The sequence below is a fragment of the Crocodylus porosus genome, unplaced genomic scaffold, assembly GCF_001723895.1.
Source record: "Crocodylus porosus isolate Cpor-Errol unplaced genomic scaffold, CroPor_comp1, whole genome shotgun sequence".
Lineage (NCBI taxonomy): Eukaryota > Metazoa > Chordata > Crocodylia > Crocodylidae > Crocodylus > Crocodylus porosus.
Genome location: NW_017728917.1, coordinates 10558729 through 10829390, shown reverse-complemented (window position 1 = coordinate 10829390; position 270662 = coordinate 10558729). Strand labels below are relative to the sequence as shown.

General features: G+C 41.5%; 1 protein-coding gene across 1 annotated transcript; it reads right to left on the bottom strand.

The window, feature by feature from the left end:
* Positions 1-30597: 30597 nt before the first annotated feature.
* On the bottom strand, positions 30598-195192 carry SUCLG2 (succinate-CoA ligase GDP-forming beta subunit). Its single transcript, XM_019536684.1, has 11 exons — positions 195125-195192; positions 163451-163592; positions 119510-119609; positions 119315-119405; positions 113988-114140; positions 113346-113435; positions 109973-110069; positions 100495-100656; positions 98662-98804; positions 43065-43185; positions 30598-32070 (listed from the first exon to the last, which is right to left on the bottom strand). Exons 1-11 carry the CDS (start codon positions 195176-195178, stop codon positions 31955-31957), a joined length of 1269 nt encoding a protein of 422 aa, XP_019392229.1. The 5' UTR covers positions 195179-195192; the 3' UTR covers positions 30598-31954.
* Between the last annotated feature and the right edge of the window lie 75470 nt (positions 195193-270662).

The following is a 270662-nucleotide window of genomic DNA, read 5'->3' as shown; positions in this document are numbered from 1 at the left end:
TGTGATTGTGATATCACACTACCATCAATTAGGGGGTCGTGTTTGTGATTGTGATATCACACTACCATCAATTAGGGGGTCGTGTTTGTGATTGTGATATCACACTACTGTCAAATAGGGGGCCATGTTAAAAACAACCAGACAGGAGGAAAACAGTTGTCTTGCTTTTCTGTGGAGGAGGAGATGTAGGAAAATGTTCTTAAAGTTTGGTTCCTTTAAGGTGCCTCAGGCTGGATTCCCTAAAATTGAGGCTCCCCAATCACCAGTACCACTGAAAATATTGGCCAAGAAGGCGGCGGTCCAGCCTTCAGGATTCCCAGCTCAGAGAAGCAATTAAGGATATTACCTTGTTATGTTGACACAAATATTTACGGGGCTTATAACCAAATTATCCTGAGAGGGAAGAATGCCTTGCCTGCAATAAAAACCAAAATAGCTGTGAGGAGCAGTTCAAAATCAAATGCTAAGGGGCTATGCCCTTGATGGCAGAGCCCACACGGTAATAATAGTCTTTCACTTTTTTTAAAAGAAAGCGATATTTGCCCTTCACGGCTGCGTTCTGTCAGTCTGAAAACAATGTCAGAAAGGGCCTTTCCTTTGAAATGGCCCCATCGTCCCATAGTTATGCCATCACAATGCATTTACTCAAGGGCTGCTGCTCTGCTAGGGAACAGAGATGATCCTGCTTGGATAACAGCCACTCCCAGGTGAGGGTAATGTGTGAACAGCCCATTTCTGGCTGCCGAGTGGAAGACAACAGCAGCTGGAACGTTTCCCCTAACAGCCAGATGTTTGCAGTGGAAAATGAAAGCTTTTCCCCCCCCAACTAAAACGTAGGTTGGGTCAGATCTTTACTAAACACGGCCCCGTTTAAGAAACCGATGGGATATTTTACCATTACTTTGTTCAGGCAGCAAACCGTGTAACGTTCCCCAAGCACAGACAGTCTATGGGTTGCAGTAGTGAGACTCCTTAACAACCCAAACTCTCACTATTTGTGCTAGCCCCCCTCTGCCAATACTGCACAGAAAAGTCACCTTCCCCCTCTCTGTGCTTGCTTTTTCCATATGTAAATTAGAAACAATGATTCTTAAATCATTTGTGAAACTCTTGAGATCTATCAACCAAAAGAATGATGTACGGCTTAACTATTATTAGTATTACGAATTGTTCTCAGAGGCGTATTCAATACCTCGGTATCGACAGCGTCTGAGGCTGCAGCAATGACTAACCCCCTCTGCACAGTTCAGCTCAGGGTTTCACCCAGCTTCAGGAACACTGTTTTGTTAAGTAAAATGAACGTTCATGGATATAAAAAAAATAATCTTGAACGATACCCAAAAACCCTTCACCTGCGAGTTCCCATCACAGTAGAGTCTCAATATTAAACGCTCATTTAGCCACATTTTACTTTTACGTTCTTGCAGCAGCATATTTTTAAAGTTTCAGAAATGATCCAACTATGTGTTGGATTAGACAGCGGCAGCGGCAACAGCATATTCAGATGTACTCACGAGAGCAATAACTGCCCAGCCAAATCTGGAATCATTGTCCTCCAGGCTTCAGGAGGCTTCCCTGTATTCACTTACGACTATGCATATTCTCCAGACTGAGTCCCATCTGAACTGACGTCAAGATTTTACCCTCATCAAAGTTTCCTGTGAGTAGTGATTTGGGGCGCCCGTTCTGCAATATGTTGAGGAGAATGAGTTTGAGATCGCTTTGGTGGGAAAAATCACACCCTTTTAAAGTCTCTTGCATCGAACAGCCAGAAGTTGATGACCTGAATTACTAGGAATCACTTTTGGAAATTGAGGCCTGTTCTTCCTAAGGCAGATGGTTAAACCAAATATCTTCTGTAACAACAAATCAGGCACGTTTCAAACAGAAAACAAACAAAGGGGAAAAGGCTAATATTTAGCAATGTCTATTAAAACTCAAAGCATCTTTCAAGGGGTTGTTGCTTACCTTTGATAAAAGACGACTTTGGATTGCTCCAGAAGTCACTGACCACCTGGTCAATCAGTCTCCCTCTCCTTCCATAATGAGATAAAGCAAAAGGAATTGAAACTGCTAGCAACTATGCTTAAATAAATATATTACACAGCACCTAAGTAAGAGCGCAAATGCATATGCTGCAGCAAAGCTGTAAGTAAAACCCATTTTTAAAAAAATAATAAAAATCGCCTTATTTACTCTTTCATCAACCTAGGGTTTTTTTATTATTTTTTTCCATAACGACTGATAATTATCTAATATATTTTGTAAGCCGCAGTCCATTTTCAGTGCAGAAATGGCACTTAGACACGGATTGCCTCCAATTGGATTCGCCGCCAGCTCCATGGAGGAATGGCAGCCATATGACTTTTAATCTTGTATGAAACAAAAAGATTAAACTGTCAATATTAGGATGAGCCACCATGACGGGTGCCCTGATGGAAAGGAGCTTCAGAACTGCTCCTAATGATATGTATGCAAGGAATAGATTTTTCCTTATAATGCATGTAATTAGAGTACAGAACAAAATGTTCTGTTCAAATTCATGACATGCACAACTAATAGAGGAGGAAAAAATGAGCCCCCTGGCTATTTATTTGCATGAAAAAGCTTCAATATAGGATATACTTTAGAGAAATTAGTTTTTAATCTAGGTGACTAGATGAGATTTTGACCCTGAACTGTTTTCGAGTTGACCTGTGAGAATTTATGCAGGAATAAGACTGTGATGCCTCCGCGCCAGACAGGCATCGCTTTTTTTCATTAATTTCTTCATGTCTCGTGTAGTCAAGAAGAGCGGAAAATCGCTTCTTTTAAAAGCTCACCTTATGTGAATTTGCTTTGATGAGACGCAATCAAAAAAAGCTGATAGAAATCTTAGCAGGAATGTATTCTTTGCAAATGTGGACATTGAAGGAGTTAGATACATTGATTCAGCACTGATTGCCCCCGCTTGACCTGTATAAAAGAGAAATCTACAACTGGAGCTTTTTATGAATACATTAAGTGGGGCAACTTGCTTTCACAGCACAAGTCTATTACACAGAACTATTGTTCTTCATTTTTAATAACAACTGATCCAACAAGTCCTTGAAGCAGAGCTCCAGAGCACAGCTGCTTTTTAAATACCATTATTTGTGTAATGGCCTAGACAGGAAATGCACGACAACAGCATGTCTAGTTTTGACACCTTCCAGGTGAGGGCATACATTTCACGCAGCCGGAAAGAGCCCTGAATATAAATACACCCCCCAACAGGCCTGATTCTCCACTGTGTAGTCACGTGCAAGTTGAGGCTAACAAAACACCATCATCATAACAAATTATTATTTCATTAATGATGTCTGGGAGCAAGAGTCGTAGATAATGACCTATTATTTTGGACCAAACAGAGAACAAAAAGATAGTTTTACCCAAAGGCCCTTCCCAGCCTGTGATGCACGGCTATAGCACCCACGAACTTGAACAAGTCCCCCAGTGCCAGCTTCATGTAAGCACTTTAGGGTCTTAATAAAAATCCTCTCTTCCCCCATCTCTGTGCTCTCCCCATATGCAGGGCAAAGGAGAGCAGGGTATGAACCAGCTTTGAAAGTGGCAAATGTGGCAGGATATCAATTTGCTTGGAAAGCAACTACGAAAGCAAGTAAGGGCCAAGGCCAGCAAACAGATGCTTTGCAGTTGAGCTCTGATTCTGCGAGAGACTGAGAGCGCCTCTGCAAAGGTCTCTGACGGTGTAGGTTGTTGCCGACGAAAGCTCATGTCTCTGAACCAGCCTGCTTGGCCTTCTGCCTGACTTCCGACTAACAGTTTAACACGTCTCTGCTAGGACTTTAAGAGCCATCTGATGGGATGACAAGACTGCATTCATCTATTAAGGCATGAGGATTTTTCTCTCGGTGCGTTCTATCAGTTGCTCCCCGCTGTCACCTCCCATCAGTTCTTGCAATCCATATTATAATCCTGTCATTTCAATTATATAATCCTAGGCAAATATCTTTTTGCCAGAGCCTTGTAACACATTCATTTAATTGCTAAGAAACTGTGTGCGACACAATCACACCTTGTAGGTCTTCACAGGCATAAATACCTGGAAGCCCCTCAAACCAGGTTTTTATCAGTCACAAAAATAATTATGTACATTTAAGTGCCTCATAATCCTATTCAACAAGGAAGTCATGGTGAGTCATCAATGACTGTAAATTCAGCACATCAAGTGGCTTATGACTGATGAAACCAAGAGACAACGGAAGCAAAGGGGGGAAAAAACCACAGAAAAACTTGTTGATACTGTAAAATATAAACCCCAAGATGGTGTGACATTCACAGGGAAGTTACCTTACCAAAATGACTAGAACGAATTCAAAGTTGTGTCCAAGACCAGTTATAGCTTACTGGTGATCGTTCAGCATGAGGCGGGGCACGGTGCAGTAGGGAAGTTGGGGAAGGGAGACCAGCAGGAACCGGGAGGGGGCAGGAATGGCGGGGGGGGGGAGCAAGGAGATGGGGAGGGGAGAAGGAGAGAGGCTATTTAAAGCTTGAAATTTATCCACTAGTACCTACAAGCTAGGCCCTACGGACCCTGAGCAGGCCCCTGTGACCCCCACGTAGCCTGGGCTGCTCACAGCAGGCACCGGGGGGGCGGCAAGCGGCTGCACTGGGGTCCACAGAGCATTAGGTACTAGTCGCCTCTCCCCTTCTCCTCGGGCCTTCCTCCCTACCTCCCGCCCTGTCGCCTTCTGGTTGCTGCTGGGGCACCCCGCCGCCCCTCGGGGGCTAAAGCCCCCCGCTAGTGCTGGGTCGGGCAGGGGCACCCTGCAGACCATGGCAGAGCCCCGCGTGGACCAGGCCGGGGGTTGCCATACCGACTAATCATTTAACCATTGCAATTACAACCGGTTAAGCAGATTTTTTTTTTTAATCGGTATTGAATCCCCAGCCCAAGCACGTCTAAAGCATCTTTGACGGTAGGGCCCCCGGACTCCAGGAGGGGAGGTAAATGCAGCCTCTCTCAACATTTCTGTGATTATTTCCCCAGAAGGAGAAGAGGGAAAAGTAAAGTCACATGGAAAATGACCATGGTAGAAAGCTGAGGCCTCAGCCTAACACTTTTTATTTAGGCCAGATATCAAGGGAAGGAAGAACACCATAATGCAGAATATCTGAAATGTCTGAATGAAATACAGAAAGTCCCTATTAGATATGCTGTTCAGGTTTTGTGGTACTGATGTCTGTCTGTGCTATAAAATTATTTGCCTTTTTCAGTTAACCCCCGGTGCTTCTTTGAGTGTGTGCCTGGGTATTTGGCATGTCTCTCTCGGAGAGTTGGGGTTTTATAATATAAGCTTACCTGAAAATCCTCTGTAAACACACAATACAGTGGAAAATGGGTTTTGTGGGGAACGGGGTTTATTTTGTAAAATGAGCTTTAAAAACAACCCTGTGTTTTTATACTTCCCACTTATCCATTTTCTCTCTGATGGCAGCTAAGGGTCCAAAGGCATGCAGCCGGGTCTGGTCCGAGGTAATGCAGGGCTTGCCTTCCTTGCCTTATTACTCATCTAGATGGGATAGAAACATCATTTGTCCCCTACGGCCAACACCACGTCCCACCAAAACCAATGGGAGTTTTCCTGTTGACCACCAGTGAACCTTTTGGGTCCACTGTTTTCATTACAAAGCCTCGTGGGACACTGGCTTCCCACTGTAAAATTTTCCAGTGGACTTGGGACAATTACTAAGCAGATCATGAGCTTCTCAGGGGTCTCCCCAGGTCTTTGCAAAGAACCGAGCATTGAGTGCTGTAGTCATAGGGGTAGTAACATGCCCACGGTACGGTGTTTAAAACAATCTTGGCCGGTGAAAGCAGGGTGTGTGGACAGAGATGCGTTTGCAGCATAGTAATGAGGGCTCATAAAGGGTTTGCTAATAGGATGTGTACAAGCCTTGCATCCACGGCTCTGTTATAGATTCATTACTATGCAGGCTCATGTTTGGAGTCTGAGCAGTAGGGAAACTGGTTGGAAGGTGTAGGCTGGAGCTGCATTGTCTCATTATGCCACATGCTTCCTCACTTGGAAAAATCATCTGTGACAAGCCACTTTCCTGGGTGCAGAGCTCAAAAGACGCCAAGAGGCTTGGGGCTCGATGAAAGGTATTTGATGTCAATAGCATTTGACATATGCAGGTTTGATATGTTCCCAGCTTCTAAGTGATGCCAAAAATGCAGCTTATGAGAATAATATAAAGAAAGAGGACACAGATCTAAACTCCTTCAGAAAATTGCTCTTAGTTGTCACAAGGTGACCTTCATCCCCACAGAGGCAGCTTGCTGGTTCAAGTGCAAAATGCAGATCTCTCCCATCTCGTAGGGGTATGCAAAGTGTATGTGATGCTACAGAGATAAAATAATGATGACCCTGTGTATGCTGCTCAGGTAGCTGGTATAGTAGCTTTTGTTTGTGCATCAACAGAATTGTACTCAGTTTTTTCAACTAATTACTGTCTGCAATGGTTAGCATAACCCTTCAGCAACCACAGACGAAGCAGTCAGAAGAAGGGGTGCTGAAAAAATGCATTGCCAAAGGAAAAAGCATCCACTTCCACGTTGTCCTACAGGGCATGCAGTAGGGGAAACACACGCAAATAATGTGCTGCTAAGTAACATTCCTGTTCATTTTCATTAGCAGGATGTAAAACAAGCAATACTCCAGATTTGCAAAAGGACATAGGCAGAATTTAGGAGCCTTCAGCTGTGATCCTGTTGTATCCCAGCTCAACTGCTGTCTAACCCCACAGCTGTCAAAACTGCAAAAGGAGTCTTGTTTTTTGGCTTTAAAGTATCCCGGGTGCCCTGAGTTGCATCTCCCTGCAATGTCCAGCACTGCCCGAGGCTGGACAACCCAGACTAGTTCTGCATCTCGTGCCTGGTGAAGCTTGCTAGGCATTAGGAAAGCATTTGCTCTGTTGTCCCTTGAGGGCCCTGCTGGGTGGCGCACTCAGAATAATACATGCTAACCAGACTTTAGTCCTTCTGAGCTGCAGCTGCAGGTACCACGTTCTTTAAAACACACCCAGTGGGGCTGGGGTGGCGTCTTCCTATCACATCATAGCCCAGCCATGGGATCACTTGGGGATTCAAACCCAGATCTCAACCATGGAGGACTGCAAGCAGGGCACTCTCTCTGTCCGGTGCAGAAATGAGATTGCACAAGGGACCGTGGCTCCGTGGCGTAATGGTCTGGATACATACCTAAGTTCTGGGTAGTTATATATACCCTCTGTGTACGCTGTATAGGGAGACTAAGCACTTACCAGAGGGACAGTCCATGCCAGAGGCTGCTATCTGAACGTTAGACCATGCCTCACAGCCACTGTCTTTTCTGTCTCTCCATCCTTTATTAGATGCAGTCCTAGGAGACCACATTTGTGAATTCGTATTGACAACAGGGATGTCCAAGCAAACAATTCATCTCTCCCATCTCAGCCCCGAGCTCCCCCTTCAAAGGTTTTCATTTACTATGATTAAACAAGCCCTGGATTGAGCCATTAATAGATTACAATTAAATTAGAGGCAAGGCAGGACATTAATAATACGAAAATCCTCTTTTCCTACGCCTAGATTTTCCTGGACTGCAAACCCTGCTCTTCCTTCAGGCAATTATGCAAAGACAAATAGTAAGATTTACACCAAGGACCTCACTCTCCATTACTCAGTGGTAACCCACAGGTCCTCAATTTTCAATCTAGAGGGTCTTTTACAAGGCTGGACAGAGGCCTGCACCGCAAATAGCATGAAGGTGGGATTTGGGGACGCAAGGAAACACAGGGGAATTATGGCCAAAGTAATTCCCTTTGGTTTCTACCCTAATTGCAGATATCTGCTCCATAGCCACCAGGGGCATCAGATGGGATCAAACTGTGATGGTCGGTGCCTACCTCAGCCCTGATCGGGGACCCCTTGGAGCCAAAGGAAAGGCTCCCATGCGAGCTGAGCGGAGGGTGAGATTTCCAAAAGCAGTGTTCGCAGTACAAGGTCCCGCGGAGCGGCTGGACGCATGGCAGATAGGCCATTGCTGCTCACCTCCTCCCTCCTGCCACGGGAGTATCTAACAATTGTTCCTAGTAGATCTCACTTGGATCCCATCACAAACGACCTCCACCCACCACTGCACGCTGGCTTTTTTCGAGGCACGCTCAGCTTAGGCACCGGCGACAGAACAAATGAAAACACCCTTACACCCCAGGAGCAAGAGCGGCTGATGTGAGGACTTGATTCAGAGACAATATGAGCTTCACCCCTTGACAGAGGTAAATGAATGGTTATAATATCCAAAGCAAACCTACACCAAAGCCTGTTGCCTGGCTATTTCCACGATATTTTGCTAGGAGCTGAAAAACTGCTTTTCACCCTGAATCCCCAAACGTAGAAATAAACAGGAAAAAAACAAGCTTCTTTTTTACTGCTTCATTTTACTCGGTGTCAAAGCGGCACAGTGCCACAGGTCTGGAATATTAATAATGCTCCATCCAGGCTGATGAATGTTTCAGAGCCCCTTAGCCCCTCATCAACATGTGTGTCAAATACAATGAGGTGAGAGGAAACAGGCTGGCAGGTTTGCTGTGGAGTGCAGGGAATATTTTTGTACGTGGGGCCCTGCTGTCAGATGTCCAAGAGTGACTTACCCAACATGCCAGGTGAGGTTGGTTGCCGGCACTTATCCGCAGTCCTGTGGGTCGAACACCACGAGATCAAATCCTGCAGCCACGGCACAGATTTCATGGGGGCAATTCCGACATCCTGGGCAAAGTCAACTGCTTCTTTCCCTGTGAGATGGCTTTCACCCTCCTGCCTCCAACCAAATGGGGTCAGCCCCATATGAGTGCATGAGATGGAAGATTGAAGGGTTAATTAGCATTTCCTGCTTTAATTGCTTTCCCACAAAGTAAACATTGCAAGATGCGGAGGAGTCTAAAGGACAGACCAAGCCAAATGATTGCTTTTTATAACCCACATCCTTCAGGAGGAGTCAGGCAGGGTAGCCGCAGCATTTAGTATGAGCCGTGACAGTGTTTCTTCTCATTGCAAACTCATAATGCCAGCAGCTGCATCAGGGACGGGGAGATTGGGATGGGTTTTCCAAGTCATTCTTAGGGACTGCAAGTCCCCACCACCTCAGCAAAGGGGGTCCCAGTAGCTTGTACTGGTTCAGCAAACGGTGCTTTTGGTATGTAGGCTGACTTCCAACGCTGGTTCAAACAAGACCAGGGGAATGAAGACCTACAGGTCCGATTGCCTTGCAGCCATGGCATACTCTCTCTTCCAAGAAGCAGAGTCAGCAAAGGGTGCCCATGCCTGGGACTTCATAGGAAGGAAGAAAGGACCTTTCGTGTTGGTCATCTCTGTGCAAACTGGGAAGATGAGTGAGTTACTGCAGGAAGAGTTAAGATAAAGACCGTCAGAGTGACCAGAGAAGGAAAGCAGGCTGCGTCTTATCGCTGGTTTGTTCCCTGATTCCACAAAAAAGAACAACAAAGGGAAAAACACCCTCTATGAACCAAAAAACCCCTAAACCTTAAGCACAAACTGGACACAGTTCCTCAGTGGCATTCACAGACACGCATACCTGAAGATTACGGCCTGCTCGAAGTGCTACGCAGCTAGTATTATGGGTGCACCTAGCACACAGTCTACTGGAGCATTTGGCACAGGAGACAATGCCGATGTGGTGCACAGCAGCAGCTCTGGTAAGGTCTCTGTGCACACCGGAGACATAAGGCTGGCCAACCTGAGTCTTGAGAGATCCTTCTGGTGTATGTGAGCTTTAGCAGTAAACTGTAGTTGAGAGAGAGAGAGTGTCTCCCCCTTCCTGCAGCACAGTTGAGGGGAAACAGGAGACGATTCTGTGGCTCCGCCATCCCTGGCTACCAGAAGAGCCTAGGAGAGGTATTGGTACCTCATCTTCAGGACAGCCTGCTGGTTTCCTGGGCCCAGCAGAGAGGCAGGAAACACATTTTCCACCATGTCGTTTTGCAGCAAGTCAAGTTCAACCAGAGCTGAGGCTCTGCATAAGCCACTACAGCAAGCTCAGCAGGGGAGACACAGAGGGCTTGTGCCTAGCTTACACTCCTATGAAATAGAAGAGTCATCCCCAGTTAATAGAAAGAGATTAAGGGCAGATGCTTGTCTACCAAACTGCATCACATGACAAATAATTTGCCATTTGTATTTTGTAACAGGACAGGACAGAACACAATCTGGCTTTATGTACCTCCATAATTACCGCGTTGCATTTCAGATGACGAGCTAGTCTAGGAGTGTACACAGCGCATGTTGTGTGCTCCACACCATATGCTGGAGACCCCCAATGCACTCTCTCACAAGAAAGCACTCCGATGTTATACAGTAATGGTCCAAAATTCAACAACTTGACTTCTCACCTCTCTCAGATGGGTGCAATTCCTATTGACGAACTCTCTCCTTTAGTTTTTCCTGCATTTTTTTAAAATGAAGTAGCATCCAACCATGACCTGGGCCCCTTCGTGCCACACATTATGGACGCACAGAGAAAGACAGAATCCCTTTCTCAGAGAGCCTATGGTTTAACAGAAGACAGACACGTAGTGGGGGAAAAAGACAGATTATTTTCTTCATAAGAGCAAGCAACCAAGGAACGGTTTCATAGGCTTCTCAGCTCACCACAGGCAAGCTGCTTCTTCACCTTGGCCTGCATTTTCAATAGTGCTTAATTGTATGGGTCCTTCATGGATTTGGTGTCTCATCTCAGACAAGTGTCAGCATGTGCCTTTTGAACATCAGGTTACTTTAAGATGTCTCAAGTTGGGCACCCAAGTGGCAAGGCACCTAAAGTCATCACTAATGAAAATGTAGGGCATGACCCACGTCAGGAAGGCGTCTGCTGGCAGAACTACGAACACAGCCCCAACAACAACAAAGCCATCCTGCCTATCTGCTACAACGCTCTACTTCATGTGTCCCGTTGTTACAAGCATCAGGTTTTCTCTACTTCTTGCGTAACCACTCTTCAAATGAATATTTAGCACACTGCACACCAGTAAAGACAGTAGGCTTGTGCTTCTGTTTCCAACTCAGAAACTTTCTTAGAAGTTCATGCAAAACAGCAACCAAATGTATTTTCCAGAGAACGATAACTTCTTTCAGCGAGCCTTTGTTATTATTCAGTTTAAGCACAAATAAAATATATAGCTGTTTCGAAGTTGGTTTCCTATTTGAAGCATGCCTTGTAGAACAATGTTTCTTCCGCCTTGTAATTCTAGGTCCACACCACCGGTTTTATTTACCAGTCCTTGTGAACAATGAGCTATCCATCCATGTCATGAATATTATGTCAAATTTATTACAGCAGCTTTTCAGCATATTTCCAGTCAAGGCTTCATTCTTCTTACAGATTCTGCAAATGAACAACAGTTTTAGTTACAAATGTTTCCCAGTGAGCCAGCACTCCCGACAACAGAATTGAACTTCCTGTATTTCTTGCAAAATTCTGACACCAATATAACCAATCATTATGACACATTGCTGAGAAACGCCATTTTGCTCTGTCGTTGATATATTCTCAGTCTGAAGTGAGCAGAAATGATATCGAGAGTCATTCAACCCTTGATTAGTACCCAAGTAGATCAAGTACGTATCTTCATATCCCATTAGGGATAGGAGAACCCAAAGAATTACCAGTAAGCTTCCCATAACTAAAACCAGGACCTCAGGAGAATTTTACCCACAGAATTAATGACAGATATATGGAATAATTCAGTTTACGGAAATAGGTCATTATAGAACACTGTAAAACATTATCCACAAATGCTTGCTTGCAATATTTAAATGGATATGCTTTGATTGTGTGCACCCCTGGTTTAGCTGGGAATAATTGTGAATTCTGCTGGTCTCCAATCCAGCAAAGCAATGAACACATGTTCACTTTAAATATACAATGAGCTTCGCTGACCTCAGTGGGATGACTCGTGCTTAAACAGGTTATAGTCAGCTGATGGAAAAGTTGTAGTATTCTGTCCTGCACCCTAAACAGTCAGCATGGTCTAGTTGAGTACCTGCCAAATGCAAGTGAGCTTGGGCTCACAAATGCCCCAGTGAAGGTTTATTTTCCTGATGGGAACTTTAGGCACACAGACAGAAAATCTCCTACTCCTGCAAACTCCAAGCTCAAAGCAAGTGAGTAATACCCTTCATTTGGGTGTAGAAATGATCAGTGAATGGAATCTCTCTCTCACGGGATATTCCTATATTTTAAAAGTTTTTTTCATTCCACATCAGAAGGCAAAACTGAAATTTCAAACCTTCAAAAAATGTTTTGATTTGGGACTATCAAAGCATTTCGTTCTCAGAGTAATGAATACTTTCGATTTGATGAAGATATCCAGAACATTAAATATTAACTACAGAATCACTGAAAACGAGGGTTTGGAAGGGACTCAGGAGGTCACATCTAGTCCAACCCCCTGTTCAAAGCAGGACCAGCCCCAACTACATCATCCCAGCCAAGGCTTCGTCTGGCTGGGTCTTCAAAACCTGCAAGGATAGAGATTACATAAAAAACATTAAACAACATATAAACAACAAAACATTAAATACCACATGTATTCTGTATTATATATAGAATATATCATTTAATGTTAAAATAAATATTTGAAAGTTGTACAGAACTTGAAACCAAATGGACACAATAAAGTAGAAGTCAAACATACTGCCTTCTCACAACGAAACAAAGCCAAAACACTTGGTTCCAACAGTTAATGGGCAAAAATTTCATTAAAAACCATGTTCTGATGAACTGATCATCCTGAATCAACTAACAGAGCCTTTGAGTATTAAAAAAAGGTTGGAGTGGTTCTAGTTGACCTACAACACAATGGCCTTCGGTGTAAGGAACGCATCATGCTACCAGACAGAAGTCTGGTTAACTTCATCATGGAGGTGATCTCCAATAGGTCCTTTACTCTGAGTACATCATGCAGAAAGACAAGTCATCACAAGAGACTCAGGAATGGAGTACCCCAAGGCACCGTCCTAGCTCCCATCCTGTTTAACATCTACGCAGCAGACTACGTAAGCACCGCATCTATGTACGGAGACGACCTGGCACTTGCCGCTGCCAGTAATAACATGTCATCAATAGAGGCCAAACTGAACTGTGACATGCAACTCATAGCTTCCTACCTTAAACAGTGGTGATTGAAGCTGAATATACAGAAGACCACCTTAGCACTTTTGCATCTGAACAACCATGCCGTGAATGCCAAGATATAAGTTGTTATGGAGGGAAAAGAGTTACCCTTCAAGAAGACACCAGCCTACCTGGGTGTCACTCTAGACAGATGCTTAACCTTCTGCCACCACCGGGAGAAGTTGAGAAGCAAGGTAACCTCAACAGCAGCAGCCATTAAGAAACTAGCCGGTACAACACGGGGAGCCAACTTCTCTACCTTGAGAACAACTACACTAGCCGTGGTTTACACACCAGCAGAAGACTGCCTCCCCATGTGGGCAAATAGTGCCCACACCCGCAAACTGGACGGCGCTCTGTATTCTGCACTATGAACAATAAAGGTTGCTTTCTGGAATACATGGAACGGGAAAACTTGTTCATTTTGGCAGGAATTCCCCTTCATAACATCAAGAGGTCTTGAATACTGCTTGACATGGCAACCAAAAGCCCAACAGGAAGACCATCTACTACATGACATGACTGAAAAATACCCAACGCAGAAATGCTTAAGAAGCAGAAAAACCCTAGCAGTATCCACCAGAAACATCACAGAAGAAGGAGAAGACACAATCCTGTCATCATGGCCCCAGGGAAGGTGGGGAGAACAATGGAGTAACAACCACACCCCACTACACGACTACATATAACTACCATCCTCACACCCTTGTGGTCACACTCCCACATAAGGCATGGGTAAACCCAAATCAACTGCGATCAGGCTATGGAGCCTTCAATAAAATCAAACATAAAATGGGCCTTACAAACACACCATCGTGGTCCTGTGGCAAAGGAGATCAGACAGCTCAGCATATACTGACTGTCCTCTATATGGTCCATCAGAGGGAGCAAACAGTCTGAAAGACTGCAGTTATATTGATGGATCTACTCTTAAATGGTTGGAGGAGTTGACTTTCTGAAGTCATAGGCAAGAAAAGAAAGAACTAACAGTGGCATCTGTTAGCAAAATAATAAATGCTATTATTAAGAACAAGACCCAGCTGTCATAGAAGGTTTCCCACAAAGCACTTGAAAAAAAGAGCATCAGCTAAATAAAATGAACCTATTCTCCGGCCTCATAGTAACATGGGTGACAAAATCTTAGATTAGGATTTACATTTCGGCTAAGGATCTCAAGGCCCTTTAAAATGAATAAATATAAGTTTAGACGATGGCTGTAACTTTCCTAACAGGGCCGTTGCAGCACATGAACAGGCACATTCAGATAGCAAGCACTTCATGCTCACAAATGCCCTCTTCCATTTTGTTTAAGGCTAAATTACAGTTTAAGGCTTTCTTTACCTTTACAAACCATATAGTCTGTACAAAGAATACCGATGGCAGAATTTCTATTGGCAAAGGTGCACTGCGGATCGAAATGCTTCATAACATTAGTATATATTACATGCTCTGCTACTACAATAATCTGCTCCAAAAGAGTGCTTTCTCCTGAAAAGCCCGGGTGCGTTGCACATCACTATCATACACAGAGTGATTTAATCTGATTAGTCAGAAATGGACCAAGGAAAATACATTTTGGAGTTTTGAGGCGAACCATTGGTTGCTCTGGGAAAACTTGCAAGTGTGAAAATACTGGGCAGTACATAACTATTTCACTTAACCTGCCTGCCCTTCTTGGCAGTTGACAAGGAACATCAAATGTTCAACAAACCAAAAGTATTTCAGGCATCCAAAATCTTCAAAGAAATAGGTACAGCCAGGGAAAACATTTTAAACTCATGGGCAAACCCAATTGAACAACAGCATTTATTCACAAATTAATAAATGCTACTGCTATGACCAGCTCCTATATATTGCTTCTTGCACAAAGGGATTCAGTGTCATTAACCCAACTATGGTCAAAGGCAAGAAGAGAACCCAAGTTTTTCTACATCCCATCAACTCTCTCTCGGCCCCACGTACCATTCTCAACACCTTCAATTGAACATCTGCTACTTTTCATCAATATATGAGGTTTCATTTTTCCAAGGTGCTAAGAAAAAGAGAAAAATTTCCATCAAAACCAACCATATCCCAAAAGAAAACAATGGCTTGACCAAAGGGAAGTATTTTTTTAAAATCTGAATCAACGGTTTGAAATGAAGTAAAAATGTGTGTCAGGTTCAAGCGTCGTTTCATTATTTTTCTTAAAGAAGGCAGAAACAACAATTTAATCCAAAACAATCAATTTGGAATGAAACTGTTTCTTTTGTCTAAGTTCAAAACTTCCCAGGTGAAAACCAGGTATTTTGGTCCACAATATTTCCAACATAGATTTTCTTTGACATTTCTTAATTAATTTTCCAATCAGCTCTAGGGAAGGATACATATCTTTCCCTTTTTAGTTTCTCTGGGTGCATTGGTCTGTTCTTTATGGGATGTTTGAAAGCTTCATCATTCTGAGAGCTTTATTATCTTCTTCATTTTTTAGTTCAAATTTATAAATGAAGCAAAGACCTCTCGGCTTTGATGTTCTATAAATTAATGACTAAATAAATAGCTATCAACCTCTCATTTTTTCACTCAGCATTAGAGTTAGAAACAATTTCAGTGTCAGGAACATTTCATTTATAAATTTGAACTAAAAAAATTGACTGTCTCTGAGCAGTGTACAAGAAGGCTCTTAACGGTCTGCAACCAGCAGCTGTCTCGCAGATTTATTTTTTATGTGTTTAAGCAAATGTGTATATTTTTAATCTAGCTTCCAAGTCTGAGCAGCATTACCCAGAGGTATGAGAGATGGCAGGAAGCCTGCCCAAGAAAAATGGATGAAAAATGTAACCTAATTTGTAATTTGGACTATCAATATTCATCAGAGTTATTTAACATATGGTTACGGGACAGGGTTCGCCTCTCGGCAGCTACAGTAGACATTACGGTTGGATTGAGTGCCCCTGGGCCACGCAGACGAGGTGGACTGATATAACATAGCTTTACCGACAATCCAAATCAAACAGCAAAGGACAGGAAAGCACTACAAAGCCCCTACCATTCAAGTTACTCGCTCAATCCTGTACCCCATTTATTTCTACTTTTCATAAGTTAATTATGTTACTTCACCCTCATTAACATTTGCAGCAATTACTTGTGGGTTATTTTTGCAACACTTCATTCCTTGACGCCCCGAAGGCTACCGAAAATACGCAGAACTTGCCTCTGTGGTCTCTAGCTTGACACAAGTCAACTGACTTAGTGAGCTTCGAAATTGCCTATTTCTTACTCTGGTGGTCTAGGAACTTAAGGGCGCTTGCCTCTTTTCTACCTCTGTCAAGGGTCTGTTTAGGCTTACGGCTTTAACTTGTGCCAGGCCTACAGACTACAGGTCCCCAAGTCCTGTTATTTTCCCTGCATGCATTACAGCAAAGCACAAGTTATTAACACTTCACATTTTTACCCAAAGGCTACAAAAGGAATCTTCGCTTTTCAATTTCACTCAGGACCAAAGGAAAAAAAAAAGCAGTCACTCATTTCCATTTATCATTAGCAGCTACTGAATATGTAAGAGACTGTCGTGCTTTTAACAAGTCATCGTTATATTTAGAAATATTGACAAGCTGCTTTTGCTAGGAGTTTGGAAGGTGATGCCAACGGGGCACCGTTTCTTCAAAATGTTTATGTTCATCGAAAGGTTACGCCTCCTGAAACAGCCTTTAAAATGTACTCGGGTCAGAGGTAGTCTAAGGATCTTTTCTATACGTTAGCTGCTATGAGCATGTTTCAGAGACCCTCCACTAGCATAATAAACAATATATTTGCTGTTTGTGCTATATTCATCTGTTTTTAAATAAATAAAAAATACCCAGAGATCAGGTTCATTTTGCACACATTTGGTGAAGTATACCCACCTTTTTATTTTAGACACTTGGTTATGTTGTGCTCCTTCCTATAATTTGATGCCAGGTTTTCACTTTTTTGTCTCAAGATAAACAATAATACTGTGAAATAAAAATGGGTTTGATTCTCAAGTTTCTGAACATACAGCCTGCCCTCTCCGTGCTATTTTTGCTTGCAAATAAGAAGTTTCTCCATATGCTTTCTTTGATTGTTTGTACTATTAATTATACCTATATACATTCTACATAGTCAATAATTGATGAAGCTATCAATATTTTCCTAACGGAGAAGTATTTACACTGCCTCTTTATGACAGACTGTTTGAACTGGTAACAAATTATCCAATTTGTGCATCATAAACGAGGTTCAAAAGCCCTGCTCTATCAGGTGGAGAGAGAAATACTGTTATCTTGGTTGAGAAAATGCTTGTACTAAAAATTCCCATTGCTTTTGGCAGGAATTCATCTTAGCAGATGTATTCTTTCTATTGGGCACCATTTGGCTCAATTATTCTTAATGTTTAATGGCAGAATAATTGGACCAAATGGTAATATATGCTCCAATAAAAGTACTTGCATCAACTGTTTTAATTGCTGGGTCCTATAACTACAGCATTAAGCCTTTTACTCTGGACTACTGACATTTGACAGACAGAGGTCTTTAGATGTTGTTTTCCTAAATCTCTTGCTCAGTTTTCACAGGGGCAAACTAAACAAATGGCCAGTCTTCGCTTTCCTACCAAACGGGGCAAGTGGGACAAGTAAAAAAACAAATTATGGAAATCACAAGATCATGAAAATAACCCGATCTGCAGAACCCTGGCGGGCAGGCTTTGGTTAGCAGGAATTGAGGCACCCTGAACAATTAGACTGATAGACAATGAAGGCTGGAAGGGACCTCAGGAGGTCACATCCAGTCCAACCCCTGCTCCAAGCAGGACCAGCCCCAACTGCATCATCCCAGCCAAATATTGAAGATATTAGAAGAAATTGATCTGATGCATCCTATGGTGTTAGCAGGTAGCTCAGTTTTAGGGACGAGGGGAAATAATGATTTCTATTTAGTAAGGGGCCATCCTGAAGTCCCTACCTGGACAAAGCTCCCAAAGCACCCATGACTCCAACATGAAAACATTGCCCAGCTGTGAATGTTTAGGGCTAAGGCAGAGCACAGGATTGGGTAATTTAGTGGTCTACTCACCTGTCTTTGCAACACTTCCCATAGGTTGCAGGACACAAAAGGAAACGTGACATGTAAATGATCAGGTTATAACACATAATCCAGGGAGAAACTGTCCATTGCAGGGTGGCAACTTGGCACAGCCCAATGACCAAGGGCTCTTTTCTGGTGCATGGGAAACACAAGCTTTATTCCCAGTTCTGCTACTGACCTGCTGGCATGACTTTGGGCAAGTCATTGCATCTCTAGGACTCTTTCCTCTCTATTGCTTTGTCTGTCTGGTTTGCTTAGATCGGTGTTCCTCAGGCAGACATCCCTCTTGAGACCACCTGATAGAACAAGGCCTTTCTCGCCTCCATTGGGATCTGTAATTGCTCCTGGAAAATAAAACAAATAAATAAATGAAGAGGAAGCGGGCGAATGGGCAAGGAAGAAGTAGAAGTGTGAGTCAGGAGACAGACAATTACAAAAGCTAGGCCTTGAGGTTGGACTTGGAAGAGACGAGTTAACTGTGCCCATCCTTCAGTACATAAGGAAGTTGGCAGTAGGTGCAAAGAAACTGTGGGCCTTGAGTGCCCTCTTACACCCTGGTATTAAACCAATGTATTTCCATTGGCTCAAGAGCAGTCATTCTTGACTGACAGTGGTGTCAGAGGCTTGGAAACCAGGCAGAAGAGAAAGCGAGAAGTAGGAGGATAGAATAAGATGAGGGAAGAGAAGTAGGATTGAGTGAGGGTGGGCTGCGAGTGCCCAGTCGATTTATCTGCTCAGAGGGGAATCACCTGGACTGTAAACTCTCCAGGAACTGGCATGTGTTTCTGCTACTTGTCTGGACAATGCTGGGCACAAACCGGGCTCTGATCATTGACTTGACTTTCCTAATTGCTACCGTAATCTGAATAATAATACCTTTGTAGTGGAGCCAGAAATGGCCAGGTGCCGGCCAAGAGACGAGGAGCCTGTTTTCTTCCTGTTTTCTGAGAAATTCTTAAGAAATCAATAGTGCTGGATTTTTTGTAAAGGGAACAGGAGATATGAGAACACCACAGATGGACAGACTGGCACAACCTATATCCAATTCCTCAGGCTTACTGCCCTGTTCAACCACAAACACTGCTGGCTGCGAGCCAACATCCACAGTCACTCATCATAACCTCCTTCTTGGGTATAATCCTTGTTGAGGGGGGTAAATGCTCAAACCACTGGGAAAGCTGGCAACGCCCACCTTGTAAGGATAGCAGCATAGGTAACAATGCATATGGCCCATTTGAGGGGTCACTAAATACTGCCAGGTGTGGCAGATTTTGATAAGACACTTGGTTTCACTATCATCATCTAATACAGAGTAGGTAGTACGAAAACCAGACTGAAGAAAAAAATGCTAAAGGGAATTAATTAGGGGGCAGGAAAGATTAAACAGAGAAGAAGTAATATTAAAGTGATGCATTTTTTAAAGCTTTTCAATTAGTTTATAATCGCAGGCATCCAGCCAAGTTTCAACAGCACTGACTTTTCATCAAGGGACGACTGAGAAGACTGCCAGCCACTATGGCTGAAAACAGCCTCTCTCGTGGGTGGAGAGGAACCAAAACCTGGAGATCCTCCTACCGTGGTTGAGTTGTTTGTCACTTCTCTTCCCAGCACTTAGAGTAACAGCTCAGTCCAGCTTTTAGCCTTCACTAGCACGTAAGTAGGAGTCTGGTTCTGCATTGTTACAGTAAAAATAGCAAGAGTGCTCAGTAAAGCATACTTACCATTATTTTATGTATGCAAGTGTATTTATATGTCAACACATACACATTTAGGACAGGGAGAATAATGCATATCTAATGCACACAGTTTTAATTGAACAGGTAGGTATTAGGGCTGTGTGAAGCTTTGGTCCCTGGTTCGATTCAGCTGCGGTTCGGCTCAATTCGGTGGTCGAATCTCCAAATCCAAATCGAATCAGAGGACCCTTTAATATCTCTGAATTAAATCGGAACCATCCAAATCAATTCAGAGAGATTCGGGTTCGGCGATTCAGACATAGACAGAGATTTAAATGTTTTTTCTACATACCTCTATGTAGTAGACAGCTCATGAACACTGCAATGGTGGGGCACATTCAGTGTCCCACAGAAGCATGGTGCGTTTGGCAGCAGGCCATAAGTGGACCGGAAGCACTTCCAGTCCACTTCTGGGTCCACCAGGGAGAGCGCAGGGGGGCCCCCCCATACCCCCCAGGTCTGCAGCTGTTGACTCCTGGGTCTGGGGGGGGCACCTGGGGACTCCCCATGGCCGATCACTGAGCCCAGGGGGCATGGGGGGGGGGGCCCAGTGCACTCCCAGGCAGACCTGGAAGTGGATTGGAAGTACTTACAGTCCACTTCTGGGTTCACCACCGAGCATGTTCCCCCCCCACCCCCCGTGTGCCTCTGGGATGCTCCATGCACCCCAGCATCACAGCATTCATGAGCTACGCCTGGTACCCTCGACGTATGTAGAAAAAACATTTAAAACTGAGTCTATGACCAAATTGCTGATTCTCTGAATCAGCATCGAATCTTCAGATTTGGATTAGCCCAAATTGAATCAGGGATTGTGATCCGAATCAAATCACTGTCCCCAATTTGGGCCGGATCTGAATCGAATAGGGCCCACTTCGCATAGCCCTAGTAGGTGTTTGGTTGTGTGTGTCTGGTTTACAGATAAACAGCAGAACCAGTGAGCGTTGGCAGGAAGAAAATTCCAAACCTTTTTCAGTGAAATATTCATTAGCAAATGTTGATTGCTTATTTAATAAACAGCCTCAGAAAACTTTGTGGTTGACAAAAATGCCTTGATTTTCTCAATTTGAACATCAGCATACTTAACATTTTTTACCAAAAAAAAAAAATGAGGTTTGAGTTTTACAATTTCAATTTTTTTTTTGAAAAACACGTATTTTCTGGGAAAGTTTTCATTTAACCCAAAACCTAGATTCTTATCAGAAACAATATAAAATTTTCAGCCAGCCCTCAATAGCAAAAGATAGGAAAGGATGGGAAATAATTCATTTCACAAAGTAAATTCCACAGGTGCGGTCAGACTAGCAATGAATCTGTATAAAGGCTTCTCCTTGGAAATGTAGCCCTTAGGGCATTACGAACAGAAATGTTGCTGGTCAGACTTAATAACTGTTTGATTTAGATTTGGGTAATTCAGTACCAGACAAGGGGATGTCTAGGCAAACCACTGATACGGTGCATTATACAGGAACGGACTTTTCTCAAAATTAAAGAGATACACCTTGCACCAGGCTAGAATTTCCCCTGGTTTTAGATATTTCTTCAGTTCTAGAAATAGTAAGATCAGCAGATTCCCAGAGCACTGTGCAGGAAAGAAGACAGTATGTTCAACACCGCCTAATCAGCTGAGATTTTGAAGACCAGCTTTTTCAACACCGGTCTTAGTTTTCATGCCAACTACTCTTTCTGAAGCAAAAATAAAGACCTGTTGAGGCTAAGTTAAATATCTACTCTGAGAATATGCATAGTTAAGCCTAGCCTGGAAGCTCTTTCATGTGCCGGTTTGAAAATTCTCCAGATTAACCTGTGTTAGTGGTTTTGTCAGGGCTAGTGAATGGTGGCTGAAGTTGCTGTTAAATGTACCTGTCTTTAGAAAATGGTCTTGATGTCATTAACAGTACCTTCAACAGTATAGTGCACCGAGTCATCAGCAGGTGTAGAAAGGAGCAAGTCTGATCCACTTCAGTAGAGTTATGAAGTTGACGTGAACTATGATCATAAATGCGACGCATTAAAAAGACAGCTTTCAAGAAGTGTTCGTTGTCCATCCAGTGAAAAATGCATTATATTAGGCATTGGAAGTCAGCTTGGAAAGGTTAGGCCTATTGCTGGCCAGCAGAATATTAATAATTCTAGTTAATTTGCAGCATGAAATAATGGGTTGGAAGGAGTAGCTGAGAGTGAAACCCATTAAGTTTAAAAAAGAAACAACAAGCTTATTGCCAATTTTATTGAAAGACAGAAGCCATGTAAAGTCTCAGAAACCTTGTGATGAAGCAGCACAAAGAGACTGGGATTTCTTCCCGTCAGTGCAACAATCCTAAGCCTCTGCCATGATCAGGAATGGGAGTTTTCATGGAGTCAGAGGGCTGGAAGAGACCTTATGGTTTCACTGCAAACTACTGGAAGTAGCTACTGCTGATGAGTTGCTGAGATTCAGTTTAATTGTGAGCCACCTGCTCTTTGTATCAAGCTCAAGACTAGGGGGGAAAAAGCTTCAGTGGTGCCGCACAGCTGGTACCGAAGGCTGCGAAGGCGACACTCGTACTCGTTCTGAACTACCCGCTCTGCAGGCCCGTTTTACAAGAGGCTCACGCACAGCATGAGGGCGGTTCTGTTGCACAAGCAACAGATAGCTGAACAAAGGGGACTGCACATGAAAGTACCACCATGCAGCTGCAAACAAGGATTTCCCTTCTCCTGCTGTCTTGCTTTCAGATCTACACGGGATCTGGGAAAGACTGGGCTAGCGGCTCGCACGACGTTCTAACGAACCACTTGAAGAGCTCGCATTTACCCATGACAAATTAAAACGGATTGTGTGTGGGAGTCGTAGTCCTGGCAAAGAAAGCAAACCATTTTCAAAGGGCAACCTTGGAAGAGTAGATCTGGGAACTGCATGGGTAAAAAAACTGTCCCCATTGTCACGCCAGAACAGACTGACTTCAGTAGACACAGCACCTGAACTAGCGCTAGTTTTGCAAACAGTGATTTCCATGAAGGGTATAATCCAGAGGAGAGAAGAACAGTCAATTGATGGATAATGTTAAGGACATGAATAAGACTGAAGGCCTCAGGATAAACCATCCACATGCAGAATTGAACGGCCTGGATTTCAGCATGCTGCTGTTCTCCGTGTTTTCTGTTTGATGAAGGAGCATTATGAATTCTGGACAGAGGCCTGAAAGTGCCAGTCTTGTACGCATTGAGGTAATAAAGAAAAGCTTCAGTCTGCTGCAGGTAGCATTTGTTATGTCTGGGATGATTCCCTTCCTGCCGTAAATACTCTCTGAAGCAGATTTAAGAACTGATTGCCAGATGTTCGGTGGACAAGCTTTGGAGGTGTGCAATGTCAAACATCCCGACTGGGCTATACACGATAGTGATGGAAAATTAAACGTAAACCAATTTATTGCATCATTTGCATTGTGCTTTGCAGATGTGTATTCAGATTACAAATTAAGAGGGCACCAGGAAGAGTGTTCGTAAGTAATGGGAAAGCATTTGGGGTCCTGGTAGGGGAAGCTGCTGGTACTAATGGGTTTACAGTTTAGCAGAGAGTTCACACACACGGACTCCGGCTGGATGTAGAGAGGAGAGAAATCAGTGGGCAGCCAGGTTAGGAGAGAACCTTTTTCTAAGGAGTAGGAGAATTATCTTAGCTTTGCAACAAGCTTGGCTTCTTTGGAGAGACACCGGCAGTTTTCATTGATGGGAGGCGGAGTGGCTCCTTGGGTATCTTGGAGACCTCGGCAGGGTTGGATTACTACAACTCCACAAGGGAGCGTGGCGGAGGTCTGAAAAGCATGCCCTCCTCTCAGCTGTAGAGAAGAGGGACCTCTCACTCCCTTCGAAGGAATTAACATACCAGCCTGCTAGATCAAACTTTCCAAAGGGCCCGGTACCTCCCAGCTTCCCTTTGTTCCTGGTGGCTTCTCTGGTCCACAAGAGCCGAGTGCTTCACAGGTGCCTAGAGAACAGCGGAGTTCTTCAGCCTTATTTCTGAAGCTAACAGAGGAATCAGTATTTTGTCTCTTCTTTCTCCTCTCCCAAAATTTGAAGCCATCTGTATTCAAGGCAAAGTGGCTTTCCAGGATGGAGCCCAGCTCCGTTTGCTGTTGCTGCACATCCTACCTTTCGCTCGGCACTGGTCGGTGGAAGGGAGAGAGAAAACAGGCCTTTGGAAGTCAATAATATCGCTGCTATTTTTGTGTTGAGATACAGCGTGGATCCCTCCTGCTCCCTCCTCCTGTTGCCTGTTTTTACTAGACAGGGTCCCCCACAGCCAAGGATATTGCAACGGCAGGCGATTTAACACCATGCGGCTCTTAATATGCTTCAAACGATGCTCCCGATCCTGTCAAGACGGTGTCGCTCTGGGTAAGCATGCAGAAAGTCTAAGGCGGGACACCGAGTGCCAGTTAGTTTGTGAACTGTGTCACCGACAACCCGCAGAACAGAGCTGGGGAAGGAAAAGGGCTATTACTAGAAGCAAGTGGCCATGGGAAGTGGAAACACACAGCAAGGCAGGGAACATGCAAGACAAGAGAGGTCTCATTTCTTTGGGCAGAGGCAGATCTAACCTCTCGAAGCCATGAAGATGGCTGGAAAGCAGGGAGATATTTTAAGGCACAGCATGGGAAACAAGCCCTTATTGTCATATAGCTTTTAAGGATATATTGTACAGAACGTGGAATATGGTTTAGCACGTGTCGCCATTTCCAGGTCTCAGAAAGTTATACAGATGTGTTTAATCTTTGCCTCAGATCCAGTCTGCGCTAGGCGGAAGACCCTGCAGTAAGAGCAAACCTTGACTCTGATGGGTTTGACTTTTCTGCTTGTTTAGAAAGGAGAAAACCTTCTCATTACTAGAAAATCAACAGACCTACCTTTTCTCCCCAGCTGCCTCTGTAGCTCTAGAAAGACCAACCCCTTTTCTGAAGCTTGGAAGGCTTTATTTTTCAATGGATCAGACACTTGTGTGGCTAATAAGAACATCCACTGTATCGCTAGTTTGGATAAAATACGGTAAGACTTAAGCCTTTGCACTTCAAGACATAAAGCAGGCACTAACTACCTTGGGTCTGGAAGACTTTTCTCCATAATTGTCCTGTATTTAAATGTTAATTTCTTTGTGGCTTAGACTTTTTAACCATATAGCTGCGTGGCATCCAGCTCCAGTTGTGATCAGGGCACTTTCTGTCCCATTGTGCAAATACAAAACTACTGTAATACAAAGCTCCATAAATGCTCTATGTCACGATGGGATCTTCGGACCTTCTCCTGAATCGACTCGGACTGGTTACCAACAGGACTTGATGGAGAGTGCTGGTCCCAAGCCCAAGGGCAGTTTTTGTGCTGCTCCAAGGGCCTGGAACGGAGCAGCTTTACAAGGAAATATTTGCTGAAGTGCCCTCTCGCATCCCCTGGGCTTTGGGGTGAGACGAGTGGGCTCAGCATCCAATACTAAAGAGGCTGCCACATGCAATTACAGAGGAAGAGTCTTGAAGGACACAGTGACAAAGCCATTAGACATCTGAAATAAACTTAAAGGGAACAGCTTTGTTTGGCTGAGTGGCCTTTTGCTGCCCTGTAATTCCTTATGTAGATTATAATAGAAAGCTCAAATTTCTCATTTTCCCATCTCTATCTCTAGTGTGATGCAAAACCTCTTACACTTGATCCCTCTGAGCCTTGCTTTCCCAGATTCACTCACAGATACTTTGTCACTGTCACCTTTCAGAGGCTGGCCTGCTGTGTGTTTGTGCACGCATTCGCGCGCATGCACACGGACTCATCCGGGAGATTCGTTCTGGTCAAGAATCTAGGCTCCAAGTCTCATCGTTCTGCATTTCCCAACAGCATTTAATTCACAGAATAGCCTACTTCTGTCATTTGCTCCCTGATGTCCTGCCTCACTGGGTTTCAAAATCGTATCATTTCATATCATTCAGAGCCTGGTGCCAAAATGTGCCACCACAACCCTCTGCTCCGACAAGGGGGAGAGGGGGCCCGGATCAATTGTGTCCCATCGTGGGGGACATAGGAGAGGGAGGTTGACTTTACTGTACTATTTCTTTTTCCTCTTGACAGTGGAGATGATCCTCCCTCCTGCCAGGGCCTAGCTCCCAAGGGTTGGCAGAGATGGGGAATGGGGATGGTGAATAACTTTCTAGCTTCATGGGAACTCCCTGAGAAACACCTCGTGGACTTGCATGGGTTTGGGTGACGCCCCCTTAGGCAATCACAAAACTCCACCTTCAACAGATCCTGGCAGGGAAATCTGGGAACCATGTTGTGCTGAGAAGGAAGCATTTGCTTAGCATGTGCTAGCATGAAGGCACAGGGGTATCTGCAGGTGGCCGGGAGGCTCTGTCCTGTTCAGGGGAGAGGCCTACCTCTGCAAGAGATGATCCAGCTTTCATGTTACCAGCCAAGTTGCACCTCTCCATGGAAATACCCAGAGGAAGGGGAAAACCAAGCAGGACATTCCAGTACATCTCCACTTGCAACTCCATTGCATACGGGGGTGGGCTCTCCTTGCCCTGCTGCCAATCCCAGGAAGATAGGAAGAAGTGACCTTCCTCCCTTGTTCCTCACAATCCACTCATTCCATCCAAACTGCTTCATCCGCTTCTTTGAGTGGCTTGGCTCCTGACAAAAGCATACTGGCACCCTTGCGAACCCTCTGCCCTAGCTGGGTTGTAGGAAAAGCCCTCAAACGTTCCTTCAAAGCAGCCTACACCAATGCTTGATGGCTGCTGACTTTGGACCGTAGACTTGACCAATGTTGTGTTGAGAAGCCTCCTGCTCTCTTTTTCCCCACAGGCCACGTACAATGGTTGAGAGCAGGACAACATGCATTTTCAAATGCTCAGAAGCCACAGGAATGGGCAGGACGTAGAAATGTCAATAGGTAAATCACGACTTGGTCCAGGTCTGGAGTGGAGGTGAATATAAGGTCTTGAGAGAATCAGTTTCTCTCGTGTCTAAGCAGCTGTCTCTGTTTGATGAATAACGTAACAGGAGAAAACCCAGGTGAAGGTCTAGCATTTTTCCCCCCCTTTTTTTAAACTTAATATTGAGCTTCATGAGGCTGTGAAAGTTTCAGGATTCTGCCAATGGTGCATCTGCTTCCTGATGAAAGGAACCTGACATCAAACTGACTACAGCTGGGCTGGAAAAAGTTTTAAATAAATGTGATCAACGCAAGTTTTGCACCGAAGTATGAATATACATACACTGATTTCCTCTGGGTGACAGGCAAATCCTGTTATTTTACTTATGAATGGGCCTCATTAAGCAGGGAAAAAATTGTTGGTGCAACCTGTTCCCTTTTAAATTAAACATGTTAAAGTTGATAGATACTCCTAATTCTCCGCTCTGCCTTTTATGCAGCGCAATAACATTGTTCATGTTGTTGGGATGTCTTGAGTTTGCATAATCTGATTTTCATTTCCTGACAGCTGCAGATCATTCTTTAGTAACTAAATTAAAAGCTGCTTCTCTCAAGAATAGTTCGTCTCTCCAGCAACACCACCCTTCGAAAAAAAGATGTATAGATACATAATGACTATCTCCAGTAAGAGCCAAGCATTTCCACTCTATGTACCCTGCTCTGCCCACTTTCTAGCTGGACTGGACTCACAGGGAGCTCTTCCTGTTTTATACCATGCCATCAACTGTGCACCAGGGTGCCCTGGGGGAAAACCAGAAACAATGGCCACAAACTCCTGGAAGATAGTTTTAGGCTGAACATTAGGAAAAACTTCTAAAACTTTATAACTAGGATGTCCAGACTATGGAACAAGCTCCCCTCAGAGGTGGTGCAGTCATCTGCCCTAGAGGTCTTCAAGAGAAGACTGGACGGTCACCTGGCTGGGGTCATTTGACCCCAGATGTCTTTCCTGCTCATGCAGGGGGCTGGACCCGATGATCCTTCAGGGTCCCTTCCAGTCCTATGATTCTATGATCAACCTCTTGGCTACCTTCACGGTGGACTTTGTCTTCCTAAGGATTTGTTGGTACCAAAGGTACCTTTGGGACTCAAAATTCCCATCTGGTGCTTAATCTTTTGAACTCTGCTGCAGAAGGGACCATCGTGTATGTGTGGCAGAGATAGGAGAGGGTGCAACATACCTTAAGAAATGCAGCTTCAGCAAACTTCTTCCATTCTGCCTCAGTTCTTGTCTCTTTGTCCTTCAGATAGTCCATTTCCTAGGCTAAGTACAGTCAAAAAGCCCGAGGCTGAATCAATTCAGTCTTCGCAGGTTAGTCTAAGTTGCTAGATTGAACCGATAAGCAAGTGAACATACATTCACTGTTGATTCCAGCAATGCAGCTACATGCCAGCAGTGGCCCAGGCCAGAAGCTGGGGGGCGCTAAAGCACACAACCCTGCTGGGCTGGAGCAGACAGCTTGGGCCAAAGTTAGCCCGCCTACCCTGCAAGGGAGAGGGTTCTGGGGGAGATGCAAAGCATCCTGGGATGCTGGGGGGCTGAATTGACTTGAATCTGGAGGGGATCTGAGACAAAAGTTCAATAAACCGATTTAACCTAAATCAGTTCAGTCTGATACTACATCCATCCAAGTTTATCTTAAACTGCTTTCAAAATGGCTGAAACCAGTTTATGTGCACTGAACTTCTGTTGTGTTATAGATTTGAGCTGGTTTCTGATAACTTTTACTGATTTACATGTCATTTCTGTCTCTAGCTCCAGAAACTGGAGTCACAATATGCTCTGCTCATGAAGTTTTGGGCACTGAAAGCCAACACATTCATTCCAACCTATTTCTAGGCTTTGGTAGAAATTTCATGAGACTGAAATTTCAACCCAATACTACCATGAGGCTGTAGAATCGGTGATTGAGAAGAGGGGAAATTTACTGAGATACAGCAACCACAGCTAACATTTTAGCTCTGGGCAAATGGACTAATTTCTGGCACCTCACCCCAACTCTTCCCTCCTGGTTCTGTGCAAGTTGCTACATCTATGGTGGACAAATGATGGCATGCATTTTAAAAAGGAACGCAAGCCAGAGAATCCTCTAAATGCGACAGCCTAATTGCTGCAACAGGAGATGAACAAAATCAGTAGTGGTGCTCATTGGAAGGACAGATACTGTACCACCTCTGAGATGAGGATGACTTGGCTGGGATCACTGCCTGACTCTCGACTTGCAGCAACATGTTGTTGTAAGGTTAAGAATTTTGCATAATAGAAGGTATTCTCATGCTTAAAAAGGCACGCAAATGTGAGTTAAGAACATCAGCTGCCACCTCACAGCTCTTTTGCTGGAAGAACTCCAAAGACATCTAGTCAAAAGACTGACCACAAGGTCAGTTGCAATCAGGATGAGACCTACAGGCCTTCAGTTTGAAATGTCAACCTCTGGATTAATAAACCCTTCAAAGAAAAGATTGAGCGTGACTTACCATGGCTTGCTTTACATACACATTGGCTTGTACATGCTCTTAGCTGGCTTTTTCCAGACTGGCTGAGCACTGCACAATGCTTGAGACCTGATTTGGGGAACATTTGCAATAAGAAGCTGTTGAAGTGGCACTTGTAGCGACTTTTATGGAACAAAACAACTGCTCAGCTTCCAATGGAGTGCACAGATCACACTTAACTAGGCCTCTAAATATACTCTAGTGGCAGCCTGGCCACTCAGTGATCCTCGGGTGTTTTGGGGCAGTAAAAATTCCTCTTGATCTGGGAACTATAAACTGGAGCCTAAAGCATACACGAAATTTTGTTAGGCCATGACCCCTTGGCAATTAAACTGAGATTTATTTTTTTTTGGTAAATTTGTCAAAAACATGTTTTGCTCATCTTGAATCTATGTATTTCAGTGGGAGTTTTTTCCCCCAGGGTCAAATCCCAAAGGCCCAGATTAAAAAAGGGCTTTAAAGCTTCTAATTCCCACTGAACTCTCTGAGGATGTAGGTCCTCAGAATGGTACCTTAATACCTTTTTTTTGGATCTCGCTTAAAACTGCACAAGGGGGAGGTCTGAATTATGCCATGAACTGGACTGTTTTTGGCAAGTTTTCAATCATGTAGTTGGGGGTGGGCAGACATAGTTAATCAGCTGATTAACCTGTATATACACATATAATTACTGACTCTGATACCGTGAATTAGATACAGAGTGATCTTAAAAAAATCTTTACCATATCATGTTATTGGTTCCTTCACAGAAATGTTTCTATTCTCCCATACCTAGACTACAGTGGCATGGTGAGGTGTTTTTATTGTCTAAAGTTAGCATTTGCTTTTCTGATGAATCTCACTGTACAGCAGTCCATCACACCCTCATTAAAATGGACTGTTTTTCATTCTCTTTCAATCAGCGAGTAATTTTCTTACATGGACAATATTTCATATTGGTATCCCTCTAATGGCCATGTGCTTTTCTCATGGATAACAGGTTGAGAAAAAGGAGAGGTTGCAGCAACTTCTGATGCCAATCTAACCACAAAGTGTGTATGTCTCTACATATGCACGTGTCTGCATATACACATGCATGTGAGCGTATGAGAGATTAGTACAAATATTTCACTTGTAACTGTTTTAATGGAAATGTCAACAAGAAATTAAATTACATTTTCCCCCAAATAAAATACAGTATTGACTAGATTTGAGCACATAATTCACAATGAATAATTTATTAGGCTAATTTGACCCAGACAAATTATTTGGGAACAGATCACGACATGTTCTCATTTGTTCATTATTCAAAATCATTCATGAATTTCAGCAAACAATTCCTGGTCTAAGATTTGTATTGTGTTGGTTAGTTATGCAAGTCATCGGTATTATTTTCTGTTCCCTGAATGAATGACTTGCATAAAAAAACAACAGCTTGAACATGAATGTTACAAATGAATATACAATCAAAACAGATTCTGGTGGATAGTCAAGCACTGAGAACTACCATTTGCTCCTTTTAAATATCTGAGTTACTAAAAAGTGAGCATTCAAATGTTTGTAAAAAACAAACTTGAAACGTTCTTTATATCCATTCAGAGCAAATCAAAATTCTTGCGTTGACATCAGATGACTATTTTGAGAATGCCTTCCGTGTGCTGCAGCTGGTTTTACACCCTTAGCTGAAGACTCAGAATGGCACTGCCTTTTACAATGCGTTTATTTTGAAAACGTTAGCAGCCATTGTTTCTTGGCAGATAGATTTTATATGGCACACCTACACTTTGAAGTACTCCATTTCCTTCTTCATGGCTAAAAACTCATTTGTTAACAAGTATAGTGTAAGAATGGAAAGTCCTTTCTCTACCACAGGTGAATATAACTCGACTTTTCTTTCTAACGTGAGGTATATTTTTTGCATCTGAAAACAGATATCGTCTTAAGGCATGGTGTGCGATACAAGCACCATTTTTCTAAAGAATAAAACAAATCATCTTCAATATTTCAATAAAAAATATAGATTGTGAACTCGCATAGGATCTTTGATATTCATTAAAATACATTATTCAGCTTTTAGGGTTTAGTTTCCTGACCTTTCAAGACATTAAAAATAAACTAAAATGTTGTCCTGAAAAAAAAAATCTGCAACCTTTATTTTTTGTATTTGGGAACAGTCATGTCGACCATGATAGTAATGGACTGTTACACCAGTCTGTCGGCTACACTATTTTGAAAGACTCTGTGAAATTAAATGTTAATTATTTATTATCATTCTCAATTTGAATGCTCATCAAGGACTTACTTGTTTGAATAAAATATTTCAAAATATGGAAAACCTCATTCTGGACTGCGGATGTCATGTATGTCAAATTAAATCCAGCAATACAAAACAAAGACACCGCCTAAGAATTTTCTCTGAAACAATAATGGGAATGTCACCACTGTAAACCACAGGCTCTTGGCTGGCAAATGTGTTTAAGGAGTTATTTTTTTGTTACACAAGCTACGGCCTTCTTTGCTGCATCCTCCAGGTCGCTCGCAGAAGTGATGGGTAGCCCACTCTCTTTCAAAATGCGCTGGGCTTCATGAACATTCGTGCCTAAGACAGAAAACGGAGGGGTTAGCTACAGAATAAATGTTACAAACACATTCCGTTAAGCCTCTGTCAGTGTGCTGAATGATTTGTACCAGACAGACAGCATTTCACTTTTAATAGGAAGTTTTTAATTAGCAGACCGTGCTGGGGGGGGGCAGAAGGCAAGAACTCCAAAAAAATCCAATCCTGGCTCTGATGCTTCCCTCAAATAATACCTAATTACATTGCAGAAATATTGTGAGGACTGGGGCACCACAGTGGAAAGAGGACCACTGACATCAAAAAGCAAGGTGACTATTAATGTCAACTGAAACTTGACATCTCCAGCTTTGTCAGCACCTGGTGCCTTGGGTCCTTTACGTTCATCAAATGCCTTGAATAGTAAAAGAAATGTACACAAGATGGCGATATTACAATTAATCACAACAGGTAATGATCACTAACATTCACCTATGTTGACTCAAAAAGAGCTGGCTCGGATGAGAAGCACAAATACTGCCTGTCCCTCGGCCGTTAACGTGTTTCCGTACCTGCGCTCAAAGGAGAGTACTCCATCTGGAGCCCCCGTTCAAGGTTGGCTGAAAGAGCACACACTCTCAGTCATGAAAAAAGGCTATAAATTAAAAGAGACATTTCAGGGAAGTGTGTGTTTCACACTGTCTAATTCCTATAAAAAGCAAGTGCATAGCTAAATGAGAGCAGATTAATTAGAAGAGATGACTGATTGTCATTCATATCCCACAGCTCTTTGTTTGTTAATACTACAGAGGGACGAGCCCTTTGAAATGTTCTGGCACAGCGAGTGCATGAATTTAGTCTGTTCCCTGAAGTCTCTTACCTGGTCTGAGGCAAGATATTTGGCATCTCCCAGAAACACCAAACTGAAAACACTGTCCGTTTTCACTTGGTAAGAAGCGTGATTCGTTTTATGATACACAAGAAAAAGTTGGTCGAGTTCCTCCCCATAACCCATTCGGAGGATGCTAGCAAACACGTACTGAACATGCTGTGCAAAGGAGGCAAATAAAACCTAAAAGATGCTTTGAAGTAGCCGAAGCCCCACGACTATATTAAGAAATGTGTGAACTAGAGCAGCTAGCCCATTCTTTTGTTCAGGTTCCCATTTTTACCATGCTGTTCAAGATACAGAGAGCAACATTGGGTCAGAACGGTCCGCTGTAGAAAAGTGTGAAGCAAAAAGCTGAAAGCCTGGTTTGACAATGGGTCAAACTCTGATCTGGCTTATATATCAGAGGTGCTCACATGCTACAGCTACAGAGACCCCAGGCATAATCTAGGCCTACAGGTTAAATCGATTCATCAGAATTTAAACATAGCCCTTGATTCCTTGAGTTCTTGGTGTCCTCTAGTGCCGCACCCTGTCCCACTGGCTACCTCTTCACTCTCGAAGTCTTCGAGTTGTAGTAACCTTAGGAGCACGTCCAGGGCTTTAGTCGCTAGGGAGCTATGCGATGGGTTCACTCTCCTTCAGGGACTGAGGAGCTATCCCTTAAAAGCGTCTCCTGCACCCTTTGCGAGCCGAGGCAAACCTGAATTCCATTTCCAACACCTGTCAAACAGCTGCATGAATTAAATCAACTAAGCAGAAAAGCAAAGAACCACGTTAATTTTGCCAGGTACAAAATCCTAAAGTAATCCTTTCCCCAAACTGTGCTTAAGAGTGACAACATTGATTTTAACTTGAAAACCTTCATTTGCTCCTTTTAAATATCTGAGTGACTAAAAAGTGAGCATTCAAATGTTTGTAAAAAACAAACTTGAAACGTTCTTTAGATCAATTCAGAGCAAATCAAAATTCTTGCGTTGAAATTAGATGACTATTTTGAGAATGCCTTCCGTGTGCTGCAGCTGGTTTTACACCCTTAGCTGAAGACTCAGAACGGCACTGCCTTTTACAATGCGTTTATTTTGAAAACGTTAGCAGCCATTGTTTCTTGGCAGATAGATTTTATATGGCACACCTACTCTTTGAAGTACTCCATTTCCTTCTTCATAGCTAAAAACTCATTTGTTTTTATAAAACAAATAAAAACCTTCATTTTCCCAGGTCCAGCAGCCAGTAAAATCTCTCACTATGAACTGTGGAACAGCTGGTTCAACAGCACTTACTGGCCTCTTCCAACAGTCATCAAAGCAACTCTCAGGCCACAGAAATTAGTAACTTATCACTCTTTGCCAGCTCTATCGTTTGCTTGGCTAAAAAGTTGAGGAATACTGAAAGTTTTCCAATAATTCACTTCTGAGGTAAGTATATATGAGCTATATATAACGATCTACATATTTATGCATTCTATGTATTAGTTGATATACTCATCTCGACTCCCTTCCCCATTTCCCTTGCCTCCTCTCTTCCTTTCACTCAGTGACTGACTCTCAGGTCCCTCCCTCTCCAACTCCTTCTCATATTCCTTCCAATTAAGACAAGTCTCTTTGACGCTACTTTTTCTACACTCTCCTGTCCACCCTCCATTCTTTCCTACAGCCTGCAAGCACTTTATCGTTTTCTCAGGTTGCAAGAAGCTCCCTTCCGAGTCACCGGCCTGAGCTACGGTGAAAAGCACAGCGAGAAACTGAATGAAACCAATGCAGGTCCAGACCCATTTTTCATTTAGTAACAGCCCTGCAGAACAAATTCTTTCTTTCAAGAGCCACTTCGGCTCTTTGACCCTCTTCCGTTTTGCACATTTAAATGAACTATTCTTATGAACACAGCATGAAAGCCACCTGATAAAGGCAAATGGTATTTTGACTTTACTTTCATAGTTTCATAGTTTCTAGGGTTGGAAGGGACCTGAGCAGATCATCCAGTCCGACCCCCTGCCATGGCAGGAAAGCGTACTGGGGTCAAACGAGGTGTACATCCAGCCTCCTCTTAAAGACCCCCAGGGTAGGAGCCAGCACCGCTTCTCTGGGAAGTAGGTTCCAGACCCTAGCCGCCCTTTGCCATTAGAACGTAACGAACGTCATCTCAGTATTTAATCTATGCGGCTTCAGCCCTTTCATCAGCACTAAACCTAAATGAGCGTGCAAGGATGCTAGTCATTTTGAAGGCTATTTCATACCACCGGAATATGCCAGGACACTGCTGCAGAATACGAAGATAAATTGTAATTTGTGTGGTAGGTGGAGTTCACACTTCAGGATTGTTATTATTATTACTAGCAAACTGCCCGTCAAGAATGACCGGGGAGGGTGGGGGGCATCTCCAGCCACCCCCTCCACCACTTCATGGCCGGGACCACACCCTCCCCCCGCCCCTTCAGGGCCAGGCCCGCTCCCACAACCCCCTTTGGGTCCTTTCCAGAATGCTCTTGGAGCACTCTGATTGGTTGTTTCAGACCACCAATCAGAGTGCGAATGAAGTATTATGGACAGCCAGACAGACAAAGGCTTTTATAATAGTAGATTATTCAGCAGTGAAAGACCTGCTGAACTGCTTCTTTTAAAAAGTAGACACTACCCCCCTCCCCCACATCAAATTCTTCGTTCATCTCCCATGTCAAAATGTTTAATTACTTCATAATTCCTAGGCCTACCAAACTGAAATTTAATTATATTTGCAGTTATACTCTAATTATACTCTTAATTATTAATCACGCAGTAAGCAGACTCAGGATTCATACAACTTTCCAAAATGCCCAGGATTTTAAAGGCGATCTGGTATTTTTAATGAAACCGCCTAAAACTATACAGTACATGGCAATGGATGACAGCTCTATCCTGCTGGACGGGACTACCCATTGTCACCCAGGGTTCACTCCCGTTGCATTAAGAGAGACCAAAGGTATCTCAGTAGCAGCAGGTCTCGTTACTTCTGTGACTGAAGAGGGAGCTGGCTGTAAGAGGAGTAAGGTACCTGGTTTTAAAGGCCTTGGCAGAAGAGTCCATGCTTTTCATCCACATGCATGGAAGCAGCACATTGAAAGTATGCTGGTAGCTTGTATGGAAAGTTAACATAGCAGTGCCTCAAATCCCTGACAGAAAGGGGCCTTGCTTGCAGTAACCAAGTATTTAAAACTGACTTTTGCTCTTCAGTGGGTGCATCTATACGAAACACATTAATGTGCATTACCTTAATATAATGCACATTACAGGTGTGCGTCTACATGTTCATACCCTTAATGCATCTTAAAAATGGTGAAATGGGACTAATCACGCCTGAATTTCATACGGTATCACATTTAAGCACGATTAGTTAAAGCGCATCAATGCACGTGCAGATGCGACGCGGCACTAACTTTGTGCCAGCGCTGCCCAGTCACTAGAGGCACAAGGCAGGGCTGCATGGACTTGGCACTAACTTTAGTCTCAAGTCCCTGTGCATGTAGACACCTGTCAAAAATTGCTTAATGCTAAATTTAGTTGTGCTTAAATGCATATGTAGATGTGCCCAATAAGTGGCTGATATTAATTTACTGGTAGGTCAGAAAAGGAGCAATACACTAGATCAAAGCCTCACCACACTGATTGCTCCATATGCAACTTGACTGAGGTATATTAACATAATCAATATAAAGCATAAGCTACCAAAAAAAGGAAAGGGGAAGGGTTTGTGCAAAACGATGGAAATAGAAAAATGAAAAAGCCTTGCAATTGGAAAAGCAGAGTGACACATTTTGGTATGAAGTACAAAACAACCATGTGTTCAGGACATGGAATTAGAGAGATATAGAAAATCAGTCTGCGTTGTTATCTAAGCACCGGTAATGTGTTTTAGGCAGATGGATAAAATACAGAACTGGAATCAAATCCCTCAGTCCAGAAACATAGGAAGAAGATTTTGAAACCTGAAGCATCAGAAAGTGTTGGAAACAGGACGAAAAACTGTAAGACAGCTTTTATGCTAGGAGTTACAGCAAAAAGAAAAAAAACCCCAACCCTCCGTTGAAGCAGTTTAACATTAACCTCCTGCCACTGGATGGTGTCAGAGAACTGTAAACAGACTTCCACACACAGGCTAGCAAAATAACCTGCCCTTCACTTCCACTGTAACCAGGACAGCTGCTGTGAAAATGCATGGTCTTGTGGGCTGCTGTAAAACAGTGCCTTCCTGGAGGGAGAGAAATGAATCTTCCTCTTTATCCTTCTCAAACTGCCCCCCCCCCCCCAAATACTCTACACATCAACCAGCTAGGTGCATTTTGACCAGCACATCTTTTCAGGTTAATTCCACTTAATTGCATATATCTCCTCCCTTTAAATCCTACACCTGGAAGGACTGTTGCACGTGCCGTGTCACTTCTCACATTCTCTCTTCTATTGTCTTGCCATCTTCATTACCATCAATGAGTCAAGTTATTTAAGTAATGATAGCTCAAAAAACCTGATTAAAATTATTTTATTTAAACATGTTTTACTGCTGCATTTTTAGTAATATGTAAAAAAAAGAAATCAGTATACACTGTCCAAACTGTATCAGTAACAATTGTGGAATATAGGAGCGTTATATGGTTGAATGAAAAAAAACCGCAGCAATTTTATTAACAACTATAAGGCCAAAAAACACTCAAAGAACAGAATGTACTGCCATTTTGAGAGGTTAGGGTCAGGAAGGATTCAAAACTTTAGCAGACCTTTTGAGCACTTTGATGGAAGTAAGGCTTGAAAAGGAAAAAATATTTGCACAATTGTGTGCATGAAAGCAAGAGAAATCGTATGAAAAATACTACATCCTTCCGTAGTGGACATTTGGTTGTAGCACCATGATGAAATACTTCACCAATCAGATTTTGTCTTTGAAAGACTCATGAATCATGGCCCACCCACTCCGACCATGTATTATATCAGCAGTATTTCATCCTCAATGAACTATGTGCAATTAAAATAATAAAGGGCCAGAGCCTCTGCTAGCTGACACGAATCCAGGGCATTTCCTTTCCGTTAGTTCACAAACAATTAATGAGCCAGTAATCAATGATCCTGAAGATCTGAAAGACTCTGGTCTTTGGGAATAGAAGACAAAACCTTTCACTAAATTACCAGTCAACACTAAATTAAGATGAAAGTTATTGCCAGCTGAACACTGTTTGGTAGCTTATGTCTTTGGTAGACTTTGCCAATATGGCCAACAAGAGATCCTACTCCATGACTTTTAACTTCTATTGCATGTACTCTTTTCTCTACTTTCTACTCTCATTTTCCCCATAGCTTTTTCTGTTTCTTCCTTGTCATCCCATAATTGGGATGAAAATCAGTGGTTGGAGGTACACCAAATTTTCAAAACCAGGACATTTGAATGGAGTTTGTATTAGGGCTCTCCTAAATTTATGTATGTAATACGGTGTATCCTTGTTAGCCATATCATTTTGGGTGTTCTGTGACTGGGGTGGTTTTTTGGGGGTGTATAATTCTATAATGAGAACATAGTTTGTGCTCAAAAATGGAACCAAAGGTGGCATTCAGATATGTGAACTGGCCAAATTGTGTGTTAAAAGTTTTTTTGACCGTGAAAATCTGAAACTCTGAACATGCAAAAATGCTAAAGCCACTAAATGCACAGTTAGGAATTTGGACGGGTGACTTTAGATACGGACGTTTAAGAGGCAGTTTTGAAAATGTGGTCCTAACTACATTTGAGCATGGGCCTCCTACAAGGGCAGAGTTTTCCTCTTCTGCTCTTGTCTTATAGACGCATTTGCAAGAGGTTAATTGGTTGAGGGAAAGAGGTGGTATGCTACAGATTTTGAACCAGAAAGTCACAGAAGAAAAGTCCATTTTATTTGAGAGAGTTAAATCCTTTAAAGACAACCTGCCTTTCCCCCACAAAAAAAACAAAACAACCCCCCCCCCAATCCCCTACGCTCAATTTTTCTGGCCACATAAATGAGACAAATGTTGGCTTTACTCCAACATTTCAAGTTAGCTCATGCAGAACACTGCTGAAACAGACTGTAATATTAAAAGGGGAAAAAACAAGAGGGGGAAAAAACCCAGTACAACTACTGCAAGTTCCCAACAGAAGCAAGGCCTCTATGCCTGCAAAAGATAAAACCCCAGAATATGTAGTTTTCTCCAGTCACCCATGAGCCTTTTAAACAAAAAATAATCCCGCGTCTCAGCTGGTGAATTCTTTTCTGATAAGGCAAGTAAATACATGTAATTATAAAGTTACCATTTTCAAAGAGGAGAGTAATCCTTTCTTTATCCACTGGTAAAACAGCTTGTAATTATTATACAGCTGAGAACAAAGATTTGTCCACAAAATCCTGCTAAATCAAGACAGATTTGACTGATTAAAACTTTATTCATCAAGACATTTGTAATACATTGCATGTGGGTCCTTAAAGCACAGGCCACAAATCTGTTAGATTTATGGGAATAATCATGAAGCTTCTGTTGGGAAAACGTATGAAACAGAGTACAAAAAACCACCAGTGCTGATCTCTCTTCTTAGGAAACGTGAAAGAGGACCGGTAATGGTTTAAAATGCTTGGGGTGGCCTTTACTGCGTTTATAATGTTCGTTATTAATTTAAAATCATTTTGGGCTCATATAAACCAGTGGAAGTTCAAAGAAGAGCTACACAGCTGATTAAAGGGCTGGAGGAATTGACTGCTGGAGGAGGATTTAAAAAAACGAAGTCAGTCTAGCTCAGCTGAAGGATTAAGGAAGTAGAGGAAGGGGAGAGTCGTGCAATCGCTGTCTAAGCACAATGTCTGAAGGTTGCAATCATCATAGGGGCTTTGTTTGGTGGGTTTCAAGTAGTCAACCTAGGAAGCAGAAGGGATTAAAGACTGTGGTTGAGCGAAATATCATGCCAAGTAGAACTATGGTATTATATTGGGCACCCTCCCCTAAGGAAATAGCAGCAGTTCCACCTTCCTGACACACTGGTCAACACACGAACATTACATACATCTTAAAAACCAAGAATGCACAGGAAGGGGAGGGCAGGGAACTGCTGTCCATCTGTTTTTAGCTCAAGAAAGGCCTGTGGACTGAGCAATGCATAGGACTCCTCGAGACGCAGGTCCTAGACGCAACTGGGGTGAGTCTGACCTGCTCTTAAAGGGTTCGCTCTGGTAGCAAACAGGCGCTTAGGAGAGTCCCTTCAATGCAGGAGCAACACAGCGCTCTGCATGGCGATGAGAGGGAGAAAGTCGGAGTACTCAGTGCTGTGCTCGTTCTGGAGTATAGTACCCACGGCTGCTTTACGCTTACCCGAAGGGCTGATTTTGCCTTTGCAGTTTCCTCCAGTGCGGGCAGGGAAAAGGCAGTGAAGAGCATCTCAAGACACAGGATCACGGAATAGGTGTATTACAAATTCCCTGAATCCCCAGCAAACGGGACAGGTTTTCTTTGTTTTGGTTTCTTTGATTTTAAGGCAACGACCATCTGTGAAATACCTGCTTTCAAATGCTACAAAAATTCTTCCAAGGCAGCAACAGATCCTAAGTGAAGAAAAGGGATGGTGCTCTCATACCAGGGAGCCAAACTGATACCAAGACTTGAATGAAGAATGACAATCAGGCACTGAAGTTTCCTAGAACGGATCTCCTCCCAACTTACTCTCTGATTCACCAGTCCTAAATTACTTTGTTAGTTTGCTCTTCCTTAGGTGGCCGGACAAAGTTTTAGCATGCAGTGACAGCCCAAGTGGCTTGATTTGACACTCTGCAATCCTGCCCCCAACTACTTGCTAGAATAGATGGTTTCTACAGAAGTTCCTGTTGCGTATGCACTGCTGGAAGATATTGATACTCTGGTGGAAAGCGCAGCATAAAAAACTATACAATGGTATGCCGCAGTCTGCAGCCTCCCTTATGTTACATGCACTTAGTTTGCAAGTCATAGTGGTGCAGAGAATGTGGAAATGCAGCTACATTGCTGAGACAAAGAGCTCCATGAGGCTGACATGCCTCATTAAGAGGGAAGCCCTAGAAACCCTGTATTGTAGCACTTACATTTTGGGTGAGAGGAAGCTACTTCTTTTAATGAAAACAGATGGTGCTTTTTCACCATTGAACCTTTTCACACTGTTGCTTGGTGCAGGGTGAAAGTTCAGCTGGTTAGAAATGCACTGTTTGGCTTTTGGTGCACATATTGGGGGACACCTCCATACCCAGCCTGAATAGCCAGGGGAGGCTGAATGGAGGACTCTTTCCCCACAAAGATCCTGAGAGATGGTGCACCTGCTCTGCCGTGCTGAGGCTGCAGCACCTCCTGCTACAGCTGGCTGACATTCCCAAGTTTATTTTTTGGGCTGGAAAATTTTTGAAGAAATATTTGTGAAATGCTTCCCTTCCCCATCTCCCTCCTTGCCTTTTTCTGGACCAGGAGTAACTTCAGCCACTCAGTGGTGGACAATGCCACTGGCCAGGGAAGGAATATATTTGTCACAATCATGCAAAGTGGCACCTTAGAGAACTAACCGGGCAGAATCATAGCACAGCAGGGCTGGAAGGGACCTCCAGATATGACTTCTAGTCCAACCTCCTGTTCAGGGACTGACTATGATCCCTGCTGACTTCGTGCCCCTAGAGCAGGGGCTGGACTCGATGATCTTCCGAGGTCTCTTCCAGCCCCAATGTCTATGAATCTATAAAGCATCTCAGTCAAGCGTCTGTCTAACTGGCTCTTAAAAGCGTTCATGGATGGATATTTCAAAGCCTCTCTGGGTTGCCTGCTCCGTGCTTAAGTGCCCTCATGGGAAGAAAGTGCTTCCTAATACTGAACCCCAAATTGCCCTTGCTGCAATTTAAGGCCATCACTCCTTGTCCTGTCCCCATGCAGAAGTCTGCTTGACCAGCCTCAGGCTGTTCTGTTTACAGGGGAATGAACCTCAAGTACAACTGTACCAGGAGCTACTGGCAACTGCTGACTTAATTGAAGACACCCTCCATCATCATCTGTCTCCACGCAAAATCCAGAAGGAGGGCATTTCTCATATCCAAAGGCCCATAACGTGGCAGACCAATTCCAGAGCTGGCCATCCCCTGTCCTAAAAACTGCTTTGTCTCCCAAGCACTCAAACCCTGGCAGTCAGCACCAGCAGCTGCCACAGTGGCAAATAAAAAGAAGTAGCTTTAGAGTCTATACTAGGCATTAAAATAGAAAAAACAATTTCATCAGAGAGAATAAACTACAGATCATTGCAAAACACCCTAAAACTTGCTATAACATGGTAATAACGTTCATTTGTAGCACAGTTAAATGATCGAGGATGCCTACACCCTTGTAACACCATACGGTTGGTAGACAATATGAACCAGCCTGCACCGTAAATTTGTGAATTACCAAGCTTGGTAATAGTCTTACAGGAAAGCTATTTGCATTCTTTGATCTATCAAAGAGACACAGGCAGAGAAGAATTTAGTAGGATGCTTAAAAGAGTAATCTTGCCTCTCATGTTTTTAGATGTTGCTGTAACTGTGTTAAGGCAAATTAATGTTTTTGCTGACAAAAAAATATCACTATAGCATGGATATTGATGTTACTTAGGGAAATGTCTCTAAAAACACTTGCTGCTAACTCTTTCCAAATGTGCTTCTCCACTGAGAAAGGTGATGTATATATGAATATTATGTTGATTTGAAAAAACCCTTCCTTTTTTGACCCTGCCCCTCTTTTTTTTTTTTTTTTTTAGAAAGGAAAGCAACCCTTCCTTTCCTACCACAAGCACCTAGGAATAGAGAAAAGTTTAGTGGCATTTTCCAAAGATCAGCTGATATGCATTTTTATGGAACCAAGTGCAGGAGCAACCAAAGCCACCTCCCTCTGAAACCAAAGGTGCTCTGGCTTGGGTGAGGCTTTAGGAAGGCTGCAGCCTTCATTCAAGAGTTTTGCCTGAATAAGGACTGGAGGATGAGACCATCAGTTTAACTTCAGGTCATGCTGTGGGTGAGGACTGGGGTCTATTCCCACTTCATTTACAGTAGTTTGTGCATCCTTCCTATGAAAATGAGAGAGCAAAGCAGACAAAAGCAGGGCACCATTTAACTGAGAGTATACCATGGCACCAAATCTTTACTACTCACCTTCCAGTCTAACCACCAATGGTACCTTCAGTTCCAGCTCTCTGCTTGCTTTGGTAATACCGTTGGCAATAATAGCGCAGTTCACTATCCCACCAAAAATGTTGACAAGTATTGCTTCAACCTACAAAAAGAAAACCAGAAATAGTCACCTTTTGGGGTGCTACTTCCCAAACCAGTAGTACAAAGGCCAACACGGGGTACGAAATTTAATTTTATAATAGTTTACAAACCATGTACCAAAGTCAATATCATTCAGATATTTAAGTATCATCATGGGATAGGAAATATTTTAAGAGACTACTTTCTGTGTGTGTGAATGAGTGAGTGACCATGCATGCACATGCATACATGTCTGTAAAACTCTCAGGCAGTGCCTGTATCCTGCAGCAAACAATTCATCTGAATTTCCTGAGCAATGAAATTTAACATGTGGATTCTTAATGAAACAGTGTGCACACATGCTCTATTAAAAGTACCACAGACAGAAAAGTAATATACTTGTCCTGACTTGATAAATAGAGGTAAGAAAATCCTTTATAATTAACAAGGGAAGGTAGGTGATGAAGAGAATTCATTACAACAGATTAATTGATAACACCCACTAGAAACGGCTATTCATCAGCTTCAGGAACTGAAATTCCTGCACCCAGTTCACAATTAAATTATCCTGCACAGCATAACCACAACACATTTGGGGATAGTCCCTAGGCCCCTTCCCCCTTTTTTAAAATCTTAACATCCAAAGCCATCAGCACATACAAGTTTGCACTGTACACTGTAAAATTCAACTATGTGCTGTGGGGGGAGGGGGAGAACCTATTAAAGTACATAACAATATAGTAATAGCCATCTAAAATTATGCTTGTAACAAATAAATGTTAATTTGACAAGATGATCATTCCACATAATGTAATTTTGTAAAACATATGCCCTTCTTAATAGGCAATGGGTTTTTATACCTCATCACCCATTCATTCATTAGATGTGCCCTTCTCACCAGTATACTCCAAGTTCTACCAGTCACCCAGGGAGGAAGGTTTTCACCTTCCCAGCCTCACTGCTATTCATGGTTCCCGTGGCCTGTCCTTGTGGTGTTGGAAGGAAGAGGTAGTCGAAAGCAAAGAGGTCTCATAATTGCAATCTGGTACTAAGGAGGGGAGACTGCATCCAGAAAGGCTAGGAGGAAAAGAGAAGAGGCCATGGACAGATCCAGCATCCTGCTGTCTGCTGTTTCTCTTGGCAGTGTGGCTCAAACACAGGCGCAACTCCACCCACAGCCACTTCGACTGCAAGCGGTGTTGAGTCAAGACAGGAGTTGGTGTGACGGAAGTCAGCATCCCTGAATTCTGCTCCAGGTCCACGCAACCCTTGCTTATGCCATCGTCAAGGAAATTTCCTGCATTTGTGCATGTTCCTACCCCTACAGAACTGGGTTAAATGTTTCATTCTGGCAAAACGTTATAATTAACTCCTGTGCCTTGCAATCTCATAGGAGTATCATAGTAGGTAGGGTTGGAAACGACCTAAACAGATCATCAGGTCTGAACCCCTGCCCCAGGAAGGAACAGGTGCTGGGGTCATATCACCCAGCCACATATTTGTCCAGCCTCCTCTTGAAGACCCCCTCATATAGCGTGATCAAAGGTTTGACATTATTAACTTTTTTTGCCATCTGTCACATCCTTGAAACAGCAGCAGCAGCAACAACAATACTTCCCTTACTACCAGGATTTTTTTCAGCAGTATCCTTCCGTAGTATCACAAAAATATTGTTTATTATGCACATATGCTCTATTTATAGTGCACAAGGGAATGCTAACCTTAGCATAATTTTAATGAGATTAAGATGGCAAATGGAACCAGCTCATTAATACCTCTTGTCACCTTCTGCTAATCTCAGCTCCACAGCCTTTCATCACACTGCCCTATACATCCGGACCAGCCTTCGTCTCCCTATGCTTTAAACAGACCCCTTTGCTCCCCTCAAATTTCCCATTAAAAAGCCACTTCTTTCACCTACCCTTCTATTATTGACCCACTAGGATACTATCTCCCCGTACCTCTTTCCTTATCTTATTATTGGCGTAGGAGTCATCCAGTTTAGCTTTCCAAGAGCCTCTGGGCAGTCCCCCCCTGTCTCCATGATGTGTTTTCTAAAGCACTAAGCCCATCTCTGATGTTATGAACCTAATAATTAATTCTGATAGCCTTCCTGAAAAATCCCAACATCAGAACACCTTCCTGAGAAGGCAGGTGCTATAATTCAATACACAAGGTGAGAGTCACTGCATTTTTAAGTACGCTGTGCACACGAGCAACTATGAGTTAGCCATGCAGTATTATATGCAGCTCCACATCGCATGCAGAACACGCTAGATGTCATAAGGAAAAAACTGAACTCATGATGTCAGTATACATCCTTCACTCATCTCTTTTCCACATAGCTTAGATACAGGTGTGTCAACACTACTATTTAAATGGCACCTTTCCACTTGCTTATATTGTTCTTTCACAATCTTTTCTTTTAGAGCTCTTTCCAGGTGTTTGGATGAAGTTTACCATGCTTTACTTACTTCTGCTGGGTTTCTATTGTTCAAATCCTTCCCCTTGTAGAAACCCATAAAGCCAAAAAGCCTAGAAGTTCCTTCTCTCTCATGCACCTACTTATAGAGGCGTGCTTGTGTGTACACACAACCTTTGTGATGAGAGGTGAAAAACAGACCCTGTCAAGCTATAAGCATGTTAATCTTCCTGATAGAAAAATACTTATGCAAATATCTAGAAAGGGCTGTGACATTAGAGGGTATTGTAACTTTGCATTGTAACAGCAGGGCATGTGACAGATGCTTCTCTGTCTTCTCTAATGTATGTTCCTAATTTAGGAACGCTGCGCCAGGCATGTGACAGATCAACTTAAGCAAGTGTGTTTACATTATTAAAGATAAGGAAGAGGATTTTCTGCCCAATACAGATATTTTAATTCCCAATGCAGGCATTCTCATTTAAAGATCTGCTTTTCAGTTTTCAAGCTGAATTCTAATCAGGTCTTCTAATCCATTGGCAGCTAAAGGAGAAAAAAAGTATGTTGAAGGAAATTAGATGCAGCTTGGATAATTGATGTTTGTATGCCTGGCTTTAATAAAAATACTCTGTTAAATTAGAGAGGAGTCTAAAAGGATTCAATCAATAAGAAACTGAATCAGGTGGAGAATTCCATCTTGGATTTTATTGTAATCTTATAAATAAGCCAATAGATCAGTCCAAATGATGCAGGGATTCGCTTTAGCTCTACTGGAATTTGTGAACGTTATTTATACTCACTTCCACAGCCTGACTAGATCTTGTATTTCTACACGATGATCTTTTGAAGAAACTTGAGTATTCGGATACTGTACTAGGATGAAGGGATTTTAAAGATTTGATGTGCATGGAAACTGTGCAGTGGGGAAAAGAAACTACCCTTGCATAAGGGAAGAAGAGCATATTAACACACTTGGAACATGAAATGCATACTAAGAGCCATGCAAACTGCCTGCAACGAAGAACAGTCACCTGGAAGAGCCTCTTAATAACTCACGGTTAATGTTTCCATACAAAATGACACCTTGTAAGATGATTCTGTATCTCAGTAACTTTGAATAGGGAAATCTAGATGAAAACATCTCCTCAAGTTAACTCTGTTTTCACACTGACAGTAGAGTTGCTGTTTCCACCAAGGATAGCTTTAACTTCTTTTCTGCCCTTCCAATGAAGTACAAACAACTAACAGTAATGTGAAAACATCATTATCAGTGGTACAGACAATATACAGTCCATCTTTCCTAATCACTCATGTTGGAAAGCATCAGTGAAGGAAGATGAAAAGACTGTCAGCACTCAGGTGTTACAGGAAACAACTTAGCCTTTTGTCACTGCTGGGATGTGCAATAATGCCGCAAAACGTCAGTATCACATGTTCATATAATGTTTTCATACATACACAGACTTCTGGATATATACATACACACACACATATTTGTGTGTATATATCTGTATCTATATATCTATCTATAGCTATATAGATAGATATATAGCTATCTATCTATCTATCTATTTATATATAAAAACATTATACAGGCTGTATGCAATGTAAAATGTGTATTTAAAGAATGTAACTTATATGCAGTTAATGCCTTCTTAGTTAAACTTTAAGAAGGACAAAACATTCAAGAAGTCTACATATTTAAGACTTGAAAAAGAAAAAAAAAAGGGTTCTACTATTTTAAATGTAATAATTGTACTATAGTTGCCGAGATCACTTAAAAAACCCAGTAGCCTATTACGTTTAAAATGACCAAGAGCATCCAGGGCAGAAAAAAGTGACCGCTCCTGTACATCTGTTGCGTTACGCAAAGTCTGTGCAGCTATACAATATCAATTAGCCTGTTAGGGAACTTCCCACATGTTTCTTCCTCTCTATAAAGGACTGAGGCCTTCCCAAAACGTATCACAATATTCTGTCCTCATACACTTAAGAATTAACAGAAGAGGCATCCATAAAGCATTCTGCTTGCCTAAAACCCATTTATAAAATCTATAACCAAGCCGTCTAGCTGTCTGCAGCTGCAGGACTCTAGTCTGCTGAGCACCTTCCGAACTCTTCACTAACAATATGAATATTGCATATGATGGCAAAGATGGAAGAGGGCAGAAAACTTGAACCTTGCAAGTTTCTATTTCTCTTCCCTTTTCATCTTTACTGGAGTACTGTTAGAGTTGACTCAGACAATGATGCACGTTAGCGCCAGACATTTAATACAGGATAAAGCTCTGCTCCTGACAAACAGAAAACGAAGTATCAGGTGCAGATTTCGAGAGAAGAATGAACTACCTGACCAATACATGAAACGCGCAGACAAAACAATGCAACCAGAGAAGTAGCGAGGGAATACTTCTGATAGCTTGACAAAAAATATTAAGTTAAAATAAAGAGCGCTCTTGAATACAATGAATCTTACTAATGTAAGCAGTGAATAATTTTAAGCATCTCTTTATGAAGTGTGTGTGCGCGCATGTGTGTGTGAGAAAAGTAATTCAAGAAGATAATTACTGCAATACTTAGATCCCTAAAATCAAAGCAGCTGCTAATATTCTTTGTGTGAAATACTTCTACTGAAGACAAATTAATGTTATCTAGGCATGTGACAGAAGGAACAACTAATCTCCTGTAATAGTTCCCCAGCTATTATGAATGTCAGATATCTGTCTGTCTGTCACACATACACACACAAACACCCGGACCCACAGTCAGCTATAAACAATATTCTAAAATTACTGATATTGCTCTCTGACCTTGCTGTAACCTGTTGCTCCAAAGCTTGATCCACTTATTGTAGCTGAAGAGCAAATGTCAGGAAAACTATGTCAGCGGTCATTTGAAAGCTACATCGCCAAAGCCCTTGCTTATAGCTCACTGTGCTTGAGATCTGACAGAATATCTTTACACTTCCAGGTACCTAAACGTATCGATCGACTCTTCCTCATTCCATTGCTAAAGGGATGCAATGGTAGATGGAGTAAAACCTTGGAGGATTAGTAGAAGGGACTATCTTGCAGATGGGTCACTGTCAATAACTCAGCAGGGTCCTTCTCGTGTCTTCACCTTGGATTCTGTAACACTTTGCAATGGTGGCAACAGCATGACTTTACTGTCAACATATTTTTGTTTCTTAGTTTTCTGGCCTCTTTTAATGCCATTTTATCTTTGTGCTGAATTCTGTCAGATCTTTATGATTAGGGACTGAAAGAAAGCACTTTTCGTCGCTTGGTTGCGGCCCGAAGAGGTGATTTTGTGGTTGTTTCGTGGTAGCCCTGCCTCTTGGTGCTGATTGGTGGAAAAGTCCCGCCCCCCAGGAACTGACTGGCGGAGAGGAGAGGTCCCAATCCTTGGTGCTGATCTAGTTGGGGCTGGTCCTGCTTGGAGCACGGGTTTGGACTAGATATGACCTCCTGAGGTCCCTTCCCACCCTCATTTTCTATGACTCTATGATCGGTGGAGAGGCCCTAGAGGGAAGAAGGACAAGGGGGTGGCTGCCATCTTGACTGCTGGCTGTCCTATGCAGCCCTGCCTCTCAACACTGATTAGTGGAGAGGCACAACAGGGCACCTGCCATCTTGGCGGCTACCCTCCATGCCACCCTGCCAGCCAGCGCCTTCCCCTCCTGGGCAGGCTGTGAGACTGGGCTGCAGTGCCAGTGAGGACCATTGGCTCCCACTGGGGAGCCAGTCCCTTATTTTTATTAAGTTGGTTTTTTTGGTTGATTTCCTGGGAAGTCGCAGCCAGTGCCATTTTTTCACAATGATTGCAGAGATTGCTGTTTTTCATGGTTTCTGCAAAAATAGCAAAACCGCGATTTAAGTAGGCCCCTATTTATGATGTCAGAGATGCAGACACTGTAGAAGAGTGGAATTATGCATCTGAAAGGACAGTGCCAGCAGCATCCAGCCAGGTGCCTGTGTCATGCTAGGATCTCAAAGACTTTTACTAGTTTGAGAGCATCAAGCCCCTGCAGTAGCATGTTAGGAGGAGAAATCAGAGGCCTACAAAAAGGCTTAATCCCTGGTCCAAACTAATCCAGGAAGGCTGTGTGTCAGGATCAGAGCCTAGATCTCTCATGCTTTTTTTTTAATCTTGTTCTACACGTGTCTGGATTGTCTGTGGTTGAGAGGCACAAAACTTGGGGAAGCTGAACTCAAAGGGAGCTGCTGAAACAATGGGAATGAGCAGGTGAGCATCAGGAACGTATTCTCTGCCTACTGTATTCTAGATCTTTGCTGCAGTAACCGACACATGGGACCTCTGAGATGCATGTTCAATAGTGTTTATGCAAGTTTACAGCAAGAATTTTTCAGAGAGAAAGAGAGAAGCGAAGTCAAAGTCAAGCTAAGCTCTCAAGGATGCCACTTGGATTTGTGACAGTTTTTGGAGAATTTGGGATCAATAAACTAAAGAGTAGATGATGCACATCCGCCTACTTTTAGTTTTTGTTTTTAATCTGACAGGTATAATATCGATAATCTTCCTTGAAGGAGTAACCCCAGGATATATAAAGCTATATTTAGCGAACCTGATCTGGTCTGGACAGCCAGACTATTGCATTTGGATAAAGTAGTGACTTGTACATGGAGACAGAAGGCAGGGCTCCCAGGAACATCACAAAGATAGGAGCCTCACCCACAGACTGGTCCGCCCAAGTACAAAGACCACTATATCAGCAAAGAGCTGTGCTGCCCTTAGAATTGGCATAAAGGCCCATATGTTCATGTTATTGACTCTTTCCTTTTAGTCTTAAAAAAATGGAAACCTGACAAAATCCCATGCAAATGGGACAGAGCTTCAAGTGAAACACTTCAGTGAGCTAAACAGGCTTTGAAATTTGCATTCCTAAAACCATGTGCTGAACACTTGATTTTGGGTGTGTAAATAACCTTTGTGTTCAAGTCAGGCTGGGAGACACAGGAGTAGCAAAATCTGCATATCAATTTAATTTGAATGACATAATGTACACTTGTGTTTGATTCCACAAACTCTTAGGGCCTGAACCCCTTGAATCCCACAAACACTAGCTGAAACTGTGGGTTGCTCAGTACTTGCGATTTGGGACATACATTGAAAGGTAGAGGCCACTTTCCAGAATTTTGGCCCTGTATATATATTTGCTCATTTTAGCTACAGCAAAACTTTGCCATAATTTGGGACCTACCCAAATCAAGATGACAGATGGGCGATTTTGCAGGCCAATCACAGTGCTGTCCACCATTTTTGTGGGCTTATTACGGCAGCCTCACCCCTCATTGCTGGTCGATCTAGAGGGCTGTCTTTTGTGCAACCCCACCCGTTGCTGCTGGTTGGTGAAGAGAGTTGCTCTTCACATGGTCCCACCCCTCACCACTGATTGGCAGAGAGAGGCAGGGCTGCACATAAGGCAGCCTTCTCAGCCAGTCAGTGATGGAAGGAGTGGTGACCACCTTGGCTGCTCTCATTTGTGCCAGTAGGCTAGGATGCCAGGCACAGAAGATGCTAGCTCTCACAAGGACCCAGCATTTTATTAAACTTAGTACATTTAGCAATTTTTTTTTCCTGGTGATTCCATGCAAAATCATGAAACTGCCATTTTCACAGTGTTCATGGAAATTGCCATTTTTGCCGTTTCTGTGAAAATTGTGAAATCGTGATTTGAGTAGGTCCCTAGCCATAATGGATCATGAGACTACAGTTGACAAAACACCTATAGAGAACTGCTATAGTTTAGAGATGTGTGAAGTAAAATGTTCTTTGGAAGTGCCCAGTTCTGTACGGGGTTGGACAGCCTTTCTGCTGCCCCTTCCATCAGTGTTGGTGGAACAAGTATTAAACTTTTTGAAGGTAATATTACTAGCATTGCTACAACAGCTAATGCCTGTCGAGTACTTCTAACAAGGGAAACAGTGAATCTTCACCAAACCTATCTGAGAAAGTTTAGTGTCATTATTACCTCCAGGGTGCAAACAGGAAACCTGGCAGAGAGGAGACATAATATTTTAAGATGGTGCAAGGAATGAAGAGAGGGAGCTTGGGGTACAAGTTCCTAGTATAAAAACACACCCATGCTGTTAAACTGCCTTGCCTTTGGATGGTATGGTTACATATGGAAATTTTAGAAGATCTCAAGCTGGCTTTCATTTGAATGGTTTTATCTATTGACATCTTAGAGGAAAACCAGTAATCGTGAAAAATCAAAGGATATGGACACACGTATATTTGGAGCTGTTTCAAATGGCGAGTTGCTGACTGGTAGAATTCAGCAGCTGTTATGTTCTAAAAGTTACGTGCAGACAAGACAGGAAAATTCAAATGTAGCAAAGTTGTTTCAGCTTGAACATGAGAGACTACACAGAGAAGACAAAGGTGAGAGAAAGGAAGCACTGGAAAAATGAGAAACAAAAGGCATAGGGACTTTCCCAAATAACTTGTAGCAGGCCTGGAATTGAAACCTAATCTCCTGAAGCCTACATCTAATGCCTCAATCACAAAACTATCTTTAAAAAAGCCCTGTTTAAATGGAAATTTACTTCTTTGCCAGCATTGGATAGGGCTTACAGATCACAACCTATGACTCAAGAGTTGTGTAAGCCCTATGTGAATGGTGAAGCCAACTGAACCTTTGTATAACAATCAATGGTAAAACATAGATCTGTGTTTTACTTTGGTTCTGCACATGGTATATTAACAACATATTGATGCAGATCTACAAATGTACTAATTGCACTAGATTTTTTGCAAAAACAAGTTGAGCAAAGCACAAGCCAACAGTATAATGATTAAAATGCAAAGTAAAACAAACCCTTTTTTTCCTGGTTAAGACCTGCAATTTGCACATTATAAGCGGGGAGGAGGGAGGAAGGCATTTAAAAAAAAACATTTTCTTTTCAAAATTAGACATATCTCCTATTCTGGATTTTGGGTGATCCCTACCAAAAGGCATCTCTTTTTGTAGAACTTTTGGCAGAACTCTGAAAAAGTTAGCATTCTGTAGGGTAAAACGATGGATTGGACAACATTTTAAAATATTACAGCAGCATTAAAATGAAGTGTCAATGAAGTTTTAGTGGTCTCTTGTACTATATTCAAAACTACTCCACTGGAACATAAATTATCTAAAAATTAGAAAAATATAGGATGGATGGATGCATATGACAGTTAACTCATAGCTGCAGCAGGATTGCACACCAGTTTATTCATGATTTATAGAATTTACCCCAGAAGTGAGATAAGCATGTTATCTGCAATACTCAACTCTGTATAATAAAAGGCTGAATCATACATTTATATCTTCGCTCTATATCTATCTGCTTCCACTGATAGCTGGGATATGAACATTTATGAATGCCTTGAAAATTTGCTATTTTGACTGCAGCTTAAATGTAACTCGTCTTATCCAACACTGAAATCTTACTCAAACCCACTATATTTTTTTTATTAGATCACATCTGTAGTCCATTTACAAACAAAGATTAAACATACCATATTAGACTGGCATGACACATTTAAACAAATAACAATTGCTCAAGACATCCACTAGAGGACAGTGCAATTCAATGTGGAAAGGAGATATAAAAATCCCCTTGGAGAAAAGAACAGGGTTATTTCTTCTACTTAAAACCAAGCCATATCATTTTACTTTATACAAATGATGTAGAGTGTTATTTTGCTTCTTTGGAAAGGAACTTTCAAAGTCTGAAAGTGATAAATTTAAATAGGGTGAATCATCTAAGAAGGGAAACAGGAAAGCTGGCAGCCAGGTGAAGAAATATGAATTAAGGCACTTTTTAATGATTTCTACTATTGTAAAATGGATCAGGATTTTACATTCATTAAGCCTGCATAATTCTGCCTCATCAGGGGAAGAATTTTGGTGGAAACATAGGACATCACTCAGATTCCCCAGCCAGTCATGACTGACTGAATGGTACAGGAAGGAGAATGTGTTTTCTTGAAGGCTGGAGTTGGATGATTGGTTCACTGAGGTCAGGAATAAATAAGCCACTCAGCATCTCAATGATCTTGCCACCTTTAGAACTCTTTTTGAATGAATCACGATATGAGGATATCTGGACAAAATGTCTATGCCAGCGATTCCCAAACTTTTCCATAGCAAGACCACATTTATGGCCCCATTTCTGCAGCATGGCTCCTCACTCCCAACCCACAGCCTTCCACCCCCGCAACCCCAACTGCTGATGTTGCAAACCCATTTGGGGTCTTGACCCACAGTTTGGGAGCTGCTGGACTATTTCTTTGCTGGGAATCCTACTGGCTAAAGAGAAGACTGACAAGCCACCATATGATTTAAGTAATGTAAGGCTGCATTAGATATTTTGGACTGCTTAGTAATTTCTAGAAATGTACGATTTCACAATTCCACAAGTCACATGCTTGCAAAGTCACTTTGCCAAGACTTTATTATCTGAGATGCAAGGATTTCTTAAGGTGATACCTTTTATGGACAAACTGCATAGTTAGGATAGAGTTAGACAATCATCAATGTCCTGGATTTGAAAGCTTGTCCTAACTTTATCTCAGCTATGCAGCGCTGGTCTAGTAAGAGATATCGCCCTAAGAAATCCTTGGCTCTTTCAAGTTCTGGATGACCATGGCTACAATATCACTCTTAAATGATCAAGACTTCATGGCTCATTTGAATTTCATGCACTAAGCCAGTCCTCAAAACCATGCTCTCTATTCCTTCCTCCCTACCACAGCTGGAGAACTAGAATAGTGTGCTTGCAGACTAGATGGTACATTGGGCTTCTACAGTCCTGGCATTTAATGCTGCCATTGCTCCTCTGCTACTAAATGTCCAGACCAGTGGGGAGGCTGTATGAAATGGCCCTATGTACTAGATTGAACTGGTGTGCAGGGTTGGGATGATACACGGGATCAGACTGCCAAGTTAAAATTGATGTTTGTTTTCATATAACCACTCATAATCATTCAATTGTCATATCATTTAGCTTTTTAACTAACTTGCATTTATTCTATTTTTATATTACTTAAACGTTTGTAGAACTTCTCTTAAGCTAAACTCCATTTTATTTTGTTCTGCTTAGCCTATGTATAACACCACTCTTATTTTTCTCTTTCAGTTTGAATGTGGTATGCATGTGATAAGATAGTTCATAGTTCAACAGCCAAAGGCTGCAGTAACCTCCTGTTTTGACAAGGCTGAAGATTGCAGTAACCTCCTGTTTCAATGGCTGAAGACTGCGAAACCCAGAGAAAGAAAAATCCACCCAAAAAACCAACAAGGATGTTTAATCATCTCAACACAGCATAAAAAGAGAAAAACAACTTCATAGCTCATAAAGACCCTGACACAGCAAGGTCCATAGACACGCATGAGAGACAGCTACTATAAATGGTGGGCGAGAATAAAGAAGGTTTGGGTCTGTTCTGCACAACAACAACAGAGCATCAGAACGCGTCTGACAGAAGCCCGGCTCCCCTCTCGTGCTCAGTTTAGCTGGCCACTAAGCTGACTTGAGCAATTAAGGACTGGTAGCGTTTTAATATCTGCAGAACTGTGTGTGTGCGCGTGTGAATGTGTATCTGGTGTTTGAGTGTTTTTATGTGCTCGATAAACATGGCGTATTGCCTTGTCCCCTGATAAAAATACTGCTTGTTTTTAATACACTGTATGCCTACTGCATACAACAAGTCCACATACAAACCCCACATGCTGACGTTGTGTGCTGCACAACAGCATTGGTTTGGAGTATCTTCTTGATGGAATTTTCCTTTATTTCCACTGTGGCCATGACCAAGTACGAGATTCAGGAATTAGCTGGCTGTGTGTCTATGTCCCACAGTGTCTCTAGACCAGGGTCAGCCAATTATTTTGGGCAGAGGGCCACTTACTGAGTTTTGGGAAACCATCGAGGGCCCCATGACAGGCAGCCAGGGGCAGATAAATATTAATTTTCTAAATTCTTTAGGGACCCCACAGACCGGATGGAATGGCCTGGCAGGCCACATCTGGCCCGCAGGCTGCATTTTGCCTACCGCTGCTGTAGACAAACCAACCCAGGACTGCTGGACTCTTGGTCACAGGCTCCATATTGATAACAGCTCAAGGAAACTTTTCTTCTACACAGCCAACTGCCTATGCTTCTGGAACAGGAACTGAGATTTACGCTCACTGGACTATAAAGTTCTTAAACGCCGCTGGATGGGCAGCAGAGTGACAATGGCAAAGCTCTAATACAACATCTGCTTCTCAGCGAGCAACCTCTCACAAAGATAGAACTTCAGACACTTTTACTTATTTACAAGATGCCCCTTGTTAAGTCCTGGCAGATTGGTTACAACACTGACGTTATCATTAGTCCTTGATGCCACTTTAACTGACAGAAAACTCTCTAGCAGAAAACCTAAATTACACAAAAGGCCGATTAGAACACGAGATGGGAGGAAAAAAGTGCAGAGACTACAGACTGCTTCTTGGAAAAGTATCTGATCTGGGATGCTGTTTCTTTATAATGCTCTGAGGATGAACTGCACCGAACGTTTCATGTAATGACTGCACACTTGAAATCAACATGTGGCAGAAGCTTCCTAATGAGAGCCTCTGCAGTATGACTGGGGGAAAGAAAATACTCCATAATCTAATTTGTCTCGTCCATACCATTTACAAAGGACCTACGGTTTTGGTATGGAAGCACAAACTTTCAGTGTGGAAACCAAGAGCCAATCAGCCAATATAACAGTTAGGGGTTAGATCTTGCCCACACTTAAGGTATGAAAACCTTAAAATGGGAAGGGCAAAGGCTGCTCAGAAGCACACATCAGCTATTATGATCTAACTATGTCTGTATGATCCTGTCATGGTCACAGTTTAGCTGAAGAAAATAGGGTTAAAATTGCAATGGTTTTGCTACAGCCACGTGCAGATGTAAGAGTTAGATATAAAGTGCTTAAATCAGGAGCATGTGGTAGATATAATTGTTTCATCTGTCAGTATCCTAGGAATAATCCATGGGTTTAGGCAGTAAGAAATGCAAGCGTGTGCGCACGTACACACACACACCCACATACACACACACACCCCCCTCCCATCAAGCAATTGCAGGCCAGGCATCCAAGGTCTGAAGTAATATGTATTCTTTGGATGTTTAAAACTACTATTCAAAAAAAGTGCATACACCAAAATCTCCCCTCCTGAGAAAATTTACACAGTATTGTATTTTGATTGCAAGCAGGTCTTTCACAGCTGTCAAAAGTTTCACGTTAGAATTAATTCACTATCACACTGCACTTTGCCACTGCACCTTGAGCTTCATTCCTTTATGCAATTGTACTATGCAGTGTATTGGGCATTTTTAATATATCTGAAGCTCAAATAAATTGTTTGTTTTGTTAAACAATAGTCAGTTATGTAAAAAAAAAAAGAGAGAAAATAAGGAAAGTATTCGTTATTTAAGCATCATGGAACAAAAGGCAGAGAACCGCCTCACTCTTTCTGCAATATGCTGTGATCAGGAGTTCATTTCTGTACAATTTCATCATGCTTTATGTCGTGTTATAAGGTTAAGGGCTGAGTGACTTTAACCACTTGAAAAGTGTAATAATCTTCTAAAGAGACAGTGCCTGGAGTATCTTAATGCTGTGATAAAATAGAACCAGTGGAGGGTACACTCCGTACAGTATAAGGATAATCAATCAGATTAATTTTACAAGTTAATGAGCTTTACTAAATGCATGTATTCTTGTACATTAATAAAATTTAGCAAATTTACCAAAAATACACAGCCATCTGCTTGGGTCATATACCCAAGTTTATGGTTTTACTGAAAAACTAGAAGTACCATCCATGAATCGGGAAAACCAAGTAAAATCTGGAGATGTATTCCAAATACCCAAGTAAAAATAGGGATTGGTAATTCTTCCTCTCTCCCTGCACTTTGCTCAGCACAGGGAGAGAATGGGAGCTCCTGGTCTGTGCTACTCACAGGAAAACGGCATCCTGTGCACCTGACTCTATCCTTTGGGGATTATTCCCCCCACCTCCATCCAGCGCAGGGTAAGGGAATCCTATATATGGAAAAATTATACATTTGTTATAATTTTCCAGGTACAGAATCTAATTATTGAAGGTTTGCCTTGAATTGTCCCCCTCCCACTGCTACAGCAGAGAAAATAAATAAGGGCTCAGGTAGCCCCCTCGTCTCCATCCCCACAACTTCTTCCCCCGAAGCCTCTTCTCTTCCCTTACTTACTTTCAGACCCTGCTCTCCCATAGCACATGGAAATGAGAGGCAAATTTGAAAACGATGCTTTGGAATAAACATACCTATAGTAGTTTAGTTAATCCAAAATTTCTGAATTTCACCTCTTTTTCAAACGGCTGAAAGCTTTAGTACAGGTTCTCCATAAACACACTTTTAAGCAACAACTTTGTACCTACTTACATATATTACAAACTATGCATGATATTAGTCCAAAGCCAGCAGGCTCATGATTTACCATGTAGTTCATTGGGCTGGGCCCCAGCACAGTCAACAGTGTTTCAAGCCATGGTGACCCCACAGCTCAGCACTGCTCAGTCTGTGTGTGTACTCCAGGTACCCCTCCCAAAGGATTAATGTGCTAATTAGCCCCCCACTCTGAATGTTCTTGTCACAGATCCTAGGATTCTCCAAAAAATTATGTGCAGGTGAGGTTCAGGTCAAACTGGTCCAGCTCCATCTCATGGAAGGTGGGGTTACACTGACCGTATGCAATGGGCTGAGAGAAGGGGGAACAAAGGGATTCTGGGTGAACTGTTTGGGGCCCTGTTTGGTGTGTGGTTTGGTGATGTTTGCCAGACATTTAAGGCTGGTGAAGAAACAAGAATCATTGGAAATAGGAAAGAAAGACACAGCTCAGCTGTGGGAGTGAAGAGAAAGTAAAAATGAATTCAATATAGTGGCTCAGCATGACTTGAAAAAGAGTCAGTGCTGAGGCGGACTGACCACAATGGGCAATACCAAATATCTTATTCAGATAGGCTGCACATCCTTGTGGTAGGTTCCCATTAGCTTCCCTGTATGCATATGAAAGACCAGGAGCTTTTCCCCCTATGCTGATTGCAGAAAAAATCCTTGTCTTATATTCAAGTGACTAGGGTACTTTGCATGTATAGCCTGTCTAAATTTATAAGCCTGTGAAAATGACTCCCACCTCAAACACTGCAGTCATTTTTCATGGGCTGATGCAGGGGTCTAGACCTGTGGCCAAATCCCAGGACTCTAAATTCACTGGCAACTATTAGGCATTAAAAAAATTACAAGTTCAGCCACAGAAATATTAGAGATTGCCTAAACGATCATCTGATTAAGAAAAATATCAACATTTGGGTTAGTTTCATTTTCCTCCCAGCTTTTTAAATCTTCGGGACAAATTCAGTCCAGGCATCAAGGTTTTCTTGGCTCCACAAAGGCTAGAAACTCAATGTATTTTAAATGAAACCTGAAATTCCCCTACAGTCACAGGTTTTCAGGAGCTGGAGCCTTAAGACAGACTCCATGTATTGTCAGTTACGTGATAAAAATCACAAAACTTGGTAACACTGAGGACATTTACTTTCTACTTTCTTATTTGTTGGACTCCACATTTTCCTTTGGGTGAAGGACTGGTCCAAGTACTGTGCTTTCAAATTCTATGGCAAGGGAATAACTATAAAGGCCAACTCTTACCACAAATGATCTTCATTCTATATTTGATTACATACCTTGGATAAGTAAATACTGAGTTTATCTACAGCATGTAGATACTGTATGCTGCTATCTCCCACAAGAATGAACAGATGAGGAATGGTTATTCATCAGCTACAAAGAGACTTGGGAGATTAATACTGCGTCACCTGAGAAACATCTTTGACAAGTATTCCCTGTGCACTGGAGAAGGTAAAGATACAGAAGCTCATATCTAGGTCACACTATTTTTTATTTATAGGGGGAAACTTTTGAAAAAGAATTCTAAATTGGAGGAGCTTTAATTAAAGTCTTAAAATGCATTGTCATGGGTACTGAATCACATATGCTTTGTTAAACATCTAAAACCTGAAAATAATTAAAATTTCTTTTTTTATAGTAACATTGTAGTCATCAAAAACCCAAATTACTGTGCTCATTAGGTTCTGAATTACTGCTATCAGCTAACTCTTACACATTAGCAATATGTATGCTTAGTGATATTTTACCAAAAAGTTCATAAAATACTGCCCCAAAATACATAAGTGACACTGTAGTCCTATGTCCCTGTTATTCACTATCATGATGCATTACCATCCTAGCAATACTGTCCAAACAGAAGGCTGTCCCTGCCTAGTGATCTGGGCCACAGACTTGTAACCCCAGGCTCTGTGTTTACATGTGACATATTCCTTGCTTTCCCTGGAACTGGGCATTAACAGCTAAATGCACCTATAATTCATGCTGGACCTATCCCTATGATTTCTGTGCAACTGCAAAGGAATTTCAGGGTTAACCAGTGCTCTGGCTTGTGTGGCAACACTTTGAACTACAAGTGCTCCTCACCCCTCCCCAAATCCACAGAGCAGCCATCTGCACCATCGGTTGCAGCAGAGATGAGAGCAGGTCCCACAAGGACGTAGGAGTAGGTAGAGCTTTCAGGCTGCCCTTCCAATGTGCCAGCTCTTCTAGCCAGGTATGGACAGATGCTAGGCATAGGCCACTTTGACGTTGGGGACTTCAGAAGCAGAATGTGGTATGAACATGTTTCTCAGTGTCCTACAGGGACTGGTACCAGGGCACAAGCTGGCTCTGAGTGAAAATTTTTTGTCCCAACATCCATCTTTTGGGGTGGCCAGTCTTTCTAGCCACGAACATTTAATACGCTCCACTGTGGACAGAGTATCTGAAAGGTGAATGATCATTTTTGTTTCTGGGAAGGTTAGAGGAAAGTAAGTTTAATTTTTTTTAAATTGAATAACTAACAGATTAAAAATTAATGACTGGTAATAATATTCACATGAGAGTGCTAAGCTTAAGGATCATGCTATTGTGTGACTGATGATTCACAGGCTTAACAAAGGGGCTCTCGGAGGCTTTCTGAATTTCTTGCCATTTGCAAATCATCATCAAATTTGGTTTAGCAGCCTTTTAAAGACAGACACTAAGATAAAGATACTTCCCCAGTTTTTCAGCTGCCAAAAGTCAGAATGAAGCAGGTTTAGACCAGCAGAAGATCTTGCCCACTGCTTTTTATTTGTTTGGAATCCCTTCCTCTACAATGTCTGCATTTTTGTTTCTGGGAAAGATTCATTTTTCTTAAGAAGATAAATACACAATGTGATTTATCAACTACTCCTCATGAACTTGTCAAAGCAACTTGGAATAAAAACCAAAAGTTCAATGCTTTAGCTGCAGTCCAAAAGTGATATGATCAGCAAATTTGAACTGGGAAAGAAGTTATGATGCTAGATTAAGAAACAGATGGAGTGAACAAGCATAAAACAATCATAGATAAGTCAGCATAAAAGAACATTACAGTAATCAAGGCTGAGGTTTTCAAGGCAACCTAGGAGAGTCATACACTTTTAAATTAACAGGGCATGTGTCTAAATAATTGATTGCTTTTTAAATCCTGGACCAAGTTCATAAGCAATAAAACTCTGGATAAGCGCGTCCTTCTGAATTATATTATGCTACTTGATGGGCATGTCTACATGTGCGCATTAGCCCAATTTAAGGCACATTAAGGGCATGTGCCTACACACGTGTCCTTGATGTGCCTTAAAAATGGTGATTTATGGCTATACAAGCCTAAATTTGATACTGGCTTTATGCAGGTATCGAATTTAGGGGTGAATAGCTAAATAGCATTAGCAACCGTGTGGACTCACTCTCACTAATGCGCATTAACGCAGTGTGTGTCCACTGACTTGGGACTAGCTTTAGCCCCATGTCAGTCCACACACCCATGTTAATGTGCATTAGTGTGTGCACATGTAGACATGCACCTAAATCACCTTAATGTGCATTAAGTTTAGGTGCGTGTAAAAGCTTGTGTCAAGATGCCCAATAAGGGACCTTGGTTACTCGGTGAAAGAAATGGTTACAGAAATACAACCAGGGAACTTCTATTTCCTGGACACTTGTATTAAACAGCAGCAACTTAGGTTTTATCATTGGTCTCTGATAAGTGATCTATATTTGTAAGAAACTGTTCAGAAATCACTTATAAGGTTCTTCTTTCCACATATAAAAAACTGTAGTAGTGTCAACAATGGTGGCGAACACAAGCATTCTCAGGATTCTTGGGACCTCGTTTCTTTTCCACAGTTGGATGCGATCAGAAAAGACGGCTCAAGCTCCCCACTTTTTAGAAGATTTTCTCATAACTGTACTATCATACTATTTCCTAAACATACATATCAATTTTTGCACTGATTTAATACAGAGAGGGTGCATCAAAACATAGGAACTGAAATGTTATGCTCTGTATCCGTACATGGAAAATCACAGGCACTATAATCCAAAGACTGTAATATAGAAAACAAATGAGGTACAGAGAGCAAGAAATATATAGTCATATCTTAAATAAATTTGTGCAATAAATATTATTGCAATATATGTATTTGCATATAGTACATAGGTTATATTTTGCAAATATTATAAATTGCATATATTGCGTATAGGGGTGTAGGTTGTAGCCACGTTGGTGTAAAGACATAGGCAGACAGAGTTCTTCGGGTGAATCTGATATCTTTTATTAGACCAACTTAAATAGCTAGAAATTTTTTTTACCAAACTATATTTAGCAAGCTATAATGCATTTAATATATAAAGGTGTGCAAAAAATGCAGGGCCCAATCCCATTCCCACTGAAACAGATGGGTGATTAACATATACTGATCATATCCCCGCACAATGATTTCCCGCAAAGAATGGCCCCTGCATTCTTACTTACTTTCTCTGGGAGGAATCAACTCACAGCCCCATAATTTTTGAGTGCCCAAACCAAAGTACCCCTGATGATCAGATTATCTACTCTCTTATTTTGAAGCATTCACTGATATCGCTGTCCTGTTTCAGTTCAATCACACATGCAAGTTTGGGGGTTAGCAAAAGCAGTGCTCTTGAAAATGGGTCATAAAACAAGGGCAAGTGTGCCCATCGGCATTTTAAATAGCTCTTACCTTTGTGACATGTTAAGAGTGTTAACAAAGAGGAGCGCAAAGGCTCTGGATTTACTTCTGCCTAATTAAAATGTTTAAAAAGCATTTAATTACAATATGCCAAACTATACAAATATAAAGATCTTTCCTACAGAGAATTTGTGATGAATCAAACGTATTTTTTAATCAAACCGTTGGCAAGCAATGTGGGTTTCTTGTTTGTAAACAACTATACTAATGCTAAACATATTTATTCACCACTTGACAAGAAATATAGCTCTGTAATTAATCATTTCCCTATCTAATTCAGGCAAAATAAAAACACAAAATCAGAACTTGTACCCCTTTCCCATTATGAAATAGTCAGTAACACACAAATGAATAATTATCTGAATTATCAACTATCTACACATGTGCAGCTCTTTTCAGTCCAAACAATGCCATACCCTCGATGCTTGGTGGTAATCTCAAACACACTCACTTATTCTTTGTTTTAAATAAGAAAATCTCCTTACATAGTAAATATGCTCAATCATGGGCTATTAAAACTATTGTTTCAGGTTATCTATTAATTGCAGACTTTCCTATTTGTATTCATTGCTAAAATGCCAAACCTTTATTAATTGAAAAGTGCCTGCTTGAGAGGGGAAAAATGATAAAGGCCATGGGTTAAAATGATTTTTCTAAAAATAAGGTAACTCTTTAAGGCTATGGAACATTGTCACTGAAATTAGCAATGTATCTTGTCCTGAAAAGTATTATTATATACAACAGCAAGAACAATAATTTGCAGAAGTACTTTCATTATTTTACATAAAGATTGGTAAAGCTTAGACAATACATACTGCAACTTTTTGTGCTGTATTACTTTCATCTTGGCTTTCAAATACCCTGTTAGGCATCAACATCCAAACACAACAAACTACCATTGCCATGAACAGGGGAGGTGAGGACGGGATGGACAAGTCCTCGTAGAAATACAGCACGAATTTAAAGAAAAGAATAAAACAGTTTATGCCCTCCTTGAGTATGTTTTTGAACATACAGGCAGCATTCAGATGTGTTCCTGAACTTAAACGTAAAAAAAACAACTACTACTACATGTACAAGGTTATTGCACTCAAAAGGAGTAATTTTATCCATTGGAATATGCAGACATATTGCACATCAGTGACATCTTTGACCGATGCGATATTCTGCCACAAGAAAAAAAACCACCTTATAAAACAATGGCACAAAAACATTCGCCACATGCCAGAGGGCTGCACTAGAAGAGCATTAATGCCACTTCTTTCTGGACACTCATTTTGATTCAGGTTGACGGTGGTGCAAAAAACAACATATTCTATGGAGCCGCTGCACGAGTTCTGTCCAACGGCCTAATACAAAAGCTTAAAAATCAAACATCTTATTTATAGTATAATATTATAAATGAACTACAGAAGGGAAACTTTTGGCAGACTGATGAAAAACAGGGAGGGGAAACAATTCAATTTTTAGAATTCGTCCAAACTCTGAGAAGTAGACTGAATTATTCTTGAATAACAGCAGATGATAATACATTAATTACCAAAGCCTTACATTGTCATTTGTCTTCAGTGTCTGCTGCTGACAGATAGACTCATTTATAATCCTTTGCCAGCCACAAACTGGCAAACTCTTTTGAATCAGCCCCTAAACTTGAGCTGACCAATTCAATTCTTTCCACAAATGGCTGGGCAATGTTTCAACGTTTGGCTTAAAGAAATTAAAAGGGAAAAAACCCACAAACCCACTGTACATCTTTGTTAACAGCAAAAATGATGGGCTTTCCCCCAGTATTTGTTGGGATGTTGATTCTTTGGAGGTTTACAGAAAACGTGGTGGCAAGATAATTTTTTTTTTTTTTTTTTTTTAATATTCCAAATCCCAAATGTTAATACCCCTCTTCACCCACTCTGACTCCATGGATGTTGAGCTCCTCATACAAACATGAGGAAAAGTAACAACTGGATCCAAACCTCCCATGCTGTACTGCCATCCCATGCTGCTGCCCGTGGAAGGCCTATATTTCAACCACCGGCAAACAGTCCGTTTCCGAATTATACTGACAAAAAGCACCATGAATGCAAAGCCCAAGTAATCAAGGCCTGGAAACAGGGAGACTGTCTTAATGCATGTGTCAACACTGAAGCGACTGAACAATGTACATTTTTATACTTTAAAAGGAAAACCGATTAAGAAAATTCCCAAGATAAAGAGCAGGCGCTGTATGATGAATTAGAGAAAGAAACAGGTGAGATACTTTGCAGAAAAATCAACACGGCTAACTTTGTCCTCTATTAAATCTGTGTATCTAAGGTATTTACTTGCTCAGACACCCAGACTGTTCTTTTCCAGCTACCTTCCTCAAAAGTAACTATATGTAAATTCAAATGCAGTCATTCTTACAGAGATAATTCTCCCGTGGTGTTGATGTTTCACTATATACTTACTCATGCCAAGTACACAAACAATTTATGTTTTGAAAAGCCAATTAAAAATGTTAATGGACTAAACACATTAATTTTAAGTTGCTGTTGTTCCGGAACTGCAGTGCTTACTGTAGGCTTTCTTGCACCGTCTCCTAAAGCATCTATTAACAGCCACTGTTGGAAACATAATGGACTAAACTGATTACAGGACTGATCCAACAGCACAACTCCTTTGCTCCTATGTTCCTATATGGAATAGCATGTAGAATACAAAAAACGAGAGGCTATTACGTCCACAGTGAATCCACTGCGGCGATGCTGTTTGCAAACATAGTTTAATCAACAATTTACTATTTAGCACATTCTCAAGCCAGCCTTCCAAGGAAGTGGTGGACTATAAATGCCATCCAAAGAGTCTGGCTCACAGGGATGAAGCCACACATCTCAACGATGTCCATTGCTTTAGTGCTTCTTGAAACAAGCACTCATTATTTTCTTCCTGATTTCATTTCCTAGTTTTCTCCTTTTCTGCAGTTCAAGCTCTCATGTAATTTCCCTGACTGCAAAACAACTGTGCCCCAGTTAATCATCATTATATTCTATCTACAGCCTTACATTTTTGGTTTTGATTAATCAGGACATCAGCAAATTCAACATCACTGATTTCCTCAGAGTTGCAGCTGTGAGGATGACTCCTAGAAATGCTGGATCTAGAAGAAAAGGTTGAAGAAGTGCTGTACACTTTGGGAAATGTTCCTCCTTTCCCTACAATCCACGGCTAGCGCAGAAGTTACAAAACCACTTTCAAAAGCACTTCAGCTTTTCAGCTCTTCTGAAGTTAAAGAGAAAGCGACTTTTACAAAGGTTTTCCTTGCTTTGTTTTAAATCCAAGTTCCTCCACCACGCTCAACACTGTGTAATTGCAAACCTTGCGTGTTCTATGTTATCCTATGAATGAATGAGTGAATGGAGCTGTAATATCCTCTGACATCCCTAATGATGGCTGATGCCAGGAAGGGTATGATACGGGATGGAGCATTTTAGAGGTGTACCCTGTTCATACCCTCTCCCTCTAAAGCAATGCACCTGTTAGGCTCAAGGTGCCCCTCAGAAAATGCCAGCTCTTATTTTTACATCGTCAAAAATAAGTCAAAACAAATACAGCCAGTTTTCTGCTGAAAAGAACTCAGAAAAGAAAAGCAGGCCAATTTTTTAATACTATAGATCGGGGTGGGCAAAATATGGCCCCTGGATGGATGCTGTATGGCCTGTGCTGGGTCCCTTGGTATCCCAATGCCCAGGTGTGGAGGATGCCCGACAGCGATAGACATACCCGCCAAGAGAAGCAGCTACTGGCTTCGAGCCCGAGCCCCAGCGCCAAGGCAGCCGCTACCACTACCAGGGCAGGAGCCCAGCAGCAACTGGCTGCATTAGCAGAGCTGCTGCTCCTGATGACTCCTACTGAGGTGTCTTGAGCCTGGCCCCCTTGCGTGGCTCCTGCCAGGCCCGTGTTCTCCCTCCCCATGGCTCAAGCCCTCCACTGCTCCTCACCTCGGTGGCAGCCCCGCCAGCTCTTGAGCCTCAACCTGCTGCCAAGCTCCTGCTTCCATTCAGCCCCGTGTCCTTCCAGCCACACCCAGGGCTGCAAATGGAGCCTGCTTAGGTCTCTCTCCCAGTGCTGTTCAGACTGGACTAATGCTTGGCTCCACGCAGCGCTGGAAACTGGGGCATTCACAGAAAGAGCCAAGCCCCCGCCGGGATTGCAGATCTGCCGGGAGCCACTTGTGTTCTGCTGGCTCTGGGGTCCTTCAGCTCACGACACCCGATCCTGTCGGCCTCGCGGCGCCCTGGCTGCATATATCCCAGCTGCCACTTAATGTCTGGGTTTTGCTGAGGATCCTATGCACTTGCTCCTTGCCTGTCCACAGCCCCATTCGGGCCGACTGTGGAGCAGAGCCACGATCGACTGCCTGCACACCCCTGCAACAGGTACCAGTTTTGCAGGCATGGACATGCAGTAAGCAGTGATCATTGCAGGGGCATGCAGGCAGTTGATCGTGGCTCTCCTCCACACTTAGCCAGGATGGGGCCACGGATGGGTGGGGAGCAGCATCTGGGAGCAGGACGGGCTGGTGGGGCTGGGATTCCCAGCTAAGCTGCAACAGCCAGTGAAACCCAAACAGTAAGTGGTAGCTGGGACCCGCACAGGCAAGGCGCATGGCCAGGACAGGAATCATGAGCTGAAGAGCTCCAGAGCCAGCAGAATGCAAGGGCCCCTGTTGCAGGGCAGGGGGAGGGAGTCCTGACTCGGCCAAAACTTCCCAAAACTCTCTACATGGCCTGCAGGATGAAATAAATTGCCCGCCCCTACTACAGATTCTCACTTGAAATTGTTGGGTTTATCTTGTGAACTATGCATGCACACCTAACAGTGCTAACACTGCATAGTAACCCAAGGCACCCCTGAAAGGATCTTAAGACACCCCAGGCTGCTGTGCCACCCTGGCTAAGACTTATTGCTCTGAAACAGCTACAATTTGCCATGGTCAATGGCAGGATGCTCAGCTACAAGGACCAACGTTTTGACCCAATGGTCTTAAAACAGATCCACTGAGAGCTCTTAGCACGTGAAGAGAGAGTTCAGGTTTCCTCAACATTTTACAGAGGGACAGGCTAAGATCCCCACTACATATCTAACCACAAGTGCGCAGTTATTGTCGGGCACAGTTAACAACATTGCCGCTCTTGCTCTGTTTTTGGGTTCTAGCACGGGCAGGTGAATGGAAGCTTGGGTCACAGCATGTACTACCCACTACTTGACAACAATGTTGGCACTTACACACTTTGAACAAAAATCCATTTTAGAACATGAAAGCCCTTAAACATACCAGACAACTGGGAACTGGTTATGAGCTGCTGATCGCAGACAGGCCTCAGAGAAACCAAGGGGCATCTGACTGTTGGAAAGCACTGTTCTCCCCAACAACTGAAAGCACCAGGTAGCAGTTGCCTTCGGTGTGACAAGATGCTAAAATCGATGCTTGCATCTTCTTAATTCTTTTCATTTCCACCAGCAAAAAAATCTTTTCTAGAAGGGCGCGATGCCAGTAAAGACAGGTCTCATCAGTTTTCAACCCTGGACACGCACTTATTCTTAAGTTTTCAATTTGATTGCGTAGCTTGCTATGCAACTTGCACACATCAACCACAGCAGCAGACAGCTTCTCACCGAAAAACTTGTAACTTGACACATACCTTGTCTTGCCTTAGGCTTAAATTGATTAATTCATCTTTCACTCGTGGTAAAGTCTTCCATTTTAAAATGCTTTAGAAAGACAGCAGTCTTTACGAGCTGGACCAGAAAAAGGAAGACTTTTAGGCCTTTTTTACACTTGAAATGAAAGAACAGAATAGTGTCTAGACCTATGCAATCAGAAAATTTCTCTGACTTAAATCTGACTATGCAGCAATCTTCCTTGATTCTAATTTTGTGCACACAAGTGTCATTTTCTCCTGTATTCTTTTCTGGGTTCGACACAGAGGATTTTAATGTTACGATGCAATGCTTGTTTCAGTCCTTTCACCTCTCTACTGTTTGCAGGATTTGCCACCTATCTCTGAACATGTCATGGGTGAAAGAACGACTGCCCTGCTGTGCTTAGTTCGGGTGTTCTTACTTTACAATTTTGTGGTGGAAAAGAAAGGGGAGAGTTCAGAAAAGAGCTACAAGAATTATCCAAGGTCTGGGAAACACGCTTTACAGAGAGACATAAGGAGCTCAACCAATTAACTTACCGAAGAGAAGGTTAAAAGGCAACTTCTGGCTGCACAGAGAAAGATAGCTGGTAGCTCATGGAATAACAGGCTGCAAATGGAAACCGAAGCTAGAAAAAATTCCAACTGGATATAATCTGCTATCCTCTGAAAAGGAATGTCCTCTGAAACTTTTGGAATACTTTACAAAAGGAAGCGATCCACTCGCCAGCAAGTAAAGGCTTTAAGTCAGGGTCAGGCAAAATATATGACCCATGGGGGCAGGTGGCAGCTCTGGCTCTTGCCTCTGCTGGGGCTGCAGGGGCCACTGGGTGAAGCAGCCCCATCCGCCTGCCCACCCGCCTCTGGGTGAGCTGCACTCGGCCCCTGGTGTCCTGCCTACCTGCAGCTCGGGAGCCTGTGGTAGTGCCCCAAACTCCCAGAGCCCAAGTTGAAAATGAGTTCAAAGAAGAGGAAGATCGACACTGAATGCTGAATACTCAACAAAAAATGGACTTCTGAGTATATTTTTTTACCGACGTGGGTGGAAAAGTGGTGTCCTTCATTTGCAAAGATAGTGTGGCAGCGTTCAAAGAATACGATTGAAATTGGCATTGGGAAAGCCAGCATGAATCCAAATACACGAACTTGTCTGCTGAAGAAAAAGCAAAGAAAGCTGAGGAGATGGTTGCTCGAATGCAGGAAGAGCAAAGTGTTTTTTCACAAACCGATCAGTGGCACAGGATGGAATGACAAGAACGAGCTACTTGATTGCATGCAAATCACCAAAACCTGCAAACCATTCTCTGAAGGAAAATTTATAAAAAGAATATGGTTGACTCTTCCACAATTTTGTGCTTAGACAAGAAAAAGCAGTTTGAGAACAACTGCTTGTTAAGGCAAACTATTGAGAACGTGTTGAGGATACCTCTGAGAATCTGGATCTGCAGTTGAAGGTAAGGTAAATAATTTCTTACGTTTTAAATTGAGGGTTGTGATGTCAAAGACACAGCCCAGTTGTTGATTTTCACTTGAGGTATCACCCCAAATTTGGAGCTCCCAGAAGAATTGGCATCAATGCAGTCAATGAAAGATGCGGCGGCTGGAAAAGATTTATTGGAGGCAGTAAATCAATGCATGTCAAAATTAGGAGTGGAATGGAAAAAATTGGCGAGTGTGACCGCTGATGGAAGCTCAAATCTGACAGGCAAACACACACTGGATTGCTGAAAAGAAAGTCAAAGAAACAAATCCAGAGCAAAAATTATTTTTCTACATTGCGTTATTCATCATGAGGTCCTCTGTAAAAGTGTCCTAAAATGAAGCACTGCCATGGACGTAGTTACAAAAATGGTCGACTACATTCGAGCGTGTGCAAATTGTAACGGTGCTTGAAAAATCTGAATCTGAGCGCACACATGTTCTGTATCATACCAACATAATGTGCTTTAGCATGGGTAATGGTCTGAAAAGAGCATGGGAACTGAGAGCCAAAACTGGTTTGTTTTTGAACGTGGAAAAAAAAATAAAGATTCAGATTCTCCACACATGAACAATGTGGACTGGCTCTCTGATTCTGCCTTCGCTGTTGAGATCATGGGCCACACAAACAAACTGAATTCAAGACTGCAAGGGAAAAGCTTCTTGCTTGGTATCAAGTCATAGGAAACGAGGAGGTCACCCATTTTCCTACATTGCAGCAGATTATTGTTTCTGATCAAAACCTGAAAAAATACACGTCGTCACTACTTGACTTGCATGCTGAATTTCCTTGCCAGTTCAAGGATTTTCCAATGATAGACAATGACCTGCATTTGGTCTCCTCACCTTACACATTTGATGCGACCTCCAAATCGAGTTTATTGACCTGCAATGTGAGGGGCTGCTTGTGGAGCAATTCAAATCAGTGCCGCTTCCTAGGTTTTACTCCTCTTTCAATGAACAGAACTTTCCAAAACTCAAGGTTTGTGCCCAGAAGTTGCTTGTGCTGTTTGGATCAATATACAGCTATAAGTGGACATTTTCTGGGATGAAATTCAATAAATCAAAACACAGATCATCAATGACTGATGACCACTTTGCGGCACTGCCCCCTCTGCATTGCAACAATGGAGATGATGCCTAACTTCGGTTCTCTGGTTAACACACATTAGAGGCTTCATTCTTCCCAATGAACGAGCTGCTTTGTTTTTCTTTACCCTAATTTTCAGTATACATGAGTAAGACTTTATTCTGAGCTATTATGCAGTTGCCTCTATATACGCTACTCAAAAAACCCCATAAATCAGGACAAAAATATTTTTTTAAATAAAATATTTTATAGCAGATGTTTGATTTTTAGCACATGACATTTTTTAAAATCTATAATTTGTTAAAATATCTTCACTAGTAATTTTATATGTGCGGCTCTCAAACGGCTCGCCAAAACTTAAGTGGCCCCACAGCCAAAATAACTGCCCACCCCTACTCTAAGGCAAACGAGCCCACGGTTTTCTAAAAGACACAGGCCAATTCAACCACAGCACGTTGGGGTCAATGCAAATATTATCAGGTGATACTTTTAAGATATGGGTTTCATAGGTTAGACTATGATTATAATGGACGCTTTCAACCTTCAAATCTAAATCCCAGAAAGATTTGTCTTTATCGGATCTATGCATCCTAGAAATCACATACTGAATGTGTTAGAGCACCATTTGTGTTTCACGCAGGACTAAAACTACATTTGGTTTTCCCACAAATAATGGGATACGGCCAGATCATCGTCAAATTTAAATCAGTATAGTGCCACTGATTTCAAGGGAGCTATACCAGTTAACACCACTACTTGCACCTGCATAAGTGCCCTTTTGTCCATGAAATGCAAAACCTCTTCTCCAAATTCCACACATGCTACAAATGAAACTAAAGTAGTAGAATGGAGGATATTTAATACAGGATAAGAACAGGCACCCTAACAATAACGCAAGGATTTTTTTTTGCAAGCAAGTACAGCAAAATGATACATGCACTCAAATTGGGTATGTATTCTAGATACTGGATGCCAACATATGGAGAAATAGGAAAGTTACTGTGATATTAATGATGATGGTATCTTGAGAAGAAACTAAAAGGCTATGGCAATTTCAAGGTCCATTAGAAACACAAAGGGAGGGAAGGAAATCAATGTTTGCCAAACAGAAAGGGACAGTAAAGAGAAAAATTCTCATTGCAAGCTTCTAAGAAGGTATTATGAATAATCCCCTGAATATCTGTGTTTGTAACCTTTGGAAATGAGTTATATATTACTTAAAGGGACAATTCTGGTGTCCGCTCCTGAAAAGTGCTGATAAGGACTGTGCCATGCTCATGGCCCACTGACATTTCTTTCTATATGTGCCATGACGACAGTCTCTGAGGCATCTTCCAGGTGCATGAAGGTCTCAGGGAGCCAACTGGCTGCATCACACCTTGTATAATGGAGCCAAGGTGCCTCTTTGTTGAGCTAAGGAGAGAAGCAAACCAACCCGGCTTCTCACTGACCTCTGTCTTCCGAGATTTGATCTGATATTCACCAAAATCCAAGCACAAACTTTCCGAGACTTAAATGGGTGGGTGTTCAGGAGCAGGTGTCAGGTCCACAAACACCTTTCCTTTCAGCCCAGTAATAGTTAATCATGCCTTGCATGTAATGTTTGCCGCACGCTTAGGGTAGGGAACCCTTCAGCCCACTAGCTGAACAAACCTACACAGATAGGGCAGTGTTCAAAGGAAGAAAGGAAATGAGAGAAAAATACGATCTGCCTCTAAAATTCACTCAGTTGCTTACCTCCAGGAGGTATTTATTACACAGGTAAGAAAAAGCAAAATCAAACAAGACCAGGAATGTTTTCAACTGAGATGGACCCTTTAATAAGCACTAAGTGCTGCTAAGCTTGGTGTTAAGCATTATTGTACACATGGCGTGCAAAAGCAGCACCTTTCCAAAGTTGTTAGAAACATCTGCTTTTAATTACCACCACGTATCTACTATGCCAGCTGGTTTTAATGTCTTTCATTTGAAGACCAGAAACTGCAAACAAACAGTAGCAAGAGCACTGGTCTGATCTGCAATGTGATGTAAGACCCAACAGTCAATAATAAAACATTTTAATGCCTTCCAGTGTACAAGGAAGGTCTAACTAACTGGAAGCCAGATGGTTTTACAGACACAATAATGCCACCTTGCAGGTCAGTAAAGTATAGGCAACTCCATGATGGGGTATTTGAAGGCAACGGTCATGTATTTTGAAAGCGATGACCAGGGGCAGAAAGCAAGGAAGTGAGGAACCTTGCAGAACTGTTCATTGCGCTTCGAAGTCGAGAACCAAATTTCAAAACACAAGGCATTAACCAGCAACCAGATCTGCTTTTGGCTAAGCGATAAAACATCCATGCAGGCGACAGTGCTGTCTCCCCGCCTGGTCTGGCTTTAAGTGCAATGGTTCACATACTGAGCATTCTCCTTTCTAAAAATTGTTAATGACCTTCATATCTTGAGCACGTTGACAAAATTAATGCAGTCTGAGAAAGGACTGGCAAAACAGGGCATATGAAATTATTAACCCTGATTAACCCAGTATGAATGCAACCTCCATGACATAAAAACCATCAGAACGAGGCATGCTCCAGGATCAAAAACCATCTTAAATCAGAACCTGAAGTGTATTTTAGATACCACCCCCCCCCCCCAATATAAATGCCCCAAATATTTATCTTACAACATCAGTAATGACCTCAGCACTAGTGTGGAGATTAATGACCAGTTAAGGTTAATGGACCTCAACCCATCAACTCCTCCTGGCCAGTCATTAATCCCCAGGAAATGCCTTAACGCCTCAATTGTTAGCGCTTAAGCATCAAGCTTGTAAATTTTCTGGCCATTAAAATCTCAAAAAGTAACCCTTTTCTCTTCATATGTCACTATTTCACTAGAGCGGACAGATGGGATGAGATGGAAATGACTTTCTGTTACAGGTATTCGCTGCTGCCTTACAAAATACACATATTTATTTGTGCTTATTTGCCTGGGAGGCACTAATGAATAAAATCTCCTTTCCCGTCAATTCTGTACATTTCTTACCTGACAAAACAGTGACCCAAAACACTATTAAACAGAGGCTTTATTGAGCCCTTCAAGTAGGCAGAAGTGCACCCTTCTGAATGGGGCTCAGCAGGAGTGCTAGAAACCAACCTCTGGCTTCTGATACATCCCACAGAAAAAGACCACTTTGGAAGATCAAAGCCCAGGAAATGTCACATCTAGTAGCAGGATTTAGCATGGCCGGGAGGTTATGGCAGCAGGTGAGCTTCATATGATCTGGAGTTCAAACCTGGCTCTACTGCATGAGCGTGGCCAAATCCCTTCCCCTTGGCTCCCGTTCTCTTCTTGTCCTTGCTCACTCTGGTCTGTTTAGATTCTGAACTTCTTCTTAGAGAAGGGACAGACTCTCACTAAGTGCTTGTACAGTCCCTGAGGCAATGGCGGCTTGGTATCAACTGAGAGTCTCTACGCAGTACCATAATATTGGTAATAATAATAATAATAATAATAATAATAATAATAATGAATCCAGCTTGGTTGACTAGTGAACCCACTGGACCCCCAAAGAATCAGTGCTGCTCTACCTGCAGGACCCAAAGGAAGGATCCAGCCCAAACTATTACAATGCCACTCTCTGACTCAGCTGGTTATAGCCTTTCATTATTTTAACAGCTATACACACGCTAGAAGCAAGTTTTCCTGAAACCAAAACTGTACAGCATGTAAAATTACCTTCTGTTCCTCAAATCCTGTTATTAGTCTTTAAGAGAGTCATAATGCCCAGGAAAGCTTGCTTAAACCTGTCAGAGATGCAATGCAACACAAGAGCCAAAAAACCCCCCAACTCTATGTTCTTCTTTCTTTAAATTGTTATATGGTCAATCAAATTTAATCTATTCTAATATATTCACTCAGAAGGTCAATTATCCAAATGTTTTTAATTCAGACTGCACCTGATCTTGGCAGCCAATGAACCATTTAAAGGGCATCTGTTCTCCCCTCCCACAATTTTTATGTATTTTTTAGCAATGGGTATCAAATTTTTACCTTTTTTTTTCCTTCTCCCAGCATTCAGCTTAATAGGGCTTGCTTTACAAAGCACATACGGGTCATGGGGGTAAAAAACCCAACATTCTCTGAAGTTCAGAAGAAAAGAAAATCCTCTGTGAGGTTCAGAGTGTCCATGAATATGAAAAACAAAGCAGGGTTTCATTATTTCATAACCATTTACTTTGAGGAAAATACCACAACAGATTCAGGAAAATGTTGACATTACATTTATCAAAAGACTATACACAATAGCAAGTTATTATCATATGCATTTATATTGGCACACAACTAGCATGAGCTGGGAGAAAACAGGGCTACCCTGTCAGACAACATGTGCAAAGTGACAAGCTATCAGAATGCCAACTGGATGTATTCAATTAGAAAATTTACTACCAAAAAAGACTTGTTCTTAAGATAAGGCAGAATTTGTGTTTATGTTAGTTGGAGGGAAAAAAAAAACCATATTGGAAAATTAATATGCATACAAAATAATGTCTCCCTTCCTTTCAGTAACAGTGTCTGCAAACAGAGAGATTAACAGCTATAAAACATTAACTCTGAGAAAAGTCAGCATCCAAAGAGAACAAAGAGAAGCTGTATGATCAAATGCTCATAGTAGAAGACCATGAGACAGCAGATCTCTCTCTTCCATGGATGACCTAGGTGGCCTCGGTCATGTCAGTACCTTCCACTGAATAGCACGCTCGGCACTTCTCCGGGGGTGGGAAATTCAAACCCTCCAAAATCTCAGTTTGGTCACATAAAAAAATTCATGGTTTCTTGTGAAAGCTGGGCCTTAATGATTGTGCACCTCAGTTTTTCCACCTGTACATTAGGTCAAAACTGAGTGGATGCCTGCCTGGAATGGAGGCAGGGAAAGGCTGGGGTGGCTGGGCTGAGAAGAGGAGGGTTATGGAGCCTAGTGTGGTGGGACTGCTTATTTGTACGGCCATATGCTAAAAAGCCTGGCATTGCAGTATGACAGCTCGGCTCTGCACTTTCTGAACTTTCCCCTTGGCTGATTAACTTTAGCAGTGCTGGGTCGAGGCGTTTGGACAGTTTATAACAGATCATTAAAATAATAGCACTGAATTCAGCCATCCTGATGGCCGTAGGTGTTGTGGTTTTACTGGTGTCCTTTGGTATCAGCATCGTTTATTGCAATTTCCCAAGCCATCAGTCCTCCTTCTCTGCTCTCATGCCTTTCAAATATACATCTGGTATGAAATCTGGTCTTTGGTATAAGATACAAGTCTAAACCTATTACACCTTTCCAGTTACCTTTGTCTTCTACCTGCTGCTACAGATGTGCTGATAACTGGATTAAGAAAATATTAGGTGTCAGAATAACTTATTGAATCCTAAAAGTTGCCTATTTCTGCAAGCAGGAAGACTGGGTTTTTCCTATATTCCTCTTCTTCTAAGCTGCTGATGTATTAAATTAATTAACACTCAGATACACCCAAGGTTACAGGCCCCGACCCAACAATGCATGCAAGGAACTCTGCTGATTTCACAGGTGATTTTTAGTAAAAATAAAGTTATTTCGGTAAGCTACATTTTTAGTAAGAATAAAGTTGGTACCTGCGGGAAGGAGATTTTTTTTTTTTTGTGAAGGGCCATCATGTTTGTGAGAAAGAGGAACCCAAAAATATATTAATACTTCTTGGTATTTGATAAGCCAGAATAAAAATGTGGGTGGGGAAGGTGTGGAAAAATAAAAATGTGCACCGAGTGACCAGAAGAGCATCCTCCTGTGAAATATGAAATATCATAACCAGAAGGCAATACGATTCAACATCCTGACACCAGACAACATCGAGGTAAACAGACTGTTCTTTTATCTGAGCCTAATTTGCACAACAGGAACTATTCCAACCAGGAGATCTTACAAGACCTTCAGCTCTCCTGCGAAATACAAATTTTCATTTCCACCTAGGAGAAATTTTACAATCCTTCCTTTCTCCTACGCCTGTGGAAGGGTGTGTGCACCTGAAAGCCTGCAAATAAAGAATTTTTTTGCAACTATCTAGGTGGTCTAAATAAAAGATATCACCTCTGCCATGAGTTCGGATTCCTTTTGTACTGAGTAACAGCACTTGTCTAAAGCCAGACTGCAAAATCAGCTGCAAATCTAGAGTTACTCTGCTCACTCCACGAGGGTCACTCTTGTTTGGTAATGGTGTAGCTGACATCAGAATTTGGCCCCTGGTGCTCCAGTCCTTCAACATGCTTTTCCCACATCAGTGTTTTCTATGCTTTGCACATCCACTGTCAAAATTCAGAGATGGGGCTGATACCATTGCATGTAAGAGATTATTACATCTTATTCTGAAAAAAGAATGTATGAGCTTACCTAACTTTAAGGCAGTGATTCTCAAATAGAGTGCCACAGCACCCTGGGGTGCCTCAAGATCCTTGCAAGGGTGTTGCAGGGTGTCACACCATTGCTTTTGCTGCTCATCATCACACTCCTTCGATTTACAATGGCACAGGCATTTATGTCTGGGGAGAACCAAGCGTCTATGCCTTTGGTCCCATTTATTGAATCCTAAGTAGAAACGCTTTCAAAAGATAAACCGTCCCCATCCACATGTTTACTGACATCAAAATTCGCCACGGTGCTTTAAAAATATTTACAAGAGGGGAAAGCTTGAACATTTTTACAATACCTCAGGGTAGGAAAGCTATGATACAACTCGGAGAATAACAGCAAGATAAGGAGAGGTTTACTTGAACTTGTTATGATAAAAATGTGTCAGGAACATGTGTGGAAAATAGGCGTATGTGAGAGAGGAAAGAAATGAGAATATAAATCCATATGGGACAGGGTAGAATTCTGCAAGGACTTTATTGCCAGGAGCTGGGAGTGATAGCTCTCATGGGAGACAGATACAGATGCGTTCTGCGGGGTCCCCCAAAGAAGTGGCGATGATAAAGTTATAGCATTGCACATCATTATATATCTTCTGCCATTTATTTAGCTTTCTAGTTGCTATTCTTTTGGAGGAACGTGGTTTCCATAGAAACAATTCTGTCACTGACACAGCATCTCCCAGTCTGTATAAAAGCGGTTTATGCCATGTTTCAAAATTTATATGGTGGCTTGTGAAATCACAGGGAATTCTGAAGGGTTATTATCACATCTGCTGTAGCCAGGAAAATGCCCAAATAAAGTCACTGGTCTAGGCTCCCCAAACTCCCAAATAAAGTCACTAGTATTGGACCCACCCTGTGTCTAGGTAGCTGGGGCTGAGCAAAGGCCAAATGCTATTGCTAAGTCAGCCTGCTCAGGCATGCTCCCAGCTCTCCTCAAAGGCGGTACCCAAAGCTGCTCCTCCAGTTGCCCAATGCAGTCTTCCTCTTCCACCCCCTCCATGCACACACTCCCGTTACACTACCTTAACTTTAATCCTTTGGGGAGCATGCAACACCTAAATCAAGGAACACAGCAAAACACAGGTACAGGCATAGGCAAAACAATAAACTTCTGGCTGCAACTCCCTTCTTCTGGCACACCCCTGCCAGGAACGTTTAGACTTCTGCACCAGCCATGAAAGGAGTCCAGGTCCATCTTTACCTCCTGCCTTTCTGCTGAAGGCTTTAGTTATGCTGATGAAATGTCTCTCCTGTTGCTTAGAGTGCACTTCACTTTTATAGGCATAGGTTGTAGCCGTGTTGGTCTAAGGACATAGGCAAACAAGGTTTTTTGGATAAATCTGATATCTTTTATTAGACCAACTTAAATAGCTGGAAAAAAAAATCTTCTCTGCAAGCTTTTGGACGGTCAGTGCCCCCTTCCCTGTCCTTCTGCTGGGATTTTCCAAAGGGCAACCCCATTCAATTCAGGGGTGCTGACAGAATACTGTAGGAAGCCCACGGCTCTGTTTGCAACAACCCTCTCCCAAGGCAGAGCTATCCTATGCTGATGACTCCTTGACGGCCCTGTTTCACTCCCCCAGACAATCTGTTTTCCACTACATAATGGACGTTCGGATCCACGCTGAAGGGTACAAGAATAAATTCTATTCATAAAAAAAAGGGGAGCTCATGAGTTTACAGAGGCCCCAAACTGTCAAAACGAACACGTGCGCTCCGTGTAATCTGTGGAGGTAGGTATAATAAATGCCAAACCCTGAAAAGTGATGATAAACTATAAACTGAAGAAACATTTCCATGCCAACAGGACTATAAAAAACATTTCAGATCAATCTGCATGGAAAAAGAACTAATTATATTTATTAAGGACCTCCTCCGATTTGAGTTAGGCTGGTGCAAGTCAGCACTAAGTGCTGTGATATCAATGGTGCTATCAGAAGTAGAGGAACTGATGCCATGGAGAGGCAAGTCGGGCTTCAATTGTGTGCTGAAACAGATCTCTTTGCCTCCTCTGACAGTTCTGAAATTTCATAGCTAGCTCTCACAGAAGACAACTTCAAGATTATTGTTAGTTCCAGCCACCAAATTTATATAGGCACTGAGCTTCGAGGAATAATCATATTTGTAGTTCTCAGAATGAAAGACATTTCCGCTGCTGATTGACAGATCCATTGCAAATACAGCTGCTTCAAAAAAACAAAAAAAAGAATAGAGAACTGAAGTCTCTGCTTATATTGCTAATGATTCTCCACCGCTTCCACACGAGTAACTCTTACCCGTTCAGGCTCTCTCATGACCAGAGCTGCAGGTGCATAAATCAGCATTACGGGATCCGGCCTCGTGGCTTACAGATAAGAAGGAAGTTCACTGTAAATTATTGACTGATCTTAAGTATGTGGGTCAAAAACTGAGCAAAGTATCTTTGTAATATTGTTAATCACTTGGAAGGGCGACATATTTTACTTGTATCATAAATCACTCTTATGGCCGCCTTAACCTCACACTGCATTAGCAGAGGATTCATGAACAGACTGGGCAAATACTCCAACAGCATCAATGCTATCGAATTATAAACCCTAGGTCGCACTGCAGAGGGTAAATATTAGCAGTGTGACTACACAAGCCAAGCTTATTATACTTCTTTCCAGGCATCTGCCCTGCCTAGACAAGGGGCTAGATACCTTATGAAAGGGCTATCATAGAGGAGCATGGACACGGCATAAACAATAACTTGATTTAAATTGCTTGGCAAAGACTTTCTTTCTTTACCTGCCCAAGGAAATAAGCTAAAGGTTTGCTGTCCACAGCTTGTAGGTAGCACATATAACCACAGGAAGGAAACGGGGTAGCATGTCCTTCCAAGCACACTTGGGTATATAATGCTACTAAAGCACACACAGGAGGAACCCCACCACCACCTTGGACGATTTTCTACCGCTGCCTCCTTGGACGAGTTGCTTTTCAATCTGTTAATTATGCACAATTAGATTCAGCCACTTGCAGACACTGGGCAAAGATAAACCAGTGCTGGTTCAACAGTTGTTATGGTCCTTAAGCTCCTCCGTCCAGGGCACAGAGGTTTTTGGGGAGCCAGTTTGAGATTACAGGGGCAATTTCCACAGGAGCTAAGAGCCACAGCAAACTTTGCCATTTTCTGCTACAACCCCACAATGCACTTTTCGGACCTGCCGTCACCAGCTAAGACACAGTATAAAAATAAAGAAGTAAAAAGAAGACCCACAGAGACACTAGCCTGCATGACGGGTATAAGTCACATCCCAAAGTCTGGACTGGCTTAGCCGGACACAATCCCGCCTTGAGCAAGGGGGCCTGGACTCCAAGCCTCTTCCCTAACTTTTCTACGATTCTAAGCCTAGCGAAAGGCACTCGGATATGGCGGTGACGGCAGCTGTGTTAAGAGCCTACAGAGAAGTGAAAAGCTGTATTATAAATGTTTTCACTTGAAACAGCAACAACAACAAAATAAATCCCAAAGCCCCTATTTTGCTTAAAATGTCAATGCCTCACTAAACTATTAAGATCACACTAACAGCACAAGGCTCAAAAGCTCTTGAACACCGGGGCGAGATGAAAGCAGGTGGGTTCAATAAACAGTGTAGTCGTAGTGTAGAGGTTGGTGGAGCATCATTTCCGCAACGTGTTTAAAGTAATTTTCTCTAGTGACACGCTATGTTTTGTCTTACTGAACATTTAACCTCTAGATTTGGACAGCGCACATTTGGCATAGGCGCATTTCTTTAGGGAACACTAGAGCGGTTACTTCAAGTGACAGTTTTCTAATTATTCTGTCAAGCATCAATCTGCGAAGTTCCAAGTTCCTCCGAGCTCTGACTGACAGGGCAATCAGGGCTTTACTCCAAGCCTCCATAGCAGCTCTGTCCTGCCAAATGCTTTTTTCTTTTTTTTAAATAAAGCAGCTTTAAAAGGGAAGGTAAAATCTGACTCCTTTCACAACCCCCCTCCAGGTTTATTATGCACGCAAGGTACCACAGACTTAAATTACTGTGGAGCATGCAGTAAAATTTGTACAGAAAAAGTGCAGCCGATTGCCCCGATATTTTAATGGTTTGCTGCAGGGCTGTGAGAATGCCGCTTGTGAAAAACCTACCTTAGAAATACACGGGGAAATGAAGGAGGAGGAAGAGGATTATCTGTACTAAATCAGAGCATTTCTCTTCACTTGTATTTGTTGAAAGATATGAAGGAACTTATCATTGTGGGTCTGGTTCAACGCCTCTCCTTTTGGATAAGCAGTCCCTTCTGCCACAAGCAGCCCCAGTAAAAGCAGCAGCATGAAGACTATTTGTGGGGTGAGGAACTACTCAGTAGGAGAAGGGGCAGTGCAAATCAGGCACATTACAAATGAATAAATAATCAGGACCTCTATCAGTTTAAGGGATAAGGAATCAGAGCTCATGGTAGAAGTGGTATCTTTTATTACGCCAACTAGATTTTTGCAAAAAAATGCCTTTAATGGCAAGCTGTCGGGCAATTAATTTAATTGTAATTCAGGGGATAAGGCATTCAATTGATCCTGTTACGACTACTATCCCAAAAGCTACTAAACGGGTAAGGATACATACAAATGCAAGTTCTCTGTCCTTTATCACATGAGCTACATCTGTGAGTTTGATTGCTGTTTTTGACAATTGCAGGATACAGCAAATGTGGGACTGATTCCTGCACACTGAAATTTGATATTAAAACCCCTCTCCAGAGCTCACTCAACAAACAATTCTGGGTGCTCATGTCCTGTATTATCCTCAGGATTAGCTCAGGACCTCCTGAGCCAAGTAGTTGCTGGCTCAAGAGATCTAGCTGAACACACTGGGGATCACATTAGGGGCAGGATGAGTCTAAACAGTGAGAGAGATCACGAATTAACCACTGTCTCTTCCCTCTCCTCTTAAGCATTAAATTAATGAGCATCTTTTTATGACATAAAACATTCAGATTCTCTGAACATACAATCCAGATTACTCTTCTAATGAAGACAAATAGCTTTCAGATGTTTAAGCCCCAACACACTGAGAAATTGCAAACATTATCCATTTCTGCACTCTACAGATCTGGTTGTGTTTGTGGCCAGGCATTTTATCTTAGCAGAAAGGCTTCGCTTGTCAATTTATTCTCAACTCTCCAAAAAGTACAAAAGCCAGATATATTACCATTAGTTGGTTATGATCACAGAAGTGTCATGAGGGCATCTGGCAATATCAAACAGCAGCGTAATTGCTGACAACGATTTGTACGGTGGCAAAACGTGAGTCTTGTTCCAAGGTTCATTCCTGAGCTATAAAGTCAAGATGCAGAATAACACAGATTTGCTGAAGAGCCACTGGTCAGCAACACTACAATGTGTATTGTCTGGAAAACAGGTTGACTGAAATCAGCCAGGCGCAGCTCATAAAGACATGAAATATCATCAAGCAAGGAGCCAAAGAGAAAAGGTACAGCATGCTTTATCACCATGGATACTGGTTTTCTCTGTTTAAAAATCCCAAATTCTCTTGTTGAAAATGTCCCAAATCCATGTTTTTCTATTATGGAAATGAAACGCATACATATATATATAGGTATCAGTTGAACACAGTGTTATATTGATATATTTAGTTTTAAAGCAATTTGGAAGCCTATTCATTATAATAAAATACATTCTAAATACCTATATATTTTGGCATTTGATTTTTGCTTTTCACTGGAAAGCCGATACATCAGACCAGACTCGATTAATCAAATCAGTTGTAGCACAGAAATTGATGCGCTTCGGCAGCCTTCCACGTTGTGTGTATCAGCATCGCTTCGAAAGAAAACATGTTCAATGAGCTTTAGTTGAAAGCACCCTTCCATCATTTTTTTTAGCACAGGGATGCGCGGTGACACTGATACACACCACGCGCTGCACTTTTGATTAGTGTGGGTTGCTAATTCATGTGCTGTGCTGCGTCTCATAGCACATGGAAAAACGCCCTTTGATGGTGAAGGTAACGGGACGTGGTTGGCTTTCACTACGCACCTTCCTGCTGAGACAACTTGGTGGCATGGAGTTCAAGTATTTCACCACTCCTATATAAGGAGGAAGAGGGGCCAAAAATAGTAATAAGTCAATGGAGAAAACCTGCTCTGTGGGCTGGATGAAGGGGCTGAACATGCATGTCTACTTGATACCGACTGGCAACAGTGCTGCTGTGTTCTTGGATGGAAATGAAACAAAATTAAGTAAAGGATTTTTAGCATTGTTATGGGAAATGGGCTGAAATTGCTGAAATGTAGATTTGGATTTTGTGTAAACTGCTTTTATTTTATCCTTTCAGTTCAATTACATCTGTTCTATGTAAGACAAAGTAAAAACAAAAGTATATTTGAGTTTCTTTGCAAAGCAACACACAAAATTCCAGCAACAAATGTGTAAGGGCCCCATGAAAGTTTTGATGAAAGGCAAATCCTTCACAATTCAGAGAGCACATACTCAATCAGTGGTTGAAGAGGAAAACCTCCAGGGACCAGCAGGAACTAAACAATTCTGATAAGGTTTCTGTGACTTTCCAGCGAACAGTAATTTGCTCTTTTATATTTCTTCAATGAAAAGTCATGCATTGCAGTCCCAAACCTTTAAATCAAATGATTTGCTGGGCATCAGGCATTCAAGTTTCATCACCTGCTATAAAATATTGACTCTGCACATTCATTCATTTCCCCCAATAATTGATTTTTTCTTTCTTTGTGTTTTCTGAAAGATTGGGCAGACTTATCATGGTATTCTAGGTGGGTAACTTAATCAGGATTTAGTTAAAAAATAAATAAACTGTTGGCAACTTTTTTTTTTTCAAAGCTTTATTTTAGTCTACACCCCACAAGCATTTAATTGTCTCTCTTTCCTCAATAAGAATTGTTTACTTTTTCTCCATCTCTCTATTAATTCAAAATCTATGATCAATGGGGGACATGTACTTTAAAGCTTCTGCTTTAATCACATACAGTCGGCACTGCCTTGTCAAAAAGAATAAAGCTTTGTATTAACTCTCATGCTTAATAACATTCTCAGTTGGAGTTCATTTGTGAATACAACTCAATCTGCCATGTGTTTGTAAACTAAATTAAAGATTTTTTTTTTTCTCCTTTTGGTAAATGGAACACCAGTTATAGCCACAATCTCAGCCGGTAGGAAATGAAATTCGGTGTCTCTAGCATGTGGTTTGTTGTTAGCACTCTGGTATAGCTGCTAAACTTCTCTCTGCATGAAAAGAGAGCTCTGTCATGACCTCTAAAGGCCCGGTGACTACACTTGGCTCAAAAGTTCCTAAATGCTATTAATGCACACCAGACAAGAGTGTTTCCTCTTCCCCTTCAGTCTTTCACAGCTTAAATGTGGGAAACTTCAGATCAGCTCATTGGTTTGCTCATGTTCACATTAAACAAGTAGGGCTAGGTTTTTTAACAAAGTGCATGCAACTTTTGCATGTGTAATTATCATATAACCCCATACACATATTCAGCAAGCTAGTGCATGCAAGTGAACAGTTGTGCCTAACTGCAGCTGACTTCACAGGTCTAATTCACATGTTAAAGGTCTATGGATGGCTTGTAACAAATAATGGCTCTAAGTCCATTTTGCGTATACTCCATTGGAAAGTGCTTAGCTTTGATTGTGGAAGAAGCTGTACTAAGTAGTGAAACAGGCTGTGTGACCACCATGGGAATATAGCTTGCTGTTACAGTATACACCACCACATAAAATCATGTGTGGATTTATCCTTATCCTTGTGTGCATATGATGGTCACTGAGAATATAAATTAAATTGACTAAATTCATTTAGTTTGCTGTGTGGGTACGTCTGGGATTACCAAAAGTCCCTGAGAGACGGGCATATAGATGTTGGCTTGAATTCTGAAGTCTCCTTTAAAAATCTGCACCTGTATGTTGTTGTGCATGTACCAGTCTGCACAATGTTAAGTGAAATCAGAAAAGTCTATTCTTAAAAAATTAAGGAGCACAGTTGCACTGTAATTCAAAGTTATGAGGAAAAGGAAATTAAAGCCTGCTCAAAAATATTTCTTCCTGCTTCGCTCACAACTCTATAATACAAATATTTCAATATAGACATCAGTCATCTTTGAACCATTAATATAAATTGCAGCTGCAGTCAAAAAAGTGAAAAAGTGAAAAATATGACATTATTTGTTAGGCCTAATTTTTCTTCCCAAACCACCAGACACACAGTCAAAATATGCCACTTTAACATCTGACTGTTGCTGCAATGAGAAGTAAATTTCTTCACTCGCTGGAAATCAGTCTCAACTAGCAGAAAGCCTGGCATACTCCAGACGCCAGGGGAATGAGAAGGGTTTCTACAAGACGAGGATCAGGGAAAGTGTGGGTCCCTTGCTGGATGGGGGAGGCAGCCTAGTGACAGAAGATGCACAAAAGGCTAAAGTGCTTAATGCCTTTTTTGCCTCCATCTTCACAGGTAAGGTCAGCTCCCAGACTACTGCACCAGGCAGCACTGTTTGGCAAGGAGGTGAGCAGCCAGCAGTGGCAAAGAACAGGTTCGGGACTATTTAAAAAAGCTGGACATATATAAGTCCATGGGGCCAAATGGGATGCACCCGAGGGTGCTAAGGCAGTTGTGACTGCAGAGCCATTGGCCATCATCTTTGAAAACTCATGGCAATTGGGAGAGGTCCTGGATGATTTGAAAAGGGCAAATATGCCTATATTTAAGAAAGGGAAGAAGGAGGATCCAGGGAACTACAGACCAGTCAGCCTCACCCAAGTCCCTGGAAAAATCATACAGCAGATCCTTAAGGAATCCATTTCTAAGCACTTTGAGGAGGAGAAGGTGATTAGGAACAGCATGGATTCACCAGGGGCAAGTCATGCCTTATCAACCTGATTACCTTCTATGACGAGGTAACTGGCTCTGTGGTGCAGGGAGACTGGTGGATGTGGTGTACCTTGATTTTAACAAGGCTTTTGATATAGTCTCCCACAATATTCTCGCAGGCAACCTAAGGAAGTAACGGTTGGATGAATGGACTGTAAGGCAGATAGAAAACTCACTGAAGCATTGGGCTCAGAAGGTAGAAATCAATGGCTTGATGTCTAGCTGGCAGCCAGTATCAAGTCAAGTGCCCCAGGGGTTGGTTCTGGGACTGGTTTTGTTCAATATCTTCATCAACGACATGGAAGATGGCATAGAGTGCACCCTCAGCAAGTCTGCAGATGATACCAAGCTGGGGGGAGTAGCAGATACACTGGAGGGCAGGGCTAGGATTCAGAGTGACCTCGACAAACTGGAGGGTTGAGCCAAAAGGAACCTCATGAGGGTCAACAAGGACAAGTGCCAAGTCCTGCACTTAGGATGAAAGAATCCCATATACCCGTACATGCTGGGGGCTGAATGGCTGGGCAGCAGCCCTGCAGAAAAGGACTTGGGGTTGACAGTGGACAATGAAGTGAATATGAGCCAGCAGTATGCCCTTGCTGCCAAGAAGCCAACCGGCATCCTGGGCTGCGCTGGTAGGACTGTTGCCAATAAGTTAAGGGAGGTGATTCTTCCCCTCTATTCAGCACTGCCGAGGCCACATTTGGAGTACTGTGTCCAGTTTTGGGTCCCCCACTACAGAAAGGATGTGGACAAATTGAGAGAGTCCAGAGGAGGGAAACAAAAATGGTTCGGGGCTGGGGGACAGGACTGGTGAGAGGCTGCAGGAACTGGGCTTATTCAGTCTGGAGCAGAGAAGGCTGAGAGTGGATTTTATAGCAGCCTTCACGTATCTGAAGTGGGGTTTGAAAGAGGATGGAGCTGGACTGGTCTCAGTGGTGACAGATGACACAAGCGACGCTCTCAAGTTGCAGCAAGGGAAGCTTAGGTTAGATATCAGGAAGAATTTTCTCAAGAGAAGGGTAGTAAAACACTGGAACAGGCTACTCAGAGAAGTGGCGGACTCTCCATCCTTGGAGGTTTTAAGGCCTGGCTAGATGAAGCCTTGGCTGGGATGATGTGGCTGGGGCTGGGGCTGGGGCTGGTCCTGCTTGGAGCAGGGGGTTGGACTAGATGCGACTTCCTAGGGTCCCTTCCAGCCCTCATTGTCTATGATTCTGTGACTTATACACAAAATTAGAGGATGTGAGGGTGGGAAGGTCTTTTCATTCTTATTCACCTCTCTCAATTCAGGTTTTTCTTTCCTTTCTGAAATAAAAACCTTTTGCAAAGGTATCTTGTTCTTTCCAGCAGCCACAGATATGAACACTTTGTGAAAAGGTTCTATAAAATCTTTCTGCTTGTAGACTATATAGCTACCATTTAACTTGACATATATTTATTATAAACTCATATATGTAATTCTTTAATGGGTTATGCAAAAGCACTGTGCTAGAAATGTTTGACAATTTCCATTAAAACTATTTGGAAATCAAGTTTTCAACTCAACATTTTTTTACTGGAATAAGTCTTCTTTCCTTCAGAAACGGTTATTTCTGCTGTTATAAAATAAAATTTCTTTTGCCTAAAAATTCTAAGGTTATAATTTTTAACTTAAAAAAGCCAAAGTTTCTGGGAAAAGCACCCCACTTTTCCAATCAGTTCTATCACTTCGATAGGATTAGAATTAAATGGGTGCTTTTAAAAATCTGTGGGGTTTTTCTGTATTAAATCTAAACTCTTAACTGCTAAATAAGAAGGACTTTTAAAGATCTTTTAAATGATTTCAATGAAGGCATATTAGTTTAATATTTATACTTGGCATTTTGCCATAATGCTACATGTTATGAGTTGAGGACTGGCATCCCAGGGTACTGTGCATATAACCAGAATAAAGACACCATCTGCCCCCAAAAGCTTATAATCTATATGAAGACAAGCTGAGCATCAAATACAACTTCTTTTAAAGTCAATGGGAGTTCCCAGAACTGGATCAGACACTTAGTTTACTGAGGAAATATATTTCATCTGACACAAAAGAAAAGGAATTCGGGTGAATATCAATTTTTAAAATTCTAGACCTTGTATGAACTCATCTGTCGTAGTTAGCAAAGATCCATGCCTTATCTTTCTAAATGTGCTAGTTTTCAAACATAAATCAACATCATCATGTTGAGACACAATATTACATTCCATTTATCAAATAAAGGCATTAAAATCACTTTTCTCCCTAATACATTGCACAGTGTGTCCACAGCAAATTAAAGTAGCATCCTGTAATATGGAAGGAGAATGTACTAAATCATAGCTCAGTGCGGGCTCACAGAAAAGGAGGGGTGGAAAAAAAACCCACTTAAATCCACTGAGAGTCCTGGCAGAAAAGAAACAATCTGCAAAAATACAGAATTCTTCCTAGGAGTTTACCTGGCACAAAAAGGAATTTGACCAATGACTGTATGACTATATCATTAGCAAATGATAAAACGCAATCCAAAATGTTAAAGGTTAATGCTTTGAGTGGATTTTTTTGGGTATAATGTTTGCTAACTTAAGTCTCCAAGTGCTAGAACAAGACATCCAGAATGTTTGCACAAAAAGTATCCTATTGGAGTTTTAGCTGAGAAAAAATGGGATGTTTGCAAAATGCTAGAGTGCTAACAGATAACGATTAATGAAGAAACCATAGATAAACTGAATGAAAAATAATTAGCGAGGCTATGCGATGGCCGCCTCATGGGAATGCTAACAGATATGCATGTGCAAAGTACTTTGCTTACAGAAAACTCCTCCAGTTGTGAAAGGCAATTCCCAGTGGATGATCCTGGAAGTGCATATAAATGCATACTCTCAGAAAATGAAGCTCTGACTCTGAGAAAGTTGCCATCCAAATTAGAGTGAAGTTACCCTGAAAATGTGATCAAACTGATTGAACTTAGGAGTTCAATAAAAGAATAAAAGGACTTCCTTTCTGTCTGAAATGGAGTAAATCATAATCTAACAGGGAAACTCTAGAGAGTAAAGGAGCGAAATTAGAGAGAGAGAGACACAAGAGAAGAGACAGGCACTGCCTCTCAGAAGTGGAGAGGAATAGGAACCCCCCTCAGCAATATCCTGTTCTTTCAGAGAGCATAACCAGATCTTTCAAGAATTCGAGATCTGAATTTAACACGGTAGCTGGAATGGATTAATAATAGGTCTTTTCCTTCAGCCTTGGCAGTTACGAGAGCCACCTATTACTTAGACTTTCTTAAAAAGTTATCCTTAATAATGTTTTCACATTATCACACTGCCCCACTCCCCCCATCTCACTGTTAGATGACACACAGAATTCATCTATGATTTAAAATGTCACTACCTACTCTCCACCATTCCTAATACACCACATATAAAAAGAGTGTAAAGTTGTCTGGAGATCATTCTCATTGCAGGGTCAAGTACAGCAGCAAGATTTCTACAGAAATGCCTCCCATCTCACTCTCGTGATGACCAGATTTGTGCAGCTGCTGCAGGAAGGTGATATACCTGGTTTCAGTTCAATCATAAAAACCTCTTCCCTTACTTAAGACTGCAGACCCCTCTCTAGGCACAGTCATTTCACTTAGTAACCTTTGCCGAACTGGATTCTTAGCTTTATTAAAAAAAAAAATTGCAACGAGTTTAACATATCACCATAGCAAATTAAAGTAGAGTTTAACATATCACCAACATTTTTAAAAGAAGGGTGTCTGGACACAGAAATGCCAAGATCTAGGGGTATTCTTCAGCAATGATTTTGTATAATATACTGAGAGGGCTTCTAAAATGACAGAAATCAAACTGCTCATTTTAATACTGAAGTCAGAAGAACATCATGTCCTACCCAGCTTGATATATATAAGTTCCCACTTAAGATTTATCTCCGTTAGGACAGCCGAGGGTGAGATGACCAAAACCTTTCATATTGATGGAAGGAACAAATGCTTTCTCTGACAGCTTTAACAAGCCAAGCACTTCATATTAATGGCTATTAAAATGCTCTTTCCTCTATAGAATAACTTTGCTAACCAGGGTAATCTAAGACTTCTAATTATGCTTTATTTCCTACCTATATGACCTTATAATTTGATTAGAGTCTCGTCTGCCCTCTAAACGTGCAAGATGGATTATCTGTAATAAGATTCATAATCAATTACTCATCCCAGTGGGATGAACTACCAACTTGACTATGGTACCCAAAAACCTCTTCACGTCTCACATTTAATGCATTGTAATATGAGTCAAAATGAGCCTTTAAAAAAATCTAAGCAAATTGTAAAGTATAATAAAGAATCAAATACTTTTCCAATCTATTAGGCTGGCATGTCATTGCCTTTAACTAGGCACTGAAGACTCACGTGCTATAATATATAGTGACTGCTACCAGGTATTCGGCAAAAGACCCAACACGCTCGGTGCATAGCTTACAAGACTCGCTGCAACTTTTATTATTTGAGCTAGAAAGAAATCTCAGTATGTGGAACCCAGCAATACGCCTAGCTCAGGGAGGGTCAAACTTACTATAGGCCCTGGGCCAGATCCACACCTCCCAGACCAGACCTGTGGGGTTAGGAGCAGCTGCAGTGGTTCTGGTGGGGGCAGTGTGGGTCTGCATCTGGGTGGCAGCAACAGCAGTGTCCCAGGACCGATAGCTGGGGTTGGGCAGTAGAGAGGTGAGCAAGGGCTGTATTTGCACAGCCTTTGCTCATCCCCTGTCGCCACCAGCTACGCCCATCAGGACTCAGAGACCCTGAATCCTGTGGCAGGCCACACCTCGCTAGCCCCGCTCTGACTGTGCCCCGGTTTTGAGGACCACAGTGGGAGTGCGTCATAGGCAAGGACCAACAATCTGACCCTGCAATCCCCTTCTCCAGAAAGAAGTGGGCATGAACAAGTGGTGCTTCGCAGCAACCACTGAAGTGCATAGATACTGCAATTATCTTTAAAAAAATTTTTTTTTGAAGCAGAAGAGTCAGATCACAGATTTCCATAAATAATCCTGGCAATAAGGTATCAAGTTCTTTTAAGAATAAAAACCCTAGATGAGATGAAAGTCTGTATTTCTAATGCTAGGACTCTGAAAGAAGACTAGAGGATTCTTATAAATTCATTTTGGACAGGATTTTATTAACCTCTGTTGCAAAACTTCTCACAGATACAGCTCAGATGAAACTAAATTAAAGCACTAAGGCAGTGGCAGGCCAGATGGGTGGTATAGGGCCAATTTGTGGGCAACATCCATCCATAGGCTGCATCCCAGCCTGGGGTCAGCACATGGGGTTGGTCTGAAGGTACAATCTTTACAATCTTGCTCTCCAACCCAACCTCACGCACTGGATCCAGCAGTAGGGCAACCCTCCGCTCTGGCACAATTTGGCACATGGGGCTGTGTTATCCGACCTGCAGGGCTCCCCATGGGTCCTGTAGCTTGGCAGCGGGGGAGCAGTGGCAGCAATAAATGCTGTGGCTTTGGAAGCCATGACAATTAAGGTTGCCACTGCTCACCCAATTGACATATCCAGCCCTGTGGTTATCCCCAGGCTGGAGAATGGGCCAGAGGTTGAGCGCCACTGCATTAAGACACCAAGCAAAAGGGAACAATACCATCACCCATAAGCAGCCCTACTGCTGTGAATTAAAGCTACGGCATTTGCATATTCCTGATACAGAGAACGGGACACACTCCTTGCACTCTTTTTCAAGCCTTGCAAGGTGCTTCAGGGATCAGAAAGGTCTTTTCTGTCCCTAATCACTAGGATGTTATGATAGGAACGTGATGCTTTCAAAATCCCCATGAGCCAACACATCCAGAATTTCAAAACAGTTAACAGCCGTTTAAGAATCTCCTCCACGCTTTCTATTGTGGTTCCAAACAAAATGATCTATTTCTGTTCACTTCATCACAGGCAGAAAATCCTAGCACCCCTTTCCAATAAACCTCTCTCAAGCTAATGTGTTATACCTTCATCTGCACTACGGAGTAAGGAGACGCAATGCCTTCCTCCCAGCTCAATCACTGATCTGGAACCTCTGGGGGAAGCAAGGCTGGGTCTTTGCAGAGATCTTTGCAAAACGGGCTCTGAGCTCAACTGCACCCCCAGGGACACAGAATTATTATTAATAAAACAGCAAATCCAGCAGCTGAAGCAAATGAAATGTGCTGCATCAATTCATTAGCAGGAAGCCGACTGACTTTGGTGTCAACACCACGATTAGGGTGCTTCTCAGTGTGCAAAGCCCGGGGGGGTGGGAATGCGCTTTGTAAACAGGAAATGAAGCAGCAGCTGTAGCCTGGCACCTGGATACCACTTTACGTCTTTCACGTAAAATGTAATCTTCAATTAATCTTCACAGCATCCCCCCGAGGCAGACGAGTGTTACAGACAGCAGAACGACAAAATTCGAAGGCTGAAGTCTTACGTTTTCAAGACAGCCTGCTAATCGAATCACCTCTGTCATTAGACACCCACCTGGTGTTATCAAGAAGTGCTTAATACCCGACGTTTAGGTCAAGTCACTGCAAGCACGGGGTGCTCAATGCTTCTGTAACACGAAAGGCATCTTATGACGGTCACTCAGAGCTGCACAGCAACAGTCCACCCCACTCCCCATTTTTTTTGTTTAATATATCACCCTGAGGGACTGGCCATAGGGCAAGGTTTTTGCCAGAGTCCAAATTAAACAACTTGGCTCCGAACCCAGAATTAAATAATTAGGGATTGCTTTTACCCTCAAGGAAATCCACCACTTTTAGCCTGCAGCCTCTATGGACATTTTTCACTACAGCAATTCTCCAGCTATGGCTTTTCAAGGACTTAAAGCTGTGTCCCATGCTTCACCCTATTCTGTGAGACAGAAAACATGCAAAGCATAAAGTCTTTTCATGCTGTACAGAGAACAGATGGGTAATGAGGTGTGGACGGGGTGTCTGATATTTGAATGAGAAAGCAAAAGGGTTCCTAATGACTGCATAAGAATACAGTGCTCTGTACGTTATCTGAAATGACAAGCAATCTGACAATTCAAACACATCCAATGCTAACGTACTGCAATGCACCTAGAACTGAACACTATTTACCTTTCATTTTATCTGCCATAGCTGCATACATATTGATACTGGACGCTGGGGGAGATGGTCATCAGATACTAATGTTCTGAGGTCTGGCATCCTTACAACTTTGGGAAACCCTATTGTCTGCCACATGCAGAGAATGACCAACAGGTTATCCTCCTACATCATACTCCACTATAATGGGCCCTGTTACTGTGGTTGTTTAACTATCAGTTCTTTAAACCTTGACATGATATTTCTCACCGGGGGATGCTAAGGCTTGTTCCCTAAAGATGAACAAAGCTCCTTTGCCCACTCTGAATCCAGCAGTTTGCAGATCCCTCTTTGTCTGTAAAACCTGCAGGACTGGGGGAGAATGCGGGCTTGGCTGTGACCTCCCTGGTCCCAGCAACTGGAGAGAATAGTGACACCAAAGTGAGCACCTATGTTTCAGAGCTGGGAGCTGAACCAGTGTTTAAAGAAGAATTTTCTTTTTATAAAGCCCTTTCCCTACCCAGGCAAAAGTACTTGGGATGGTGACAAAACAACGACACTTTTCATTCATTAAAACCAGCCCAACCTCAACTGACTGAGAAAGACGTGGGAAAACACAAGAAGCCAAGCAATAAAAATAAGCTACGGTTCATGTGTTCTCTCTTTAGTTACCAATCCTGCTCTTGATCTTCACTAAATTGCAAATCTCACTCACAAGCAAGCTTGGTTCTTCTCTTCTCTCACCTTGCCACCAGCATTAAAAGATTCTGCAGGACACATTATATACCCATGCAAACACGCTGCTTTCAAATCATGCCCCTGGATATTATTCTGATTTATTATCTGTATGGATGCAGTGCAGCTATGGGCCCAGAGCCAAGTGCACTGGGTGCTGTACATCCCTGCCACAAAGAGCTTATGTGAACACTGGGCATCAATGAATCGGCTGCAAAGACACAGCTGAGTGGAAGTCAATAGAAAGTTCCATGGGGATGTATAGGAAGGAACATAATTTACTTTGCTGTCCTCGAACTCCTTTGTTTCTGCAGAATTCAAAAGGTTAATGTAGCATTATACCCTGAAGTTTAATTCTGAACATACGCTGGGGCACACACCTGCTGAGAATGGGACATGTCCACACAGATAGGCTTCGGGACTGCAAAAACCTCAGCTTTATCATAAATTAGTTTGGAATGAGGGCATGAAGTTTGAATTCTTAGTTCACATCCCTGGCAGGAGAGAAGGGTTCAGTCAGGCTCTTGTAGTCCTCACAGATACTGATGCAACGCCAGCCTGGTCTTCCTTACCTGTTACTGAGCATGGCAGGCGCAAATTGAGCCACTGCACTCACCCACAAAAAAGAACAGGTGCATCGAACGATTTAGTGGTTTAAGTGTGAAATGTAATTTTACTATTTTTATGTTTTGGAAAGCTCTTACTGATCCAACTCAACCCTCTGCTACATTAGCAAAAGACAAAATGCATTAGCAAAATACAGCAAAAAACAAAATACATTAGCAAAAGACAGCCCCCTTCAGCTGCTATGCGATGGCCCACAACCTTCATGGAAACAAACACTTCAGCTCTCGTCAGACAAAAGGCTATGCGGATGATAAAAATATCTGATATAATAAGCCTGGATAAACCATATTACTTTCACGGTAACCACAGCTGGAAAATAAGTGAATTGCAAAATACCTAATGATCTCTTTCCGAATTCTGTTCACTGCCTCAGAAGTCTAGAAAATGAAATGCCCCAAGACCTCTGCTTCACATACAACTTAATGACAAGACACATCAGTGTCATTATTTTTCCTTCACGAAGGTGGACGGAGGGATGCAGTCAACATAAGCAAACAGGCTAAGGGAAGTGACAGGAATAAAAATGCTTCTTCCATATTTGTACAACAATGAACTGCGTTTGGACTACGAGATGGCTGAAGGAAAAACAAATTAAGTTTTACTTGTGTTTGGCATTTGTCGTCTCCTTTATGCAAGTTAACGGATGTCACTATACAATGTTTTCCTGGAGAAATGTTCGTATCAGGCAGTCACTATCATTGTTCTGTATGTATGGCAAGCAAACACTTGTTAGCATCCGCTGAATTGGTTAATCTCTTGCTATTATCAATGGCAGCATTAAAAAAAGCAGGACATTTCATTAAAAAATAATTTCCGTCCTTTTCTTTTCTTTTTACAGCGTTACCTTTAAATTTAATCTCTGCGCCTGACCTTCTGTGTTAGTTTAGTTAATAGCAAAACAGAAATGCTTACAGCTTCTGAGCGGACTTTAACTGCCCATGTGACCCTCATTACTCTACCAGCTGAGTATCTTTCCATCATCAGTGTATTTTATGTTGCCTGTAAGGCAGAGGACTATTATCATCTCCATTTAACAGACAGAGAACTGATGGACAAAGTGGATCGACCGGCTTGCCCAAACTGAGGGATAAAGTCAGTGGCTGATCTGGGATCCAAACCCAAGCGTCTTAAATCCGGTAGTCCACTAGCCCATCCTTCCATACGTGGAAGTAACAAGCCCATCCTTTCTGCTCAGTCTAGACCTCTTAAAACTTTTGGGGAGAACGGGGTCAGGGTCTAGGTTCCTAGGTATAGAGGTGATGTGCATAACAATAGGTCCATGGTTGTGAACAAGAGTTGAACACAGGCAGCACTTGGAGAGGCTGTAACAGCCTCTGCTGGACCATCTCTCTGCTGGGGACTGTCCAGTACATCCCTGAGATACCAAAGAATGCAAACTCCTTTTCCATGTTACAGGAGGACTGAAGGAGCAATGACGTTTCAGCAGGTGGAAAAGTGAGGAAAGAGGCTAGGCACCTTCTGTCCCTCTCCGGGGGTGAAGGAGAGGAGGGGGAGTTCAACTCCTTCCAAAGCACATGCACCACAGGAACACATGCAAAAGGGAAGGACTGAGGAAGGGGGGAAAAAAAATAGACAGCTGTTCAGTCCAAAGAAGGAGTTAAAACCATTGCAACAGCTGCTCTGACATATGCAGCCCTACAAAGCAGGAACCAGGACTGGTAAGGGATGAAAAGCACAGGCACGTGACTATTTGTAAAGGCGCTGTTTCCATTTTAAAGCCTCCATCTAGTTTGGTTTCTAGGGGCGGGGGTGGAGGAATTCGCCAAGAAATGAGACCGGTACCTTTTTAAAAAGTGCTGCCTTGACAACAGTCATTTCACATTATCAAGCTACAAGAACGCCCTTCACTTCCCCTGCTCTTCACTAGGCTTACTTACACAGAGACTTATTTTAAAGCACACTTGATCTTTTGCTTTCCCCCAGGAAGATTTAAATCTCTGGTAGAGTCCCCTGTGCTCCCAGTGCCATATTTCAGCACAGTTAAGAGTTCAGTGCTATGCTGCAGTCAGAAGCCCTCAGGGTATTCTCTGGTTTATGTTTTCCTCAGAGGCTCAATGCTGTTTGGAGACATTAACAATCATTAATTGGCCTGGAAGCTCCCAAGAACAATTCTTTCTTTTCTCCGATAAGGTGGGAATTATGTTAAACGTTGGAGGGTAATTAATGACCACCTATGAACTGCAAGTACTGCATTAACCAAAATAACCCTTGCTGACTGAAGCTCAATATTAGTTAAGAACTGGAGAAAGCTCATTAGATTATCTTGTCCATGGCTTTTCCAGTGGAGAGCACACGATTCAGGCAGAGGAAGTACTAGACATGAAACTGCCATATGCTTGCCATAGACCAAAGATGTGAAACGTGTTTTTAAATGGTTAAGCAAACTTATAGATGATTTTTAGTAGCACAGAAAGAAGGACGATTACATATGTACCAAGGTTGAGGCCTCTCAGCGCCCAAACCCTGGTGCAGGCAGTGTGTCGGGATGTAATACGGAGACGGATCCACGGTAATTGTAATTTAATCCTACATGCATTCTTCATAAATTACTGCCAAAAATGAGCGGCGAGTTCCAGCTTATCTCATCCTGAACTGAGACCGCATCTCTGATGGCCATAGTGCCAGGAGATAAAAGTGAAATCAGTCAAATCACAGAGCTGATGAGAGGCAGTTCAGAAGTGCCTGATTTAAACCAGACAAAGCCTTTTAGGTGACTTAAACATAAAAGCCAGGGAACAATAACTAGTGTGCGGGGGCTGAGTCAAGGGAAAGGAGGTTAATAACTTAAAAATGGATGAGGGCAATAATTTCGAAAACTGTGCTGGACCAAGCCCCTTCTTGTACTTACAACGGACTCTGACATTCCTATTTATTGTGTGCCTTAGGGCAGAGTTTTCCGCAAGTCCCTTTTCTTAGAAAAAATATCTGTCCATCGGGACACGCTAAGCAGTCACTCCAGAAAAGAGTGGGAAGCTAGAGGAGGAAAGGCAGCCTGCAAAGAGAAGTTAAGAGAAATAAGCTGGGAGAAGGCATCGCTCTAGTTTCAAAAGATGGCAATTCCTCAGCTGAAAAAAGAGGAGAGGAGCAGAGAGATGACGTCAAAAAGAAAACAGAGAAGACAAAGTAAATGAAAGGGAGGAAAGGAAAAAACATGAATTAGAGAAGTAGAGACATGAGCTATATATGTGGTTTGGGCTCAGTGTTTCACTGGTGTCCTTCAGCACAGCTTCACCGACTTCCACAGAGATAGCGGCCATCAATCAGCATGAGGATTTGGAACAGGATGAGGAGATGCTTTATGCCAACAGATACCCTGATATCATGTTGACAAGAGCTACAGGTGTCTGTAGAGGCTTAAGGTTTTCCCCAGCAAAGGTCTTTAGGGCACTTGAGGTTCTGTTTCTCCAGATATCCTGACCTCCCTCCATGCTGGCAGGGTGGACCAACTCTGCATCTAAATCCCTTGTGGCCAGACCCCAGGAGAGAGGCCTGACTGAAGAGGAGTCCCAAAGCAGTAAATCACACCTCAAGAGGAGCACACCCTATTAACTGAGCTTACACATCTCTACAGCCAGCCCAAAAGCTGGCAATGCCTATATCCCTTTCTGGATATAGCCACAGGCTCTAAGCAACTTGTCCACAGAAAGTGTGAGACTGAACTGGAAACTGAACCAGTCCTGTGTCTTAACCAGCAGCCCATCATCCAGGTAGGTTACCCTCAGTGTTCACCAGGCTATCGGTGATATTTTCAGGTATATTTTGGCAGGGGCTGGAACGGTATGATAAAGCATCCTTTTCAAAGACAACCATGTTACCTTAGGATCAGCACTGAGCAGTTTGAAGGCTTGATATACTTGGGCTTCTTTCACACCTCCACCGAGGTCCAGGAAGTTGGCTGGTTTTCCACCATTAAGGGAAATGATATCACAGGTGGCCATGGCAAGCCCAGCTCCATTCACTGCAATTGTAAAGGTACAAAGTTTGTTTTTTCACAAAATGCAATTCAGACTCTGGAAAATACGACTTAACTGGCCTACCAGAACAAGGAAAGACCTATTTATAAAACTTCATGCATTTCCTGTTCACTCTAAGATTTGTTTCAAATGTAGCGTGCCAGACTAACAGAGAAAAAAACACCTCCCAATACTTACTATGAAATCTCTTACTATTTAAAAAAGGACTGCACCAAAATGTGCAAACTAGGATGCACCTACACCCACAATTAGGAGTCAAATGCCTGTCTGGATTTCAGAGGTACTTAGTACGTTCAGCTTTCATTAAATTTGGGCAGAATGAGTGTGCTTAGTCTGAATGAGACCCCTTAGTCTGGAAAGATTTCAATGATGCCCACCAGGGTGAATATGTGGGAAGATTTCAGTGACGCCCATCAGGGTGAATAAGTGGGAAGCTAGAGGAGGAAAGTCAAGGTGGTGTTATTTTTTAAATTATATTTTGTCAGCTGATTACCACATTTTGACCCACCTCATTTTTGTACATTTTTTAATATCCTTCCTCAGAGCAATGGGGGAAAATATCTCTTAAACCACAGTAAAATAACATCCACTTATCTCAATTCCCCTGCCAGGGTGAGAAACCATGTTTCATTTCATGAACCCCGGTGAGATAAAATTGCATAAAGAATATTTTAAACTGGATATTCATTTTTTCAACAAGTTGTTTCAAATTGCGGGATTTCTTCTATGAAGTTAACTTCCCTGAAGTTTTATTAACATTTGCTTCAACACAGATGACATCCTATATTCCCTATGCATTTTTAAATGCAGCAAGGACTGTAACAATAGTAGATAAATTATCACTATCAACTGAGAATGTGATTTGCAAGTTGCTGATGTCCCTTTAAACGATTCATAATAAAAAATGTAGGGCCTCTAATCTGATGCATTTAGATATCTCTACTGTTAACAGATTTCCAACGATGCTGTCTGTTCCTTTGATTAATCTAACGCGGGGTGGGCAATGTTTTGAGCCCGAGGGCCACACAGGCTGTTTCAGTGAGCTGTCACAGGATGGGTCAGCACCCTCCAGCCCCCGTGCACAACAGCTCACTAAAACGCCCTATGTGGGATGGGACCCTAGGCAGCAGTGTCCAGGAGCAGGATGGGGGAGCAAGGCCGGGATCACAGGGCAGGGTCGTGGGGTGATGACAGCGCAGGACCAGGGCTGGGTCAGAGCCACGATCTGCTGCCCACACGCCCCTGCAATGGGCGCAAGCTCCACGGGCAGCCCTCTCCTGGCCCAGGGTGCACTCCACACCCCACCACGCACTTGCAGCATCCAGGACTGGGCTGGGGGAGGGAGGCAGCACTGGGGCACCCCATCCCGTGCCAGCCCACAGCTCACTAGGGGATGCCTGCAGTAGTGGCAGCCTCAAGCCCTGCCAGCTCAACATGGGGCATAGGAAAGGGGTGTCCCAGCACCGTTCAGGGAGGTTGAGGTACCAGTCATGAGGTGGGCAAAATCACTCTGTGGGAGGGATCCAGGCCATGGAACGTATTTTGCCCGCCCCTGATCTAATGGATTAGCTGGTCAGCATTTGGGAATATTTTTTGAAGCAGAGAGCTCTGACTTGCTGTGAGCCATTTATGAACCACTGCACTGAGCTCCACACAGATATATTTTTTCCTTACCAAAGCAAGCAATGTTTCCATCCAGTCCTATGTACTTTAAGTCATACTTGGCAGCCTCATTTTCTATGGGCTCATTCTCAGACTTGTCATCCATGGCAAATATCTCCTTTTGCCTAAACTCTGCATTGTCATCGAAGTTTATCTTGGCATCAAAGCAAACAACTAACAAAAGGGAAAAAATTCAAATTAAATTTCAATTTAGGACTCTAAAATGATATATAAGTATCAAAGGACACTGAACTTACATGTGCAAAGAGCATGATTCGTGTTCCGTTGTAATCAATAGAGGTTTGTATTGGCCACAGTACATGCAAAACTGGGGCCCTAAAATACATTTTTCCTATATGCTCGCATAGGAAATGGTGGCATAATCTTCTCTATGCCACACTATCAAGCTAACTTTGCCATGAGCTGTGAAAAGCAACTGTTATAGTAAAAGGATAGTTATGCTTATTCTCATTAGACTGTCCTCAATGTCATCAGTTATGAGAACAGTTTTTATGACCTGGACTCTTCTATTGATACCAACAATACATATCACATGAGTTACCAAAATAACCCACCATAAATTTTGTGCGTCATCCAACCATAATATATTATGTGGCTTTTTAAATAAATATTGTAAGTCAAAAGGCAGGCAAGGTTCTTTGGGTAGATGTGTTATCTTTTATTAGACCAACCAAGTAGCTGGAAAAAAGCTAAGAACTTTTTTTCTAACTACTTAGTTGGTCTAATAAAAGACATCACATCGACCCAAAGAACCTGGTCTGCCTAAGTCCTTAGACTAACATGGCTACAACCAACAACCCAGTAAGTCAAAAGCACGTTCTCTCTCATTTGTATAGTATTTCTACCTTCTTTGTATAGTATTCTACATTTAGTTCAAATGTATGAGATAGATACATAATAAGCAAAGATTTTTCTTCTGGTTATATTTTGCAGACCGTTTGGTTCTACCAAAATTGTTCTTTTAAACCCTTTTACAGTAGCTTTAAATCAGCATGCAGGAAACAGAAGTACAAGTACAGGCAGTCCCTGACTTACAACATTTCGAGTTACAATGTTTTGCACTTACAACATTTATAAATTGACACCCTGTTTCGACTTTCTGACATCAGTTTCGACTTTACACTGCTTGATCTAATGTGATGCCACGCCAGCAAACAAGTTCACTGTTGCACCCATCTCCCTGGAGAACATCTGTCCAAACTTCCCTGGACACTTCCTTTAAGAAGGCAGACGAGACTCCGGAAAAGCCTGCAGCCCAGACTCCTGAGAAGACTCCAGCCAAGAGCCCTTCTAAAAGTCCAACCAAGAGCCCTTCAAAAAAGTCCAGCCAAGTCACCTCAAAGAAGTCCTTTCAAATCAATGTGATTAATGTATTTATATTGTAAATAGCAATGTAGCTATATTACTCACCTATAATTGATCAAGTATAAAATTTTGGGGTATTTTTGGTGAAAATAGAGTGTTGGGCCTTGGTTCAGGAACCAACCCCCCATTTATAATATTGTTTCTTATAAGAAAATTGGTTCCGAGTTACGTTTCGACTTACGATGAGGTTTTCAGGAACCAATTGTGTCGTAAGTTGAAAGACCGCCTGTATGTACAAAACTTTACATTAGGAATAAAGAAAATTGAAAAGTAAAGAACACTTAACTTTGCTGTTAATGTCTGGTGCTTGCAAGAACACATTAAAAATAACTAACCACCTAGTTATCAAGGTGTAAACTGATTGGCCTACATAAGGGTTAAAATTAGTTTGCCAAGAACAGATGCAACCTGAACCCATACAGAGTGACTATCTCTATAGATTGCACACTGAAAACACCTTAACAGAGTAATAAAAAAAAAATCACAAGTGCAAAAAACAAAACCTGACTACTGTATTATTTAAGTAATAATGGGCTGAGCAATGTCTAGAAATTAATGACTGGCTGAAGTAAATGAAGTCTCAAGACAGACCAGCTGGGTTTAACTGCCTGGAAATGCCTGATCCAGAAATCAGTAATGCTATTAATATATACCTAATAGAACTGTTCGTATCTATTATGTTTTGATCTCTGTGCCTTTCCAACTGATGTGTTTGTACCAATTCCATCTACTTCCAACTGATGTGCCTATTTAGAGCCTACGGTCTGGAAGTTTCTGAGAATTATGACAGAGCAGAAAATGAGACAAGCATGACAAATGCTAGTTTTTACCATTTATTTTAATTAATTTTGTAACTATGCTACTCTCGTTTCTTGAGATGAAAACAGGCATTAAGAAATTCCTTGGCTCGCATTTAAAAAAAAAGAAAGAAAATCCAAACAAAAAAGAACAAAACAGGAAAGTCTCAGTCCTACTTCCTGAATGCAGTTTTTTAGGTTTTTAAATCAAAGAATATTTCTGCCTTTGACTTGCAATCAATACCAGAATAAATTATGATAGATCAAGACTATTTTCAGTGACTGCCGTTCTGGAGAGCTGTTTCCAAGTGTAATAAATCTCTGTTGGAAGATGCTAGATCTCACTCTACACGCAAGCGTGCCATGTGGGAACCTCCCAGAATGGGAAATACATCAAGTCAATAACGTGTCCTCCAAAGTATTAGTAGAACATTAATTTTTGTTAACCACGAATTAAGGCCTATACTGACAACAGACCCACAAAACCAATTTCCCTTTTCAAGCTTTAACTTGCTTATGTGATCCAACACTTGAGTAAAATGCCGTTTTTTGAGGCTCTCAGCTTTCCGTTCCAAATCTACCTTAGACATGAACATTTTCAATGTCACATTAATAGGATCTCATTTCTATGGAACATTCATCTTTAACAAAGGCCATGTTATGTACAAAGTAGTGGGAAAAACACCTATTAATATTTATCAAACAATTTTCACCATCAAAAGCACATTGTTACATGCATGATAGACTATACAAATGAATTTTCCTTCTGAACAACTATCAAAGAAAGCTCCAATACTCATATTCACGGAGCATTATTGTTGGGTTTTTTTTGTCAGTAGTGTAAGATTTTGCGAGCTGCTAATTCAACAGTTTACACTGAGAACAAAAAATACGGGGGGTGGAGGTAGGAAAAATTGACAGATATGGGTCTGTGACCCAAGCGTGTTAACAAAAGAACACGCCACAAAATGAAACAAAGAAGGATACACGGCGCAATGTCTTTCATAATGGAAATTCACAAATACGGGGAAAATAAAATGCCAGCATGAAATAAGTCCATCTTAACTGTTGTTCTGACAAGAATAAATTGTCTTCATATGCTACGCTGTATTTTTTCATGATAAAGTAATGGCAATGCATTCCTCAAATGTGTAAAGATGCACAGTATTTTTTTAGCATTTAAAATGAAGTGCTGCTGCTTTCTTTACTGTGCACAGAGCAGGAAAAAATAGGCGGAGGGAGAATGCCATTATTCCCTGTCAGTCAGGACCTTTCTGCAGCTTGTAATTTCATAGTTGGTAGGGTCAGAAGGAACCTAAGTAGATCATCAAGTCTGAACCCCCCTGCCATAGGCAGGAAAGCGTACTGGGGTCAAATGACCCCGGCTAGGTGATTATCCAGCCTTCTTTTGAAGACCCCCCAGGGTAGGAGCAAGCCCCACTTCCCTTGGAAGTGGTTCCAGATCCTCGCCGCCCTGACCGTGAAGTAGTTCCTCCTAATATCTAGCCTGAATCTACTCCCAGTAAGCTTATGGCTGTTATTCCTTGTTACTCCTGGTAGGGCTTGGAGGAACAAGGACTCTCCCATAGCCTGCTGGTTCCCCTTGCCCAGTTTGTAGATGGCCACCAGTTCCCCCTCAGCCTTCTCTTTTGGAGGCTGAACAGGTTCAGGTCCCGTAACCTCTGCTCATAGGGCCTGCCCTGCTGCCCCCTGATCATGCAAGTGGCCTCCTCTGGACCCTCTCCGCATTGTCCACATCCCTCCTGAAGTGCGGCGCCCAGAACTGGATGCAGTACTTCAGCTGCGGCCCGATCAGTGCCGCAAAGAGGGGGAGGATCACCTCCCTGGACCTGCTCGAGATGCATCTGTGGATGCGTGACAAGGTGCGGTTGGCCTTCCTGACCATGTCCTTACACTGCCGGCCCATGTTCATCTTGGCATCAATGATGACTCCAAGATTCTTTTCTGCTTCTGTGCTGACAAGAAGGGAGGCCCCCAGCCTGTAGGTATGGTGCTGGTTGTTCCTCCCCAGGTGCAGCACCTTGCACTTGTCTGTATTGAAACCCATCCTGTCCTCATCCACCCACCCCGAAACCTTTCCAGATCTAGTTGTAGCCTGTCCCTCTCCTCCAGCGTGCCCACTTCTCCCCACATCTTAGTGTCATCTATGAATTTGAACAGGGTGCTTTTCACCCCCTTGTCCAAGTTGCTGATGAAGATGTTGAATGGTGCAGGCCCGAGGACTGAGCCCTGGGGGACCCCAATGTCCACATCCCTCCAGGTTGAAAAAGACCCATCCACCACCACTCTGGATGCGGCCCTCCAGCCAATTTGCAATCCTTCTGACTGTGTGGGCATCAACACCACAGTTGTCTAATTTCTTCATGAGAATGGGGTGAGAGACAGTGTCAAAGGCCTTCCTAAAGTCTAGAAAGACTAAGTCCACCGCGACACCTGAATCCAAGGATTTTGTGACCTGGTCGTAGGTCACCAGGTTGGTCTGACAGGACCTGCCTCTAATGAGCCCATGTTGGATGCCCCTAAGCATGATCCCCCTGCTGGTCCCTTGCAGATGTGCTCCTGGATAATTTTCTCAAAGAGCTTCCCTAGGACCGAGGTAAGACTAACAGGCCTGTAGTTCCCTGGGTCCTCCTTCCTCCCTTTTTTGAAAATGGGTACCACAGTGGCTCTTTTCCAGTCCTCTGGCACCTCACCAGAGCACCATGAGTGCTCGTACAGTCATGCCAGGGGTCCCGCAATGACCACAGCTAATTCCCCCAGCACTCTGGGGTGGAGATCGTCAGGACCTGCTGATTTGAACACATCTAGTCCCACCAGAAGTTCCCTGACTAGGTCATCACTGACCCTGGGCCTGGCAGCACCTCCCCCGGTCCGTCGGGGATCCCAGTGGGGGGGATGCCCCGGTCCCTGCTCAAAAAAATGGAGGCAAAGAAATTCTTAAAGAGGTTAGCTTTGTCCTCTGGTGTAACCATCAGATTTCCTATGGTGTCCTGCAGACGCCCTACGTTACCCAGTACCTTCTTTTTACCCCCTATGTATTTAAAAAAAGGACTTCTTGTTATCTTTGATCTGGGTCACTAGTCCCAGTTCCATGTCTGCCTTAGCCTTCCTAACAGCCCCCCTACAGTCTTGAGCAATGGAGTTACAATCCTCCTTGGTGATGGCCCCTCCCTTCCATTGGGTGTACACCTCCTTTTTAGCTTTGAGATGTTCCTGGATGCTTTTGGTGAGCCATGAGGGCTTTTGAGCACTCTTGCCCCCTTTGATCCACGTTGGGACTGTCACCCTTTGGACTTGGAGGCTCGTCTCCTTAAGGAATGATCACTCTTCTTGGATTCCCAACTCCCCTCCTTTCCGGAACCTCAGTGCCTCCCCGACTAGTCTCCTTACCTCACTGAAATCCACCCTCCTTACACACCATTCGGCTTCTCCTCCTCTGATCTCTGAGGGTAGAGGAGCTGAGAAGTGGCTCTGGAGAAGGTTGTATGGCAGTTCAGCTGATATCCTCCTTGCTGACCTTCTGCACCTCCAGCTCTGCAGAAAGGCTAAGCTGCTGACCGAGGGATAATTCACTTTGTCCTGGCTTGCATGAGGTGGCCTGGCAATGGCATAACTCACAAGTTGGAACTGGAACGAGAAGGCATGCTAGCCCAGCCTCTGGTCTCCAGTAGCACACCTCCTACTACTTCAAAACCCTGTTTCCTCCTGCCCTCTACTACAGCTGAGCTCCCAGCTTGAAAAACAAGGGCTTAGTCCAGCCTTCTGCCACGCATCGGCAGCAACAGCAATTAGTGATGTATTATGGACAACATCACTCCTAAACTTGAGGGTTCACAGAGAGCAGAAAGTTTTCACTCATTATGTCCCGTTTCTAATATTGTTCTTCTCAAGTGCCTCTGACTTGCCCCCCTAAGCAAAAGAGACCCTGATTCTCTCTCCCTCTCTCATGTTGACCCCTCACTTTGAAATAATTTGGTTCATTTTCCAAACAGGCTTCCAAAGTTTTTGCAAAAAGGCGCCTACACATACATGCGTACACCACTGCCTCCCCATAAAACGCTTCGAAATAAAAATGAACAGGACCAGAAAAATCAACAGAAAAATTCACTCACATCAAAGCAGCATTTAGAAACTTTAGTCGTTAATCATTTTTTCCTAATTCAGCTTAATTTGTTTATTGCTCATTATGGTCATAAAGCAAACTCGTACTTGTTCATTATTATAATTTAATCTCTGTATTGTCACTTGGTACAGTAAGCAAATTATTTCTACTGACTTTTTTAAATATTACTTTACAGTAATAGCTGTTAACATTCAAAAACTGGTGCTTAAGCAAGAAAATACAGTCCCTAATAAGGAAGAACAAATATCTAGATTTCTTATTCTAATGCTTCCAGTAGTCATTAAGAGTGAAATTCTGTTGGCATTATAATCTGAAGGTCAAGGACAATTTAGTTGCAATCACACTGCCAATTCTTCTGCATTTGATTTACTGGATAAAATGTTGTTGGACAGCTGGATAAAAGATTATTACACTCTCTACCCACAATTCAACTCTTATATTTCTGAGCAGAGCAAGCCAAAATATATAAAAATGACCTTATGTGTTTTTAATGAAAAGCAGTTTATGTTACAAATTAACCACAGATAATTAAAACGCTTTTATTTAGTGCTGTAACTTTTATCTAATACAGGTTTCCAAGAGAGCTGGTGGAGCTGTTCTTCCTCAAGACTTAGAGCAGTCACAGATTTCATCAGCCACGTTGACTGTGCTTCTGCTGTAATGACCCCAACCCAGGTCCTCCACCTTCACAGGTGTCTCTCTCATCTTGTGTCTAAAGCAGAATATGAAACCCTACAGACCAAAATGCTAGCAATAACCCAACCACAAGTAGGTCAGCATTACTTGCATAAATAAAGCAAATTCCTCAGCCAACCAGACACTTGGCTTATATCACCAAATAGATGATGGGACAAAGGGAAAGCTTCCTTTTCCCTATACCCTTTCCCTCCACATAAGACATTTACAGCCTAACCATTAGCTCTATTTGCTTCCTCTGCAATTACCTGAACGCTTTACTCATTCTAAACATATAATCACACACAACCAGAAAAAAATGCCATTTTTGCTAGGCCAGAGATTATGCTCCCTCCTCACCTGCAGGCTCCATTATTGTACTTCTCTATGCCTAAACATGAAGCCACTTATGGAACTGCACACTGTTCACAGTGCTGGTCTACTGGCTGGATCCCCACCGGATAGGTGGTTAAATTCAAGTTTTTGATCCTCCTCTTCAAAGCCCTCCATGCGACTGGACTGAGGGACTGCCTCGCCTTGTGTGTTCACGACTTCCTACGACAGCTAAGATCCACTGAAATGATGGAGCTGACATCAGAAAGAGTGAAACCCATGTGTTCACAAGACACAGCTCTCTCAGCAGGAGGCCTGCGAACCTGGAATTTACCTGCAGAAAAGACTAGGGCGAACCTGAATCTCAGGACCTACAGAGACTACACACATGGCCACCTCTCTTTGATCTATCCTTCCCCAAACAACACAATAAATACATATAAAGTACATATCTAATCCCTGCTAACTGGAGGGAACAGACAGAGTAAGAAACAGATGCTGAGTTTTCACCAGTAACTTCCTGCAGCCCCTCTATCTAGCTTCTCCTGGTTTTCCTTTGCAGGGCCTAACATTTCTGGCAGTCTCTTTGATATAATGCCTGGCAAACAGCCCCACCAAGGCTGTTACCATCCCAGGAAGGAGGCAGTGGCCTACTGGAGGCCACAGGAGAAGCCAAAGTGAGGACCCGTTCTTTGGAGGAGCGAGTGGTAGGGGAAGCGTGTTCAGAAGTTTGAACATTGGAGTTACTTTTAAAGGGCAGATACAGAGCTCGCAGTACAAGTCAAGGGAGACCTCTGCTAAGCCATTTACACGGCATTCAAAAGAATCTGAGATACCGCTGTGAAAGTAGGGGGCTGACAACTTCCATCAGTTATTTGGTAAGGTGGTAGTGGTTACTCACCAGTGACCCGGGAACTAGCAGGGTAACTAGAAGGTAACCCACAAGTGGTGGTGAATGCTTGTGTACATGCATTTACTGCTGTTTCAAATAACTGCAGCTACCATCCTATGTTAAATCTAAGTGAGTACATGAGAGAGGGACAACGTACCACCCACAGTGCAGCAGAATCCTACCAAGACATTGGCTATTCTTACCTCCGTTAAAGCAGTCTCAGGCTCGAGTCCTATCCCTTCATGCCATGTCCTTACCCCAGTTCCAAATGTGCTCTACCTACCTCACCACACCCAGACTACATCTTCTTTCCCTGCACCATCCCTTGCTTCACCTCCTCAGTCCTTAATGAAAAAGCCCTGCTTCTGCCTTGGCACGCACCTGCCTCCCTAGCATCAAGGCCTCTCTTCACCACTCTTCCTACCAGTGCAGATGCTGTTGATTCATTTGATTTTGTCCTAATGGGCCCTTGAATCAAAGGCTTTTGTCCTGCATTATGAACTGTTGTAAAGGAACAATCAATCTTTCTCTCTTTTCCCTTTCTTTTGAATTCAACGACTAACCCATATACCACACCGGCTTTTTATTTTTCCAAGTACACCTTTTTTAGGACATGTGCGGCACAGTGGGGAAATAGGGCAAATGCAGAGGAGGACCTATATATATAGGTGTATGGATACATGTCCCTAAATTGCTGTGACAGTCAGTTGGTGGAACTAACATGCCAAGACAGTGGAAGGGCAGGGTGACAAAAGGAAAGGCAAGCAGCAAGACTGTGCAAGATTTCCTGTATACGTTTTTATTCCTTCTTCCACAGTGGAAGCTTATTGATTATCACTGGATACAGGCAGGTGTGAACTCTGCTAGTCCAGCTGGGCTTTCTCGTTCTTCTGTTCTAGCGATCTTACTCAAGACTGTAACTTGCCTGCATATTCAAGATGATTTCCTAAAATAACTAGTCCTTTCCATGGCCTGACTAATTCTAATGGAGTGAACAAAAGTACTTTGTATGAAAAGCAAGAAAAAGTTGTTATTTCTTGCCAAGCATAGCATGTAGCTGCTGATACTTCCAGTTCTTAGATGGTATAACAAAAGGCATTGAAATGTAAACTCTGTCATGGGAACATTTATGAAAGCTGCTTAAATTAAATTACAAAATGAAATTAATGCAAAGCTGCTGCTATGGCCTTCCTTGCAATTCAATTTATAGTTTGCATAAATAAAGAATTATAATGTATTCATTTGTTTTCTTTAATTTCTTACCTTGTCCTTCTGGAGTTTCACCAAAGGGATTCACTTCAACCTGAGTAGCATCAATTTTCAGGAAAAGATTATACAGCTTCTTAATTTGATCTGCTGCCTAAATTTGATCAAATGTTTTGTAATTACCATACACAAAAAGAAACTGTCAACCTTTTCAAGGAAAAGGCAAAACCCTTTTTGTCTCCTTTTAATGTTATATTACATTACAATTCAAGCCAAATTTAAAAAAAATTACTATGTATTACTTTTAGTTTCCATTTGTACATTCATATTTAAACACTACCTAAAAATGTTAATAATGTAGCAGAAGACATTTACAGCATTTAGCAAAGGCTCACTTCAGAGCATACAAATGGGGGATTTTCTGCAAAATGAAAAGCATCATTAATATAAACAAGCTTAATATAAGCTAAAACAAGTTTCTTACAGTTCATAAAGAAAACGTTATCTCCAGCATGCTGATACTGAAGTTAAGTGTTTAAGCTAATCAGTGTAAATTCAGAAACTATGAAGCCATGCGGAGCTAAGGAGTGCAGATCAGTTTGCTTTATTTGCTTGGGAAAAATCTAAGTGTCCCGCCTACGTAAAAATGCAATCTTTTCCTAATGCCCCGCAGCAATTTACCTTAACAAAAGTTCCTCTCTTGCCCCCCCCATTGCTCTTCTATGCCCATTCATCTCTCTATGACTGCTCCCCACGGGTGGGATTACTGGTAAACCCCCCTAGCAACAAGTAAGCACAGCTTTAAGGTCTGCCAATATGAAAAATCAGGGAAACTGATCTTCCCTCCTCAGTTCATTTGCCTAAGACCCATCTGACGGCTTAAAGGGTGGTTGAGTGAATGGGACACCAAAACCACTTCCCCACCCCTATTTTCCTACTGAATTTGTGCTTCAGTTAACTAAACCCTAAGAACCAAACATTTAGGATCTTTTGGGAAGCAAGGAAGTAAAACACAGTCAAAAGCAACTTTGGTTATATACGTGGGTTTTTTTTACCTGTTTAAGTCTGAGAGTGTTTAACCACTGACAAGGGGTAAACTAGAGAGGCTGTGGTATCTCCTTCCTTAGAGGTTTTTAAGAGCAGATTAGACACACACTTGATTGGAACATTTTAAACAGGGATGATCCTTTTGAGACGAGGGCTAGACTAGGAGGTTTCCTGGGGGTTCTTCCACCATTATTTTTTTTACGATTTAAAAACATATATTCACTTGTGTTGGGAAATTATGTTAGAATATTGCCAGATTAATTCCCTTGTGGCTTTGATTTCTATTGTACCAGTCCAGAACTACAAGTCTTTAAATGTATATGCTATTAAAAATGACAATTTTAAAGGAATTTGCCTATTAGTGTGTAAAAGCGATCTTTGTTCTTTAGGTTCCTCCCAAGCAGCATATTATTAGTTTGCTACTAGTTTCTGGTTAATTTTGATCAGCCCTTCTAGGTGAGATGCTATATTTCTGTTCTCTGACCCCCCGCTCCCTGGCAACATTCTCCAAGCCTGAATAGTCGCAGTTTCCATAAACATTCCTGATACTAAGCTGGCTCAGTGGAATATCTGCAGAAAGTGAATTAAATGCAAGTTCACTGTGTGACATTTTCCAGGCTTTAATCCTACGCAGTACTGAATGGGTCAAATCCTGCTTTCGGCTTACATGGGGTCCGCTTGCTAAGAAATGGCACAATTGTGAGACATGAATTGTAACCTAAGAAATAAGCATAAAATAATACTTTGGAAAGAAATTAACACGTTCTCGTTCTCAATCAAAATAACAGGAGTTTCTGAAATGTTAGCTAGGATAAATTCATAATTACATGTGAATTGTCTATACCCTTGTTTGCACATAGCAGGAAGCTAACCTAATAAAAACCAGAATGCTATACAAGTCCTTGCATTCTGGATCCCCTGCATTAAGTAAAAGGACAAAAAGGGTAATACAGATCCTGCCAAGGCAGAAATCTCAGCATTGGCTGTTTGTTAGAGAGCCATAAAGCTTACAGTTCCTAGTGTAGGGTTCAGGAGGACCGTGTTGGCATTGGAGCCATCGCACACAGCACTCTAGGCTAAAAACAGACATTAGATTTCTCTTGAGATGAAGCCTTTTATCCTGGGATCCTACAAACATAGTTGCCCATTGTCCCACTTTAGGTACTTGCAAAATATCGGAGCTTACATTTTTTCTCAGGACAAATGGAGCTCATCCAAGTTGACGGTCATTCAAACTGTGTGTGTAGATGACTGTCCTGAGCCTTTGTCAATGCAAGTCAAAGCCCGGGACAGTTTGGCTTGGGGCAAACCCATAGAGATTCAAAGCAGCATGACAAAAGACAGCTAGATAGGCTTAGGTTAGCTACGTCTCTGTCCAGGATCGGGGTGGGGCACAAAGGTTGACCTAACATTATCACTTCTCCCTGGCCTACTTCTGTGCTGAAGCTTATAAAGGCGCCCCCCAAATCCCATCCAACAAGTAGTTTTGATTCAGTTGGACATTTCATTCTGGTATCTATTCATTATGCTTATATACACCAGCATACTCAACCTGAAGAGGTGAGAGCGCATGGGAGGAAACACATGTGGTGTAGCTCAGCTTAATCATCCATGAATTGTTTTTAATAATTAAGTACCAGAACTCTGCAAGGGCTGAAAGGTTCTATATAATCATTCATCCTCATTAAAGATACTGCTAACTCTTCAAATGTGTGTTAATCAACTTAATGATTATGCATTTGTTAATTGCACAGTTGGGATAGAAAATAATTAGAAGTCTGTATTAAAGATGCACAGATTCTACAAAAATGGCATTTGGTTATTATGGGGGGGAAGGGTGTTTAAGTAAAAATAGCTTTTAACAACATGTCTGTCATTACGGCTATTAACGTTAACCTAAATATGCTGTTTCCCCATCTATAAAATGATTCACACAGGCGTGATAGCACGTGCTGTCCTGTGCCACATAGCATTCTTAGCATAGATCAGAGGCAGAGGCCTGACAACCCCAACGATGTCCCTTCAGAATATTTTTAGGAAATCTATTTTCAAAGTAAAACATTATTTTGTTGTCCAAAAGAACCATGCTGTTGATTTGTTCTTCTGCTATTGCATTTGATGCATTCAGGGGCTGATGGCGACAAGTGTAAGCTCCCACTGAAATCAGTGGACCCCCATGGATTCCTTCCACTGCATTTCTGGAGGAATAAGGATCCTTATTTACATAGAGCTGGTGATGCTCTGTTTAAATACAGGAATAATTGCTTCAAAGCATAACCTTGGGTCTGACCCCAAAACCACCGCATTTCTAAGATCTGTTCTGGAGGTATTTTCTCACTTAGCTGAATTGACCTCCACTTAATCTAAGAACAATTCAAGTTACCTGCTGCTGCAAAGGTCCTTTGAATCCTAAATTTTCTGCCATGCACAGTGCTTGGCTCTCCTTCACACCTTCAAAAATATCGATTTCCTCCTGGTACAATAAAGTGCATAAACGGAATTAAGATATTCGATTTGAGTGGAGATTAATAACTTCAAAAAGAAAATGCTTATTATATATTTGCAAATTAGTAATTAAAGTATGGCTGTTTGCCAAAGTTCTCCAAGGCTGAGGCTACAGCAGCTGCCTATAGGGTATGTTATAATTACACCATCTATGAAACAGTCCTTCGAAAAACTATATAATTCTTCAGGGTGGCATGCTGACAAGACAATCTGACACGAGTTTTCACTTTTAATTACTGTACAGATGGCGTTGACGAATATTTAGTCTGTTAATTTTTATGACATCTTCTGGAAACTTTCCAAAGCAGTGGTGTCACTGCCCAGTAATGTCACAAAGTTTATATAATTTCAAAATGTGCATTAAATATTTTCGCAATTTTTACATAATTATACTTGTTTGCATCAATTATTTCCCCATTCGAATAGCTTATCTATTCTCTATTAAGCCACAATGACATTATAAATACTTAAATGCAAAAGTCAGGATTAAGAAGTTAGTACTTCTCAGCAGTCATAATACCTTAAAAATAAGGTCTGGAGTGGTAGCTGCCACTTCTTCTATGTCCACACCGCCCTGTGGGCTGCCAACCATAACAGGTCCACTACAGGCTCGGTCCATCAAAATCGCAAAGTAGGTTTCCCTTGAAATATCCAGGGCTTCTGCAACCATCACCTAAAAATTGATATGGAGGGCAGGGGGTAAAAGTCAGTCTTTTTAACAGGTGGCCATTGGCTAGCGAGTCAATCATAATCCTTCTTCTGTTGATGCATCTGGGAGTGCTGAATATCATACAAGGCAAATATTAAAAGGCAAAATGCTCTAATGAATTAGAACAAGTCAAAAACAACATGTTACTCTGCAGTGACCTGCTAGTAGATATTATTCCAAATGCTGCCCTGAAGTCATTACTTTGATACTTGCTACCCTGTTATCCTGAAAGGTACCACCAACTTGGTTTGCCTGACAGTGTTTCATGATTCTTAGCATTTTTCTTACATCGCACTGTCTCAAAATCAGAGATTCCCTTGGCCATTTTCATTAGAAGAAAGATTAGATTTGCACCTTATAGACTAACTAAATCAGAGACGCATTGTTATTTTTAATGAGAACATTTAGTAAACTAGGGAAACAATTTTTCCTTTCCTAGAAAGAAACTCAAAGCAGGAGGAAGAAAATAGCTGGTGACATCATGCAGAAAATCCTGGCGCTCTCTTCTCATTCTTTCGTGGATGAAATACATGTGGCACGTTATAGGGCACCAGTGGCAAGATGCAGCGTAACCCTATAGAGCCTTGGGATACAGCAAGACATAAGACGACTGACCCCAGAAGAGCTGGTGGCCTCACTGGCAGTATTGCTTCCTCAGGAGATGCTCTCCTATGGACGACCTTATACCAGACCTTACCTTGCCGTTATGCTGTTAGGTCAAAGGCTCCTGTACAGATTTCCTACTAGCAATATGCATGCTACTACATCTTTCCACTAAAGCCCTACAGCTTTTCACATTCCTTCCACAGAGACACTGGGATACCTCTCTGGGGCCTCGCTGCACTGCGTGCCACTAATAAGCTAGAAGCAGATGAAGAGCAAGTTGCAGAGCTGTTGCTTCCCTGCTTGCCCCAAATCAGCATCCTTTTGCTCCCCAGCACCACTGTGAGCTAAGGAACCCCTTCATGTCCCTAGCTGATGGAGTACCAACAGGGGCTTTATGCTACACCTGTGCGCTTGAAATTCATGTGTGCTCTCACTTGCAGCGTGACTGAAAATGAAGTACTGCTCCTGTATTTTAATTATAACCCCCATCTGTGTGAAACAATGAAAGCACCACAGACAGCACCCTTTCTGTAAGGGTACAGGAATAACTGGGCTCAGCCCATCCAGATTGTTGCGCATCATATTTGTTAATGAAGAGGAGTAGCAGGAACTGATGAGATTAGATGCCCTTTTGTACTTGCGGAGACCCACTAACATAGCTCTCTTGGCATGAGGATACCAAATTACTGTAAATACGCCATTTAAATTATCTCCTGCAGTACTGCATTCCCATCACATGCAGTGCTAGCAGTAGGTATACAGCTCTACTTCCAGGGCTGCAGTTTTCTGTTTAAAATCAGGCCATGTGCAGCAAAGAGGATATCAAAGTGTGCTTCCCTACAGTGCATTTGCCAGGGGCTCTAAGCCCCTGAAGCCAAAGAATCACATTTGGGGAAATAGTGTGGTTCACTCTCCTCTGCTTCACACGCAAGCTTATTCACCGAGACAGCCAATAAGGTGAAGATCAGCCATGTCAGCTGGTGATGGTGACTAACGAAGCCCTTCACCGGAAACCGCAGAAAACTTGAACTGAGTTTTCGTTGGGTAATAAATAAGTATCAAAGAAGAACAACTGGATCCTCTGATTGGTTATAAACCAATGGCCTTAAAGAGTGGTCTTCCGTGAAAGCTTTGTATATTATTGTTATGCAGGGCATAGCCATAACTTCATGCAAAAATCACATTCAGCCAAATTCAGGGCTGACAGAATTCTGTTTTAGTCAAGCCAATGGCCCAGATTTTTAAAATATAAAATTAATTGTAATACTCCTAGTGTCCTGACATTCTGCATGCCTGAGAGGATGTATTCCACTGAATAACTATTTCTGGGTTTTCATAACAGTAGGAATATAAATAAGGAAGATGCCTTATAGTTTTACCCAGTTCAACTCTGTGCCGTCCTGCTAATGAGCATGAGAGAAAGAATGCACTTACCTTAAGCCAGGCTGTACATCTTTACAGAACAAAAAACAAAGAGAGATAAGAAATTAGAGTTTGCCACTGTTGATTAGGCAGAAGGGAGGGAAGATGCTAATGGAGATATGACTGGGAAGGAGTTTCAACCCTTAGAATAATCTCGCTTCCTTTTCCTCTCTCTTGCTTTCTTCCTAGAATATAGGGAGATCTAAAGGAGCAGTTCAAACAAGCCACTGTTCAAAAGCAGACTAAAGAAAACTAGGGATGAAGGAAGCTGCTAACAAACGATACAGAACTACTGTATTTTTTAAAGGATGCCTATTCCTGGATGTTTTAAAGGAAGTCTACAAGCTGGCACTATAAGCTGCTTGCTATTCTTGCTACTTTAACAGGCACAGATTAGTTTTACCTGTACATCATGTTTAGGTTTTATCTGTATATAGGGTTTGGCTTTCTTGGACACCCTGCACCAGTATATCATCAGTCTACGCAAGTACTGGAGCCAGTTGCTGGAGTTCTGAGTTGAGCAAAAGCACCGGTCAGATGATACCAGAACCACGGGGCCTCATCCTACCTCGTTCGAGTTCTCCAACCAAAGCCACCTGAACGCTCATGAGCCAAGAACACCAGACAGAGCGGCTTTCCATTTGGTATTAATGAGGGACATATGCAAATGGTTAGTGAATTAGAGGAGACAAGTTGTGAATATGTGTTATCCTGTTTTTCACAGCTGCTTTGTGTAGAAATATCCAGGAAGGGCAGAGGCAGAGTATTTTTGAGGCACTCTAGTAACGCCACATTTTCCTAATTTAACATGTAGCTGTCTAAACTGCCTCTAAATCAACTAATTTCACAAGAAAATCTCAAAGGACCTTTGACATTGAATCATGTTTGAAATTTTAATTTTCTTACTGCTTAAAAGGAAGTCAGAGGTATTGGATTCTAACTAGTTGTCATGGTAAGCAAAAGACCGGTGCCCTTCAATAACAAGACTCTCCAAATTTCAGGGTGCCATAAGAAGACTTAATGTAACCTCACAAACTAGCTGCCATGCAGGAAAGGAGCTATGGGGTCTGTTTGTTTAAGAAATACAATCCTAAGCAGTACAGACATGTTTTAACTGCTTTTGCAGGCACAGAAGTGGAGAGAGCCATCTTTTTTCCATTTAACAACTCTATTTTTTTTTCCCTTAGGACAAGCTTGATTTTCTACTTCATAATTATTCTGACTGCAGATATTTCTTTAAGGAGAGATGTTAAAGAGAGAAACAGCACAATACTGTCATTTCCTCAAACAGGTCTGATTTATAGAACTTAATTTTTAAAGGGTCGTCAAGCTTCCCTCCTTCCTGTGGCCATAGCTGTAGACATTGAAACATTTGCCTGCTAACCTTTCAACTCATACAGCTGCTCGTGCAGATGATGGCAGAAACACTCATTTTTTCACATGGGTTTTGCATGTATACTTCTATCACCTGTACATAGGTGTTTGAAATTATCTCTGGGCTGTGCTTTCAACAGATCCTGAGAAATATGCTTGCAGGTGTCTCTGTTCACAATTTTTTTCCTAATCCATGTTGCAAATTTTCTCTCTAGTGGCTTTTATTTCATTGCTATATTCTGAGATACACTTTCTAGCAACATAAGCCAAGATGCTGGTGCATTCAAGGACTTTTAGACCAACGAACAGTGAAATGCTTGTAAATGTGACCCAACCAAAAAATAGGAGGACAAGAGCTTGCCTGTATAGGAGAATTTTACCAGGTATATTTAAAAACCAAACTAGCTCTCCACGTGGATTACTCTTAACTTGGAATAAAATTGCTGATATAACTACTGTTATCCTAAAAAAACCCAGACTTTTTTGGTTTAGTTTATGACAGTGCTGCTCAGCTCTGGCCCATGGGCTGAATGAACCCAGCCCGCAGAGCTGTGCCATGCTGCCACGCTGTCCAGCTTCCTCCACAAAAGTCATTTAACGCACATTCTTTTAAACAATCCACTCTGAAAAAAAACACACTTTTAATTTTCTATCAATTCCCGATAAAAAATTAGACGTCTGCTTTCTAGGACTGAACATTTAGATGAATATGCAAATCTTGTAATCAGACAGGCAAAAAGGCAAAGCTTCTGCTGCTGGCATATTTCAAACAGTGCAGCTAACACAAAGCACAAATAAGACTGAAGCACTGGCAGAGATTTTACTATACACAACTCCACAAGCAGTTTTAAGGTGGGCAATGTCTTGTGTGCGTGTATTAGTAGGGTCTCCGATAGGCCTGCGTTCATGGTAATTTTGTTTCTTCTTTTTGTTATCACAAAACAACTGCCTATCGGGATCCACTTGCTAGTCTAACAACAGAAATGATACCAAAGAGCCACTACGGTATCTCCTGCAAGGTCTCTGAAGCACCTGTCCAGCAAGGCATCCTCATTCTGTGCTTACGCTAAGGTTCAAAGAAAATGTTAGCAACTAGCTCCCACCCCCACAGACATACCCGTTCAGCTCATACCAAAGAAGTCTGCATAATAACCTATCCCTTGGCATCAAATATACAGCATGGCTCTTCATTATATACCCTGTCTGGGGATCTCTGTTCAACAAAGCAAAATAAGGGATGAAAGTCAGACTGTTCCAACTGCAGCCCACATATTACATTTAATTTCTTACAGGGTTTAAGCTGAACGGAGAGAGCCTAAGAAAACCCTGTCTGAAAGGCTGCCTTTGTTGCTCATCCCTAAGCTAATAATTAAGGACACGACCACCCTACATGTAAAGGCAGTTACCCACAAGAAGAAAGTGTAATACTTCTCTTTTCAAAGTAGCCTATCAAAAGGTACATTTCCGCTAATGAGACCACATTAGAATTTAGCGAACATTTGCTTCATCACCTATAGCAAAAGGAGTTTATGCTGTCTTGCTCTTCAGCAGGCTTAGACATGAACAAACACTTAAGGGAAACAAAAATAGCACTACGGCCCTTTATCAATGGAAGGGAATGTAATCAATCAGGGATCAGGACTCAAAGACCTGGCAAAGTATGTGGCCCACATCACAATGCATTAATTTACAGTTGTTCGTGTTTTTCTAATTTTAAGGGGAGAAAATAATCTAACCTTCTTAACTTTAACGCCATCCTTTGGAGTTTGCTTTGTTGCAAGGTTGTACCCAATCATCTGCTTAGCCAGCTGACCAACCTCCGCAGGGCTACAAAAGAAAGAAGTCCAGTTATGAACTCATTCATTAGGTAAACAGTCACTGTAAACAGCCTCAACATTATCGGATTCAGGTCCTTTGATTTTTAGACTTACTCTTTAGTTAGATGCACTCCTCCTTTTAATCCACTATTGAAAACACCTTTCCCTCTCCCTCCTGCCAGGATCTGAGCTTTTAAAACAATTTCTCTTGCCTCTGTAACAGAAAAACAAATATATGGTGTGGTGCTATTTAATGCCATTTATTGACTTACAATAACTACTCATCTACTTAAAAAAATAACTAGAATGCCATTAGAGCGCATTGGAAAACCAAATGACCAAGAGTTCAACCAAAAAAGGTTGTTTCCTATTTTTTCATGTCTAAAATAGGAAAAAGAATAACCACAAGCTACCCACAAGCTAACTAAATATGTGGGTATTTTGACCAAGTAATTTGGTTACTAATAAATGCCTTATTAAACAGTTTATACACAATTTGCATAGTTTCTTTAGCCAGCATTATTCTCCATCAGAAGGGTATGTTCTTTCAGTGGTTCTGCACACATATGATGGCATGCAAATATCGAACCAGGCTAGTAACCTTTGCGCCTATGGAGCAGTCCATATCTGTGTACCGGGTATAGTGCACTGGTCCATCACTTCCCAGGCTGAAGTGGCCACTGCAATCTCTGCTGTTCCCTTACGTGAGTGTTTGGATCAGTCTGATCCATGGAAGTACAAACCCAGTGACTATGTAAATGCCACTTCCCTCCCTGCCATCCTGCTACCTACTTGGCTCCTATCCTCCTTCGGTTAGAGGACCAAAAATCAAATCTTGTCAGCACAAATACCACGGAATAAAATGATTGCATTTTTATATTAAGATCGAAGCCTGCTTTTTTCCACACAGCCCATAAAAGAGCATGCTAAAGAATATCTGATTTTCAGGCTTCTCAGGATAAAATACATCCACATGCTTATCCATCTGCTAATGTTTGATATACATCATTCTGAGCCTTCAAAACACTCTCCTTTACAATACTTCATGCATTCGAACACATTCATATTCCCAGCTCCCTATTATTCATGCCACTCCACAGCAGATAACAAGGAAATTTAAATGCAACAAAAAAGTTTTGTATCAGTGTTTTCTAAGCATACAAATTATTAAGATGAATTCAACTATAAATCACTTGCCAACTGACAGTAGCAAAACTTAAAATCACATTGACGGCTGTGATAAAACATCTAATTTGCCATTGTTAATGGACACTACAAGCACTTAATTAGATTAGTTTTACTCACTAACCATCCCAACAATGAAAGCTTTGTATTCTGAGTGATAAGTGCTGTCAATTATGCATGTGATCATTATGCTTTGTACCAAAGGTCTTTAGGTTACCAACTCAATTTTATTCATAGCTTCCACATTGCACACTACCCTGATTCTTTTCACTTGACTGTAACAAATCAGGCAAGAAAGCTGAATTAAATGACTATCTTTTTTATAATCTGGCAAAAGAACGTGAGGACAATACAATACCTTCAGAAAGACAAGGATCGGAGACATAAATACGCAGGCTAAAAAAGTAAGCATAACTATGTAAAGGTTAGACCTGAAGTACTAATCAATATACCAGCTCAGCAGAACACAGCACAGCAGGTTCTTCTTACCCTGGGGGAAGCTGACATGAAGTTATTTAATTCAATAGTTATTTGCCCAAGCTCTGGAAAATGAAGTAAACCAGCCAAATCTTATTTTACAATAACTAGGCTTGATCATTCAGTATTTACCAAGTTGAATCACTACTAATGTCACCATTTCTATTTTATTTAAAGATCTGATTTCTGGAAACGCTCACACAAATTTCTGTTTGTTTTTATGTTATCTCCTGCTTGAATTCCCAGATTACATTAGGAAAGACTATCCCATACAAGAAATGTAATTTTAGTCAAAATATATAAAATGATTTAACTGTACTTTCAGGATAACTTGGAAAAAAGCACAGATTCTAATCACATTTGTATGGAAATCTATTAAATGTATATTCACACAATAAAATTATCATGGATTTATTCCTTTAGCATCTATCAAAACTGGTTTAACAAAGCTACAAGCAATTGTAAAAGACAACTTTTGTGCAGTTATAAGTTTATACATACAATCTGTGCTTGGCACTATTCAGAGTATGGCACGTTGGTAGAAACAGGAATGTTCTGTGGCATAAGAGAGTAAAACGAAACCCTTCCATCAGCACTTCACTTGCTAATTAACATTTCTCAATCAATTTCTATTCCATTGTTTGATCTTTGTCCTAATTGTTTTTCAGTTCAAAAAACATTTCAGATTGTTTGTTAAAAGTGTATAGGTTTTAGCTGTAAATATCAGCTTTGCAGCATAAAGAGAGGATCCCAGCAGTAGAATTACTTCTATTAATTATAAGAAGAATACTTGAACCACTCTTTGCTAGATCTTATGTTTCTTTCATTTCTCTGCTTATACTGCTGGAAAACACAACTTCTGGTCTATTTTGTTTGACTTTTCTGTTAGGATACATGAATTCCAGATATTTTCACTGAAGTGTTTCAACAAAACCATGCCAGGTCTCTTTAACTGTATTTCTCTTAGACATAAAGTTGAAGGCCAAGGCCTGCAGTCCTCCTTAGGCAAAATTGTCAAGCGTTGTGTCCTACAATTTCAACTGGGAAGAAGTGCATTTCTATCATATTACTACTACATACTCATGCAGATTTAAACCTATATGGACAACATTTAAGCTACAAAATGCAATGAAAGACTCAGGAACTAACATTCTTTACACTGTATTCTACAATCCATCTCTTTCTTTTCTGTTAGCATCGTGAATACAAATTGCTGTGACACCCTGAGATTGCAATAGGCTCAGTGTTATAATGAAAGCCTATTTTGAATCAATAAAATTGGACCTGCTTTGGGGAACTATGATTACTCTGGTCCACTGGTACTGCCTGCAGCAAAAGTGAACAGCTTGTTCGCAACCCACTGCTGTATATATTTAACTACTGGATTCTTGATCACAAAACAATACACTGAGAACTGTGGTTTCTCTTCTTACCCAGCTTGATAATTTATTACCTGTGAATATCTTTCCATTAAATGTTGATAGAATGATATGCTGGCCCATTTAAGTACATTAACATTTGCAGTTGATCAAAAAATAAAAATAAAGCTACCATATGCAGAAAGGACCACATATTACAGGCGACTGCTGCTGTCTCACAACAATAGTCCCATGTACCAAGTCTGACGTAAGAACAAAGAATGGTTTTGGACCAAAGAAATTCACTCGGGCTTTAATAAATAAGTCATCATTTGATAGAGTATGGCAATGGGGTCTCCCTCTCAAATCCTCATCCTCCCTCTCATTCACCGAGTGACATTCCACCTGCTACCTGTAGATCTCAGCTCATCTGCGAGCCAGGAACAAATCTACTAACTTAGCTTGAGAATTAATATTTGCTCCTGATGTAGGGCCTGACACCTGACTCTCTTTAACCCTAGTGTAATGCAAATGATTTTAAAGAGGAGGAGGTGGGTGGGGAAGGAGCAAAACTCAGGCAGTGTCACGTACGTAGGAGGGAGCAGTCAAACACTGCTGGAGAGTCTCAACCTGGGTCTCAAAAGGGTCTTGCAGCCCAGGGTCAAGCTCTGCCAGCTGGACATTCACTAGGATGTTGTGTTTGTCTATGCACTTTTGGGTCCACGTTGCTTTTAAGCTTACCTATCTGAAAGCAGGCTTTATGAACAGCCTCCTTTCTTTGCTGTCTCTGACACGCTTCTGTGCCTGGATTGCTTGGTACCTTCTCTGGAAGAAGGACTCTATGGGTGCATCCAGATGAGTGCACACGTGCAGTACGTGGTGCCATCGTCCCGTCTGAAATCCTGGTGTCAAGTATAACCCCATGCTAGAAAAAGGTGATGTGGCTGCAGCGTGTGCTGCCTGAAACTGGAGCATGGCCAGCTGGAGCACACTCCACCGGTCGGCCAGGCTCCCTGCAGCTGGAGCCCTGGGAGGCCCTCAGGACCCCAGGTAAAGCTGCTGGCCCCAGCCTCCACTACCCCACCTGGGGCAACTTGCCATGCACCAGAGCATGCACGCATGGGCGTTCTCCAGGGACACGTAGCAGTGGCACAACTATGTCACTGCTGTTTGGCCCCCAGGAAACGCACTTACGTGCTTGTCTGGATGTGTCCTATAAATCCAGGTGCCTTACACTGTGCTGACCAACAAAGATGTTAGTCTGTTAAACACTCCCTTTGTCAGAGCTCCTGTGCTTCAGGGACTCAGGACAGCCAGAGCAAACAGACACAGGATTTTGCAGAGGGATTTCTAAAAAGCAACTACTCCTTACTTTCAAGAGCCCAAGAAAGGTAAATGGTAGGTGAAACAACAAACATCTGCATCTCTCCCTGCTTCAGCCTCCTCACTCCTGCTGAGGACTTCTGAGACCTAGGTCAGGACAGGTCATGGGGGGTTAGAAACCCACAGGCAGCTGGTCCTGAAATCTCAGAACAGAATTCATAAGCAATACAGTTCGTGTCACCTTTGCACACAAACATGGACCTTTCTGTATGCATGCTAAAGGTTATATGTTTCCTAAGAGGTTACACTGCCTACAACCTTCTTAACTCCCCTTGTTCTTAGCATTAAAAGGGATGCAACTGGTTCAAGCAACACCCCCACATATTACCAGGTAAACAAACTGATGTGAAATAGGAGCTGTTAAATATATATATTTTTTAATTGAAACTCTCCCTCTTCCACTCCTCCCACCCTTCCCCTCTTACCACTCTCCCACATTCCCAAAGGAAGCCATCTTTTCACATGCTTCATTCCCCCAGTCTCTGAATTTAAGTCAGATCAATCATCCTTTTTATAACTCCATACCCTGGAATATATTGTATATTTATTACTAGATTAGAAGCCTCATTAAAATCCATAATGATAGATTAGCCAGATTCCTGAACCTGTCACTGATGTTATTAATTACTTTCATAACCATTACGACACACTTCACCAGTAATAAATTTTTTTTAAAGCCAGATAAAAATCAACGAAGTTAAGGCTCACCCTTAACACTGTACTCTTAAATCTTCTCAAAATAAGCAATCAAGTAGCCAGGCTTGCATTTTAACTACCCCAGTTTTTTATAATAAACGTGTCGTCACTTGATCCATGAGCATCGACGCTGAATTATTATATACACACAGCCACCCATTCTTCTATTCACCTCCTTTTTACCTGGAGGCCAGGGCACTGAGGGAAAAAAAACAAGTGATCATGTAATTAAAGAATGCACATGATCAACAGTGTTGAATTAAGGCTGCACAGGCCATATTAATTCTGGCATTCTCTAATTTTTGACTGCTTGACTTTGCCACCTTCATTTTCTTTAAAGGTAGCTTTTAATGTATAATGAGTAGATGGATTGCACAAATGAAGTGGCACTACCTGTCACCCTTGTGACAGAAGGGACATGGATTGGAAGATATGAAAAAGGAGCTTTTTTCATGCCTGAAAGAGGTCCCTGAGGAACTGTGCTGAAGCACATCGATGGTGCAGTGCGGGAAAGCTTGCTCTGCCAGTTCTCCTTTTGCATCTGCTCTAGGATAAATAGACAAGCTCAGTGTCTAGTGCTGTCAACCTGGCAGGCCCTGCAGGACTGTAAATTTAAATGGAATTAAATTGAAAGGTTATGCTAACCCTGACTGCACTGGCCACTTCTCATTGTATGGTATTATTGCTCATCTTAATAAGGCTATCTTCGAGACAATTCCTCTTGCTCCACAGTATGCTATTCTGACCTAAAATATGGGAGATATTACTGACCATCATTACTAGGCCAAATGTCCTCATTTTGAGTTTTTACTAAAGGGTCTTTGTATGCACAACAAGATGCATTCAAGTTATTTGTGTCTCTTACCAAATATGCTAATAAAAATGATGCACTAATGAGAAAGGGAGACATTTTTCCCAGTAATGTTATTTCTGCTGTTCAGCTGATTCATGCACTCTGGTTTTCTTCCTTTATTACATCCTCTGTTTCAGCCACATGAGGACACCCTTAAGACTGAAAAAGATCTGATTATAAACACAGAACTGGCATTGAAATTTCCCCCTTTGGCAACCTTGATGATGAAAAAAGATAGTCACCCTAGAACCTCTGTTTTTGACTATCAGTGAACACCTTTAATTGCTCATATTAATTGTGCATCTCCATCATAAACTAACACTAAACAACAAGTATCCATCTCAGACCTAGGCCATGCGTATGCACCGAGAGCCACAATGTCTCAGGACACTCAAACTGCAGATGTTAAACCAGCATCTCCCATGGTTATAAAATTCATTCTGCCTCTGTTCATCTACTTTGCAAATGTACATTTGGAGCATGCCTGTTTCCCTTATACAGGCAGAATATATTAGCTCGTCAGTTAGTCAGGAGACAGTTTTTTTTATATCTGCTCTGAGTCAAACATAATAAAAACCAGCCACGGACCGTTTGTTAAGGTGCTCTTAGCAGATTTTCGGCAGGCAATGGTGCTAATCATGCCTTTTTTCAACTTCTGAGAAGGAGCTGGAAACTGGAACATATCTTAAGGTGTGTAGATTGCCAGCTCTCTCTGTACTGCATTTTGCAGTTCTCAAAACATCGTTGTCATCACCAAAATACGAGACTTTTTTTGTTGTTGTTATATAGTTTTGTTCTAATGAGAAAACAGTTGTGGAGTAGGGCAGCTCAAGTGTGTCCTAAAAATCCTACCTAAATATCATAGCAGCATTCATTATAATACAGTTCAGAGAATAGGATTTATGCAATCTGTACTGCTGAAGTCAAACAGTCATTAAGAACAAACATCACTCTTGCCCCTAGCTGCAACAATATGCACACCTGTTTTCCTGGCTGGTTTTCAAAATTTCATTCTTTGTGATGATATGCAGAATGCTGGAGCTAGAAAAAGTCTCTTTTTGGACTGATTCTGCCTCTTTTATACATTACTGAACTGTAGTGCTGCTGCTGGGGAATTTGTACCTCATGTAAAAACTCAACAGCTAGGGACTTTAATATGGGTTTGTGCATAATTCATTCTTAGGCATAAACAGGCTTCAGAAAAGACAAATGATAATATGCAAAACACAGAAAGTATGAGAAACTACTCAGAAAAATCACATACCAAAAAAGAAAAGGAGGCTACCAACCCACTCTAGTAATTAGGAAATTTTTGCCTATAACATGCAGCATGCCACTCCTGATTTAACCCTAATTTCCTAACCACTTTTCCTGGCAACCCTCTCTCTACCCTCACCTTGCATGGAAGAGAAAGATACTTAGCTTTCACTGCATGAAGACTATTATTCAACACTTGTGGTACTGAGCTTAAACTGCTGATTTCCTCCTCACAATTAAAAAGAATTGTTAAAATTTAAGTCAGTTTAACTATGCTGCCTTAAAAAAAAGAAAGAAACGCCTGTTTCCTTCCGCCAAAAATGAGCAGAATTCAGTACATACAACTCAAGAAGGCACTTAACTGTAAGCATGCACTAAAACCCCACTGGGCTTTAAACGTATATTTAAATACTTTGCTAAATTGGAGCTTTGAATGCTTCATAAAGAGTTTTTCTTTAAGCTTAGAGGCCAATCCACAGTGTGGGTTTATGAACCCACAAGTCACAGGTACTAGACACTGGCAAAAACTGCAGGAAGAAACCACTGCTAAGAAAATAAGAATGGAACAAAAAGTCTGGTTTGGATGAGTGAGCAAAAGATTTTTTTTTTTTAAACAAAAGCTGCTGTTGGTAGGAAACAGTCATGTGAACAAGTGCTCTCTCATCCAGGCTGATATTCCCTAACAGAGCTGTATAAAAGAGAAGTGCATATAGGAACCCTATATCTCTCTGTCTCAGTGTGGGGTATCCCAGGACAAACAGCAGAAATGTCGAACAAAAGCCATCCTAGTAATATTTCTGACCTGGTTCAAACAAGTGGTACTGGAAATGTTTTATGAGAGCCTGATTTCATGCAATACAAAGGTGAGGATTAATGTACAGTTGTAGCTATATCTCTGAACTCATCTTTCAGTCCTTTGAAGAGTGCTCTTCGCTAGGTGTCCTCTGGGATTCGGTCAGGATTGTTCCACTGGGCTGGGTCATTTTCCTGGAAACACAAAGTCTTTAAAATGGTCTCTATGTGCAAACTTGACTTGGCTCCAATAGAGCCAAAGGTGGAGACTGAGTTTGAAACTATGCAGATGAAGCTGGATTCACTCTGAAGTCAGTCATCATCTGAACAGATGAACGTCTGAGGGGCAAAGTTTGATGTTTGTGCCCTCACTACAGACATAAAAGAAGGAATGCCCTTGGTTCACTTAAGAATCATATACTGCAAAAGTAGTTCAGGGCCTTGCTCTTTAGATCTCCCCAAAATCAATTCTTGCATATGGAAAAAATCATAACCAAAGAAAAAACAAACAAAAGCTTGCCACCTGAAATGGAAGAGAGACAACCAAGCAGCCACAGCATGTAAAGTGTTTACGAGTCTCAAGCAGGAAAAAATAACAACAAAATAAAAATACACACTAAAGGAAGTAAAATGGGCTTTATTAACATGTGGCTATTTACCACCCACTGTACTTAAGTTTATTGCAATATTTCCTATTTAGAGAACCAGGAATACTAGAAATACCCTGATAACGATAAACACTAGGTTCAATAAAACTTGCGTTGCTTAGGAGTGCTTGCTTTACCTATTAGACAACCGATGCTCAGCATGAATCAGTGGAAAACTAGACTGTAATCTCCAATTGTGCAGAAGGCCTGAATGAAGCCTATGAAGTATTTAAATCCTATCTTGAGGATGGGAAAGTCAGATATCAGGGATGCTCAGGCAATCTGCTGACCAGTTATACGAGGGCCAAAGAGTAGAAATAAAATGGGGAATAAAAGTGAAGATGAAAAATCTGATGAGGCTTGTTTATGATGTCTCTTTTTAGTCTAGTAGAGACTAATCTGAGATTTCTGGTCAATGCCCGGTATTCACTTCCAGCGCCACCAAAAACCTAGATAGACTGCGTCCACTCAGAAAATGGACCTAGAAACCCTATTACATAAAGAGCTTGCTACATGTAAAGGACAGTGAGAGAGATAAAAATTAATGTAGATAAAAAATAATGTATTAATTAAATACAGAAATGCTGCAACCACAGTTGTGAGCATCTTTGTTTCTGAATATATCTTATTGCACCGTTTGCTGAAAACCTTTCTGGGATTACTGATGTTGGTTTTCATGGTATCTAGCTTTTCATTTAATACAAAACTACTGTATTAAGCAGTACAAAAAAGAAATATTTTGCCCCTAAGGCAACTGGTAAATATTAACTACTGTAAGGAGATGAAGTTTCATCTGCAGCATGCACTGCTGTTTTATAATTTAATATAAGCTAGTACCAATAATAAACTAAGAGCTAGTAATAAAGCAGCGGATGCTCGATCATCCTGCACTTGCTTTTGTTTACTTTTGTAACACAGAAAATAGAAGCCATGGCTAAAATAATAGCAGCAAACAGCTCAGAAAAGACATTCGGTGCAGGGATCTGCTGGTCTTTATTATTCAGTATTTAATTCAATGGATGTAGTATGCCATTTAAGACTTTGCTGTTCCATAAAAAGGGACAGCTCATTAATCATGATAATGTTGATGACAATACGTTCAGAGCTAAGAACAAAGCTTTTAGACAATCCTATGCATCAAATGCACGTGGCCAGAGCAGCATTGACCTGCTTCACCAGCCCCTATCACCTCTCATGTAGCATATGCCAGACATTCAAAGAAGTCACACAAAGAAGAAGAAAGACATTAGTCTTTCAAGTACAGGTTAGAAAGCTAACAGAACTATTTATGAGCCCTCTATGCATTTGCTTCTCTTCCGTTTTTCTTTTCTATTACACTTCTTCCTCTGCACTATCTTTGTTCATTTTCAGCAATCTGTAACAACAGGCATCTTCAAAAGAGAAGATCCATTTTCCCCATCCTAACTACACTTGAGGTCACGTGCATGTCGAAGATGTACACGATAGCTGCTGCCTCTTCACACCAGTATAGTCTTTACATAAGGCTACAGTTCAAAAAAGCCACCATATTAAAAACAACTCTTAAGCACATTCTTAAATTCCCAAAAAGGTAAGAGCCTGAAGTGCTGTTCTTAATCAGAATATGTAAAATTTGCCAAAAAGGACTGTCAAATTCAAATTTTAACCTATGCACTTGCATTTAAAATGCCATGCTTTATTAAAAAACCCAGGTATAGTTTCTAATGGCACTCAAACCTTTAATAAATGTGATGGATATTTTTCTCTGGTTCTCCCAATACCCCCTGGCCACAGAGCACAGAGTATTATTTGTGCTCCTTCAGCTGCAGTCATACAGTGTGCCCTGTAATTAGGCGTCTCCTTTGTGATCTACGAGAACTTGACATGACAACATGCAAGAACCCAAACACTGCTTTCAGCGCTGGAGATAATAGTGGGGAAACAATGGTAGGAAGTAAATATTAGATACGAGGCATGCTGCAATTCAACCTTCCTCCTTCTTTGCTTCGGACAACATTCAGGTGTGGGAATGTGGCTGGGCTTGATCTCCAGTTGCCAGTGTTGTGCCTGTTCAGTGGATTAATCCAAATTTTCATTTTTACAGGGAACTGACTCTGATCCTTCTCATATACTGTGTGAAAAATGTCAGAATGAGAAAGTTAGCACTCTTTCTTAGAAGGTACGAGAGGTATTAAAAGTACACAGGTTTCCATACTGAGCTGTGTATTTAAGAGAGAACCATTTCTTGAAATCATCAGCTGTGCTAGCAATTTTCAGACTCACCAAAGGTAGGCTGGGTAGAGGCTGAAGTACCAGCCTCCCTACACTCTTCACAGCACAATGATTTTGAAGTCCTCTGTCTTTGATCATCACTCTTTAAATACCACATTAGTTCCCCATTACACTTTACAGTCAAAACTTTTATGTTCTCTCTTTACAAAGCAGGCATCATTTAAAATCTTAAATCCCTTCTTGTTATGGGATGCAAAATAAAGAAGAAAAAAAAATCCACATTTTATGGACTCATACAGGGACTGTTTAAATGTTTGGAAGAGATTCAGATGAAAAACAAAGAGGTCAGATTTGGCTATTAAACTTCATACAATCCTAGGTCCCAACGTGGCTATCAGCCCCCAACACTTGCATATTATAATACGTTGGTGAAGCTGGTTTCTCTTGGCCTAGTATGAGGAAATCAAGGACTTATAAAGACTTCAATTTCTGAAACTAACAGGAAATCTTGTTTAGTGAATCAAACACTGACCACAATTGTTTTCGCAATAATACACGCTGCGTGTTTAACTCCAAGCACTCTCAAACACCATCATGCCCCGCTTCAACCCTGTCTCTGTTATCTCCTGACCTCTCTTTGCTCTCTCAATTTTCTCATGTAGTTATAAATAGTTGCTTGTTATTATATACAATTGCATCATGCTGTGTATGAGGACACCCCACAAGCTGTTAGCTTTATTAACTTAATAATAGATTTCAGGGTGTGATATCCAATTAATTTTATTTTCCATACGCACATGAAGCTCCATGGGAAGGCCAAATTATAGCATAGCCATATGGTGCCTGATAAGTAAGAATTAAAAGTAATTTTCTAATCTTTGTGAACTAAAAAAAAAGTGCATATGGTTTCAATGACATGGAGGAAATTAAACTTCAGCCGTGTCCCTACACATCTAGCTAAGTTGCCGTCACTTTCTTAATGTTTCTCCATTCATACACTTCCTACGCCTGCTGGCCTCAGGGTGAAATGGTTAATCACAGCCCTAGTCAAAAAAATTTAACTGCTTAATTATTTAAGGGCCTTGTCCTGCAGGGAGACTTCACACTGCTCTGAGGATTCTCCTATACAGAACTTTGTGGGAGTCAGTCCATATGGTTATGCTCTTGAGCAAACTGTGCTATAGGGGATTCACTGTCTTGACTTGGTAACGTGTATACGTAGAATTGAATTGTCAATCAAACAGAGAAATGCTAGTATAGTACCTTGAGGGATAGGGTGGACCTCTTCCCATCTCTGTTACACACTTCCTTGTGTAGCCTTGGGCACTCTATAACTAAGTTCCCATCTGAAAAAAATGGGATAAATAAACTTCTCTGATTCACGGGGATGTCCAAAAGATAAATATATCAATGACCAAGGGAATCCTAGGCTGCAGTCATGGGGACCCCACGAAGGGCATTTTCTGCTATTGGAAACAAAGCAGAGGTGCTACGTGGTCCTTATCCTCTCCTTTGGAAATTAGGAACCAAGAATGCAGATCATTAGCCTGGTAACACCACTTAGAAATGCCAAAATTAAACAGATTATCCACTCGTGCATACACCCACTCATTTATAAGAATATAAACAGTGTTTATCACCTGACCATATCTTGGGGACAAGACTGACATCAGATTTTGCTAAACAAAACTTTAAAAAACTCCATAAACATATTATAGCCCAGCAAATAGGACATTATTTTTTTGGCACAGGGAATTGAACTCCTCTCTCAAGTATGTTTATTTGTAAATTTGTCGCATAGGATTTCTTGTATTCAAAAATACCATAAACTACAATTTTGTCAACTCCCAAGGATGCAATTTTGTCAATTTTATCTTTAGTGAGAAGACATTTCAAGTCTATATCCAGGGTAAGCCAGGGAACAGAAAATCTTTAACAACCTTTCAAAATTCACATTCACGTGGCTGATTTCTTCTCCTTAACCACCAGCAACATTTGCGCCCACCCAGCTTAAACTCCCGACTTAGAGAAATATCAGAGTAAAGAAGTTACTCACTTATAAAATAAGCAGATTTAAAGTTTCAAGTATAACAGTTTTTTACTGACTATAAATACTACAAGTACAGTGATCTTATTTTAATTCCCCCCTCCATTTTTTTGGTGCTGATTTTGTTAAAAGTTCCGTCACATTTTTGGTTTTCCTATTTGATTAAAAAAGTAATGTTCAATTAAGTTAATGCTTTTAGGGGTCCTATACACGTGCGTGGAGGCTGCTCCAACGTGCTGTAATTGCAGCGCGTTGCAACAGACTTGATTAACAGAGTCTGGAGAAGCACGGCAATTACCGTGCCCCAGCAGACTCCAGTGTCACAACGGGGCAGCAGGGGTGCTTTAACTATGGCGGTGCAGGAGTTCACTGAGCTTTAGTTAAAGCACCCCCGTTGCCATTTCAGTGTGAGCATGCTGATACAGGTGACACACTGGACGCTTTAATTAGTATGGCTCTTGGAGTGGAGTGATGCTAATTAAAGCGTACCCTCTCCCCCCTGAGCACATCTATAAATGTCTTTAATGTCTGTTAATGCTAATACAACCTAAGTGTACAAAGCAAGAGGAGAGGCTATTCAAAACTGCAGGGCTCTGAATGTTAACATGCATGTTAAAAATAATCCATGAGCCCTTTTTCTTACTTGAACATTTATCATTTAAATGACAGACGAGACCATTCCTTCGACTGATGTGATCTAACATGCAAAAACATCTCTTGCAGAATATGTTACAAATAAATAATTCTAATATTTGCAGTGGGTTGGTGAGATGCATGACATTCAGTCCTATAGCTTTCAAATAGTGCTTCAAAAGCAGGAATATACCCAAATGACACCCTGTGTGCCTTCCCTCCAAAGCAGGGGTGACTTTGAAAACACCTCGAGCTATGTTTTTCCCTATGCAACGCAAAAGTGCATCAGCCTTTTATAGCCACAAAAAGGCACAGTCCAAAGGAGAGATTCAACAGACAACATTTGGTGGGGAAAAGACAGCTCCCGTAGAATAAACCAACTCAACTGTAGTAAAATATTGACACAGTTGTACACTTCTGTCAATCCGGCGCTTTCTGTTCCCAGCATGACAGATGTTGAAAATAATTGCAAGTGTTTGGGAGGCAAACAGAAAAAAGCTCTTCCATAAACCCCACACATACTGTATATAAAGTGGATATGAAACACTCAGGCTAGTATGTAAGCTACAGATTCTACATGCCTTTAGCATGTTTCCTCTGTGAATGAAGTAAAACAATTTATACCAGACCAGTGGGCATTCAAGAGGTTGAAGGGTGTAAGGAAGGCAAATGGCGCTGTACCGAGGGAATGTTAGCGAGCACAGAAGCATTCACTTCCCCCAAAGCATCATCCTGCAGAGGTGATACACACACACATCTATATGCGCATACACATACACACACACACATATATCTTATCTCTATATCTCAAATAAAATATCGATTACATTCACTTTAAACCCAAATACCGGTTCCTCAGAGGGCTGGGTAAGAGTGCCTCATTCTCTCTTCTCAAAGAACCAGCCAATTCCTTTTTTGTTGCCTCTACCTCTGCTCTTGCCGAGTGTGGAAGCTGAGAGGTACGGTAGGTCAATTAGTTTGACGACAGAGAAGATGTATCCCTTGTGGGACAAATATGCAGACCCTTCCCAATTCAGTCTCTTTCTATCTCCAGTGTAGGATGGGCCCTACAATTGTTTACTCTTTGGGCCCGCTAAAAGGATCAAATAAATATCAGTGATGTTTAAACCTGGGTTTAATAATTGATACAAACATTTGAATATCTCAACAAAAGAACGGAGTCTTTTATTACTGCCCATGTTTCATTTCACCCGGTACCAACTCGCCTTTCAGCACTATTTATGAACACAAAGACCAACATTTTCTTAGAAAGTGGAACTTATTTTTATTATCTGAACTACATTAAGCCCCTAGGAGTACTAAATATGGATTTTCCTGTGGGGTGAACATCAGTTGGAAGCTATTTTATAAATCACCAATATACTGGGCAGAGCTGAAGCTACTACAAAACTCTCCTCCAGCGGTTCCAAAACACAAGTCTCCACCTGCTACAGAAGGGTGCTAGTGACTACCGATCCCAGTAGGTCTTTTTACCTATCAATACAAAAGAAGAAGCATCGGCTCTTTGAAAATTGCTCAGAGGATACCAGGATCCATCTCTATTCCATGGTTATTACAAATCTCTGAAGAAGCATTCTGCATTTTTGTACAGTTCAGTTTAATCACTGTGACATATTTTGGATGTTGCATTGGGTAGACTACACTGCTGGACCTGTATGAAAATGAGCCCTGAATCTGGAAAAATTTTCCTTGGAGAAGTATTTGATACTCGAGGTGCATACAATAAGCAGAGAAGAGATTTCCGTGGTCAGCTGTGTTCCTTTCCTCTTCTCGATATTCCTGCTGTATATTTATTTCACACCAACATTTATTTCAATTTTCAACAACCTGCAGTGCGGCCAACATGACACAGTGTGTGGAAAGTGTTGACATGTTACATTAGTAAAGTTTGACAGGAATCAAGATGCAGAATGACATTGCACAGAAACACCGTAAAGGGAAGACAAAACATCAAGCAGCACCAGTTAGTAGAATACCGCTTCAGAAAAGTACACCTCATGACTTCAAGTTTGTCCCTTTTGCTTTTAAAGATGAATTTGTAAAGTCACCCAGGAATGACAGCTATTTGAACTAAAAGAAATCATACAATTTCTACTTGAAAATTGGAGGTCTCAACGAAGGCAGTGGTTTCTAAATAATCACACATAAAGTGGTTCTGATTTTGCTAATTAGTAGGGGACATCTTCAAATCCTTCCTGACGGCCACTTCTGGGATGTCTGAAAGGAATTAGGTGTCTTATTAACTAATACGCTACCAGGTGGATATTGAAGTATGTTTATTTTAAAAACTTATTTACATTTCCATGCATTTGAATTATATCTACCCTGCTGCATATAGCATCATCTTGCGTCTCAACTATAGATGAAATCCTTATGCAATGTCCACAGGCATGTCTGTCCTGCAAGACAATAGATTCGTGACAAGTGATACATCAGCTCATTGAACTTCTGCAAGTGTGGCTATAGAGCCCAATTCTTGAATGATGGTCCCTTCGGCACCTACCACACGTGTGGTCCGTATTGGAGAGTCTTGAATGTGGTGTGGGGTTCTTCCTGAGATGATATAAGCAGCAAGGAAATCTTCCCCTAATCTCTCTCTCTCTCATCTAAAACATCATAGATATGTTGGATCTATAAAACAGAATAGACCTGCAATATCATGTTGCTGCAGGTCTACTTCAGTCAACCGGACATGAGAGAGAGAGAGAGTTAAGACCATATTTGCCAACAGATATGGGTCACCAGAGTTATCTCCTGTTGTACGAAGAAAGGATGCAGGGGAACCTCAAATGTCATCTAAGTAGTAACTGCTCAAAATTCTGCAAGTACAAAATAATGCATTTCTCAACTGTAGTCCGATTAGCACACAGGGTGTTTTACGACTTGGATTAAAACAACTGCCCCCAAAATGACATTTAAAAAAAACCAAGATGTCAATTTTCACTTGAATGCAAAGAAATTTAAAACATTTTACCTATTTTTTATCTGAAATTCCTATAGTTACGAAAATATAATGAGAGGCAATATTATTAGTTGGTGAGGACACAGAGTTGTCTTGGTTAAGTAGTGACAGAGAGATTTTTCTTCAAAGTAAATCGGGTACGCAGCCTCTAGGACTCGAGTTTTAAAGCCAATTTTATTGGATAAATGAGAAATGAAATGGGATAATGTGCACGATAATTTTCTTCTACTTCATTACCACTCATCTGAAACTGAACATCCACAATCAAGTTGTTTTCTTGAGACAACGATACAAACACTAAACGGTTTTTCTAATATTAACTCAGATGACACTTGCAAGCTTCAGCCTGCATCTGCCTAAGGAACTTTTAAGCAGCAGGAATTAAATTGAGGTTAGCTCCTTAGTTGCAGCCTGAAGCAACACTGAAGAATCAACAGATTCCTGGTTTTCAATACAGGGAATTGTATTTGAAGAGAAATGGATTACTACACAGTTAAAAACAAAACCCTAGAGTTTTGAGGATTAATAGCCTGCGTGGCAAATGAAAAGCTCCACCCTCCCAGGCTATAAAGGCTAAACCGGAGCAAGAGCAGAACAAAGAATAAGGACCACTGTCCTTAGGGACATAACATTTTCTATGTATCTGTAACCCAGAAAAACAGCAAGGGGGGCACAGGAGAGGTGGAAGCTCAGAGAGAAAAAAAGTCAGAGTGTGATGAACCTGAACCATCTTGTGAAATAAAGTAATTTCCCTGAGGAACGAGAGATGTTTCATAGCCCTGTACGTCAGCGCTCTAGAGAAAAGCGCTAGCCAGAAGTAAAGAAGAGGTGTTGATGGAGAGAACAAGACATCTTAAGCACTGACCTTGGCCATCCAAATTAGTGATGTGTGCTCCATGCAATAAGCATTTCACAAAGCCTTCAACTGCCCAGGCCTAATGAAAGGAAAGATAAGGAGAGACACAAAAAGGAAACTGAAGGGTCCAGCAAAGACCCAGAGCAAACTTCTGCTCTCTGGCCCCAGAGACAACGGTAAAGTATTGCAATGTCACTTCCTTCTCATTGTAGGCCAGGAAAGCACAGTTGGCAATTGTTGGTTGACATCTCCAAGGAACTATCTTGTTATGCAAGCAATTACATGAACAGATAGAGAACTAAAGGTTCCTGAAAACCCGATTGTGATTGGAACTATTGACACATACGAGTAAGAGCGACAAGATCAGGTCCATGTCATGGCTATTAACATTTTTCTAAGTAATTTGATCATTTCTATCACTCTGAATATTCTGTTGCAACAGAAATTAAGATTTACCATATCTAGCAAATCAGTGTAATTTCCATTAGCAGAAACAAAGTACCAAATCTGATTACTGAGCATTACATATTAAAAACAAGTAAAAATGTAACCAAACTGCCTTTGTTCGATTTTGAAGCATAATGTATATTCTATGGAGATCAGAAGAGACACAAAGTCAAATTTATTCCTGATCTAACATTAGCTTCAATCCAGATGAGCAACTACGCTGGTGCCAAGAGTTAGCTATGAACTGAACTTATCCATTAACTTAAAAAAAAGAAAATCTGTTCAAATACATTTGATTCAGCAAAGCAGGAAGCAAAAAAAAATAAATTGCAATACGTGGCAAATTCTTGCATTTTTTTTGTTTATTTGTTTTGCTTTCATTTTTTCTTTTGCTCTGTTTTCATATCTTCAGTTAGTCCTCAGTAAGGGGCACCCAGAATCACAATGTTTGAAGATGTTTGGTTTAGAAATCATGTAAGGCCTACATTTTCAAAACGGGCTAGTGTTTTTAGTGTCCATCTGGAAAAACCTTAAAGAGGCCTACTTTTCAAAGGTGGCGAGGATTTGCTTTCTGAGAAAACGCAAACTTTTATGCCCTCGTAGCTGCCACCGAAACTTACTAATCACTTTAAAAGAAGTGGAGGTTGTCTGTGTTTGAAAATAATATTCTGCTTATGCATTTAGGCCTCTTCCTTTTTTTCCCCGTTTTGCCTTCTTTCTTCTTTTCCCCTTTTCAAGGCATACTAAAGTACAAAGTCCAAGATATAGGCAAACAGAAGTATTTAATGTACGGTTCTAAACTTACAGAAATGAACACTGCCTGCACAGCTGTAACCGAGGCCAGAAGCTGGGCCGTGTATTCTTGTGTACCATCCATTTCTATCTCAAACTAAATTGAAAATTAGCAAAGAGCACAGATATCATAATTATCACTAAGTATACCTTCAGACTCATTTTTAGTTGCTTTAAATATGTAATGTTTAGTAATCAGATTTGGTACTTTGTTTCTGCTAATGGAAATTACCTATCTAAGGGAGACTTTTGTCCACAATTATTTTGTGACACAAAAATCTGCCTTGAGAACACTTATCTTAGAAGAAGTGTGTCAGGGTTCATTTTATACATGTTAATGCAGGTGTAAGATAAAGAGCACCCTTGACAAAGTCTTCAATGCTCTTTAGGAAGTCCCTGTCTCACTTTTACTATTGATACCTAAGTGTGCTCCTCTTACAAATACGCAGTGATAAAACTAAAATCACATTTTATTTTTTTTAAAGGAAAAATATAATTCACTGAATAAACAGAAAACCCAGCCTCCATAGCATCTGAGAAGGAACTATACCTTAACAAGATATGCTACTGAATCAAATGTGAATGACACAAAAATTAACCTAAAGCACTCTTGCAAGTTTTGCACTCAGGATACTTTTGGCTCTCAACAAAGTTGATTGGGGGGCGGGGTGCAAAAACCCCCTTATTCTGCTGTAAATGTATTCTGCTTGGAAAAGTGCTGGTACCGAACACATTAGGGAATAGGAGCAGAAGCTGAGCATCACACCTAGCCTTTTGTTTAGATTGTCAGTTTTTCCTTTTGATCTTTCTTTGCACTTGAAGAACCAAAAATTGATTTTCCCAGTTAAGCTAAAGTCGAAAAGGGACAATATTTTATTAAAGATTCTTCATTCCCTCATCCATGTCTAAGTTGTTTATTTATAAACAAAGCTGCTCTCTTGTTCTCGTGAAACAATATTTTCAAGAAAAGACACCATGCAATGTACAGAATGTAGTTTAAAAACCAAAAAGGAAAAAAAAATTATTCTGAATACTGGCCCGCCAGAGAAAGAGATACTGTGCACTAATCTACTCAAAATCCACTATACAAACAGAAACACCACAATATATGCAAAGAGGAGGACCTCAGACACACCTGCAGTGATTTTCTTCATGGCCAAACAATTGTTAAAAATGCCAGAAAACCAAAAGCTCCAGGTGTAGTTTAGTATATCACAACTCCTCACCTGAGCTATTTTGAGGGAGTATTTGAATCCCTAGTACAAAATGGTGGCACTGGCATCTCTAAGCTATGAAAGCAAGTGTAAAATCCTGCCTTGCTTGTAGTTCATGGCAAAATTCTTATTCACATAAGCAGGGCCAGGATTTGAACATCCCATGACTTTAAAATATATTATACTTCCAAGACAACAGGGATTTACACTACTAGTGAAACAAAATTCAGAGATTAACCAGTTATGAAAATCCTATGTAAAGAATTTCTATAGTTTGTAAAAGCTGAAATGCCGCAAGATTTGCTCATGCTTTATACACAATATAGATATCGAGTGCTCAGCATATTTTCAGAGTAATTAATAACTTTTCGGAGACTAAAGAGGAGGTAAAATTTCTACCAGGATCCACAGATTGCTCTCCATCTTTTCTAAATAAAAAGACACTAAAGGATGAAGTTGCAACCCTAACCAAAGTTTGTGAAGTCCTTCCACTGATGTCAACAGACCTGGAATCAACCCATTAGATGCCATCTAATATGCCATAAAGTCTATGGATGAGAAACGTGGATGACCTACAGTCATCATCTCAAGAGCCTGGAGAGGCATCACCAATGATGCTTCCAGAAAAAATGGGAGGATCACCAGACAAGTGCCAGCGACATCCTTCCTGAAGCCAGTCATTGAGTCAGTGATCTTCAAGAACCAACTTCATTGAACGGATGGATATGGATGCCCAACTCTCGACTCCCAAAGAAGTGCTCTATTCTCAGCTTAGTTGCAGCCTGAGATCTTGTGGTGATCAGAGGAAACGCTACAAGGATACATTAAGAGCATAGCTCAAGAAAACTGGTGCTGACATCAAGAGCTGGGAGGACCTGGCAGCTAACAGAGTCTAATGGTGCTGCAACCTCAACCAAACGGCAGCCCACTTTGAGGTAAAGCATCTTGCCCTCAAAGCAGAAAAGAGAGTGGAGGAAGGAAAAGGATAAGAAACCTCACCTACTCTCTCCTGCAAAAAGATATGCAACTTCTGTATGCACATATGGATCTGTGGCTCAAGGATTGGACTCTTAAGTTACCTCAAGACCCATCAATGAGTCGTGGTAGAGATCCTCCATGCATTGAGGGATTTCCACCGCCAACAACAAATTGGACCTAAAAATAGGAGGTCAGCTTCATTCAGGTGTTGCTCAAGACATACAACACCTAACAGAGCTCAACTGCTCCTTCTGTTTGCAACAGTTGGCAATACGCTTGGAATCAATTTCCGAGAGGTCCTTTTTTATTTTTTTTTAATTACACATACCAAAATGGCAGTGAGAAAGTCTGGTTTACGAGATTCCATACACCATGCAAACTTGGAATGCGTGGCCTTCTACATGAGTGATACACTGCTTCACTGCTCAATAGGAATTTAAAAAAAAAAAGAAAACAGGAATAAAACAGCAACTGTGTGGGCAGAGAACAAAATGGGCAGCAATATATAAATGTTTTTGAATCAATAAAGTACAAAAATGTTTGAGCACGTTAAAGGTTGAGCAGAACAGATGAGCCTACATCTCAGGTGTCCATTTTCTTTATGCACAGCATGCTTTGGATACCTATCAGTTTAAATGAAGGAAGATTGAATCAAATGAGCATCAAACTTGTCAGCTGCACACGGGCATTTCTACACGCTGGTTTTATGACTGTGATCCAGTTAAGTGTTTCTAGGTTCAGACACACTGCTGTTTGAATGAGAAATACACAACCTGAACATAACCCTAACGGCAGCTGCTATTAATCCTCAAAACCTTGTGCCCTCCCTGACACTCCAACAAATATTAAAAAACAGGTTAATATTTTATTAACTGTAGGTCAGCAAATTGCTTTTAGCATGCTGGAAAACACACACTTCTCAACTCTTGTGCTGAGTCGCTTAATTGTGTCTGCCTGGTTTATAAATTTGAGGAGGTAACTGCTGCAAAGAATGCCACAGTATATTATTGCTTTTCTCTAGAGGGCAGAAAATAGTTTCAGCTTTTATTGAAGTGTCAGGTATGGAATAGGCCCATTTTTCTCTACCAGGAAAATATTTTGCATGATGTTTTGTTCACATTTCTGCCTCCTCATCTACTCTAACCTCCTCCTTTCTGTGGTCAAGTTCAGGAGTTACCCATGAAGTAGTACAAATTATATCCTGGCAAATGGCTGCAAGCGACTCCACGGGGGTCTCTGGGAGCATAATTTATCTGATGAGGAGCCAGAGGAGAGGGATCCAATTAGGTAAGACAATGCACAGGTAATCCAAGACACTCCAGAATAACACTGCATCACACACTTTTGAGTGTGACCCTAATTGCACCCTTTTATGGACTATCACCTTGTGTTCCGCACCAACTTAGACTATCTCACACATAACTTCCGACTCTAGCCCTTAAAGTTTCTCTCTTGTTGCACAAAGTTGACCGTTTTAGCTTTTCTTTTCTTTCTTCATTGGACTAAAGTGTTCTAAAGTAATGTTTAATATTCCAGGTGATGCTGTGTACTGATGGAATATACGCAGGAAAATAAACTTTAAGAAGTAGACTTTAAAAAAAAATGCGTAGCGATAAATCTTGATTCATTTTAGTCTGGTATGGGCTAAGCTTTGAAACAGATGATAAAGCTGTACAAAAGCTAAAATCAGGAGTCTCTCATATTGAAGATTTTGAGAAGAAAATAAAGGTTTCAAGGTAAGAAATTAAGACACTGCTATTCCAGTAAAAAAAAAAAAAAAAAGATAAAGTAGTGAACAGTTTTACGGCATGCAAACACAACAATCTACTTACATGACTTAATCCCTTTAAAATCAATGGGATACCTTAAAAAGTGAGGTATTGCTCATGAAAGCGTATACATCTCTGATTCAGTTAGTCTGCAAGGTGCATCTGTACCCTGCCTTCAAATACTTAAAGGCAAGTATAACTATCTATCTGAATTTGAACCTCAAATGCAAAATGTCACAGGGAAAAAAGATATAACTAAGCAGGAGAATTTATCTACATATCTATGATTATTAAAACTATTTGACATAATGCCTCAAACGGAAAATAGAAGTTAAACTAAAACCTACCATTTACAGCACAAAAGTGCAAGTACATGCTGATGTGAATGAGAAGTATTTTCCAAGATGTTTAATTCTGTACAAGACGCCTTGTGCGCCACTGGCTCTGCCCTTTTATCCAAATGAAAAACAAAATAAATGCAACATTTTATTGGAGATAAATTGTGGAAATGCCACTGAAAAAATCAGACTCTATTCCATCTTAAGGTGACCCCAAATAAAAATGTAAGGACACATTGATCTACTGTAACGAGAACAAATCATGTTACATCATGGAACAGACACTTAGAGGAAGGTGCTTTGCCTACAGACAAGAATGGGACCATGAAACACCCAAAGTACATCTCTCAAGAGCACCATGGCAACATTTCTGAACCACAACTTTCCAGGTATTTTAATGTTTTTCTTTTTGCCAAAAATGTTACATTTTCCAGGGGGAGGAGTCCATGCAGGGGAATTCTTAACCTGTCCTAGGAGCCACATCATTATATTGCTGTAATTCTTGCCTTCTCCCAGCCCACTTCTTTCTTACTGTTTATTGACCCCACTTTTTTACATCAAATATTTACACTGTAAACTTTTCAGGGCAGAGATTGGGCCATTCTTTCCATTCAGTCAAAATCTTGGAGCTATGCCAGGCATAATGCAGTACTAAACAATAGGGCTGTGTGAAGCTTCTGTCGCTGATTCAATTCAAAGAAGATTCGGTCCAATTCAGTGGCCAAATCTCCAAATCCGAATCAAATCAGGAGACCCATTAACCTCTCCGAATCGAATCAGAATCCTCTGAATCAAGCAGGAGAGATCCAATGATTCGGACATAGACACAGCTTTTTATGTTTTTTCTACATACCTCTAGGTAGCAGGCAGCTTGTGAACACTGTGATGGTGGGGCAGATGGAGCCTCCCACAGGAGCACAGGGGGTCCACAGTGCGCTAGGTGGACCCACAAGTGAACCAGAAGCGCTTCTGGGTCCACCACAGAAAGAGCGGGGGACTCCCCCCCATCCCCCAGCCCAGTGACTGGTGCCTCCTGGGTCGGGGGGGGGTACCCCAGCTCCCTCCATGGCCGATCACCGAGCTGGGGGGGGGCAGGGTCCACTTCTGGGTTTGCTGCCAAGCATGTGGGGCACCCCACCCTATGCTCCTGTGGGAGGCTCCATCTGCCCCAACATCTCAACGTTCACAAGCCATGCTCTGGTACCTTGAGGTAAGTAGAGAAAACATATAAAGCTGTGTCTCTGGCCAAAATGCTGATTCTCTGAATCAGAATCGTATCTTTCAATTCAGCCAAATCCAAATCTGACAGGACAGTGATCCAAATCGCCAAATCGAATCACTGTCTTCCGAAATGGGCTGAATCCGAATTGAATACAGCCCACTTTGCACGCCCCTACTAAATAAGCACCAGAAAGGTATATTATTTCGAAACTATAACACAAAGTTTAAACTCAAATCCGAGTCATCTTATTCAGATGAACGGTCAAGAAAAGTAATGCAAGAAAAATCTTGCTTATTACAATAAGGGCAACAATGTTTGGCTGAAGCATGTAAATGTGGCTGCAGACAGAGCAAGTCTGTGCAATATTTTCACCACCATTTTTGTTGCAACAGTAAAAAAAAAAAAAAAAGCTTTTTTAAAATTAAAAAAAAAAATCCATCAACCTTCTGACATCTAGACATCTTTTCCCCCTAAAACTAACCTAGACATCTTTTTCCCTAAATACTTCACATGAAGAGATTCTTGAGGGTTACAGTCTCATTTAAAGTATACCATCATGCAGACAGCTAGATAATATCTCCCGTTTGAATCCAGCAGGGTTATAAAGAGACATTTCATATTCGTAAGTGTGTTGAAATGTTTTACTTTTTTTAAACTGCAAATATTTGAAGTAATGTAGATAAACATATTTTAAATTCACAGCGCCTTCTCCAATATGAAGTAGCAGATTAAGGAAATGTCAGAACATCCTGAGTTCTAAAAACTGCTCTACCATTTTAGGAAGAGATTATCTGGGGGAGAAAAAAATCATAGCTTCTTATGATCACATTTCTCAACTGCTGATGTTTTCAGAATATCAACGTGTAAATTGCTCCTATCCTCTGAGATAAAACAAGCTTTTGCAACTTACACTAACCTTTGAAAAATACCAGTTAAGATTACACCATCGACTGCAGGGATCTGGGGGAAGAGGTGGATACTGATACAAACATTAAGTGGGAATTTTCTGAGCTGATGAAAAGCCAAAAGTCAGAGAACCATATTTTCCTGATTCAAAAGCATAGGTTTTAACAGCGGGTTAATGACAGACAAGGATCTTACACATCAATCAGGACCCTAAGAAAAAATTACCTCGATTTTCCTAACTTCCCCAGTTATACAATTCCAGGTGCCTCCTTCTGTAGTGCTTCCAACAAGTCTACGTCATTTAGGAGTACCGCACAGTATTCTAGGCGCGAGCTGACCAGCCCTCACTACAACCCTAGCATTTGCTTTTATTTACATTTTATTTTTCAATCCATAGTGCCCAGGTTTCAAATAAACTGAAACAAGAGAGGTACAAGGATTGCGAAAATATTCTTTCTGCATCTAGTTTCACAGAATATAGCAAACACAGCTCTTTACAGCATCGAATGCCATGCCTAGTCCATACTATCCAATGTCCCAGTCATGTAAAGCAGAGCCCCTGAGCTCATACACATCAGATGTACAAGGGCTGAGCACGAATCTGAAAGCCCAGGACCACAGACTACTGTAACTTTAATTGAGGGGAAAGGAAACTATTTCGTTTTTCCCTGCAGGATATAGATCTTGTTAGCTTCCAAAATGAACACAAAAAAGATAATACAATGAAAAGCATCTTGGCAGGTGTTTTGGGACTTGGCCAACATCACTTCCAAACTCCAAAGCTCTGGGACAAAGGATGGCTAATTATGCAGAGAGAGGAAGAGAAGAATGAAGGGGGGGCAGGAGTCATATTCCAGCTAACCTACTTTTATCACCATTTTTATACAGTATGTACTAAGCCTCTGACAACTTGCTTCATCCAGGCACTGGGAAAGCAGACATGCCTCACATATCTTAGTTCAGATGGAAAGTGAAATAGACTTGCACACCATTCACATAGAAAATGCATCTCCTCCATCTCCTGCAGCAGAATCGCCTAGGTTTTAAGGAGGCCATACCAATGCCATTGCACAAAATCCCACCCATCTTGTGACTTCCAGCAGCTGGATAACATCATCCTCTGAAGGCTCTTAGAGAAGAAAAACTGTAAAGAGCTGTGTTCTTATGCCACATTCAAAAGCTAGACATAAACAGAAATGAAGGAAATGAGAGGACTCCAGATGGTACTATCAACATCCACCAAGAGAAAAGAAGGACAGGATAGCAACTGATTGAGAAAGTTTCTGCAGCATGGGTTCATCTCCTTGCTTGAAGGAAGCTGGGACCCAAACTTTGCTGCTCATAGATATTAATGTTGTCCAATAAACTCTGACCTAGCTTTCCCACACACCCTGCAACAGATTTTGCTTGACTCCAACTCAAAGGCCCCCTAGACTCGCATTGAGAATGAAGCTATCAAAAGCAGGGAGGGTGCTGCATTGGTCCCCTCCACAGATGGATCTGATGCCAGCGTGATCCGCAAAAATCTCCACAATCTGGAAGGGGCAGGGGAGGAAACGGAAATCAACCGTCTCCAAGAGAGGCAGCCTGGATTCACCAAGCTGTTCACCATCTGGAAGAGTTCGGCTGGTAGAGACTTCACAGCTGCTACAGCAAAGGGCTACAACAAAAATGCCTCCACCTCCACTGAGCCACAACACAGCACTTAAACCCTTTGTGTTTCTACCAATCCAAATGAACAGATTCTTACTACTGGCATTATAATACAAAACATATTTTATAGCCATCTGAACAGCACGTTAAGTATGTGGCTAACATACAGAAAGAGGACATATGGGAGATGCCGCATTAAATTATCATTGCAGTCCTAGCTACTGTAATAATTGTGTTTATTCATCTTGTTTTCAGTTTGTAGTCAATAAAGTCTATTATAAATTTAATAGCTGATACAGACTGTCCACCAAGGGACAATACCATGACCCTTGTAAGATGATGGATTGTGACTTCTGGAATCCAAGTCAGCTCAGAGCTTGCACCGATAAAGATATAACGATGACAGTCAGAGAACTATAAAAAGAAGAAATTTCTATTTCCTGGAGAGTCAGGTTTTTCCCCTACCAGCTCAAGACCTACTAGCTCAGTGTTTGTTCACAACTGCATACATGGTTTAATTATGAACTAGACTTACCTTGAAGTACACTTGGCACATCGAGCAAAAGCAAATTTTCACGTTACATCAGGGCAGGCACCAACCTCATTCATTGACTCTTTAGTTACCTGAGTTCAGATGAAACTCGGGTATTTCAAGGCACATTTTACACTTGACATTTTTACTAGTGCCAAAACAGAACGGCAAGGTTTCCAGATCCAACAGTCCTCACAGGCCTGGTTCACACTATTAAGTTGTGTCGGTATAGCTACCCTGGAAAGGACCACAGCCGCTAGCTGACATCCCTGTGCCGGAAAAATTCCCAGCTTGGACACAGCTATCCCAATAAAAGGCTTTTCCTGTCATGGTTGTTATCATTCTGGGATGCAGGGCAACTATTACTATGCCAGCACATGCCAGTTCTTTACTAGGGGGCTTTGCCCACATGACTACACTGGTGTAGCAGTAGCAGTTCAGTACTGACAAGCACACAAAAGCTTGGCGCAGCGAGCATTTACTGCTCCACGTCAAAGCAGAAGCATCAGGCACTTTTCTTCCCTAAACAGAAGTTCCAAAAAATACAATGCAAATGCAAAGCAGTCGTGACAGCAGGACAAAATGCTTTTAACCAAGTGAATCCAAAGTCCACTGAAGTCAACGGAAAGCCTCTGATTGATCCCAACAGGTGCTGAAAGTGGTCCTTAAATTGGGAGAAGGTTCTGCACCTATCAATCACAAAACGCAAGCTGTCTCCAGTGCTATTTTTGCCCCACTACAGTACTCCAGAAAGAGGCCAAATGAATAGAAATTGTGAGGGTAAAACCACAGAAGGCTCGACTTCAAGGGCAGTGAATGGATAGATCCTGTCTGCCTCGAAACGAGCACTGTAAAGCCACCCGATACGGCTCATCCTGACCTACATTCTGTATTGTGTGCAACATTTGCTTGTCAGAAAGAATAGGATATCTGTCACTGACAAATGACTCTCCCCCAATTTCCAACCTCCCAACCATTGTCTGAGCAGAGCTGGAGTAGTCTGTATTCTTCTTCTAAAGACAGGTCCGTGGCAGCCTGAGGACTTGGGCCTGTTGCTAAAATATCTTCCTGTGTCTTTGATTAACGATTCAGAAAATTATTAACATAAAGAGTCAGAGGTGGATGCTTTCAAAGATATTAACCCTAAATTTCTTTGGATGTTTAAATACAGCCGTTTTCACATCTTCATCCTAATATAGGAGGGGGTTCGCTGCTAATGAAAGGAGAGTTTAGAAGACAACATTTTGCACAGCACAGCATTCAGAAGCACTGCACTTCCTCACTTCTTTGCAGATGCTAAGCACTTTTTGGTTGAATTTGAGTGGCATGTCCAGACCTACACTATACATACCTATCTCCCAATGCCACAGCAGCAGTGGTCTCCCCACCATGATTCCCCCCAGACAAGCACTCAGGAGCTGTGCAGGCTGGAAGGTATTTATGCCCAGAAAAGACCAAGTAAGGTAGAAGGATGAAGAGAAATAAACTGTCCTTTAAGACCTCATGGCAGAAAGGTAATACAGCCTCAGAAATACCCTTTCTTACCCATCTCTTCAACTGGGTATCTACTACTGTCTACCCGAAATCAGGAAATCTTCTCTATTTGTGTCATCCCTTGGGCATATACTTTAATGAAAGAACATGCTTATGGCCCATTTAAGGCACATACTTAAGTGATATCCTGAACAGGGATAGATTTATGCATGGGCTTGTGTACATGCCTGAAACTAGTCCTGTAAATACAGATTTCCCCAGGAAGGTAAAATTAAATACACAGTGTGTTTAGGATGCTCTTACAAAGTTTTGAAAAGCTCCAGGTACAACATTCCCAAACCTGAACAGTGCAGAAACTAAAACAACTGAAAACCATTATAAAGCATGGGGTTTATAAATAGGTACTGGAACAGCATGAACCCATCCACACCACAAGACTGTTTTTGAGCGTGAAGCATTAAACATTTAAAGATCTGCTCAGGTGGGGGTTTTATGCAACTTCACTTTTGCAGATAAGGAAACTGGTGCACAGAACTTGACGGGCCAAATATTTTGGAGTGCCTGCTAATCCAGTTGCCATCACTAGTAGCAGTAGGGGGCTGAAATGCCAAGGGATGTCATGTTGGTGATCCAAAGAGTGCAGCACCATTCCCAGATGCTTCTGAAAATCTGGCCCTTTGCCTCCACGTATCTCAATTTTCATATCTGGAAGACAATGACCCCAGCAGAAGTAATGTTTTGCTCTGATTTGCTCAGGTCACGGAGAAAGAAAGCAAGTGGGGAGAACTTTGGTGAGAATTTGTAAGTTTTTTATGCCTACCTAGGGCCAAGCTAAGTCTTCACAACCCCTGTCCAGACTCACGATCCCCAGTCTACTGTCCATGTGACAGAGACAGCAAAAAGGGGCAAGTTGGTTGTAAACTACTCACCTTGCATTTGTACACAAAATACCTGGCGGCAGGGCACTGTCCATGGAGTTACTCCACTGGTTCAAACCTTGAGGACTCGAGGTGAGATCCTGGCTCCAGGGAAGTCAGCAAGTTTCATCACAGACTTCAATGATGCCAACATTTTGCCCAAGAGTTTCATCAAAAATTACTCAAGATTTGCCCCATGTTAATTTAGAAAAGGACTCACCTCTGAGATGAACGGTTCTTTCATTGTGCCCTGAAGCTCACCAAACGGATGGTCATAATCTGATCTAAGCAGTCCTTACGCAATATAGTTCTCCTACAGGACTCTTCTCAATCTGACTCCACCGCTAGCACAGAGGTCACACAGCAATACAATCATACCCATGAGCAAGGCTTTCAAGTGTCTGGTCTTCGGAATTGGACGGATTTGGGGGGGCAGGCGGGAGAGACGCTAGCAGTTTATTTATTTTGCTGACATTGATCAATATGATGTCAACTGTTTTAAAAAAGATACACGCTGCCAAAAATATTATATTGGGGAAAGTAAATTATGAATAAAAAAACACAACGAAGCTTAACATGAAATAAATAGAGCTGTCAAGGAAGAGCGAGCACTCAAAAGTTAAAAGTCTGACTCCTGGACAATAACCGTTATTTTACTTTTTGTCTAAATAATTCAGTAAAATAAAAGTGACAATGAAATGAATGTCAAAACCATCTGGCGTCTCTTTCAATATTACTGTAGCTCAAGCCATTAGGAAGCTTTGATCCACATTGTCGCCGAGCACTACGGTGCTTTGCTCCTATAAAGAGGGGTGGTGTGTAGCAGGGCCCTGGGGTGCCTGCTACTTGTGGGGCAGCAAGTAAGGAGCCCAGCTGCTGGTTACCAGGGCAGCCACAGTAGTAATAAAGAAGCACAGCTGCGGGTTGCCAGGGAAACCGGTGAGTCAGCTAACCGGAAGGGGCGGGGCCTGGCTCCCATTTAAACCCAGGCTGAGGCCAGGCAGGCAGTTCCCTGCCAGCAGCCATAGAGGAAGGGGCTCTGCTGGACTGGACAAAGAGGAGAGGCTAGACTGCCGGTACAGCTTCAAGACTGAGGGAAGGACAGAGCACCCTTGATGTGTCGGGACTAAGTTTATAGCCAAGCGCCTTGAATTTATGTTGCAGCCAAGGGGCTTGAGTTTGTGTTGATGGTTTACTGTTTACAACCGGTGGTTTGGGTGAGGCTATTAGGGGTTGGAGGAGGCCTCATAGGGCTCCATGGTAGCGTGGGGATCTGGCGCCAGAGAGGGCGCAGTATTCAGGGGTGCACTGACCCCAGCCCTGAGAAGGGGAGCGGAGAATTGGAGGCCAGGTAAGGCTGAGGCCGCCGGAGCCCTACAAGGGGGTTCGAGACCCTGAGGAGGAAATTTGGGACCAGGCATGGCTATGGCCACCTGAGACCCAAGGCTGTAGTAACCCCAGAGCAAAGGGGGCAGCACGAGGAGGCCCCAGAGCAAAGGGCGCAGGGCGAGAGACAGCCAGTGCGCCTGTGGGGCGCAGAGAGCCAGACAGACCGAACAACATCTAGGATATCAGCGAGGCGTGGGGCGTGGTAAAAGGGCAGCTGGAGCCATGCATAGCCCATAAGGCTGGGGTGCACCAAGTCACACAGTACAGAACAGGGGCCAGGACACAACAGAGCACCGTGTCCAAGGGGATGAAAAGCAGCCTCCCTTATATATATAAAAAAGATCAAGACGCGGTGGACGAGAATGAGGGTGCTTTGAGACGAACTTGGCACGGTAGGGGGCGCTAGGGGAGATCACAGCTGCCCCAAGACCCCACGCCGTGACACACATACCTGGAAAGTGTGCACGTGCTGCTAGGAAACAGAGTTTTAAAAACTGGCAAAGCCACGTTTGTCGCAGCCCCACCGAGGACGTTAGCGTGGAAACCCAAAGCCCGGCAGGAAGCCATTCTGTTAAAAGGTAGTCTCTGCAAAGCCAGATGGTTTGAAAATTACTACCCAATGTCACAGATGGGTCTTACAACAGGGCTGTAGAAGTTAAAAACAAAACTGATTTTTGCATATTTTCCAGATGAAGCTAGAAAATAACAAAAAGCTAGGTGTTTTCTTATTTTAATAATCAACCCCAAAATCAATTTCAAACAGATGGGTACCGAGAGATTGTAGAAGGTGCAATTTCTCTCCTCTACACAGCTGCTAAGACTGCACAAAATACAACGTTGTTTAGTTTTCCATATCTTACACATAAAGCTCGTCTAATGCTTCCAATTTTATGCATAAAAAAATGAAAATTTCATGCAGCTGCTTCGCAATTACGCATCTGGTTATTGTTGCAGCTGCAGAACTATCTTGAACAACAGTAAAATATGGGATGACAAGTTAGAAATAAATAAAAACAGTCATTTTGTAGCTTTTTTGTCTATGTGCTGAATTTCTTACAAGTCTCTGAAAACTGTAGCATTGTGAGCTATTTCTTCAGCAACTTTTTCTTTTCACAAATAAAATTCCTTTAACGTACTTAAACATATCTAAAATTTGTAAATGCCCCTTTTCTATGACATACAGTAAAATAGAAGATTCAGTATGCCATTTTTAACTGATTTTTTTTTTCTTTTTTTTGCCCTTTGTGAGTTACTTGCAAGCAGCTATTGGGGTAATTTGATCAGAAATCCAACACAAAGAACAATAAGTCAGCACAACATTAGTGTCAAACATCTGAAATGAGATTTTGATTTGTTAGCCATTACTCATATTACTATAAATTTATTGAATATGAAGACTTTTGGTGACTAAGAATGGTTATAAAATATCCAAATACCAAAAGCATATTTGAGCTTACACTTACTGACTGGTGCCTCGCATGTAATTTCCTAACAAAAAGAACAGATGGTTGGGGTTTTTTTCCTACCAAGCATTTAAAATTAACTCTATTTCTATCAGTCTTCAACTGACAGAACTTGATATTAAGAATCTTTTACATTTCAAATCCTAACAAGGAAATATGCTTAACCTTAAAGTGGAAAGGTTTGGATTTGAAAATGCCAGAAGCCAGACAGCAAAACTTAAGAGACTATCTTTTGTTAACGCAATAGTAAGAGGGTAAAAATCAGAATTATAGTTGAGTAGATTAAAGGTCAGATTTTCAAAACATAAATGTCCAAAATGTTTTTATGTACACATCAGCTTTTAACCAGTCATCTGCCCTCGAAGGTCTACCAACTGCCTGTGGACGCATGCATTCTGCATACAGATATGCAAGTATTTAGGTATGCTAAGATTTTGGAAAAATCTTGCCACCTTGAAGAGGAGTAGAGGCAATGTATAGGGAAGCCCGAAGCTTGCAAAAAACTATTTTTCCAGCTATTTAGTTGGTCTAATAAAAGATCTCACATCTAAACTCAGGGCTAGACACAGGCATGAGTGAACTGAGTGGCTGTCTGGAGCCTGGACAGAAAGGAGGCCCCAAAATGGTAATTTTTTGGATTATTAATATCATTATCTCTGGCAAAGGGGGGCTCTGATACTAAAAGTTCACCTGCGGCCCCCAGGAGTCTAGGTACAGCGCTGCCTAAACTCCACGGGAAATCCCAGGCAGGCTTTGCTAAGGACATCACATTGCCTTAATTCAGGTTTTGACCAAAGTCCCACCTACTGCTGTGCAATTGCTGCCCAAGTGAGATAATACTCAACCGAACATCACGGAGAAATGAAGGAAGCATAAGCAGGGGAAGGAAACTAAATTAGGAAATGCAGAATTCCAAGAGGAACAGAAGCGACACAGTTTGCAAATCCAGTTCCACAAATGGAAGTGGAGTGACCCTAGCCTTTTAGAGCTTGGCTACACAGGGACACAGCCTGCAACGGCAAGCCTGTTCTGCACCAACTCCCCGTGTGCGGCCACGCCAGACATGACTGGGCAATTTCTGTGCGAAGTGTGGCACACAGAGGCACCACTCTCCCTGCCGAATAAGCACGTACACATGGACAGTCAGCTACTGCCCCACACGCTCAAATGCAAGCTATTTCACAGCACCTTCCCCATGGCTTTTCTTCTAGAAACCCTCACTAAAGCAGACTGCAATGAAAACAACCTTTTAGCACCTTTCCTAATGTCTCTGATTCTCAATGATCGATTTTTTTTCCCCAGTAGATGAGGTAAATAAATTGGATCACAGACATATTGATTATTAAGCTGACCTCAAAAAATTACATTACTGTAAATAACACTACTATACAGGCTGTTACATTCATTACTCTTATTGTAGGCTATTGTTTTCATCATTTAGGGCAGTCTTTAAGAGAGAGGGAAACTAATGTTTTCTCTGCTGAAGGTAGCATTGGCAACATAATACAGTACTTTTTGTAGGGAGAGAGCTGCCCAGAAGAAAACTATTTTAAGGCAAGGCACAGAGAGAGAGAGAGAGAGAGAGAGAGAGAAGAGAGTTAGCATTAGTAATATTTATGCATTTTTCAGGTGCTAACAGCAGGTAAGGTACTGCACATCTCAGCCTTGAACAGCTTGTGATCTAGCTCAAACCTAGACAAAGCAGTGCAGTCACAAAACAGGCTGCTTTGTGGCAGCCTGCACAGGAAGTGGTACTCAATTCTTGCAGTGATCTGTTGGAAAGATAAAATGTGGTAGGTTGCTTAACACAAAAAAGAAAGGTGGCTTTCCCAGGCATAGGGAATGCCAGGGAAGAAAGCAGAAAGAAGAGATGAAAATAAAAAATAAGGGGTGTAGTGCACAAAAGCTAGGGCTAAACAAAGGGAATAAGAAAGGGAGCAAAAGGAAATGAAGAGAGCTATAGGCAGAGGCAAATCGTATGGGCCCTTGAAACACAGGCTGAATCACTTGAAGATGCTGCAGGGGTATCCAGTGAACATACTGAAAAGAAAGGGCTTTGGGTGACACAATGAGAAGGGGACATTATTAGGTTGCTGACTCCCCCTCATCCCCTTCTGGTTTCACCCCTAAAAGCACACAAAATCCAGACCTGGGCTAAAAAACCTGGGCTAAAAAACAGTATTAGATGTCACCTGATGTTATGTAGGATTCAGGGCACCTGGCCCCAGAACAGTTGCGCAATGTGTGCCTTTTTAAGTGGAAAAATCAAGTACTCTGATCATAATTGCAACAATACCAGGATCCAGAATGCAAAACAAAGCTGATCACGTTTCAAAAAAACAGTCTTAACTTCTCTTGGGCATATCTATTTCACACTGAACCTCAAGAATGTAAAACATTAAAGCAAAACAATTAAAACTGTCCCACCCTCTATGAATTTGAGTCCCTTTTTACATGAGTTAAATGGCAACAAAACAATACTTCTATATCATTAGTTACAAAAAGGTGCTATTAACCAAGTGGAAAATTCTAGCTAGCCAGCTTCCTTGGGATAGTCACAGTATTTTGAGTGTAAAGGGGAAATTTATCCCCTTCTTAAATGTTCTGGGTAAATTGAAAAAGATTGCACCTGTAGATTTAGGGGACAGAAGAGTCACTAGTCTCTCTTCCAATAAAATTTCAGAAATCTATATTTTTTTTATCAAGTATTAAGGACTCCATTGAGGCTTGTTTTTCCTTCCACAGCCACTAGAGCTTTTTGGGAGACAGCCATAAAATATATATATATTGAGGAATTTTTAATGTATATATATTTTTAGTATCTTCAGAGCAACACAATCCTAGAAGCAATTAAAAGAATAATTAGTTATTCTTTCTGTACAGTACACCATTTACTTTTCTTTCAAGACCATTCAATATACTGGGGGGGAAAGGTTGTGCTTAACATGTGTCTAAAGTCTATTGAGTCATGGAGTGGAAGGTAATTTATTTCTCTCAAGAACAAAAATACGAGAGAGAGAAAAGAACAGCCTCCTCCTACCATGTTTCAGTTCTTGTTCTCTCCTTCCTTAGCAAGGTATTGGCACACCTGACAGAGTACTTCAGATCAAAAGAGAAAGGAATAAAGTTGTGCAAGGAAGTCAGACAGCATGCAGAATAAACCAAGGTACACAGCCAACTGAATAGCGGATAAAAGAGTGGAGAGCAAGCTGTTGAGAAAGGAAACTTTCAAGACATAAGGGTGGTCTCGACGTTAGGATTATCTGCAAGGAAATCTCCACCATGGACTTCACCTCAAATTATTCTGAAACCAAGTGATCTTATTATTGTAGAGAGGTGAAAAGAAACACCACCTCAGAAATGCCCAACTAAAAGAGTGTCTATGCCCTTATACTAATTAAACAGGATCTAGATAAAAGGACACAATACTTTAGCACCAACTTTTCTAGAGAATCCACACAAGATTACCCAATACCAAACATACAGCCAATGTCTAACCTCTTTTGTACAGGCAGCTCCCACTGACTTCCAGTGATGTTGCCAACTTGATCTAAAATAGCACTTACAAAACATTTTGGCCGTTAGGCATAAAGAGAAAATAATGCTAGAGCCTGTGAGTTCAGGGGCAATCTGGCGACCACACGATTAAAAAGTTATTTCACATAGGATGTGGTTCCAATGTCTCCTCCAAAAAAAGAGAACTGAATACTCTCTTTGAATGGGAAGTTAAACTTAGATCTTCTGATCTGCTCCCTGAGATGGATGGGATGGATACAAAAGGATGCAATGGGTACAAAAAGTTCGGCTTTACTTTAGAACTGAGAGATTTGCAAACTTCAAACTCACATCAGGCAAAAGAGATGGGATAAGCAGAGATAGTATTTTCCTGTCAATTTTGTGCTGAGTAGTGCGGTGCCTTGCACTTCACTCAATCGCATTTCTCGTTGAGGGCTTTTGAACACCGCATTCGATCAATTCCAAGATTTCATCGAATACACGAAACATCAATGAGTAGCCCTGGGGAACATGGGGTGAGGGGAAAGGGACATACAGACATTTTGGATCTGGGAAGCAGGTTTAGCTGCTTCAACCGAGCCTACAGTGGTCTACTGATCAAAGAACCAGGTTACAGAAACGTTTAACTGTTTCCAGGATACCATCCCCTCTTGGAAATCTGCTTATCCTTTCAATACAGTTTGAACTGTTGATGCTTTGAGTGACTTCTCTTCCAAGCAGAAAAGCAATGGTAGCAAGAAAGGGTGATGCAAAGACAGGACACAGCACAACAGGGAGGAGAAGGAGAATGAAAGACTCAGGCCTGAGGGAATCACGGGAGCACCCTGGGCATATGGTGGAGAGGTGAAGAATGAGGCACATCCTGGCACAAAGGAAAGGGGCAAAAGAGTGGGATGGGAGACTACAAGGAACGGATGGCACGTGCGATGAATGCATTTGGCTGATAGAAACTACCAGTGCCCGAGACCCTGTAGAAGCACGCATGTGTGAGGGAGTATTTTCTGCTGCGCTGAAGCATAAACATACCGACAAAAAACTAGTGTAACAAAATGATAGGTAAACATTTTCTTTCACAAAATAAAGTGAGATCCAGACAAAGAGACTTGTGTGTGCACAAAGAAACGGCTCGTGCCAGACATGATCTATGCATCTAAGTCCTGTCTGAAGGATTTAGGTGGCGCCCTTTGTGCAAGGGTGAATTTCATGCCATAGGAGAAGTTAATGTTGCCATCATCATTCTGATAGGAAAGTCCACGGTTGAGCAATGAACAGAACCCAGTTTGCAAGCTTCACAGATCCATGCCTTAGCAATCCACCCTTCTTAAATGCCAATAAAAGTAACAGCTTCAGGTCGGCCAGCTCTCACATGGCATCCTGAATCCCGTCAGCATATATATTTTTCAGATTGGCAACTCCTGTGGATTTCATCCCATATGCATCACAAATAAAGAGATGAATTGATTTTCTCATGCACCCTATCATAAACCTCCTTCTGCATGAACATTTCAGAGAAACTCAGTTCAACTGTTCCTATTTGTGATGCATATGAAACTCTGAGATGTTCACACAAAGTCAACAGAAAGGGGTTTTTTTATTTTATTTGAATGTGATGTTTTATACATGAAAGTTACAGAGGCACAATCTAATCTTTACATCGCTTAACACAATAACCTTTATTCCACTAAGCCAGGGCTGTCCAACTGGCAGTCTGCAAAGCTTAACAAACTGTCCATGGGCTTGTGCCAGGCTACCACTCCCGTGCTGCTGTAGCAGCTGGTGTCTCTGAACTCCCCTTTGCACCTCCAGCCTCCACTTCCTGCCCCCCACGAGGGAGAAATTAGCAAGCAGGGAGAGAAATGGGCACGCCCATGGCTCACACACACAGCATGTGGCCCTGAACAGCCCTGCAGAAGGCAAACTCCTCCAACCAGCTTTAAACATTAAACACGTTAAATTCAACACTGGTTTAAAAAAAAAGTTTCCTGCTGGATAACATGTATGCAATGAACAGACAGAACACAGCTCTGAATCCGCAATCGTATTAACTTCATCATGACCATAGGCACTACATGACTTTGATAAGTTCCCATTACTCAGAAAGAGAAAATAAAAGATGACCCACCCTTGGGACACTTCCTGAGTACACTGAACAAGTAGAAAGGACATATTACTTGTGGAAGTGGAGAACTGGTGTTTGTGAAGCAATGACAGCTAGCACCTAATTAACAATACAATCTGCCATTAGGTACCGTTCCTCACAATGGATTTCATCTGTGTTCACTGTAAATCCAATACCCAAAGATTGCTTTAGGGCTTTGATTTTTGCCTATTGATGTTCTTAAGGTTGCTATTTCTAGTCTGTGATCATATTTCATCCATGTCCTACTCCCTTTTCTGAGCTGAGACTTGCCTCCAACAGACACAGAAGCACAAACAGACAAAACCTGTATTCTAATCCTTGAATCATATTTAATTGCAGACACACAACAGAGTCCCAAATCTTTCAGCACGTGCTCTGTTGAACAAACTACAGTAATTGAGGTAGCTTATTTACCCACTGACTTTCTTTAGAAGGCAGATCAAGCAATTCTGCAGTAGTCTTAACACACACCATGATGCTCTCTTTATTTCTCAGAAACTTAGAAATCTTGACCTGAAGCATAAAACAAATGCTAAATTGTCTGCTGTTCTGCAAATAGTGCATTTCAGCACTTCCACCTGAGAATTGCTTAGTATGTAAAAAGCAACAAAATCCTCTGGGCCCAATTCTGAATTCCTTACCATGCGCAGCTCCCTTTGAAGTCAATACTAGTGACGTCATTCTCATTTTCTTGACATCTGCCATGCTTATCTTGGTAGAAAAACTATCAGCCTTTAAAGTCACTTAAAAAAAAAAAACCGCTTTCCAAGTGACCTCTTGTACTATTAACAGGTTTTAAAACCTGAAGAAATTCTATTTAATGTGAATCTTAGATAGTAAAGAGTTCCACTTCAAAGGAAAGTAAGCAATTAACAAAGAAATCGATGAAAGCTGATTGTTGGATAAAAGATATCTTTTCACGTAGGCCTGCATAATACCGGACAACTGAGATCGCAACAAATAATGCCCTTTTGGCAGCTCCCCCTATCGAGTGTAGGTAAATCCAATACTTGCATCTTTGTTGACCATACCCAAAGCAGTATGATCTAAGAGCAAAATCAGTCTTCTCAAGAAATAGCGTTTAGATGACTCCTATAATTTACCTGTGAATAAAGCACAACTCTCTGCAAATTCTGTCAGTCTTTGCCTCTTATTTACCACACTGAAGGTATTATCCTCTGAAACTGTACTAAAAAAACCCACTTTTCCTGTCTTTATGCAGATGAATTGAATTAAGACATCTCCATATAGTAAGGAAAAAAAATGTGAAAGGGTATTTTATGATACGATAACGATCTTATCTTTTTAACCTGGAATTATGTAGATAGATGTCTAACGCGCATTTTCTTTGAAAGACTGAAAATAATAAGCGTTATTAAAATACCTGACACATTCAATTGAAGGTTGTTACCAGGTGGCATATTAGGGTGTAACACTCCTGGTTCAGACTCTTTTGCACAAATCGAACAACTTCCCTTAACAGTAAAAATGCCTTTAGTCTCTTCCCATAAGTCTGAACTGAACCAGGCTGTGGTTGGAGGCTTATCTGTTCAGAAACTCTCCATGAAATACCACCCGGTATATCTCCAAGGATCTTGCAAAGTGGCCTCCAAACACAATCTGGAGGCATTTTTGTTTTTTTTTTAAACTTGCAGGCCCGTCTCTTTTTATTTTGCAGATAAATGTTTTCTCTCTAGCTCATCTAGCCCAGTCATATTTGGGGAATGTTGTAAGTATTCTAAGTTGCTCCTTGCATGTGAAAAAGTGATGTCCAAATGACAGCAGCGTCAGTGAGCTGACTGGATACAGGACAGACAAAGATGGTCTGCAACTCTAATGTAATGATCCAGACAGCAGCAGCACTACGGCTCTTGCTTCTGGGTTAGCAAACCAAGGATTATGACACGATGACAGCAAAACATGTAAAATGATTATGAGGATGTTGTTAATTATTTAACAAATCAATGGAGTATGTCATTCATTTCAACGTGAAACAATTTTCATACTGCAAAGCACAATTCCTTATTGGCACAGCAATTCACCATTGCTCTTGATGCAATTATATAAAATGAAAAGAGTAAGTTATCACTGTGACTGATCGAAACATTTTTGTAGCTGAAAGTGTTGACAAGCCAGCCAAGTCCAATAAGAACACTGCATGTAGTTCATATGCAGCAGTTTGATTATGAGAGATAATTAGTTTCCACTTTTATATTTCATTTTTCTTTCCAAGTTAAAAATATTTTCAATATAGTTTTCTCAGCAGATCAATATTCCTGTGATTTACATGCCACAATCAATAGCAACATCATTAATAAACTGCAACTATGCAAGCAATAAGACCATTATTCAACTTAAGTTTCATCTTTTTTTTAGGACACGCAAGTGATTAGGAGACAAGCTATTATTTTTGCCTCTGTATACAGACTAGCTCTATTTGCCCTTTCCTGATGTTCACCCATGTAGTACCACATTTCAAGTTTGAAGCAAGGAGGTAGCAATATGATAGTAGTTTCACTATACTACCAACCCTACATAAAACCAAACTGCCTTCAAGAGAGTGAGGTTAAGAACTGGCACACTGAGAATGCCTAATTTTTGCCTTATCTGATAAAATGTCATATGGTTCCAGCACACCACTGATTTTTACCTCTATAACTTGAGGACCACATCAAAATAGCAGCTCTTAGTAGAACAGGGACATAAAGTAAAGATGGCTTAAGGATTACAAATCCAGCAGCCTAGATTTGCCGTTTAGAAAAGAAACAAGTACTACACCAGAGCAAACAGAATTCAAAATTTCCTTTGGGGATTAAATATCTCTACCTAGCTGCCCAGAAGAAGAGTAGAAGGAGTTTCAAATGGAATGTATGTATGTACTTGCACTGCTCTTTATTTAAAGAGTATGGGTAACCTCAGTGAAAATGACTCTGTACTAAGATATCAAAAAACTTACTGGCCCTGTCTACTAATCTATGAAATATCAATCATGTTTCCTGAAATAATCTGGGAAGGTAACCCAGCCTTCAGGCAGAAGAAACAGAGAGAGAAAGGTCTAAAAACATGTCTGAAAGAGCCCTCTTTCCCCCGCCAAACTACCACCTAACTAATTCTTAGAGAGATAAATCAAATGGTGATAGCAAGAGGCTCTGAACTGGAGTCTAGGATCAGTGCTGGAATTACAGTAAAAGATCATTCCAAGAGAAGAAACAAAGGAAAGGAAACTTCAGTTTGCATTACAAGCTTGAACCTAATTCAGATGACCAGAGCCCAGTAGGGTTGTGTGGAAATACTGTAAGTTGAAGGCAGAACCTGACCTCTGAATCTAGCTGACATTATATTTTCTAAAAAAAAAATGTAATTTATTTTTTTTACTGTCCAGAGGTCCACTCTAACAGGATGCTTGGTAAATGTCAATGAACAAATCCTAATAAAAGTTACTACAGTAGTCCAGTGTTCAGACTGACCATTTCAGTTACTGCCGTGAGAAAGAACGGAGGTGACCAACCTGTGGCATGTGTGCCAGAAGTGACACGGTGTGTGGCATGCTGAGGACCGAGGACAGGACAGGCAACATAGTGGCAAACAGGGCAGAAAGTGGAAAAGCACAGGCATAGAGCACAAGGCAGGAAGCAGAAAGCAGAGCAGCAGCTCAGACAGGGGGAGGGGATTAGAGTGGTAGTGCCTTTGGGGAAGGCACAGGGCTCTTTAGTGGCATACCAGCCAAAAAAGGTTGTCCACCACTGAAATAAGACATGGCTACATTTTCTTTTCTTTAATTATTCCAGACGGCATTTTCTTTTTGTAGCAGAACTGAAACGCTAAAAATAGGGACAATCGTATCGAAATGCAGAGAAAACTCCCTTACATACAGCTGTACTCTGTTCCTTTGATGTGCCCTACAATTTGCATTCACATGTTCCATGCTTTTCTAATGTTATTAAAGTGCACTTTTCAGGCAGATTGCAAACAGCGTAAAAGAATCTGAAGCATGTAATCAGAAAGCTAAACACTGCAAAAAAAAAAAAAAAAAATCACTTGATAAGAAAATTGCTGTATTTTAAGACAAGCCAGATCAAAAGCACCTACCTTCTCAGCTTCTTGCAACAGTCATGCACAGGGACACTCAGGAAAATTAAGCAGATTTAACCACAGGTGCCACACCCATGACTTGATTTATAATTATATTAAACCCCCTTGAAGATGGTCCTCATTCAGTGGCTCCAAATCACTGTAGTTGAACCTCCTGGAGGAAAAAGTTGCAGGGATCTAAGGCCACTTCTCCTGAATGAGAGCACCCAGACACAGCTTAAGGGCTTTAAGTTTGGGGCATTAACAGGAACTTTTCCAGCTCCCTTGTATAGAAAGGCCATTCAGAAAATGGCTTATTCAGACTATTTTGTTTTTTAAGAATCATTGGGTGCGTCTACATATCAACCTATGGCAACATTGTTACTGCGCTCTGCTTTAGTACTTCCTTTTGGAAGTAGTAAGTGCCCATATGGCACCATACGCAGTTAAATTAAACCGCCGCTTTGCCATAGCAGTGCGCTGTAATGAGGCAGCGCGCAGATAGAGCGAAGCAGCTGCCGGTAATGTGTTGATGCACATGACTGCTACGGTGCTGTAGGGCAGTGTATAGATGCACCCATTGTGTATTGTGTTACATCCCAGCATTTTTCAATGCAAGATTTATTCTTTTTGCATTGAAAAATACAAAAGAGAGAAACATGCCCAGAAGACAAACATGTAAATATGCACGTCTGAAATAGATTTTCAAAATCTATCACTTGGCATTCTAGTTACTATAAACAGGTTTATTGACAAGCATACAATCCTCATGATGGGAAAAGGGCTTAATCAGCTAGTACAGCAATAGCCTTCCTGTTTAGATCTCTGTATAAAACACACGCATAAAATCTAAGAACACGCAACTAGGGGATGTATTTATACATCTTGCCATTATGTGAAAAAATGTGAGACGCACAAAGAGCTCTTATGGATAAAGAGGCAGTTGCCAGATGACTGGCACCACCCCGCGTGCATTACTGATGGACAGTCTATCAATTCTCATTAGGAACCGCACGACAGAAAAACAAAGTGAGATGCTATTGAATACAAAACCAGAATCCAGCAAGATGATTTGGGGATGCTGGGAAGTGAAGCAATTTTTAACTTAGCTCTTTTGGACAGAACGGCTTCTGTGTAGGTTTGATCTCAAGTCCATCTGACAGAGGGATGCTTTTCACTTGGATACTCTAGGCCAAATTCTACCCGCCAGTGCATCACAATTTTAATAGGGAACACAGTGAAATCACAGCACTGGGATTCAAGGCATCAGGATTTCTTTACTGGCCTTGGTCACAGGCTCCTGCTGTGGTGCTGACAATTCATTTTACCTCTGTCTCTCCTTTTCCCTTGATGGAGGAACCCACTTTGTAAATGAGTAATTTCTATTTAAAAGCAATTGTATTTGTTTCCATGTTAGTTGTTTTTCTTCCCCTGTCCTTTATTACAACACTTTTGCTTGCAAAGTCTCTTTTTTAGCAAGTTCAGCTGTTTCTCTCCTTTATTCCCACAAGTCTTTATCCTGTGTATGGCATCACAATGATTTCCGGAACAGCCAGTTATGATGTTACATGCTTGATTCTTCATTCTTAAAGCCGATACAAACCATGTTAATTAAAGACGTCATGTTATTTAATAAAAACAAAGCTCTGGAAAATATTACTGTTATAAAGCTTTCTTCACACATGGCATGAAATATACTTTCAGAGGCCTTGATCATATTTCACATCACTACAATGAACATCAACTTTAAGACTGTGTACAAACTAAAGAGAAGGAAATTTCTTTTCCAGACTGGTATCTGGTGAAGTAGATTTCTCCTATTATTGGTCAACTTACTTAGTCTCTTCGCAGCTTCCAGGGCATCATTTGCAGTATCAGCCACAAAGAATCTCTGAACCGTAACCCCGTGGTCTGCCATCAGTTTTTTACTCTGGTATTCCTGTAGGTTTAGCCATCGTCGAGGGGTTAATTGAACAGCCTACAGAAATGAAAGGGGAAAATAACATAATGCTCATTAGGAACAGTTCATGAAACAGTCAACTGAGCCATTAAGCCTCACAGTCACCTTGGCTAGCAATAAACAAAACTGTTTGGATGAAAAGGCAAAATATGCGTCATTTTATAAAAATGCCCTTTCTGAACATTTGACAGACAAACGCCTTCTAAAACCTAGAGAAGAGACTGAAGCTCACAGGGTGAAGCTGGCTTGAAATTACGTATTTCATTTCAATCAACCCAGATGTGCAAATTCACTGGAGTGACTTCTAAAACATATTTATGTTTTTAGGTATTGCTGTGCTAGGTAAAATACCACTGACAGACTGTTACATTAAATAAAAATGCATCATTTAAATTCAAAACCCCTGATGTACACTGAATTTTGTATAATTCTCCTGCAGAGATACTAAACTACATGTAGTTTTCTATGCGGCTGTATAGCCAATAACTGAAATAAAACTAGGGTTAAGCTTTCCAAAGGCATCCAAAATACCAATTTATGCTCAGAGGCTTGGCTATATTGGTTACATTTTTATTTATGTTTTGTTAAAGGATCTATCAAATCCCCACATAATAGCCACGCTCATGAATGTTTCCTTGAAAAATTGGAAAAGAACTTACTCCTTTAATACCCAAATTGTAAAGAAACCAAATCAAAAGAGATGTGTCTAAAAAGATGGGGTGCATTAGTTCCACTCTCCTTTTAGTCTTGTCTGTAAGAAGATGCCAGGTGGGGAAGTACAGAGATGCTCAAACATTTCTGTCTAGTCCTGATACTGCCTTAGCCTTAGGGCAGTGGGGGCCAGGTTTTTTGGCAGGCACGTCGCAAATTAGCTCTGCGCCCTCCCTGAACATCACTGATCCCCCTCCTCTATACAGTCTGCTTTGAGCTGCTGTGCCGCTTGTCCTCCCCCTGGTCTGCTGTGTGCCCCAGGCAGAGGCCGCCCCTGCTCTCGGGTGTGACTAATCGCTGCACTCCAGTTTTTGGTAGCAAAATTTTAGCGGGGGAAAATGTGGCTTTTATACAACTAAATGCGGTCAATATGCATGTGTAGTATATATGCTGAGGGGTTGTATACACACACAAGCTCTAACACCTTTGAAACAAACTATAAAAGAAGAGAAGAAGCAGCCTTAAGTTTTGCTCGTCAGAAGACCGCAAGCAGAACAGTGCATATCGCAAAGGCCACTTTAGGAATAAGAGGAGGCCTAGAGCCTACTTTCTATACTGCTTTTGTACAAGTCCCACTCCCTCACCCCCTTTTTTAATTGCCCCCGTGCTATCTTTTGGAGTTTCAGTGACTAAAATGAAAGACCCTGACCGGCTCCTGCTGAACACCCCTTTCTAACTCTCTCACCTACTGCAAGCAGCTGATGAACAAAATTAGAAAAGTTGGTGCAATATTCTCCTGTCAAATCAGGTGACTGCCTGTCTGGCTCCACTTGATACCATCCAAATATAGCTAAATTTGGGTTTTTTCTTCTTTTTTTTTCCAACATTAAGTGAATTTTGTGGTGGTAAAAAGTGCCAGGATGGCTCTTGAGATCAAGGTCCTATTAAACCACACAATGTATACAGCATGTACAGCCACAATGCAAATATGTGCTTTTTTCTTAATGCATCTCAACCCTGGCTTTCAGGCAGTATTACCAGGAAAGTTCAGCCTCTGCTTTCATAACCGAGAAAGTCCACATGTGTGCAAACTAGTACCAACTATAAAAATCTCCTCCTCTCTCTGCTCCTCCCCATGATCTTGGGACTTCTTCACTAAGCGTTTGACCTTTCATTTTTTGCTTTTGTTTAAACTATATATAACCATGGGATTTCTGGCATCTCCAAGGAAGAGACTGGAGATTTCTGTCTGTATGAATGTGTGGTCCCTAGTGTGCCGTAACTTCTAGCAGGGGGGAAAAAAAATGACAGCAATTTAGCCTTGCAGTCTGCATCAGTAAAACATCAGTAGACAGCATGACCATCGAAGCTGCGTGATGCTCGGGATGCTATTTCCCAATCCTGTAAACAATACCAGTGTCTCATCTAGGAACCACGGGATAAATGCTTGTAGTGCCAAATTTTCTTGCTTTTGTCTCTGTAAATTGAAAGTGTAACCACTCTGAAAACTTCCCAAGATATACTATGCATGTCACACACTGACAGCATTATCGTTTTCCAACTTAAGGAGAAAGCTGGTTTTGTAAGCAACAAAAAGTAGTCTTTTGGCTAAAAGCCAGGAACAACAGTGATTGAGGCCAATCACCACTGCGTTAGCATTCAGGACAGGCTTATGCTCAAGGCAGCCTAACACTGGTTTAGCAAACTCCTCCGATTGCTTTCACTCCTGAAAGTCACTTACTCAACATAAACCTTCCCAAATATGACTCAATTTCTCCTTCTCCTTCTGATTAACAAAATTTAATTGTACTGTCTGCTACCAGACATCTCCGCACAAACTCTTCTGGATTAGGAGCCAAAAACACTGCAGGGGGAGAAAATCAGAAATGCCTCGACCAAGTACAGGTGATAGTCTCAGGGCCTCTCCGAGAGACAGAGAGAGAGAGAGAGAGAGAGAGAGAGAGAGAGAGAGAGAGAGAGAGCCTGTACAGCTGAAAAAGGTACAAAATACCCCCAAAAGAAATGCAAAAATCTAAAACTCTTGGTTCCAAACCTTTTGGAAGCTATAGACATGGAAGCTATAGACCAAATGAGAAACTGCAAAAAAATATAAATATAAAAAAAATATATATAAATGCCCCAAAGCTTTTGTGCAAGCATTTCAGCCTTTGGCTGAAGGCTCCCAGATCCCTGTAGCACAATCACTAGAGAGGGAAATATTTATTTTGAAAACCCCTGAAAGGGAATTGGATGACTGTTCCCATGTCGCCAATATACACAATAGCTTTATGTGCACTGAAGTCACGCTTCTGCTAAATTTTAGGTGTACAGACCAGGCTATTTGGGCAAACGTGATCTCTTTTATTAGACCAGCTGGATAGTTGGAAAAAGTGTTCTTTGCAAGCTTTCGGGCACAGGCATAGGGAGAGTCTGCTGGGCTTCTCTCTCTAGGGTCCGCCTTAACCCAGTATGCAAAATGCAGGTCTATGCAAATGCAAGAGTATGGTATGTGTATGTCTTTTCTTCATGTCTCCAATTAAATTCCAGCCTTCTTTGTCAGATGCCCATCAGTCCTTGAAAATCCTGGCTATTATGTTATTTTATTACACCAAAAAAGAATAACAACACATGGCTTCAAACGGATTTAGCAGATTACAGATGATAAACATTATTTCAGCAGTAAGAAAAAAATCAGAACAGTAAGAACTGCTCTGATTATACAATAACTACCTCAGAATGGTGGGGGGGAAGCAACTTGATCAGACTAGTTGGCTGTCAGCCATCCCACTGCAGTTACAAGTTGTACCTAAGAAATACACCTTTCTGTCAAGGCCTGGAGCTAGAATACAACATCTGTAAAGACATTGCTCATTCTCTCTCTCTCGCTCAATAGGGAATTTACAAATTAGACTTCCAGGGTACAGAAAAATGTGCTTGCCTCTTTCAGCCAGGGCAGATTGAGTGAGATCAAAGTGTTTTAAATAGCCAATTTTAATTGTGATTTAAATCACCAGGAAAGGAAACCTGATTTAAACAACTGATTTTAATCTTGCTTTGCATTTGTACTTCTTAGTTGCCTAAGGAAAGTTGGACTTGGAGTGGTGACCATGAAGACAGGCTAATTTGCGACTAATTATAGTCTTTAAAATAAATTGTATAAATTTTTATGTTTTTGTTGTTGCTACCCAGGAGGATGCACTATGTATGTATGGAAGCAATTACAGAAGGATCCATGTAATTATGATATAGTCAGTGTAAGCATATATTCACTTTCTTACCTTTGTTTTAAAACGTAAGTGTTTAGTTCAACGTTTCTTCATTGCTTATTTACCAGATATTTTTAAAGCTTCTGTCACACAGGTTTGGTTGATAAAAGAAATCAATCAAAATACTGAAATAAAGCATTTTGATTCCCACCCCCACACTTGTTATTTATTTAAATAAAAGTACATTAAGTATACTGAAAACACCAGGGGGGAACAAGTTTATAGAAACATGCTCTGTATTACAACCAATTTATTAAAAAGAGGTATTATTTGTTCTAAGTACATTTTTTTCTCATCCCCATATCCATCAAGATGTTAGAACTAACAAATCTTGTGACCATAACTTCTATTCATAGTTTTGGAGAGGAAAACAAGCTCTCTCTAATTCTAATCAATTCCTCAAATTTTAATTGTACTAGTTAGTGAACAGAGCTAAATTTAAAAACAAATTAAAAAAAAAAACTGAAAAGAAAATATTTTCTTTGTACTACGGACAGGGCTACTGCTAAAGATAGTTTCCACTTCAGTAAAGCCTGGTTTTCGGTGCCTAGCAAATCCTCCCTTTTCAATGTTTTTCATTCCTTTAAAATTCTAGCTTCCACACAGGTTAATTATTACTTCTATTATCTATTACTATTATTATATGCAACTTAGTAGGTTTTTCAATTAAATATGAAACTAAAAAAATAGTTTTTTAAAAAGAAAATTGTACTTAGTTTAAATTGTTTAATTATCTGTTTTATTCTACTGCAAAGAAAACCTCTGCCTTCTGTGCTGAGCACCTTGACGAACACTACTATCATGAAAGACTATTTACCATGAGTTTTCTGCTCTAGTATCAACAACAGCCTCAAAAAAAGATCTTTAAAGAAAAGAAGGACGTTCCATCCTGGTTATGAACAAGAATGGGCTGAGGAACAGAGACAGAAAGACGGGAATGGTTTAGTGTCAAAGAAGAACTGACAAAATGGTCATAACGGTAACACAACTAAGCCCTGGGCAGTTAGTGAGAGACTAGGATGCTTATAGAAGAGAGAGGCAAAAACGCATTTATCAACTTTCCACGTGCAGACCATAAAGTTCAAGTACTGAACAACCATCCTCCTGTAACCAGGACAGGCTTTCAATCAGGATTTTTCACAATAGACAAACTCCTTGTGATGAATGAACTCCTGGGAAGATGAATGAATACAGCCAACTGCTATATACAACATTCATCAATTAACCGTACACTTTAGAAATCAGTGGGAATTGACTCTGTATTAATAGCTGTGCAGAAGAAACGACCGCCAAAAAGCTACCTGGAAGCTCTTGAGAAAAAAAAACACAGATTATTTCCTTGAGAAAGTTAGGCAAAAAGATAGTAATTGCAAAAAAGGCAGGACGAAAAAGAAAAATGTCTTTCTAAAGATATTCTCTCTTTCAAAACTACTTTGAAATTGAAGCAGCAGAACCAATTCTCTTGTGTTACAGACCAAAGAGAAAAAAAATACCAAGATGATCACATGCTACCAAAGGTAGTAAGTAGAAGATTTTCAGAATTAACTCCTATCTGTGGGAGGTTTGTTATAATAAATACATGATTGGAAGATAAAGTAGGAAAAAAACCACGATTAAAATGAAAAGACTCAGACCTCTAGATAGGTGGGATGACAATTAATATATTAAATTAAAGCCTTTGCTACAAACTTCTACTCATTGCTCAAAAGAAACTGATAGAGAGGTCCTTTCAGTGCACATACAAGTTTTCTGAAAACTGCAGCAGGAAAGACATCAGGAGACCTAAAACTCTATTACAATAGGCAGTCACCCACTGGCAAGAACATCTAACAAATGTTTACATCAAGACATGGCAGACAAGTAAAGGCGGGATATGAGATGACCAAGAAAAATGAAACATTAAGGGAATTCAGAGGTGCCCCTCATAGGCAAAAAAAAAAAAAAAAATCCCGCTGGGGAGGGCAACCTGTTACATGCCCTTTTTGTGAGGTGCATTTATGTGCTGGTGTTGGCTATAAAGGACCAACTATTGGGATCATAATAAATTCTAGTTTATTGGATGGGATGCAAAGTTACCAATAAAATTATAAATGCAAACTTTGAGTTATGAGTGCATGCGTGTGCGTTGCCACACCCATGCAATGAGTGTGCCAGGTCTCTGCCAATACCTAGCAGAGGTTTATCTTGCTGGGATCCTATGATCCCTACTGACTTCCTGCCTCTGGGGCGGGGGGCTGGACTCGATGATCCTTTGGGGTCCCTTCTATGAAATCTATGATCACAATAATCCCAGAAATCAGTGATTCCCAATCTCTTTGCTACAATGGAGATAAGGCCTAAGCATGTTTTGTGGAGCAAGTGCCACAGCCTTGCAAGCCACAGTTAAATAATCACTACAATTAAAAAAAAAGACATCATTGACACTGCCAGTGACATTGCACGAATGTCAAGATTATCAACGTGGAAGTCTGCAAGATACACAACGTTAAAAGAAACCTTGCTTTTCCCAAATCCATTCTTTTTCTCCAGTAGGACAGCCACGAACCCTCTCCCTCCCCTTGAGGCTTATTAGCAGAAGTCTTTAATGAGGCAATTTTAATACTACATGCCTGCAGGGGTCTCGGTTATCCTCCCATCGCCCTTGATGCCACAGCTCTGCTGCTGTCGATCTAGTTGCCCTCAGCAGCAGTAAGTTGCAAAGAGTAACATGTATATTTGCCCATTCATGAAACAGACTACAGGCAACCCCCGCTTAGCACTCTTAATTGGCTCCCAAAAAACCAAGCGTTAAGCAGAAATAGGAATAAGTGAAACCGAAAGTTTCTTGAGCCAAGACGGCAACCATAAGCATTATAACAAAACTCGTTGAGTGCTAAGTGGAATCAGGTAAGAACATAAAATGGACTTTATAGTGAAATAGCACTAAGCAAAATAGCATTAAGCGGGGGTTGCCCCTATAAGGAAACCAGGCTGTGAGCACTGATCAATGGAAATAATTTGAAAGGCTCTTAAAAAGGTGGGGGAAGATTAAAACAAAAGGAAGGATTTCTTTCCCTTCCTTCATCTGTAACTTTCCTTCTCCCCCATACCTTTACCTCCTCTCCCAGCACTTCGGCCAGGAAATCACAAGGAGACCTCCTTGGAGTAAGCCATACATCTCTGAGACTCTCGCAGTTTCACCGTTGGATGGACTACAGTATGTCTTAAAGCAAAAGAGACATTGGAGTTGTATGCAATTTACTTCTCAGCAATCTGTTTCTTCATTGTGGGTTTAAACAGCAATATGGAAGAATGTACTCATGTCACAGGTACTTCATTTCAAACCAGGAAGGAAGCACTAAAAATTCTCAGCTGGTGGCTATTTCAGAATAAAACCCTGAGACTTCCATGTGACACCCTACATTTTGTGTTATTAATAAAACAGGCAAGACCTAGAAAACTTGAGCCTCAGTGCTTCTGTTGGTGCAAAGTATTCATGTGGGGTGGCACTGCTTGAGAAGATGCTGTTGGAGACTCATTGAGATTTTTGGAAAAAAATCCAGTTTCTTAAAGCACACCCCCTCCCGACATTCAAAATCCTCCTCCTCAAAGAATTACCTTTTCCTTCAAAAGGTCCAAAGAAGCTTTTAATGGTTTAAGAAAAACCAAACCTGCTAATCTTCTTTACTTCTTAAACATCTAACCACTTTCTTTGTATATTTTAATTCAAGTTTTGTTAGCCAAGGAAAACAAATCACTTAAGTCAGCTTTTTTCTGTGACTAAATCCAGGCAATAGTTTTCTTACAGTGGAATAAAAGCAAACTCAAACTACAAAAACTAATCCCTGCATAGGAAATTTTTATTGAGTGTAGGATAACTGCCATTCACATCCCCACTGGAGGCTTCCAAGTAAAGAAATGCTACTACTAGAAGAAGATGATATAACAGCTCTTATTTGGAACTGAGGCACTTCAGGCATCTTAGAAAGAAAGTAGTATATTGAAGTTGTTTTCATTTTTAATCATACTATATAAATCTATAAGAAAAAAGGCCTTGACAGAACTGCAAGAATGGTCATGAATGGCATTAATACACTCCCCTTTTAAGTAATATCTAAAATTTATCTGCATTGTAAAATATTTTCCAGGATCAAAGTTGGAATAGGACACCACAGGGAAAGGTTTACATGCATTAATACTTTTTCCATGATGTATTTTTTATTTGTTTTGCTGATCTGAGATGCAAATGTACAGCAGAAAAAAGAAACTAAAATAAACAGAAGTAAAAGCTTCAAAGAGAAATGTTGGAAAAGTATCAAAGACTAAGATACATTTTTTCCAAAAGGCTTGGTGCACACAGCATGTTCACTCCGGGATTAGTATTCCTTAACATGAATCTAGACACACAGAAAAGATTTTTTTGTTTGCCCGTGAGACCACAATAAAGGAGCATACATACTATGCTATCAAAAACACTATTACAGGTAAGTGAAGTCTCCTGTCCTACCAAACTTTAGACACCAAGTTCTTCTAAGCATATACAAAAACTGTATTTTTGCTCATATACAAGCAAACTGTACAACTAAACTTTTAGATGAAAGTTACATAGGCAAACTGAAAGATAAGTCAGACACCACTTACTGATCCTTCCCTAAAATCTAATTGTCAGGGATTTGCTAGCTACTTCTAGACAGTAAAATAAATTGTTCGTGCTGTCACTATAATCCCTTATTTCCCACTGTTTTGCCTATAAAAAAGCCCAGGGCTCCGTAAGTGTAGCATGTGCCCTGAGAGAAGTCATAGTCATATTTTCCCTATCCGATTTCCTATTTCTTGAGCTGTCACGTGGCAATAAATTAAAGCACAATCTGTAGCACCTAAATAATATGAGCTACTTTTAAATCAGAATTCTAAGGAGATACTTAAAGAGAAATAGAGCTAGGAGCACATTTTACAGAAGAAAACAGTTTTCATATACAAAAAAACCCCAAGATATTTGGAATTAACACTTGAACAAAACCCTTCTTAGCTGTTATCTATATGCGATATTAATTATCACTGTCAGACGCAGAGTCCTGCCAATGATCCAAGAGAGTTCATCCAAGTGTCTGCTTAAGATGCACACAATCAGAAAAAGAGAAACTGTCTTAATACACTGAACAAAAAGGTTCCAAATTGTAAGTTAAGTAACTAACAGCTAGAGGAAAGTACTACTCAAAATGCAATATTTCATTCAGCCACAAAATAGGTAATGCTAGCCATTATACTTATCCAGCTCTACTTTTAACAAACTGGATCAGCCTTAAGTTTTTCAACCATCAGAAACTATCATGTGTACCCTTTCTTCTCTTGCCTGGGCTGGATTTGAAATAATGATTTAAATCCAAGTACCTCATTATCCAATCCACTAAAATATCCAGTCATTTTGAAGTATTATTTACCTAACTACAGTATTTCTAGGCAACTTTCTTATGCCAATGAACAAACCGTGGTAGAAAATGATCAGTCTCATTTTATGAGCACATTTGTTCAGAAATGGCAGCTTTAGGCCTGTGTGCATCAAACAAGTTTTGGTTGGTAAGCAACTGATTATCTGCGGCTGATAAACCAGTTCCCAGGTCCCCATTTGCCCCAAACCAGTAAAATTTAGTTCCAGCTCAATGGGCAAGCTGCAGATGACATAGGATATCTTGCTAAAAAGTAGAATTAATTTAGGAAAGCGGTGGCAAGATCTGCAAAGAGGCATGTAAAGACTTCCAGCATACCTTCATCCCACCTCATAGCATTTTAATCTTTAAACAGCATTTCTTTGAATATTATCAGGTTTGGTTCCCCACCCCCTTCTTGGGCAAATATTAAAACTATCATAGAAACTATGTTGGGGAAATCTTAATAGGACAGGCTTAGACAAACATCTCACAATTCAAATGTGGAACTCAACTCTGAGACCTTATAGCCTTAGGGGCATAAGTTTTAAAAACACTTATATAAATGTCATGCCTAACTGTACATACAATTACAGCAGTTGAATATACACACAGAGTGTGGGCAGATACAAACGGCAAGGTATTATATGGGCAGCTGTCCATCTACATGCATACATTTCCTGTCTGACTTTGCCTTTTGCAAAGTAGGCCCTTGAAATACACGCTGTGGTTAGCTTAGTAAAGCAATACTGCAACCATTTTCTAACTTACTATTTTTACTTTATGTATGACATTACTAAAAGTCTATATAAAATAATCAGACAGTAGATGCTTTGAGAAAGGGCTTGCCTCTAAGCACATACTTCTTACAATGCAGACACAACAGGTCCAAAATGACTGCCCTCTAGAGCAAGACAAAAATGAAATGAAATAAAGTTCTGAAGATAAATTTGTATCATAAATTAATGAGGATATAGGCTATGCAACTGTGGTGCAACTAACAGTAATGCATCAATGTCTATACATTTAGCATAGAGTTAATCTAAATTTTGCATACTCAACTATGCAACCTGGACAGTTTTTGCCTGGGATGCATGCCTACCTACCTCAGCATACTTAATGGACGAGTATAATTCTACTGGTCGACTCCCAGAGCCAATTTAAAAGCAGTTAAACATCCACCCATTAATATTCCTCTTCTTAAATAATGCCAACATGGAATTCTTTACCAAGGCAGCTGTATTTTAGGCTCTCGCATGCCACATCTTTCCTTAATTGCTGACTATTTTAGTGATAATAAGTATTTCAGAATAAAAGCTTTTAACAAAAGTTGTCAAATTAACCAAGCTGATCTGTTTTGTTCCTGATAGACTTTGCATGTATTTAACACTGAGAAGACAAGACGGGTAATTAAAATTTACAGTTCTCTAAATTCCTAACTAGTCTCTTTTAAAGCTCTCGTACATTTAGACTGCATTTGCTTATCCTGTCACTAGCGTACCATCATCAGCCAACTAAAGCCTTCCACACTCAGGTTACAACAATAATAGGCTTGAAAGTGGCTAAAGAGGGACAAACGTGTGAGGAAAGGTGGATTTGAGAAGAAAGACAACTGAAATTGCCCTTTTACTGATTCACACCCAATTTCTCCAACCCAGATAGGTAGTCACCATTCACACTTCCAGGTCAGCCTTCACATGCCGGTGAAGTACTCCTCCCTACCTACTCAATATAACAGGTGTATGAGGGCTTCTATTTTAGTTCAGAGTATTTCAGGTATGAGGTCTCAACCATGAATTGTTGGGGGTTTTGACATCAGAAATGCCAACTGGATCATGCTGGAGTGCCAGAAGCTGCAGCCTCACTCATTTCAAATGGGCAAGGAAGAAATACCTGCTCTTCATGCTTATTGACAAGGATATTTTCAGCTAAGATTTATATAGCAAAATTTAATCAACTAGTCTATTAATATCAGTACGGTTCTTTGAAAACCAAGTGGTAGATAAATGTAAGCATCATGCAAGACTTGCCTCGTCTGGTTTAGTGAGGAGTTTATGACAACTTCAGCAGAAAAAGCAAGCTAATCTAAAAGACTTATTTTTCCTTGCAAGAGATTTCAGGTTAAATCCATAGTCTGTACCCTCACAATCAATAAAAGAAGAAAATGCATCTATGGGGATTATTTTATGAGTCCCTGTCTTTGACTCGTATGATTTTGATTGTCGTAATATGTTTAAATAAAGCCAGCTTCATGCACTTTATTGGATAAATGTAAAAAGAAACAAAAAAGACCATTTCCATTGGATTCCTACATCCCTTCTTCATTCCAGGTAGAAAACCAATATTCATACCATGAAGTAAAGACGAGCATGGTAAAAGCATCTGACTTTAAGGTCGGTCAAATAAAATTCAAATTAATCTCTCTCGCCTTCCCTCTCTTTCCCCCTGTGTACTGCTTCACTGAGCCAATATAGCTATAACGTGTGCTCATAGATCCTGTGCGCCATGGTACGCAAGAGCTCTAACCATGCAAATGATATGATGTCAAATATTTATGGTGCCAAGGTTTATAAATATGGAACATCTTGTAATGGGTTACATTGAAACAAGTCATCTAGGGAGGGGGGAAATAAGGGGGAGAAAATATCTTTAGGAAGGGTCCCTCAACAGAAAAGAGGCAATTGTGTTTAGCGTACCTTATCCAAACTAAAGGTTTCTAACCAAAAAAAATCTATGTGCTTATCCATCATATTCTGTACTGTTTCACAACTTAGTTGATTTGTTTGTGTGCTATGACCTGTAATACAAAGCAATCTTTACAATTCCAAGTATATATGAAAGGAAACAAATACACAAAGACAACTGTAATGAAAAAGTGTACTATCTGTCAATAAAAGTAGTAAAGCTTTCTATTACACCATGAGCTGTTCAATAAATGTCATTGACAATACTGCAGGAGATCTTCGTATCAGAAGGAGCATCAAAAAAGATAACTAAGGGAGGCAGCTTTCAGAGGAACCAACTTTGAAATCAGTAGGTTTTATTAAGCCATGTAAATATGCTGAAGAAGCTATTTAAAACAATCTGATTCCCCCAGGTTTTCATTTAATGTCATCCCAACTCTTCCGTTAGTTTTGGTGTCAAGGAATGATACTACACCTGACCAAGCTCATTTCCGAAACAGTCTTTGTATGCACTTATCTCTACTATCATTCATTCATTTTGCACATAAACTGTGTATGTATAAACCTCTCTTACCTTGTGCTTCTATTTAAATATACTTACTTGTTTGCTTTCTGGCTTGATATTAGCTAGCATATAAATATTTCAGATAGGAAATGATGCATTTCCCCGCCCCTCCTCCCCCCACAATAAGGGTAATTACTCACTGAGCTGCCCACCAGGGAATGTGGGGGTGGGGGTACCTGTCATTTTAAATCTTAAAAATCAAAACTGGATGCGTTTCTGAAAGGCAACCCTTTGTTCATGGGAAGGAATCAAGGCAGAAATCACTGGGTGAATCGTGTAGAAATTTCCTTCCTGAGGAAAAGGAATAGCATAGGGCTACAGCCAGCTGCACAAAGTCCTGTAATTCATAAAGTAACGGGGGTTTAAGTAAATCGCATTGAACACAATAATTTTGGAGGCTGTCCAAATGCAGCATTTGTAACCTGAGTGCTTACTGCTGTGAGCCCCGTTGCCTTCCTAATGGTTACCAAGATTGGGAGGCTGCATGGAGCAGTAAGAGGGCAAAGGGATTCCTGTGATTTGGATATGAACAAGACCCCTCCAAGGGGAAAGCACTGGAAGGCCGCTAATCCTTTTTGTAAAGATGATGGTGGAAAGGAGGCTGAGAAGGGCAGGGAGCAGAGCAGTCATGCATACCAACCAGCATAAATGTCTGGGTATGAGACAGAGTAGGCTGCATCTGACAAAGGACCAACGCTACAAACTGTGCTCCTTCTAATGACACAGGATGTCTGGGGGAATTATGAATGTGTTGTCCTTCTCATTCACAGTACATTTTTGGAAAGGAATCATGCATTTTACTGCGCAAGAACCCATGACACACTTTGCAGTGTAAAATGGAACCTAAAGGCTTAAGATATTCATTGGAGTGTGGTATATGTCTAAGGTATCTTTTGTCCTTTCCAAAAGACCATTTCAGAAATGCACCCATACTCAGCGCCACCTTTCAATCTAGCCCTCTGCTTTCATAAGCAATGAAGTGTCACCTGAACCTGTAGGAAAATCCCCTGAATCTCCTTCTAACAGGAACGGGCATTGCCATCCTATGGACCAAGCCAGTATGAGTGGCTGATTACTGAGTTCTTATTGAAGCTGACAGCACATCCATAACTTTGTAAACAATCCCTATTTAACATCAGCTTTCCATTCAATTTCCCATTAAGTTCAGCAGGAGAAAACTTTCAAATTAAAGTACCTACATTATAAGACTGTGGGCATGTTTACAATGCATAGTTACATGCACCTAAACTTAATGCACCTTTATTTAAGGCACATTAAGGGGATTTAGGTGTGCATCTACATGTAGACATGCTAAAGTGCATTAAATTTAGGCTTGCATAGCTAAATTCATTAGCCCACATGTAGCCATGCTAATGTGCACTGACACACACTGCATTAATGTGCATTGTCTACACGTAGGCTAATGTGATTTAGCTAACTGCACCTAAATTTGGTACTTGATTTAAGCAGGTATCAAATTTTGGCAGGATCAGCCTAAAATTGCCATTTTTAAGGTGCATTAAGGGTGCACATGTGTGAACACGTGCCCTTAATGCGCCTTAAAAATGGTGATTTTAGGTTAATCCCACATAAAAGGGCCATGTGTAGGCAAGCTCTGTTTTTCTGAATAGGCTTCCGAATAGGACTAATTTTAAATGGATTAAAAGACAGCAGATACAAACAGCATATTCCAATTAGTAATTATAAATCTTTTAATTTCCTTTACCTTTTTAACTATACTGTGCAATTTCTTGCACGGTAAAATGAACTCTCTCAAAAGAAAAAAAATTAGAGGACAAAAATCAACTCCAACACACTTGCAAGGGTACAGTAGGACATTTTGATCAATAAACAGTACGGGCAATTTACCGTTTTATACTCCTAAACTGTACAGTCACTCTTCAGGATAAGTGAGACCTGTCACTACAATTGTTACAGTTGATATAAGCATCTCAACTTCAAAATACACAAAGAAGTAGGATACTGAAATATGTCATTAAACAGACTCCTGTTTTTCAGAAGCTAGGCAGGCTGTTCATTTGGATAATTAGTAGTATTAGTAGCAGATCCACACCTCTTAGAAACAAGATGTTAATGTCAAATAACTAAACTAATCGCACCACACAGAAAAAAATAGAAAAGATGTGGGTTTAGTTATCATTGTGTTTGTGGTTCTTCTCAAACTATTTTATAACTAGGGTTTCCAATTTTAAATAAACTGGTTTACAAAAAAACTATATTCAAGTACACATCTGGGAGTAGGGCCCAAGATAGCAAGCAGGGACAAGAAGGGACGTCAAGATTTAGTTCTTGAAGTCAGGAGTGTAGGTTGTAGCCATGTCGGTCTAAGGACATAGGCAGACAAGGTTCTTTGGGTGAATCTGGTATCTTTTATTAGGCCAACTTAAGTAGTTGGGGAAAAAATTCTTAGCAAGCTTTCAGGTTTAAAAACCCTTTGCCAGGCTGAAGAAGCATCTGCAGTTGGTGCATTTCCTGGTCCTGGATGGAATGAATAGTAAAGAAGCCAGGGGCTGTCAGTTCTTTAAGTCCACATTTAAACACATACATCCCGATTTTGGTACGTGCTGAGCACCCAACAGCTTCCACCAAAGCCAACAGCTTTAGGGGGCTCAGTGTGTTTGAAAAGCCACCCATTTGTTTGGACATATGAGTCCTGAACTAGGAGACTAACTCTAGGTTTCTGGTTTTGAAAATCTTTTCCTGGTCTTGTAAGTGCATGATAGAAACTTGCAAAGTCACTCAAAGCTCAGCAAACAGATGTTGGAGGACCAGCAAAACACTAAACACTAAAGAAACAGAGACGTTACATGGTTCCCACTACTGAAGTATTTGGAAACACCCATTCCTTAATGCTAGTCCCATGTTACAGGGAAGCTAAGTTACTTAGCTCAGGATACTGGAAGTCTGTGATGGACAAGGGACTTGACCCAGATTGCCTAACCACTGAAACAGCCTTCCTTTCTGGAAGAACAGCCCAAACTCACTGTGGAGTCCACCTTTATGGACAGCAACATTGTAGATTAATAGCATTACTCCAAAGAAAGTTTTCACATAAATAGGTGTGTGTTGCTTTTTCAGTCATATCATGAAGTCAAACTAGTGCTTAGTCTGATCTTTCCACAAGTCATTCACAGCATTTGAGACTCAATGGAAAACCCAATTTCTTCTTGTCATGTACAAAGCAAGCTGTTTTCAGGTTGTTTAATAGAACCGTGGCAGAGTGGAGACAGAGAGGCAAAAAATCACGCTGCATCCTGGCAGGAGACATCAAGATGATTACAAACATAGCAGAAATAAGAGAAAGCGCTTACCTGAAATAGTGGCATTTTGGTTCCAGAAAATGGAATTAGTTTAGCCATAAGCAGACATGGAAGAAGGGAAAGAGGAAAGCTATTTGGCTACATATTTCTTTCTTAAAAGAAGCCACTGCCCTTCTAGGATGCTCAGGAAAAAAAGACTGAGTGGCAATCGCTCAAGCGTAATCTAATGGGGTGAACCCTCAAGTCACTCTTAAAATTTAAATATCCAGTAATTGCCAGTAGACTTTAGTTGCTTCATGAGAAGTAATCGGATACCAATTTCCAGCAGACTTTAAAAAAAACAACCACCCCAAACCCAGCTTTTATAGGAAGTTACTGCATCATTATCTCATCTGCTAGACCTCCTACGGACAGGGATGGGAACATATCAACTCTATAGATCAGAAACATTATAAAGCATTATAATGTGCATAAACAGTTAAAGTTACAAGCTAAAAGCAGTTTTAAAGGGCACTAAGGACCCAAGGATTTGGAGCTTCAAGTCAGTCATCCCTGAGGTATTGCACGATTTTGCAAAAAGCATGCATCTACATGAAAACCCAAATATATAGTGGAAAGAATTTAATGATGCCATGTGGGAAATGGTGTCTGTGAGCAAAACGTCAAGTGCTTGGGAATGCAGACATTGGAACTTAGCACTTGAGCACAGACCATTTAGTGCTCAAGTGTCCATAGAGGCGTAAGCACCTACGTGTGCACGCAAAAAAACAATAAGCCCACAAATGGAGACCAGATTTTGGACAGTTCTGATCCTGCATCACAGATGTCAACAGGACAGGCCCTGAAAGAACAGGATTCCACTCTACTCCCTTCTCCATCTATTTTGTGTACAAAACCAATTTTAATAGAAGTTACTATTAAAGTCTAGCTTTTCTAGACAAATGATAATAAAAATTAAGTGGTCTAGTAAAACACTGCCTATCTATAGGTTTGCTGTGATGTCACATGATCCCAAAAACATAAGCATGTATTTAATTTTCAATTCTTAATTCCTCTTTGACTACTCATGGTGTCTGTTTTAACGTCTTCAGACCCTGATTAACTAAAAGCAGTTCCACGGGTGAGAAGGATATGGTAATTGAAAGGCTGTTTCGACGTTTCACTGGGGATGGGAAGTCAGCCCAGCTGGGCTCCCACTTCCCGCGTGATCTAGCACAGGGGATGAGGACCTAGCACGGGGGATGGAGAGTCAACCCAGCTGGGCTGACTTCCCATGCCCTGCCGGAACTTGCGCTGGGATGGCAAGTCAGCCCAGCTGGGACCGACTTCCCATCCCCAGCCTATGGTCGAAACATTTCGACTTTTGAAACATTTCAACTAGCCTTGTTTTGTTTCAAGGATTTCGATGGCCTCAGTTTCATTCTGATTTTGCTGTTTTGACCTCAAAATTGGTCGAAACGGTGTCGAAACGAAATGGCTGGTGAAATTTCACACAGCCCTGCTCATTTATTCTATCTTTCCTCATGAAGCAGAGCTCAAGCAAGGAGAAATAAAGAACTAATAACCAAGTTCTTTTTTTTTTTTAACTTGGTGCTCACAAATAACCATATCACAGTGCAGTACGAAGGCAAACAATAAACCTTGCTAAGCAAAGTCTAACACAATAAGAAAGTTTTCTGAAGCAAGTCCAATATAATAATAGAGCTGTCTAATCTGGATGCCTAGCAAGGGAAAACTGGGAAAAGCTGTTGGAGGGACTTTCTAGGGGGACCCAATGCCTTTTACTGTAGGTCTCTTGTGAAAAGCTGGCCAAAGACCAAAGCAGCCAGAGATACTGCAGTGTGCCTCTAGCAGCTGTTTTGTGAATGACCAGAAATCAGATACTTATTCCTGTGAGTACTGGACATGTTTTCCTTTCAAATTACCCTGTCACAATTAAACCTGGGAATCAGAGTCAAAAAGACACAGAGGACTGAATACACAGGGAGGCTTGTCTGTCTCGGTTGCATGGAAGGTCCCTGGAAGAAAGAATCAGAAACAACTTGGGCAGCAGGACGAGGCAGCTTTCCTGCAACTCCTTATGCTCCACCTGTTCTGTGGATAATCAAGGCTGTCAGTCCAGAACATTTCACAAATACGAAGCCATCTTTGATCAAAATGCAAACAGGATGTCAACACCTACCCTGCTCAGATGCCTGGGAGCCCACCTACCAGCAAAAGACTGAATATTAAAAAGAACTGATAGAACAACACATTCTCAACTAATTTATGGAAATCACTGAATTACTGTATCTACTTACCCAAGCATGCATGGCTTTAACTTCCTTTTCATTCTTGGTCATACTTTCCACATTGTGTTCAGAAGTGCACAAACCTAATATAAGAAACCAACATAATGTGTCCTTCAGCATCAAGCTGAGTCACTGCTTTTTCTGCAGCTGGATGTTAAAGCATTCCCAAGCATTTGTTTGTCTGCTTCAATCTACTCTATCTTTATTTGTTCAGTCTTCAGTATTAACTCACCCAAGCATTTTGACTTAAAGAAATCTATCCGCTTATTAGCACATACAGATTTAAAACATGGCTCAAATTAAGCTTAATTGTAGAAGTCATAGGACCTTAAAAATGTTCTGCATCAAATTCATTGCATTCTCGTTGCTGTCTTTTTTTTTTTTTTTTACTCTCCAAAAGTTTTCCTTCCACTCTTGTAGTTGAATTTATTACTTCCCTGTCCAAAAAGTATTTTTTATTTTGTTCCTGATGGCTGGAAGGGATCATCCAGACATTTCAAGCCAAACAATTGTTTTCGACAGTCAAAAATGTATAACAAAGATAGAGGTGCTAAAACAATCGCTATCTGTACTAGCATGATACAAAAATCTGGAATTAAGCCTGGTTTGCAACCATTCTAGGGCTTCTGCTCTGTGGTCATTTTTCAAAATATTGACTTTTAAAAGCTCTTAGACCCTCGTCACTCTAGCAGGGTTGACACATTTTCATTTTGCACCTATCAGCTCGAAGACTAGGCCTATTAGCTTATGTGCAAGCAACCTGTGAAGTCTCATCTCTCTGCCCATCTTCCTGATTGTGGATGTATACCAAAATATACATCCCAGCACCCGTTCACTAACCCTCACAGGAGTCACTCAAGTCACACCCCTTATTAATCTTCTTGAGCAAATGCCTTATAAGTACCAAGAGGATAAGTAGCCAGACCACTAAGCCTACCACCCAAAGGCAGAGATGGGCCCAACTGCCCTGGAGTAAGCTCAGAGCCACCAGTAGGACAGAGATACTGGGACCACAGAAGGCTCCATATTTTATGAACCACTAGGCATCTGAAGAATGCAAAAGTCCCTCTCAACTCTCCTATGCTATCACCATACATCCTACATGGTTGACTGACAAAAGAGAAGCAGCACTGGTCCCGTTCTCAGTTAGCAGCTGTTCGTGTCCTGCAGGATGGGCAGCTGCACTGGCTAGCTTCAGTGGGGTTATCTCCTTCAGTACTGCTCACATTGTAATATTGCTCAAGCAGCAGCAGAATCATGGCCAAGGCATAGAGGTTCTAGAAAACCACTCGACTGTTTGCACTCCATTCACATTTTTAAGCCTGCCTTCACAAAGAGAGGCGGTGAGCCAAGTTTATCTGAATACAATCAGAAGACAGGGTGGATATGTTACTTTATAGACTAAGACAGAGAAACTGCACAAGCTTATACAGCTTATTCAGTCAGTCTTTAAAGTGACATATGTACGATGCCTCATGGCTTCACAAAGCCATACAGGAAAACATTTTTAAGGGTCACTGAAAGAGGACAGCCCTCATTCAGGAAAGTTTCCTATTAGCTGCTGAGAGCATTGCTTAAACCTTGCACCACAGCACCACACCCACTGGTACCCTAAGTTTTCCAGAATGTTTCAGTAACAATTACATCAATTATAATCTGAATAATTCATGCTGCTGCAGACTAAAGAGATGGGGAGAGGGGAGATACGAGGATGCCTTACCTAAATTTTGCTGGAATTTAAAGAAAGGTAGGTCCTTGCTTCTACAAAAATAAAAAGCCTCAGCTCCTCTTCTAAGTGATTTTCCTACAATAGGCTTTTTAACTTCACTTTCCAGACCATTCTTCATTGTCCCTTTCTGTCCTACTATATTCCCTTGAACTGATTTTGCTTCGTGTTCTCACTTGTTCTTTTATAATCGGTCTGATTGCAAGCTGATTGATCCCAAGACTCACCTTTGCCCTCTTGGAAATAACACAATGTGGTGTTATGTTCCCAGATTATAGAACTCATTTGAGGTATATCTCTTGGGAAAAGCACACACAATTCTCTTTTGTGATGCCCCTAAATAATGTTTTAAAACGCAAGACTTGATTTTTTTTCTTTTTTTTTTTTTTGTCATGGTGAGGAAGGATGGGCAAGAATGGGCTACTGAGGTGTCATTCACTCACCGCAGACTTTAAATGTCATGTGATACCCATACAGTAAATCTGCTTACACACACATACACACACTTTTGCATAGTTATTCTTCTGGAAAAAAAACAGTCTTTCACCCTTAAAGTCAATAATAAAACTGCCAGTAGTATCCATGGGTCAGGCATGGAGTAGTTACCACACTGTCCATCTGGTTACCAAGTCAGTGTCCCAGGTGTCATCCAGCCTTTCCACACCAAATTCTGGCTATTCCCAGAGATTTCCACCAGTAGGGTGTCTGGCGATGATGAGTCTTCAGACAGGATACAGCTAGCAAAAGACATCTTTATCTTCAGATACTGCACTAGACAGCCCAGAAATCAGGTTCTAGTCCTATCACATTAAGTGGGCAAGTAGAATTTTGAAGGTAATCTTGATAAATGCTATGCAGTCAGATTAAAATCAGAAAACTTCTCCAAAACAATTATTTGTATTGAACTCCTTAAGCAAATCCTTATGTTTACATAATAAATTGGTATAATGGAAATGTATTGAGCATCCACACATTTCTAAGTCCAAGGGACATGCAGTACCGTTATATGTCAGGAACCAATTTTCAGAGTTTTTTAATCAAGCTGTGCTTGGATGAAGGGTAAACTGTAACACAACTGCAGATTCAATTCTGCTGTTGTCAGTGGGCTGGCTTTCAATAGGCGCCTGCCGTTTTGCATTCGTAATTAATTTTCATCAAATTGAGTCCATTTTGCTTATTTCTAACTTCAAAGCTTTAGGAAAGGCATGCTTTCCTGACCTAAAAATAAGGCCTTTGAAGTATCTGATGAAAATAGAGCCACATAGCAATATACAACTGGATAATCAATTGCAGAAAATACTTTGCAAAAGTAGTAAAATTTTTGGTGCTATGTATTACTAACCCAAAAAGGGAAATGAAATATCTTCTCTACATAAATTAAAAATGTCCCTGTTATTTCAAATTTCTTGAGGGGTAATTTAATATTTTTGCTTAACTTCCATATTTTTGCTACAACACTTAAAATTATATTTTCCAAACAATATAATGCTGTAGAAATGCTTTTCATATTTAAATATTGCCAGGACAAAATGAAAAACTATCATCACGAACAAGATAAAAATGTTATGCTACTCATAGTGTATCTTCCTATGGATTTGCTGTGTACTTCACCCAAATTATAACTTTCTGAAATATTAAGACAAACTATGACCAGTAGGTTGATCAAACTTGCCTCTGAAGTCTTAACTATATACATCACAGAAGTTTGTCATTTTTGCTATACACTGGTATTTTTTTTTTTTTTAAGTGTTGAGAGTTTCTTATACTTTATAGAGAGCATTCAATTTGGAAAAAGTTCAGCATATATGTTCCTGGGTTCTCTATATTTTTTTAAATAGGAAATTAACATGAAGTAGAATTGCTGTTCAGAATTGTTTGCTTCTGCTCTTTATTACTTGAAGTCCCATCATAATAAACGCTTTAGTACCTAATTATATCATCATAGGGGATTATGACTTGAGCAGTAAGAGCAGTACAACATTCCTCAGCAATAAAGATATAAATGTCCATAGTACTAAAGACATAAGAGATACAGAAGGAAAGGACATATAAACAGAACTTGGATACATACTAGATATGCAAGACATGCTTTACTAAGCTAAGGTGGGCCTTAGTAAGTATTTCTCATAGTGCATTACATGTCATCATTTGTGCATACCATTTTTAGTTTTAATAACATGTTCTCCCACTATTTTTAAATACACCTTGATTTTAATGAGATGGTTTGACTCTTGAATTAAGACAAGGTACACTCTCAGCAATATGCCCATAAACAGAAGACAACCAGGTTATGAGTCAAAACTGGGAGAAATTAGTTATCATCCTGGAGTATTCTATTAAGGCATGCTCCAGAATATGAACTGAAATAATATTCTGTGGGGCAAGAATAAAAGACCAAAGTTTATGAGTTGCTTCCTTTCTTTTGCACGTCACTTTTTTACTATTGTTTCCTGTTATTCACGCTGGACATTCACACTGCTGCCTGCCGTCATTAGATCCCAGAGTAAGAGTCTAGAACACCATAGGCAGTATTATCAGTTCACCATCAAAAACTTTGGCTTTGAAGTGGATTTCTACCTTTCCAACATCACTGATCAAACATTTCAAGCAAATGAAAGTGTATTTTAAGGCACGTTTAAAACAAAGCAATCTTTGATTTTTTGCTTCCTTGAAATGCAGGCACATTCGCTGCCTCTGCTCAGGCATTTGGAATGATTGAGACTTTCAGACATGTGGAAGTTCACTGTACAATAAAAGCTAATCAGCGAGCTGAGGGAGTAGGGGGGAGCAATCCTTCATCAGACGCGTGTTCTTCTAGTAGCTTTTTAAAACACTGCCTACCTACCAGCTGATAACATTAATCAGGTGCTAAGTGGCAGAGGTCACCATCAAAGCCAATGCCAACTCAAACTGCCTACTCGTAAGAGAGAGTACAGTAACGAACACAGCAACGATGACATTCAACTGTTGGCAGGCAAGACAATCTGTAGGAGATCAAAAGTCTTCAAAGTCCTTTCATACTACAGAATGGGAAAAAAGGGGCAGGAAACATGTCTTGGTTATGCAGTTTGAGCTTGAGGCTGAGTGGGCATCAAAACCTTCTCAATTCTCATCCTGGCTCTAGCCCATTTCCTTTGTGGCACTGGGAACATCACTTAATCTCAGTCTCAAACCAACCACTGTTGTTGAAGCGCTCTCTACAAGACATGCCTGTGGTTATAAACAAAGAGCGGTGCTCACGCAACATCACTGCTGTTAGGTTTTGTGGGACCAGGTGGATTTGCTGCATTTCATAGCTTGAAAAGCTTTGGTCTCCAATAACCTGCAGCTTTAGGACCAAGCCATAAATCTTCCATTCAAATTTTGTTTCCATTTTAACATATGGAGAAATGTGAAAGGTGAAAATCCAAATGCCAAGGGAGGCGGGATGTATTTTAATGTCTTTACAAGCAAAGGTCTTGGCAGCAGGAAAAACAGACATTAAATAGAATTAATTTATAACAAAAGGTGAAGTTCCTCAGAAAGTTCTCTCTAATGCTATCCCAAGAAGATGGAAATATTTGGGATGTGTTAAGGAGGCCACAACCTATGTGCCACACCACCTGAGTCTTTGGACAGCTGGAGGTACAGGCAAATCGGTCCGAACAAAAAATCTATCAGATGCTGCTGAGAGGGGAAAACCTTCCGGCACTTGACAGCATAGAGAAGATGCAACAAGCAGCCTAAAACAGATAGGGATGGTGGACCCTTGTTTGCATCCTAAGTGACATCTGCCTGGGAGAGTAGTTTTCATGATTCAGCTAGCAAATATCTCGTGATACAGAGCTCTGCGTGCAGCTCTGTAATAGGAGCATGAACAGTCTTGGGGTAAGTTGGAAGTCACATCAAGATGCTGCCCTGCCCCAATGCAGAACACGAGCAGTTCTAAGTAGCACCCACCAGGATTAATGGAGATTGTGCTCCCAAGCTCCTGGGGGCATTAGGTAGTGGGGAGGTGGAAAGGGGAATTCACAATCCTTTTCATTTTAACAGATGAAACCAACTGTTTCCCCACTCAGTGTGCTGTTCTTACTTTGAAAATGGGGACATGGTCACACCTCTTTCCCAGGCCTTTACTGGAGCTTTCTGGATGGGGTGAGCAAAAAGCAAGCAGCTCTGGGAGAGACAGGGAGGAGTGGGTCATGACCATAGCCTGTACATAGCTAGGGAAGGGTGGAGAGTCTTACCTTTAGTGTTTAAAATAAGAGTCCAATGACATAATTTCCCCTTTCCCCTCGTTTCATTCTAGATTATTTAATATAGCTATTTGTAATTATCTTGGAAAATAAATTGTGGCAAAAAAATCACATAAATGATTTCAACTAAAGAAACTCTACAACATAACTACCCGAGAGGATTTCTTCAACAAAAAAAGTGTTATTTACACATTTCTGAAGCTACCTTCAGACTGAGTGAAGAGAGTATATCAGTAGTTAACAAGTGGGATACAATCACCCCTACCTCTACAGCACTGCTAATATTCATCCAAACCCCTCACTTTTAACAAAGAATTTAAGAGAAGGAGGTAGGTACCATAGGGTAAGTAACTACAGTAAAAATGCTTCTCTCTCTTGCTCTGACACAAACTGAGACTATTGCTCATTTCCTGTAATCCCCTGAGTCTATCTACTCTGGTAATACCTTCTCATTTTTCATTTTTCCCTGTTATTGTTCCCATGAGTTTGCTTATTGTTCCTATAGCTTTCTAAATTCACAACATATGAATGGGTGTTTTTAAGTTGCTGTTACTGATGCTCTCAAAGTATCCATCTATTTTCAGACAAATAAAACTCTTTCATTTACAGTTTAATCATAAAAACCTAGTTCAGTTTGGAACAAGGGTCCACTGGATCCTGAAGGTTATAGTCTTCTGCCTGCTACATAACCTTTAAGATAAATCCTCAGATTTATTAACATAAATTGCTTGGGCACTTTATAAAAAGTCACATATTCATTCTGAAGAGCAAGGAAGCACATCAGAAAGTTGCAACGTTACCAGTGCACCTTGTACAGCATCGTTTAGCTGATAAGCATTTGCGTATAACCTTTGGTCCCTCACTTGTAAACAGCAAGAATCACCTTTTTGCTATGAAAAGCAGAAAAATAAAGCCTGAACTATTAATTTTACAAGACAATTTTACAATACAAATGATAGAGGTAACACTTAAAACTACTATGTCTTCCAGAGCTGTTCAATCTTTCAATACTAAAAATATGTAATAAAACAAAGGCAAAGTTTAATACAATATATATGCACAAATACATGTCTGTCAGAGCAACATTACAACCTAGATACCAGAGCAACATTACTGCATTTTTACAGAACGGACCTAATTTTGAATTCTAACTTGTGATCAAGGGCTTTATATTCTGCAGTAGTAGAATTTGCCACAAAATTGTAAGACAGAATCGAAAAATGATCTATGGACCCCAAGATATTAAAAAAGGAGCTTTGCATAAATGAAAAAAGTTCCCCATGCATCCAGCCAGTGTTGAGGGGGACAGTCTCAGAATGAGTGTTGGAGATGCTCACTTATATATGCTGTCTGTTTACCATTGGAAACTAGCAGAGTAAATGAAAGCTAGTCCAATATGCTGAGGATGGAGCACTGTTGTAGTCTGGGAAGTCTGTGAGCCAGCAGAGACAGAAAGCACCAACTAAAAAAGCAAACTGGTAAATTCAACCAGGAAACTCACACTTTTGGGGAAAGGAAATATTCTGAAGCCCTACTAAACATCCTTTTTACTCTGAATCTCCAAAGAAACAGGAACCACCACAAATAAATCTGTCCTCACAAACAAATGTTTACGTGAATAGGATTCCTCCTTTTATAGATCAACAGGATTTGCCCATTACCTAAGGACATCATCAACAGCAGCAGTAGTAGCAGAAATCAAATAGAAAAAAGCCTTTGAGCATCATATATGTTGCCATCCTGCAGTATTGCTCTTCAGTGTTTTGACCAATCTGTTTTTAACTGATTCTAGTAACTGGGTTTCCAACACTTCCCCTTCATCTCCCCCACTAAGAAATGCTTCCAATTTTCGCTCTAAGGTTTCCATTCCTTAATTTCATCAAGTTATTGATCTGATTTTTATCTGGACAACAATTCATTACAGATCAGTCCTTAATGACCAGTTTCTGTATTACCATCATAGGCAGAAATCACCGCATAAGTATGACTGGTAAAGTCCCATATTTTATTAAAATACTAAGAAGAAAAAGCTAACTGATTCAGCAGATGGCTAGAAGCTTGCTTCTTCAGCAGAGCCATTAAAGAAGGGAATTTGCTGTAGCAGGTCCTTAGGGTATACACTTGAAGCTGCAAAGAAAGATTGAGGCAGTAATGCACTCAGCCTACAAAAGTTGTGTTCAGAGATTCAACAGGGGGTTGTTTAAATAATCCCAAAATAGTGTGTCAATGAGTTGGCCAGGAGTCAGCAAAATAATATCCCTGAAAACCAAAGTAATGGACAACTCACTTGCAGAGGAGGGCAAGTCCTCCTTATCCTCTCCCTTCTGGTGACATACTGAACATTTTGAAGCTCTGGGGTTTCAAAAAATGAAGGAACCATTACCCCTACCCTGACTTAGGGTGTGTAAGAAATGGGCATAGAAGAGACCATGATGCCCGACAGAAGCTCAAAACTCCCAAGTATTCCTCTCCACAACCTTTTTGTAGCTCAGCTGGTAGGCAACAAGATCAAATGGAAGACTGTTGAGCGAGTATATTTGTTAGCATGTAGCATACCAATTTACCTGAATCCAAGAGGAAGGTTTTTCCTCTTTCAACCTTAGGGGGAGGGGAGTAAAAGCCCCTTGTCTTGGAATCAAGTACAAGGCAGGGAGGTGCAGGGGTATACCCCACCACCACCACCTGCACCCCTACTGCTGCTTCCCCGGCTATAACACTGGGCAGGGGACAAATTTAAGAGAAGCCTCCAATTTGTAAAATTTTCCATGTTTGGAATCTAAATATTGGAGGATCATCTTAAATATGAAGTCATCTTGGATTCAGGTAAATACAGTAATATTGACAAACACATTACAGCACAGAGAGAAGTAAACACACGGTGATCAGAGCAAAGTAGCCAACAAGCATGCAATACAGTAAGCTTGTTGCCAAGAGTACCATGTTTTTCCTTTTGCTTGAAAGAAGTTCACTTGAGTCTTCCTACCACCATTCATAGCCTACACTTTAAAAAAGTAGACAAATAAATAATTGCATTAACCATTGTTTTTATCCTACAAACACCTAATCCAATGGCTCGCAAACTTCTTAGACTCAAGGCACCCCTCAGAAAATGCTAGCTCTTAATTTTCACTTGTTTTTTTTACTACAGAAAACTAATAGAGTAATTCTTCTCTGGCCAAGAACTCAATGTTTTTAACACTATGGATTCCTATTTGAATTCCCCAAGTTTATCTTGTGAATCATATGTCCATACCATTGTGTGGCACCCTACTGCCCTGGCACCCTGGCTGAAAATGACTATCCTAGCTCAGCACTTTTCAAACTAGAAGCAACAGCAAATATAAGTGGGATTGTGAGCCCCTAATTCTCCATAGCCTGCAATGAACAGGGGCTGACAACCTACAAGCTGCTCTGCAATACTGCCCCTGCCCACGTTCAGCTCTCACAGTGGGGCAAGGGCAGGCATGCAAGCAGTTGCTGAAGAGCAGCAAACATGCAGTGAAAGTCCCATTTCCTGTCGATTTTAAGTACCCAAAGAATTAGTACTGTAGGGAATTCCTCCAGAAAAGCAGGTCTGTATGGGGGTTGCAGACTGGAGGAGTTTGGGGACTGCTGACTAATCCACTGGAAGATGAGACAAGACAAAAATCACACATTAAAAGCAGAAAAAAACATAGCTGCTTTGCAAGGAAATGAGAGGTTCAAGCCTAGATAATGACACAAACACTCGAGCCCTCTTTCTCCTATTGTCTTTGTGGCACAAGGGTCTGCTGGTATGGTCCTAATCAGATCAGAGCATATGATTCAATTTCCCAAGGACAGATTATCTCACTAGGGCAAAAAGTGTGGTGTTTGCTAAACATTTTGAAAACATGCCCCCATATCCGCTCCAAACAGGTTTATCAACATGTTTGGTGGAACCATTAACTATTTGTAAATTAAACACAGAAGAGATGGAGCAAATGTCTGTTTGTGTTACACAAGGAATTGCTATCTAGTTTTGATGCTAGCATGCTTTTTTGGAAGCTGAGTTTATTCTTAGAGCTGACAGAAGACTTTACATGAGTGAAAGATGTCTGGTGGTCAGCCTGAAACTTTCCTAGCTTTGCATTAAAAACATCTGGAAAATGTTTAAAGGGAACTGCTGTCACCTTACCACTGCTTTTCAATGCACTCAAGGTGCCATAACATTTGGAGGCCTTCTTGAAGACCTGTTAAACCTACATTGTGGAAGGGGATTCTCCACATTGGTCGGAACTAAAATTAAAGATTCAGAGTGGTCTTCACATATTTGCCCCTTGCAAGAAGACCCTGAAACCTGCCTGGAGCCTCCTGTAATAATTCAGTTTCAATTATTCCTTCTTTAAATTCAGATCACTATTTCTAAGGCTATTTTGAAAACAGTCCATAGTCCCAAAGGGCTCAACCCAACTCCCATTCAAGTAAACAGGGGACTTCAAAGGGACCCATTGTACTGTTAAGCTACAAGATTGAATTTTGCTACACAGTAGTCTCTGGAGTGTTTTTCAGAGCACTTTACAAATATTGCACCAATAAGAACAGGCCTGAACACCCTTGTTCAGGGCACAGTGGACAATCAAGATCCATCTTTTATTCTCCTGAAGTGCCTGATACAATATGAACCCGGAAAGGAAGAAACACTGAATAATTTATCAAGACTATAAAATAAAGGAATCAGGCTAAAAAAAAAGGCCACTTAAATATCTGAAAAGGTAACTCGCAGCAGAAAGTAAAAATATATATTTAAGAAATGACTTGTTCCTTTTTTTTATTGGGAAATGATGCAATGTTTCCCTGTGATGGGGTCAAGTACTATATATTGCTCCTTTAAAACAAAGTTATATAGAAGAATGTGTTTGTTCCTGAGGATTTCAGAGGCAGTACCATCTGCTTACACTCATAAAACTTGTTTCAATACAGTAACAAACAGTGCAATCAGTTTTGGCAACAATGGAAAACATTCTAGGAGGGTTGTATAGTATACAACACCCAATCTATACAAACAATGTTGCCACCAATAAATCCCTAAGATTAAGAGTGATTGGTTTCAAGTCCCAGAACAAACTACTCATACATGTGAGGGTCTTTTCATTAGAAATGGCAAACCAAATATTTAATAAATTGAAATATTTTTGGAACTTCATGGTGCCTGGAGGCTTCAATCAGAAATAAAAAATAATAATAAAAAAAAATGCACAGGTATAATATCTTTGGTTAATGAGCAACCTACAACAATAGGTATTAGACATGTCAATATCTTGACTATTTGAGTCTATGCCCATTAATTTCAATGGAATAAATGCAGGAGCTGCTTGTACAGTTTTTATTGAAAAATAATAGTCCTATATTGCTAGCACCCCGTGGCAGGATGACATCTTCAGCTGTGTTTTGTACAGCTCTGAGCACTCTCTTGAAATTAATATCGACAGCACTTTCATAACCTCTGTTATGAAAAGCATGTCCTTGAAAACCAATTTATACCTAATAGTCAAATAAGATACTCACCATCGCATCCCAATTAACTAGAAAAGAAAGTAGACATAGTTTGGAACCAATATTTCTAGGTTTACAACACAGTCAACAGTGAACAATGCGAAAGCTCCCCTCTAATTAAAGGATGTTCCTAAAAGACAAAGACCTACTACTTCTTTTCCAGGGACAAGTTCAGTGCCAGTAATATGCTTTAGCTGAAATAAAACTCACAGTACTGTTCTAACAAGCATGAGCATACCCCTGCAGTAACACTTGCAGTGCAGAACTGACTACCAACATGCTTTTTTCACTCAAGAAGACTGCTCCAGTTGGGAAAATGCTCACACTCAGAAGTGTGAGCCAATAAAAATTGCTGTGCAGTTGCCGACCAGATAAAAAGGTGAAATAAAGTGGCTGGCTGCAAATCAGTCCAAAATACATCTGGCCAATTTATTATTTTTAGATCTTGAGCTTCACCTTGCTGCCCTGGTGAATACAAAATTCCCATGAACTTTGATGGAAGTTTTGTGTCTATTCAAGGCTGAAAAGGAAGGCCCATTAATTCTGTTTCATAATATCACTAAGACTTGTGCAAAATGGCAATTACTGACCTTCTCCGGCAATCCTTGCCTCACAGGCCTGATCACAACCTTAATTTTAAATAAATACAGCACTCACTGAAACCTGTAGGAGTTGTATTCCCATAACCAAACAGCCTCAGGCATATTAACGTAGCCAGAAACATATCACCTTTCTTATCACATTGCTTAAATAATGTCTTGATAACTAGGGAGTTAGTTATTTTTTATGCATTCTTGCAAACACCAGATGTTAACAGCAAGGTTAAGTGGTCTTTACTTTTCAATTTTCTTTATTCCTAAGGTAAAGTTTTGTGCATACAGGCAGTTCTCGGACTTACGACACAACTGGTTCCCGAAAACCCTGTCTCAAGTCGCGATGTTGTAGCGCGGAACTGATTTTCTCATAAGAAACAATGTTATTAATGGGGGTTGGTTCCCAAACCAAAACCCGATACCCTATTTTCACCAAAAATCACCAGGGATTTTGTACTCGATCAATTATAGATGAGCAATATAGCTACATTAATGCAGTTATATTGTAAATAGCAATCATATTGATTTGGAAGGGCTTCTTTGAGGTGACTCTGCCGGACTTTTTGCAGGGCTCCTGGCTGGGGTCTCCTCGGGAGTCCCGGCTGCAGGTTTTTCCGGCGCCTCGTCCGCTTTCTTAAAGAAAGCATCCAAGGAAATTCAGACAGACATTCTCCAGGGACACGGGCGATGTCACGTTGCATCGGATCGAGCGTCGTCAAGTCGCAACTGACGTCAGGAAGTCGAAACCGGGTGTCGATTTATAAAAATCATCAGTGCAAAACGTCGTACCGCGAAACGCTGTCAGTCGAGGACTGCCTGTATTACATACTACGCCAAGTTCTGCTATTTTGAGCCGTTAATAGCCGTTTTAATTAAAGTATAACTTTTTTTGCCCCCACCCTACTGCCAAACACCTACTGCTCACAAGATGAGGCTAAGCAGCATGAATGCATTTTTAAATTCGCATTAGGAAAGCGATGAGTGAAGACTGGGTGACAGAAGGGAAATAAATTGCCCAAGACTAAACCATGGGAAGATCACTTTTAACCCGAGTTACCCCGTAATATCGCTGTGGCGGTGTAAGTTACACGCCCGTTAACCCTGGCGCCGTTGGTGAGGGGTCACGGGCGCGGGCGACGGAAGTCCCTCAGGAACGGGCGGCGCGGGCCTCCCCGGCCCGGGGCCACGCCGCCTGGGGCAGGAGCCGCAGCGTGACACCGCCCCCGGCCCGCGGCCTGCTTGACGCAGCGCGGAGCGACCCGCTACGTGCCCGCCGGGCTTGTGGGGCGAACCGCGGACGAGCCCGGCCCGGGGCAGGCCCCGCACCCCGGCCACTCACCGCCCCGCGCAGCAGAGCGCAGCCCCGCGCCGCGCCCGCCCTGGGCGCCGCCATCTTCGCTCGGCTCGGCTCCGCCTCAGACCCCGAGACAGGCCGCGCCCACGTAGATGCCGGGTATGCCCCTATAGATGCCAGGCTCCCCTATAGAGGACAGGCTCCACACACCATATTGCTGCCAAGTGCCCCTGGAGAGATGCCGGGCGCTCCCCTAGATAGATAATAGGTCTCCCGCTGTAGATGCCAGGATCCCCTATAGGGGACAGGTGCCAAACACCCTGAGAGAGATGCCGGGCTCCCCTGTAGATTGCCAGGCACTCATCAACAGATGCCAGGTATGCCCTTATAGATGCCAGGCTGCCCTATAGTGACACACACACACCATATTGCTGCCAAGTGCCCCCAGGGAGATGCTGGCCCCCGTTATAGATGCCAGGCACCCCCCCAGATAGATAATAGGTCTCCCCCTATAGATGCCAGGATCCCCTATAGAGGACAGGTGCCCCGAGAGAGATGGCTTGCTCTCCTATAGATGCCAGGTACTCATCAGTAGATGCCGGGTATGCCCCTATAGATGCCAGGCTCCCCCATAGAGGGCAGGTGCCCCCCAGATAGCTGCAAGCACCCCCAGAGGGATGTCAGGCTCCCCTACAGATGCCAGGTGCTCCCTAAGATAGATGCCAGGTATCCCCCTATAGGTGCCAGGCTCCCTGATAGATGCCAGGTATTCCCCTATAGATGCTAGGCATCCCCCTATGGGTACCAGGGTGCTCTACAGATGCCATACCTCCACCTGGATATAGGCCAGGCACCCCCGCCTCGAATCAATGCCATGCACCCTGCTAGTAGGTGCTGGGCACCCCCCAGATGGAGGCACTTTGCTTCCACTCGGTTGGGTTTTGCTGACTTCAGAAAAATACTATCACAGGTTTTCTGTGGCTGAGAACTGAGACCATCACAAGGCAAAATGCTTTTAGTGCTGCAGGTTCCTGTTTGAAATCTCAGGACTTTATATCATGCATCACGTTTACACACCTCATTAGGCTCACATCGTGTGGCACCTCGCAGCAAACTTGACCAGCTCTCAAAGCACCCCAGGGTGCCCTGATTGAGAATGGCTGCTCTAATCCTGTTTTTGCAGTCCCAAAGTGAAGCATAAGCACTGAAAGCGATTCCAGGGTACAGGTATGGAGTGCCTCCATTGCTGAGATGCCTGTTTGAGAGCCCTGATTTTCAGTCCCTCTTCGTGACCAGCCCTCTGAAAATCAAACTCTTTACAATAAGCATTACAGTGAGGCAGATGCAACCTCTAGATCTCACTAAACATATCGGCCCTAACTACAGAGAGAGGCAGGCCACTGGAGCTGAGATAAATATCCCCACTACGGATTTTAAGAAGAGAATTGACCTAGTTCTCTAATGGGATGGAAGATGCAAATCCTACACCTCACACCCGGGTAGACAGAGGCTTGGCTGGTATGGTGTAGTTGGGGATGGTCCTGTTTTGAGCAGAGGGCTGGACTAGATGTCACCTGAGAGATCCCTTCCAACCCTGATTTTTGATGATACTAAATCATGCCACTGTGTTACAACCAGGATATTCCTTGTGCAGAGAAATGTGCTGAGCCTAAAACTCTTCCTCCGTAAGGCAAAACCCCCATATCTATTATCTCAGCAGCTCCTTTCACAGCAGTAGTATTTTCTTTCTGATACACATCACCAAAGCTCATCCGTTCATTTTAGGACTTCAAAAAGATATACAACTATTAGGTACCCTCTGAGATAATAAATAAATATTATCATCCCTGTTTTTATGACTCAATCTCTGTAAATAGTGGGATGAAGGAAGGATTTCAAATCCTATTCTCCTTATGCTAGAATTTGATGATAGGAAAAGAAGACCTCTGCTGTGAATGCCAAAGGCCTATCGACAAAGACAGCATGTTCCTACAAAAAAAAAAAGCTTGGTAAAACAAAATTTAAAAAAATCAGGGTTTCAGTGGAGTCCCGTTAACACCAAAAAAAAAAAAAAAGTACACATCCCTTACAAAAATTCTACAACTTCATAAAAATACAAGTACTGGCAAATACTAAATTGAACAGTTTTGTTCCTGCCACCCATATTTAAGTTAAATAATGTGTTTCAATAAAGATTCTAAAGACGCTGCTTTACCTGTATTATATTGTAATGCACAGTACTCAGAGTTAACATAAAAATGAATGGAGGCCTGTTCTTATACCAGATTGTGCACAGCCTTCAGTACTATGCTTGAAATATGATTTCAGATTTAGTTTCCTGATTGTGGATTAGTAAGCATACCATTATCCAGCCACCCAAATGATATTGGCTGGTCATCATATATGTCTATATAGTAGGTATATAAGCTTTCAGACAACATATGTGGGTTGCATGCTCCAATAACATTTGATATTTGATGAGAAGCATTTTCACTGGCTTGTAAAAATAATGGAGGTATCTCTTCATTGTATGCTTTCAATTGTTTAGGTTAGGGGTGTCAAGTATCTGACCTGCAGGTCAGTTCTGGCCCGCAGAGCTCTAGGAGTTGGCCCATAAGTCTCAGACCAATCCTGTATTCCACATGCTGCATGTGGAGCAGGTCTGTCTGGTGCATGGACTGGACCTGGTGCTATACATAGCACAGGGGATTGGTCTAAGGTGCATGCTACATGCAGCACCTGTGCCGGCCCAGCCCTGAACACGGACTCTAGGGCCAGTCCAGTTCAGGCTGTGCAGAGCCAGCATGCAAGCTGGTCTGGTCGGTCAGGCTCCAAATACAGCACATACCCCATGCCAATCCTCTGTGCTACATTCAGTGTCCATGCCACTAAGTCCATCCTGCCCACCACATGCAGCACAAGGCCCAGAGCAGGGCTGGCATGTGCTATATGCAGGATACAGGGTTGGACTGGCTCCATGCACAGAAAGCAGCACAGGGTGTGCACTGCCTGTCGCACCCCACCAGACCAACCTGGCATGCTACCTCTGGTGCATAGTCACAGTCCAGCCCACAGACTGGCCCAGCAACCTTCATCCAGCCCACAAATGAGTTTGACACCCCTGGTTTAAATTTAGCAAGCAACAAAATGTTAAATATCCAATTTTGGACACAAAGAGCTGATTTCTACACAGGGCATAGGCAGAGAAGAGAAGGTATAGGAACCGCCATCTCCTCCCACCCAATATCTGAGCTCCCAATGGCCTCAGTTGTGACAGGGAGCATATAGTGCTTTTTTCACATAGCCAGATCCTGTAATGTCTACTTAGGTGGGGAGACAGCAAAGGAATTAATGTCAATTTGAGTTTCAGGATTGAGGTCAAAGTCCCTGCTTTGCTGCATGCAGTCCCTCCAGCTCTCTAAGCTTGCTTCCTGCAGCTGTCCTATGCATACAGCACTTCAGGAAAATGTTCTTGGCCTTCTCCATATCTCCTCCAGCATGCAATAGGCACGCAGACTTTATGCAAAGCTTTTGTTGCTGCAGCTGGGATTTGTTTAGTGTAGAACAGCCACTAACAGTTTTGAAATTTAAAAAGATTTACAGAAACATGCTGGAAGGCATTGGTACACGAATGATTGTTCAGTCCCAATGGCTGGCAATTTTAACGCTAAAATACTTTTCAAAAAGTTACCTTATATCATCAACTGGCATAATTTTAAGTGTTCTTGCATTTCTTTTTCTTTACTGTGGCAGGACTTGATAATGTGAAATAACACACTCTTTCTCATATCCACAGAGATGACCATTTTTCATTAAAGATGTCTGTCAGACCCAGCACATGGATGATATATCCAACAGTTCAAAAAGGTTGTTTGTCATTAACTTTTCATTTAAACATAAAATCATTTGACAAATACAAACTCATTATAACCAGCAGAGCTGAATGGAATTTTCTTTTTTCCTTTAATAATTTTTCCAAATAAGTTATCTGAATTCATGCTGATACACGTCAGGAATAAAATCATTATTACAGCAGTTAAGCAAAGAACATTTAGATTTTTATGGGTAACATTGTTCTCTAATATAGAATGAAGGAGAATTAGACAAAAATCTGCTTTCCTTATTCACATTATGAGTTCCATTGACTTGGATGGGATCCTTCTCAGTAAAGTGAGCAGGATTTGTCCTTTACGCTTTCATTTTGATCACGGACAATATAACTGCTCTAATTTGTGAGGAATTTTCCTCCTTTCTCCAGGTATTTTAGACAATAGTATGCCAGGAGCTTACCGTCTAGCCTGTGATTACATTTGTGTCAAGTACACAGCACTAAAAGCAATTAATTTCCACGCCCTTTTCCTTGTGCCGACTTTTTAACTATATATGCGGAAGAGGAGATAATGCTAAGCCATGCTCTGGTGGGATTTTATGGTAAGTCCTGCCAAACAACTTGCTACTATCTATGTGAGAAGTAAGGCAAGGACAGAGAGCTAGTGGTACTCGAGGTCAAAGCCAGAATGAAAAGGCTAATAGAGAACGTCATTAACCCAAGAAAGAAACCATTAGCAAACAAAGGCATTTCAAGGGGACGAAGTTAGAAAAGTTTCAGGGGAATAGTGGTTATGTAGGACTCTTGCTGTATGCTGTAATTGTGGAGGATGAAGAGCACTGGGACAACTGGACAATACCACCCATTTCAGACATGGTGCCAGAAGCAGGCACAATGTGTGAGAGAAACCAGGATATGAACTTCATGGGCCTAGCTTGGGTGGCTGAGCAGGTAGAGATGGGAGAACAAGGTCAGAGCCTGAAGGGATTGATAGTGCTGTTGGCCCCTAAGTGCCCAGTGCTAATAGTTCACTCATCAGAGACTGAGCTTCTCTCCAGATCCTACATCCTCCTCTTCCCCTACATTCCAGCATCGCCCAGCCCTCAATAAGAAATGGTCACGGCATCCAGTCAGATGCAGCGGTGAGTGCATTAAATAATAGATCGAGGTAAACACCGGTACAGTAAAAACACGGGAAGCAAAAGGAGGGGTGGAAACAGAGAACGAGAAGCAAGACGATTGGAACATAACACTGGAAGCAACCTCCTGGGTCCTGTGCAGTCCCCTGCTGCCACCAGCAAACACAGCTCAAGATCCTTTTCATATAGAAAGAAGGAAGCACTTGGGTAAAGGAGAGTGGTTCACGGAGACAAATACCAGTTGAGCAGAAGTGTCTGAGGTTGGCAGGATAGATTTTGCTTGCACTGTCTTTAGTCAACCACGAGTGACTGGTGCCTCCTGAATCTGGAGAGCATCCGCAGAAGCCACCAACCCTGTCGGGGGGGCACCATCCCTACCGACAACATCAATGTCAGCCATCAGGTGGGGCACTGGCCCTGTCGGGGGGGCGTGTGCACCCCCCGTGTGCCCCCTACCAGTCGCCTATGTAGTCAATTATCCTATGGTCTTTACCTGCCACTGCAGATAGGTTATCAGCACACACTGAAATGGTAGAAAATGAGGGTTAGAAGGGACCTCAGGAGGTCACATCTAGTCCAACCACCTGCTCTGAGCAGGACCAGCCCCAGCTACATCATCCCAGCCAAGGCTTTGTTTAGTTGGATCTTGAAAAACCTTCAAGGATGGAGCTTCCACCACTTCTCTGGGTAACCTGTTCCAGTATTTTAGCACCCTCCTAGGAAGCATATCATTTTTCCTTCGCCTTCTCCAAATTTCAGCATCTTCCTTTGTATTCTCTCAAAGAGCTGTGTATAATGAAGCACTACAACACAGCAAAACACAACAACAATCTTTGTTCCTGCTGCCATAGTCAGCCACACTGGGGTTACAGCTACCACAGTGAAGTCTATGTTGTTAGGTTTTATGATCACTTTGACTTTCGTAATAATGACTGGAGGAGGTTTTTTTTTCCCCCTGTATGATTAAATATGAAGAAGGATGGAAGTGAACCACTTTTTGTGCATGTACATTTGCAGCAAGAAAGGCTGTACCGAACTGAGTAACAACTTCACTATCTTGGTATCCAACTGTGTGCCTGTATATGAAAGGAAACATGAGCAATTATTATGACATAAAGTAATTGGCTGAAAATGGTCAAAGCTGTATATTTATTTATAAAAGAGATGTATTACTATCCCTCACCAAAGGTCTGGCATATAATAAAGCAGAGAGAGGAATTAAAGATTTTCAGCAGAGAATGACTTTTGGTCTATAACGCTCAGTTTCTACTATGTTGAGCACCCTGGATATTGTTGGTAGAAAGACAATTTTATTGAACTTCTGTCAGAGACAGTGCAGGACTGTGAATACAAAAAGATGTTAAGATCTAAACTGTGGGATACAGTGGAGGAAAATGTCTTCTCAGAGTCTGGGTGGGCCTCTGATAAAATGTGCCTGTATCCCCTCAAAGACTTTTAAGAAGCCATTTTAAAATATAGACAATCTAAATTCAAGGGAAAAAATGTCTAAAAGAGTAAAGAGAAACTGGAAGCAAAGGTAAATAGAGTAGCAGCAAATAGTTTTGTAATGAAAGGGCGGTTTCTAAAGTGTGTGTGCCAAGTGATTCAATTTAGTATTCAACCCAAACATTGTATAAAGGACATATGATTTGTCAAATAAGCAGCTGAATAGTGGATAGTGCAAAATGGTCCTAAACTTCATATTTTAAGACCTTACAAGCCAAACTTGAAATAAAACAATTTTCTGGGATAGAAGTTAGTTGGAAAGTTGGTCAGGGTACATGTCGGAGGTTGTATATGTCCTGCCCCATGCCACAGTTGACAGGGATTTACCTGGTGTAGACCTTTGTTTTGAGCTGGAATCCTTTTAGCTGGCATTATAGTAGTTTAGTGGATCTTTAGCTGTGTTAAGTTTAAGTTAGGCCATGTTAGTATAAGTGAGCCGAGGTGAAGGGAAGTATCATAAAAGGAAATGAGTCACAGGGAAGGGTAACTTCTTGAAAAGACTAGCCAATCTGAAAACATCAAATACTGAGTAAGTGTTCAGGTCACTGTATTCTAGCTCCATCAACAGGACAACACAGGAATCTGGCCACATCTCTTGAAGTTTTCATCAAGTAATATTGTAAGCCTTTGTTTGAGGAAGGAGATAAAAAGTTCAGGGCTCTGAAGTGTTCCTTTGGCATCTTTTGCAAAGGTTCCTGTCCACAGACATAATGAAGATCCAGTGCCTCTCCCAATGCCTCAATCTCCCAATTTAGGTAAGATGTCTCCAACAGGCTGGCCACCTGCTAGAAATTCTTAAGATTTTCAGAAGTAGAGATTCTAGATGGCAAGACTGCTTATTTCTGCTTAGATCACGAAAGTATATCAAGATATATATTGTGTTCTTTATTTGCTAGCAATATTCGTAACTAGAGTATTGTAATAAAGTTGGCTTTTGCATTTACTCCACTGAAGGACTTGTTTTGCCTGAAAACAGGGGCTGTCAAAAGAAATCCCCAAAGCCCCAAATCTGCTCTAGAGGTAACAATAGGCTTTACAGGATCGCCTAGAACATGCAGTCCTTAGCAGTGTCAGAACAGTGGTGTATACTTATTTATATGGTGGTATAAAACTGAAGACAAGATGGTGCTCTTCCAAAATCATCTGCCTACCAATGATAAACATTGTAGTTGAAATTGTGGTGTCATGTGCTGTGCAAAGTAAGAAGTGGGAGCTTTTCTGCGTACGCTGCAATCTGGGTGCTGCTGGATTATTCTATGACTGATCATGCAAGTGAAATGTGCTCCCATAACCAAGAAAGCTATGGAAATTAGGGATGCCATATTCATACCCTATATGTGACACTTGAGTAAGCATCTTCTAACTTATTTGTTCATTTATGGGGTGGGTGAGACTTTATTGCAAGTTGTCCTGATTTGTCACTGGGCTCAGAGTTGCCTTGTTTAATTATTTTTTGAAACCTCCAGAGTGCAGGGCTGCTAATATGCATGGGGCATTTGTCCCTGATGAATGTTCCGGATTTTGATGCATAGCACATTGTGTCTTTTTTCTGCCATGCGAAATATTGATTTAAATGCAGTGTTCTATGCTAGTTAGTTTAGGGTCAGGGGCTGCCATTTCTGTGGATTGTGTAGATGGCTGGCTGAGTTTCTGTATTTCAATAAAATTTTTTACCTAATCCACTGTTTTCCCCATTCATGTCATTGGATAGGACAGAATCAAGTGGTTGAACACACACAGAGCTTCATTAAACTCACAAACGCGAGCAATGAAAAACTTAAACGTGAGATCACACCAGCCACAAGCAATTATTTCACTCTACAGCAGTGTACAAATCATGGCAAAATGTAAAGCAGGATTCAAAGTAAAATGTGCTATTGGAGAAAGATCAAATGCATAAGAGCACAGGTGGCAGCAGTGACGGAGATATCTGCTGCATGCACTCCCCATCCTTGTTCATTTTTATGCCTCCTTCCTCTTGGAGCATGGGGTTGGGTAGTATTACACAGGCAAAGAGTGAAAGGGGATCGTTTGCTTTTCCAATGATGCCAAGACAGAGCTCATGCTTGTTCCATACAACTTACTTGAACTCCTGCACTGTCTGTGGTTCCTGGTAGCATGCAGAAGATGAATGAGTAGGGAAAACCCCTAATGCTATAATATTGAGACCCCGGAGTTGTGGAGAGGTGGAAAATAGCATTGCACTTATGCTTGAATGTGCTACCATCGAGAGGTTGGCCCTACATAGGGTCCATTGTTAAAGTGTGGACCAATCCATTCAGAGGCCATCACCAGTGCCTGTACCAAAACCAACACAAATTCTTGTACCCACAGCTCTAGGTGCCCCACCAGTTCCTGGTCCTGCTCCTTCTTTGTGGTCTGTTTAGTCCCCACACTGCTGCTTTTGCTCCGTCCCCTCCCATGACAGCCAGTTTCAATGGTCCCACTCCTTCTCCAGTAGTTTTGTACCTTTCCTCTTCATCTCAGAGGTCTCAGAAAGCATTTCTTTTGGGTGCCATGCTGCACATCTGTCAGCAAAGCCTGGGTGTCCAGAACCTCTGCTGTGGAAGTATTTGCAATGATATCTGTACACACACACACACACATATATATATACACACACACACATATACATACATATACACATATACATACACACACACACACACACACACACTCAATCAATCCAAATATTAGAAGCAACTCCCTGCCACCCCCCGAGACTTCTGTGTCACTAGAGCACAGAGCTGTTTCCATTTTCTGATATGTCATTCCTGCTCAGTTTTGAGACTAGCTGTCCAAGGGTAGCAAGTGAACATTTATAAAAGCAACAGCACATCACAGATCACATCATAGTAAGTTGGTTTATATGTTTGTATATCTATGTATTACTACCAATGGGTAGCCTGTTGCTGATACAGCGGGAAGGGGAGGGTGTTTGTTCAAACAGCTTCTTTAACTTTCCAGGGCTCTGTAACTGGCTTTCAACTGAGGACACAAATATTTCAGAGATCCCAGAGCGGAAAAAAGAGAGGATATTTCAGGCCAGTGGGGTTGTCCTATCAAAATACATGCAAAATACGATTTTTAGAGGTCTGATACCTGTGACATACAAATGGATAGAGGGATCTAGTCCATTACCAAGTTAGTCAAGGAAGATTTTGCCTTAGCAAATAACCCAAACAATCAGCTAGAATTTGTGCTGCATGAAAAATTTGCAAGCATCACTTCCCAGGAGTGCTGAAAGCCCAGGAAGAATACTGATATGCTGGTAATATAACTGCTCTTTGAATGGTGCCTGCAAACTGGCCTCTGCAGCAACGCTAACCACAAAGAGCAACTGTCCACTCCCAAGACAGCTTCTGCAGAAACAGATTATTCAGGACAGTGCAGGCAGCTGGTTCCTTTTCACTTTAACAAATATTGTTCAACAGAAAGGGCCATATAATACACAGTGCTAAGTAATAACCTTAGTTTGGTGCAACTTTATATGACTTTAATCCATCAACTCTATGCTTAGGTGGATTGTAATAGGATTGCACTCCCAGAGGTGGCCGTGTCACGCCCTGGCAGCCATGCAGCTCCTGACCTACTCAGGCTCTCTGGGTACCCTTCCTTTTCTCTTGCCTGCTGTCCCTTGATGTCATCAACTAATGTATGAAAAAGGAGGCTGCCCCTGAGTGCCAGGTTATGTCCTTGCCTTTCTTTCCGATAGTTCAGCTCTCTTGGAAGTCACAGTTCCCAGACGTACTTCTTGAGAGCTAAGCAAACCTGGGCTCATCCAGACCATAAGGTCTCTTGACACAAAGGCTAAATCCATGGCCTTCTTCTGCCCCTTTGGCCACACCCATGCCTCGCAGGTGTTACTCATTATCACCTCATTAGGCCACTTCAAAACCAATACACCCTTGTTGGGGTGTCTGCTTTCCAGCTTCACCCCCTCTTATCTATCTGGGTGCCTCACAGAGGAGGTCCACGATGGTAAACCTGGCTTCCATGCCCCTGCCCCAATCTACCCCTTCAGGCACCGAGTCTCTGACCCTTGTTTCTGCCCCTCTTGGGCTGCTGGCCTTTGTCTTGTCTTCCCGAGCAACAACAGCTTGTGTCCTGCCCTGGCAGGACCAAGCCTTGTGCCTCCCTGGCACCTCAGGACCTCTAATCCTGCCCCTAGCAGAGCTCAAAGCAACCATAGGCCCCTCTGGCACAAATAAGACTTCTACATCTCCCTTTTTAAGTCTTATTTGGTCCACTGGATTAAACCACAAGCCAAAATATAAGCCTTCAGGCTGTAACAAAACCCTACATTCACTGGCTATACCAAACTCTATCCTACAACCTGGCTCTTTTTCTCCTCCTTGCCTGTGGTCCCCCATGGATGCAGTATCCCTAGTGTTAGGGCTGCTACAGCCCTCCAGCTGCAGAGCTCTTCACCCTTCATCCTCCCAGGCAGACTGCTCTCTTGGCTCAGTCTCTGGGTTTATATAGCTCCCAAGCCCCACCCCTTCTGGTCAGATGACCTATTATCCTGGCCTTACCATAGGGCTGTTAATAACCCCAGCTTTGCTGGCTGCTTTTAAGGGAAGAGGTTTTGTGAACCAGAGAAAGGGTTAATGTTAATGTTTCCCCATAACAGGGTAAGAATTCCCTGTCACCCAAATCCTAACGATTAAAAAACAAAAAAAAGAAATGTATGCTCAAAAACTCCTTGGGAATTGCACAACTGAGTAGCAGAAATCAGATTTGCTAAGGCAATACTATGGGGTATTTACTGTGTGGCTTGTGGTTTGAGCCCTTGGCTGGAGAGGAAGAACGTATGGATCTGGCAGGGGCTGTACTGGCTGCCTGGAGTTGTTTGCAAGGAAAATGAAAAGTTGAATGTCTACGGTGAGTTGTAAAGGGCTACCCAGCTTCTAGGTAGTAAAGGAAGGAGGAACTGTTTCAAAGGTCTGGAAGGTACATTGCAGCTGCAAACCGGCTGCAGCCAGTGGCCAAGTTGGGTGCGCACCTAGAAACTGAGCAATGCATAAACACTTGCTCATTAATCAGTGCCTGAGCAAGTTGCACTTGTATTTTCAATCCCAAACTATATGTGTTTTAGGTAACTCATTCATGTCTCTGTATGCACATACACACATCCATGTACACATGTGTATTAGCTACATGCGCATAAACTGGCTCACGGTTTTGCACTCATGGTTACTTGCTTCCTCAGAAAATATCAATATGAGGACTCTTTTCCTCCATTAAACCCTCTACCTAGAAACTGTGATAACATTCCTTTGTCTTACATTTTTAATGTGTTAGATATAGGAAAGCAAGTAGGAAGTAACGAGTTTTAAGCCATCCTGTAGTTATTAAACAAATTAAACTGGGAATGCTCCTGCCATTAGTCTGACTGTAACAAAGCCTGGAAAATTCCACTGTTGCATTCTGCACAAAATAGCAAATCTGACTTAAAATTTCTCCAAGCACTTAATGGTTCTCCTATCAGTCTGATTCAGTAAAGGTGCAGAGCATTTGTGACTGTAAATTTGTTAAGCGGTCACATTCATGCTATCATACTTAGCTCAGGCCATACAGATTCTTGCTTTTTTTCTCCTTCATTGAGTTTTTATATTTTGTTCTGTAACCCCAGGTAAGCCTGTAATTTCTTAATACGTAAAAGCAAGGCTGCACTCAAAATTTCACCCCATTATATATTTGTGTGATTAGCCGGTGCTTTAGGAAAGGTTGATTGTTCTTTTTTTTTCTTTTAGGCTGGAAGCCAGTTGAAGCCAATTTGCTAAAAACAACTGTTACAGGGGTTATGTGATTTGAGAATCAGTTGCATGTGATTCAGAAATGCTTATTACACTAGAAATTTGGGGAAACAATGGTATGTATACTTGAACAGCTCATTGAAAAGGCAGTGATGATTTTCTGTGTAGAATTAAAATAATATGCACCTAAAGTACAATATGGTGTAAAAATTATCCACTCTTTCATTCACATATTTTTAATGTTTTTGCCTTTAGATTTTGCACTTATTATATTGTGCATTGAGCGATGAATCAGCTTATTACTCAAAGGTACCTGTGGTTTCTATGATGGAATTCAAATTAGGCTTCCCAATACCTTACAAAATTTAAAGAAATAAATGCTTTTAAAAACTTAGTTTTCACTAGAAGTTAACATGAACGTCTTTATTAGGAAGGCTCACGTCCATGGTACAATTACAACCAAACTACAGAGCTTGTCTACAGAAAAATGTGGCAATATATGGGAACAATGAGTTTTTGTGGCAGTACATAAAACCCACTAAAATTGGGGAAACGTAGGTCTGTGAATATTCTGTCTAATTTTTAATTTAATTTACTTGGGACTTTACTTTTGTGCAACTGGCTTTTAGTACCGCAGGCGTTCACAGAGAGTGAATTTCAGAACCTTCCACATGCTTATCTGGACAGACAAGAGAATTGATACTGTACCTTTTAATTTATTTAAGTACTCGCAGCTGTGTTCCACATTTCAGAGGGAAAACACAGAAACATATTAGTCACCCTGAAGAGATGATAATGTGTAAAGAATGAGTCTAATAATTTGGAATAGCATTTAACTTAAGAAAACTTTGCAACATATGCATAGACATTCTGGAAGCGGAAGATGTTAACTTTGTTGGATATAGTGCTCGCTGTGAATGAGTCACTTATTACAGTGCTAAGTATCATCTAACCATACAGCACATAAATAAGAACAATGATCAATAAACATAGACAACAAGCAGCAGGAGGAACAGCTTTAGGGGTGGCTTTAGGCCTATTCTGATGCTCCCTGAGAATAACAATAAGTTTTTGCTTAAACATCAGCTGGTGAATGTAGGAAGCAGTGAAGTTGATGCTGCCGTACTTTGAATGCACTGATGTACTCAGGGGGCATTGTACCTTATAGCTGTTCCTGTTGGTATTATGTCCTGGAGAAGTCTTTCATTCTTGTCAGTAAGAGTGAGAAGAATCTTTTTGACACAGGATTCAATCAGCGAAGAAATAGATATATATATGAGAGATATATATGTATGTTTATGAGTATATATAATAGACATATTTATTGATAGAAGGGGGAGGCTTAAGGTATATCAGCGTTTATACAGAAACCTGGAATAAGCAAAGATCCATGCTATCCTTGCTCTGTGACATTTAAGCAGTTTGGTCAACCCTGAGAGAATTGTAAGACAAAAGCCATAATAAGGAAATGCCTGCTTTCAGTTGCAAACCACTATTATTCAAATCTTGAATTCTACAGATACTGGGAGAGATTCTGATATCAATCCTACAACAAAATGGCGTACTGAGACGAGTGTATAGACCTCTGTGTGCGGGGACCAATCTCCAGCCGTTGCACAGACAAATTTCCTATGTAAGCCTCCCATATAATGTATAACCATTTAGCAATGTGATATCAATGAAGGCTTTTCTGCATAAAGAACTGAAGTCATTAGACCAGATTCTTCTGGCCTTTACACCAGTTTTATACCTGCATTATTCCATTGACTTCAGTTGACTTACTACAATTCAAAATCAATGTCAGATACACGGTGGACGTGTCTATGGGAGATGCTTTACTGCACAGTAGAGCAAATTACTGTGCAGTAAGCATCTGCATCTACGTGTGCGGACCTGTACTGTGCAGTAATTTGCTCTACTTGGCAGTTAATTTGGCTCCTGCAAATGCAGGTAGCAAAGTAACTGCTGAGAAATTACTGTGCAGTAAGGCACATGTAAATGGTTGACTGGGTGCAAATTTGCTCCCGGTCAGCTGGGCAGCAAGGGGGGCATGAGATTACCCCCTGGCACCAGGAGCAGCTTGCTTCTGGGGTAGGCTCCACCACCAGAACCCAAGCAGGGACAATGTCCTCCTGCCCTGGCAGCAGGGATCTCCCAGCCCCCAGCTCCACGATTGCAAAGCAGAGGCAGGGAACAATCTCCCAGCCCTCGCTCCACAATTGCAGACCTGGGGCTAGGAGTTTTCTGCACAGGGAGAGTTCCTTGCCCAGCCTGGAGCTGACTGGGACCTGCCCCAGACCAGGACAGTCCCGTTTTGGGCAGTCCCCAGCCAGCTCCAGGCTGCATGTGCAGACTTCCCTGCACAGTGTGGGGGCTGGACGACAACTGTCCCTATCAGGAGCAGGTCCCAGGCCTGCAACTTTTTCCTAGCCCCATGCCCTATTTGAGAGATTGAGGCATGGGGCTTGGAAAGAGATGTGGGGGGCCTTGGTTCCAGTTGGTCTCCAGCACTGGAGCCTGCCCTGGCAGCAGGCAGTTCCCAGGGACAGGGAGCAATCTCCCAGCCCTCACCAGGAGACAGCTGTCTCCTGACCCCATGCTCCCTACCAGCCCCTAGGCTAGCACCCAAGGGGAGACTAGAGCTCCCCCTGGCAGCTACAGGAGGCCAGTGTAGGGCCATAGTGGGTAAGAGCATACTTCCAGGAGCAGCAAATCTGCTCTGAAATGGGCACACATGTAGAAGCCTGCCCACCAGCATTTGCACATGTAGACATTCCCGGTACTTACCAGTATTCCAAATGAAGTGACTCGGTGCTTATAAATCACATTAGGCACAAAAAATAATTGTGTGGAAAAGTGTCTAAACCTTTTTCAGTATTTGTACCCTCTTTTCAGGGCTCTACCCTCAAACTGGGACTCCAGATCCTTGTCTAAACTGATCTAGATCCAGAGCCAAACATCTCTCAAACTCACCTTTAATTGAAATCTACCTGTATGTCATGGCTAAATACTCTGGTCTTAAACCTGGGTCTAAATTTAATTTTAGGCTTTGTTCAGAGACATTAGGATGAAATTGAAAAAAAAAAAAAAAAAAAGGGAAGTGGCTTGACTCAGATAGAACTACCTGAATATATTGAAGGTGGGTGGCAGAAATTGAGAAAGAGATTGGGGGAGCTAAGTGTAGGGGGAACTAGTAAAAAACCTGGACAGAGACCTGGACAGTGCAATAACTAGAGACACCAGAACAGAGCAGGAACTTCACGGAGAGCTGAAGTTTAACCTAATTAAATCCCAGCTCTTTAAAGACCATGGAGCTATCAGAGCCTCTGATGATTAAGCAATAAATGATGTTTTTGCATTTTTATTAACACACATTGCAGTTTTATGGTTCTTAGTGGGATTTCTCCACTTGCAGCACAGGGAGTTTTCTTGGACAGCGTCTTCTTCAAACACATCAACGACGGGGCTATAACGTTGGACACTAATGGTACAAAATAGAAAATCAACGTGTCCATAAATTGAAATGAGCCCAGGAAAAATGTTGGCATCCATCAGGTAGCCACTGAAATTTTATACCCTAGTTAACTATCGTAGTGTAGTCTTACTAAAGCATCCAAATACTTACTAAGAACAGGTGCATTCTGTCTCCTTAAATTTAATAAGCAAAGGTCCCATAATATATAGCGGGCTCCAACTTTTTGTTGCTGTTGTTAAAATTACTGTCTCTCAGCATTTCCCTTCTTATTACTCTGATCCACAATCACTGGCTTGGCAGAGGAGCTGGAACTTTGTGGATGACATTTAAAACACTGTCGAGACCCCAAGGTTAATGCTGGCTCATTAACATTGCTGAATATTGAAATTATTTTTTATGACTCTTGGGAAGGTGTTGGGTGAACAGCATATTTGTGTCAATAAAAGGTGAGTGTCCTTCGGCATATGAATTATTCTAAGACCAAGTCCTGTGCCACTAAAGTAGATGGGGATTTTATCATTGAATTCAGCAGGACAACTTTGGCTTGTTAGTTCATAAGTATAAATATATTGTACAAGGTGGACAAACAAAACTAAACAGGATATTTAATATGATCAATCTTTTTACCATCTTTAGAGGTTAATAGTGAAGTACTTTCATCTATATAACTGAAATAATACTCAATTAACATGTAAAGGTATGCAGCTACAGTACCTTGGCAGCTCTGAAGCTTTAGGGAAGGAGCACTCTGCTGCCATCTAGAGACAGAAGGGGCAAACCTGATTTGTATATTTCCTATAAATTGTGGTCAATTTGGTTAAAATTCATCTACATTTTGGGTGTAGATGAAATAATAGAACTGGGCAGAGTTCATTCTGAGTGAGGAGTTACATGATCAAACCACAGGCTTGAATGGATGGGAGGTAAAGTTGGCAATATATATTAGAGCAATGAAGTTTTGTTTTATAAGTAGGGTTGGTGATACCACTATATGTGGATCTTGAATTTTGTTGGACCCAGGCTGGAGCTGAATGCAGTGTGATAAATGAAAACAAAGCACCACTAGAGCTTGTTGTAAGGGGTTTAGGAACTTGAAATACAGTTTGAAATCAGGGCCAGAGGCTCCAGCGTATACTATGTTTAGAGACAATAGTAGGAGCGCAGCAAGGGTAGTGACGTGACTGCTGATGCTAGAGGTGGCAGCCTTGTGTCTCTTCATGGAAGCCCAAAGTCATTTCTAGCTATGAGCTAGAGATGGACTTTCCTTCATGCTCTCCTGGACCTCACTCATCATGACTGCCAACAAATGGTGAGGAAGGTGCATCTCAGGGGTGTGGTGAGGAAAAGGGATATTTATCCATCAGATGGTCACACTAGAAGGTGGTGAAACTGAGAAAAAGAACAGTTGTGCAAGGTACTGTTTGTGTGGGGTGACTTTTATAATTTCACTTTTGACTTACTGTTGTGTTTGCATAAAGTAATGTTCTCTTCCCTTTCCCCATTAAGAATGTGTCCCTGTTTTAGGTACAGCCTCTGCGTCTGTGGGAAGGGAAGTATTGTTTGGTAAGGGAACTTGGGGAAGATGCTTAGCTTTTCACAGGTATCTGAGCTGATGCTTTAACTAGTATGTGTGTTAACTACATGAGGAATCCTCTAGTTATTTTAACCTACTCCTTCTTGCCACCATCTACATCCAGATGTGCAGGGGCGTGCATTTGCAGTGGCACAAATATGTGCTGCTACTTTGGGCCTCAGCTACAGGTGCGCTTTGTCGTGGGACTCATTATCCTGCTGCGGGCAAATTGTCCTTGCCCAGCTCCTCCTGGTTCCCAGTGTGCTGGGGCAGCAGAGGCACAAATGGAGCAGTAGAGAGGCTCTGTCCAGCTGCCAGACCATCTCACTGAAGGATCAAGCCTCTGTTTGTTCTGGTGTATGCTATTTTCGTGTGCTCTGCGTTGTTTTTTTTTCCCAGGCACTTTTTTTTTTTTTTGCTACTGGAAAATCCTGGTAGCAAATTTTGCCCCCATACTGCAAATGTATAGTGCGGGGCATGTTTTATGCATGCCAGTTGTGGCATCACAAAGGGATGAGTTTATTATGATGTCTAAGTTTCATACCTGGCTTGAGATTAATGTGTTTTATAAAGCCTCCTTAATGATACTCATATAACATCAAGGAATATAAAATTAAACCTGTAATCTTTGTATGTAAATTGAAACATATGCAACATTTTGATTCCCAAAAGGGAGAAGTGCCAGTGGTTCCAAGACATCTGCTAGGGATTTCCCTCCTTGAAGGTGTTCAGATGCTACAGGAGTGGACAGCCATGGAAAGCCTAAGGTAGGTGGATGGATAGAGATGAAAAATTGTTTATGTTACCCACTCCTCAGTGACTTTTGCATACCCCAGTCCATGGACGATACGGTGTTACAACTCTGAGCTACAAGGTTGATGTTTTAATTCAGGCTGAAAAGACCGATGCTTTTGGGTCTGCAGAATCTACAGTTAAATTATTGCTTATTACCAAGATGCATCTGAAACATTTATAGAACTGGTACCTAAATACATTGAGTGAATGTTGAAAACAATTAGCTGCAAATACCTTATTGAATAAATATCTCTGATCTAACTAACTTAAATGCCATTTATCTCTAAAATTTCCAGCTTGGTTGTTTCTTTGTTTGTTCCTTGGAGAGTTAACAGTTAGCCCTGAAGTACCAGTTCTTGTCACTCCTTCCAAATGAAGCACTGAATTCATCCTTTTTTCCTGGAAGGATTTTATTGTGTCTTCATGTTCTATTTAATTTTTTCAGTTGACTAGCACAAACTTTTCCAGACACATCTCCAGGATTTATGCATTAATATCAGACCCCGGATGGAGAGGCTTTTTATCAGATAAGCAATCCTGAGAGGGAGGTCTTAATGTTAACGCTGCGGATGAGCTGAAACTATAGTCTGTCTTTCAGTAAATCTGATTCCATTTGGGTGACAGATAGGAAGAATGCTTTTATTTTATTCACTGGTTATATTACTCTCTCAATAAACTACATAAATTCAGTAAAAAAAAAAATGCCTATGATGTGTAGGAAATTCAATAGCAGTGCACAGTAAGAACCAATGAACATATATTGTAGTTTACTACTCTTTGGTGATCAGATGGCTGACTCTCTTAAGAGTGTTTTCAAAAGCCTGAGATCAATATAATCCAAGAGTCTGTTTTTAGCATAGTTGCTGTTATTTCTGGGAATGCTTTGTTTCGCAGAAGAGAGTAATTCTGGGCTCGGTCCTTATTCAGGCAGGACTCCCACTGGCTTTGGTTAGTCTATAAGGTGCAGGTCTACCCTGCCTTCTTCTTGACTTCAGACTAACATGGCTAACTATCTTTCCCACTAATTTCCCAGTCACTGGTATTGATTTCTCCATCAACAGTACTGTATGGGTCTGGGACCATGATAAAGGGCTGCTGGAGTCATGTTCCCACAGGAACTTTCTGTATTTTGGAAGGCAGAACATGATGTGAAATAGCCTGTTAAAAGCAATGGGCTATATGCACAAGTGGGACAAGTTAGCATTGCACCAGTGACAGCCATAGAACTACCCCAGGACAGTCTCTGGCCCATGGTTTTACAAGCAAAATTTAAAGTATTTTGAAATTAGTGATATAAAAAATCGTGGTTTGTTTCTCGGGAGGTGGAAAAAAACCTTCACAGACACACTCTATTAGCAACACAAAAGGTATATATTTGCAAATAGGGTCAGAGAGAGAGACAAAAGATCAATCACTCTGCTCCCGGGCACAATCATTAGCAGGCTTTTATCCCCTCTCTCCTGACCACGTGTGCAGAAGGAGGAATTTTTACAACTCATTTCCGGTTCATACAAACATATATGTAAACATGTCGCTTCATACGTCCCATGTGCATTATAATTAACTACTTAAGTATGCGGGGCGGGTAGGCTTAATATGCATTAGGTTATCACGCGTGCGTAGATGGGATACAAGGTTACTCAAGGTTCAACCTGAAGGCAAAAATGGCATTTGCTCTTATCTTAGCCTAAGAATGTGGGGGTCATGAAAGAAAGTGTGATTTAGTGTAACAAAGAGATAGTAAATTTGCAGAACAGAGAGAGAGTGACACCTTAGTACAAAGGGCCTTTGGTGGTTTTCCCTTCAATTTCCAAACTCCCCTTCCCTCTCTCATTAAGGAGACAAGGGAGGGTTAGCAGCTGTGTTTTTTTTTTTTTCCTAAATCTGCTATTGATAATGCATTTTTAATAATATTTCTAACATTAGGGTCCTCTGAGCAGCCTTCCACCTTGTTTTTAGTCTATCCAATAAATATGTCACCAGGACAATTCTAGGTTTGTGTCATTGCTTCATATCTTGCAGAACAGGACCAAGTGGGTGAGGCATATTCCACAGTAGTACTCCCAGGTACAGCCCAAGATTGGTATAGGCAAAGCCTCAGGCCTCATACTCCCCTGACTGCACAAAACTAACTGTAAATATTCTCCATGAATACTGTCCTCTCTATTACAGTTTCCAATCTATGGAAGCTATTTTGGGGAGTCCTCGGGTCATCTCACCTCTCTCTGTAGTGATTCACCTACCCATTTTTCTACGATTGCTATAATTCGTCATTACGAAAAAGTACTCTAACCTCCTGCTCACAAATTCTTCTGGAAAATGCAGCTTCCTCTTAGATAGCCAATGAAATAAGTAAATCAAGACAACATCAGTGTACCAAGTTTCCCAGCACCATTTAGAATGAAATTAATTTTAAAATTAAATTTCATTTTGAACAAATTAAAGTTGCACTCACTTAAATATATTGTCTGTGGTAGCAAGAGAGGGGAACTGTATACCCTAACTGGATATAAAGTGTGCATGATAGGACAAGATTAGAATGATAATTTTCAATACAAGATACATTTGATGAATGGAGCTCTTTTTTCTGCTCCTGGAATACCTGTGAGCTGTTATGATTCCCTTTAATGTATTTATAATAAAGAGTATTTTTTCAACATGTTTCAGCTCCGTGAATTTATCAGAAATATGCTAACATTTGAGAAATATCACCCCTTTGTCATTGGTCAGACAATTCAAGATGGGAATTTTCCAGTCTTGGACTTACAGTATATCTAGTACTAACCTTCACTGTAAAATTGGCTTCCCATGAGTTTGTACCAGTAAAACAGTGGAAACTGGGAAAGAGGCAATCAGAACATTATTCAATTATAATAATCAGGGGAAACGCATATTCAATATTTATTGTTTTACAGTATCAGCTTTTTGGGGGCAGGGACTTTTCCTTGCTGTGATCTGTGGATAGTTCTGAAGAAAATACTTAATGATAATAGTGTTATTTTATTCCCCTATCTCTAATTTCAGCACTATGTATAAGGCCTCTGTCCAGAGGAACTGCTTTCTTGCCTGTTGTCACTTGCTTCTGTTTATCTAACAAATGTTGTCTGCTACTTTAGTTTGTCACAGTCCCTAGCTCAATTTCCTATCTACTTATGATGTGACTTACCACACTATCTCAGGACTGCTTAATGGATAGCTCAACATCATTTCTCACTCCTTGCTTCACCCAGTGTGGGACACATTTTTGATCCATTTTCTTTGTGAGGGACTGTGCATCAAAGCAATATCTCATTGTCATAAAGATGTACTGGTTGTAAACCTTCCTGTTCTGACTGAGTGGGGTGATTGCTCTTCCCAGATGTGTTCAAGCCTCTTCTGTTTCATCTCTTGATTTATTTTCATCTGGTTTCCATCTGACTGGAGCACATGCACTCTGTTACTTGTTCGATAATGTTCCCATCTGTATGGACCTGTGCTTGTGTTTTGCTGTTGAGTTTGATCTCGATTTTACTCAGGTTCCTCTTTACTCCTATAGTCTGGATTTCAGGCTTGAATGCCTTGGAAATTCAATTTTCTCAAGCCTTGTTTGAAATTTCTTTGGGAATATTGTATTCTGCATGTAATTACATGTTCTTCCTGAAAAGCTCTCAGTAATTTATATTCCATTTGAATATGTTTCTATGGGAAATCATGGCAGCTTGACCAGCTCAATTATCATATAAAATTACTTGGTAGAGCATTACAAAGGTCTGAATAATCCAAGGAGACTTGGAAAAATTCTATAAATCAAAATAATAGTCCATTGGAGCATAGCATCAGGTAAAGTGTAACCTAGATAATGCACACTAAATATATTGATTACAAAGCCTTCAACTCTAGAACGAAAGCAATAGCAAATGAGGTACTTCTGTTCCAGGATTCATAGGCAACAGTCAATCCTCTGGATCACGGTGTACACATTAGAGGTCTAGTCAGATGCCTGATGAATCCGTTTGTGGCTGACAAGCCTAATTCAAGAGCGACACAGCTTGTTACAAGTTTCACAGATCCATGTGTTGTCTGAGCTGGAGTCCAAGTTTGTAGCACGCTGCTTTCTTTTTTCTTGCTTTGCTTCCATCAGCTGGATCCCAGCCATTTCATGTTGAGCTGCACCCAGTGCCAGATGTTTTCTCCAGATCAGATGCGATTCTGCATGTTCCTCCCAGCTTTCTACGCTGATTTTGAACAACTTCATATCATTTTTTGCACCCATTGTGGTACCACCATATAGGGCAACCTTGCTTTGTAGAGCTGTCTTGAATCTTGCTATACAAAATATTTTTGGGGATATGGTCTCCTCCCATTCTTCTGACATGGCCAATCCATCACAACCTCCTCTTATTGATAGTGGTTTCTAAGTGTGTCAGTCCTGCATGCTTCCATACTTCTGTGTTTGGTATTTTGTCTGCCCACTTTATTTTCAGGATCTTATGCCAACATCTCATGTGAAATCTGTTCAGTCTCTTGATGTGCCTAGCATATGGAGTCCACATTTCTGAACCATGAAGCAGAGAAGACAGCACACAAGTTTCATAGAGTCACATCTTCACCTTAGCTGATAGTTTGCTGTTATTCCATGCATGTTTCTGTAATATCCCAAAATTTTAGCTGCTTTCCAATTAAGTTAGTCAGTTCAGTCTCGGAGTCAAAATTCCTGCTAATTCTAGAACCCAAGTAGCAAAAACTATCAATGACACCAAGAGATTTGTCCTCCAGAGCAATGTCACGTACTGGTTCTTCTACCTCTTGGTACATGTCTTCTTGAGACTAATTGCAACCCTGAAGCTCTTGCATGACTCAGAAAATCTCAGAAAAAGAAATTTGGCAGGTAAGATTCACTGTGGGCAACTAAGGCCACGTCATCTGCAAACAGGAAATCTCTCTGAACCAATTCTTTCACTTTGCTTTCCTCTCTAAACCTTGTGATGTTGGACAAGCTTCCATTTAGTCTGGTTCAAAGATAAATACCATCATTGCTGTCCTTGAGTCAATGAAGAAGCAGGAATGAAAGTAGGTGTTAAAAACCATGAGGGCTAAGACACGCCCCTGTTTTGCCCTGTTGTTGATGTCAAAGATGTTTGATTCTTTGTTTTCATACACTACAGTTGGCTTCATACCTTGTTGTAATGAATAAATGATCAACAGTTTGGGGAGACAACCTAGTTTCTTCAGAACAGTAAAAAGGCCCTATCTGTTAACTGTATTGAAGGCCTTCGTCTTCTCTACACTTTCCTTGGAGTCGCTTGACTGAAAATATCATATCAATGGTGAAGTGTCCTGAGTGAGAACCACACTGACTTTCAGGATAGATTCTCTCACCTACATATTGTAACCAAGGAGCATGATGTGAATGACAATTTTTTCAGTGACGTTTAATAGGGAGATACCTCTGTAGTTGTCACAGTTGCTTCTATCCCCTTTGCTTTTGTATAATTGTATAATTTGTTCCAGGATTATGCATATTCAAAGTTTCAGCTATTGAGGCTTATTTTAGACAAATTCTGTAGGCAGTATTTTGTTTTCCAATAACGTAGCTGTTTGTGGACTGTTATTTTAGGTACTATTTATGATTTTTACTAAAATTGTTCCATCCTTGATTATGGCCAGAATAATTTACAAAAACTCCAGTACCAGAGTAAAAGCATTTGAGGTGAAGGAGACATTCTTATAAAAATATATAATGGAAACATGAAAGGACTTGTTTCTGTTGACAATCTGTAGACTTAACTGAAAAAGTGACGCACATAGACAATTTATTTCTGTTCCATCACAAGACAAAAAGCAAATGCCTGAGCATCTAAAGGACTATCAATTTCTCAAGGGAGTTGAGGACAAAGAACCAAATGGCAAACATGTAGACTTCTGCTTCACTTTGCCTTCCTTCCTCCTATGCACAATAGCTTTGTCTGCGCAGTTTATATGTTACAAGTGGCATTAAAATTTACTTTTCCAAGTGGTTTGTGGAATAAGGCAGTCAGACCTGCTGTGGGTCTCTTCATACCAGTAACTTGCTGCAGGTCTCTTCATACTAATAAATGCAATGAGGGGAACTAGAAAACCCAAAACCTTCTGTGCAGCAGCAGACAGTGCAGAAATTTCAGCTTGTTTTGGAGAAAGAGACACATCAATTATATTATTCTCCCAGTGTTTTCTGTACCGTAGAGAGTGAGAGAGAGCCTGTGGATTGCTACTGATCTTACCAGGGCTCTGAACGTTAGTGCAGCATTGTGTGCTGGAAGTTACAGTGAAGGGATGAGAACCACCTGTGATTTTCTGTATGATCTGAGTCAATCAGTAGGTCTAGTCCCCTTAAGAACTGTCTTAAGTTATCACCACACCTCACCTTCCCTGGGAACTTAAAAATATTTTGCCACATTGAACAGTTTCTATTCTTTTAAGATATGCTCAGGTACATTGGGGAATTCTTAAATTAACATGGCCCAAAAGTTTCCTGAAGCCTGATAATGAAGACTGGAAGAGTCATTGCATCTCTTGGTCCAGGAGACACAATGACGTGGTTTTGATGGGATCTGTTCTTCTCAAAGACATCTGAAGCCAAGCTATGCATCTTCTGACAGTGCACTAGGAGGAAGCAAGTGTGTAGTCCTTTGGGCTAGGTACTGACATTTAAAAAGCCCGAGATGGAATCGATTCAAGTTAAACCATTTTCTGTAAGCGGCGTAGTTTAGATCGGTAGCAAACAGAACACACACTCGTCCTCTGGTGAGTGGAGGGTCAAATCTTAGTTTGGGTTCCTCCATTTTTAAACCAGTCTATGTGCCAAATTTCTCTTCTGTTACGCGTATAGACTGGTTTCCAGTTGCTTATGCCAGTAGAAGTGTAATGTCTGTACCTGGCCCTAGAGAGACTAGGGAGGGCTAATGTTCAAAGTTGAATGTGCAGGTGTCTGTGTGTGTGATATTATAATTACACACAGAATATAATCACTGCATAGATTTAACATAAAGAAAATATCTGTAGACAGTAAGGCTCTTTGTAGATGTGCTCACCGTTTTCTACACCGTCTTAACTGATGTGCATCCTACAGTTCAAATCAAATTTCCATTCAAATTAAGGATTAATAGATGGTTCAGGGGGTTTTTCCCCTTCTTCCCAGACCAGTAGCCCCTGTGTTTGGGCAGGGCTGGAGGCTTAGGATACCGATACATAGCAGGGTGAGGTGTTATTGGCACATCTGACTCTCTTAAAGGTGTTACTTTGTGTCTGATAGCGTGTGTTATGTTGCAATACCCAACTGAGCTTCCCTTGAAGGGATCAATATTTGCAATACATATCTGCATTCCCGAAGCATGCACTGCTTATCTGAGTTCCTAAGGACTGTTTTTTTCCTGAAAACAATGCTGTGTATACATGTTAATTAATACAGTTTAAATTGCCTAATTCAGACTGCCCTAGTTTGCATTAACTTTAATTCTCATTTAATGAGGATTAGTTCGTTCGGACTGGAGCCAATTTTAATTAGGATTACAGATGTCCACATGTATATAGTGATGGCTGTAGTCTGGATTAAACCTAGAAAAATGTAACGTCTATAAACAGCTTAACATGTGGCCATGCTTTGTTTCCATTTCCAGGAAAGGACTGTTTCAAATAATACATAGCACCAAGTGACAGCTAGTTGTGATGAGAAACTGATAGGAGAATGTGCCCTTACAGCTGAGACCTACAATCGCGTTAGCATCTTGGTGAATTCTGACTCCCTTACCTTCACTGTGAGAGCTGGGTAGACAAGAAGGCATAATTTTCGGTAGGCAAAAACCACAGAAACCTTGGCCACCTTTGCTGCTGTCTCTGCCCTATCTCTAGCTGTTATTATTGCTTCACAGTTTCCATTTCATCAGTGATACATTGCCACTGTAGGTAATAAATCATGTAATCTTTGTGGATAATGTGTTCATTCACATGACAAACACATGCCATAAATCTACTTGAAGCTTAATAGCCAGGAAGCTGCGTTCTTCCTCATGGAAACCCAGCTCAGTTCTGCTCCTGCAGCTGAAAGGGAGCCAGAACTGGGGAATACAGTCAGATACTGCCGTGACTGTCCCACTATAAGAAGATAGCTAATGGGGAAGGAAGGAAGAATGGGCTTGCTCCACCAGTTCAGGACTAAAATGCTCCCCTTTTCTTTGGGTCTGCTCTTCGAACCCACAGAGCAAAATGACATGTATACATCACCAATTCAGCAAATTCATGCTTTAGGAGAACTGCACCATTCAGGTGTAACTGTGAACACTGAGGTCCATGCCACAAAGGTGTAGAGTCTCCAAGTGGATTGTCCCTGACTGTGTAGGCTCCCTGTGACCTACAGACTTGGGAGTCTGGACTCTCTTGTGTGTTAAGAGACTATTTATATACAGTGCCCCCCTGACTTCCCCGAAGTGGAAGCGATAGCCCTGAAACAGCATGGGCATCTTTCCTGAACCAGGGCAGCAGTATCAAGCCCATCATAGGTAATAAATATGTTTATGGACTAAGCTAATAAAAAAATCAGTGGCCAGCTTGGCTGATATAACCAGTTCCCCAACCTCCAGCCTTCTGAGGATTACACAGAATAATTTATAATGGGACCGCACAGGGTTCTGTAAATTAAATTCTAGCTGAGCAGGGCATGCAGAATCTATAGGCTGAAACACATGGAGCAGCTCAGCAACTAAATAAATAAAACTGGGCCTGCATCCTCAGAAAAAGCAATCAAAAACACAGTCTGAAGGATATGAGCAATTCTGTGTGAAAGCTTCTCTTTCAGCTTCAATTATTTACCTAGGCTCCTTAACCTTATGGTGAGAAAATACTTATGTTTCACTGCTAAGCAGCCAAAAGTAAGGAAATCCCACTTACGGTGCATCTGGGACCTTACCTCTGAGTTGGAGCATAAACATTTCAAAGGTGCCCAAGTGACTTAGGCGCCCAGATCTGATTGCTTTCTGAAATATTGACTGTTTGTCTTTTATCACGGTAATACTGGCCTAGAGAGGATCACACACTGTTCCTCAGGTAATACATTACAATATCCCACTGCATGTTTTCCTAGATGCATATGTGTAACTGCTTCTACTACTGTGTATTTTATGCTTGTGTTAGCTAGGTGGTCAGTGTCCTTATTATCATTTGCATTCCAGATGCATAGCACGTGAGTCACCTTAAGAACTCTAGTTCATTTAAAACAGTCGACATGGTTAATCGTGCTTTATTATCGAACATCATTGCCATACATTGCAATAGGTAGCTGTTTCCAGGTCACTCAGATATACCTAGTTGTTAGGTCTTTTCATAAAATTCCCTGCTCTTCTTCCTCTTCTAAGAAGAGGCTGTGCTTGGGTACAGTCTTACCTTCTTCTCTTTATCTTTCCAATTATTGTTGGAAAGTTTTTTTTTTTATCAAAAAGGAGGGTCTTACAGGATGCTATAACGATGGCCCAGTACCTGGGTTAACCTAACCTCCTCTAAAAAGTTTACCAAGAATGCTTTCTTTTCCTTCTGGTTCTCCCACCCCTCTTCCTGGGCTCTGAGAGCTGCACTGCTACCTAGTCCTAAGGTCTTCCTGGGAGGGTAGACCTAATATAAGAGTATTGATGCATGAGAGGCTTGGGCTATTTTTTGGGTGAGCACATATGCACGCATGCCTGTGTCAATGGTGTGGATGTGCAGCAAGGAGAAGGGCTGGCTGCTTTTCAGGGGAGGCCCTAGGCTGTCAGAGCCTGACGACTGTGGCAACCAACGCCTTCTGCTTTGTAGAAGCCGAGGTACCAATCTGGCAGCCACTTCCGCAGGCTGACTGCTCTCTGGTGCAAGGCATAGCTCGGAGGATACCTTCTGGTGGGGCCAGCAGGAGAAAGAAGGGGCTTAGAGCTCCACAGGGAAAGGAACAGAGTGTCCTTGCAGGTCCCAGTGTCACGGCTCAGCTCTCATAAAGGGATGGGAGGAAAGTGGGAGCCGTCTCATTATTATTAAGACAGAATTCACAAAAATAGCTTAGGTTCATAATGACTTGGGGCTACAGAAACAAGGAACCCCAGATCTGACCGTGCAGCTGCATTTCCAGAGCTAAGATGTTAAGCTCTTTTAAAAACACCCACTCCTTCCCTGCATGCCCTGCAGTTGTAATGAAACGTACTTCCAGTTCTCTCTTAAAAAGGACTTTTTATTACGTTGAAGAGACTCCAGATAAATAAAACTGGGAAAGGTGAAAGGCCGGCTAGATTCAAGTAAGGTTACAGTGATACTAGTTTTTAAAATTTCCCTGCATATTTTTTTATGCTGGTCTGTTATTTTATTGAGAGATGCTGGGAAGCTGTTTTCCTTGAATGACCAAAGTATTTCTTTTTTGAGTCCTTATTAATGTGTTGTTCAGAAACCTTTACAGAATGACTTCTCCAATGGCCATAGTCCTTAGCACCCAGCGATCTTGGTCACACACAGCAGGAGGTTACTCTGATTCTTTAAGACAGGGAGCAGAAGGCTGCTCTAACACCACATCTGATGTAGTGGACAAAAGCCAGGGCTTTGCAGTGTTGGAGGGCTCTCTTTAACCTAATCATGTACCCAACAATGTTGATTTAACTTACCCATCATCACCTATTTTGAGATTGCAGGAACCCAGCCTCTTTACTCTGAATTCTTGGGTTTAGCCAAGTGTTTTTCTTGTTCTTTGAAAAATGTAATAAATGGATCACATTCCTGCTGTAGTACCAACAACCAACTGGTTTTCCAGCAGGAAGGAACAGTGAAGCCCACTTGCCTGTTCTGTACATTACGAAATACCATTTCTTACTGAGTTTCTGACCAGCTTCTCCAATAATAAGGCTGTCCCAGCCATACCGGGTACAGCAGTCTGGCCTTGTAATGTTTAGATCATGAACTTCAAGTTGCAGCAGGGGAGGTTTAGGTTGGATATTAGGAAAAAATTTCTCACTAGGCCCCCTCCAGTGAAGCTCTGGAACAGGTTACCCAGAGAGGTGGTGGACTCTCCATCCTTGGAGGTTTTTAAGGCCTGGCTGGGATGATGTAGCTGGGGATGGTCCTGCTTTTGAGTAGGGGGTTGGACTAGATGTGACCTCCTGAGGTCCCTTCCAACCCGAATTTTCTAGGATCTGTGGTTCTATGAACTTATTAAGCAAGGACTTTGCCTATAAGTGTTGCATGGGGAAACTATATCAGAGGTATCCTAAGCAGTACTAAGCATACCTATATAACAGGATGCTTACTTATTTTCAACACATAGGGAAAGTGTGCATAGTACTCAGTTAAAAGCAGGTGAAATAAGTGGTTTGCTAGCAGGCTAGGTTCTGAGTAGTGCGCAAATAGTATCAAAAATGCATTATTTTCTAACAGTGTTGTTTGGGGAATGTTTTTTCTCCTTATATGATTACCAGCAGAACAGGACTGGTACGAAAACAGACCAACAACACTTTGTTTCAGGAATATGGGAGTGGGTTGGGGAATGAATTGTATTGATTTTAAATCAGACACTTACATTTGTTTTGTTTATTGCCTTCTGTTTTGAAGAATTGATTTCAATAAGGAAGGGAGTATCAAAAAGAGATTGGTTATATTGAATTCATGTTGAACTGATTGAAAAACATGGTAGTTATTAAAAATATAAACTTATTTCCTTTTTCACTGCATAATATTTTCTCCACAAATTTATTGGTTTAATATAATGTCTAAGTAAAACTGACATACGATGTTATTTAGCATTATCAGAGGATGTCTTTTTGGCTGCTGGACAACACATTTCTCAACACATTTTTATCCCCATAATACAGTTTACAATTAATATGATTTCTTATAGTAGAACTAATGTATTTATACTTTATTTTATATCCCACAGATTGAATAGCTTGATGATTGTCTTAAAAATTCACATGCACACCTCCTTTTTGTTTACATTGCTCCAGACTACTCTGAAATATTTACTATGGAAATAAATCTTTTTAAAGGTTATTTGGGCCATGCTACACACATAATCAAGTTACAGTCTGGAGAACCAGATCCTAATCATAGTTCTGCCATTGTGTCAAATCAATGCAGTTACCTAGAAATGTATTGGCATAGCAGTGATGAGAATCTGGCCTGAGACCTATAAACACACACAGACTCGAGCAGGGTTGGTTTTATCAGAGGTTGTTTCTTTTCTGTCTGTGTTCAGACAGGGCCTGGAGTGGTGGTAGGTGGTGCTGTGCTGCTGTAGTCACTCGTAGATGTTAAATTGTGGACTTGGGGACTCGCAGTCAGTCATTCAGGATCCTGATGCTTTTTTTAGTAAGATTAATGGGATCAAATGGAAGTCCTGGTTACATCATAACTCAAGCAATTAAATATCTCAAATCCCCTCCACACTTCTTGTTGAATATATTAACTCTTCTCCATGTGTCCTTTCTTGCCCTGCTAAACAGTTGCTGTGGTTATTGCTCAAGCAGATAGAGGTGTCCCATATTACTTACCTCCTTCTCATAGATGTTGTGAGGCTAATTTAATCTATGCTTCTCCAGCAGGCTGAGGTCCTGGAAAAAGAGCTGCCATTGTATTATAATTCCTCATTTAGTCAATGACTGGGCAGCAGATTGTTCAGAGATGCAATTAGATGTGCACTCATGGCCCTACCTTCTTCAGGGTCTGTGTTTCTAGTTGACTCCAAACAGCTGTTGATCTTATTCTCATTCCTTTAACATCCACTTAGGAGAGAAACAAGAAAGAAAAGGCAGGACAGAAAGAGGGGTTCAAGAAAAGGAGTTTGGCTGTATCCAGATCCTGTATAGGCAGGATCCATCACTCCTTTCTCTGTGGATGCTACTTCCATGACACTTGTTGGATTGTCATCTATAGCAACACGGTGGAACCTGCTGATGGGGAGTCAAGGGTGGAATATAATTGTGCCACCCTTACCCATTTTGTTCACTCCTAAATATACTGGACCTGGTCTTCAGGTATGAGAAGGCCCCTTTTAGTTAAGGTAGATAGACATTTTTCCAAACTATGTGTTGATGGGTTTTCAAACAATATTTTCATGATTTTGATAGAAGATTTTGATAGAAAAGGGGAGGAAAAAAACCAAATAATGGAAAATCAAGCACTCCATGACCAAAGTCAGTGGAAGCTGTGCTTGTTTTGTTCCAGAACGCAACTCTTGGGTCTCCATCTGTTTCCCAGCCCTAAAAACTGGTTTGGCTTGAAGGTGTTCTCTACTGACTTTACTCTGGGGGTACATAATACACTAGAGCTTGGTTTCTTCTCAGGGTTACATTCCTCACTCCGGTGTGAAGATAAGCATTTGCAAATCAGCTTGGAGTACATAGAGTCACAGTACACAGCTGTGTGAGACCGGCAAGGTGCTCCAGGTGTTTGCTACATCTTTTATTTCACAGAAGGCGGCATTTCTCTGATCAGCATCATGGCAGTGTTGATGAGCTCTAGCTGATTAGAGAAGTAGTGCCCTTTGAAGCAAAAGCCACAGAAAACAGCTGAGTAGCTTGTCCTTCATTTGGCAATCCGGTGCAGACTAAGTGGATTGTGAGCCACCCGTATATAACCGACATGTGTTCAACTGCACCAATTTCTAATTCACTTCTGGACAAAGCTCTGCTAGAACTCCTACAACCAGTGAGGGCCTGGCTAAGAGAGTAACTCTGGACCCTCTTGCTTGGTGTCCTTGTTCTCCCTGCTCTCTTTTACATTATCTTTCATATCACTGAGATTGTGTTACTGCTTATTAGCTGATGTGATTGGGCTGGGGAGATGAGCCTTTGCTGGCAAAAAAGTGTGAAGAATTGAAATGACAAGGTTGTACTGGCAGCGTGGTTGTTGAGTTAACTCCAGCTCAGTTGTACATTGTGCTCTATTATTTCAGATGTCTTGTTGTGATGCAGTGAAATGAGATCAGTGCCCAGGGGGCCTACACCCTCATTGCAGAACGTTGAAACAGCAGCAAAATGTTTTTTCCATTGCTTTGTATCCAGGAGCTGCACTAACTTTGTAGAAAGATTGAAGGATTGTGTGTGTTACAGGGGATCAAACCCTGCGTATGCAGTCTATGCGGAGAAGAGTGTGGGCAGTGTTCTGAAATCAGTGCAATGCTGTTATTCTCCTTAATATTAAAGTGAAATGATTTAAGGCCCAGCCTTGCACTGGGAACACTGGGGAGCCAAGAGCTAAGGGAAGGGACTAAGAGACCAACGCTTGTGCATAGTTGAGGGCAGAATGTGGCTCCATACTCACACTAATTAAAGCCAAGAGCATATTTTCAGTTGACATGGTTAAAAATATTTGCACAAACAAGTGAATTGTGGAGAGGTCTGTCATCTGTCCATTTGCACTAGCTTCACAATCCAGAGGCATTTTGTCATTGCTTTCAGTGGGAGCAGGAGCAGGCCTATCAAGCTGATCACATTTTTACATAACTCAGAATTCTTTATTAGACTAAAGCAGAGAGATTTTGGAGGCGCTACTTCCCAGACATCTACCTCCAGACCAACCCTGAGGCTTCTGAGCGCTCAAGATTAAGTTCCTAGCCAAAGTGCTTTCTGAGCGAAAAGAAAGCTCGCATTTGCGAAGTAACTTCTTCTGGATGGTAGAAGCAAAACTCCTTACTCTTCATGTAATAGGAAAGATGTATATTGGCACGGTTCCACCGGAGGAGAAAACACCTACTGAGCATTTGCCTATAACTTCTAAATCCATGTCTGCAAAAACATGAGTTTGTAATTCTAACCTACATACCCATTTGACAATGCATTATCCTCACCTGCATCTCATAGGTGTCATATCCATATCTCTGCCTCCTTGGCCAGTGACACGAAGACTCCCGTACCCAGTGACTGCCGTAGGACTACAAGCACCCAGCAAACTTAAAAATTCATATATTCAGTTAAGTATCCAATTTGCACCATTCATCATCATTAGATGAGAAATAGGGCATGTGAGGAGGGTTTTTCTTATATTTTATAAATATTTCCTCCATCATTACTACACAGTGCTGAAGTTTGCTGGTTTGGAGCAATAGAGCAGATTACACACAACAGAGCTACTGATGGACAATAATTCTGCAGTAACCTAGTGAACAAGAAAATTGCCTGGAGTATATCAGGCCAATTTACCTTCCCATAACTCTTAGTAAAAGCAAGGAGTTAATCAGTGCAGTTAACTTTGTTGTTGGGGAGTAGCATACTTATTCTGCATAACCAAATGACAAAACGTACCGTGGATTTAATTAAAGAGAACAGAGATAAGTATGGATTGTATGCTATGGTAATGTTTACTATATTAATTGATTACTCTGAAGACAGCTTGTTATTTTCTACTCCATTTAAAGTGAAGAAGAGAAATATAGCAAGATGATAAATACCCAGTCTGAATATAGTCTACTTTTTTAAGGAGGTAAATGTTTCTAACAGGAAAGACAATCCATGGGGCCAAATTTTCACCTGGAGTAAACGGAGACAGTTCCACTTGAATTTGTCAGGTGTATGCTGATTTACACCTGGTCAGAATCTGACCAGTGGCACTTCTGAGGAACTTTTTATTTTCCAACCTCTGTACAAAGAATGAGACTTATTTCTATCAATGTGCAGTGGGCTGATAAATCCTTATCCAATTTCTGTGAAGGAGTGAGGAAGGAATGATTGGAAAGTTCATCAGCTGCTTTGTCCTCCGGAAGAAAGGACAGGGCCCTGGCACTGCATTAGTTTCTCGTCGGCCAGCACATATCTTTTAAGCCCATACTCACCTCAGAATCCAGCGTTCACTATTCCTTTCTCAATTTAGTAGGGCAAAAAAAAAGTGGATGGAAAGAAAAAGAATGGGCTTGTACTTAGGACACTGAACTTGGGCTCAAATTTGCATTCAGCTCCCAAATCTGTCCCAGGATCCCTGCAAAACCTGGGGCAATTTGCTCTACTTCACCATGCCTCAGTCTTTTGATGGACTAGAAGAGGAAAGTGTTATTAGATTTAATGATTTAACGATGGAGGTGAATTGTAAGTGTGGGTATTCACATACTCCTGATTGATCATAGTCATCTTTTGCAGACACCTTAGACATAGTCTGCAGATTCCCAGGGGTCTGTGGACCACAGGTTGAAAACCACTGCCTTACATTGCTCTGCACTGCAGCAACAGACCTGTGTCCCAGATACCCCACTGAACTGGAAGTGGTCACAGAAATTTAAAATAGTTTAAAATTGAAGACATAGTCCAATAGAAGCAGGCTTTTATGCATCACACATATCAAAAGATAAATGTGTGATGCAAAGCTCATCATTATTACCCATATGTTTGCATGTGAGTGTGGAGTGATTTCATAGTCAGGGCTATGTTAATTAATTCCAGAAAACCTTTTTAGTGATAAAGTTTGTTGTAATTCATGGCAGTATAACTTCTGCCTTTCTAAGTTTCTCTCACTATAAAACAATTTTCTTTTCAAGTGTACATCACCCAAGTCAAAAAGACATAATATTCCCTGCTGTATAAAACAGCCTGTGGCAACTAGGTTAGAGCTGTCAGTTTTACACATGGGGTGTCTGACAAACATATTATACATACAATTCAAGGCTGACCTTATACTGCACCTGAATTTAAATCTGTGTACAGCACAATGCTTTATAACCTAAATAGACCGTTAACACACTCCTACCACCCCTATTCCTTTAGTATAACATACTGTAACTGCACACGCTAAATTGTCATAAACAGCAGCCAGAAGGTAACGCTGTAAAATTAGTTCATTTTTACAATAAAGATGCCAAATAATAGCTGCACACATTTTGAAAAATATATATATTTTAAATAGTGTAATGCTCCCCAAAAAGATCATGCCATAAAAATGTACTGTGTTCCCTGTGCTTTAAAACCTGTGTTGTATCAGAGGAACACCTGGGACTGAAAACACTTAGCCTACAGGGCTACACGCTTTATTAAAATACCAGCTTCATGGGAAGTGCTGACAATGAGCAATATATTTAGGAAGATCTTCCCCAAACGTGAAGCATTTATAGATGAAGAAAGATTTGAATCCAGGCATGACTTCTCTGAAGGTACCCATAGATCTTCAGGCAGGTGGGAATGGGAATCTTGGAAACCTATTGACACTCCAAGTATAGTCCAGGAGCTTCTTGCTCTACCTGTCCTAGCATAGAAGGTATCGGTAAAGATCTCTGAGGACCTATGACTGTCATGTTCACTAACCAAGGGCAAAATCCTGGCCCCATTTAAATCAAGAACAAACTTTCATTGGCTTGACATTATAATCTGCCTTGAGCAAGGGTGAAGGTCTGGGTGTAATGTAAAATCCAAGCCCTGCTGGCCTTGCATCCACTGGTGCACATGTATAATTTGCAGGGTGGATCAAGATCATATTTTACAGAACGGGTAAATCGTAAGGAGAAGGGAATTGCTTTAGGTGCTAAGTATTGCGAGGGTTGGTTATAAATAGAGCGCTGCTACTGCAGCCCCAGATGCAAACAAATGGAGCTCTCCATGCCACAGCCTGCCTTTCACCTTCCTTGAACTTTCTGCGGCAGGGTGGTGCTTCTTTTATCTCTGCCCAGCACATCAGCCCTGCTCAGGAATAAAAGTAAAATGCTGGCACTCAAGCAAAGAGAGAGAAAGTTAGAGAGGCCCAGAGGGAACAGCTGGGTTTGAACTCACGTATTGGGAAAGTTCAAATCTGGATCCTAACCCAAATTCTATAACTCAGGCTCATTAGCCCGACCTTGTGTAGGCAGCTTTCAGCACCAGGGGAACCAGGCTAAGACTAGTGCAGTGGGGAAACATCTGGATCATGTCTCCATGGGGGCTCATGGCATTGCTTATGCCTCAGCTGTACTGGTGCCATAAAAGAGGTTGCAGTGCTCCCAGAGCAACTGAGTCCTTTTAGAAACATTTGCAGGAATGTCCAGAAGTGGCTTTGAAACAGCACATTTGAAACACCCAATTTCCTTCTATTTTTATATGTGTTCATGCCAAATATTGCAACCAGTGGTGAAAGTGTTCTTTTAAAATGTGTCAGGGATGAAATCCTGGCAGTAAAGGTTTTGCCTGCCTTACCTTGGAATGGGTGCCTTTGCCTTCCATCGACTGATACCGGCTCCTCAAAAGCTGGATGCTTGTTCTTGCTAGGGGAAAAGAAAACCAAAAAAACCCCCCAGAGTACTCCCTAGCATGTCTAGATTGTTATAGTTAATGAAATGATATTACACAGTGGGTCCATTACTAAGACACACCAGCACTTCATTGAATAAATTAGTTTTATTAATTGATTACCTACTTTCTTAACACAGCCTGAGCACAGAACTTTTTGAATCCTTCTCCTCTTTCTCCTCTCTCTCTCTTTTTCTCTTCTCTGGAGATATCTAGCTTGTATTCATTATAAAATAGGCATAGCCTATTAAGGTATTCTTTCCTGTTTGGATATGACAGATATTCTCAAAGGAACTAAACTCATTTCTGCACAATGTACTAGAGACCTAAAGAAGTAAACTACAATTTATCTCCTCTGAATAGCACTCCTTAGCTCAGCTCATAAGCTAGATAACCTCCCAGTGAACTTTGCCTATGGAAGTTTATCTACAGCCCTGAAGTAATATGGATTTATTTTCATAATGTACAAATCATTTTGCAGATAATGTTGAAAGCAAACATTTTATTACTGATTTCTTCTAAATTACACGTGGCTGTGTTTTAATAGATTTTCCCCTTCATTCAGACTGTGAATTTGACTAGTTGTACAGATTTTATTATGATCTTACCTATTGACTTTTAATTATGCACTGTTTAACAAAACAAATACGGATGTCTTTCCCATCAAATGATAGTTGAAGCATGTAGTCTCTATTGTTACTGACTTTCTTAGCTCTTTTACTTTTATAGCTTTGCAAAGTTCATGAAAATGCAGAAGTTGCAATTTGCCTTGAAGAGAGAGCTAAACAGGACCTGTAGAGATTTACCTGTTCTTATTTTGAAAAATACCTTTTTGGCACGGAAATCAAACGGGACAGATTCTCAGCCTGCGTAAACTGGCATAGGGCTGTTTAACTCAAGGGAGCTTGTGGGTTTACTCTAGATGAGAATCCCGCCTGCTGCTGTGGTGGTGGCAAGGTTACTGCCTTTTGTATTTCAGTTGAGACCCAGGGCTGCAAGTCAGCGGGAGTGAGATGCCTAATTACATTAGGCTCCTCTAAAAACCCCACTCATGTGATTATGTTTCTGGAAATAGTAGCAATAGATGAACCAACACCGAGCTTCGATGAGTAACTGCGTGGGGGTGCAGGGAGAGGAGGCAAGTAGTGCAGTGGGGAATTTCTTTAGGGTTTTCAGTGCACTTGTGTTCAGCCTGCCTAGAGACCAACCTACGATGGGCAGACAATTTTGGCAGATGCTTTAGTGATCTTTCAAGACAAGCCACTGTGTTTGGCAGTCAAATCATGCCAGTGTCTCATGGGTAAATCTGTGCTGCCTCATCTCACTTAGCTTTAAGATTGTTATAACCCTTTCAGGGGGGTGTAGAGGGAGCCATCAGTGTCCACCTATGTTGAATCCCCAGCACAGGGCAATAGTGCAGCTGAAGGACTTCTCCATCCTAATGCTCATGCATCAAGGCGAGGCAGCAGGGTAAGACCCTGAGAGGCCAGGGCAGGATTAAGGCTGCCACTGTGGGGCATCGCAACTACCCTCCGGATCTGTCCTGCTACTATCACGCTTTGCCCCCAACCTGGACATTTGCCAGTAGTGATGAGCGAAGTATGGTGGACCCTTGTAAGTGTGTCCCACCCCTATATGCCATCTACAGGGTCCCCCTTGAAGCACAGTGCCACCTGGCCCTCTTTCTGCATTGCCCCTCACTTGGGCCTGTCTATGATTTACATAGTTTTCTTTCCTTCTGTAGCATGGACATATCTCTTTGTTAGCTCTTAGGGGTTAGAGCTGGAAATGGCCTTTAGATCATTGAACCCCTGCCTTGACAAATGCAGGATCAAAATCCTAAAACAGAGATGTAGGAGATGTTAACCTTATGGCTGCAGTTAAATGGCCTTTGTGTGGTAATGACCCTGCCACACAAAGACTCATTACTTCTTTTCTGCAACTTCCAGCCTTTGTTGGAACAGGAATTGCTTTTGAACCCAGTGCTTCCTCGTGGCAACAGCCTAAAAGCTGAGCCCTCAGACCATCCATGAAGCATATTTTAAGAGGGCCTGTAAAATAAAGCCATAATGAGGGTATTAGTCACATACATTGCTGAGGGTTGAACTACATTTTCTGTGCATTTTATTTGCTAATTAATCTGCAGGAGCTTCACAGAGTTTATTTAAAAGAGCCCAATTTATAGACACATGCACAGCAGAGCGGGGGGGGGTGTGCATGTGGTAAAGCATACGTTGAGAATATTGTACATGGGATTGCTTTATGCCCTTATAAAAAATGGGAATTGCGTTTTCTCCGGCTAGGAGCATCGTGCTTCTTAAAAGTCAGAGGGTGCTAAACTAAACTCCTACCAACAAAATGAATGATTGTGGGTAATACTTAGACCTAATTATCACGGTGTAAAAAATGCTTACTTCAATCACTACTTGCCTCTTTGGCATCAAAGGACATAAATACAACAGACTCGGGAAAGCTTTCTGTTCACCAGTATATGAAATGCACGCCATTATGGTCCATCTCCCTGACTGGTTGTCATGAATTTTGAAAGCCAATTTTTATGGTAGGAGGTAGAGTTACCCCTCTAACTTCAGCTTCCATTTAGTGAGTTAGGGGTTGTCTACATTATACAACTGATGCCACTATATCTATGCTGACTGGAGATGTGGTGTATGTGGACAGAAGGGTTTTCTCTGGCATATTTCCATTGGCATAGCTGTGTCCAGACTGGAGGGTTTGCTGGCATAGCTCCACTCCTAGCTGTCATAGCTATGCCAGCAAAACGTTGTGGTGTAAACCAGAGAGGAGTGCAGCTTGTGGACATAATAGAAAGGGTTCCCTCTACCAGTTTATACCTTTTCAACCTTGTGTGCCCCCTTTGTAAAATGACTGTCATCAGAGCAAGACATACCTAAGAAATATGCCTACTGAATTTCTGGTATTCAAATAGCATATAACGATGCATGTAATAGGTCAAATTTATGCTGTTTGTGGGTGTCAGCAGAGTTATACCAAGTATGATTTTGGCCTATTGACTTCTTGTTTCACTGAGCGTTGAGGTTTGTTGGGAAATAAAAAGTACTGACCTAAGTTTTGTTTGAGTAAATACATGCTTCTTGAGTCAATAAACCTTGATGTTCTCCTCATATTGCAATGAACTCTCTAACCCCAATTTTTCCCCAGGATATAGTGAAGTGTTCATGGAATTGTTGCTGTACCCATAAGTATATTTTTATTTTTATCAGCAATAATAGCGCGTAGAACCCATGGATCTCTCTGTATGCATCTTTCTCATGACCACTATATTGAATGTGCCTGTTTCAAGCATTAAGGATGGTTGCTCTTCACCAGAGTTTTCATGAAGGACCGCTTATCTTACCCTTCCACATTTATGCACTGAATTCCTCTCTCTAACGTGCCTTATGGGATATTTTCCAAATAGAGAGAGAACATCTGTTGAGTGAATCAAAATAAATAGTATTTTTATGCAGAATCATTTGGGTAAGAAAAAAAATGCTCCTAAACTAACCCTACAGGTGAGCAGAGGAAGCTGCTGTTGGAAAACACCAAGGTAATGAGTCAACAGTCTCCTTAATATTTAATCAACCAGCTTGGGAGTGATTTATGAGCCATGTATTGGACTTTCTCAAACTGTTCATGAATCAGCTAGCTGAGGAAATTAGAATGCATGTGCACATGCTCAAGCATACCTATAGATACAGAAATCTACAGGGAGATATATAATAACTAGAGCTGGCTGAAGAACGGTCTTTCTGGTTGGCAGATTCTTTACGTTTTTATTTGGCTTATTCTGAATTGAACCAAAACCGACATTTTTTGGAAACTTCCAGCAACCTAGAATTTCCTGGGTTCTGCAGATGCTTGGTAACAATGAAGATGCTCTGTGCCACTGTTAATACCAGCAGTGCAAATGTCTTCCTTGACATTTCACTGTGAATCTGTGGGTCCCGGGTCCACAACCCAAGACACTAAGGTGCTTGTACCACAGTGGGTGCATCTATATGAGGCACTTAATGTGAAGTAGCCTAATAACACTGAGCAGTAGTGTGCCGGGCAAAAACCATGCTAATATGCTACTGCGCAGTAGTATTAGGCTACTGTGCAGTAAGCGTCAGTAAAAAACTGCGTGTAAAACGTTCCGTAAACAACTACAGTTACTGTGCATTTACTTAGTACTTCATTAAGTAAGTAGTAAACTAAATGTGCGGTAACTACTGTGCGTTAATGAACATGTAGATGTGCCCAGTTTGGAGTAGGAAGGTAGGTATAGCATGGATCCCCTTACACCAGTGCAGTCCAGAGTTTTGGCATAACAGCAGCGGAACCAGGACTACGCAGGCCAGCAGGGGAGGATAAAGGTGAATTTGAATCCTGTTTAGCACTTCCATATACGGGCCTGGCTCTGTGACCCACTGTTGAGAAGAGACAAATCCTACCCACAGTGGTGAAAGGATGTCTAGCCACTAGTTTCCCATTTTGATTAAACTTCCAGCACAAAACCGTACTTGCACACAGACATCTCCATGCTCATCTGTCCAGCACATGCTGGTAATAATTATTTTCACACTCAAAATTGTATTTGCGTATGTAAAGCATACCCCACCAGGGTACCTAGGTTTTAGACTTTCTTAGCACTGCATGTGTGTGTGTGTGTGGGGGGGGGCAGTTGTGGAACACACACAAGAAGTAATGGTCACAACTACAGTGCTTCCAGGTTGGGGTCCACTTAAAATCAAGCCCTCTCTCTTTTAACACTGCAGGTTTTCTTGCCCATAAAAGAAAAGCTGTTGTGAGAACTCTGTAGTTAGCCTTGGCAAAGTGTTATCACAGCAATCCTGGTGACTCAATGGCAGATGTGGCAATGGAGATGTCTGTACCCCTGTGAAAGGCAGGATGTAATCTTTGGTTAGACTTGATTCGGTGTTTAAAACACACTCATTCAAGTTTTGTGCTCTGTCCCCATCTTGTGATGCCTGAGTCAAAGGTAAAGGCTGCTCACGCTTACATTATAGCCTGGGCTAACAATACTGGGTCTTTTTGCTCAAACAGTACTCTTTTGTACTTGCATCTGGAAGTGCTAGGTTGAACTTCCAAGAGAGAACCTTCTGGGGCATTCTAATTACAAGAACAATTAATTGTTGGGACAATGAAATGAAGGGTGAAGCACTGATGAAAAGTGGGACTTCCTTATCTGAAGTTTAGTGGTTGCATAGTATCATGCCAGGCACAAGGGCTGAATAGAAGTTACCAGCTGGATTACCTGTGTTTTTATTTGAGTGGCAGCCCTGGGTCTGCCTCTGTGGAAACAATGGAAATTTCTTAAGAAGTGGCCTCAAGAGGCTGAATCATAGCAGCAGCAGAAAGAATCTACATTTTTCCTTCTTGACCTTTAATATAGCCTTTTCTTGTATTCTGCAATCAATGTCATCTTTTCACTGTGATGATCATAATGGCCATTACACTGAAGACGGAACATAAGAGTGAAAACAATATCAAATTAGAAAAGCAACTGAAAGATTTCTTAATCTTCTTTATGGATTTCTTATGAGCTTTTCTTCTTTTCCATTTTTTAAGTCACAACCTATGCCTATAGTGAAGCGAGTGGTCCACCCTGATTGATATCACAGACTTCCCTCTGCTTCAGTACATTGCCAAAGGCAAGATATTACTTAGGAAAAAACATAAATGCATAATAAATAGATCTATACCATCATTACTGAACTAAAATAGCAGTTAGGAAAGTATTTTTATTGTGAAAAATGGCCTGATACCACTTGCTGGCTATTTGTAGCATTGTAATGTAAGTCAGACAAATTGGTGCCCAGGAGTATGACATTTCAAAAGCTTGAAAATACCTTGCATTTTTCTGATACGCCATTTTTGTAATTCCGCTAGCTATTTTCCTTTAGCAAGAAGCAATTCCTCTATGCCCAGGCAGTTCAATTAGAGTGCTGTAAATGTTGTCAGAAGGTCTCAAACATAAGTGCCTATGAGCAATAGGTGCCATTTCATAAAATACCATGTGTCGCCCTTTCTCCATAGCGACTGGTATTCTGATCAATTGTGTGTGATCCTGTTAACTAACTTTTTAAGTAATGGCTCGTTTGTCTCCGTCAAGTAACCTTGGTATCACAAAACCTTCGGTTGGGTGTTGGAGATGCACTGTCTAAGATAAAAGGGTTAATAGATAGAGACCTACATGGAAAAAAAAACCCCCCTTATTCCATTAAGTGGTTTTACTGAGATCAGCAAAAGTTCACAAGTTTCTGGAGATGGATGGAGAGCAGCTTTGTAATATGTGCTTATCTGTCATTATTCATAATGCAGAACCATCTCGTGTATCTCAAGAGGTTAGGACACTTCAGAAACCTTTAACAGGAGGTGAATAGGAATGGAAGCAGAGGATCCTTTATGTTGATAATTGGGAGCTATAACTGACCTATGCTTAACCAGGAATCCCTGGTAGCTAAAGGCTGGTTAAATTGGGTTATAGCCTTAGGCGAGGTTTATAAAGCGAGTTTGGAAACCACCAGGTGAAAATGGCTTTTTAGGTGAATTTGCAAACTCCCCTATGTGGGTTAAGTGACTAAATCCTATTATATTAAATGAATGTGAGGTGTCTTGTGTGCTTAAGTACTTCTGTCATTCTACCAGGTACCTGTCTGCATCTCTTGATGCTGAAATGCCTTGGCAAATCTGGCTGCAAATGGGACGGGGACCAGGGAGACTCAAGTGTCTGGGAACTCACAGCACAAAAACAGAGCCGGCAGTGGCTGTGTAAGTTCCTCCCCATCTAGTCCAACAACCCACTCCAGTCCTGACCCAGGGGATCATCTTCAGGAGTAACAGGGCATTTAGTTCCCACAAGCCATTTGGCCCTTGGCCTCAGTGCTCCGCCTGTCAGGGGGATCCGTTCACAAGCTGCATAACGAATGCCTTGCTCACCGCTCTGTTCTGGTTGCCTTTCCCTCTTCCATGCACATCTTTGCAGCGGAGGGATGGATATATAGGCTTAAAGCACTGGCTTGGCTCTAAGGAGCTCTGCCACAAGCTGTCGGCAAGTCAGTTCTCAACCCGCAGAATGGGGATATTGATACTCTCTCTCTCTCTCTCTCTTTCTGCCCACTTGTCCATTTAGATAGTAAGCTGTAGTGGCAGGGGCTCTCTTGCAAAATCGGCACACCCAAGTGCCTAACCCCAAGGGGTGCTGATCTTAGCTGGTGCTACTGCAATAGAAATATTAACACCATGTGTGGAGTCCCCTCTTTGTCTCAGTCTGCTCCCTTCCCACCCTGCCTTCCTTCAAGTCTTTCCTTAAAGCTCTCTCCTTGCAAATTCATTTCCTTTGATGGGGTATCTCAATGAAAGCAGAAGTCATGAGCTAACAGCTAGGCATGTTGTCAGTGGTTTCCCAGAATGCCTGCTGGTTGCTTACTGTGTCACACAGAAGCTGTCAGCATTCAGGCAGGGACATGATCCTCACAAACAGTACAAGGTTTCTGGTGCTGTATACATTAAAAAAGGTCCTCTTAAGGAACTGGGCAAGCCAGATCCCAGAAGAGACATCAGCTTAGGATCTATATGCTCTGCTGTGCATGGCGAGGGACTTGATTCTCTGCCAAAGCAAAACCCACTCACTCCATTTTTATTTCAGTGAATTGCACATTCATGAGAGATGGACTCTCCTAAAGGCTGAATTACAGCACGTGGGGAACTGCAGTGCAAGCTTTCACAACCTGCTCTGCATGTTCCCTCTCATCAAGACGTGGGCAGCACCATGCACGCTCAACTCCTAGGCTCCATTTCGACTGCCAACACAAGAGGGAACAAGTGGCAAGTGTGGTGGTGGTGGTGCAGCTGTTCAGAAAATGAGTTTTTATGGACCCTTTCAGGGAAAATGGGTTTTGTTCATTTTCATGTAATTGCTGTAATAAAGGTCATGACTTCATGGGGGAATTCTTTAAAAAAATGCTTAAAACTACAAAGAATCCCACTCAAAATTAAAATGGGAAATGATGCCATGATGCCTCACGGTGTGAGAATTTGAATGCATTGGATTACAATTTGCTATGGCTGGGGTCTCTGGTGAGATGAGACAACATCATCCAAGACAGACCCACTGTTGGCCCAAATACTGTAATGTGATTATTTTAGGGGGTCCTTAAGTCTTAATAGTGGCAATGTTAGAATGCTATTAACGAAAAAATATCTTTTTTGCTCATTTGGATTTTGGAAATATATACAGTCTAGTTTTGGTTTTTTCAAATAATAGAGGTTCCACCTTCAGTGACTTTAATTTCCCTATAAATCGTTATTTTTTTCTTACAGCATTCACTCAAATAACACCAGCCTCATGATCAAAATCAAACCAAACGTGGGTTGGAAACGTTGCTCTTCACCAGCACAACCCAGGTACAGAGATGCATGTCAAACGCCCCAATCAGTTTCTGCTAGAATTCACTTTTCTCCTGATTTCATCTTTCATTCAACCCTCTAGTGTCTTATAAAAGGGGAACTCGTTTTCTTTGACAGAAGATCCAGATCATCTAAAAGAACAGAGAACTAGGCAGATCTGACAAACTCCAATTCTAAAACAAACACGTGGCAACGTTGAATAGCTCTTTTGGCCTAAACAAAGGGTTGGTTTTTTTGGAAACCCATTACCAAAGGCAAATAAGGTCAGATGACAAACAAGGAGGATATAGATACTTAACTCTGTTATCCTTTTCCAGGGAATATAAATAGTCAACTCTGTTTTTATCCATAATGATAAAACTGTCGGTTCTAGAAAAACTGAGATGCCAGGTTTGGAATATATTTCCATTCAGCTTCTATGGGTGTTGTCTCTGAGTCTCAGCAGTGTGGCTTAAGAGCTAAATCCCTAGCTAATGTGAGTTGTAGCAAAGGGTCATGGAATTTATAGAGTTCCCCTCCAGAAAAAAAAGGCCAAACCAACAAGCCAGCCAGCCATGACAGAGTTCTTTCAACAAAGTTATTCAGAAGCTGATAGTACTACAGAGAGCAGTTATTCTTATTGTTGTTATAATCATTGTGTCTGCAGCCTGTCAAATACTGACAGGCGCCTCTTTTACCTTGGAAAAAGGGAAACAAAATGATCAGATTGCAAAACTCGTAGACTTTGATATCTGATCATGTCTAGACAGCCGATGTCCCTGCCTCTTAAAGACAGTCGTCAAATGCTTTGCATCAATAATTTGATATGCTGCTGTTTTCGAGATGTTGAACATTAATGTCACCTCCATAAGTCCCAAGTGCCAGCCTTTTCTGCATTCATTATTTTTAGGTAATAATGGTTACTTGGCTCCTGTTTAGTTTACAAGCAAACACTTTTCCGCTGTATCTTTAACTGCTTTGCAAATTAATCAAATGCAGAACAAAGCCTTTTCAGATTACAGCAGTGTAGAAAGCTATTCACGACACTTTTATGCACTATCTGTCTCTTAACAGTGCTACGTATTATGCCTTAAGTATTATGGGCTGAGCATAATTTCATTAGTCGACAAGTTCTGCAAGAGTTTCAGATCGGAGTGTAAAATTGGATTTCTCACTTTTAAGCAGCAATCATTTAACCGTCACTCAAACATTACTTAAGGGACACAGGCTTTAGGGAATTTAAGAAAAAGGACTGGAAACTGAACTTCTCCCATGCTCCCAGGTGAGATGCCCTGTAAGCATCCATAGTGTATACAATTAACTCTCCAATGCAGCGAGTTACAATTGTGGGCTTTTAAATTTGGTGTGGCAGTAGTGTGAATGAGGGGGAAGACGGAGAGGGCGACCAGGGCAGCCTTTGGGTGGAGGGAGCTGTGCAAATATTCCTGCACCACCACTGCCAGCAGCACTGCTTCCCCATGTGCCACCATGGCGCGGAGCACAGAGCTGCCGTGTTATGCCTCTGCTGTGTGACAATAGGAAACTGTTGCATCATGTGACAAAATTTTGCATGGGCTTTTCAGTCCACTGGGAATTGACCTAAGCTCATCAATCCTGTATGTTTTTGGATTTTAGATTGGCTACCTACACAAGTGTAGTTGTAATAATATTCTTGATTTCAAGTAACTTGCTCTTCTATGTGCTTAACAAAGCTCTATCCCTGAAGTCCGCATGGAAATAACATGGAGTACAAACTGATGTACTAATATTGATACATCCAAACAGAAAGTGATGTTTTTAAAAGCATCACATTGTACACTTGAGGACCTCGGTATGGAAATGATCTCCTGAGTAAAATCTATACGAGATACATAGAAGTTACTACACAGACTATTGGATTATTGCACTCCATAGATTTGAAACCATCTTTCTTGGATGGCAGTGGAAAACTTCAATATACTAGCATGAATTATAAATGATGTCTGATCCTCTTGTTAAAGTGCATACAGTATGTTTTTCTACCAGAGACCCTTCAGTTTTTAGCATGCTATTATGCATATGCAAACACAAAAGCTTTTGGAAACTCTTTTTATCTTTTTTAAATCATTTTGTGTAAATTGTATACTCAACTTAAAGATTTTATTGAGTGATTTCTTTTTCATTTTATTTTTTGAAAATTCAGTGTACCAGAGCATTGCTTTAACCTGGAAATGAAGTCATACCTTTTAAACAATTAATTTAAAACTGGAATTGATTAGAAAGAAATAATGCCTATAAAGATGTAAGAGGCAAAACCGAAATTGATTGCAGGGGACAATTCCTAAATCGTTCAGACATTTTGGTGCCTTAAAATGAACAGCTTCGTTGTCAGTCCTGAGACAAAAATACACCGGGAGGCAGATCAAAGGCAAAAAAATCATCCTTTTTTTGAACCTTGCCAGTGATTTAATTTACATTTTTTTCTACTCCTTTGTTTTGCTGCTATATCTAAATAACGCACAAGTTATGGAAATGCCTTTGGGACTTGAATCATTAACTCTTAGCACTTGGATCTCTAAAGAACATTAAGGGTATAAGCGACTATGCTTACTACGTGAAGAACTAGATGAAATTTTACAGCCTGTGTAACACAGGAGGTTATACTAAATGATCTACTGGTTCTTGCTAGGTTTAAAATCTAATAATAAAGGGTGTCTCTAAACAGAAAGCGAAAAAGGTGACAGTCATCATCAGTTAGCTCAATCAAGAAGCCAGTTACCTAAATTAAAACAACCATTTATCATTGTGGCAGGGGTTTTAAATTAGACATCTATTTTCCGAAGGCCAGGCTCTGATCCCTTTTCTCATGCTGAAGAAGTCTTGCAGGGTGCATATAGTCCCACTGACACCATTATGATTATAGCATAATACAAAGCTCCTTAACATGAGTGAGTACTATCTTCAATACTATCCCTCCATTGAAATACGTGCAAGCAGCTGCCTATTAAGATCAAAGCAAAGATTGTGTTGCTCTAAAGATCTTGTCATGTTTTCAGCTCCGTAATGGCTACTTGTGGTGCTATTTTTGCATTTCCTAGAAAGCATTGCCCTCAGTAAGAATAGCGCAGGAGTAATGGACTTGATAGGCAAGGTATTAAACAGAACAACTAAGCAAAGGTTAGTCAATGGAAAAAAAAGGGCCTGGCAGCCGCTTTTTGTATCAGCCACTTTATGCAGAAAGGACTGGATGGAAAACATAATGCATTTCCTGAAAGAGCAAGCTGACAAAGATGCACTGAAAACAGTTATTATGTCTCCTAAGAACAGAAGGTGGTCTAGACAGAGCGTGCCAGTGGGGAAGTGTTTCATTTTGCTTCAGCCCTATGCAAATGCAGGAGGCCTGTCATTAGACTCAAGGAAAGCTGAAGGGTGTTGCCTTGGCTTTATTTCTATAAACATCTTAAAACTGGGTTGCTTTAAGCATAGATGGTTGTCAGCCCTTGTGGATTTCTAGTTTGAAACCTAAGTCGGGTTCAGAAACCGAAGACATTTCTGCAGAGCTGCCCTTTGGCTTATGGTAGGAAGCCCGTCACTGTCACAGATCAAAATGTCAAGCGTGACCCCCAAGCAAATATACAGAGTAGTATGTGGTGATGACCCAGCTATGGGCCCGAGCCTATGAGCACTTATCCTTGGGGAACAAGCATTTGCAGCAACATGTCCAGTGATGGGAAGTGGGTTCTCCCAAAGTGACAGAAACCATTGACATGCCTGAGAGATCTTAAAGGAAAAGAAGGCCTTTCTTTCACAGCATGCATCTAAATTGGGAGAAATAATAATCGTGTGCATTGAAGGTGGATTACCACTGAACAGCAAAAAACAGGATCTTTGTTTTGTAGTACGGCAAAAAGCACCTGATAAAGCCAGGGAACTCCCATTACCTCAATTTAAAGTGCAAGAAACTGAGAACACAGCGGTGAAATGATTTGCCTGGAGTCACACAGTGGGCAAATGCTAGAGCCAGGAATAAGACACAGGCTTTCTGACCCCCCAGTCCAACCTCCGGGTCTTTATGCCACCTGATACCACTGATGCATGAGCTCCATGATGCAGAAAAGCAGGCAGGCTGAATACATGGATGTGTTTGCCTTGCATTAAATATGTTTTAATAGGTTACTATGCTTTTATCAGCTTCCTTTCTATGCCTATCTCCCCTTTCCTTCCTTCTATTTGCTCTACACTCTTTGTCCATATTCACAGCAAAATTTAGCTGTGCTGATAGTTTTTTGTTTCTTTTACTGAGTGGCATTGATGTCTTGTCCTGCACTTGCTTTTCTTTTGCAAATTCTCAGGAAAGGAGGTTTTGATATGTGAATAATTAGCTAAGTTCTCTTCCAGTGCAGATTGGCAAAGCTCAATAAAATAAGTGGATCAATGCCAATTTATGCCAAAAAGAGTTTTATCTCAGTGACCCTTGGTGGTGCCAGCAACAACTGTCGGCCTGTAGCTCTAAAACTCATACAGGCGTTCCCTGCAACATGCCTATCGTTTCTGCCATGCGACGTGTTGGGGAACTCTTGCTTGTTGCTTTCCTATCAGCCATGGCTCCAGGACAGCCTTTTGTGGCTGATACTGTGAGGGTTAAAAGGGATCGAGTGTAAGACAGGATGGGCTATAGCCAATGTTGCTGTGCAAAGGATACAACACTCATCAAACTTATCAAAGACGCGATTGCTTCTTACCTGGTTTGAGTGGCAGCGATCCAACCAGGCTGACAATGCACAGTGCCATTTTACACAATAAGCATGAGTGATGATTGCAAGGTAACCCTGGATGTGAATGCTGTAGCCTCTCTGAAATGGGCAGGCATTTGTAAATCCTTAGCCTGAGCCCCTGGATAACAGGGATATATTTGCCTGTAGGCAGCTTGGGTACAAATGAAAGCTGAATTTAACTTTCATTGTTATTTTCCACAGGAAAAGTTTGAGTTTTATGGTGAAAACTCAAAACTAAAAAGTTGGCGTTCAGAAACTGGAAGATTTTAGTCAAAATATGGGAGTTCGAATGTCTCAAGGGAATTGTAGTTTGCTTTTCAGTCTCCTCTCTGGCTGGGATCTCCCAGATGGACTACACTTCCCAAAATGCCCCACAGTCCCCCTTTCGGTGAGGGGAGCTGACGAGCCTAAACCCCTTGTATGGGAAAATGCAGCTAGCCATACCCCAAACTCACCTTTCTGTTGCATGTCCTTGGGGAGTTTGACCTGCTTGCCAGACATTCATTAGGCACTTCCAGCAGCACAGCCGTGCCGTGTAGACGCATCCCGACACTGTGCTCACTGTCTGCATTTGTGCTATCCTGCTCCTGTATGTGATACAAGAGGCAACAGGAAACAGCAAAAGACTAGACTGCAGGCAGGATCAACAACTCGACTGGCTGAGCCAAAGGGAAAAGTCTCCCCAGCTGGTCTAGCAGAAATTGTACTAAACATTTCTTCTCCTAAAAGTAGTGCATATGTTAGTTGCCAAAAACTGCCTTAGCCGTTGAGTGTGTAAAGGGTTTATCACAGTGAGAATCAAACCACACAAGATTTTGGCAGTTGGAATAAGCTGGAGCCTTAAAGCTCTTTTAAAAGAATCTGTCAAAGCACCTCAAAGCGTGTTATTTCAAGCTTTGGTTTGAGGTCTGTTAAAAGAAGGTAGCACCTTCCTTTGGCGTCGTCTGCACCCAGGTCTTAGTTATATGTGTATAGAATGGCCAGACAAGGTTCTTCGGGTAAATTGGATATCTTTTATTAGACCAACTCAAATAGCTGGAACAATTCTTGTTTGCAAGCTTTTGGGTACACATACCCTTCGTCAGGCTGAGGAAGCATCTGCAGTTGGCGTGTGCTGTTCCTGGATTAAATGAATGGTAAAGAAGCCAGAGGCTGGTATGCAGGCAAGAAAGCATGGGCTAAAGTGGTATTGGATACTGAAGTGATACAGGGGTGAATGGATGTGCTTAATAATTAGGACAGCAGTATGTGATGGTGTGTGCACACCCACCATGATTCAATGATATACACATGCAATTAGGAAATATCTTAACCCTGCAGTGGTACTGGGCAGATCAGGCTGTTGTAGTGAGTTATTATAGCCCTTCTTCACAAGGAAGGTGGTCTGACATCAGCCCGGCTGGTAATGACTGACATTTGCTCCCATATGACAACAGTTCAGTGGTCTGTATAAATTTATGTTGTGATCTCAGTCCAGTTCCCAGAGAACATGCTAAATAAAACCCCCATCACTGCGATTGACACAAACGGGTAGGCAATCTCAGGACTGACTGCGTCTGACAATTATCATGCTCTTCATCCAGAAGAGGTTCACCAGCCCATTGGTGGACAGCATGGGGAAGCTTAAAGTACTTGGCCATGCAATAGCTGGTCAGAGGGCTTCAATCTCCTGGTCATCCAGTCTAGCCCCATTCACGAGCCTGAAATGACACAATAAAATCAAATCACTTGGGGTGGGTGGGGGGACACAGACGTTTGAAAAGTACAATAGCAAGACAAGTAATTCCACTCCTTGGGGTGTATTAATGAATTTACTAAATATTCCCTAATATTTAAGTAACGTAAGAGTGATGTTATAGCCATGATGATCCAGAAATTACGTAAGGTGAGGATTTCTTAGGGTGACCTCTTTTATTATGTAGTTGAGATAGAGTGAGACAAGCTTTCAAATTGCTTTGTTGTATTCAAAAGCTTGTCTAACCCTATCCCAGCTACATAGTTGGTCTAAGAAAATATATCACCCTAAGAAATCCATGCCTGTGATATTTAACAACACAGTTAGAGGATTCTTTGTTCTCCCCCCTCGTGTTTACCCTTCTGCATTACCAGATGGCTGCTTTGCCTTTTTCCATTATCCAGTATTCATTATCTTTCAGCTATTTTCCTTTTCATTGTATAATATACGTGAATTAACTTAAATAAAATTTACATTTATATAGTGCTGGATATACTTACATTCATATAGTGCTGCATCTCAAATGGCTTACAAAAATAATATGCAGGAACTTTAAAACTTAGTCTTATTGAAGGCCGGAAAAGCCAGACAAGAAGATAACATTTTAGTTTTGTCTTAAATTAATTCACTGAATCTGCATTTCTGATGTCAAGTGGAAGTGAATTCCACAGCCATTGTGAATAGCAAGCAAAAGCCCTACAGCCAAGACAATTTAATCTGAATCCTTTTTCCCTCCGTGCCTGTGATTTGTATTTTTTTCCCCAAAATATCTTTCTGTTCATATGTTCTGAAATCTGTGTGGATTTTCTGTCTTATAGCTTGCATGGCACTTATTCCTTGCAATTGTCCTTACAATTCCAAATCACTACGTGAAAAAGTCTCTTGGAAAAATATCGTTAATACAATAAGTAGTTTCAAAATGACAACCATGATTCATGAAAGCAGAATACTTTTAATTGGAAAAGATGTCTGCTGTGCTGCATATTGTTTGGAAAAAATAGGCAATCAACATAAGTTACAGTACTTGTGAGATGAAATACATGTGGGCACAATTATAAATATATGTCAAGAAAAGAAATCTAAATAAGTAAAGATTCTCCAGAAGTTTCTAGTCTGGGTCGACACCATGATGTATTTCTGCAGCGTAACATGGGAAATCATCACAGTACAGTTCAGAAATCAGAAAGGAGGATCTTACTGCTAAAGTGGTGGACTCAGGTTCTGGCCTCTGGTTCCTAGCCCCTTTCATAAACCAGATAATCTCTGCAATTCCATTTCCACATCTGCTTTTCTCCTGTCTTTTGTCCATCTCACCTGCTGTGATTGCAGCCTTTTTGGGACAGGAACTACATCTTGCTATGGGTCGGCACAGTGCTTGGTGCAGTGGCATCCTGTTCTGCACTGTGGCCTGTGGACATGACTGTATTGCAATGAATAATAAAAACAGATTGCAGGTGGAGATGCTCTAGCAATAGCAACATGCCTCCAACTGCCTGAATAGGCAACTGTATGCTTCTTTACCTCTGTCTGGGAATATAGAAAGCTCTTGGGTAGTTCTGTATTGGACTCTAAATGTGCCGCTGTTGCTTGTATCAACATATGTGAGCTACCTTTAACCTAGGGTCTTATGGCCAGGCAGGACAGGGTTCAGGGCTGTTTGAGCCCACCAGGGTTCGTGGTTAAATGCTGAGCTCCATAGGACCTGCAGTCATGTTTTTGGATTGTAATGTAGGTTCACCTTCAGTGTGGATTTTCTTATAACCAACAGTACCCTTGCTCTTGTTCGTACAGGTGCTTAAGGTTGGAGACTTCGTAGTCTTCATTTAGCTCCCTTAGCATTATGGACAGAGTAGGCAAGGTGGTATGGTAGTAAAGATCTTAGTCTGAGAGCTTTGGGTTCAATTCTGTGTCCTACCACTGACATCCTGGGTAGCCTTAAGTCACTTGGCTTCTGTTTGCAGACCCACAGAAGAAGGATGCTTCTTGCAGGGTTCTTGTAACCTGCAGTTGCTTTGATACCAGCGTTCGCTCCACATGATGGATTCTGGATGAACAAATCTGTATGGACTCATGTAAGGATGACCAAAAGAAGCAACTAGTAAGGGCCAAATTTGCAAAAAGTAGCCTCCAAGATTATTCTTGCATATTGTCATGCATAGCCATTCCTGGCAGCAAAGGTTTGCTTTCCTGTGTTGTTCAGCATAGACGGGAGGCAATAGTAAAACACTTTCCTTTCCCCTTAGGCTACAGACTGGCAGGTCTTTGAAGGGCTTTGGTGGATGAGGTGAGGGTAAGGAATTGTTGTATGCAGCATGTCTTCTAAACCAGCACAATATCCATATTGAATTTAATGCCTCTCTGAGAGGCCAGTCTGCTCTGGCATGGGAAGAGTTGACCTGGCTAGTGGGGCATGTACATAGGCTGTTTCTCAGTCTGCTCTGCTTCTCTCAAGTCTTCTGCTACTGGCAGCAATATTCCCATAACTCCCACAGGAGTGTGCAGTTCTCTGATGCATCAGACTGCCTTTTTTGAATTACCCTGCTCAGACTTCTGTGTTCTTCTACTGCCATGCTCCACTTCCAGGGGGCCCAACATAGCGGAGAAGGTTGTTAGGTTCCTGGGCATGTGTTTGAATAGCTTGACAAAGGGTGCCTGGTGCCTGAAAGCTTGCCCAACATCTCTCCCAAATGTACAGTTGGTCCAGTAAGAGTTATCACCAAAGAAATCTCACTTTTGAAAGCTTACGCAGATGTTAAAATGTCTCCTTTCCTCACCAGGGCCCAAATGCAGGTCTAATCTTAATTACTGACCACAATGGATGATGATGAATCAACATGACCACGATTTGGTCTCCCCACTAGAGAACTAAGTCTGATGGCAATGAGAGTCACATTTGCTTCCAGGCATGCAGAACTCTAAACAACTCATTAGACATTTGTGATACGCTGCTCAGTTTCTTTCTATCTTCACCTGTTTGGAGGTCTCATGTTCATGTATAGGCTGTGATATAAGCCAGGTAGAAATACCAGCTGAATCCACACGGGTGAAGCAATCTTCTCAAACTCTTTATGGATCCTTCTTTTTTAATTCATAAAACATTATTTATGCCCCCTCTTAGAGAAGCAAATTGGGACTGAGCAAAGCAACATCTGTGCACTGTGTAGGGAGGGCCATATTCAGCAATAAAGTTGCTGCCAGGTTAATTGTTGCATAGTCGCATAGCTGCCTTGTCAGCCGTTAGGGGTATTAAATGAGAGCAGGGAAAAGAAAACTCAGCTTAGTATTTCTGTATGATTCTTTAGGATGCTTTCCTGCTCAGCCCAGAGTTCATGCACCTTCCCTGGGAGAGGCGGCCTGAAACAGAAACTCTGGCAGGGGAACAGTAGATTGTCGTCTCATGAGAAGGAATCAGAAGATTCAGCTTGAGTTTGTAGTTCTGCTGTAGACTTTCTTTGAAACACAGGGCAACTCCATTTAATGTGTGTGCCTTGCTCTCCCCATCTGTAAAATGGGGATTGCTTTTCTAGCACCTTTTACCTGTCTGGTCTATTTGGGCTGTAATTGCTTTGGGACAGTCACTATCCTTTACCCAAGGGATGTGGCTATGCTGTGTGGCTACAGCACATAGACACAGCTGGACTAAAACTAGCACAGCTCTCTTGGGGTACCAAGAGAGCCATCCATCCAAGTAAGGACCCAAAGTCCAGAAATGGCTTGTACAGCTCACAGGAAAATACAGCCTCCTTTGGCCGTGCTGCCGTTGGCACCTGGGTTAAAGCTAGCTGGAGCTTGTCCCCACATGCTGCCATCACACCTCTGATTGCAGTGTAGACCCAGCTCGTGTGTGTGTAATATCTCACTCTGCGAAGCTCTGATATTTGCAGAGGCCTGCAGTTGCTATCAGACTATAAATAAGTGCATATATTAACATAGCTGGGAGGTGTAATTATTAAAGGAAATTGTGCCTATAGATATTTACCCATTTACCACAGACTTTGGTATGTTCTGAAGGAAGTTGCTGCCCCTAACTTATTCTGCTAGAGCTCTGCCATAGGCAAATAATATCTCCCTTACTTTCCTGGTGCAACGGTCCACCTATCACTGGGCAGACTCATACCCTGTGGAAATATGGTCATAATACCATCTGAAAAATGAGCAAAAAGCTTGATAACATTGTCACACATGCACATACGCATGTTCATTTGTGCTTCTAGAAAGTGCATTTTTGAAGTGAAAATTAGCATCAGAAAATTAGAATACCAGTGTTCACAAATCTAAAAAGTAGCTTGATTTAAATTACTCGCAATTGTCTGTTTCTCTTCCCCCTTAAAAATAATGCATCCTTTAAAAAAAAATTCCTTTGAGCACTGATGGGAAGCCTTGCACATTACATATTTGCTTCGTGCACTTTTGAACTAAAGCATTTAATGTTTGAAAATAAGCCCTAAATATATTAAAGTTAATTGGGACACAAGAAAGAATTTTGGAAGGAATTTGAGCTTCTGCGATGACTTAGAAGTTACAGCGAGACATGATGTTAGCGTAATGTCTTGATTTATATCACTCGTGTTGAATTCTAATTGCACTAAATGAGCAAAAATATGTTCAGGGTTATAGAGATTTTACTCAGAGACAAAATAAAGAGAGCATGTATTGAACTAATACAGAAAACAGAAAATCCTGCTTAACTAATCTCTTCTATAGAAGGCCATAAAAAGTGTCATGATAACAGTGCAAAAGGGCATAAATCTTTTGGATTTTCTGAAAAGCTTTCGTTAAAAATTCCATGCAATGAGGTACCGCCTTGAGCCAAAGATGCAGGGATTTGGGGAGCAGTAAAGAATCAAGACCTAGATGCAATGAGAATTATATACTCAGTGTCTGAATGGGCCGATCCACAATAATATATCATTAGCAATCCCAGCCCTGGAAGAGGATGGGTGCTGGCTCTCAATCAAATCAGTGGCTTCACTGGAAAGGCTCCCTTACTGCAATAGTTCAGGACCCAGGCTAATAATAGCTTCATAATTGTGGGTTGCAGGCTGCTTGGGGACAAGTCAGTCAGAGGTGAGAGGAGAGATCTTACACACTCCTATGAGTGTCAAGAAATCTCTCATCAGCCTTGTCTTCCCGGCTAAAAAAGATGTGCAGGTTTTTTTCCACTCTACCTCTGGGAAACTAATGCATGTAAACTATACTAAGGTAAAAATGTAGTGAAGACAAGGCACTTTAGTTTTTACCACAAGGTGAGCTTGATAAGGTCAACCCCAGTAGAAATATAACACTGACCTTGGTGAGTTTATCTCATGATAGAGCTGAAACGCCTTATCTTTTCTGTGTTTTCTCTCAGGATGGTTTATGGGTGAGAGTCATGCCAACGTAAAACAAAAAGTTGTTTCTTTTGCCAGTAAAGACTGGAGTGGAATTGGCCCATGTCCTTTGTTGTGAATCAGATATTAGCTTAAAGAGTCCTAAACTGGCTTAACAGTAAGAGGAAAGCTATAACATCATTTTTTCTCTTATCTGCAGTAGAGTAGACCCACAGCAACGGAGATTAGTGTCCTATTGTGCAAGGGGCTGCACAAACATAATGTAAGAGATGGTCCTAGTTTATAGTCTAAGTCGAAAGGGTAGATGGTGGAAGGGTAGATGACTTATCCAAGGCATCTCAGCAGGTCCATAACAAATGGAGCTAAAGTCCACATCTCCAGTCACTCAACCATAGCATAGTGATGCTCTGGCCAGGACTTTTTGCCGGTACGTGTGCTAGGCTAGAAGTGAGCTGACTGGCTGTCTGTAGGGCCCCTTTACTCCTCATGGGTGGCACATGATGGTCCATGAGAGTTTGTGAAACAAAAGACGCTGTTGGGATTAAACTGTTTTTAAGGCTACGGACAGAAGTTACGTATAAACCGGTTTAAACCTGATCAGAAACTGGTTTAAACCTGTAACAGAACAGAAGTTCAGTGCACATAAACCAGTTTCAAAATGGATGAAACTGATTTAAGAGAAACCTTGTTGAATGTAGTAGCAGACATAACTGATTTAGGTCAAACCCGTTTATGAAACTTCTGTCTCAGACCCCTTCCTGGTTCAAGTTAAATCACAGTACCCCAGCATCCCAGCATTTTGCAGCCCAGGGCTGGGCTGTGCTGCCTGCTCCAGAGAGCAGGGCTAGCCCTGCCCCTCTTCTCCCTAGCTGGAGCAGTGAGGGCTGGCTCACTGCCCCCCTGAGGCAAACCCCAGTTGGGATCTGGGGCCAGGAAGGGGGATTAAACTTCCCTCCCCCTGAGTCCCTTCCCCCTGCTAAACATAGTCCACAGTTGCAGCCAGCACTAAAAGTCCCAGAGGCACCTAGAAGCAGGAAGAGGAAGTGATGAGCACCCCTGAAGAGTTCTGCTGCTGTGATTCTGGACTGCAAATCCCAGAGACCTCAGGGGCAGCAGAAAGAGGAAACAAACACACAGCCCATGCTGCCTACATGCCAGAGAGCCATGGTCTGGCATCCCCCAGCTTCTGGCTTGAGCCACTGTAGGCATGTGGCTGCATTTCCTGAATCAAAAGTAAATGTCTGTTAATTTGCTTGTTGATTCAGTCTTTGCAGTTTAGGCTAACCTGCAAAGACCGAATCAGTTCAGCCTGGGGCTTTTTGACTGTCTGTACTTAGCCTAAGTCTGTACTTAGCCTAAGAGTTCAGCTACAAATGAGGTTTCTCTATAGAGATATTTCCTATCAGGATGCAGGGTGGGTGGATGAGGCGTGTGACCAGCTCCATAGTCAGCTGCCAAATGCTGACTCCTGTCAAGCTAAAGAGAGTGGTAATGAAGTCTGATGCTACCTGCTGATCTGGGTACCAGAGCCTGTTCCTCATGTGAGTGCTGCACAATCCCAGGTGCTCCATAATCAACCTTGTGGTTTTGTCGTGGCCAGAGAAAAAAAAATGATACTGCTCTAAGTTTCAGCATCTAAATACCCTTCCCAGCCAGATATGGTTACAGCCTGAGAAAATTCATAGCTGGTTTTATTACACCTCCCTTAAAATCCCTTGCGGCTGTGCAAAGCACGCTTGATTATTTGAATATGCCTGCTTGACACAGCCCAGCTAATAATATTTATGTCTTTGAGAATTTGCTGCTAGGAAAAAGAGATTTGTAATAAAACTATCCTAGACAAATAGGTGTAGATACATGACAGAAGCTATTCTCCATATCGTGTTTTAACATCTAATTACAACAAAGGAAGGTCAGTGGGCTGTGACCTCATTCAGCTTTCTGAGTATGTGAAGTTTGTTCTTGCCTTCTGTCAGTGTTGTTCAGGAGCCCAGGGGAGCTCTGCCGCTCAACCACCTGTTTAGAGAGGTGTGAGAACCAGAACAGGAGCCGTGCCCATAGTTGCCTGGTGCTTACTACAGTGGGGACCTAGACACATGTGAACTTTCAGCCGTATAAAAAACGGAAGAACTTGACTCTTCTGTGCATGAAGCTGTGTGTTCAAGTGTCAAGAGTCCAAGGAGATGCCTCTTGTCTTTTTGTGAATACATATAATTGGAACTGAATTTAGGTGCAAAACTTTAAAAATATGTGAGAATTCCTCCAAAACTCATGTCTATAAAACCTTAGTAGTACCAGCACCCTCCTTGCTTAGCAATACCATCACATACACATGCAAACCATTTAAACCATCTGTTATGTTAGGAAGGTGGGAGAAAAGCGAGCGTGAAGACTGTTTGCCCCATTTGCTGAAAGAAAGCAGAGGTAAGCAGTGAAGAAGCTGGTGACAGGAAAAGTATCTGGAGGTAAAAGACAGGACTGTAGATATGGAAACACACTAAAGCAAGGGCGCTAAATACAATTCCCTGTTTTAAGGTGAGATTGCTAGGATGTAAAACCATGGTTCTTTGGGGAGGGTGAAGGGAAGAGTAAGTTAGTTTGTTCACGTTACTGTGGTAATGGGGCTGCTGAGGAAAGACTCCTCCCTGCCCTCCCACCTGGATACAGAACATCATGGAGCACCGCTACCTGGCATAAGATGGATCGAGACATTTGAGGGAGGGACGGCAGGGGGTTGCATTACAATGAGGAAGAGAAAGATGTTAAGAGGGAAGCAATAGGGTAGCAGGAACCATCCTACCCTACAGAAAACATGAAATTAAAACAAGCCGCGCAATCCTTTTTATTCTGCACTTAAAAGCCAAATCATTGCAAATAAACATTCAGAAAATATACCGCATTTGCCATAAATAATGCAATGCCTAAAGAATTCCGGATGTGCCTTTAATATTACATGTGAATCCAAGGCCCCTCTTGTAATAATTTTAGAAAATATCCATAATCTTGTCATCTTAACAGCACTACAAGTTTTCTGCCCTTTTCATCTTTCTCAATGTATTAGGAACTGAGAAATGCGGACCTTATTCACATAAAAATTGTATTTGCCATTATGATTGCCTTTGCAGATGTACACCTAACAAGTCTATTTGATTTCAGATGAGTGAAGTAAATTAAGGAGGGACAGTTCAGCATCATGCCTGAGAAGACTTAACCACTATAACACTGGCTTTAGGTTGCTTTACATTGCAAGACATAATCATAAAGTGATCCCCAAACCCAATCTGATGTAAGGAGCCACAGGGCCATTGATGTCAGTGAGGTTGTGCCTGTAAACCGCAGGGTTGAATTTTGCTCATTTGTCTTAATAGGAAAATCGTGTGAGACTTGAAAACAAAAGACAACAATGCAGCAATATCAAGAAATCCTCTATACAGAGGGCTCTATCCTGCAAATATGACTTCAGTAGAGCTGATTGTTCACATGAGCGAAGTGAAGCAGGATTGTAAATCTATGCAAGGCGAGGCCCTTGGTTGCTACTTGTTCCTGGAACAGGAAAAAAATCTCGGGTGTTTTTGTTTCCAAACTTGGTCTCAGGTTAAACAGCAAGGAACAAAAATTCTTCCCTGGGAGAAGTGCATGCAACTTCAGTGGGATTTGCACATATGCATCTGAGAACAAAGCTTGGCTTTCTAATTTTAACACTTGCTAATGCTTAGCTCAATCCTGATGTCAGGACATTATATACCTAGACTTCCAAAAGGCTTTTGATCTAGTATCCCATGATATCCTTGTGGGAAAACTGGAAGATTGTGGGCTCAGCTGCTCGACGGTTCAGTGGGTGGGAAACTGGCTCCTAGGCAGGACCCAGAGAGGTCTCATGAACGGATCCGTAGCGTCCTGGCACAAAGTGGCCAGTGGTGTCCCTCAGGGGTCCGTGCTTGGACCTGTGCTTTTCAACATCTTTATCAACAAGTTGGATGGGGGAGTGAAAAGCTCACTGGCCAAGTTTGCGGATGACACCAAGTTATGGGGCAGTGTGGCCATGTGAGAAGATAGGCTGCAGATACAGGCGGACCCGGGCAGGCTCAAGAGTTGGGCAGATGGGAACCAGATGAAGTTCAACACTTCCAGATGTAAGGTGCTCCATCAGGGGCAAACAATCCTCAACATACCTACAGGCTCGGAGGTGACAGCCTGACCTGCACCACGGTTGAAAGGGACCCAGGGGTAATGACTGACCACTGCATGAACATGAGCCGTCAGTGCAAGGTGGTGGCCAGCAGGGCAAACAACAACGCTGGCATACATCAACCGATGCATCTTATGTAAATCTAAGGAAGTGATACTCCTGCTGCACTCAGCACTGGTGAGACTGCAGCTGGAGTACCCTGGGTGCCGCACTTCAATAAGGACGTGGAAAAACTTGAGAGGGTCCAGAGAAGAGCCACCTGTATGATCAGGGGCTTGCAAGGCAAGTCATATGAGGAAAGCTGAGGGACCTGGGAAGAGACGGTTGAGAGGAGGCTTGATAGCGGCTTACTGCTACATCAGAGGAGCGTATCAGGAGCTCGGTGAACAGCTATTCACTAGGACACCCACGGGGAAGACCAGGAGTAATAGATACAAACTCCTGGAAGACCACTTCAGGCTTAATACCAGGAAAAACTCCTTCACAGTCAAGGTGTCCGACTGTGGAATAAACTCTCTCCAGAGGTGGTGCAGTCACCTACCCTGGAGGTTTTCAAGAGGAGACTGGGCAGTCACCTCACTGGGATCACCTAACCTCAGTTGTCTTCCTGCTGAGAGTGGGGGGGCTGGACCCGATGATCTGCAATGTCCCTTCTAGCCCCTAATATCTACGAATTTATGTCAATAGGAGTTTGGGTAGTGATCAGAATGAGGGTGTAACTGGCCCCCTGTCTGTGCTGAATCAGTAGATAAAAATATCATATGGATTTTGTATTTTTTCAATTCATTGCAATGCCCTTCATACTGATGGCTTTACTGTACTAAAGGCTGAAGCTTTCCTTTGGTATAATGTATTATTAAAATTATGGTTAATTAAATTAGTCTGGAATATAATACCCAGGCTAAAGGAACATAGTGTACTCCTCTCTGAAACACCAACCCATCCCACAAACAAATCAAAGACTGACAGTGAATAAATCTGAGATTGAGTCACAGTGATTATCTTTTTACTATGTGACTAGAGTAGAAATAGTAGAATAAAAGAAATAGTTATACTGACAATATTTCTAAGTGTGATATGGTCAGTGTAATATTTATATGTTTATCTATCCATCCTGATAAATGTCCCCAGCCATTGCTGCGGCATCCAAACAGTAATTCAAAATTGTCAAACTGATCATAAATCAGCATTTCGGTAGCTAGGACTTTGGGCTCCGAGCTGGGTAACTTGGATGCTAGCACTGACCCTGCCACTGATGCACGGTTTGACCATAACCAAATCACTTCACCTCTGTCTTATCCCTCCCACTTTCTGTCTGCCCTGAGTGTTGAGACTGAAGACTCTTTCTGGCCCAGACTGCCTCTCATTATGCACATAGTACACGGGGCCAAACTCTCTGTTGGAACATTTTGATTCCAGTGTAATAATAATAACAATATGACCTCACAACCTGCTCCTTCAAATTCTCTTCTCTTTCAAACCAAGACACCTTTCCCCCTGTCTCTCTCTGAAAACAGAGCAATCTTGAAGGCCATGAAATCTGGGAGAAGTATGGGGCTGTTTACCCAGCCTGAGAAGCGAGCATCTGGTAAGTGAGCTATCTTAGGGCTTCTCTGCACAACACTGTGTGTTATGCCATGTAGACATACCTTATGCATCACATCCTGGCAACCACCTGCTACCCAAAAATGTCCTTTTGCTTGAGCCAGGGGCTCTGAGCCCAGCTCTCACCTGATCATAGCTACTACAGAATGAGATGGGTAGAGACGTCCACTAGGTACTCAGACTCGCTGGGTGTCACAGTGTCAAGAACACCATAAGCTTCACCGTGAGACCAGCCAGCAGCCAGGCTAGGGGCAGGGCCTTGGGTTTCCAAAAGCTCAGGTAGATATTTAAAAATATACATAGCAGCAGCAAAGTACATAGGGGGCCTCTCTGCGTAATCCTGCTGGCTTCACAAAGGGCTGTTGAACAAGTGAGGATTTTTCAGAGAGAAGCAATAAGGCCTCAATTCAGCATCACACATGCTTGAATCCCACTGAAGTAAAGTCAAAGTTTATCAGTTCAACTAAGGATGCGTTTAAATCCTTTCCTAAATAATGGCTAGTTGTTATAAATGTGCATTGATGATGCACACATGTGCACACACACACACATAGTTACACGCATATAAAAAAATAAATTTCTGTATATATGTGTATGTAGATATATGTACACATATAAATACACACAGAAACACACCCAACATTAAAAACAGACTTTTGGGGAGAGCAATTAAATGTGGAAGCTATAAATCATAACAACAATGACTGTCATTACCTTGGTCTGTGTTAGAGAAAGGATACCTTAAATAACAGATGTTCCCATTGAGAAGATAAAAATGGTTTCCTGTGACCAGGAAGTGTTAATATTCCACGCTCATCTGTGCAAGAAGTGAACTTTGACAGGGGTCCCATGCTTACATTGTCACTGAAGGTATGAGGGTGCAGGTGAAAACTGGGGAAATGGGTTATAGTTGAAGAGGTGAGAAAATGGTTGGGAATTAAAAAAAAAATCTTTAGCTGTTAATCACATCCCTGCATTGCTAAATTTTTTATGAGATCTCCTTCAATTAATTAGAATAAACTATGTAACACTGCAGGAAACAAATTGAAAATTTAATAAAGTAAGTTCACTTCCAATTTCTTTTGGAGAAAGAAGCTAATTATATTTAGTTCTCTAATTATAACTTTAATTAAAATATAATGTAAAATATTCCATAAAGTGGAAACAGTGCTGAGCTATAAAATGGAGCCTTTAAGACAGTTTGCTCTTCAGATAAAAATCCATAATAATTTCAAATGAACATTTTAATATCCCCATTTTGAAAATTTTCATCTTTCCATGGTAATTTTAATTTAGAGCCTTGTTATAATGGGCAATTGTTAGTCTTCTGTTTCAAAAATATTGTTTTATATTCCGGGCTACATGCTAGCATCTTTCCTGCCTTGCTTTAGTGTTGTGCCTTCTACAAAGTGTGTTGCAAACCACGGTCTGTACTTTATTTACAGAAGCAGGTTGCATCTTTCAGAACACAATCTTTATTTGGGGAATAATTTGAGGACAGATTGAAGAGTATAGCCACATAGCAACTGACTTCAGCTGAGCAGCAAGGGAAGAGAGTGCCTCTGGCAGAGACACAGGCAGGAGCAAGGAAATTTGGATATAGCAATATAAAATGAGAATAGCAATGAACTGACCTTTTGTTGGTGTTTCCAGTGATCATTTATTAGCAAGCCCGTCTGCGAGGTGTAAGATGAATTCGTAGTTACAACCAAATAAAAAAAAAAATTACAAATTGTTTCTAATGCAGGGCTCTCAAAGGCCCCAGGAATGAGCCGGTAATAAGTTTGTTTTTCAGCTTGTCATATATCTTGAGCCTGCCTGGGCCCTGTTGGAAGTCTGCCTGCATTGAGGTAAGTCCCACTGAAGACATTGGACTTAAACACGTGCTTAAACACTTTTCTGAATCAGAGGAGTATTAAAGACTTTGCTGTGTTAGGGGGTTGGACCTTAAACCTGCAGCTGGTAGGGAGTATCTAATCCATTTATGGACCTCAGATCTTCTCTGTTCCTGTGGGTTCAGTTACCTTCTCTGTGCTGATGGCTCATAAATCTTCCTTTCCATTCCTGACCTATCTCCTGCCATCCTGTCTCCATCTCTCCGGCCATCTTCCTGCCATGTCCTGGACTCCATCTTAACCCAATCAAGGAGGGAAAAGTGTTTATTTCCAGTCTTTCCTTGGACTCTCTCACATGATCTGTTTCCATATCCTGCCACAGCTCTAGTACATTTCTATGAGTTGACCTTCTTTCGCTGTACAGACATTCTTGGGCAGGTCCGGCTCATCTCTCATTTTCTAGCCTTGTCTGACACATCACCTCCTCCAGGCTGCATGCACTCAGCAGCTAAGACCGTCGTTTTTATCACTCATGTCACTCCCTTCTCCCTACCCCCCAACCTCTGTAACTTTCTTTTTGCTGTTCTCTTGTGACATTGGATATTCAAGCTTCTGCCCTCACCTTCATAGGGCACTACCCCCAACTGCTAATCTGACCTCGCCTTTGGTTGTATCACTCAACCATTCCCTCCAGTCCACCAGTGCTGTCAGCCTTAAGGCCTGGAGTGTCTTCTCCTACAACTGCCTCTTTACTCCCATTTTGCACAGAATACTCACCCTAAATTTATTCCCCATCTTTCACCATCTAAATCTGCCTGGGCCGTGTTGGAAGTCTGCCCGCAGTCAGGCAAGACTACAGCCTACATCAAAGTTACCTGCACACAGGTGTGTAAGGCTGTACATATCAACAACACATGTCATCACCAAGTGACTATACTGGAGAGGTCATGTCACCTCTGTCCTTAACCCTGTTCTTTCCAGAATTTTGCTGCCTCTATAGCGCATCGCATTTGTAATTGAACTGCACATGGTTCCTCCTTGGAAGAATTTACAGTTGAGCTGTGCTGGGAGATACCTAACACAATTATGGTCACTGTGTGATAAGACATCAAGCAGCATTAATATTATTGTTATTTGGGGCAGAGATTTATGTTGTCTCTTAGCAAAAAGTGAATTATATGACATTTGATCAATATAAGTTGTGCAGACAAATGCACAAGAATGTTCTGCAGTAGGCCACCATAGTTGGCTGCACTGGGCACAACTACAAATGCAGATTTACTGCTCAGTAACCAAAATTACTGTACAGTACATGCACACCCATACTGCACAGTAAATATGGCGACTAACGCCAACTTTAGTATACATTCGATGCCTGCATTTGCAGGTATCAGATTTACACCCGATTAGTTACTGCGCAGTCCCCACACAACGTTAATGTGCATTAATGTGCCCCAAGCCAGTCCCCACACAGCATTAATGTGCTTTGATGCCTGCACGTGTAGACACCGGCCTATTCCCACTTACTATTCAGTAAGTTACTGTGCAGTAAATTTAAGCTGACGTAAATGCACATGTAGACAAGCTCACTGAGCTCTACATCAGCTTCTAAAACTTCTTTGTCATTAGTGTTTCTCTACTGGATGCTTCTTTCTTTCTGCCATTTTGTGTTATGGAGAAAACCTCAGGTCTGTTTTATTTGGAGGGCTTTCTTCTGTATGTGTCACAATTTAAATTTGCTTAACAAGGGTTTTTCATGTTAACTAACAACACTTCCTCCGTTGTCTCCAAGAAGAGAAGATGTGTCAAGAGTGAGTCAACTGTAGTAATCATGGAACAAACTAGTGACCAGAAATAGCATGGTTTGAAAGAAACGCTGGATTGACATATGCTGTTTTCCTATGTTTGTTGAACATTATCACGCATTTCTAAGCACTGTAATCAGAAAGTAGGGAAATATCTGGGAATGTTTGTTTTATAGAGTTTATATTATGCAGACTGCAGTATAGTAAGACAAAAGGGACATATTTGCTTGAAATTATCATTTTTCCTCCTCCTTTTGTTATCCAAGTTACAAAGAAATTGTGTTTTGTACTCCTAAACTGACTGACTTGAGTGCAAGAGTTCTGTATTTTTCATAATCAATACATGGCACCATTGCCTACTGTTGAGAGCCTCCGTGCTGAAGCACAGAAGATGTGAGTGTGTTCTAGCAGCCTAAGCAGGAGATTTGACTGTAGCTTAAGTTGTAATAGCTCGTGGTTTTATCTCTGGAGGTCATTAGGTCAATTCCCAAAGTGTTGACCAAAACAGCTGCCATAAACATTACACTGTCATTATTGCTGATTCTACAAGTGCTCTCCCTGGATAAAATTTCCTCTGCAGAGAGGACCAGCACAAAAGTTTTGTGTGCATTAAGCTCATTTAAGCCCTATCTTGTAGATTTAGGCCTTTCATTAGCTTTCCTGAACAGGAGTGAATTTCACCTCCTGAGGAGAGCTGGAGCCTTGATAGGGCTATGTTATAGGGCTCACTGGCACAAATCCACACACTTTCTTTTGTTTTTTTTGGCTGATAACTTAGTGAAAATCATCAGGAAATCTGCTCAAGTCCTTGGAATCATTCCAGTCTTGAACCGGTTTAAAAGTAGGCTCAATAACAAGACTGTCAGGACCATGGTAATGTAGGGGTAGAGTCATATATTGCACTCATCCTTTAGTCCACTAGTCACCCTAACACAATTAAATATTCTGTGTAATGTGAGTAAGAGTGACAGAATGTGGCCTCTCACTTCAGTTGGTGTTTTATATTTAGTAAGGGCCTCATTACACCTTATGCTGTAAGCTGAACAAATGTTAATCGGCTTAGCGTTGTTCAGCTTAGTGGAGTAGTCACACCTGAAGGCAAAAAATCTCCACTGGCTGTCCTTCACATGCACAGCTGAGACTCGCCACTAGACACTTGGTGAGCAGGGACAGGATTAAGAGCTAGCTACAGTACCTGCTCCTAAACAAACATTGCAGGACTTTCTTACTGCTTGAACTCTGAGGGGCCCAATCCTTTATTTTTCTGGAGCCCACCCCACCCTGCACCGCCTTGGCCTGGGCTGCCAGCCAGCCAGGTGCCACCTGAGCTCCAAAAAAGTATTGGGCCCCTTAGACCTCAAGCAGTGCCCAGCCAGCCCGCAACCTGTCTGGCAGCGGTGTGGGTGGGGGGTGAGCTCTGGAGAAAAAACGGGATCTGGACCTCAGGACTGGGACATGTGAACTGGCAGGGCCAGGTGGCTGGAGCAGGATGGAGTCCAGTGGCTGCCCTGCAGCAGCCTGAGCTCCGTTCCCACTGACCCTGCACTCTGCGCTTAAAAGGTGTTAACATGCAGCCAGTCCAGGGGTTAAGAGCTCCAGAAGCTGCCAAAATTACCAGGTAACAAGGCCCTAAGAAACACAGTGTTGTAGAAGTAAGCAGTTTTATGACTTCTCCTGGTTCTTAGATAGCAAAGTTAATGGGTGAACTTTCTGGCTCTTTTTAAAGCTGTGTTCTAGCAAACGCATTTTAAATTCAGGACCAGGGCTCCAGAAGAGCTCAGCCTTTGGCACTGTCCACTGTATCACATGCTTAAACCAAGATGAGGCACAGAATTTACAGGTATCTGGATGAGCACCTACAGTCGGTTCTTGAACATGAGTTGTTTGATAGGCAACTTCAGTCCCTACAGCACCAAAACCTCCAATACAGAAAAGGCCTTGGTCCGGGATTTTCAAATAGGCTTCTGAGAATTAAGCACCCATTTATTTCATTTCTCAAAGGACCTCAGTTCTTTTGTCATCGCCATTATTATTTCTATAGCAGCTGCATATGAGAAACAACATAGCACCTGTTGTGCTGGGTGCTGTACAAACCAAGTCCCCAAAGGCAGTCCCTGCCCCAAGGACTTCCTGTGTCCTAAGCTACTGTCATCTCTATTATGCATCTGCCATGAAACTCAGGGAAAGTCACTTCCCTCCTCTCTGCCTCCATCCCCCCCTCCCCATCCTTTGTCTACATAGATATTATACTCTTCACAACAGAATATGTCTTGTAGGTGTTTATAGAAAAGGGCACTGATCTCAGCTGGGTTTTCTAGGCACTTTCATAGCTAGGATAACTGTTCCCATAACATAGCTGACCCCACTGCCATTATCGCTCCAGAAAAGAAGACAAGAAATCAACCTTTGTGATATCAAACAACAAAATGCAAATATCTAAAGATTCTCCCCTCCCATTCTTTTTTCTTTTTTCAAGACCTAAAGGTTCATGTTTTTTCCCCCAACTGTGTTAAATGAAAACATCTTTACTTGATATTCATCATTCCACAATAGCCGTTTCATCACCTAGACAACATGAATAAAAGATATTATTCTTAGTCATTAGTCACTCCGTCAGGGAAAAGAGAAAAATTGGACGTTTAAGAACATTTTACTTTTCTGTCATTTTAGAGTAAATGACACTCCTAAATGATGGCCAGTCAAACCTACGGAATCTATTAGTAACTTGATAATAAGTGTGAAGGGATGCTGGGACCCAAAGGAGTCTTAAAGTGGCATTTATCAGGCATGTCACATCATTGCTACTGGTAATAAAAGCATTTTTGTTTTATGCTGCAATGTCTATAGAGAATAATATTTTTTGCACTATAGCTAAAAGTGATATTGCTACATTCATCACATTGTTTGATATGAAATAGCCTAAAAGCACTGGAAATTGGCTTTCATTATTTCTTTTGCTCTAATCTACGAGCCTAGTACATTCGTGGGAAAAGTTTTTTCCCTTAGTTTTCAAACTAACACACATACATACAGAAAGTTTCATTGTCAAAAATCCAGCTATTTGTTTTTAACTGGGTGTTCATGTTTTGCTGTATTGTGAGACAAGATGGTTTTGGTCAGCTTCTTGTCATGCTGTCTGCTTTCTCTTGTAAATTTATTCTTTGGTACCTTTATGCCAGTATTTCAGTCCCCTTTGCAGGCAAAATTCCCATTCACTTCAGTGAGATATTTGTGTGTGTAGACTCTCTTGTCTCCCCATCTTATTTTTTTTAAGGAAATAAGAACAAAAAAGACATTTTATTTGTCTATACCAGTGGCAAATTTACGTTTTTTTAACCTACTATTGAACATCCAGTTAATAATTACATTGAGACCAGGACTTAAAAGGTCAAGTTTCACTGAGGTGTTATTGAAAATCGTTGACAGAACCTCGTGTACATAGATCTCTTATTCCTAAGTGCAGAATTTGCGCACACAGTGTATAAACAATCTGCCTCCCTCTAATAATATATTAGCTTAATTTAATAATATAAAATATATATATTTATATATCTAATATACAAGTGCATTTTATACACACACATTATATATATAAAATGCACTTATATATTAGATATTTATATATATATATATATATTTATATATATATAAAATGCACTTTGATGGTGCACGCGTGCGCGCGCACACACGCCATCAAAGCACAAAAATTTAAGCTTTCTCTTGGGCTGCCTTTTTGAGCCCTGAAACAAAGAAGATACATCTACCACCTTTGATTGATGAGCCGGCCAACGGTGGCATTGCACTTTGTGTCCACTCTGCAGCAGCTCTGAATTTGCATGGTAAAGCCTGTGCAATTTCCTTCTGAAATATAGGGCTGGGATAGGCAAGCTGCATCACTGGGGTTCACTTAATCGCAAAAAGACAGCAGAGCACATTCATCATATTGAATTCCTTCCCACTGACATTCATCATTTGCATGTAAAAATGCCATCTGATTTTTCTCCCTCATAAACCTGTTGTGATCTTTCTTTTGTTTTTTTTTCTGGGTTTTCTTAAATAAGTTTCTGTGGCTTTCCAGAATCCCTGTTCTGAAACCCTGCTACCTTTATGGAGGAAAAACAATGCAGGGTTTTAAGGGCCAATAAAATTAAAAGAACTCTTTATAAAGCCTGCTAAACCGCCAAGAATTTATTTTCAAATGACCCCAGCCCGTCCTCATTGTTTGCTCTGCTCTTTGAAGTTAAATCCGTCCCCGGACCATTTTATCAAACTGCAGAAGTTGTCATATTGATTGACTCCGGTGAGATCTGGCATGTCTTATTAGCACGCTTTTCAGTAAACCAACCCCCTCGTTCTTCACAATGTACAGTCAGGCAAGACAGCTTGAATAGCTGCAGCCACCTTTGCGTTTCTAAGGGGCATGATGGTGCCAATATTGTGAGCAGCCCTCTGCTCTTCCTTCACATTTATCTTACTCCCTCTTTATAATGTGCAGACATATCGGTTGGCTCTTGCTCTGGTAAGAAAATGAAGCTATGACAACTTAACGCAGGTTTTCAGAAATTTATACATCCCATCAACAAACAAGAAGCCTTTTATTACCTACAGGGCAGAGAATGTGAAAACAATGCAACATTGTGATTGGTGGTCATACGAAAGCCATCTTAATTAACTCACTTAACTCTTCCAAATGACGTTTTCTTCCTTTTTTTTAACTTGGGTTATAGTTGCTTGGGCCATACACACAAATCTGTTAAGTAATTAAGAGCCCGATTATGTCCTTATCCTGAACTTCTCCTTGCTCTCCTGGAGGTCAAGGGGACTCTGTAGATTACAATGCAAGTTAAGGGGTTCAGAGTCTGGCATTACAGAAATTAAGCTCATTTCCAAGTTAATGAACCCTATGAATCACTACTTGGCCTTTCTAGCATATACTGCACAGAAGGAACCTGTATAAATACCTAAAATAATCCTGAATGGCAGTTGTAGCTTTCTTTATCAGTGCTTATCCCTGCCTCACCTTTGCCTGCCCAGAAGTACCTTCTCCTACTTTTCCCCTCCCTCCCTTCCTTTCAGCTGGGCAGGGATGAATGGGAAAGTACAATCATAGCATGGCCATGTTGCAACTGGGGTGCTGCTTGTTGAATCATTTCCTCCTTCTCAGCTGTTCTTGTACTCTTCACTTCTGTAATGTTTCCCTTCTTTCCCATCTTCTTTGCTTCTTTTCCCTGAAGAGATGATGTGTACCATAGTGGATGTAGCTGAAATATTTATGTTGCAGTACTGATCTTTCCTGCCAATAAGAATGAAGCAGAGGAAATTTAAGGTGACGATTAGCAAGAACTTTCTGCCTATGGGGTGGTTAAGCATTGAAACAGGCTACCTAGAGAGGGGGGGGAATCTTTGTTCCTGGAAACTTTCACCAGCAGGTTGGACAGACACTTGGCTGGGATGGTTTCATCAGGGATGATGCTGCCTTAAGCCGGAGACTGGATTCAATGACTTTGCGAGGTCCCTTCCAGCTGCACTTCCCTATGATCCAGACAGAAAAGAAATTAATTGCAGAAATATTCTAACAGTCCCAAGGTGTCAACAGACGTCTCTTCCAGAAAAGTACACACGATGGATCCAGGGGACGTGATGTTGCTGACCTGAACTCCATTGGCTTTTTTTTTTTAATTTACTTATGGTTTAAAAACGTTTGTTACAAGAAAGTGTAGGAACTACAACAGGTTGAGGAAGGGTTTGGGAACCAAGTAGCCCAGTGGCCTTGCAGTCAAATATATTTCCATCCTTGTGACCTATTTTTAGCTGCTCACAGTCTTGTGCTATAAGACTCCACAGGGTTGGGGCTGTGGGTTTTTTTTTCACTGTGACTCCAAAGCATATTTCTCCGTTCTTCCCTTCAGGCCAGAATTTCTTTCCTGCTCCTCACAAGGGCCCGTCTCCCTCTCTTTACTTGTTTTATCATGCTGCACGTTGACCCACTTTTGCTTTGCAGATATTTGTATGCAAAGCTGGAGATGTTTTCAGAAGAATCTGAAAATGTATTCCACAAGAAAATGCTGCCACTCCTGCCAGCAACAGCAGCTCTTCTGTGCGAGCGCTGTGAAATTTCACCAGAAGCAAAGCACAGATTTGTTTCAGCGAGACAGCTTGCCATATTTTTTAGCAGAGCCATTTTGCAGCCTCTGAAATATCTGTTTTTTCAGTACTGCCTGCCTGGATCCACACTGCAGATTTGGATGGGTGGCCCACACACCTTGGTGCATGGCCTCAGCTTTTTCAGGACAGCAGTATCCCTTGGGCTACAGCTTACCTTTGCCCTATGGTCTCCCTCCCAAGAGCTTGGGAAAGCAGGATGAGCAGCTGATAGGGAGATGATTTACCAGTTTAATCCAGGCCCATATTTATTGGCCTGTTTTCAAGGCGAACTGGGCCTGGACTTTCAACCCTATGTTATGCTATCCAAACTGCACAGCTACTTCTGCAGACATCAAGCCTGGATCCCAAAGGTATTTAGATGCCAAAGTCCTCTCTAAGTGCCTAATTCTCATTAATTTCAGTGCAAGTTAAAGACTGGGACCTGCCTACAGATCCATCCCAAATTCACCTTGCTACGTGCAGCATGTTTTCTGCCACTGAGTGGGCAGAATCCTCTTTTTTTTGGTATATTCTACCCAAACACTCTTTTAAAGTGCTCCAGAGTAGTGTGTACAGGTGACTCAGCAATAATAAAATATTTCAGCCCAGGCACTAACAATTGGTAGATATTGTGATTGTGATTGCTATTTTAGAGAGAACAGTATGGGACCTGGAATAGAGGGCAAAATGAAAAAGAAATCCTACTAAATTAAAAGCGTTCAAATCTGTTCCAGTTGAAGCCAGACTGGGAGGTTTGCCCAGGTCAGATCCTGAGTATGTGGGGGCCTGATGCCCCTGGCCCCCCTTGGTAAAAGGGTTGTCACATGTCCATCATCTTAGCCTCCCCCTTGGTAAAAATAAAAGTCAACGCCTATGGCTCAGATTGCTAATGCATTGAAGAAATGAAGGCCTCAAGAAATGATTCTCCTGTTGTTGATCCTGGGTCATCTTTGAAGTAATCTAAGATTTAAAAATACATATTCAGAGCAAAAGTAAGCAGAGAGGAGGCAACAGTAAGCAAACCTTCAAGGTAAATCTTAATAACTCAGGAAACATTGGCCGAAGAGTTCTTTAATGTTCTGCTCCATTTCACTGCTAATCCTGGCAAGAACTTTGTTTTTATCTAGACTTTGGCTCTCAAGCTCTGTGTCCTTTTTTTTGCTTTTAAGGGACTTGGGCATGTACAACAATTTATGCTAACAGGACTTTATAGAATCCTTAAATGCCTATGGCGTTATTTTAATATTTTGTAAATATCCCAGATTGGGACATTGCAACTAAGCTTTTTAATGGAGGCCAACAAATTTGACCTGGATTTTTAACCCAGGGCCCATTGAGTCCCAAAGTTAAGGTGCAGGATTTGGGGGAGTCAGGTTAGCGAGTGTGAAAGCCTCAGGTAGCTGACAGGCACGGCTGTAATTGTGCCAGCCAGCTGTGCAGCACAGCTGTGCCTAAGCTGGCTAACAGAGAGCAGGAAAGAGAAGCGGGTAGGGGAGAAAGGGAACAGTGAAGAACAGAGAAAAGAAACCAGAAGACAACAGCTTGCCCTGCAAAAAGAGCAAGTCCAGTGAAACGGCAGTGTTGTAGCTCTTTGCTCTCCAGGACAGTAAAGCAGTGCCTCAGGGCTACCGGGTTAATGATACAGGCATTCACTTTAATTTCTTGGCTTTGTCAGCATTCCTGCAAGTGCTCTGGCCTTAAGTATACAGTGTTTGTGGAAAAAGAGAAAAGAAATCTAGAGATCAGCCAAGAAGTCTCACGTGGTAATAATGCAAGGGAAGGAAGTATGAGTAGCAGAAGCTCCTGAAAGGTAAAAACTGGGTGAACCTACAAGGTAGTCATTTGGTGTGGTCAGTAAATTGTCTGAAAGACAGTAGGCCTGTCTTCCTTCCTACACCCATGTCATGTAACACAGATTTTTACTCTTCAGTGAATTCTTGAGCAGAGCCTAACTTCACTGGATTGAAGCTGTCCTACCACCAGACTTTGCTACAGCTATAAACAGTTTATATTCTTTGCCACCAAAAACATATTCTGTATGGCATTTGGGCTCCTGCTGAAGGGATAGGGAAGCATGCAGGTGGGGGAGTAATTAAGCAGATCAGATAGATTAATAGATTTTAAAGCCCAAAGAACCTTAAGATTTCAAAGACCAAAGATTCTAGTCTGAGCTGACCAGTATCCCATACTGACTACTAGAAATTACCCTGGGTACTATACCACAAATCAAATCAGCATCTTTGGAGATTTCTGTCCAAAGAGAACACTCAGACTCACGTTGCAGTATTTGTTAGCTAACCTTGCAAAGGGAGATGCAAGAATGCATTGGCTTCAATTAGTGATAAATGAGCATTAAAGTATCTGCCACCCATGCTTATGGGCAAAGAATCAAAATGTTCGCATCCCTACCAGCTTGCTGCAGTTTCACATTAGTCATAGCACCTGAATATTGGCACTTCTGGGGCATTGTTATATCCCAAACAAATCGGCATTTCCATCTTCCAGAAGGGGCACGTGAAGCAGTGACATAAAAATAAAAAGCGATACCCAAGTGGGTAGGCAGTAATAGCACCAGTCTCTGATTTTCCAGCCTGACTGTGACAAACAAGGTATCCCTTTGCTTAGAGCTGCCTACATCTCTGCAGGTGCACCCCTCACCTCTTTTGTGTTTGTGCATATTGGATGTGCAAATGCACTTCCTAGTCAAAGCTGATGAAGGTGGGAAGAATAGGAGAAGACAGGAGAGTAAATTTGCAGGAAAGGAACTGAAAACTTCACTTCTTTGGACAGCTGAATTGCAGCGGCAGGTAAGATTTGATGGAAGATTCATGCAAAGATCAGACAAGAAAGCAATGCATTCTGACAGCTCGCACAGATCTGAGGCTACAGCAAGAAGACTTTTAAAAAGTAAATTGAAGTTCTACAACAGCAGCATCCTCATCGGTTGTATGTAGAACAGCGAGGGAGCAGCTAAGCCAGAGTGAAGAATGGAAATGCAGTGCTTTGGCATTAGGCTCATGAAGGAGTTGCACAGGAGGGGAGAGCTACTAAACAGAGGGTTTGCAGAATTACCAACAAGCCATTGAAGCAAACAGTGTATGGCAAAGAATTATTCTTCCATAATTCACGGACTGAGTAGTCAAGTTGTCAATGATTTCTCTCAGGGACAGCAAAGAAGAGAAAGACAGAGTATGACATGGTTGGAGTAGTAGGACTGAATACTGAAATGGTGGGCAACATGTGAATGGAATTTGAATGGCGTGCATGAACATGTCGCGCAGAAATTATGTTGCTTTCTGGTTCTTGGCGCACAAAAGAATTTAAATCTAAATGTAAAGAGAGAGAGCAGAGATCAGCTGGTACCATAAAGAAGAAACTGCTTGTGCATATCACCAGATCATTAGATGCAGGGGTAGCAGTGGACATCATCTTCCTGGACTTCCAGAAGGCTTTCGACACTGTCTCTCACCCCGTTCTCATTAAGAAACTGGGGACTGTGGTGTC

Coding starts and splice junctions, on each gene's coding strand:
- SUCLG2 (XM_019536684.1), bottom strand. CDS start 195,178: ATGGCGGCGCCCAGGGCGGGCGCGGCGCGGGGCTGCGCTCTGCTGCGC. Junction 119,610..163,450: donor GGAAGCTGCGAAGAGACTAA/GTAAGTTGACCA, acceptor TTTCTGTTACAG/AGGCAAGAGAAATTGTTTTA. Junction 113,436..113,987: donor CTCCAGACCTTATTTTTAAG/GTATTATGACTG, acceptor TTATTGTACCAG/GAGGAAATCGATATTTTTGA.